Consider the following 252,195-nt stretch of genomic DNA (forward strand, 5'->3'; position numbering starts at 1 on the left):
TAAAAAACAACAAACATTCCCACACTTTTTCCCTCCCCAAAATCTCCCCAACCACCAACCCTCTAAAACCCCCCCCCCCCCCCCCCTCCCCCCCCCGGCCCCCCCCCCCCCCATTCTTTTTTTTTTTTTTTTTTTTTTTTTTTTTTTTTTTTTTTTTTCGTTATGTATGAGAGATTCTACTTGGGTGGTATCTAAGCAGGTGTCTTACCTTGCCTCGCCTTACTAGCTTATTTGCATTGTATTAAAGGCTAATCCTCGTTTGCACGCGAATGATACCGTCGGTTGACAAGCCTTAAAAAAAATCGGGCGAAATGGGTAGCGCATAATCTAACCAAGTCACTAGGTCTTTATCCAATTTTGAGACTACGAGAAAAGAGATACAGGAATACCCCATGTGTAGACCTGCGCAGCATCTACCATCTCGGTGCAATGGTGGAAATACTCGAATTACACCCCCCCCTCTCCCCTTTTCTCTTCATCTAACTCAAGCTACACCCCCCTCCCCCCCCCCCCCCCCCACCCCCTCCCCCCTTCTCATACCTAGGTACTAATCGCTGTCTCTTTTTCGAGAGCCTACCTAACCTTACCTTACCTTACCTAGGTACGGTACCTTAACTCCCACCCACTCTTTGGTTAGGTACTCCCTGTACTCTTGTATTTTCGTACTCCTTCTCTTTTCGTCCGAACTTATTATTACGTTTCTGAAGTCCCGGCCCTCTAATGTCTTCGATCCACACCTTACCGTCCCATGCCCATACATATACAAATACAAATACACACTACCTATTACGCCTATAACTTGTTCTATGCTCGTACTAATCTATACCACCAACTCACTTGTCTATCACCGCCACCGCAACCAACGCCGCTGGACCCTGACAGGACCCTAGCCGTTACCTACGTACAAGAGGGTTAGCCAGGCCGGCCCGACCCAGTCCAGTAGTATAGACAAAGGTCGACAAGTTGGGACCTAGATGAAGATTCGCGAATTTCTTACAAGTACTACCAATTCCACCTGGAACACGTTAAAATCCAAGTACCCACTACGCAATCTTTTAGTGAGCTGTACTATATTACTACCAGGTCACCCTCCTGGGGATCCTATCAAATCAGCATCTATTCATATTAATCCTTTTCCGCTCGCTACTTCTCTATTCTCGGTCTTTTTACCCGCTCGTTGGATTCAATACTCTAACACAAGCCCCCCAAATCTATCCCTCCCCTCACGATCGTTCTAGACTTTGCGCCGCGCCGCGCCGCAGATCTCCACGATATTTCTATCGCTTAATATCGACCACTGACCAAAGAAAAATAAAATAACATAAAATAGAACTCACGACAAAACGCTCGCCCACATACATACACGCCGTTGCTAGTTTATCTGTCACTCTACGCTGTCTCTATAACAGGATTAACTTAACGGCTGTCTCTCAAGTTCGCATGCCCTTACTTGAGAGTTAAATCGGAATTTCATAAAAGATTTACATTTCAGGCTCATTTTGAAAACCCGTTAGCATTGCTGTCTTGTGACAGCGCCTGCTTGAGTCTTTTCCAGATGTTTCGTCAGAGGTAAGTTCTGCTTGATTACCGTGTTCCAACCGTTTCCAACCCTTGCATCTGTCCGGTGGGTTGCGGGAACAACATGTTCTTCGTTAATGCCTTTTGTCTTATGCCATATTTATTTGCGACAGTTCCTAATATTCCCTCCGCTCTGCTAACCATGATTGCGCATGATCCAGGACAAGTTCACAAAAGCCTGGCGATGAATTGCTTGCCAATTTCCGACAACAGTTTCCCGAGATCGCGTCTGTAGCCTCGTCTTCGACGGCGGGAGCGCCAGCGCAGAACACTGTGACTGCCGACAACGCAGTTCTTGTTCCCCCCGGCCAGGAACAGTATGTTGCGATTTCCTTCGGACTCGTCCCTGGCACCTGGGATTTATCTTTTTTGTCATTCGCGATGGCGTCTTACAGTCTAATCGTGAGGCGGTGCAAGTGCATCTTAGAGCTTTCGACAAACACAGGCGCGGGGTATTCCGCGGCCCCCAAGCTCGATTATAACTGCTAGCATCAACACGCATGATTCTACTACCAGGAGTAGGATATGCTAGCAGATCAGATCAAATGGTAAAGCTAACCCCGATATTATAATTTAGGCATCAAAGTGCAAGCCAAGATGTGTTCCGAGACCAGGACCCTACGCCGCGGGCTTCGGGCGCGGAGTGGAGGTTTACCCCTTCGTTGCTAGATCCCAATTCCTTTGCTTTCAGCACATTCGCAAACCAACCGCCGGGCTACTACACACCCACGCCTGGAGGTACCAATACGATTTACCATCCACAAGCAGGCGACCTTCATACACCGTCAATGGGTCTCGGAATGGGACTTGTAACTCCCCTATCGCTTCCTACTACTGAAGGCGCCATCCAGGCCGGACCAGCACTACTGGATCTTACTCAGTTTCATCACGGCGTGCCGCCGCATCAGTTTCAACCGCCTTTCGACCCGTTTATTCAACCGACTCCTCCTCAGCCATCTTTCGCACCTTCGTCATTTGTGCATCAGGATACTGGCTATGAGACGATGGACCATGATGGATCACCCCTTGATTCCGATAGCCACGAGGAGCATATAGGCTCTATGGATGCGACATTCCATTCGCAGTCCCCGCCTAATATGATCGGTTTTCAGCATAGACAATTTGGTGCCCCCATGGCTCATCTGCTGCCACCTTCGGCTGACAAGTTTCGTTTCCACTCGACCTTGAACGCGCCAACGGCTATGATCAAGCACGCGGATGAAATCCCGGTGACGTACCTTAACAAGGGGCAAGCTTACTCGTTAGCAGTAGTTGATACCGCGGCAGCTATGCCGATAGTGCCTGGAACGAAGTATCGGACATTTGTGCGCATCTCCTTCGAAGACGACCAACAACGACAAAGACCTGGTGTCTGCTGGAGTTTATGGAAAGAAGGTCGCGGGACCAACGAGGCGCATCAGCGAGGCGGGAAGCTACAAGCGGTCGAGTATGTCGAAGCTGGGCAACCGGCTGAAGGCGATGATAAGAGAACCCGTATCGAGCTGGAGACAGCTTCCTTCGACGGATTTTCGGTTGTTTGGACACCGGGTGTCAACGGTGCCGCGGAGTGTAATATTGCGGTCCGCTTCAATTTCCTCTCGACCGACTTTAGTCATTCCAAGGGCGTTAAGGGCATTCCAGTAAGGTTATGTGCCAAAACGAGCCTTTTATCGGCGACCGATTCGTCTCCCTTGTCAGATCCGACGTTTGAAATTTGCTATTGCAAAGTAAAGCTATTCAGGGACCACGGGGCAGAACGAAAACTTTCAAATGATGTCGCGCATGTTAAAAAGACCATTGACAAACTCAAGCAGCAGATTGCTCAAGCAGAAAGCGGAGCGAAAGATTTCGGGAAACGCAAACGAGGTGGTGGTTCGCATGTCAAGGGTCAAGACCATCAACGTCCAGGGAAAGCGCCAAAGCACAAAAGAACATGGTCAATGTCGTCAACCAGCTCCGCGGGCGGAGGTGGTGGGAACCCGCGACCTTCGCTTGAAGATGATCTGCACTTCAAACTTCAGACTCTGCAGGACATGTTTACAAGCACGCGGCCTGTGAGTATGTTGTACTTGCGTGGCGACGATTTGGATGATCCAGACCTACACCCGGTAACCCTTCCTGGGGAGCCGACGGATCTCACCAAAGTTGACCCGAAGGATGCTGTTGCATGGCAAATCAGAAGCGCACGAAGTTCGGTAGCCGGGTCTTCCCTCGTCTCTCCTTCCCCTAGTTCCATGTCCATGCACTCGCAATCTGCTAATGCCACTCAATGGAACGACTTCCAAAGTGGCGGGGAGGCATCGGCTTCTCGAAGAGCCTCCGAAATGCCAGTCAAAGTCCCCAAGACCGACGATGATGGGAACTTGAGTGGTTGGATAGAAGCACTTGGAGTAGATCCTTCATATAAGCCACCGACCGAAAAGCCTGTGAAGCCTGTCGCCTGCTTTTACGTCGCCCGACGACGTCGGTCAGAGCCCGAGAGGCGAGAACTCCACCGAGCAATCTATTTGGCCCAGCGAACAACATCAGAATTTGTGTCGCGAATTTCGACGAAGTGGGCTATCGACCCTTCGGCCGTTGTGCGAGTAGTCCGCGTCCTAGAAAGCGGGCTGGAAGTAGAAGTAGATGACGATATGATCCAGACCGTATCTGAAGGTCAGGATATGACGCTCGAAGTTGCAGAGGTCGATCGAAGTGTGCCTCAACCTAAGCGAGAATGGGAGATGATGGCCGTCGATGGCCTCAAGGGTGATAGAGACTCAACCCACAGCGCGTTTCGTACGACGACCGGTTACGAACTGCGACTTACATTTTAATTTCTACCTAGGGGTGTCTGCGGGAATTACGTGGAATTACGTGGAGTTTTATTACTTTCGATGATTATACATTGGGGCGAGAAAGACAGACAGTCCTGGAACCGACCGGTCTACGCCGTCTTATTTGTTAACGAACATGATTACTTATACCCTACGAATAACCGGCGGAATTTTGATTTATTATTATTATTATATATATATGGCGTTCGAACGGCACCTTAAAAGATACCATACCGTTTAGGGGCAGCTCTGTTTCTCTCCGATCCCTCTGTTGTGACGGACCGACGTTCGGGTCTTTTAGACTGATGATGCCATATACATTAGAGAAGATACGACCTGTACTATGTATTTCAATTTAGGCGCAGTCATGACGCTATCCTGGGCATGTTTTTCTTGGTCATGGAATATACCCAGTTGGATCGTTTTATAGGTATATATGTAGCTCTTTGGAGCTCAAGGTATTCTATCTGTAGATTTTGGAAGAGGGTTGGCGGGTGAAGCGGGACGGCAGGGAATTACACACTACACGCGAAGCAGACTTCTCTGCAACTTTGTCCAACAAATCTTCGATTTTTCGCATCAACATCTTTCGTTTCTACGGCAACAGGTCTTGTGATATTTATGGGATAATGTGTGAAGGTGTCTGTCTAGTCTGGATATGATATTACAGGATCTGGTGGGCGGCTTACCTGCGAATTTATTTATTCGCCTTATTTAAGGTATATTATATTAGGTACCTTTTATGTTTTTTTGTATGTATACGAACACCAACACATATACGATACAATGAAATCTTGTTCGATGTCATCTACTTAACAAAGTTTAGCTAGATGACGACGCTTTAATCTCCCGAGAATCGCCAATCTACCTGCGGCGCCAATCTCGATCTGTATTATATGTTTACCTACCTGTAATTTTCCTTCGCTTTTACCGCGATGCCCCTTCAAACAGTTTTTTCATCAAACCAATTTTGCGAGCTGGACCGAAGCATCATGGAAACTTCAATTGACGGAACCTTCAAGGTTACCCCTTACCTATGGTCACATTGCATTTGGAAGGGCTGAGGCCTAGATCATTTTGCTGACCTGGGGAGGCTTATTAAGACGTCTTGTAACCATACACGCCATACATGTACCTATCTATCCATGTCGGGCTACCCAACCATTTATTTGGGTAGGCCTTATGTACCTTTTATAGTAATCATGTTATTCCTGCTAACGTTCTGCAGCAAAAAAGAACAGAACGAATAATAAACCATAAGAAGTATAAATATATAAAACTTTGGCATAATTACTTAAATTTATCTAAGGCTACTTGAATGTAATTACTTTAATGTTTGATAACTTGACTGAGGTAAATGTAAGGGTGGACGAGGTTTTATTTATGCCTTGAAGGTATTGTATGTACAATACGTGCCTTGCGTTCCAATCATGCCATCACTACATGTAATACCTAGCAGTAGTACCTGAACTAAGACCTGAGACTTGCGACTTGTTTGGAGCTTTTCGTCCGTCCCATAAGGTGGTGGGCGGAAGTCCGGCTCCAAGACGCCGGGTTCTACCCTTTCATCTCTCTAATCTGCAATCACTACCGCCTAAACCCCTCCTATTAAAACAACAGTGGACAGGGGTTATTTCTCCGAATCGAAACAATCCACGAGGTCCCGTCTTTGCCCCAAATTCCCCCAAATTCCTCCAAAAAAGAAACATAGGTACGGAGAAGAACTACCTAACCCAACCTAAAACAACATTAACAACGCGCTCCTCATTACCTAACCATTGGATCGGTTCAATCATTTTAAAACTCAAAGCACATCCCGGCTCCGTCGTAGTAATTTAGCAACTTACTACTGCTTCTTGCGCAATTTCTTTTTTTTTTTTTTTAATGCATTCTTCGTTTGGAGACGCTATTCGTTTTCTTTCTTAAATACCTAATACTTAATTTGCAGTACTGCTTAATGGGGCGGGGGGAAGGGGCGTTGGTTTACCAATTTCGGAAGAGGGGAACAAAGAGGAATGAATGATAGGTAGGTAGGTTAGGTACCTCCTAGGTAGGTAGTGTATGATAGTTATGATAGCGATAATGGTGATGGTGGTGATGGTGGTGACGATGATGGTGATGATAATGCTGGACGACGTGACAAGCGTCATTTCTCGTCAGACATGAGAGCAACTGACCAACTATCGACAGAACTCGTCAGCCTTCCAATTAAAAGTGGCATACCTACCTAAGATAGGTACCTACTGACATACTCAAGACTTCTAGGTACCTTAATTCATATCCGCTTATTCCCTTACCGCCTCATTATCACAGATACACGCCATTTCTCCAACCCGGACGCGGGTTTGGTGCTCATCCCTGACAGCCTGCTGCCGATAATGAACTGACGTTGGAATAAATTCGACCGCCTCGAAAGCCACAAAGAATGATCGACGGCTTAGGCTTGAGTTGGGGCAGTGCAAGGCTCGCCTTTCTGTGGCGAGTGGTTTGCGCGTTCTGCAAGCTGATGTGGTCGACTGTACGACTCGATATGCGGCTATCTTATGTTGTTACTATATCGTACCCAAGTCCCAAGTGCGCAAGCGGACGGGGGTTGCTCTAGGCGTTCTGTGGTACAATACATGGCTTCGAGGTTATTGGAACAACCTTTGGAAGTAGTACCCCTAACCATCGGGTATGTGGTACTTGGTTACGGTACAGACTTTTGTCCCCCGCCGCGTTTGTGAGACATTAGGTTGCGAGAACAACAACACAAAGGCCTATCTCGACTTGACCAAACTGATTACTCGGGTTCACAACTTGTGGAAACATTGAGACATGACGCAGGGACAAAGACCCTTCAGCTCACAGCCAGCTCTATACGCAGGCTCTTTATCCTAGGTATCCTAGGTGTGCAAGCTCCGTACACGGCTTTTTATAGGTAAGGTAGTTTAGTAGCTCAGATACCTCTCATACTAGCACCCGTTTTACACTAATATTCCAACTACAGATGCGACCATCGTGTTTTAACCTTCTCGGATGGTTGGTAAGCTATTAGAAACCCGAACGGCGCCAATGGCGTTAAATCTCGGACACTGCGTTTTTCACTGTGCTATTCTTAAGAAGTCAAAACGATAAACCCAGCATCGCGCTCTATCGCCGGTGCGAATGACGGTATTGTATTGTACAAAGGTAATTACTTCACTAAGCCTCAGGCGCCAATCACCTTTTAATATCAACCGCTCCAGTTATGAAGGTATCAAGGCACTTATCCGCTACCCAAGTTACCTATTCAAGCAGTACCTAGCTTACATGCAGGCCTTATGTTAGGTACTTGGTAATCTTTTAGCGCTGTCCTCAGTAATTTCAGCGCATTTTATTATACTACCTACCTGGTACCTAGTATTACATTGCATTGCATTACGGCGGGTTTAATCATCAGCAAGTATCAGTCGGCGTTTATACTATGTAGCGAGAGGTACATCCGGGGCCGATGCAAACCCCTGAAGCTGCAGCTAAAAAAGATTCGTTGTAGCGGGTAGGAAGAGAAGAACAGTACCGTTACACCTCACGATTTGGGGTTCACTGGGTCCTGCATAATAGGTTAGGTTAGGTAGTAGGTATGTACCTAATGCAACTGTGACGCGCTGCGAGCTGAACCCCCGTCGATTGGGAAAATTTTGGCGCTGTTTAGTGGTTCAAGTACTGGTACTTACAGCAACAGCCGACAGGTCAGGGGGGTTCACACTCGCCACAGCTCTTCTAGACCTACGGGAGGCTTGACCTCCGGCAAACAGCACCGGACTCTCCGCGAATGCCGGGTTGAAATATGCCGGAACCGACTGGTGGCGGAAACTGCATAAGCAAAGCAAATCTTCAAATTTTTTTACCAATTTATTATCAGGTACCAGTGGCAGTGCATTTGGTTCAGATCGCGCTAGCTTTCAACCTAAGCGATACCTCGGTCATATGTTAAAGTTATCAACTTGTGGTTGCACTCCCATGCGACTTGCCGGGGCAGCGGGGGACAGATGATAGCTTCACAAAGCTCCCCATGAACAGCCCGATCTAGACAGCAGAGGGAGGCCTCCATATACCACGTGGAGTTGCAATCTACGACATATGCATGTCTCATCTAGACCCGGGTCCAATAAGAGCTTGAAGAGAGGGCTCATTTCAGCTGGTCAGGGAGACCCCAAGTATCGAAGCGAAGACATCCCCGGTCCTAGTTCCGGCGTAATTTTGCACGATGCCTTAGGGGCCGCCACTTGTAGTTCGCGTAGCTACGTGCAGGAACCTCAGACGCTGTTAAGTAACCGTCAGCAATCATGGAACCAATAATGAACGCGGTTCAGGGGGACTATAAAAAAAGACGTTGAGGCTAAAAGTGTTTACTATCGCCACGAGCATACACGATCATAGCACCCAGAGATAAGCCACATATTATCGTCTCACGCCCTAGGGTGATTCCCTCTTCAAGCAATTCCGGTGCGACGATAGCAGATGCTTCTTCAGCCACTAGCCACATCATTACGACGCAACATGGTTTTTAAAAGGGGTAGATGAGGCGTTTACGTAGGCATTGATCGATCATCGCTTGTTTTAGACACATAAGTTGCCACTCCTAAGCCACAAACCCCGAGAGACTTCCTGGCCGAAACAGAGTGTCACAATAGCCAATGATAATGCTCTATCAGGTAGGAAAATTTCCTCATCCGGTAGTCATTCCCATTCGCCACATATCCCCTAAGTATACTAGCAACGGGAAGTTGATATTTTTAGGTACTTACAACAGCTTTACGTCAAGTATTACCTACCTAGGTATCTTTGATGGGTGTTCGTTAAACGATAGATCATCTCTGGCTCCGATTCCTACCTACCCGTTTTAACAGCCGTACTCAGAGGTTGGCGCGACGATCGCAGTGGTAAATAGAAAGGTAGAATCGGAGCGTGGCCCTACGAAGCAGGATAGGATCATGTCCTCAGTACATCAACAAGTTCGCGGCGTTGGCGGCGGGGGGGAGGGGGGATGTACCCTATTAGGCAAGACCACTTAAGGACCTTCAAATCCTGACGACAAAGTGGCTAGTGAGCTGGTGAAGTAGCCCGACGACAGCGAGCTAAGTGCGTGCCGCAGTGATCAGCGACCCGGTTGCCTTTTCGGGACGGAGTCGAGGCCGAGAGATATCCGGCACTTATTAGTCCGAGACCGGCTCTCGGTACGCTGAGCTCGCAATGTATGCGGAAATATGGAAAGGGTACTGATAGATCTACATCTCTAGTTCCCACGGCATCATGACCCGAGCTTTATTTGCGATATGACGGAATGTTAGTCGATTAGTCGATGATGCCACTAGCCGACCATCATGACGAGAGTCGTTGAAGTTGATAAACTACACTACATGTATCTTATGCGTTGTCAATCTACAAGCGTAAACGCCGCCTCTATACAATACAATACTAGCGTTTTATTAGTCTAATAACACGAATACCTATCATACCTATCATCTAAACTACTTACTTACCTATAGGTATACCTAAGGTACCTAAAACTCGGTCCCTTGGTTAAGTCGGGCTATTTTTTCACTAATTTACCAAGTGACGTCATATCTTGAACTTGAGAGGGGCAGCTAGAGTTGATCAAATGACAATGGAGATCCCATAGATAGGTGCATAATAGCAGTTACCTTATTTGTGCAAGATGCCCGAATACCTACAATACACTACGGAGCTGGGATCCGAAAAAAAACCGAATGAGTTATTTCGATTTCGTACTTAAAGTTTACCTTAGGAGATGTGAGATAGGTACCTCCTTGTGACTTGAGGGCGCTATAACCAGATATAGCGGTAATCTTGTTAGGAGTAGGGTTTTTAACAAGTTAGACACTTACATGAAGGAGTTCAAATATGCGATGGTTCAAGCTAGTGAATCGATATAAATAAATAATTAAATAATTCGCCAACGTTGTTTTTTAGGGGCATAGATAATCAACTGACCACCATAAACCTGCCAAGCGTTCAAAGTGCTCGACCTAAAACAAGAACCGAAATATCTAAATAGCTGGATAAGCCTTCTAACAATAATTCCAACAAATACCAAGTGTCAATCTAAAACAGGTATGTATTCTGAGCCGAAATGATACATATCAGCTCGACTAGAGATTCCGTTCCAGAATTATAGTTGTACCAGTGACTGAATTGCAACCGTTATCGGTGGTATAGACGTGAACAGCACGGTGATAGTGCCGAACACGCTCATGGCAAGGATAGACAGCGCGGCAGCTCGCGGATCGGTACGCAAGAGTAATGCTGCCGCCATGGCAGACGAGTTGGCACCGAGCGTAACGCCGCGAGTAACGTAGTCATCTGCATACCAGGTAAGTTAGATGGTAGGTCACAACCTAAGAATAGGATTATCTACCTAGGTTGCAGATACGGGAGATGTGATGTGATGTGATGAGATCTGAAACATAAAATGACGCGTGCATGCTTACCTTGGGGAATCTTGAGGAATTTCAACATGCTCTCACCAACCAGCACTCCGACAATCCCACTCATAATAGCCAATGCCGCCACGGTGTTCAAGTCACCGCCCAAGTTGGCTGCCGCTGGCACCGCAAGAGCCAGCGTGAGGCTGCGCGCCGCGAAAGCAAGGCTGCGTTGAGCGCTGATACCAACGGCATAGCAGATATACGGGTATGCGAAGAGGGAGCCGATAGAGATAGCGACGTTAGGAATAATAATCGAGGCGAAGTGCTGCTTCAGCTCGCGTCGGTACCGATATACGGGAAATGCGAAAGAGACAATGCTGGCATCCAGCACGCTGGCGAGCAAATTACCGGCTCCCGGAAGACCACGGACGCCGCTCCAGATCTCCGTGTATCCGACTCCTGTCTTATACGCAGCAAGGGTAACCGGGAGGCTATCGCCCTTAATAAGCCCAAGGACCCAGATTCCTAGTGTGGTGAACAGAGACGACACGAGAACGGGATGGAGATATCGTTTCCAACTTTCCGGGAGGAACACTGCCAGGAAGTACATTAGGATGTTGAAGCTTATATGCATCGGCATTGCGTAGCCGGCGCCATAGTACACCGGGAGTCCCACGAACAAGAAAATCGCGCTCCAAGTCAGAAGGTCCAGTCTGGTGGTGATGATTGCTGCCCAGCGATCCGATCTAGATGGCGGTATTGGCGCTTGTGGCGGCAGGTCGGGGCGGTCCGCGTCGCTATCTACGACGGTGCGGCTGGACTGGGAGTCCTCTCCTTGATGAGCATCCCGAGACGGCAGGGGACGCTGTAAGTCTACCTCGACAGACTGGGGCGTCGATTGGCCTGTATGTTCTGGGGTTGTATTCATAATGATATCTTCGCTGTCAGGGCCTAGCTCCTCCGCTCGCTCGGTCATTGCCCGCTTTGACGATCCGAGAACAAGCTGTAAAGCCCGGGTCATATAAGCGGCAAGGGCCATCATTACGAGAAACCCGATCACTTGAGCGGAATTGCTAAGTTAGATCTTTGTAGCTTTATGATTATGATGGATTTTCACTCTGGCCACTTACCAAAGATTGCGATTATCTTAAGGACTTCGATCCCCCCTATCGACGGGCTCAGGGGTAATAAGACGAAAGAAGGTGTGAATAGGACGTTTATCCATCGCAGCGCCCAACCGCCCTAATGAAGATATATGTCAGTATTGGCATAATGCGCGGATAGGGCAGCGAGATCGTTTACCGGAATCTCGATAATAGAAACAATATGCTTCGTCCGATGCTCGCCGAGAAGTTGCTCGGACAGCAGTAGCGCCGCGAAAAGGATGATGAGGCAAGCTACCGACGACGGAAAAGGCACAGACCCAAGATTGAATAACCTGTTGACCGCAAAGCAGGACAACAGCATGAGTATTATGCCGAAAGGCACGTAAAGCCATGATTGTACGATGTTGTTCCGGGAATGCCGGAACGCCTGTACGGAAGTGATTGGATTAGTTATGTGCCGCATAATTAAATCAGGGGAAGATTTACGACGATCTTACAAGTTGTACGGCGGATAGTAAATCATCTCGAAAACGCTTACGTTCAGTTGCCATGAGGAAGAATTCATTGGATTAAAATGGGGGGAAAGCTAGCATGGAAAGGGGACGTTGAAGTTATTCCAAGACTCGTTCATTACTATTATATGCAGTCCATACTCTTGGTTAAGTTAGGAGATAGGTACTGTACCTACCTACCTTGCATGTAAGCTTTGACGACTGAGGCAATTTTTTGTTTTGTTTATGGGGTAAGCCACATTGATTTTCCTTAACACACCTCCGATCTCGGCCCATTCAATGATAGCACGTTATGTGTTATAAGTATTAAGGAACATTCATATGTTATGCCTCTTCATACCTAATGTTATACCTCTATTTCAGGCTATCTGTTTGGAGTTACCATTTATTAGAAGCTAGTGAGGTTGGTCCATATGCCCCTTGTCCCTTATCCACCATAAAAATCATCGCGAGGGTCTTGTCTGAAAACAAGTACAATTTATTTCGTCCCTTTTCATTTTGGAGAAGGGGAATTCAGAGACAGAAGATGAAAAGCAAATCTAGGAATCGCGCAAAACGCCCAGAAGGCTATATGCTATATGCGCATTCAACTTAAAAGAGTTGATGCCAACCTAAGCTAGAAACCCGAAATCGTCAACGTCGGTGTCGTGTACCTAAACCCCCAGGTCCTATGCTCGTCGCCAATTGACTACAAATTCTTAGTAGGTAGATTTTGGGCGGCTGCTTAAGCTGCTTCTACCTGCAGGCCCCTATGATTGCGCAGGATTCTTCTTTGATTCGGCGTAGACCAAGACCTTAAGTTTCGGCTCTCTGACTTGGTAGGGGGGCGGTACTTTGCTCTTTGCGACTGCCCAGAGGTCTTTCAGGTCGCTAAAGACATTCCACAGTTCTTCGTGAATGAGTAGACACGACGTGTCCTTTTCTTGCACCTCGTAGTACGTGAATCGCTTGTCCTCGAAACTGTCGAGCTTGTCTCGTCGCGCAATATCTGGAAATTGGACATGTTTATTAGAACGTTCCCATGTAACAGAAGACGGAGAAGTTATTGTTTTCTCCCGAGTTATTTGAAGAAGTTCTTACCTAGAAATTTATGAAAGGTCTCAGAGACGATTTGAGAATTCCGCGCTGGTGTTCGAGATGGTACGGGCATGGTCTTAGCTGGCTGGCCACCTTGCTCTTTGATGGTCCCTTGATGGTCTCGCTTCTTTCCTCTTGAAACAGGCGGGAGAGACTTGATATTCTTGACGGTCAATTGAACCATAAAATATAAAGTCTCCATGCCCTGGAAGTGGGGAACAAAGTCCTCCAAAGTCTTGGGACAGATCGTGCTGGCCTTGTGAATGTTATCACGACATAAGCACTGAAAACCCATGTTGACTGAACCGGAAACAGCCTGGTTCTTGTAGTCTATGCCGACGTATCTGATTCCCCCCAATACCTCCAAATTCCGGAATGGATGAATGCCTGGGTTAAGAATGCGCCCAAGAAAACGGACACAGACAAGATCACGGGTACAGTCAATGAAAGCGTCGAACTTCCGCGAAAACCCCCGTGGTCGCAAAATTGAAGTCCCTTCGGAGAATTTCTTCATAACATCCCATGAGTATTTGTCAGTTTTAGAGATTTTGTTACGGACTCTCCATGTCGATCGATCAGATGATGGGCAGCCCCAGGTGTCAACGAGTAACTCATTAACTATATTGCCATCTTTTATCTTTCTTCGGAATTCGAGGGTGAGGAAATGGACACCGGGAGGAAGCAGCACCTGCCGCCAGATCTCGAGTCTTAGCTCTGGGATGAGGTCTTGGTACTTGGAGAACTCTGGGGACGGCTTTTTTACTAGGTCCTGAGTGACATCCTGTTCTCGAAGGGGGTTTCGGCGTGGCATCTATAATGATTGTCAGCTAGACGGATATCGGTTGGCAATGAGGTATAACATAAAGCCCTGGTCTGATACGAATACGTACATTTATAGATTGCACGAAGCGAAGTATGTATTAAGGGGAGTGTCCGTCAAGAGATGTGAGGGGTGACTCTCCCAGAGATAAAGTATCTTGTTTGGGGGAAATAAAAATGCCGGGAGCAATAAACACGAAGGGGGCTGTTATTGCGAAATGTAAGCGCGTGAAGGAGAGTGAAATGAGAACCTTACGCTGTCGCAAAGTATCATAAAAAGCCGAAAGATAAAATAAATGATGGTGGTGAAGATGTGAAAAGTAGGTGTCTGACCTCGTTTGCGCGACTGTAAAAAAAGGGAATGAGTTCACAGCAAATGTGGTGAAAAATTAAAATGGCAACTGCGAAACATTCTACCAACTGGGATTTTGCTACTTGTGTTGGAAGGTACTTAGAGAAAGCGGCAATGCTTAATGGAAGAAGTTGGCCAGATTCAAACACCTATTGTATTGTATCTCCGTTCGAAATTCGCGGAGGTTTGAATTAAATATAAGCATGTCAAAGCATGTTCTACGAGAGCATACGATTCTAGAAGGGATATGAGAAGTATAAACCTGGTTATCCAACAGATATTAGCATGTAAAGTTAAATACGTACCTAGGTAGGAGGAAGGTATGTCAATAGTTCCGCAAGCACGAGAAACGAGTTACGATTTGAAATCGCAACGTAGGAGTTTCCTCTCTAATGTTTCCTACCTCTGGTCCTTTAGAGCATAACAGGAGGATCATCGGTTTTGCTGGTATTAGTGCTTGCCGACTTATTCAGGGGCATCACTTACCTTAAGTACTTAGGAGGTAGTGTAATAACACTGAAAATTTGTTATGGCAAGACTACCTGACCTGCCATAGAATAGCCACGCGGGTAACAAATAAACTGTGAATGTACTCCATTTTGGCAATTAAGACGTAGCATCATGAGCAACTCACATTATCTTATGGTAGGCAAATACTGCGACTTAATGTTAAGGGCAAGCGCTCATTTAGTCCTACAAGGTAGTCATACACACGACCATCCATTAAACCCCGGCGATTCATTCAATTAAGCACCCGCGACCACGGCCAGACTCTCGTAAATAGTCTTCTTCACGGCGTAGAAAGTGCCACCGAGCTGGGTAGCGGGGCCACCATCCGTCGGGAGGCCGATACTCTCCACATCAATCCGTCCCGCCGTAGTCTTCCGCACGACCACCGACCCGTCTACCAATAGCGTACCTTCACCCCTGAACTCCGCCGTGTGGCCCGACTGCTGCATGGCCTTTCTGAGATCCGCCAGCCGTAGATCTCCCACGTGTAGAGGTTGGGCGACAGACCGTGCTGCTGAGGCCATATTGGAGGGAAGAACGTCAAGAGTGGGTTCGACGGATTCTTCCTTCTTCTCTGCCGCCGCCGTCGTCGCCACCTCCTCCGCCTCCGTTGGAGATTCCGTCGAGTCCTCAATCTTCAGGCGTTTGTTCGCAGCTTCCTCGTCGCGGCGTGCCGCCAGCTCCTTCTGCATTGTAAGCAATCGTCCTGTGACTGTCGCAATGCTTAACCCGCGAACGTTCTGCCACTTAAGCTGCTTCACAAGCGAGGGTGCTAGCTTCACTACCCAGGCATTCGTGTCAACGCTCGCATCAACAGTCACGCCCACATTTGGCGTGTAGATACTAACGGAACCTTCTGCCAAGAGCTTCTTGCAATCCGAAGCAAGCGTCAAGGTTTCTCCCTCGCTTCCGCCGATGAGAATGAGCTTTCGAGGTTGAATCAAAGGAATCAACATATGGAGGCTTCGCTTATCATGAATACCACTGAGGTCGATAAACTCGACCTCCAGCTTTATAGCGACGGTCTGCTTCGTCAGCACCAATTTTGACGGGCCCAAATTTGTCTCATCCGGATCGTCGGGAATCCCATCGAGTTCATCTTCGACAGGGCCGTCGGATAATGCCGGTTCAAACTCGTCGGTAACGTTACGAATCAGATGTGGTCTCTTCGATGGACCAGAACCGTGGTGTTTGGCCGAAAATGCGGCATTATCCCACTTCCGCTTTTTTCCAAGTTTCCCCCCCTCTTCATCCCTCCCCGTCTGCGCCAAATCCTGGGCGTCGTTGTCGTCTCTTTCTTCTGCCCTTAAGAAATCTTCCGGTCGAATGAGCTCTCCATAGTCGTCGGCGCGCTTTCGACGAACCGGGTGCGGAAACATTCTATCTCTTCCTTTCTTGTTCCTTACATCAAAATCATAAACACCCTTCTTTTTTAGCAATATGTTGATGCCAAGATCTTCGTCTGTTAGAGCCGCCTTCTTCCTACTGGCCTGGCCCATCGTGGTGGCAGCATTTAAAGCCCTACCCTGTTGTTCATTATCGGAATCTTCAGATTCCGACTCTGATTCGGAAGCCTCGTCGCCTACATCCCCGGCCGCTTCAAGGACGTTGGCCACTCCGCTTTGGAGAGTAGTTTGAAGCTGGCGCTGCTGTGCAAGCCATTGCTGATATATGGCAAGGTCGTTCCCTTCTAAAGGCTGTCTCTTCGCATCTGTGAATTCAAGCTCGCGCGAATTTGTATCATTTGAAACCTCACTCGCGTGTGCTTGGCTTTCTTTCCACCATGTCCATAGAGTTCTCGCTAAAGACGGGTGTGTCTCCGAGGCTAGGGACGGATATTCTGTCAGAATGACCATGTTTTTCGGGTCCTGGGCAATCCTTTTCAGCACGTCCTTTGAGAACCCCCATTCGAGGGTAGAGTCGCTAGCGAGAATGACCCTGCCAGACGGGGAACTCTCGTCAGTTTCGCCATCAAAGACCTTCTCGATTTGACCCCTTCTATCCAGTAATTTCAGGAACCTAAAGTCGAATGGACCAGCTTCCTTGGCAGATTTCGTACCATCTGTTACACCATTAACTCGCCTGGAGCCATCGACCACAGCCTCGAATTCACGGACGATGCCGTCATCCATCCATTCAAGCATACTTCGCGCGTATCTCATGGTACTGTGGATATTACGTCCCGCCAGATAGAGTTTAGCAGATTTGAGTTGGCCGTCGCCTGTTGTCGCGTCCGCTCGCCATGCATGGTCCATCAAGTAGGCCAGCTCCAAAACCCGAGCGCTCGAGTCGACAGGTATCAGAACGGTACCTCCCCTTGTAATGCAAGCCTTAACCTTGTTCAGTAATTGTTCGTCTCGCTTGCTCCGACCTCCAGCGATAGCCGTCTTCTCGCCACCTCTACTGCTGCATACCAGAGCGGTCGGCTTTCGTAACTGTTCGATAATTTCGGCGCCTCCGCCTCCCGCACCACCTAACCAGGCTGCTCCCGCAAACACATTTTCACGTCCTTGATTCCAATCTACGGCGTACACGATGGATTCCAACCCGTGCTGTATATGCCATATGGTACCTCCTAGGGTTCGACCGGAGTTGTAAGCTGTAATGGTCAACCCATTTAAGGGAGGGGAGAATGGGGAGCCGAGTGGTTGGTGCGGCTGAGAGTACTTCAGAGGGTGTATTAGTGAGAAGTATGTCGCGATCTCCTCAGGAGTGGGGGCCTGCAAGAGAATTTCGGAGGAAGACTGTTGGGTCGCGTACGAGACCTCTTCAAGAGAGGCAGAAGATATGGTGGTGGCAGCAACGGGAGTAGAGGCGTAAAGATCCTGAAGCAGGGTACGACCTAAGGCAATAACGGGAGATGTCGCATAGACCGGGATCGCCGTGAAACGGGGAAAGTGTTTACAGCAGTGCGCAAAGGCAGCGATGTGGTTTGTTGTGGCATGGGTTAGAAGGATTAACGACAACGTGGGCACCTGTCTGTTAGCAACAGATGTTAGCCATACGGTCGATACAGATATATAGATATAGCATTGCGAAGATTAAGTAGGTTAGCACACTTTTCCAGTTCCTTAAGCTTAGCGACGTCAAAGGACTCATCCCAACCAACGTCAACTAAGACCTTGATACCTCCATCTAGTTCAAGGATGGATTGCGACGCGGCTGATTCTGATAGCGCTCCCTGTAATGAGCTGAAGGTAAACATGACTACGTCATCGTACTAAGAGACCTAAGGAATTAATTTTTGATCTTATCAGTGCTTAACTAGATGATAATTTATTGGCGATGTGAGGTTTGCGCCAATGTGGGAAATGCGCATTGAAAGGTGGGCGTTGTGAATGCAAAAGAAGATGGGAATTGCTTTGAAGTTTGAAGTTTGAAGGTCGATTTGAATTCGCGGTACCTAGGTACCAAATAAATTTAGTGTTAGGTACCTACCTTAGGTAAGCCACCGTTGGCATTCCACCGTTTCAAAGCTATCAGAGCTACTAAGTACAGGTAGGTACGGATGACCCTTGCAAAAGTTTATCCATAGGGAGATCCCTATCAAGCTGTCAACAGCTGGTTAGCTTGGTCTGCCACTTGATAGCGCATGATCTTCTTGTACATCTAAAAGTTTAAATCATTTTCTATTTAAATTCTTAACCAAAGTCTTGAAGACAAATATTTTTTTAAAAAAAAAAATAATTTAAATAGTTCTTTCATTATTAAATATAAAAGTTTAATTATAATATTTTAAACTATTTTATATATTTAATAATTACGTTGTAAATATAAAGGGTATGTCGGAGTACATAGTACTTTTAAGCTACCACTTGTTGTTAATCTTGGCCAGTGCGTATCGGGGCTGACAGGGGGTTCCCTATGGACAAAACTTTTGCAAGGGTCATCCGTACCTAGGCTTCTAACTAAATATAGTAAATCCCCCTTTAAGGTAGGTGGGGTGTATGGGAACTACCTGTGGGGCCAGGCGTTAGGACCCGTGCCTGCCTTGCCCGCCGTGCCCAAGGCCCAAAGCAGCCAAAGGCAGCTAAGGTTAAAGTTAGAAAATCATCGGAAAATCACCGGAATGTTATCGTGTCAATTCCCATAATCTACAAGTCGCCCCTGGCTTGTTCCATGCGCCATTCTATCTTGGCTTTTGATTTCAGATGCCAATTCCAACTGTGGCCACAAGAACAAGACAATAACGAAGGGAAAAAAAAGGTCAAAGTCTGAAGACGATCCTCTTAATCGACAAGTTTGCCCTCGTGTTTTCACTTCGTCCTACACTCAATCGCCTCGCCGAGTTTACAGCTACATAGTACAGCTATAGCTACGCGATCTCTTCTAGGTATATACAGGATATACAAGATATACAAGATATACGAGATACCATGGAACATTTCCGATCTTCGTGATTTGCCGAACCCCGAATTAAACCATAAATAGGTACCTAGAACCTACACCACACCACGACTTCAGGTACGTCATCTGCCAATGCGACGAGGTATACTACATTAAATTACTTACCTACCAGCTACCAGCTAGCATACTATAGTATCTAGTCTACCGAGATCGCAAAGAGAATACCCTGTTAGAGGTTTATCGGTCCGCTTCCTCCTCCTCCTCCATCATGGCCGATTACTCCATGTATCACGCATTGGGACAAGGCGAGCAACTCGATCCCAATGACCCCAACCGAACAACACAACCTACCCCTCCTCAATTTCAGCCGCCCATTGCTCAAAATCCCTACCAGCAAGGCCCTGCCTACGGTTCTCCCGCGCCCCAAAGCCAGCAGTATTATGGGAGTCCCCCACCACCCGCCCCTGGTACGCCTGGGTTTGCGGCTCCGCAAGATGCAGGTCTCGCCTCGCAGATGGCGGGCATGTCGTTAGGAGATGGACAGCATACGGCAAGGAGAAAGAAGAAGGACCGACACGTCTTCCATGCTGTAGAAGCCCCGGCTGGTTCTTCTCAGGCATATAACGGCATACCACCAGCAGGGACACCAGCTACGGCTTTCTTGAATGCAGATCCCTCTTTACGACCCAACAACCAGTTTATTGGCCAACCCCTTTCACCGAATCAGTTTCCCGCGCCCGTCAATGCCCCCTTTCACCCCGCGACCGCAGCAACCCCGGCCGAGTTTGCTGCAAGAAGTAGTCAAATAGATCCAGGACATGCGCCTGCATTCGTGTCTGCATCAGGCGGGGGGCAAGTTTCGCCAGACGACATCCCCAGTGTGCCAGCTTCCAGAGATGTAGCACAACAATACTACCTCAGCAACGTATATCCTACCTTCGAACGCCATGTACCTCCTCCAGCTACTGTCTCTTTTGTTGCTTATGATCAAGGCAATTCTTCGCCCAAGTTTACTCGATTAACAATGAATAATATCCCCGCCAACCAGGACGGCCTAAAAAGCACCGGCTTACCCTTGGGCCTCGTCTTACAGCCACTGGCTCGTCTCCAGCCTGGTGAAATGGAAGTTCCCGTACTCGATTTTGGCGATGTTGGACCACCAAGGTGTCATAGATGCCGTGCCTATATTAACCCTTTCATGATGTTCCGCTCAGGTGGCAGCAAATTCGTGTGCAATCTATGCACATATCCCAACGATACTCCTTCGGAGTACTTCTGTGCCACTACGCCTCAGGGCGTACGAGTAGATCGAGATCAGCGACCCGAATTAACTAGGGGAACCGTCGAATTTTTAGTACCTAAGGAGTACTGGACGAAAGAGCCTACTGGTCTTCATTGGCTCTTTGTAATTGACGTCACTCAGGAATCTTATAATAAGGGCTTCTTAGAGGCTTTCTGTGAGGGCATTCTTGCCGCGCTTTACACCTCAGAGGACAGCGATGGGACAGATGAGAATGGCGAGCCGAAACGGCAAATCCCAGCCGGCGCAAAGGTCGGGTTCGTCACGTACGACAAGGACATACATTTCTACAACTGTAATGTGAGTAACCAGCTACCTCATTGATAAGAATCGTTCCTAACTGCCAGTTAAGCCCGCCTTAGAACAAGCACAGATGATCATTATGCCTGATATCGAAGACCCATTTGTGCCACTTAGCGACGGGCTCTTCGTTGATCCATATGAATCCAGAGCTGTCATAACATCGCTACTTGCGCGACTACCGACCTTATTTGCAGACATAAAAAATCCGGAACCTGCTTTGTTGCCGACGTTGACCTCATGTTTGGCCGCGCTGGAAAAGACTGGTGGTAAAATCGTATGTTCGTTGTCGGCTTTACCTACATGGGGACCTGGCCGACTTTTTCTGAGAGACGACGGGAAGTACCCTGGTGGTGAAATAGATAAGAAACTTTTCACCACCGAACATCCCGCGTGGAAGAAGGCTGCAGAGAAGATGGTTGCGGCCGGAGTGGGTGTCGATTTTTTCTTGGCTGCTCCATCTGGTGGATATTTGGACATAGCCACCATTGGTAAGTATACCTCATTACGAGACACGATTCTATTATCATCGTAGCTAACTACGCTTCTCAAGGCCATGTCTCGTCCACAACAGGCGGAGAGACGTTCTACTACCCGAATTTTGTGGCGGGCCGCGATAATGCCAAGCTATCCCTCGAGATTAAGCACACCGTTACCAGGGAAACGGGTTATCAGGCATTGATGAAAGTTCGATGCTCTAATGGCCTTCAAATCTCGGCGTACCATGGCAACTTCATACAGCATACCTTTGGAGCCGATCTTGAGATAGGCGTCATAGATGCCGACAAAGCTGTAGGCGTAACGTTTGGCTATGACGGAAAGCTTGATTCAAAGCTTGACGCCCATTTCCAATCCGCCTTGTTATATACTACTGCGTCAGGTCAACGACGAGTAAGGTGTTCCAACGTGATTGCTAGCGTTAGCGACAATCCAAGAGAGTGCATGAAATTCGTGGACCAAGATGCTGTGTACACGATTCTCGCCAAAGACGCTGCTTCTAAACTTGCCTCGACTTCTAGCACTCTCAAAGACATAAGGCTAGGATTGACGGAGAAGACAATTGACATACTAGCAGGGTATCGCAAGAATTTCTCGTCCCAGTCGCATCCTCCCGGACAACTTGTTATGCCGGAAAAGCTTAAGGAGTTCTCGATGTACATGCTTGGGCTCCTTAAATGCCGAGCTTTCAAGGGAGGTAACGAAACATCCGACCGGAGGGTACATGAAATGCGTATGATCAGATCAATAGGTGCTCCAGAACTCAGTCTTTACCTATACCCTAGGATGATACCTATTCACAATCTGAACCCGGAGGACGGATTCCCCGACGAACAAACAGGCTATTTAAAGATGCCACCAGCCATTCGCACATCTTTCAGTCGAGTCGAACCAGGTGGTGTATACTTGGTGGATAACGGACAACAATGCTTACTGTGGTTTCATTCCCAAACCTCGCCCAACTTGCTGGTGGATCTATTTGGGGAGGGCAAAGACAGCCTCAATAAACTCGACCCATATAGCTCTTCGCTGCCAGTCCTGCAGACGCACTTGAACGCCCAAGTCCGAAACATAATCGAGTTCCTCAAGGTCGTACGCGGTTCCAAGGCGCTAACAATTCAGTTGGCTAGGCAAGGAATTGATGGAGCCGAATATGAGTTTGCAAGAATGCTAATTGAAGATCGGAACAACGAAGCGCAGAGCTACGTAGATTGGCTGGTACATATACACAAGGGCGTGCAGCTTGAGGTGAGTTAATTTCTTCTTGTCGCATTTACGCTATGATTGGCTGAAGGTCCCGGGGAATTAGCTGGCACATTAGAAGTGGATGGATGGCATTCACTAACCTTGCTCAATGTAGTTGGCTGGGCAAAGACGAAAAGAGGGTGATGATCATGCTTCCCTAGCGTCAACGTTCCAAGGGCTGAGGCCGCAGTATTGGTAAAATACAAAATACCCCTGTGTCAGGAGTTGCATGTACAGATAGGCTTCAGCACAAGGGCCCAGGGTTTGGATGGGAACCTCGAAAGAGAATCTACTCTAATACCCAGAGCTCATACGACTATATCCATTATTAGGTTCCACCGCATCGGCACCAGGGCATGCTTTTCGCAACATAGGACTGATAACGAGCCTCTACCATACAACGGGCTTAATCTTCATTAACTCTTTGTGATCTCAATGCAAATTTGATATCGCCTAACTTCCTGGATCAAGACATGACACTCGCTACCTAAAGTAACCGCTCTTCTTTATTTTCCGTAAATCCGTCTCATGAAAAACACTTATGTCTTTTCTAGTCAGGATGGGAAGAATCTTACTTCGGCCGAAAAAACCCCCTTGCATCTCGCCTGTGACCACAGCCAAGCAAACAACACAGCGGAAATGAAATCTAAGACATCTGAAAATAGCCGACTATTTCAGCCCGTTTGAGTGTCTAGTAACGGCCGTGAACCCGGTTTAGTCCGAATTGATCATGATATTTACGGTCGTTAATTGGACATCCAGGGTCTCGGTTCACGGGCATTATCGACGCACACTTTTATTATGAGACCCTTCAGATGATATGTCCACACGATTATCTTCTAAAAGTAGAGAATGGGTGAGTTACAAGCACGTAACTAAGGTACTGGCAGTGGAAGTCAGCACTGGATAGGGGTAGCTTTACCATCAATCCATATGCAGCCAGCCACAATATCACTACATGTTGAAATATGCATAACCGCAATTATGAGGTAGATCACTTTTTTTTTCTGGCTGCAGATAGTCTGATGCAATTCAGCGAGCCTCACTCTTCAACAGATCACCATTTATAGTAGCATACATGCATTCTTACGCCAACAATCTTATAGAACCGAAGTCCTCGATGATGTCAAATATCTCTAATTTCACGGTATGTGGCTGTTGCAAGTCATGATAATAGTTCTAAGCTATCGTTTCCTTTGCTGCTGTGCAGCCTTATTCGCCTCCATAACTAGCATAACTTAGGTGTCTACTCAACAACAGCAACAATAAGGTATAATACATCCAATGAGATACCATACTTACCAGGTAGATTAGACAGATAGGTATCTAAATTTCAGGCCGTCTCTATAATGGACCAGGTAGTTTATGCAAGTTGAAACCTCTAGGACCGGACTGCCTGTCTGATAGGTAGTAGACCCGTATGAGAGGCACTCCTATGGCAGCCCAAGCTTCTTCATTAGGCACAGTTGTCGAGACGTCATTCCGCTGACAGGTACCTAACCTAGGTAGATTAGGTGGCTTATTACTACTTAGAGGTAACAATAAGCCAGACGAGTCAACGCCCTACTATTGTGGTTTTACTAGGTAGAACGAAACATTATACATACCGGATTACCTAGCAGCGTATGACATCCCGTCACCTTCTAGAACTTATGAAAAGTTCGAGATCCCTTCCCAGCTCAATTAGTCCCCTGTAGCTGAAAACTGAATGTTTCGGTGCTTTGCACTTCGATTTAAACTATTCTCTTAGGACGCGGGAGACCGCAGAGTTTCCTTAGACATCCAAAGAAGCCTATATTATAGTCGCAATATAATATGTTTCCATATAGGAGGGCTGCGCATCCAAGACTCCAATCAAAAATCCCCTGGTAATTCCCAAGTGTGTGAATGCAAGCGTCCGGAAATGCGTGTGCCTATTACAACCCTATGCATGAAACCTGATACTTGAACGAACCCTCGTCGCCTTGCAGGTGATGTGTGTCTATGGCACTTGTTAATACCCTAAGTGGCTAGAACATCCATATACCTAGGAGATATCAAAGCCGCCATGGGCGAGGCTCAACCCACATGAAAAAAAAATACAATGGGATCGGGTTCGCCTATCTGAGGCCAAGAAAGCTATGCATGCGCATCGTTCTAGACCCAAACCAGGGCCAGGTCCTTCCAGGTTGACGCCCAACGCTCCCTGTCAATGCAACAGGACCGGACATGCGTATTCTGTCGTCGGACATGACCCATATCTTTTCAACACTTATTAATTGCGCACATGCTTAGAAGTACTTGCTTGACTTTAGTACCTAATGCATATTATGATATTATATTGTCAAAAAGCTGGTCAAGGTTTCAGCAAGCTGACCTCTCAGGTACATCCGGAGAATTCTAGCCAAACGCCCTATAAGCCTCATGATGGTGCTTTGACGGTTACACGACGAGAGCTCAGTCAGATTAATAAGAATGAAATAAAAAGCAACACCCCCACTCCCACACCGGTCTTAAATGTGTACTCCCATCAGTCCCATGCAAGTTTAGCGTTTGCTGACATGATGGTTTTATGTGATATATGATCAAAATTTATAAGAACACCTACCTACCTGGTATGTAATGTCGAGATACTACTAATTCCGTGGCCGAGGAATTGCTTACGACTTCATTGGGGTTCCAAACTCTGATATTGTACACGATAACCATATTTTGAAGTGACGTAGAATTAATGGCTCGAGTCTCGTAGCTGATGAAAACTAAACAGTTGATGCTCACGAATGTGAGGATGCATAGATCTTGATTGAATCGGACTTGGCCGAACCCTTCATCACATGAGGATATCCACCCGTCAAGAAACGCAAGGGAATCAAATTCCTCCAGTAACAGCAGTAACAAGTTTTTTTTTAGTTTTTTTTTTTCTCACATCGCTGCTTGTGTATGCGGCCTAACATAATACAGAGATATGACAAGGTGTCACTTTATAGTTTCAATAAAAATTATTCCGTACGGTAGCCCAGACGGCAGAGCTCAGAGAGACCAACAAATTGAATAAATAATATTTCATAATAAATGATAGTCGAAGATGATATTATGATATATCATTACGTGATAGAAGCCAGAACCATAACATACGTAAAACTACCTAGACCTAACCTAACCTAAGGTTCAAATACATGAAAGGTTGACATGACTACCTCTAAGTTCTCTCCTCTTGACATAGTACATCCAAATACCCTGACACAGTTCCCAAACCCTGGAAAATAAACGACTAGAAATTACCAACCCCTAAGTTAACCTAATAGTACCGGTAAACGACCGGATCGTCGGGTTGAATCCACCTACATGGGTCCGTATAACACTCGACGCTGTGTAATGACGTACGAGGACTCAACGTCCACGCCTGATCAAACCTCTTCCTCGGGGGATTTCAAGATGTAAGCATAGAAATTCCGTATCGTGGATCCGGTCGACTCAAAACGGTTTGGATCTCGTTGGGGTCAAAGACGCGGGAGAATATCTCAAAGTCGCTCGGCGCCGCGGCGGAACCACTAGTGGAACTACTGTTGGAGCTGGACGAGGTCTTCGATTTGCTTTTGGAGCTGCTCGAATGGTGACCGTGACCATGATGCCCGTGACCACTACCGCCCCTGCTCTTCTTGGCAATGTCGTCCATGATCAACTTTGCCGTGCTCTGGTACTGATCCTCGAACACGAAAGCGACGTAATCGAAGCGGCCACGAATGTCCGGATCGTAGAGGAAAACGTCGCGCCAAAGCTCTGCAAGCTCCTGCGGCGGGTTGCGATGGCCATTGCCGAGGCCGAAGTCACCGATGACGACAGTCCGATGCTCGTAGTAGACGCAGATGCGCAGCGCGGCACGGATCTTGTTCCTCACCATTTCGCGCTCCAACGGGAACGCATACTTGGAACCGCCGTGGCTTAGCTTTGGCCAGCGCGCCGCCGGCATCGAGACTACCGGCAGGTCGTACCATTGATCTAATTTCTTATACTGGTCGTGCGGCCCACGGAACACCACAACAAATTCAGAGTAAATGCCGCCTTCGGACGGGATGGGGTAGTTACTCTCCACCTCAGATCCAGGTCCAGGAGTGCTAAGCGTTGCTGAAAGATTGCTGCGTCTACATAGTCGTTCTTCGTATCCCACCTAGATGAGCGAATATATAAATATCTCCGTAAGTGCTGTAGTTATGTAAAGCGGGAAGGACTCACTACTCCGGTCTCCCAATCACCGCCAGCTCTTTTGTCATTCGCTGCGCATATAAAAGGTATCCGAATGTGTGCCTTCTCTTTCCAGTCGATGGCAAAGTCGGCGGGATCCCCCGAGCAGACATCTGATAGAGGTATGTTAGAGCAGAAGGGGAAATATTCATTTACAGCAGAGGTCATATGTACAGAATTCCGGAGGGGATGGAGAAAACCCGCTAATAGAGCTCTGGAGCGGAATCTGCGCCAGCGGCTGTTGGAACAAATAGGAATGGGTTGGCCATTGACGGGCATATTCCGCTCTTATGACCGGGATGTAGTGTCGCTTCGTTTCCGCCGCAACTTCGGAAGGCTTGGGTTTCGAAGAAGGCATTATGACGAAAAAGGACTCGGCGGTTGGGCAGTATAAGCAATTTAAACAGAGTCGTTATGGACAAGAACAAGGACAAGAGCAAGAGCAAGAGCAAATAGCTAATCGACGACAAAGATGTAATCCACGTAGCTGGGCATCAACAATACTTTATACGGAGGGCAATAAGAGAGACGAGGCGGGATGCAGCCTGCTCCATCCACCTACATTGATAGTCTCAAATGGGAAGGGAGTCATTATTCACGCTGAGGTATCAGGCACGTCCCGGTCAGGTCAACAACGGGCAGAGGGCGGGAGAAACTCTTGTGTTACCAATACAAGATGATTGCTATTATCGAGTCCACTATGTCCTAGACATTGAGATGAAGTGAATTCAGACAATAGGTTAAGAGGCTCAGTATCTATAATATAACCCAGCGCAGCGCTTCCGCGCCGTCTTTTACCATCTTGGTATTCCGGTAAGGTGAGAGAATTAGACATCTGTCTCTGTGACACAGTTCGGCTCCCAGGTATATGGAATCGCTGTTCCAGTCGAAGATCAGGGCGCACTGCAGATAACCGAAGTCGGACAGATCTGGTACTCCTAAGCCCGCAGCATCGTAGAGCCCTCCTGCGGGCGAAACGATCTTAACGGGAGATGAACCCACGAGCCCGTCTTACTGCAGTTTAGCGCTCGCGAGAAGATGTTACGATAGACAGGGACAACTACCTAACCTAAAGGGAAAGTACCTTATACACCATTCGTCCTGGTTTGTTCTATTCTGTTCTGTGGTGTTGTGTTGTGTTTTGTTTTGCATTGATACTTAGGTAGTCTAGGTTGACCTAGCTAGCTTGTAGCTGAAAGTAAAGTATTGAAGGAGGGGGGGTTAAAGTGAAAGGCTCTGAGGCGAGAATTCAGCGGAGAAGCAAAAGTTAACTACCTGTAAAATAAAGACGGGAACTCCGTTTCGACGGCATGACCGGATATAGGTATGTTAATAGTGACACTGAATCTTCTCTGCTATTCGCCAGAGATTGCTAGAGATTGACATGCATACCTTGTAACGGGAACTTCACAGTCACGATCTAAGCCAGGTTTCCTCACATCATCGTATCGAGTACCTACCTAACCTTACCTTAGGTACTTATCTAATGCTCTATCGAGATGTTATTAACGACTTGTATAACAATCAAATGCTTAGCTGTTTAGGTAGTTATCTTTCCGCCGTGTTTTCGGAGTCCTACCTTAGGTGATGTAAGTGGTTATTAAAAATAAGCGGTAGATGACTTCATAGTATACCTTGTGATAGCTTTTTTGTGAAAAGTAAAACAAATTTTTCGGGACATGAGAGACGTAATCGCGTAAATTACTCACCACTTTTAAAAGTACCAACTTAATGGTGGGTTTGGTGGAACTCGAGACGGCTTCATTAAGACAAGTTCCGCTTTGCAGAAGTTGAGAGAAAATAAGAAATAGGAAAGCGAAAAGAAAAGGACGGGACGGGACGATGTGGTCTGTGCTTAGAACCGGTCCGGGCGGGATAAACTTGGTTTTCCGAAAATTGAACGACTAACAGAAGAATTAATAGGTACCAGTAAACTTTTTGGTACATAGTATCTCTTATTAAAAACATTCCATAATAATTTTTTAATAAGAGGAGGAAAAAAAAACATATCATGCGATGAAGTACACAATACACAAAATTTTAATTAGTTTGTGTCCATAATGTGCACGAGTGAATCGGAATCACTTGAATTTCCCGATTATCTCATAATAAATTGTGTGAGATGAATTCTATCCTCCCGCTTCTGAGAGGAGCGTCACCCAGATGCCCCCTGAAGCTCTCATCACGGATAGTACCACGCGCTTTCATTTCAACCCTCCCTTCAACCCTTCCTACTTCGATCGCTGGCTTTCTTAATTTTAAGCCTCAAGAAGCTGTTTCAGACGTGAACATAAATGGTTTCGTTCGGTCTGTCCGTGCACAAAAGCGATATCACTTTGTCTCTCTTGGCGATGGCTCTTCCCTCGAATCACTCCAAGCTGTAGTACCTGTTGATCAGGCCGAAGGGTACGAGATCCCCGTCTGAATCAACCCTCTACTATATCCAACATTGCTAATGATACATTCGATAGTCTAACTATTGGAGCGGCAGTCCGGCTGCATGGGTCTTGGATCCCGTCCCAAGGTCGTGGACAGAGCCATGAGCTCCAGGTTGAACGAGCCGTGATCTTGGGACCGTCCGATGCCAAGGTTTGTTAAGGCATAGAATCTGTGGCCGTCATGCCTCACGAGTTAACGTGAAATGGCTTACAATTTCATAGACGTTCCCCTTGCAGAAGAAGTACCAAACTCCGGAATACCTCAGGTCCTTACCACATCTTCGACCGAGGATACCATTCAATTCCGTCGTCCTGAGGCTTCGCTCGGAGATCATTGCGTCCCTAGTCAAATTCTTCGGTAGCCGTGATTTCGTACAGACTCACACACCTATCCTCACTTCATCAGACTGTGAAGGTGCTGGTGAAGTCTTCCACGTGTCGGCTGGTGACTCTGCTCGGTCCTCTAAAGAGTCTGAGACACCTAAACCTTTCTTCCGTCGACCTGTATATACGACAGTGTCAGCCCAACTGCATTTAGAAGCTCTGGCTCAGGCCCTTGGCAATGTCTGGACACTGTCTCCAACATTTCGTGCCGAGAAAAGTGACACCCCTCGTCACCTTAGCGAATTTTACATGCTAGAGGCAGAAGTAAGCTTCGCCGACAAGTTGGACTCCGTAATGGACCTTGTTGAAGATATGCTAAGACATATCTGCACCGATCTCAACGGATCGAGATGTAAGAGTGAGATCCTAGCACGCGTAGGTGAAGGCTCCTCAGGCCTGACCACAGCGGAACAGGTCTCCCAACGTTGGGATGGTCTTGCACGGAAAGCCTGGCCTCGCATTACCTACAGAGAGGCCATTGAACTGCTGAAGCAGTCCGAGGTGCCCTTTATTCACAGTCCTCATTGGGGCAAAGATCTTCACACTGAACATGAGAAATATATTGCTAAGAAAGTAGGTCATGGCGATACCCCCGTATTCGTCACCAACTACCCGCGAGACATCAAACCTTTCTACATGAAGGCAGATGCAGAGACGCACAGCACAGAGGCTCCTGGTACAACCGTCGAATGCTTTGACCTCCTTGTGCCAGACTTCTGCGAGATCGCCGGCGGGTCCATGCGCGAGCATCGATTAGAGAACTTGGTAGAATCCATGCGCAATCACGGGATGGCTCCGAGGATAACCCCAGATGACATTTCCGAGCCATCAGAAACGGTTGAAAATAACCTTAACTGGTACGTTGACTTGCGGCGCTGGGGCTGTCCTCCGCATGGAGGATTCGGCTTGGGCTTCGATCGGCTGATATGCTATCTCTCCGGTGTCCAAACAATACACGACACATCCGCATTTCCCCGCTGGTACGGCCGATGTGATTGTTAAGCACAATATACTAGCGGGCATGCCGTGTTCGTTAACGCTTACTTCTCTGGGACGTGGATGGTGTCTTGTGCCACGCTCGTACAATGCAATATTGGTTCTGACTTTGACTGCCGAACAAGCTTTGTGGCGTCTGCTGTGCGTTGATTCGGATTTCACGAGGGCAGAATCAGAGTCTAAGGCTAGTTTTTGACAGGTCCTAAACACAGCGTATGAGTCTGTGTTGCTTTATCCACTCTCCGCTTATATTAGGATAGGCTCGAGGGATAGCTTAAAGAGGACACCGATCAGTCGGTATGTAGGTATCTACGAGCCTCAACTTACCACGTAGAGAACATAGAGGAGATCGCTTAATGAATTGTCCCACCACTTTGCAATAGAATGGTATAGCACTTGAAAAGGTAAAGTCTTCTCAGCTTGCTACCTTACCTTGCTTGATTGTAAATCACGTAGTTGTTCTCTGAGACAAGCATCAATTATACAATACAGAAGAGCCCCGATCTAATAGCGCAATCTCTTTTACGAGCGGTCCTTCAGGCGATCCTTCGAGCTTCTCTAGTGCTTGAATTCGGTGCGATAGGTCGACAGAACTTGTTCATGATATTCGGCAGTTGGAGCACTTGCTTGCCGCGTCACAAGCACTTCGTCCCCATCCCCGATCGGTGAATACTGGAAAGCATTCCGGGGAAGTACAACAGATGTGATTGAATGTTTTTTTTTTTCTCTCTTTTTTCTTGTGGGAGATCCACATGTGTGTAAAACCAGTCAAACACTTCCTACTAGGGACCTTCCTACTAGGGACCCCAATATCCTGTCTGGGTAACTACAGCAAGATTCTATAACACCCTTGGACCAGATACCTTGAAAAACTCATAATAATTTTAAGCCTCCGATCTCGTTGGGCACCTATTATAATTCACCAGGTTATTATTGGTACGGCCGAAAGGGAGTGGCGATCAGTTGTGAAGGGGGAGGTGATGAGCTCTTCCGCAGCTGGAGCACTTTGTACGACGGCGGCTCTGATATGAGACACTCCTAAGCTGGAAATATCTGCGAACACCCAGATCGCGACCAGTCACTGTCCTTCCCGCGTCCTGACCGGTTTGGCAACGAAATCTGCCCGCCTGCTCGGCCGTTCCTACGGCGTAGCGCTCGGTTCATTACTACACGCGTTACCTTTTCGTTCGGCTTTGCCCACCGCGCGCCCACGCTACCTGACGCCGGCAAAGGACGGATTTGGGGCCATATGACCGCACCCTCACTCTTTAAGGTCCTACTGACGTTTCATCTAATGCAAGGAATATCAAAAGGCAGCTATCCATCGGGGTCGCGGCCACAAAACTGTCATGGATGCAGTTGGCCTTTCGACGACGACGCGATGTTTCCCACCCCTCCACCCCCCCCCTTTCAATTAACCTTCACAGTTTGTTGGTTTCATCGCGATAGGGTGCAGATGCAGGCAGGTAGCCTTAGCTGCTTGCCAAGACTGAGTTCTATCTGGACAAGCTAGGGGTAGGATCGAGCTGCGGTGTAATTCCCGGCGCAAAGAGCAGTCGGCAGATTCTTCCCGGTTCCCTTTCGTCACATCCATTATCACCATCTTTTCCTAGTTATAGTGGCGGGACGTCGTCGGATTTACTATTACTAATTGATACTATTGCAACTGCTGCAACTACTGCTGCTGCTGTTGTTGTTATTCCTAATGCTAAACAACATTACTGCAAACGTATACTAGGTTCGCGACCTCTGAAAGGGGGGAGGTGGGCGGGGGGAGCGTTGGTAGCCTCGAATATCATACAAAAGATGCCAAGCTGCTCCATTAGGTAACAAAGCCGCTATTAGGCATGGCGATCCGCAGTCGGGAAAGGTTGCTTCCTGACGAGCAGCTGATGAAGCGCTTGGCCGAAGGACTATCGAAGGGAGGACGCTTGCCTACCCGACAAATCTCTGTGCTCCCGAGATGATTCACGTGTATCCGGGGTGCAGCATTACCTTGATCGCGTTGATACGATTGTGAACCCAGATCCTGATCAGCCCATCTTTCTACCGTGTTTCCACCCTTAGGGCCTGGGCTCGCTAGGCAATTAGTATCGGTTGAAAACAATATCGCTCTTCTTGTGGATAACCGTTTTTTCGTTACACGATCAGAAGCTTGGCATTTTCTTGACATTTCTTGGCCATACCCTAATTTATCTCTCTGGTAACGTAGGTATTGGGTGTTAAGTTGCAGGCTTGTCAGTACAACACATAACATACGCTACGATAAACCGTCATCTCGCTGCGCCGTCCAGGACGACAAGACGCCTGGTCTCTTCTTCAAATATTTCCCACTCACGGTGATTTCGGAGGTAGCAAGCCGGGTATATTGCGGGCATATTCGTATACAGTACGTTATTTTACCCCCTGTGACCCACGTGTACTTTTGAGATGCGATCGCCAGTGGACGTTTCTCCATTTCGCCGTTCAATTTGTTATGTATGCCGCTCGGAAGTCAGGTTTCTGGTGGTAGTATACGATGTTCCACCTCGCGGAGGTATGGGCCCTATTAGTTTAGGCTCAAGATTCCGAAGCCCGCCGATCCCACAAGGAGAGTCGAGCTAATCTACCATATTATGTTTAGTTAGTATGTATTGTGCACTAATAAGCTTGTAATAAGCTACCACCTGCTATATTATCTACCGGACATCATGTACGGTTAGCAGTCACCAACAGTATCACCGAAAGGGCCGCGTCAGCACACGACAAAGGGTAGTTTAGTTATGCTGTTAGAATAAGGTGGACATGGTGGACATGGTGGGGAACTCGACCTGCTCCAATGAACTGCAACCATGAATTTTGCATCTGCGGGTTTGTTACGCTTGGCTCTGCCGAGATTCGAAGAGCGCAGGCAGGCAGGATACAAAAAGACATGCCAAGCTCTCTAACCAAGAGCTCGGCGTGGTCCCCCCTCCCCTTTTGTAGCTTTGCTATTTAAAGGGGTGTGATGGAGGTCACGCTAGGACAAATAGGATATCGAGTGGCGCTCCAACGACGTTTCTTATTTGATTAAGTTCCTTGTCCTTGAATTAAGCTTAAGCAGCTTTTCTCCATCGATCGAAGAGGGGGTTTGCGTGGGATTCGGAATTTGGTTACGCGCTTTTGGGGGCAGACAGAAAAGAAAAAAGAAAAATAATAAAAATAAAGGAAGAGAGACTAAACGTAAAGAAGCAGATCCATCCTCTATCATACACCCCCATAAATTGCAATTTCGGCAACCTTACATAGTACATTATATGTATTGTACGTATTGTATCTACCTACTCAGGGCCATGAATCTGTGCCGATTCCTTGTTGTAACTAATAAATGGAGGGTTTATAGTTTCATTTCCCTTAACTAGCTGCTTAGGTAGTTACCTTCTTTAACACCTCCGAAAGGACCACATCATCCCGGTTACCTCCAACTCCATAAGTGGGCTGAAAAAAAAGATAGTTTTAACTTCATGATGTTGATATTAGTTAGTATCACGTCATACGCTTCATTACTTTCTATAGCAGCCTCCTCGTCGACACGGCCGGGATGCTTGTTTCCTATGTCATGTTGAATTCACATGTGACAACAGCCCGCGGTAGTATATTCTTTCCTTTAGGTAGAGACGAGAAATTGGGTAGAAATAGGCACAGTTGCTATTAAGACCAGCGACCGCTCTTCCTTGGCTCGTGCTTCTAAACCTCTTTGCGGAATTATAGCACGAGTAATATCCTGTAGGCTATCTATACGAAGCGTCTAGGTATGCATTTACTATCGTGCCACAGACGATACCTAAAACGGATTCATGGAGCAAATGCGAAGAGCCTGGCGGTGGGCCACGGACGATGTCAGCGGTCAGCCGGGTTTACCAGTAGAGGACTATTGGTTATTAGCGATCAGCGGCGAAGCGGCGTCTGAATAAGATTTATGAACTATTTCGCCAACCGCAGGAATAGAGCTGAGACCAGGGGGCTAGTAGGGTTAGCATCTCGCTGCCGATTTTAGGTACCCGTTTACTCGAGTCATGATTAGTGTTAATTGTCCACCCTTCTCACACGTAGGTTTCTATAATACCATTTCGATACTTATAACCGAAGACCTTTTCGCACACTGGCGCAGTCTGTAAAGTCTCTTCTAGCGTAGGATTTCTTTTTTTTTTCAAGCAGGTAACTTAGGAGGTAGATACAGATACCCAACCGTTACATCCCGTTGCACAACGCACAACGCTCACATATTATAATATCCAAGCTGTGATCAGCTTTGTGTAATGGTCTGAATAGGGTGATCTCTCTAGCGATCGGTCGCATTACCCTCTACCTACCTAACAGGATAGGAAATATTCCCAACCTGATGACATTATTATGAGGTACCTAACGTACCTGACCTAGGTTAGGTAGGTAGACGTGTTGCTCATGTGTTAGTCCGCTTGTGCCACCAACACGCAGCAGAGTTAAAATATTCAGTGTTTATTAGATACCCTAGACGACCAGTTGCTTGGTCAGATTAAGCTACAATATCTACACTGATCTGAGTAATACCCGGGTTTGCAAGAAATAAGATTTATGTTCATGCTACCCACAACTTGGAGCCACGTAACCCATAATGCCGCCGGTCTGTTGATATTTTCCCCTGACCTGCCAATGTTAGAATCTACTTTGTTGGTTTTTTTTTCGACCTCAGCTCTTTGCACGTATGTATACAGCCCTTGAATTCTAGACGTGTACCCCCGTGATAGAGGCACGTGCTTTACGGCCGTCTCATCTCGTTCATTTATTTCCCTGCCCCGCTTGCAAGTTTCAATAATAGGTACCTTACTGACATTCTAGAAGAGACCCCGCAAACCAACCGCCATCCGACCCCTCCTATGTACGTATGTGGAAGCTGGCTTGCTATAGCGGTGCTGACTTACGGCGGCAACATTGCCCTAACAACATCATGCATGCGTAGTACTCAACATAAAGTTAAGCTTCCTAAAGCATAGTCCTGTGACAAACTTCCGCATTGATGTCAGCTTGCCATATCACTAAAGAAGCTGACTCGAAAAGTGCCAGGTTCTTATTCCTTCATGAGTTCCTCTCCTTCCCCGCTCCCCCCGGCTCCGTAACCCGAATCGAACTCCCAACGAATAGTTTAGGAGTCCCGGCGATTTGGGTTAAGAGTTCCCCGGTACCCGTACCTTATTCTCCCAGGTTGGGTATCAACTGGCGAGCCCCTGTTGTGTAGGGGATGGTTTGACTTACGTACAGGAGGATTATGCGCTCGGGTGATACTGCAGTCTTTTTGTATAACCACTAGGTTTACCGTGGCGCACTATAACTAAGACCCCTAAGTATCCCCGATTTAGATGCTTCTTTTTCTCGCTATTTACTGCTATCTCATATGTGCCTATACATGTGTACGAAGGTAGTATAGTATACCTATGTGGTTTGGTTTATACACCTCAAGGCTAATGCACTCCAGACGCAAATTTGTTGCATCTGGTCACTTGCAGGTGCCATTGTCGTCATGATGTGCGTGTTCGTGTATGTTAGGTGAATCAGATCACGACAATATGTATAACTTGCATATTTATTGCTCTGTTACTATTGAGATATCTTCTAACCCCGGTTACACCAACTAATAGGTTAGCAACTTAAACAATACTTATCATAACCATGTAGTTAGTTACAGTAGTAACCTGTCATGTTTAGTTGGTTTATTCCGTGTTATATCCTCCCCGCCGTTTGACCGGCCGTGGGTATGGAATATCCCGTATGGACGAAGTAGTGCCTCATTAAAGCGGGCTCGCAGGGGCGCGAAAAAAAAAAATACTTCCAGAACATTGAGCGGCGCCCCGTTCGACGCCAGTAAGCTGACGGCTACGTAGATACATGGGTGACTAGCCAAGAAAGGGCAATATAACAGTACTCTTATTATGCAGTTTTACGTACGAGCAAAGCGGGGGCTGATCGATATTGCTGAACAAGAGTTTAACTTATCCACGCGATGCAGAATTAATCGGATCAGTTGCCTAAACCAGAGAAAAGTTAGGACAACAAATTCTCAAAAGCCTATTGTCACTCCACGGTGCGGCGGGGGTGAGAGTGAGCAAAACTTGGCGACTTGACTTAGACAGGGAATCGACCCGGAACCCGAGGGTAAGGTATTGTACTGATTAAAAAAAGCAACAGGTATCTCACTCTACCCGTTACGGGAATAAATTGTTAGCGGTTACATGTAAATAAAAAGGAATAATAATTCGAAACCAGATCGAGAAGGTGAGAGAGAAGATAAGGTAGGGTAGGATTGTATATGGAGAGATCGGAGGTTTCTTTTGACTTTTAAGCTTCGTTTGACTGCAATATATCTTGCTTGCTGTAGCTGCAGGCTGCTCAGTTTCGTGTAACTTATGCTGGCTTTGTCGCGTTAGCATCCCGAAGGAGGGTGGATAGCTCATTTATTTTTATTTTTATTGCTTTCCCCCCTTCCTCCTCCCCCCCCTTATCAACATACAGAGTAAACGGCGCTTCGGGCGTACCCAAGTAGGAAAACTTGATGACCTAACCGTTAGTTACCTACTCTGTTTACATAGTATCGTCTATATTTAAGCGTTGTCTATTGTGCGACCTACCTCCTTTAGTCACACACTATCCGAGCAGAGGATGTGATGGTAACTGAGCAAATGACCAATTGCCGACATTAGCAACTCGTTTCTACCTTCCGCCGATACAAGCTTCTAAGTTAGTTATAGCATCCCATGCAGATGCAGGTTTGTTTCAACCAACAGCTGTTGTTATACATGATAATATTATATTAGTATAGCGTAACTATATAATATATAACTTTATCGAGATACCCTGGAACCCAAACCAGGGCTAGGTCGGGGTCGTGTCGCCGTCAGTCAAGCGTTGCATAATGTATTTTGATCACCTCCAAGAGTATCAAGCGCCCAATATGCACGCCTCTTGAGGCTTTTTTCTTTCTTTTTTTTTCTTGGAGAAGCGCGGGATAGACTATACTGGGGACTATATTGGGAGGGATTGGAATTACTTTTGTGAACAATTCTAGCCTCGCTCAGGCTTTCTCAGCGCCATCCTGTTGAAAAGATGGAACCCCCACGGCATTGAGTAGTATGTAGTAAGCTTCGTTACCCGTTAAAGCCCGGTCTCAACGCCACCGCAAACGTGGCAGACTTGACACGCCATAATCGGCTACAAAATAATAAGCAAATTACCTCGTCTACCCAACCTTCTATCGGCTGGCTGATCTTAGAAGCGGCTGGCACGTCTTGTGGCGCATCTGGGGGGCGCACGGTTTCGCGATATATTACTTACTCAGGGTCCCTAATTGATTGCGCTTGGGCGCAGTATGGCTGAACTAGCTCAAGAGGATGACCCCCCCGGCGCGATGAAGGGAGGGGTTATGAACATGGTGGTGGGCTCTACTCTTTTTTCGGACAAGCGAAGGCACGCCATTGGGTTCCGCTACCGTGGGCTGGGGACCGGGAAAATAATGCATGCCTGCCTGGGACTTACGTGCGTGCTAGGGAAAATTCACAAATGGCGAATAAAGGAGCCTTAGCACCGCGGCTCCGTGTGTCTAGGTATGTATACACCTTATTGGAGTTACTCGCCCGTTAAGCTTATCGCTTTCAAGGTTCACCTCGGCAACATGGCCATATACGACCTAACCCGTGTAAACCTAACCTAGTTGGAACAACGAGAAGTCGAGACTTGCTGATGAATCCTGTCACCTAAAGTTCCAACATTAAGTGTACAAGCTAACGGCGTAGTCATTAGCCAGACAGGTCACCTACTAGTGGGTAAAGGGACAGAAGTACTTTACTAATAAGATAGCCAATGATAGAGAGGCAGAGGGCAACGCTCTTGAACGGATTAGGCGTCATTTGTCGAGTTGCACAGGGGGAGCTGACGTTACGGGTATCGAAAGTCGTATGCTGTGCGGCCACGTGCCGGATATATGACCTGGAGGCTGGCGATTACAGCCATCTTGGGGAATTAGACAGGTCTACTACAGCAAAGTGAAATGTAACGAACAGAGTAGGAACAAGATGATGTTTCGAAGGATTGCTGCTGTGTCAGAAGCTTATGCTTGTGTCACGACTCATCATTACATTTATACCTAAGGTAAGATAAGGGGCTGGTACAAACAGGTACTTTACAATATAATACTATCAAGATTGGGGATGTCCCAGCCATATCACTGCGGATAACAAATCCGTATTATTTTCTTTTTCATATTCCTGGTAACAGCTGTATGTGAAGGTTGTTGTCATTTTTAGTCTTATTATATATAGTCCTGTAGTACGGAATATTATGATGAATTTCGCGTGTGTATTAGGGTACAAGTACAATACAATACAATGTAATATATAGGGTGCTTTACTACAGATCTACAGGGTATTTTTGTCAGTAACCAGTTAGCTTAGAGTTTACATCTAGCCCTACGTGCCTTCAAAACTGCGTCGTGAAACGTCATAGGAGCGCTGAAAGATCGCAGATCCTCCCGAAAGGGTGATGGGGCGGGTGTACAAAGCATGTATCTCTTTATGCCCACTGCGGAGATAATAGTAACGCGTGAACGCCAAGTGGAAAGGATTCCGTTTCGCTACTGGGGTATTTGGTTTTATTTGCACGTTCGACCTTTATTTCTCATGATAGTGTCTCTTTTGATAAGCGTGACGAGCCCGCCAAGTCTGCCAATGCGAGAAAATAGTCTTCTCACGTGGACATACAGGAGAAGTCGATCCGGTTCTCGGCCACTCGACCCGCTGTAATGGGATTTTACGAGGGAGCACTAAAAAGGGCATCTTACCAACTAACTTAGTGATGTGAGTACATGGACTTGGCTAACCAGCACGCTTAAATTCATGCTTAAAGTGAACGGACCAGGCCTTCAGAACAGAGGGTCCGGGGCCAGATCCCTCGTGGCCGCCAAGCCGCCAAGCTTGTGGCCAGCCCCTAATTATCATCAGCCATTGTCAAAAGTGGGATCAATAGCAAGGGCTCGCCCCATTAGCTTCCAACGAGTACCAGAGTTGAGCTGCTTATCACGGATATCAGCGTGACCGACACTTGTCCGCAGTAGACCAACCAGAGAATTAGACGAAGGACGCTTACCTTACGATGTCGACCAGAGAGGAAATACGTATTCTTTTTCATGGGTTGATCGGGTTCAGGTGGTCGCCTGTTCTCCCGCTTACAACCTAACATGGAAGAGTCAGGCCTACTACCTATAGCATAGCATAAAACACTTGTTTGCTTCGTGGGTGGTTGCTTTGACTATGGTACGAGTTATCCGGCTCACCGACAATTACATTCACTCCTTTATGCATCTCCCCTTATTCAATAGCCATATATGCACCCCAGAGCTAACGCAAAAGAAGCTTGAATCCTTTGGGCATCTCGGGCCTCCTGGATGGCTAGACTCCTACATGGAACGTCGACGTAAGTATTGTTCGTATGATCGTGGTCCATAAATCAGTACCTGGAATAGTAGTTGCTATCGGCACCGTTGGTGTCATGTGCTGAGTGCTAGATGCGGGTTTGAGAGATTACTCCATCCGGGCGATCGAATACTACAGGGACTATCAATTACCTACCTACCTAACCTATGGCTGTGCGATTTCAAGCCACCACGACCTTTTGTCTGGCAGCGAAATATGATCGCCGTTCTCCAACCCCCAAAATTGCAATTTAAACAAAAACCGTATGTCGGCAGTTTTCACGATCTGACATATTGCAATGAAACGTAGGGAAGGGGGGGTTGACGATCTTCAGTAATTCATTAGGGCTCATGTCGGCCTCCTCAACGGATGAATGGTAGCTGGATCGCGAATAGCGGGACTCGCTACGCTACGGTGCCGTGTACCAATAATCGGCCACATTGCCGCCGGCATTAGGACGAATTGTCATTCGCATCGGGTACAGCTACATACGTAGATACATATATACTAATACCTACATATGTATGTATACCTACCTAGGTAGCAACTGTGTTCTTCGCTTGTTCCATGCATTGTACCTATTTTACGTACTTACTATATGAACACGGGGGGGTTGCCTCGGGTTCGTCAGCAGCGTTAAAAAGTTTGCCCTTGGTGCCCGTGTTAATGTCCTTAGAAAGAGATAAAAGGAACATTTCGTCTGACCATAGCAAGCAATATATATAGATACTGATATATGTAGGTACCTAATGTTAGATATAAGGTATCTATCACCGTAATCGTTTTTAGCATATACTCGGGAGCGCTCTTGTGTTTAAAGCGATATTAACCTTCCAGATGATATATCTGGTTAATACAGACAGGTGATATCAACTGAAGATCAGTTTCTTTTTCCCTCTCCATATATCTCCTCCCATAAGGGTGGGTTTCCCCTGCCATAGAGCTTTCCAAGGTCGCTCACGGACAAACGAGTTGCCGCAATAGCCAGCCACCTCAGACCTGCGCGATGGATAATGGTGATGATGTGAGGCCTGTGGTTGTGCACGTGTATCATGAGCCCTCGAGGCAATGTTGCTCGGAGATGACATGTGAGACGGATATGAATAAAAGCTTCATTCGAGTCATACGAAATGCTGTGATCACCTCAGCAGCGACGAAAGACGAAAGGGGCAAAGAATCCCCGAAAGCGGTGACGTCCTGTCCGAGAATGACAACACTGCAGTACACGGGATCCCATTCTGGGATTCGAACAGTAGGACACAGGACGTGATTAAACTACGGAAGCACAAAGGCTTGTCGTGATGTGTCTCAGGGTTGACGAGACGAACCGTTCTCGATGACGATGAGGTTAGTGGTTCGACGGTTGAGGCGCGCTATGTTTTAACCTGACCCCGTCATGGCAGGTACTCAAGCTCTCTAGTTTGCTAACTTCACACAGGGAGGCAATTTATAAGGAGTATAGATATTAGGTAATAACAGGGACTTTACACGACTTATGGCAGACCTTACCTAGCGATTTGGTACTGGCAACGCCAACATCCTTTTACTTGCACGTACGACCTATGCGTCGTCTAACCAACAGAGAGTCCGGACCGACCTGGTACGATATCCTGTCTGCTTAGGAGATTGCGAACCGTACTCCCAACGGACTTGGACGTCAAAAGTCTCTTCCATGAGGTCTGCTGAGCGTGGCGAAAGTTTCTTTTTTTTATAGTTTTTTCTTCTCAACTGCTCGTAATCGTGTATATTCTGGGAAAATACCCAGTACCTTACAGGTAGTTACTATAATTATTAACTAACAGAAGAGTTGTTTAAAAGCATGTGCATGCAAGCGAATAGACGGTCGTTTACATTTCCCCATACGGAACATTTGTGCCTCCAAAGGCGGAAAATGGACTGGCTTACACTTATTGACTTTGGATTAGACTTCGGAAGGATTTTTCTTCTGGCAAAGTCCGGTGAACGCCATTAAATATAGGGTTAATTGTAAGCCTCATATCTTACATTTCTGTTCTGTAGGTACTAGGTTAAGTAAGGGTTTTTATTTTACTTTATACTATTTTATTTTAACCCCTAATCTACGAAGTATACCTTTCTCGATACGTACATATATTAAGTACTTAACGGACTTATTCATCTCAGGTACCTACCTCCCAGGTAAATACCAGGTACATAATATGCACTTTTGTACAATACGTATGGTACAGGTACCTAAGGTAATGGATTGTACAACACATCAAATAAAATTCAATATGGTAAGTACTATGTAATGCCTAGCCCACCTAAGCAGCGCAAAGCCTGGCAAAGCCTGGTACTCAAATCCTTGGCCGATTTAGCTGCTGAAGGGAGAGTATTCAATACCGCCGTTGGTACCGGGGACTGGAGCATTTAAAGGTCTTGGCGACGGGCGCTAGCTGTACCCTGTAAAGTGGGTACAAAGTACTTGAGCCGCTGCGAGATGCTTGGAGCAGTGTAACCGTGGGACTTGCGACCTCGCCGAAGAGAAAAAAAAAAAAACGGAAAGAGGTTGCAAAATAAGGTTAATAAGCTTTGAATTAATTGGGAAGCTTACACTTGTTCACATTATTGTGGTAATATCCGTTTTGTATGTACTTTCTTTCCGCACTTTCCCTTGCCTCAAGATTCCATCATCCCGTCATAATTTATTTACTTTTCCCCTAACTTTTTTTTATTTGTTCCTAGTACTTTCCAATAATACTCCTCCTATCTTTTTTCAACATCCTACCCGGAGTGGGATTGATTAATCGACCATTCTCCATTCCCCATTCCCCATTTCCCCATTCACCCTCGAAGTCAAGTACCGCATCAACCCGTCCTGCTTATTTCACACCTCGCCACTACCTACCGGTCATCCCTAGGTCCTACCCGAAGGCTGAATATCTACTTGCAGCCGCAAACGTGGGATAATACCAGTTCGGCATTCCAGGAAATCCACACTGCAGCCTATCTATTCGGCATCCTCACAAATTTAATTCGCGTAAAAGATTGAACGACATTCGGTACAAAGACGGGGGGGGCTAGTGTGTAAAGAAGAGGAGCCAACCAAGGGGCAATTAATAGACCATCTAGATCCGTTAAGTAGGGGAAAAGTAAAGGGAAAAAAAAGAGAAAAAAGTGTAAACTTGGTCGAACACCTCCCATTCCTCTTGGAGCCTTAAACTTTTAAAGGAAAGAAAACCGGCAAGGATCTTTCGATACTGGGGCTACTTTATTACCTAGTTCCAACTTCACACGTGTTCAACCAAGCTTAATTATTTCCTGGTCAGTTCCGTCGAAGGAGGCTCGATAACGCCAACCCAGCAGAGATTTATTTCACCTCTTGCAATTGCAATTAATCCACTACAGCTGACTCGGGCTCGGGTCTCCGGGTCTCTCAACTCGTCATCCCCACCACCAACAGCCATCCTCAAATATACATGCACAAACCTCAAAAAATCAAATCAAATCAAAATCAAAACTTACAAGTCACCTATCAAATCCTGGTAAGCAAAAAAGCTTCTTTTAAACTCTCGGTACCCCCAAGTTTTGCAACCTCATGACTTAGTCACTAAACCTGCTTTTCCCCAATCATTTATATATGAAGCCTTCCCTCGTCTATATCTATCGGCATAGTTATTATGCTCGTGAAATATTCTAATCGAATTGCTTACTTACAAGACGTGTAGACTTCCCTCTCTCTCTCTTGCTATTAAAGTACCTAAATTTCAGGATTAGTTCTAGCTGAGTTAGGGACGAGACCATCTCGTCTACCGCATTTCATATCTCGAAAAGGACGCCTCGGGAGATTTATATGTCCTGTTGGACCGTTTTACTCCAAGCAGCAGGCGTGAAGCTCTTTGATATCCTCTTTTTTTTTCGCTCAGGATCTCTTCTGCGGCATCGATTTTCCGGATAACATTTAGTGCGAGATTACTCCGCCGAGTTTAACTTTCTCTAATTTCATTCTGGTCCTAGGCCGGCTGCCAATCATCCTGCCATATAAGGTATGTGCCATTTCTATGTAAGAGTTTTTTTCTTTTTTTAAAGTTCAATTTTACATTCCTACCCAAAGTCAATCCTGCATCAAGTTCCAGATTCGAGTCAAGCCGATCTACCTCAAAAAAGTCATCATGATGAGAGCATAAATGCGGCATCTGGGCCAGATTGTCAGCCTCTCCGTCAACAACACCGCACCGGCTGAGTTATGACAGCAATGTGAATACTGCTCAACTGTTCCTTTTTAATTATTGTTCTTCACATCCCTATGAACCTATCAAATCCATATGCATAGATATGTCATATACCTAGGTTTCTATATGAGAGTACCTCGGTACAAGGCGGTAGCTTCTCTAATTCGTTGATTCCCAGATGCTTCGATTACCTAGCAAGAGGCTAATACGATAGCTAGGCAAGGGATCCAAGAGTCTGGACACCAAGGTCCAGTTTTGTAACGCCCGGCCCGTCAACAGTCTAGGGGCCCTAACTATCGACACGAGTTACCCGCAATTTAGAAACGCCAAGACAGCACTTACATTCTCACTTCCTCAGCTACCAAGGCCAGGGTCGACCCTAACCTAACCACGCAAGCTTCTCCATCATCCGCAGCAATAGTCTTCAGCCGCTCATTGTCTGATGACCCACCCCAGTTGAAGCCGGCGTGTGGAACTGATATGGTGGAAGGGTGGATAGTAGGATTACAAGACCTAATTGTCTAGCAAGGAGCAAGAACCACCTTTTTCCCCATTAATTTCACAGTTATCGGACATTTATAGCTTCTATTTATCTTTTTTTTTTATCTTTTTTTCTTCTTGCTTCTCCTAATAGGAAAGCAGCGTAACCATGGAAACTTATCGTGGCTACGTACGGACGCCCGCGGACGCAATCAAACTTTTCGAAGCTTGCAGGTTGGGTTTACTTCCGCGGGTACAGAGACGATTATCGGAAAAAGAAAGACAGTCCATTACATCTGGTTCAGTTTTCGTGTGGGATGAGAGGGAAGCTGGTATGCGTAGATGGACCGATGGAAAATCATGGAGTGCAAGCAGGGTTTCCGGCAGCTTCCTCACGTACAGAGAGATGGAGGGCAAGCGAGGAACTACGTTCGGTACAACACGACGAAGTAACGGAAGGACACCTGATAGTGGACGACTTAGTGAGGAAGACCAAGATGGTGAACCTGAAGGCTATAGATACAAGGCGGACGGCTTGATGAAGCAGTCATTTAGCATAACAACATCGCAGGGCCAGCACCTCCATTTGATTTCATATTATTCCCGACCACACGCTGGGGCCGGCGACTTGCTTCAACCAACTACAGATCCCCAACTGCGACATATTATCCCTGCGAAGGGCTTGTACCCTGAATCGAGCCTTCACGAAACAAACCCGCCTGCTTTGACGAGGGCTCCTATGCAACCATATAATACTCATAACGGCGGTCATGAGCAAACACCCTACAATAACTACTTGGGCGCCTGGAACCCACCGGCGTGGCAAGGCCAATGGCCGCCCTCGCCCAACCATACTCCTCCCTTTATGCATGGGAAGCTGACACCAGAGATAAATCCTCAGAGCCGGCCACAACCGCAGCCTCCTCCTCAGAGACCTCAACTACCTCCGTTACCCCCAACCTCGGCGCCTTCTGCCCAAGCTCCCATCTATCCTAAAGGCCTAACCTACGAAAGTGACCGATTACCACCGCCTAGTCTGGTCAGACCTTACTCTGTGCCAGGACGTGCTCCCAGCCTGTCTCCGCAGTCACAGCAACTCCAACTTCAAGCCGCTCAGGCTGCCCATGCGGCACAAACCGCCAAAGTGGCGCAGGCCGTACAGGCCGCACAGGCGGTTATAGATCCCCGCCTAGCAGCAACGAGCGCACGCAATCCACAGGGGCCACTTCCCGCGATACCCGCAGCATCTCGAGGACTGACGCCCCCAAGGAATCATTCTGTTTCGCCGCCAAGGCAAATGACTTTGGAGAGTGGCAACGGCAACGCGAATAAGGCCAGCTTGTCGGCACTTCTCAACCGAACACCGGCTAATTCAGAACCGAATAGCGCGAACCCGTGCAGCAATAACAGCGCAGGCAGTTCACCTCGAGCTCTCCCAGCGGGAGCATCTGGCGTACCAGTTACGGCAGACATGTTTAGAGGGGAGGATAATCGGGCAATCCAATCTCTCAATCGCAAGTTCTACCTTTGAGGGCTCACGGATAATTTAGCTGGCATTGATCGGGCGTTCAAAAAAAAATTGCATTCAAGGCGAGGGGGGTGGGCCCAGTTGTTTTTTTGTTTTCTAGCACGAGTATTTTTCTAGTACTATCTACAGCGGTTCGGAGTTACGGTTCGGCTTCACGATAGTCATGACAGAGCGCAGGTAACTCTCTCGATATTAATTTGGCACTTCGTTAATGGCTTAGTCGCTTACACCAGAGCATGGACGCCCTCGTGGGCCAGGCAATGTCCATGGAGCCTCAGGGCATAAGAAAGGTTGAGATCAGGAGTGAGGAAGGTTTTATGAATGGGGTAGCTAAGGTAGACAGGTTCGCGATACAATATCACGAAAATACGATATTTTAGTCCTGCATTGTTTACCGCTGGTTTCGCCTTGTCCGCTTCGTCCGTAAGTAGTGAGTAGGTAGTGTTTGAAATCTGGTCCTGGCCGAGACTAGGGGGGAACTACAGGGATTAGAGATCGGCATGGTAGACATGATGTGCCCCTGTAGTGCATCTCGTCGTCTATTCTTGCCTGGTTGTACGTTAGGTGCATACATGCTATGCTTATCCATATTAACTTACCCATGAGGTTAAACAAGGTTTACCGATTCAAAGTTAAAAACTTGGTAGTAGTAGTTCATGAATCCAATAAGCAATAACCTGGGTAGCAGATGTAATCTGTAGCTACCTAGGTACAATAAGGACCAGGTGTCTAGGTAGTATATGATATGTAATGTAATATATTATATGGATTATATGGTGTTAGTGGTGCTTAGCTTAACCACATATGCCGCATAATCTAACCCAGGTACGTTAGACAAGTTAGGCAATACGTACCTTAGGTACGTATGTTAGGAGGATACCTTGTTCGGCCACCAGCTTGACATGGAAAGAGATGCGCTTTTCTATTACCCATCTAGAGCGGTTATCGGGCCATGCTCGTGTTGTAATTGTATGATATCTGCGACGCATTACCCACCTATTACCAACTTTTATTAGTTTCCGCGGCACTGTTTTTATTTTTTTTTATTTTTATCTCAAGCACACGGACGGCGGGACGACTGGGAAGAGACTTGAGTATCTAGGTACCTACCTAGGTACCTATCTTTGATCCTCCCTTTCAGGTACAACGACTATTACGTACCTCGGCATACCCATGTTAGGTACGTACATACATGATACGTACCTCCTAAGATACCTCTTATTATATAGTGGATACGTGCATGTAGTGTACCTCTAAATTACTAATGTGGTAAGCTAAGTGGTCGGCCCCACAATCGAGACAGAACTCAAAACCAACCTTGAAGAATGTGGGTAAAAGGCCGTTAGATGTAACGATGTAACGGGTCTAGAGACGTTCCAGAATACCTAACCTTATCTTAGGTAAGGTTATTTCGATTGCGCGTGGCTTATTATCTCAATTGGGCTATTCACCCCGCTACCGACCGGTTTACTAATACTAAAACTAAAATAGGTAAGGATTTCCTAGCCTAATTGGCTATTCCAATTCAATCCTAACTTCAACCCCATTAGTACATACATAGTACATACCTGTAAATCTCCCACCCCCTTAACATTATTTAGACTTGAGGTTTCGAGAAGGGTTAAAAGCTTAGCGCTAGCCGATGAACGGCGATAACGTTGAGTCCTCGTGTAACCTGATAAAGAATATAAATCTTTAGCAACTAATAAACAAGGTTAGGCACTCCTAGGCATTGTACAGTATAAGTACCTTAGGTACCTAGGTAGTTAGGTAATTAAAAAAAAAAAATTAAAAAAAAAGTAGCAACTAAGTTTAGCTGCGCCGTCCACTTATTAGAGCCTAAAAAGCTTACTGCAAATGAACCTAACGGCGTATCCTTTTTTTTTTTTCTGTCCAGTTAGCACGGTCCTCTACTAACAATCTCGTATCGTCCAAAGAACCTTTTTTTCTTCTAAGAAAAAAAAAAAGATCTACCCTAAGCACACGTGTAATAACAATCTCCGATAGGTATCCGGGGACCACCCAGGCCAAGGACATTAGGAATCATGGGTTCCTTGGTTTGAATCTTTTTTTTTTCCACGTGTGATTACATGCAGTACACACACACACAGCGCAAACGGTACTGTCATTTCACGTGATGCAACGAAGAGCAAACTAATCGCGTTGTATGAATATATCTATCAAGCATAAAGCGGGCATACTGAGAGGTAAATAATAATGTTTGCTACGCATGCTAACCAGTATCGCAGTGTTTTTAAATTTTTATAAATTGCTCAAACATGCTTTGGTTTCGGGTTATCCGTACTATGCAAATACCTATACTGTAATATAACACCTACCTGATTTACCTGCTATTACCTATAAGCATGTATCAAGAAAAGGAGAAGAATGAAAAAAACAAGAGGCTGGAAACATAGAGTGCAAGCAAACATACCTGTATCAACAAGGGTTGAAGACCCATCGCGGTACGGGTCCGTATGGGTTGAACGGATGGCCCCCTTATTAAATTAACTTGTGCGCGCCGTACGAGTGTAGCTTGCCGGATGTATAAATTAGGCACCTACCATTCAAACCTTGAAATACCTAACCTATCCCCATGTCCACCAAGGTTGTACATCCGCATTGCATACTGACGGTGTACAGATGAGAAAATATAATAACCTAAGATTTACTTACTGAGCCTCACTTGCCTCGCACGAGTTTCCAACTTGAGTAAGAGGCTATTTCTATCAGACCCAGGCTGCAAAGCGGGTTTAAACCCACTTAGCGAACAGGCGAGTCGGTTGGATGGAAATCATTGATGCACAAAACTTGTAACATAAAGCGAGGTAGAGATTTCGGTTCTGGTTGGAGAAGAAAGAATTTTGTCGAAGTCTCAGGTGTTCATACAGCTTGTGGGTTCTCAAAATGGATACTACCTACCTCTTAGGTATAGGGAGGTATTTTTACCATAACTTACATAGAGGTAGGTACAGGTAGATAGGTAAGTATCATGGTATCTCGTTATGAAGCACCATACTCATTCACTGAAAATTATGGCTGGTTAGGTTATTTATGTATTAACTGAAATAGCCAGCTATTCCAAATCCCTTGCACGATCTTATTTCAACGTCTATCTTGCTTTAAGCCGCAATGCTTCAATTCATATTTATTTATTTATTTAAGTAGGTAGGTAGCTTAGACCATTCCGTCACTTCTCATAACTCGATAAAACCAGGTATAGTGAATGAAAGATGATCGGGCATTGGACACTGCCAAGTTACCTCAGGTAATTCAATTGACCTAATGTTTTTATATTGGAATCACTCTTACCCCAATGATGTTTTCGTAAGAGGTTGGAAGCTTGGCTTGATTCAATCGATGTGCCTACAACTTGTAGATGAATGTCCGATACAAGCACAAACACATATTCCTATCCCTCGAGGACCCTAGGTCTATAGGGGAGTGGCCGAACGAAGCCGCCAGGCTATGATGACGAGAGCATAAAGGCGACAGGTCAGTCAGCACTAGGATCGCTGCTAATCCCGAAGTCAACCCCCAAATCAAGGCGGTCTCGAGGTTCGTCTATCTGTTGTCGCTATTTGAACTCTCGCATGGAAAAAGCACGCTTGCTTTTTTGACGCCAAGTCTTCTCCTCTCCTCGCCTTTGACCCTGTACTCTGGTCTCTACAGATATCGTGGGTACTAGCAAACGGAGCTATCGAGGAAAGAATCTTGAGATATGCCCTAAGCTAAAAGTTTCGACAATTTACTTCATAATAACGGATCCAAGTAGCAGGTTTATATCGTAACTTTCTAAGATCAAATCATCGACCCCGTGGGGCTAGGTAGGGTAGATACTTATACCTAGGTAGCGTTAGATAAAGATAAGTTAGGAATCATCAGTACCGCTTTATTCCATAGTAAATGACCTACATAAAACAACTGGGCTCATATTAATAGACCTGATTTTTTTTTTTCGTTCGACGAATGTTTCTATTCAAGTGAATTGTCCGTGACGATGCTTTCGAAGCCAGAAAGCATATTTCAATGGTTAATGTGATATAGGTACAACATTTCCCACCTGTCGCCGAAGGGGGGAAACTAGAGGTTTCGTGTAAAACATTGTCTGTTGTAGTAATTGTACTCAAGTGCGTTAAGAACGCCGGCCAGATGAATTGTAGTAGCCAGAACAACCAAGACGTGGAAGATTTGGTGTGACGATCCGTATATATCGAATAATCCCGGTTTAATACTCTCGGGAAACCTAGTCTAGATGGCCCATCAAGGTCTAGTTAGTGATCTGGTCGTCGCCTTTCCTTGTGGTAAGAATACGTAGAGTAGAAGAGAATATTTAAAAAAAGGAGTATTCTAGATAGTGATAATATAAGGTTATTATTGGTGGGTTGACTAACGGCATATACAATGGCGCCGAGGAGAAACAACCCTCCTTCAGCTAGGTAATAAGGCAGACCAGACTGCTTCGCCATCTGTGCAAAGCCGAACATGACGATGCCGTGGATAATAGGAGCTAGTCCGGATAGCCCCGTACAGACAAACGTCAGCAGACGTAAGGTGCGCCATCTTGGGCCCTGAAACGTTGGCGCTAATACAATAATGATAGATATCGCAGAAAGAGACCCAATCTGTGAACCAGTACAACAATAACGCGTCAGTCAAATCCCGTGTAAGAAAGTTAAATCATATATAGGTTGCCTGTTATCCACTCGCATCCATTGGGCCTAGGGGTAGTCGGGGGAAAAAGGGAAAAAAAGGAAAAAAGGGAAAAAAAAAAAGTCATTACTTGCCATGGACCAATACATCTTCCTTTCCAAAGACTCGCACCAGAAACTGACGTAGATACCCGAGATGAAGGACCCTAATATTAGCAAGATGATACCGACGAAATCGAGACGTAACCATAGAGCCTCAACTTCTTGCGAATGGCACATTAGGGTATGGTATGCTCCGGAGAGGCCGAGGCATGCTGATGCGGAAAGCAATAGCACCGCAACGACACCGGCGTCGTCGCTACTACGGTGTTGCAGGCGTGAGAATAGGTAGGCTAGGCCACTTATGAGCAGAGCTGCTGCTGGTACCAGATGCGTATATATGTTCACTGTCTCATTGTGTAGATACAGCCAACTTCCAAAACAGACCCGTGCCGAGTGAGACACGGGTCGGTAGCCACGTCGGATATACGGGTTATCCTGGTACCAGTCTGGAATTTCATCGTACGGGACTAAGCAATGGCAGTCTTTTTCTGGCTGTGTTTCGTTTTGAGAACTTCTTGTCCAAGCTTCGGTGCTATTAGAGCTCGGCTGCTGTTTCTCGTCCGATGAAGCCGCGCTGCCGGAACAACTGGGCATAGTATTAATCTCTACTGATAGTGGTATCATTGTGACTTCGTCGTTCTTAAACGTGTAACATGATAACAACAGACAAAATAGTGTTGCCCTTTATCCTTTATTCGTCGCACATTTCAGCATGTTCTTTTAGATAAAACTCCCCTAAAACTTCTTAAGTTGCATGTGCGGAGCAAAAGCAGCGGGGTTGACGATCATTTCCTATCGCTTATGATTCGCCAACTTCTGAAGAGTTGAAACACATAGAAAACACCGGGAATTTGGATCTGGAGCTTCTAATGCAATGCTAAAATGCCTCAAGTTGTTAATGATCATAAAATTATTAGCAATAATGACATCATATGAACTAGAGCAAGAACCCTTTTGGTCAAAATGTGGGGCATCACAACGCTTGTTGAATTCCCGAAGACCTCGGATAGACACGATAGACACCGAATCAAGGGGATAGCTTTGGTATATATAGTATGCTGAGCGTATGAAGGGTATTATTATCTGAAGAATGTGATGCTTAAGTCTTCGACTAATTATAATCAGCAAAGGCACAATATAAGCTCACTCGAGCCCCCCCAGCAATCGACGGGACAATTCGGTATTCCAATGGCATAGTTAGTCTGAAGAGGGAGAGCGTAGATGTAAGCAAAACAAATCAACTGAGCTGGATAGAGCTGTCGCTAACGTAAAATTCCAGACCTAACCTACCCCGAAAAGGTTTATCACCTAGCAATCACGAATCTCCCACTCGACTCATGGTTGAGCCTAGGCCATATAATAGATTTCCAAGACTTATATCGGTCGGTTGGTAGGGATATGTTATATTGCGAACTGGGTTGAACTTGGGAATACCTTGGTGGCGACGCTATCGACACCTCTAGAGCAGTGTGTAGATGTGGTATAATTCTTCGATATTTCACAGGGAAATCCAACCACGACTCCAGCCGGATACTTGCTGTTGGAAGTGATAGATAGGATCAAACGACTGTTCGATTCCGGGGACTGTCCATTCAATAGAATGCCGCCAGATGATGCGCTTGGTGGTGGTAGGAGTATTCTTACCGACCGTTTACCCCCCCTGCGAAGAGAAACACGGGTGTTATTTTATTGCAAACATGGAGTTTTACAGAAACCCGGAAAATAAACTAGATATGCCAATGTCTAGTTGCAAAGATAGGTAGACGGTTCTTCAGTTGCAGAACCCTATAATGCATCAGAAGTTATATGCCAGCATTACGTATCGTGATAGGTAGAATTGCAAATTCGGAATGCTGCTGCTGGTGGTCTGGCCTAGAATGTTAATCTGCGCAATCTTTATTACCATAGCTGTTCGAAGCGGTTGGAATCCAGCGCTGGGTTACCTGTCCAAAATGACCAAGCCAATGATAGCAAAGCCGGAACGGGAACCGCAACAGGAAAGTTGGAGTCTAAGACCGTATATATTGTAGTCGTCGTGAATTCATTGTCGCGGCAATACCCTTAATGTGTCTATATCTGCTCGTACTGGGAATTTGCATCAAGTAAAATCCCTTTCTTCGGATGGGATGGCTTAGATTGGTAGACGTTTGTGACGGAATGCTCGCCAGTCATCCGTAAAGTCAACAAGATCTCATGGTCAGGCTCAATGACTGAAGTGTTGGCAGATCGAATGTGTGACGTGGACATGAAAATGGCGAATCATGACCCCACATCGTAATACCGTTGTCTGCATTTAATCCGTCAGGCACAAATCGAGATAATGACAGTCAAGTTGCCAGGTTCGCAGTGAACCATGTTGAGCGTTGAAACGGGTGTAAGCCCCTTATTCGTGTAGAGCACACGGAGCGGTTCAAGCTTATAGCTTTGAGACATCCTGTAGGAATGTGGTTCGTCGTGACACGCGCCGCGTATGTGTACATATGTGTTCTGGGAGATCGAGTCGTAGTTGCTGAAATCTGCTTCGGATAAGTCGACAAAATAAATAATGCTGGCTCCTTTTCAGACGGAATACCCAGACTGGTGCGAGAATACCAGGTAGGTAGTTAGCCTAGGAGCTTTATGCTGTTGCCGTTGCCGTTGCCGTTGTAATATGCGCCGCGATATTTTGCAGTTCGATAAAATGCATCTCTCACGTGTACTTGGACGCGTTTTGATATCGAAACTGTCAGGTCAGAGCTCGAAAAGAATAGTATTAGAGATTACCTCTTAAAACGCTTGAAGCGCGTTTTTTAGTAGAGAAATCAGCGAGAGATGAGATTTATGTGTTGGGCAGTTGAGATGGTGGTGCAAGATATGCGGATAGCTTCATGTCGTGGGAATGCGAAGGTGAGTTCAGTAGTAAAAGACCCTAGCTAAATTATATCTGCTTTTCTGGAATTGCAAGAAAAACAATGTGACATTAATTACAGCTTGAATATAGCTGGGTAACTCAAGAATCACTTGAAATAAAGCTTGAAAACCAATGCATGGGTTATAAGTCACTATCTCAAATGCGACCGAGAACATCAAAATACCAAATCGGCCGAACACACCAAAAAAAGAGAGGGGAGTTTTTGGGATGAACCAAGATACATAGTTTTGCATTATACTAGTTATATTATTCGTTTTTTCCCCTATTGCTTAAATCGGACTATTCTATAGAAAGTCAATAACTGACTCAACAGATCGTCCGATTAAAAAAATAAAAAATAGTAAAGTGTGGGAGAGAGCATATTGAAGAAGAGAGAGAAAGGGAGAACAGAAGAACGACTGAGAAAGGGGGGGATGGTGGGAGAGTTGGGTGTGTGATGGCTCTAGTTTTCGTAGGCGCATGATTTGATTGAGGTGAGTTAAGAAGTGACAAGAAAAAAAAATTAAAAAAATAAAAATAAAATAGGGTACTTAGTTGAGTGAGTTGTTGTTCGAGCTTCGACCAATCAAAAAATTCGATAGCCCAGGTTAATTTTATCTAACTTGGGGAAAGATTCTGGGTGATGTGAGAGGTCCAAATCAGCATCGAATCAGTCCTTCTAAGCCATTTAACTGGTTGGTGGAGGCTATGCAAGCTCGGACGAGATGCCCCTCGGACGGCGCGTTATTTTGGATTTAAACCCAACGGGGAAAGAGTTTAGACGTTTCAGTGAGATAATGCAACCTTAAATGTTAAAGGTACTTAACGCAAGCAGGGAAGGAAGAGTCGCGATAGGGTCCAAAATTTATGGGCGAAAGGTGCGTATTGTCCTAGGTATATTGTTTACACAGTACTTCGGCCCTGCCATTATTTAAACACACATAGTACATACCAGGTAGGTAAGTAAATGTAGGAGGTAAGTATGTGATAATGTAGGTAATAGGTACCTACTTCCATTAGGATATGTAGGTGGTCAGGTAAGTACATCCGTATTATTTATTTTAGTCCCATAGAAATTTAAAGTGAATCCATTTTTTTAATGGAGGGGGAGAGGGGGAGGAAGAAAAGGAAGCACCAATTCTCCTGCCGTACCTACCTAGCTACCTAGCTGATTGTACCAGCCTACCTAACGTACTTACTGATTGTACACGACCCCCCGCCTAATATATAAGCAAGCTCACCTTTCTCGCTGTCGCGTCCCGACCGAATGCCTCCCTCCCTTCCGTTTCCTCTTGACCATATTCTTCCCGTTCAGTAGAATCATTTCGTCGTTCGATCAATTTACTCCAAAGTTATTACACAGATCCAATTGATCATTTTCAACCGATTCCACCTGCATCCCTCGCAACGCGTTACCAATCCAGCAAATCCTTTCGAAATGGGTCCCAAGAAGGCAGACGGAGCTCCCAAGCCTAAGAGCACTCACGCTTCCTACCAGGTATGTGCAACGACAACTCAACCCGGCATTTTACTGGCCCATCTGGTGTACTAACATGTTATAGGATATGATTACCGATGCTATTGTTCATGTACATATTCCCATTCCTTTGCATCCGGCGCATCGTGTGTTTGGTATGAGTGGTCGGCGCTGCATGCCAGGTGGTCATTGTCTAGCGCTGCCACTCAACCTTATACCATTGGTGCAATCTAATTAGATTTATTGAGTGAGCTTGCTGACGCGTCTTATCGACTGTAGCTCAAGGAAAGAAATGGTTCTAGGTAAGGAAAACCTGTGCACCCTTGGTCATCATGTCCACTGTTTTAGTGGTCGCGTTCACCCTCCGATCGGATCGTGCTGACTATATCATAGCCGTCAACAGCTCAAGAAATATGTTCGAGCAAACAATACCATCAACGTCACGGATAAGATGTTCGACTCTCTGTTTAACAAGGCCTTAAAGGCTGGCGTTGATAAGGGTATCTTCGAGCAGCCCAAGGGTATGCCACGCCTTATGCTCATCTATTTACCATATTTACCTATGTACTAATTTACTATAGGACCATCCGGAGGTACTAAGCTGTCTAAGAAGTCCAAGCCTGCCGCAACTAAGCCGGCTGCAAAGAAGGATACCGAGAAGGACGCTACCAAGAAGGCTGCCCCGAAGAAGGAAACAGCCACCAAGAAGGCTGCTGCTCCCAAGAAGGCTGCTGCTCCCAAGAAAGAGAAGGAGGCTGGCGAGAAGAAGCCCGCAGCAAAGAAGGCTGCCGCCCCAAAGAAAGCCCCTGCTGCTAAGAAGACGGCAACCAAGAAGGACGTGAGTTGTTTACCTATGTTTCCTCGAGGCCCTGCATTAGCTAACGAGATTAGGCTCCTGCTACTGAAGACAAGCCTGCCGCTTTGGCAAAGACGAAGACCGGCCGAGTCGCCAAGACCGCGACGGCCAAACCAGCTACCAAGAAGGCGGCGCCGAAAAAGGCGGCTGCTCCCAAGAAGGAGAAGGCTCCCAAGAAGGAGGCCAAGGCTGAAGCTGCAGCATAAGCACAAGCATAAGCATTTGCGTCTTGATTTTGAGTCATTCGAATTGTGTGTTGGGGTTCGGCGGTTTAATGGCGTTCGGGGAACAGGGTACAAAGTTACGTGTGCGTCTTTACTGCGCCATGGAATTAGGCGTGTTTTTGGAAGGGTCGGTAGGGATTTCGGTGAACGGGGGCCAATAAATAGCCCCGAAGCGTTGCAGATGTGTCCGACATACCTTCAGCGGTGCCAACGGCTCGTGTGCACATCGTCCTTGCCCTCGCGGGATCATGGTTGTTTCGGTTGGATCGCACATATTCCCCCCAAGTCATGGCATCTGTTAGAGGATGGGTATGGAACTGACGACATGATGAAGTATACTTGTAATTATACCAATGAAAACGAGGGCCTCTGCACGGCTTCCGACCTTATATTTTGAAGTCTCGTCGCGGTTGTGATGTCTAAATTCTAAGTAATGGTGATTCCCGTTGACGCGTTTGCTTCTGATCTATTTACAAACCAGCAGACCAGTAAGGGGGGCCGGGGGGGGAGGTACCTATTGCGGGGATCCTCCTAGTTGCATTAGTTGCATAGTTCCTCTTAAATTAAACTGCTCTACGTAGTACGGCGCATCGTGTTAATTTTGATTGGTGCAACTGGTTGTACTGTGCATTACCTAAGGTAGGTATCACCTACATACCTACCTACCTAGTACATGTACCTAATGTACATATGATGATGTATGTAAAACTCTCCACATCTTAAACTTAAACTTATGATTTACAGATTTCAATGACGGTGTGGACCACGACTTTTCCTCCTCCATTCATTACCTAAGGTATAGCTTGTATAGCTTGTAGTATTGTACTATGTAGGTAATAAGCTCTAGGTACCGGGAGGTTTAAGGCACCCGTTGGCGCGCGCTATCGCTATCAATCGGGTTACCGCAAACCGCTAAGCAGCTACCGAAACTTCCGAAGACTTCCCACCCCCCGGCCACTTTCTCCCAGCTGGGAAGCCTTGGAAAGGCTTGATCTTACATTATCAACTTATTAACTTTATCGACTTATCAACGTATATCTAACAAGCCTTAAGACTTTAAAGTTATCCTATCCTATCCTATCAATTAATTAATACAGTATATCTTTTCCGGGTTAATATCTCATTTTTTACTGTATGTCGTAGTTTCTGGAGGGGAATCATACAAATCATACAAACCATACAACCCAACACGATAACAATAAACCTGCCACCGCTGTCATTGCTGTCACCACACTACAACGCCGATACCGACGTCGACCCGACGACTCATGTATCGCGCATCACATATCATGGCCAGCCTAACGTAGCTTCTCAACCTACCTCTGCACAGTCTACCCTCAATTGTGCTTTGTTAGGTCTTCAACTATCGCAACATGTCTTCGCGAGATCAACCCCTCAGCTCTAATAACCCGTTTCGCCGGAAGCTAGGCTATCCTACCTTCTCTACCGAAGGCGACGTCCCCGCCCCGGTACCAGCGTCGAGTTTCGAAAAGCCCTTTGACCCTATCCCACCAACGTCCTTTGCGACTTTCAAGTCTACCCCACCTGAAGATGAGGCACGCGAAGGAAGAAGCAAAGACACAACACCGGTTCAACCTAAGCCCAAGAAAGTTGTGAAAAAAGTTCGAGTTCAGTCGCCTCCTCCATCTTCACCCGAGGATACCGGACCCGTTAGCCGTTTCCCGTCCGTAAGCGATGACGAAGACGACAGCGACGAAGACCACGATGATGGGTATAATAGTGATCATAGTGACCTACCAGAGTACGGTGATCAGATTGACCTCGACACTGACTCGTTCGCTATAAAAGATCGGGATGGTTCTGGGCTTGGTCGACTTGGGTCTCCTGCGAATCCCTTCGCGAAAACCCTGGAGGATTTAGAACAATCGGGACAAGGGCAAAATGCTAAATCGCTAACAAAGGGGGCTCTCGACGTTGACTCGTTTAAAAGACTTTTGTTAACAGGACATGCAAACTTTCCAGGTCGTCCATCCGCGTCAGCGCCTGAATTAGGCGGGGATCTGAGGGTTCAGTCCTCCTCCTTACATGGCCGAGAGACTAGCACGGACGCACGTCCTAGATCACGCCAGTCTATATTTGATACAGTACCTCCTAAAGAAACCTCCCAAATCTCACAACCTATTACGGGAGCGGAAGATTCCGGAGAGAAAAGAGGCGCCCTACTTCCGTCTCCCTTTTCCTCAGCTCCTCTCTCTTCAATGAAGAAGAAACCACCACCGCCCAGCTCGCGACATGGAAAACTGATCAAGATCGAATTAGGCGCAGGTATAGAATCCCATACGACTAGAAGTCCAACACCTCCTATATCTACGAATCTTACCACCATCCCTCCTTTTGACCCGTCACGTAAATCCAACCCTCAGGCTAACACCCCGTTACAATCTCCGCTCCTACCAACTGATGTGAACAAACCCCTCCCGCTAACACCTTTCCGTCCCTCCGTGGAAGAGGCAGTTGATTCCCCATTCGATCGCGAAGCTATAGGCAAGGTCCCTGAACCTTTCACCGATCTTCGGGCGAATCCTGAACCGCCCATGCCTCCCTTAGCTTCTCAACCCCATTCTGAGTCGAATGGCATCACGCAGTCTCGCAAACCCGCAGCCCCGCCACCACGTCGGCATGGAAGAAGCGATAGTAGAGCGCCTTCCATTAACACAACGAATGCAGATGAGGATACCCCGCCGAGATCGTCGATAGAGTCGAACCGGTCCCGAACCGATAGTCTACGCACGAATACCAACATGGCTAATAATCCGAACGTACCTGCTCCGCCACCTCCTCGCCGGCCGAACCATGCTAGGCACGGGAGTTCGTTTAAGAGTCCAAGTCAAGCAAACTCTACGCCGGTATCTGCTACGGCGTCAACCGAAAACGAGCGCAATGTAATGGGAACCAGTCTTGGGTCCGTAAGTAAGAGTGGGCAGATAGAGGCCCAAGGTAGTCCAGCGACTATAATCACAAATAAAGACGGCATATCCAAATTATCCCCGCCGCCTCCGCCGCCCACAAGGCAAGCAAGTACCCGACGTCCACCAAGCGTCAAAAGTGTAGACCTTGGCAACGGGTCTAACACAACTAGGCGAGTTAGTAGGGAGAAAGACGGGGGAGTGCCACCGCCCCCACCCCCTCCAAGGCAACGGGGGAGTAGTCGTGCAAGCGTGGAAAATCCAGCTGTACTTGCTGAGAGCACAGGGAACACAAGTGGTGATACTCAGAAAGAGGCTACAATTACCCAAGCCAATGCCGAGGCTGTGGCTGTGGCCGATACAAAACAAGGGGCGGAAATACTGGCAGATCTCGATGCGTTACAAAGGGAAGTTGACGCCCTAATGGGAAGATATGGAAAATCCGGTGGGAGCTGAAGAGGGAAAAAAAACAAAAACAAAAAGAATAACACCTCACACAATTTTTGGAAACAAAATCAAACTAGGAAGCTCTCGTAATGAGAACCAACAGAGATCCACGAGGAGTGTACGAATACCCTCAAAGGAAGAAGACCGGAAGGTTATTTAGCGTGGTTTGGACCGGTTCCTCCCTCCGTCTGGATATGAGATACGAACCATGCGTCGCACAAAGTATGAACGTTATATATGATTCTTGTACAGTAGGTAATTGTTAATGCTGGGGGGCGGCCAGACATCCGGATACAGCGGCTCCCCGGCCGGAAATCATAGCGCAGTGCAGTGCAGTTGTCCCGGACCATGGGGAAAGAATGAAATGAAGCGTAAAGTTCAATATCTACCTCCTACCCCCTTTCTCTTTTCCTTTTTCTTTCCAAGACTACCTACCTAGGTACCTAAGAGGTAGGTAGTCAGACCAGCCAGTCTAGCGCATGTATATCGGCATATTCACTACCTACCTTAGAATAGGTAGTATACCTTATACTCAAACTAGAACTACACTTAAAGTAGAACTATATACCAGCTTTAAGACTAGACTGATACAGACTGGCTCGCCGAGGTAACAGTAGCCATTTGCGACTCTATGGAACTCGTCCAGCAAGGTTCTCAATCTAGAGTAGTATATGAGTAGAAGGGGTATTGAGCCATAACATACATAGTCCTCCTGATTTGACTTCTCTTCCCTTTTTCATAAGAGGTACCTAATATTTTTTTTTCTCAGTATTTCGACCCTTAACTTAGAGAAACGAATGCTTCCTTAGGTAACTAACCCCATTATATGTTCTATGGAACCCGTCCTTCAGCTACTGCTTTCCGGTCTCTGAACAGATTATCTCTTCTCCTCCTTCTTCTTCTTACGTATATCTATTACCACAGGGGGGATATCGAGGCGGTTCTTTATCAATAATTCGAGGAATTATATCATCTTGCGTTGAGACCTCCCCGGATCCAGCAGGTAGCAACTATCGCGGCTTGGCAATGGAGATCTTTCGTTATCATGGCAAGATTAGAGGTATCTTCTTTTCACCTAACTACCTACCTAGTATAATTACTACTATTAGATCTTGCATTCAATTAACTGCTGCAATAGGAAGAAGTAAAGTTTCTACGGCGATTTAATACGCCCCGAGGGGACGAATAGGCTCGGATGTTTATGATATGACAGCCGTTAAGGTGAATTGAGTCGGCTGCTGTCCTCTTAGAGCTAACCAGTTGCTATCTACCACTTCTCAGGCGATGAGAGGGGGGAATGCTGAGCGTAGATCAAGATGGCAAGGCTCTCCAGGACCTGCCGATCGAGGACGCTGATTAATCGCCGTCTTTGGCTCACATACGTCGACGCAGTTTTGATAGGTGGCATAATCACTCGTTTATCTCGACGTATGCTGTCGGGAAGTACGGGGTCTTTCCGAGAGAGCTTGAGCTTAAGGTGACCAGCGATGGTAACAACGCGCAATGATAGGGGCGGAGGAACTAATCCAATAGAGCAGGTGGTAGTACTAATCGATGTTGTATTAGACTTGAGGCTCGAAGCTAAAAGGCGGGACCTGAGGGAGACCAGGATATGAATTGCCTTACCGCCCGCTTCTCGAGCCCCAAAAGAAGCATTTCACGGCATTTTCCTCCCCGCCCCAACGGTTCCTACTCGTATAAGCTTCGATATATGCGCCAAGCCAAAGGAGCCGATGGAAGTCAAGGAAGGTCGGGAATGCTGTGGGTGACTTTGGACGGCAATTCAATAGGCCCGCATATATCGACGATAGTTGAAAGAGGACTATAGTAGCAGTCTTAGCGAGATCGGGAAGCTCTAACAATTACACACCGGGAAAAAAACCGAGATTTATGATATCTTGGAGATCATGGTAGTCAGTTGCATGGCATCGAATCCTAGCTTCTCGATTCGCAATCCAGCGCTTGTCGAAGATCCGGTCACTTTCTCCCGGGTTGATAAGCATTCTGAGGGCCAAAGACCCGGGCATTTCAGGCCCCCTGCGGCGACGTGTCTTAGCCTATCATACCCAAGATCCGTCGCTGCCGGATAAATTGTCCTGGGTATCTGCAAAACGCCAATGACTGGTTTTCTTCTCGTCGTGCCTTGGAGAATCGATCGATAATTCCATGCGCTAAGGGGACAATTATAAGTGCCTCCCTAAATAAGGGAGATTGTTATTCGTACCTGATGGAGAGGTTACAATCAACGAATGGGGTCGCTAGTTTAGTAGCTCTGCCGTCGTTTCCGACAGGACGACAATGTTGACAAAGCTAAGCGAAAATGCCATGCTATCTTACCTCCCGCCGGACCTGTAACGATCTCCTTCCGAAGTTGGAAGACGGCTTGTTATCGCCCATACGATTTCTCCCTGGACGTGTTCCTGCAGTATCGCCTCTAAAGCGAACGCGTAGGGTCGTTACACTAACGCGGCTCTGCCTGAATTAGGATGCTGGTCACTGGTTATATTGTTAGTGCTGGAGACACATCACGGCGTTACTTCGACTACCGTGTTTATGTGGCTGTGAGTGGTCATATCGCCGTCGAGTGTATGATTCCACCGGCTTGGCGTCTGGTTTCAACACTTGAAGAAGACAGCATTCTCCTACCCTGCTTTGCAGCTTCCTGAATGTGTCTAGAAATAAAATTGTCGTTCTAGAGACATACTTCAGGCGGAATATTCGAGCTCGACATTTTGTACTCGCTGGATATATAAGGCTCCCTTTCTCTCCTCGAAGTAAGAAGAAAATTCGGATCAGCAGGCAGCTCCAACAAGATCTTCCAGCAGCTCATAGCCAGTTCAACGCAATCTACATATCTTCAAGATGAAGTTCGCCACCGGTATCTCGCTATTCGCCTCTCTGGCCAGCGCTCTTTCGGTCGACCTAAACAAGCGTGACTCCCCTCTCGATGTCAAGCTTGAGATGGTTGGCAACACAGCCGTTAAGGCTAGCATCACCAACACGTACGTAGAGACCAAACTCCAGGGAACTCTTCTACTCTCTGTTGAGCTCTAATAGGCTGACCAGAACTAACTCGATATTTTTAGTGGCGCTTCTGACTTGAAGGTATTCAAGACGGGTACCTTCCTCGACGAGAATGCAGCCACTGAGAAGGTTGCTATCTACCAGGGTGGTGAGTTTCTCTTGAATCCGTCACGGTCTGTTAGAGACGACTAACGGAGAGATTCGCCAGGTAACAAGGTTCAATTTGACGGCATCCGTCTGCGTGTGTTGACTACTGGACTTGACGAGGATGCTTTCAAGACAATCGCTGCTGGCGAGACTGTTGAGGCCACCTTCGACGTCGCTCAGGCTTACGACCTTAGCGCTGGTGGCAAGTATGATGTTGTCTCCTTGGGAGCTCTATCATACGCCGAGCTTAACACCACCGACATTGCCGGCATCTATTCGGTCGCTGGAAGTACCATCACCGCCGAGGTCGACGGTGCTGCCGCCAAGGAAGTCCGCCGCCGCTTCCACGCTAAGCGTCTCGCTGTTCAGTCCGACTGCACCGGAACTAAGCGTACCGCTACCACCACGGCCATCAGCAACTGCCGTGCTCTAGCTTCAGCCGCCCAGACCGCTGCGACCTCAGGTTCGGCTTCTAAGCTGACCGAGTACTTCAAGTCGAGCACTAGCTCCACGCGCAGCACGGTTGCTAGCTTCTTCTCGAGGGTGGCCAGCCAATGTAGCAGCACTACCTCGGGCGCAAGACTCTACTGCTCCGACGTGTATGGCGCATGCTCGAGCGGTGTCCTAGCGTACACCCTTCCATCGGCCCAATACGAAGTCAACTGCAACCTTTACTTCACCGCGCTGCCGGCCCTGTCCAGGACTTGCCACGCCCAAGACCAGGCGACGACAACTCTCCACGAATCGACCCATCTTTACGGCACCGAAGACTACGGCACTTATGGATACCAGGGTGTTCGCAGCCTTTCTGGGTCTCAGAACCTGAACCACGCCGACACCTATGCGCTTTTCGCCAACGCCATCTACGTTGGCTGTTAAACGCGTTGCTGCTCATTGGTTCCACTGTTGAATAAAGGGGGGGGAGGGGGTGGGCTTCTAAGGTTTGGGCATGGAAGGATGGGTAACTTTTAGGGGAAGACAAAAAGCAAGAACAGAAAGGAAACAAAAAAAAAAAAAAAAAAAAAAGACGACATCCCTAAAAGAGCTTAATCTTTCTCCTTTTCCCTAGAAGGAGCTTGTCAAAGGAAACATTGTTTCGTGCACTGCCTTCTCCCGATAGTGGGACAAAGCCCGCAAGAAGGCGGGGAGCGAGCGCAAACTTCGCTTGGATACAAAGGCGGAATTCACGTGTTACTCTCTGATTGTTTTGTTTTTAAAAGGTGCAAATAAATGTTTTCACCCAGTATCACAAGGCGATTGTTTCGTCTGATAGGCATCAGCTTTGCAAGTGACGTGGATTAAAAACAGAAAACCACACGTGTTCAGGGGTACGCGAGTAACCATCACACTTTACCTCACCATCGTTACCTTAGGTAGATATTGGTTGGCCATTGCGTTTAATTTAGATTTTACCATCCCTCAGGAAGGGTGTTTCTTACCACTTTAAGTTTTGATCAGCGAACCTCATATTGGGTCCGCTCAAGCAGGACCGGGCTCGGTTTTCTTGCCGTCCTACTTTTTGGCCTGTTAATCCCCTTCTGCTCTGTGCGGTGCACTTACTTTTCGCATACCTTTCTCTGAGGTACATCTAGATAATAATCATGCAGCCTTGGCAGGCATCGACTACACAATACGTACAACATCAGACAGAACCGCGAATATGTCAAGATAATTTGATGCATGACATGCGCGACGCTAAGAATACTGTCGCGCTGTTCGCCGACTATATCGATCGCCTACGGCCTGAGATTCCCCGGCCGCACAGCACTGCCGATCTCCTCGGCCTTTCGCCGTCCCTCGTTAGCCGCCAGGAATCCACCAGCTCTGCAGACGGGTCGCGCAGAGGTTCATCGAAGCGGCATCATAGAAGTGTTGGGAAGGAATGGGCGGGGTCGCCTCAGGGGACACTTTGGAACCAAATCAGCCAAACACTCCAAGACGTCGCGGCCGAATTACCGGACGCTAACCAAACGGCGATACAAGAGTTCATCAGCGCCCCAGAGATATTGAAGCTCGGGAATGAGTTTGTGCACTACTACCGCCAAGGTAGCAATGCTAGGGAGAAGCCATACTGGGCAGCAGAAGACCTATTCTTCGACCTCCAGTCGGTGAAGCAGGGCGACGTGGCGGCTGACAGGTGGACACGCGTGCGGCTAGAGAAGAGAGCAGGATGGGACCTAGCAGACCACCTCGCACGTTTCGTACTGTTGGCCGACAACTTCCGCAGTCAGGCGAACCGTCAGGACTGGAACACATGGGGCGAGGGCTTCGTAAGGCAAGTATCGTTTTACTTGTGCATCTTGCGATGTTTTACGATCAGAGATGCTGAGCAGCAGCGACAAACTGCACGGGAGACTACGCGAGATCGTGACTCGAAAATATTGACGAAACGAAGATCCAACAATAGCGGTAGTAGCAAGGTGTCCGGTCACAGCAAGTGACGATGATGTCGTAGGAAAGAAAGTAGTAGTATGGGATTACGCGTTTACTAGATCCATACTACATTATGTTAGGTAGGATCCAATGCCGGGATACATACTAGGATACATGTACGAAGGAAAGGAGGAGGACCTGAGAGGCTAAGTATCGAAAGCGTTATGCGGATGCCGGTGACATGGTGACTCTCTAATCAAGTTGACTGGCAAATGAGGAAATCTGGCTACCTCCTAAGGAATGCATGTGCTGCTTTCGAGTTGACATTAAAGCTACCTAACCTAACCTAGGTACCTAAGGTATCATTAGCAATGCCACTCACCACGCCTAATGATGCTTCTGATATGCGAGGCGACGAACACTTCCACTCTTACACTCTGATGAGAGGATTAGGTGATTAGTGAAAGGTGTATGTATGGAGGGACGGGATGACGATGGCTACGGAGGTAGTTGGTTCCAAATAGCTCTAAGTAATCAATTGAATAAGTCCGATTGGTTTGAATCAAAATGACCGAAATCTTCATCAGGAGGGAGATTATAGAAATTGTAGAGTAGAAGTTGTAGAGGTGAAAATATACAGAGGCGAAGATTACAGGAGGAGTTTACCTTAGGTAGGCGAGTACATTAGGTACCTAGTACCTAAAGGTAAGGTAGGTGTTGTATGCTTGCAGGTGGTTACCTAACACTAACCTTATGCAGAGGTATATTAGGTACACCATCTCTTTAAAAATGTACCTATTTTAAGAGGCTTCGGGTAAGGTAAGATGCATGCTTTGCATATGGCCTGCGGTAAGGTAGCCTGTAGGTACCTGATCTGACGAGGTAGGAGGTACTTGCCTCTTTGTGGGGGAATACCTATTAAGCCCCACTATCCCATCGACGCGGTTTTGAAGGCAGGGAAGGTTGATCCACGTATTTTTTTAGCCCAGCACCTGCAAAACATCTTTTAGAGGTAGGTACCTAACTGCCCACTGAAGCCATGCCGTAATTTTGGAAGTTTCCTACATGTACTGCATGTACTTACTGTGCATCCTCTTCCTCTAGTTACCTACTTCACCTTCCTACCTCACCTTTTTAATTCTCGACATTGAATTCTCGACTTTCAATCTACTTATTAGGTATTTTTCTGTCCAAGACGTCGTCGCGCCTTTTAATTACGCCCAAGTTTGGCACTCCTACAAGTAAATTAATCTATTCTCGTTATTCAACAATCCCCCGTCATGGAGGAGGAATCTGATATTGAGGACCACACCGCGTCGGATCGCAGTGAGGAGGAATCCGGTGAAGACCTTGGCAACTATGACCCCGACGATTCCGACTCAGAAGATGTCAACAATTTCCTAGATATGGAAGCTGCCGAATCTGAGAACGAGTATGACGAATTGAATGATACATCTACCGCCGCGGAACCGTTTTATTTCCCACAATTCAGATCATTACCTCCTGAACTTCGTGCCCATGTCTGGGAATTCTTCGACCTGGATCTTAGAGAGAAAGCCCGAGTATTTCGCATGTTTGTCATGACAAGCCCGGTGCAGTTCTGGAGAAGCGCAGGTCTGATAGAACAGACCGCCCCCGCAAGAGCAATGCTAGCTACCCATCGCGAAAGTCGCGCCCTGGCATTGAAATTCTATCCCGACACTCTTGACATACATCTAGGGAGTGGTGTTATTCGTTATAATAGCGAAAGGGACATCGTACTTCTCTCTATAAGCTCTATCCTTCGTCCCGCTCACTTGGAAGACCTCTTTTCCTCTCTTGGAAGCACCAAAAATATTGCCTTTGATGGCCTTCGAGAAGCTAATAAAGCCATACTCTATCCGAGGCTGGCGGCTCATCCGACGCTGAAAGCGGTATTTCACTGTCATGGTAGTCATGAGTATCCCAACGATGAGCTAAGATGGTGCGCGTCCGATTTAGTACAGCGCTTCTGCATAGAGCAGACAGAGCACGACCCAACGCTCGGCCCCCAGACTCTGAGGTCCATGTTTTGCTGGCCCGATCTCGAGAACCACCGAAAGTTTGCTGAAGAGCATGCTGCTGAAGAGCATGTCCAAACTCTCGCTGAGAACTCCAACCCTTTGACAATTTGGACCATGGTCGAATTCGCATTTGATGAAGAGCTTCGCCTCTACCAATCCCTCAAGTCCGGAAGGCTGCTGCCTTCAGATTGGGACACCGATGTGCCGTTCGATTCGTCAGACGACGATGAGTATGAAAGCGAGGGAATAGATGATGCGACAATCGAAAGCAATAGCGCCTCAGACGAGGAGGAGGATGACGATGATTTGGTCGTGCAATCTAATTCTGATGAAGATGATTCGTCTGTCTTCAACGGATTTTCTCCCATTCAGGACGATAATATCCATCTCTATCTAGACGGTGAAATGGAAGGTGGAAAATTCTCTAGCCTCGAGCCCGAATCCCCTCGTCGCCATCATGATGCTTCGGAACATGGTCTTTCTGACGAAGAACCAGTCCAGAAGACAGCCCGACGCAAACGTCGTATCGTGTCTTCGGATGACGAAGATGAGTCTGCCAATGAGAATGACGAAGAGGTTCGAATATCGTCCCAATCTGCTAAACGAAGTCGCGTTATACTTTCGGATACTGAAGATGAGGACGGTGATAAGAGTGAGAAATCATCTCGACCTGCCAAAAGAAGTCGCGTATTCCTTTCTGATACTGAAGAAGAGGATGACGGGCATACGGATGAAGACGCCGAGAAAAACCGCAACAGTGTGCGCGAGTCAGAGTCAGAGGAGTCTGGCGAATCCGAGGATGAGGAACCTGTGAAGACGAAGCCGATGTCTCTATTTGAGAAGCTAAACCAGTTCCGCCAGGAAAACCCCATCCCATCGAATTTAGATACTGGCTCGGATGTTGAAGCATCGATGGGCAGTGAAGGTTGGGATGGAAACGACTATGCTGGATTTCCAGATGATGAAGTCGAAGATGAAGATGGGTTACTAGGAAATGGTAGTCAGGTAGCGGAAATGCCCGAAGAGCATCTTGATGAAGATGAAGATGATGAGGGGTGGTAATAGCCTATATGACATGGCGTAGGAACCCAGGAAACAATGGCTACCTTAGGTAGATATGGAGCAGGTCTTACATTCGGAAGGGTAGCACTTACGTTGCATGCGTTGTATGGAGTTTCGAATGGTTTTAACGAGCCAAGGAGTACATACGTCCTGGATTTAGTCTAAATTCGCTTGTTGCTTCGCTACGTCGGGCATTTGCATTTCTAAGTTAATGCGGTTTATTCATTTTCAGATTTGGAGTACGCGCTGGTTTCAAAACGCAATAATAAAAGCCATTGACGGTTATAAATGCATTCCCTCATCAGCATTGGCGAGGTCTTTAAGAGAATAGGGAGAGCAATCGGATTTTAAATATATCTTGTTAGTCATTACGAGGACATGGAGGAGCTAATTAATATAATCCTATCAAGTTTCTCGGAGCGTATAATTACCAGAAGTAGGCGTGTTGTAGAATAGGTAATATCACTAGAAGCCGGCAACTCCCCAAGGGCCTGGTATTTCGGGTGACTTTGCTTTGAATTGCCTCTTCTGTCAAGGACAGCCATCGTATTCCTACTCTATCCTAACTTGCCCTCACCACTCCGCGGCCTCCCCTCATCACGCAGCTGGCCCTCTATCACGACTTCCTCGCCCCTATCTCTCCCATCATCACTCTTCCGGCGATCCAGCAACAGCCACAGACCGAATACGACCGCGGTAGACGGCAGCGTAAACGCCCAATACACCCAGAACCCGGGGTTCTGAACGACGCCGGCGGCGGATTCGGCGTGCCAGTCTAGCGACGGCAGCGCGAATAGCGCGGCAAAGAACGTCGCGGGCAGGAACGCCATCGTCATTATCGCTACCGTCCGCATGCTCGAGCTGTCGCGCCGCGCCGCCTCTGCGATCCTCCGGCCAGCATCTGCGAGCTCGGCATTTGTTGCCGAGTCCTCGTGCGTTAGGAGTGCGAAGAGCTTTTGCGGGACTCGTTAGTTGAAATTGCTTATTTGCTTGTTTCTGTCGCTAGATACCTAACTATATGTCTTGCGGGTAAGGGGAAAAGGAGGGGAACGGGAAGAAAAAAAAAAGGAAAAGGAAAAAACAGAAAGCAGAAACAAAAAAGTAGGAATCGGAGCCTTACCACGGTCGAAAGACGCTCGGCGCGCTCCTTCAGGTATTTTAGGTATTCCTGTGAGGCGTGCATGCGCCTCCTTAATAGAGGTATAGTTGCTATTAAACGCCGTGTGCTTTCGTCCCCGACTGCTGCTGCATCTGGCATCAACGCACTGTCGAGGACAAAGTCCAAAACGACATCTATTAGGCGGAAGTGACGCTCGTTGTTAGCGATGTGGTTTAACACCTCGCCAACGTCCTTGATATAAACTGTAATTGATTCCATCCCTAGACGCTCTTCGATACTACTAGAGTGCCGGCTGTAGCCCGTCTCGCGCTCTGTTAGCCGTACCATATGCGCCCGGTACGAGATTTCGCCGTCGAACATGCAGCACACGCTTAATGCCGTTACGTATGCTAGAAGGAATGGCGATCGTAGGTGTTCCTGGTGCCGCCTCAGCACGTTAACAAACCAGGCGGCAGGCGCGCTGCTACTGAAGCTATGCTGCTGTCGTAGAATCCACAACGCGTGCGTCTGTAGGGTCTGCTGGTTAAACGTCCATACCAGCACGAAATTAGACGTCCCGACATAATATGTGTCGACATCCGCCGTCGCGTCCTCTTGTCCCTCGACCTTGTCGTAAATCGCAGAGGAAGAAGGAAAATAATGGAAACCGTCATATTCGCTGCGCAAAAGCCATAACGCCGCCGGGCTCATGTGCATCGCGTCGACGAGGCCGAGAAAGATGTCTTTCGTGACCCAGAGCGACGGAAAGGGGGTAGACCATGACTCCAGCCGGCTGTCTATTACGACTAGTTTGAGGGAGGCAGCTGGCGGCGCAGCTGTTGCACTTTTGTGTGAGTTCTCACTACCAGGTCGTCCCCTAAAGAACTTGGGCAAGTGACTGAGCTTCAAATCCTTCTCGTCGTACGTTATCGGCTCCTGGGGCGACGCACACATGGAAATGACGCGGAGCTTGGGGTCGGAACCGAGCGCCACGTCGCCATATCGCTGGAAGACCTCGAAGTTCTCGCGGGCCAGCTGAGCAAACTCGTCCATACTGGTGGTAGCACACTAGACCCGGAGACTTCACCAATACTATATCATAGCTGAGATGAGCACTGAGCGCGACGGTGGCTTTGTTATTTTCCCCTTCGCCTTTAATAATGTTGAGTATGGCGGAAATAATAAAGCATAAAAGTGATTGAAACGCCAGCCATCAGCCACTCGACAACCTCACAGGTGATCTTGTCTCCAGAAAGATCAGTGACAGTTGGGGGCTGAAACGGATGCAACTCAGCCGTGATGCTCTCCTCCCTCTAATCCCAGCACCTGCCATCCCCACCTTATGCCTCTTGCAACCTAGTAGCATTGTGCTCAACAGTGTTAGGATCCGGCGAAGGAGTGCGATGTCGAGGGGATACTTTCACATCTCCAATACGTGCAAAAAAGGAATAGAAAATGCCTGTCAAAAAAGTTAATTTGATAGATAATTCAAGTAAAAAATGTAGAAAAAGAAATGCATCAGCCGCGAATCGAACGCGGGGCCCATCGATGGCAACGATGGATTTTACCACTAAACCACTGATGCTTAGATGTTAGGCTCGTCGGATTTTGCACTACTTATAGCTGCATGCCGCTAGATACAAACAAGCACAAGTGAGAACACCAAATCTTCGGTGAACTGCTTTTCCATCTTGTTAACAAACCAAATACATATTTTTGTTTTGTAGGACATAATAGGGAGGTTATTACACACGTCCCGTATTACTTCACGTCTTATCACTTCACACCTTTTTCCTTGGAACCCTTCACTTCGACATCAATCTTCCAGATGCGCCGACTCTTCTTGTCACGTCCCAAGTCCTCAACATCTCCGCCGTTTTCTAATTTCACAGGGCGCTCTTCGCCAACGGGTAACACCAACGTGACGCCGTTCTTGACCCACAACGGCTCAAATTCGCTATATTTCTTCAAAACCACCCTGGCGCGGATATGCTCACTTGATACGCCGTAGTCGATACTAGCCTCGCAGAGCGTTGGCTTATCCGCTGGACTTACGCCGTCGTCCTCGAGCCACGTGTTGCTGAACCATTTTATCTCCGCAGGAGCGTGATCAGGACTCGAAATTTCATTACCCTTAGGCCAGTGAGGGTATCGGGCCTGCGGCGGAGGGAAAATCTCAACTCCCCGATAGTCGTCCTTCTCCATACTTGGAAATTCCGGGTCTTCCGCAGCAATGCACGTAGTTGGCCTAGGTTTTCCCGTCGAAATGACGGACCCGATACGCGCGAGTACTGGGATCGAGCTATACCAAGTCGAAGAGATCTCGTGCCATCTACCGGCTTCGAGATACTGATATGGCGCCGTGAGGTTCAAGAATCCCAGGTCGCTCCCGCTTTGATTTGGAAGGTAAACCCTTGCGCTGGAGACGCCGGGCTCGTAGACACCTGCAATGAGCAGAGAATCCCCAAACCAGTATTGAGTATCGCCTTTTAGTAACTCCTTAGTCCAGACCTCAGGGTCAGACTCATAACCCCAGCCAGTCCATCGTTGAGGTGGAATTGCCTCCTGATGAGACTTTAACATGAGCGAGTACGTATATGGTATCAGCTCGTATCTACGCTCAATCGCATCTCGAATGATTGGCGCCACAGACGGATATTGCCACGGCTCAATCACCTCGCCTATAAGGTTGTCGTCCGGATTGGTTTTGTAACAATTGATAGCGAAACGTGGCGAGTGGATGCCAAGCTGTATCCAACGGACGAGGTGCTCCGGCGTAGGTTGAGGACCTTCGAAGCCGCCAATATCGTGGCCGTAGCACTTTTATAAGTGAGCCGTAGAACTCTCAGGTGGGATCAAACTCGAAGCACTTCAGCTTAATACTTACCTGAAGCAAAGAAAACCCTGCGTTTAACGCCAACGCGTTCGCGCCTTTCATTCCTTCCCAGCTTGTTACGTTGTCGCCGCTCCAAGAGCTAGCGCAATATCGCATGGTTCCCGCTGTCGCGCTGCGGGTGAGAACGAAAGGACGGACTTTGGGTTCGATTTCGATCGCGGCATCGTGAGAGCTCTTACCCATGAGCTCAGTATGCAATGCTCTACCCCAGAACCCAACATGCTTGCGAGGTTCGCCGGGAGGCACGGCAATAGTTTCGAGTGCGCATTGCCAATCGTCATTGGGAAGATTGTATTCGTTATTATCATTCCACATGGCGTCAATTCCAACCTCTTTCAAGGCCTTTACTCCATTGTACCACCAATTATATCCCGCCTTGGAAGTAAAATCAAGATGACTACCCTCTTCGCTCTCTCCTCCTCCAGCGCTCCAGAGTCGCGTGACTGCAGTAGTCGAAGTATAGGGGTCCTTGAAGAAAGCACCAGATTGCGACAGTTCCGTATAAGCTGGATGGGTTGCCAGAACGTACGGCTTGATGTTTGCCAAAAGACGAACACCATGCTTGTGACACTCGCGCGTGAATCCCCGCGGGTCTGGGAAGCGGTGGCGATTCCAAGTGAAGACGTTCCTCGTTTTGGGCTCGGTTTCGGCTACCGTGTACCCCGAGCTCATCTGAAAAGCCGAACACGGCATGCCGTGCTTTTCACAGTTCTTGATGAAATTGAGGATGGAGTCGCATGCGCGCGGAGAGTCCTCCATACTGTATTTCATGCCACCGCCGATGTAGCCCATCATGTACCGGGGCGCAAGCAACGGGAAACCTATCAACTCAGCGTAAGATCGCACAACTTCGGCAATGGTCTTCCCAACGATAAGGTACTCTTCAAGTCCGCCGTGGGCTTGTCGGTAGACCTTGTAATGGCCCCACAGTCCGTCTAGTTCCGACCCAACAGCCCAGGTTGCTCGGGAATGAGAAGTCGAGAAGATACCGACACAACCATCGGGAGTGGCGTTTATTAGCAGAGGGATGTGCTTGTACAAAGGGTCTGTCCGGTAAGCATCGTACCCAAAAGTATCGCTTGCAGTTATATTAAACCCTCGGCCGCTGAGGTCCATCGGCGCGGCCTTCTCTCCAAGCCCAACGTGTAAGCTATCCGACTTGTAAGTCGTGTAATGCGCGATTCCGGTGCCATCGACCGTATATGATCGGAAGTCTAGATCGCGATGGATCGGCTTCTTCTGGTCGTCTATAGAAAGAGAGACAATTGGCGTGTTCGACCAATTGATATCAATTTTTATATGGCCAAGGTTGATAGTTTGGGAATGCTTTTCTACGTCAACGCTGACCTCGGGGTTGACATCTCCGAGAGATGGCTTCAGACGGTTTGCGCTGGGATACGGCGGTAATGAGTGCTCTTGAGTGGTGAAAGTGGTACGAAACACATTTGGACGCAGCACTTCGAACACGAAATGACACTTTTCATGGTTGTTTTTGCCGTTGGACAAGAGCGTAAGTAAGAGAGTCTTCTCTGGGCTTGTCTCGTGTGGAGTGACCAGCTCATAATTGGTTGGTACGTATTCGTACTGCTTAAACATCTTTAAGGTCTTTATTGGAGTTGGAATAGATATCTCTTGGAGGATTTACGTTTGGTAGGATATAGTTATGGCTTTAAAAAGTATCATCTAGAGTTTGATTGAGATGATAGATAGCCACAGGGAAAGCAGGGGGAAGGAGACACATCAAATAAGTTCATCACCAGTTGCTTCTGAGCTCCGAGTGAATAGGGAAGCTTTAATGCTATTAACTCAACTTTTACAATTGCCAAGACTAATGCTCAAACTACATATTATAAGAGAGATCTCCGATGGAGGTCCGGAAGATAATCATTTACGGAGCAAGCGGAGCGGGGATGAAGGCAATGCCGCGGGGAGTGTTCAGCTTTGGAGTACTGCCTAATAGCTTCATCAAAAATATAAGTTGGAGACGACGCTTTAAGCCCTGTAAGCCAGCCAATTCTCCCACATGACTGTCTCTAATGCGTACCTAACATAGACGTACATAGATGTATGTATCCTAGCGGCACAAGGAAATCTATATGCGGGGCTGCGATCGCATACGGCATTTAACGACGGCGAGAGGATCCTCTCTCTTTTACGTCGTCGTATCCGTGGTTGGTGCTAATTTGAGGTTGTCGCGTAACCGAACCAACCAATCACGGTTGAGATCTGATCAGGTTGACCTGCTTCGGACAGAGATAGGCCGGCGGTCCTTACCGGTTCAAACTTGGTATATTACCGTAACCCTGGCGCCGAACGCTTGGATCGAAGCTAAATAAGCCAGGCACCACTACCTAAGGTATAAATAGTTTTCCTTACTTAGGTACCTAACGATATCTATAGGTCGATACTGGATTCGAAGTAGGAGTGAGACGCCGGTTACTGAAAGCCCAATTGGAGATATAACTAATTGTATACCACATTATTCGTATTTACGTCCTATATATTAATATAATTCAGAGTTTCTCTCAATTATGTAGCGCCTTTTCTTCCCCAGGCCCATCTATGCAGAAAGAGAACACCGAGTCTTCAGAGCTTCTGAAATACCACGGTACTGAGAATGGTGAATGTTTGGAATCATCTAGGGCGTAAGGAAGACGCGTCGGTATTTCATATCTGCCTATAACTTGCCGCTGTAGACTCTTCTCAATATTTTCGCTTGAGTGCACGCATTAGGTACCCCATCATCAGCAACTGACTCGCTACAACTTTCCCAACTGCATTTAGCTTGTACGCGATTGTACGCCTAGGTCACCCGCATAGAACTAACTACGGCTTATTCCGTAGCCGAGCACATGTTTAACGGGACGTTGTCATTCTCCTACAGAACATGGATCCAATGTCGTCAGAGTTGTACGTCTTACCAGTAACCCCTGGCGCTATCACAATCGTCTGAGTACCTAGGTAGGATATTGAGAGATCATCTGGTACATGAATTGTAGCTACAATGAGAGCTGGTCGTGAAGGGAGGTTCTAAAGTGATCCGAAGTGTAAAAATATTTGAATATGTCCGAATGGGTGTAGCTTGATACCTAGAATTGACGTTGTGATGTACGGAGGTTTCCGAGAAGAGGATGCACTATACTGTATCGGCATGTAAAATCGAACTCTTCGAGTTAGACAAGGAAATGTTAAAAATAAAGTCTAAATAGCAACGGAGTTTCCCTTGCATAAGTGTCTTTGTGACGTATATAGAAAGTTTGTTTACTCTAGTGGATAGTGATTGGAGTCGGTTAGGGGGCCAGTAAATACATATCCTTCGGCGCGTGGTAGCTACGAAAAGATCACTCAGATCTGAATTAACCTTCGCTGGCCTCTATACTCTTGGCTCTACTCTTGGCTCTAAACTAGAGCCTCCTAAACACTCACCTCGGGACTTGACTAGATGGACTAAGAGATCGAATATTGTGAATAGTAATCAATTTAGGCACCTGGTAAGCCTGATTCTCGAATTATGTCACAACGTGATCATGTCAGGTTTTGGGCAGAAGCTGTGTCTTGCACGAAGTGACGAAGAAACTGAGTTGTCAACTGAGAGGTAGTTGTAGGAATAGGAGGAAGAAAAATAAAATAAAATAAAATAAAAATAACCTTCGTACGAACCCTACCTAATCTTAGGAGGTATGTGCCTGTTACCTAGCAACCATCACGTTACGCATAAATACCTTACCTCTCCCCCTTATCTACCGCTTGCCATACTTTTCAACTCGAGATGGATTGTACCTTCATTTTACGTTTTTTCTCAGGAATTGAACTTAGCCCTTCTAAGATCAGCAACACGTTCCTAATGTCTCCTAGTCTTGGAAACATCGTCGACATATAAGTATAAAATCCGTCGCGCGACAACAAGTTTCCAAGGCCGACGTCTTACTCTTCCAGCGCCGTATACACCAAGCCGCTACTCCCTACCTATTAGTTAATAATAATAATAATAATCATAATTTCCGCGGGCTACATACCTAGTAAGTCCCGCTCGCTCATCGTTCTACACTTAGGTAGGTATACCCGTTAGCAAATACTCAGCAAATTCGGGATATAGATCTTCCCATGGAGAACGGGGTGAAATTTCTCGTATCCTCGGGCCTGAACACGCCGGCGGAAAACGGGTACAACATCATCCTGGACATCCTGGCCGAGATGCGCGAGCAAGGCGTCGACGTGCCGCCCGTGGTCCTCGGGCTCGTGACGCAGCTCTACGCGCGGGCGTACGCGGCGGAGCAGAGCGGCGACCGCCTGTCCAGCAAGTATGTGCTGCTGCAGGCCGAGCACAGCCAGCTCGTGGTCGAGTTCAACCGGTGCTGCCGGGACAACAACAAGGCGTGGAAGACGAAGGCGGAGACGACCCTGTACGACGACATGCAGCGGTCCGTGGACGCGCTCGTCGAGGCTAGGAGGGAGCTGCGCGGCGCCATGAAGAGCCTGTTTGACGAGCGCTTGGCTACGACCACGGAGGTGGTCGCCCTGAGAAAGGAGGTAGAGAAGCTACGGAAGGAGAATGCTGCGCTGGCGGCTTAGATACCTGCTACCGGAAACTCTGGCAAATGAAGGAATCTACCTAGGTACTGAACGGTGAATTTTTGATTCCTGGATTATGTGAATTATGCTTGCTATCGGCGTTATGTTGGATATTCGTGCAGGGACCGGCGGCAAATGCGTCGTTACCATGGTGTTTATTATTCCCGTCATTTAATTACTCTGTACAATATTCCAACTCTAATCATGTATATAGGGTACTGGAGGTATCTGTGTACTTTATGAGGGATGCGCTCCCCTTTAGGTCCTTGTAAATAGTCACATCGTTAACGCAGATGAGAGAAAGGCTTCCCCCTACGCGATATGTCGTAGAATGGAGAAACATCGGCTTCAGTTTATTAACAAACAAAATAAAGAATTTATCCAAAAGGGTATCACCAACCTAGCGTATCTAAATCTACGTAAGCTAGCCCAATTCAATCCTACGACTCTGGTATACGCGGTATAAGTTCTATCTATTTCTGACAGGTCCCAAAAACCGTAACGCAAGCCCGGATAGAAGTCGCTCCCCCGTTTCCCAGTCGCGAGGTAGAGCATTTATATAAAGCGATCATTCCCCCTATTGACGAATATCTACGCCAATGCTCCAAAAATATTCACAATGACTTTGTAAATCCTCATCGACAGTTTCCATCATAGTACTACCGCCTGTTTCGAATAGGAGTCGGTTCTGGTCATCCTCGTCCCATTTCTCCCAGTATGCTGAGCCGGTGTGGCGGTGCGTATTCGGATCGAAAGTACGGATAAAACTCGTCCAGTACGCCTGAATGACGGGGATGACTGGAACGTTAATGCCGTCATTTGTATAACTCGCCGGCGCACCCCCAGCATTTTCAGGACCCCATATTGCTGCCAGCTCTGCCGTGTGAGGTACACCTAGCCCCTGTGCGATCTGATCCGGATCCTCGACGTTGTAGTGGTAATTATATGAGCGACTGACACCATGTTTCCTCATAGCCGAGGATATATATAATGTGGGACACATATATCTCAAATCACCATAAACGTCGCTAACCTGGCGCCAGTAGCAGCCAGTACTGGGGCAGCTATCGTTCTGGTTTGGATACATTTCACTGATCTCGTCCAGCTGGTCCCGGGTTAGGTAAGGAAATTGAGCACGGAGAAATGCCTCGCTTTCAGCTAATGTCGAGGTGCTTCTAGGTGTGAAGACTGTCCCACCATTGGTATCATCGCCGTATATCACGGGTATTTTGACAAACTTGCCCTTGGCGAACGAGTTGTACGTGTAGTCCGTGAGAAAGTCGTAGTCGAGCACCGGGTTCCAAGCATATAACGGTTTCGACATCTCGCCTGGATAAGGCAAGCCTGTGTTCTGGCTCTGGAGTTCTGCGGCAGTCTTATTTCTAAGACAAGCGAGAGAGTCAGACCCCGAACATCCGACGAGTGCCGAAAGATTATTATAAAGGTACTGACTCTCATCGACGGTAAGAACAGTGGCAAAGGATACGGATTCTGCCGCAGCGGCATGGAACAAATCAGTCTTCTTGCCATTATATGCTACCATTTGAAGACTGATACTAGCGGCGCCCGCCGAATCACCGCCCAGAACGACATGTCCAGGATCGCCGCCAAATTGGGATATATTGTCTTGCACCCATTGGAGTGCTTTCCGCTGGTCGCGCAAGCCATTGTTAGGCGTAATCTCGTCCTCATGAGTGATGAATCCATACGGCCCTACACGGTAATTAAAGGTAACGACGACAATCGAATTCCCGCTCGCTTCAATCAAACCGGATCCATTAAAATTCGGATTGCTGAGGACGTTGAAACCCCCACCCTGGATGAAGAAAAATACGGGTAGTTTGGAGTGCTGAGTCGCCTCCGTCGGCGCATACACATCGAGAAACAAGCAATCTTCCGAATGAGTACTGTCTGGCGGAGAATTGCTCGTTGAAAGACAAAGCATCCCGTGCTATTACAGAAACAAATGTCTCAGCAAAGATGACCGGATAGGGAGTTTATGCCATTAGATTATATCTGGAGAAACACGCACCTGGTCAGCTATTTGTGTTGTATTGTTGCATGGAGGATCCTGCGGAGGCATAAACCTCAAATCGCCGACGGGCGGCGCGGCGTACCGGATGCCAAGCCATTGCGTGATGCCGTTCGGCGTAGCGAAACCGACGTACTTATTACATGATAAGTCGACAGTGGTATCGACGGCGAATACAAGTCGGCACAAGTGGCACAACACGAGAACAGCTACGTTTATCGTGATCATTGAAGTTCCACGAGCCTCGGAAACCCTCCGAGCGGGAACTGGACGACGTATCGCGTAGATTAAAGGGGGGTGTAGGAAAGCGGCATTATCCAAGGACCGGGTATCGCGGTGTTCATATACTCGATATATACCTAGGTAGGTAAGGAAACGGGAAGATGGTAGAAGTAAATACGGTTACTGTATGGGAACTCCCCTAGAAGGGCAGGCTAATACGCATTCCACGACATCATCTGACGGAATTCCACTACGACTTCCGTGCTCCAGGTCTGAGGTCTATTCTCACTTCCCTGTCTTCCTTGTCTCTCCTCGCCAGTGTCTCCCTCAGCCTCCCTTTTCCAAGATACGAGGCGGCGTGACCCTGCAAGCTGACAGCATTCCAAGTAGTTGGCAAGCCGATGCACCACGATGCATATTCTCTCCTAGGCCTAGACCAGAGAGAGCGAGCAGCGTTAGCAATCAAGAGCATGGGGTACGCGTGACTTGGGTTGACTTGGGTTGACTTGGGTGATTTCAGACTGTAGGAACTCGGGTGCAGACGGTAACATTAGGCGCCGCCGCTGAGCGGGTTGCGGCAACGCCATGCAGATGGACAGTATCTTGACTTGATATGGGAGATGCAAAAAGTTGGAGAAGCGAAAAGAAAAGAAAACCTTAGGTTGGTACAATAGGTACAGGTTAGGTACCTATACAAGTAAACATGTACCCGACCCAAGCTTTTTTTTGGCTTTGGCTTTGTTTTTCGGCATCGGGGTTATGGGTTTGCGGGGGAACATGGGGATTAAACTTTTTCTATTACCTACCTGTATTAGCACCTGCATTGTGATGTGCTTGCTGTGTGATTATTCTTACCTAAGGGATTGTACGACATTACGGAGCCTTAGCAGGGGTTTCTTAATAAGTTTTACCCATCTTTGCCCAATCGGCACCTTTTAAGGCTGGTACCTAGAGGTGAAGGTAGCTAACGTATCCAAGTACTTCGTACCAAGACAAATTTAATTCTTGTTCCCCTTGCAGATGGCTTGCATAGATCAGTTTAGGGGGGGATGTCAGTAATACCGATAGACCGATAGCCGTCTGATAAGTTCTCACCCGTTGAACAATAATAAAACCCCATAATCGTTTAACCCTTGACAAATCAATCCCAAATCAATCCCTTCTCACATATTACAACCCTCGGGCCTCCGATACCACGGTTCTCAATAATCGGGCCCTTGCCTTATTTCCTACCTTATTTCCTGCTTTAACTTGGACAAGATGCGAAATACGAAAGTTAGAGCTTCAATACTCTACTGCAATGAACCGTCGATGTGATGTCCGTAAACTATTCCCACAAGCGTGACGCTTATGGTACCGTACCGTACCGTACCATGCCGTACAGTATCCGGTATCTCTTGGCGACGACTCGTGGCCGGGATTGGATCTTCAGACCTATCCTATCATACTATGTTACAACCTGACAGTGTTTGTCAACGTGGAATGCAGGTACGTGCAGTAGGGTATCACATTACCTATGGATAGTATCACAGAAAGGAGCCGCTGTCTCGCATCAATTTCTTTTCGGGCGGTTTGCAACTCAGCTGAAGAAAGTGCATTTACTTGTGTGATCTGGCTAAAGCTCCTAAGGGTATTAAGAATGCGCCATCGATCTGGTGGAAATGAGGTTCATATTTAACAGCTGCCTATGACCTCTTCTTATTCACAGCTTTGGTCAAATCCATGATGTATCATACATAGAATAGAGGTAGCCCCTCGCCCAGGGTTTTACTTTTATCAATTTGCTTTTTCGAAACTTGCAGTCTGCATGTTGTAGATTGCCGATTTCGACATATTAACTTTCTGATCTAATACTATAAATATAACAGATAACTAGCAGATGAATAGTGTAAATCCCGAAGGTTGCAGCTCGTACGACCTTGCCAGCCCATTCGTCTCTTCGACCACTGGTGGTAATTTTATTTTATGCAGCAACTGATTATCATTGGTCCGTTAGGTAGTTTCTCATCTCTTAGCTGCGGCATGTCTGAGTTGAAGGTGAAATTCAACACACCCTACGTATCAATGGACGTGGGAAGGACGCGTCAGTTAAATTTGTTGCGACAGCATAGCATAATTTCGAAACGGAAAACCCCGTCAGAGCTCTTGGTGCTCTTGAAACAGTTAACGTCACTCGATTCTATGAATGTTTTCTTCAGACACGTCTGCGACGAATAATTTCAATATCTTATGATAGCTCAGTTTTCCTCTCTGGTCTTCGAGGTCATAAGATAAACCAGGGAGACCTTTCAACGACCCCGTGATACCAACAGCTTCGTGAACCAACCCGCATATTATTATCGCTGTAGGCAGTTTAAACCGACCTCGCCTGATGTTGAATGAGCCGTCGGTCTTATTATGCGCATATGTCATGATGACTATTCGCATGTTACCGCTACTATCTACGTACTAGCATTAAGATCCCCCCATATGCTTGGTTTTTCCCAATGGAACCTCCGATGAAACTTATTAGATTATACCGTCGAGCTCTACTATACTATTGTTATGAAAGATTTAGATCGTGATAACGTCATATATACGAATAAGCAAATACTCATCTCATTGTAGTCACTCCAAGCAAACCCATAGGCGAGGAAGAGCAGACTAGAAGCATATCCGTATATGCTTACATCGCCGAAGCCTCTATTTCGGTGATCGGGTTAATGCTGATCGACTTCAGAGCCGAGTGCCCTGAACATGGCACCGGCAGTCGTGATCACAAGTATAGCAATTAGTCGAGACCGATCTATGTCGAACAAAACGAGATAAGTCTTTGCATGTGACCTTTGATCCTTGACAGACACGCGACGGAGTGCGGAGTAAAAGTCACTATCCTGGAATAGAACGAGGAGTCATCCCGGCTCTTTCCCACTTACTCCTCATTCCCGGACCTGGTTATCGGTAACGCGTTTCTGCATCATGTGCTTCACTTATATCACAGGGTGCTACCAAGTTGTGGGCGAGAGTAAGAAATATCTTACGTTACGAGAAGCATCACAATGGGTGTGACCAAGGCATCAGCAGCAGAAGTCGCATATGCAATCCCGCCGCCAAATACCCACCGTGAAGGGCACGACGGCAATGGCGGCAGAGACATCGCAGCTTCGTTCCTCGCTAAAGCCGTTGCGGAGCAGAGAATATCCGTGACTCCGGCGGAGTCGGCGCGTGTCCTACGCCGCATCGACATCGTCATACTTCCTATCATGCTGACGGTCTACTTTCTGCAGGGACTGGACAAGACAACGCTTGCGTACGCTTCCGTGTTCGGTCTGATCGAGGACACGAGACTCGTAGGCGATCAGTACAGCTGGCTGGGCAGCATCGTGTACTTGGCGCAGCTCGTTATGCAGCCGCCTCTGGCGTGGTTGCTCGTGCGCCTCCCTATCGCCAAATTCACGAGCGCTATGGCGTTGCTCTGGGGCGTGTCGCTTACCTGTATGGCGGCTGCGCATAACTTCGGCGGCCTACTAGCGACGCGTTTCTTCCTAGGCGTGTTCGAGGCGAGCGTTGCGCCTAGCTTTGTCGCTATCACTCAGATGTGGTGGAGAAGACGAGAGCAGACTGTTAGAACCAGCTATTGGTAGTAAGTTTGCCTCTATACTCTCTCACAGCCCATACTATATTGCGGTATGGTCCGCGCGTCATGTACAAAACTTGTCTTTGAAGTATTTATACTCTTAAGAGGTATGCGACTTCAAAGATCGCCTACCCCTGAAAACTCTAAGCGAGGCCGAAACGTGTTAAAATCGGATATTCTAGTGCCATGAATGGATTCACGAATATGGTATGCTATGCCTCCTATCCTACAAAGTACTTGCTTTGCTGAAGTCAACGAAGTTTGGCAGTTTGATCACTTACGGCTTGGGCCATATATCGTCACCATTGCATTCCTATCAGGTGAATTATGTGCTTCCTATTATACGTACCGTATTTTAAGCTAACAATACCATCCAGATCATATTTCTATTCTTCGGAATCATAACAATCGTATTCAGCTTCGTCATGTTGGCCTTCATGCCAGATTCGCCGGTAGAAGCAAAGTTCCTAAGCGAGAAGGACAAGCTGATAGCCGTCGAGCGCTTGCGCATGAACCAAATGGGCGTCGTATCCCGCGAGTGGAGAAGCGATCATCTCAAGGAGTCACTCTTGGATCCAAAATCGTGGCTCTGGTTCGCACTAATGTTCTCAATCAGCATCCCGTCCGGTGGCATCTCGACGTTCGGGCCGTTGATAGTGAAGACTTTTGGATTCGATCCATTCGGAACTATCCTCTTCAATATCCCTTTCGGGTTCGTACAACTAGTCGCAACTGTTGGCGGGGCATTTATAGCTCAAAAGATCAAGAAGAAGGGGCCTGTCATCGCTGCGCTTTGTATACCCCCTATAGCGGGCTGCGTGATGCTCATGGTACTTCCCCGAGACGCACCTCACCGAGCGCCCCTTTTGGCCGGTTACTACCTTATTTCCGTTTATCCCGGCATCAGTGAGTATTATAGCACGATTGTCCCCAACAGAGATACTAACGGATATGTAAAAGCTCCGCTCATTTACTCGTGGGCATCTCAAAACACAGCTGGAGATACCAAGAAGAAATGTACTAATGCTGTGCTTTTTATCGGCCAGTCCGTAGGAAACGTGATTGGCCCATTGCTCTACTCACAGAAGGAAGCCCCGGGCTACGCTAAGGGCTTGCGTTCCAACCTGGCACTCTATATCGTAATCATCATTTTAACTGTGATCACTACGACGTATCTCAAGATTCTAAACGCAAGCCACGCCAAGAGACGTGTGGCCATGGGTAAAAGCGCAATTATCGTCGATACTAGCTTGGATTCTTCAGAGGATGCCGCAGCAACGCAGCAAAGAAACGACGATGGCATCAGGAGCGCAGCTAACACCGAGGAAGGCGATGTGACGGCTACAGCTTCGACCAAAGATGTGGAAAAACCTGGTGACCGAGCGTTTGAGAACTTAACTGACCTCCAAAATGAGGAGTTTGTCTTTGTCTTTTGAGTTTTTGCTAGCCCCTCAACACCCGGCAGGGAGGATTTCCACGACATCCCTACTAAATAGGATACACAATATCTTCTGACCTATGAGTTTGAACATCTTGGCCAGATTTTCGAGCTATGTATTTAACTTCTTTGCCTCATATAGGAAATTCTTCGTTTCTTGCTCTATCGTAGTTTAGGTACATAAAAGCTTCTCCAGCTGCCAGGGCAGATGCGTCTTCAGATTAAGGGTGCTTTATTTCATACGGATCATATCTATCGTGGCCATGAAACTCCCTTTACCAAACCAGAGTGTCCAAGTAAACCAATAATAACATCTGCCACGGGTCGTTACTCCAAAGCATGCGAAAATGGCTGAGAAATCGGGTTCGAAGCACAATATGTAACTGAGTATTTGCAAAGTAGATGATGAATCCATAGCAGGTAATAGTCCATACTTTGGTATTATCTTGGCCTGCAATTATCAAATTATGGAGGTTTATGCAGGTACCTCAAAACTATTAATCACGTCGTATGTATAAAGCCATTAATCGTTTCTAGTGGTAGCTCGTCTGATAATATGAAGAGACGGGCCTTGCCGACGAGAAAGTAACTTGGAACTAATACAAAAATTACGTCAAGCATAACTAACTACCTCGACTAAAACTACGAAATGTTCGTACTAAATTTTATTAACTCTGTGCGGTCGATCTGTCCGGTCTGTTTAACGGTTCAGCTTAACAATATCGTCCGATCCATCAATCCATCGACGATCTCTCCACGGATGACGCCAGTCGCATCCTGGCCCTGGCTGTTGGCTATTAAGGCCATTAGCGTCACTAAAGACCTGCAGATCCGGATTAGCAAATCAAACCGACTTTTACATAGTAGGTCAGCATCGGAGCCGCAAGCCAAACTACCTACGAGTGGCCCATGAGAAATCCGGATCCTGGTTCTGGGGTCTGACAAAGGCTAATAGAACAAGTTTCTACCCACACCTCTGACGCAAGCCACAGAAGGTATGCGTTCATGTGGCGTCTGTTCGTAGGTGAGCATAAGTTTCTAGCAAGAGGGGGGTTACATCATATTATACCCTTTGGCTTGTTGATAATATAGGAATAGAAACAACCACTTGGCTCTATAAATTGAAGTAAATCCCCGAGAATGGTTGGAAAACGAACCTGTACATGGTTAACTACGAAACACGCTTCTATTCAGACAACTTTACATACAAGAAATTCCGTCACTTCGCTTCACTTGATCACTAAGTTACGAAGAATAAAATAAAATCTACACACGAAAGTTAACTACCACTTCACAATCCACAATGTCGAACAATAACCAGAACGGCGGACTCCTCGGCGGTCTAGTCGGCGGCGTCGATAACGTGCTAACCGGGGGCGAGAAGGCCAAGGGCCAAGGCGGACTCCTCGGAGGTGTCGGCGGCGCCCTCGGTAGCACGACCGAAGGACTCGGAAACGGGCTGAACTCAACTACCAGGGGAGTAGGAAGCGCCGTGGGCAAGACGACCGAAGGTGTCGGCAACACCGTCGGCGGCGTGACGAGTTCTGTTGGGAACACCGTCGGCGGTGTCACCGGAGCGGGTGGAGCCCCTAAGAAGAACGACGACGGCGCGTTTAAGAGCTACGGTATCTGAAAGTAGGGAAAGTAGCTGGTGGGTGATGCGACATAAGTTAGAGGTACCTGAAGGATTATATACAAGGTATCTACCTAATGAACCTGGGTTTTGGAAATTGGGAATCGGCTTGATTAATGTTTGGACTTTTGTAATAAATCTCTTGCTTCTGAGCGGTGTTGGTTAAAGGAATAAATCTCACTGCGTTGTGCTCAATGACTGACATGATGCATGTGAAAATGCTGTGGCTTTTGTAGGGTTTGTGGCTAGATGCTGAGCTTTTCGTGGCTTGATTTACTGTCACTGTCAATTGGAACATTGAACAGTGGAACACTGAACATACATTGTACATCCGAGTGCATTGAATGGATGCTATCGATTAGTGGGGTTACCTGGTCTAACGGTTGGTGTTCGCAATCTGTAAAGTACAATACAATACCAGGTACCTAGAAACACTGGAACCTGTACAATACATCTCTTTTCAATTTCAAAGGACGTTCAACTCGTCCCGATATCCCGCTAATATCCTACATGGCAGCCCACGAGGATGAAGATGCGTCCTACGTCGATTACGATACCTTTCTCGACCCGGACTTCAGCCCCTCTTCTTTCGCTAATAGCCTTGTTCTCGCTACAAATAACCCCAACGATACTCCCTTAGACCTGTCGACGCCGTTATCTAAAGTGCTTTTCGATGCCCAAGAGGTTGATTCTCATATCGACCTTCTTACTACCCGGTCCGCGATCCCGCTTTTAACCTATACCAAAGAACAGACAGAAGCGAGTGGAAAGATAATATCTGAAATTGACAACCAGGTCAAGAGCTTAAACGAGAGCTATAAACAGCTAGAAAAAGAGGTTATACAAAAACATGCCGAAGCTGATGAAGTACGCCAAGTTGCTGCCAGATTATGGGAAACCTTGAAGCTGGGAAGGTCTGTCGGTCGCTGTCTTCAACTAGGTCGCCAGCTTGAGATCCAACATTCCGAAATATCTAGCTCAGCATCAGCTACTACGACGACTAGCAGCAGCAAAAAAGAGGATCATAGAGCGCTAGTACGCTGCGCACATACCATCTTATCATTACGGGAGATCCTCGACAAGAAAGAACCCGGGGAAGAAGGTTGCGGTCTCGATAGGGTCAACGCGATCAAGAGTTTACAGGACAACGTCATAACGCCGATCGAAAGATCGGTTAAAAACACCTCGGAACAGATCGTAAGAGAGTTCAGCATCGGTTCCGCTTCGGGAACAGCTACTTTTGCGCAGAGTGAGGAGGTCAAGGCTCGAACGATATCTGCTGCTATCACTCTTTACCTTATATCGCCCATTACCGGCGCGAAACCTGATAAATGGACGCCTCAGCTACTCCTACAAATCCTCGAGATATATCTGCGCAACGCGTTACAGAGTTCTATCACATCTCTGGCGAGGTCACTTGCGACGCTACCGTCGCTAGACAGGACATTGGCCGAAATCTCTTCGAGATGCCAAAACATAATCGCCCTAGAGATGACACTTGCTTCAACAAATGCGCCTGCGCATCCACTTCTGCCGGCGCATAAGCACGCATCCGACAAATCCAACCTTCTACAGCCCCTGCTGGCATATCTCGAGACTGGCTCGCTTGCATCTTACTTTTGGAGGACTATGGCAAGCATCTTAGCAACACGGGTTCAAGAAATTGTAAACCGCGGAGGCGTTTCAGCTCGTACATTGAAGGCAAACCGCAACAGCGTAGGAGAAGCCATCAGAGAATGCGTTATCCGGGGCACTCAGCCTCCTAGCACTGTGGCGGCCGCCAAGGGGAAGACCCCCAAAGGAGAGAACGAAAAAGGTGGCGGCGGGTGGGACCGCGAAGTAGCGGTGATGGTTAGTAGTGTCGTTGGCAATCTTGGTAGATAATACCAATACGACAATGTATCGAGTCCAAGCTCCCTACCCCGTAGAAGCGTTCCTGGAAATATGGGTCGCCGTCCCATGTTAGCGGAATCTCTGGAGCGACTATTGATGCGAGCCCCTTTTCCCAGGGAATAGGGACAGCTTTACCGCCCCTGAAAGTGGTGTAAAGCATGTCGGCTGGCAATACCAAGGTGCTACGAAAGGGACATAACCGATCTTCCATGGCAAAATTCTAGAACCGAGGTAGATCTCTGCAAGAATATAGTGTAAAACGCGTAATGCACGATTAAAAAGCACTATCAACCGCATCGCGGGGGTTACCGGGCCGTGAATGCCCTCATCACCCTCTACTCCAATTTACTAGTACTATAGTAACGACAACATGTAATCCCGCAGCGCAAAATCCCTCAACGCTTAATCTCGACGCATCTTTATAATATTATGTACCTACATCAAGCCAAGGCTACATGTGATTTTTATTTACATCCGATTTAAGCGTCTTTTATAAGGGCTCCTTTGGGGCGGAGATTATCGGGTTCGTCACATCGTGGACTAATGGTTCGACTTATATATACAACAATTATATTATTTTTGAGGTCGATTGCCCGACATCTCGGTTACAGATGGACAGATGTGAGAGGCCCAAAGACGGCCCGTTTTACTGCAGTAGTAGTAGAGACAGGTCTCGAACATGCAACATCGCTGCTCTTCTATGTGTGTTAATACTTTCAAGGAGTTTGAATTATATTGCCCGCATCCACTAATAGGAGAGAGATTTATCTAGGGGATGCGACTTGTTGGTAACCAATAACCAAATTGTTATGTAGCCTATTTAGAGGAAGTTTTGTTTTTGTTTTGTTTTTTTTTTTAATTCGTTAACCCAGAAAGGGGTTAGAGAAGCCCCAATCATGATGGTTTCGATAGTGCTTATAAACATGAACGTATTACTTACCGCGCAGCCCTCAGGAGACCTTGTTTGCAGGACTGTATTTAGTGTAGTGTAAACCCGTTCGGCCGACCAGGTTGGGTAGTGATTACGCTACATGTATTCCATGCTTCTTTCTCCAGTTAGAAAGCACCTAATTGCATAGCCGGTTAGGTACTTTAGAAGGTATTCATATTAGTGCGCCTAAGCGTGTTATACCAGTTATGTTAGCTCTTCTTTCCCCACAGAATCACGTTGACACAGTTGCCTTTTTTTTTTTTTTTTTCTTGCCCAGTTGTTACCTATACCATCTTATACGTCATTAATGTACGTACCCCCCCAGAAGAGATTAGTCTGGGGTCCCCCTCCCCCCCCCCGGTTGACCAATGGTATTTCCATGCCTTTCCATTCTTCTTCCTTGTCCATGATGTCTTCCATTGTCCACAATTTCTTCCCAGCCTGTCTTTCAGCATGTGCCAGCGTCACAGGCTCACAAAAAGTCTTACCCCACTACCGAAGACATAGAATTACGCATGGACGTCTGCAATCAATCTGTAATCACCTCAATTACCTCGTCTGGGGAGTTCTGCAACACATAATAGGTCAACTTACCTGATTGCTCGGTTTAACGTGCCTCTTAATTTGACCACCCTTCCTGTTTTTTTAATTAAGTTCGAATTGAGTTCCTTCCATGGTTAGTTTATTATAAAATATATTAAAAAAAAAAAGCACATGCTTTCTACCTACCCATATTCAGCAACCAACATACATACCATACCATATCACCTGCTGTTTACCGCACAGCCTAGACGGAAGAAAACGCCAAGTCTAAATCTGGGGACGAAGAAAGACCGAGATCAGATCACCTTCGAAGGTTGACCTTGCTCTTTGGCTTCTCACTATACTCACTATAGTGGGTTTCCGTGCTTTGGCGCATTTTTCGAGAACTTGTCGCTAGGTATTTGGAGCCCACATCGCTCAGGAGCAAAACCTCCCGGTTGCATTCTACCACACTCTAACCACACCTCTCACCTCTCACCTATCAATATCACTAGGTATATCACTATCAGGTATCATTACTCTAACTTCTATACCCCACTATCGTACCTAAAAAAAAAAAAAAAAAGTAAGAATAAACCAATTATCACGACAACGATGGTTGCCCCGCTATGAGTCCATGCTGTTCTGGCCTTCTAGATTCTACTTTTCCACTGCTTCTCTCCCCCCCTACCTTTCCTTCCCCGTATTTGAAGCTGCCTTTTGCCTACGCATACCTAGCCTTTAGGCTCCCTTCTCTACGTTTTTCTTCCTGGCCTCGATTGCCCTATTGGTGTTGTCCTTCGTCTATTATCATCAGTGTTATAGCCTAACCAATTGTTGTTATAACCCTGCACCTTTTCCCCTTAATCTTGTCACCGCTACATCTCATAGTTTAATAGAACTTCAAAACTGTCATATTATTCTGCCACTTGGTTATCGAGGGGGAACACAACTAAACAGTTATGGCAGAACGTACGCAAGAAACCGACAACCCCGTCGCTAACAGCATCATAAAGGAGGCCGAGCAAATGTCTCTCTCCCCTCGCGAAGCGCTCAACGAAAGCGATTCTCAACAATCGCCTGACCTACCTCCTCACCTTCGAAAGTCTATTACGAGAGTCCCCGTAACTCCAGGCATTCAACCTTCTACCTATTCGTCACAAACAAGCACTGGTTCTACCAACTCGGCCAGTCCGAGCTACTTCACACGGGATCCTGCTGGTCACAGCAGCGGTTCGTTTCGACCACCTCCGACAGATCAGCCATCGGACGGATCTTCTCCAACAAATTTGGTGAAGGGTGCAACTTCAGACCATGAAGTCTTGCGACGGATGAGCATTTCGACGAAGGGGCGGAGAGAGTCTATATCGGAAATCCGAGCTGCGGCTCCTGATTTAGCTCTCAGCGGGAACATCATCTCGGTTACCTTTACAACGCCCTACTCTCTTAAATACCACAAAAATGGAGAATGGGTTAGTTTGATGTAATTTGCGGAGCATATTTGTCTTAAAACTAACGCAGAACAGGAATTGGACCATCGTCGTGGTCAATCAGCTCTATTCGACTCGTTTTCCTACCTTTCGTCCGACGAAGCGCCTTGGAATCATACCGTAGTTGCGTGGACTGGCGAGGTTGAGTCGCCTTCCCAGTCCTTGTCTGCACCAGAGACTATCCACGACACGACTGCTAATATTCCAGGCCTGAGCCATCTCTCCGCTCCCATACCCTTGGACGGAGAAGCGCCGCCAACACCCCCTGAAGTTGACGGCTTGTGGATTACACGCGAACACCAATTGAAGTTAGAGCAACAACTGGCCCACGACAGGCGTATTAAAGCAGTCCCCGTATGGCTTGCCGACGACAACGAGACGAGCGACGAGGGCATTACGCTGAACAACCAGGCACGATGGCGCCGGTACGCTGAGCACACGATATACCCCCTATTTCACTATAAGCAACATGAACCTAACGATGGCCGTTCGGAACGTATCGAATGGGCCGATTACTTCCGTACCAATCTAAAGTTTGCCGATAAGATCATCGAGATCTATAAGCCAGGGGATATCGTCGTGATTCATGACTACTACCTGTTGCTACTCCCTAGCATGCTACGGCAGAGGATACCCAACATGTACATCTCGTTCTTCCTTCATTGCCCGTTCCCCAGTAGCGAATTTTTGAGATGTCTACCGCGAAGAAAGGAGGTCCTTGAAGGCATGCTTGGTGCAAACTTGGTCGGTTTCCAGTCGTATAGCTACTCACGCCACTTTGCTAGCTGCTGTACACGGATCCTTGACTTCCCGTCAGATTCCGTCGGCGTAGATGCGTACGGGGCCCGGGTCGAAGTCGGCGTTTTCCCTATCGGCATTGACGTACAAAAGGTGGAGCAGATGGCGTGGTCAAAGGAAGTATCAGATATGTATAATGCTTTAAAGGACCTCTATAAGGACAAGCAAATCATCGTGGGACGTGATCGGCTGGATAGTGTCCGGGGTGTGGCGCAAAAGCTTATGGCGTTCGAAAGGTTCCTCGAGCTTTATCCCGAGTGGAGGGAGAAGGTAGTCTTAGTTCAAGTCACTTCCCCAAACACAATTGAAGAGGGAGGAGAGGAACCTGAGAACAAGATAGCAAGCAGAGTTAACGAGTTGGTCATGAGAATCAACGGTACATATGGAAGCTTAGGATTCTCACCGGTACAGCATTATCCGCAGTATTTGTCACCAGAGGAATATTTTGCGTTGCTCAGAGCCGCAGACATCGGCCTAATAACCTCGGTCCGGGACGGTATGAATACAACCAGTCTGGAATATGTCGTGTGCCAGCGCGATACGCATGGACCGCTGATCCTTTCCGAGTTTAGCGGTACTGCAGGGAGCCTGCGCGACGCTATACATATCAACCCTTGGGATCTCACCGATGTTGCCCACCAAATACACAACGCTCTCACCATGTCTGCCGAGAAACGTATGGCGATGCAGTCGAGCCTCTATAAGCACGTAACAACCCAGAACGTTCAAATTTGGATCACTAAGTTCCTGCGCAAGCTAGTCGGCACGCTGGCGTCAACAAAGAACCAGAATGTCACACCGCTACTGGACCGTACACTAATGCTGAAGCAGTACCGCGAGGCCAAGAAGCGTCTGTTTATGTTCGACTACGATGGTACACTTACCCCAATCGTAAGGGATCCTCAGGCTGCTGTTCCATCGGAGCGCGTTATCCAAACCCTGAAAGCCCTCGCAGCAGACCACCAGAACGCTGTCTGGATCATTTCTGGCAGAGACCAAGATTTCTTGCAGCAGCATCTGGGCCACATCTCGGAACTTGGCTTCAGCGCAGAGCATGGAAGCTTTATCAGACATCCTGGCAGCGACACGTGGGAGAATTTGGCTGAGAAGTTAGACATGGGCTGGCAGGCGGACGTGGTCGAAGTCTTCCAGAAGTATACCGACCGCGTACCTGGTGAGTTTACCTTATAGTTCTTTAATGGTCACGCTAACGAATAATTGCTAGGTTCATTCATCGAGCGTAAACGATGTGCGTTAACTTGGCACTACCGCCAAGCCGATCCCGAACAAGGTGTCCACGCGTCCCAAGCACTGCACAAGGAGCTAGAGTCGACCGTGGTCAAGAAGTGGGATGTTGATGTAATGAAAGGCAAGGCCAACCTTGAAGTGCGGCCAACGTTCATCAATAAAGGCGAGATCGCCAAGCGCTTGGTCAACGATTACAATTCCGATATTGCACACATAACCTCCGGACCGCAGAACGCCAAGAACCAAGAAGGACGGCTCGAGTTCGTCTTATGTATGGGTGATGACTTCACAGACGAAGATATGTTCAGGGCTTTGAACGGTCTCAGCGGCACACAAGTCGATAGGGATCATGTCTTCACCGTGACCGTCGGTGCCAGCACAAAGGTCACGTTGGCTAAGTGGCACATGCTAGAGCCAGCGGATGTTGTAGAGTCGATAGCTCTCCTCGCGGGAGTTGGACTGAGCGGCGAGGCGCACGAGCAGCTTAGCCAAGTTAACCTTGCTACTGTTGCCGGACTCGAAGGCCGAGTACCTGAATGACTAGGCAAATCGAAGTTATGATTATACTAGGAACAGTAGGCAACATAGAAAAAGCGTGGCGCTAGGTAGTTGGGGCTCGGTCTAGAGGGTTTGTTCGTACATTCGAACTAAAGCATGTCGCTTTTTCGTTCCCACGCAGAATAGCCTCAAAAGAGAGCATAGAACCGCAGACGGCCGACGTCCCGGAGGTGATAGTCGCAATCTCGAGATGGCCTCCTTAAGCTAAGCGGATAGGTGGACGGTTCTCGTTCGGGGTCTACTGCGCCTTGTTTGGATACATGTCTATCTGTCTTCGGGTTTGGGGGAGGCGGCCCGTCCATCCCGAGTATGGGATATATACATAGACACGGTAATAAATAACAGATACCTAACCGTCTGAACTTCTCGAATTGGCAATAGTGTTTTGTGCTATTTCTATTCTGACTTCTATGAAGCAGATAGGATAATCTAGTAGTATTAATTGGTCGTCGAAGCATACATTAGTTAGTTAGGGGGCCGACTAATATACAAAGCAACCCCTGAAATCGTTTGGAGCCATCCGCGAAGAGTGCGTGCAGACATGTATACCTACCTAAGGTTAGGTACCTGATATGTGCTATAATAAGGAGAATAGGAAGTTATAAAGGGTTTTTTTTTCCCTTCGCGCAACTCCAAGGTGCTTATTTTATTAGCTTCGCGTATTAGATGGGATGTGCCGTTATTGGGGGTGGTGAAAGACGAGAAAAGACGAGAAGAGAAGGCAAGGAAGGAAATACGAGTTGGGGCCGTTTCATTTTTATCACGGAAGCTAGGTAATTTAGGTAGGCTTCTAGAGGTAAGGTAAAGTGGTAGATGATTGAGGCGCAATACTGAGAATGCGGGCTCTTCTCCGCGGGGGGTAGTGGTGGTGGTAGAGGTGGTGGAGGTGGGTAGCGTGAGGTGGGTAGCATGAAGAATATGAAACCGCGGGGGCTGGGTTGATGGCTCGGGGTTCGTCTTATGTGAGGTGAGAGAGGGTGAGAGGTGAGATTTAGCATGCTGGCTGTGTGGTGATAGCGGTGGTGGTGGTGGTGGTTGGGGAAGGCTGCGGAGGGGAGAAAGGATAAGCAGGTTGTTGTACGTGGTAGGTAGTACAATAAGTGATAGTTGGCTAGTTTGGGGTAAAGAATAGAAGCGGGAGACGGGAGATATGCATACCTAGGAGGTAGGTAGCGAATGGGCAACGTAGCAGTGCAGTGCAGCGCGTATGCATGGAATAGGTGTCCGCCACGCTGTCATCTTACCGTAGGTAGGCCTCGGGAAGTTATACTTACCTCCTACCTGACCTAGCCTTAGCATAGGTAGGTATTTTAGCTTTTGGGGAGGGGTATGAGAATAAAGTAAGACCGGACATATGCCTCTGATCGTTATCGACCCCGAACCCGAGCCCCCGTCCACGGATATGTAGAAGCGTGGCGTTGTCACACGACATACGAGATGGGAGGAGGCCACAAGATACCGGCACATTGAGGAAAGTTCGGCTGCAGTTGCATGTCCAAGGTTACGTACGTAGGTAGGTACTTGGCAGCAGATAGGCAGATGCAATGGTACCATGCCGCCATCGTGCATAGGGCTGGTAGGTAATTGTAGCAAGCCAGTATCAATCTATGTGGCCTTCCAGACGGTGTATGCAGGTACATGGCTGACGTACATACCTTATACATAGCAGATAATCTACCTAGCCACTGACCAACATGTCATGACCTAATTTTATCTTGTTCTTCAGCCTTATATATGTACCTTGGTATCGTATGGTAAGGTGCGGATGGGTCGACGGGTAGTTCCAGAATCAGCCCCAGGCTGGTAGATACCATCTGGCGTCTCGGGTAGATTAGAGTAGTATAGAGACCATGTGGTATATGCTACATAGAAGAAGAATGTCGGCCAATAAAGCAACCTAGGGTTGCAATTTATACGGATTCTTCAGGAAGACTACCTAGGTACCTATTCTATTTTGAGGAACTGCAACTTGAGAAAATTAGGTATATTTCTGCCTGCTATTAGTTTGCATTATATTAGGAGACGCGTGATGAATCTCAAAAATATAGTATTAGTTAAAGACGAGGAACTAAATATACAACCGGTGTACGTTTGCTAATGTGTAGAATATCATTAAGCTAGGTAGGGTTCTTCTCTGCGTTAAAGCTGCTGCCTTATGCGAGCTAAGATGCTTATGGTGGTGCAAACTCAACAGCCTATTACATCTGCTAGATCGCCGAGTGGGGAGTCCGAAGCCTCTGCTGGGTATTACGCTATGAGGCTCAGGAGAAATGTCTCTGTGAGACTTGGGAGTTTGTAGAATGACGGTGTGAACATTGGTAATATTATGGATTTCATGAGTGTTTATCGAGTTTATAAGATTAGGTAGGCACCTACCTACCAAGAGAGATTTAACCTAGTTCTCATGCGAAGTGCATGATGTTGGATCAAGGATGCTGAAAATATGAATTCAACTTATCGGTCCTTACATCAGTTATAGTAGAGAGAGTGGCATCCGAGTTTTCCACAATATAGATGTAGAGTGTTTTAGATATGAAATAAATCTTTGGCAAACTCTTCGGAATATAACTTAGTAGACAACTCATGCAGTCTATTTTTTCTCTCTGGCGAGGTAAAGGTATAAGTAATCTCTATATCTTGATTGAATAATGCCTTGAAATGGAGTGGCATACATACAGGTTACATACCTTATATTGAGGGGTTACGCCTTAGATACAAGAACTTGACCTAAAAAATCATCACTGGTCCTATAATCTCGATATTCAATGTTAGTAAGACTAGTGTCGAGCTTACATATACCACTGCGTAAAAAAGACATTCATCAAAGGTAAATAGCATGATTGTTGTTGTTGTTGTTGTTATGTCTGGAGATAAGGCTCGTTGGCATTGCATCTAAGGCGCGTGGTATTTAATAGTCCCTCTAATTTCGAGCCGGTTGATAATGATCTGGGAAGCTACCTAGGTACATACCTAGGTAGGTAGATATATATTTCGAATAGGCCATAGGTAGTGCATCGATGGTAGTAGCTTCCACCTGTATATTCAGTTCATGAGGGAAGCGGATTCTTTACCTTCTCGCACACGAGGGGCGTCTCAGAGGTAGATACCGCCATATCATAGTCTAAGGGCAAGGAAAAGTTATGAAAAGTTACTTTGATGGACATATCAAGGCGAGGAGGTACTTGGTAGATATGGCCTGCTTTTTATGCTGGGCGCCAACTCCGGCAACTCGAATCTAGGCTCATTCAGCAATCGACTTATCTTCGTCTTTAATTTAGATAGTTAATCGCCCTCATCAAGTCCATACTATAAACTTCTCACTTCTTATGTCATAAAAGCCCTCTCCGAGTCTAGCGCATGTAAGACGGCTGGATTGTCTTGGGACGAGGGATTTAGGCACATTAGCAAACAAGGTGCTTAGTCTATCCTTTTCGCATCATACAGCCAGCCGTAGACTCGGTCGGAAATCGAAACGGCACTCCCAACCTTGGAAAGTCCCGTGTCATGGAAAAATGGAAAAATGGAAATCTCCGAAGCGCCGCGAGACTGACGGGGCTCCGAGCAAAATGAGATCACACGCTCTTGGGCGCTGCGCTGTAAGATACCTATGTGTAAGCGGTATAATCCAGAGATACTTTGATACTTGGACGAGTTGCCTCAGGTTAGGTACCTACCCACCTAGGTAAGTTTCCTCGTGAGAAATGCCGAGCTATGTTAGGTACCTAACCTAGACTGTTGTGGACCAAGCTGTTGCTATCGGCCGTAACAAGGGCGCTTGCAGCAAAGATGCATATCGTGGGGGTTAACACGCCATCCTGGAAGCACACGCAAGGCTGGAAGAGAAGTAGAAATGTCCATCTCTGCATGCAACGTTATGATATAAGTTTCACGAAACGGGCTTTCATAAGCAACTTGGTAACATATACTATTACGAAAGGTACCATTGTTTGCGACGCGGCGGGTGTCTTCCCAAGTACATACCTACCTACCTAAGGTAAGTACCTACCTATGCATATCTGCATGCGTACCTAATGCATGGTAGGCTCCGAGCTAGGGACTTGCCTGCGCCGGTCTTCCCGATGGACAACAGGGGCTAAAAGAAAAGGAAAGGAAAGGAAGACAAGAAAGGGAGAGAGAAGAAGAAAAAGGGGGGAAACGAAATAGATTGGCTTAATTGTCGGCTTCCCGGGGTCCCGATAAGCGGCCGGGGAGATGAATGAGGCCGGGGAAACTACGGGATCGAGGCGGAGTTGTAGAATTTCAGTAACCGGGGGGCAGGAGCGCGACTTAGAGATCCTTCCTCCTCGGCATCGGTACCGAAAACGGCAAAGATTTGGGGTTAGTGGGACTTTAGATGGCGAGAGATGAGGGATACCAGCTGGAAGGGTTTGGTTTTAATACACTATTACAGCTGCATGCATTAGGTACGGATGCAAGATTGATAAAATGCTGCTGCATATATGCTTATTACAGTATCTAAGGGAGTTTCAAAACGTTGCAACATTGACCGGAGATAGAGAGGCAGATGTTTCGTTTCCCTATTCCGTAGGGCAACGCGATGAGCCAGGGCCATCCTTGCTCAACCCTACTGCTGTTCGGGTCATTCCATCGTCACCACGTGGCGTAGGGATTATATTGCCAGGCCCCCCTGAGACCCTCCCTTCAGACTCGGGACTTCGGGACTTCGGATCTACAATAAAAACGTGGGTTTTATGCAAGACCTCGGTGTGGAAAATGTTTCCGTCAACGAATAACAATTGTGTTGGGCTACTGTAGGTGGTACCTTAGCTTACCTAGGAGGTTCGTATCGTATTGTACCTACCAATCTATGGTGCCTAGATTTAGGTACTCGTGTATGATTTGTGGTATGTTGCTCGGTTCGAATTCAATGACACGCGCAGCGCCGCCAGACGATTATGCAGAACACATTTTGTACAGTGGGTAGTAGTACCTTGCAGAAAATATACGAGAGCGTTATGGAGTGATACGCTCTTGTCTGACCAACTCCCGTTATGCATACCTAATGGTCGGATACAAACGAGCGAGAACGGGATTGGTCGTAGCGTAGTATGCTTCAGAGGCACCTTTTCTAGGCGCTAAGAGGGACTGGTTGGCGTGGGATGGCTTGGCCTCGAGGATAGATAATGTCAGCTTGATTACTGACACCCTCTGGAAAAGGAAGATACAGTATTTTCCTACCATACGGCTTGCATATAGTCCTAAAAGAAAAAGAAAAGGTGCAGCATTGGCATGGACAATCTCTCTAAACCACGTGCCAGCCCAGTAGATATCTATCCCAGTAAAGTCGTGCATAGACATGCCGGAATGATGGAAAGTGGAGAAAGGTAGGACGCCAATTCGTCACATCTCAACCTGCCAGGGACACGAGGTAGTATCTACCTACCTAAGCTCGCGATTGGAGACTTGGCAATGCGGCGTGGGCGTAGATGGTGGTTAACTCATGGCATGTAGGACCTATCGCGCTGCAAGGTAGCACTCTTCTTGCGCAACCGAAGCGTGCTGAAACTCTCTAGATCCTCCATCTAGTCCAATAGCCGGTTGAGAACATGGTTTATTGGTCTTAGGCCAAAAAAAACGGCTCATCCCAGATGCAGCAGTGATGTACAATATGCACGATGGAACCACTAGTACATAACGTCGACAGAATGAGAAGGCTGATGAGCATTGACTAATTTGTCTTGGTATATTGCCGCCAGTGACGTTGTGAAGTTGTATATCAATGGCTGAGAGCTAAGCTTCTGGTAGACTAACTTGCTAGCCTGCGCGTTTGTCGTACAGGCGGCCGGTCAGCCCGATTGGATGGGATTATGTGTGTGCGCATGGGGGACTGCCAAGTCAGGCTCGAGCCGCAAACCCCTGGCCTGAGCCTTCTTGACAGGGACTTGGATCGCTAATCTATGGGGAAAAGTGTACCTAGATTAACTTTGCCTAAGCACGTGGGAGACAGGGTCTAGGGATTACATAGTACACGTGTGGGAACAGTTCAAGAGCAGTGCCATGGTACTGTTTACACAAGATGATTAGCCGATGGCTGCGCCATATACCTGGAAGTGAGAACAGCAAAAACTTTTATTGATGAACTGCTTTGGAACGGAAAAGTCCCAACATTCCACTAGTGCATCCTTCTGTGAAAATCGAGAGGTAACTAAAGGGTATATGTTACATGAATAAGAAAAAAAAAAAGCCACATCGTGAAATATTCCCATGCTCGAAATCTAGCTAGGCATACATGTTACGAGGAGAAATGCTCGTGTTATACATAAAGTCCGTGACATTTATCCATCCGAGAAGAAACCCGCGATCTTCCACTCATGAGTAGAAGAAAGACATAAGATAGCTCCGCCTCTAATAATTAGAACACTAGTGAAGATGTGAAGCACGCCATAAGGAGTGATGACGTGGAAAGAACCCCTAATAAAATCGTCGACAGCAGCAGCAGAAAGATATGGCGTCCACCTTTGACGCGCCATCTGTCGTATGGATAGCATTGTATATAATGGTCATTAAGTCGTCCTGTGGGATGGAAAGTGGCTAGTTGGAATTGCCATTGCTTGCCGACGATCCATTTGTTGCGTTGGAAGGGAGTCGGGGTGTCAAATCAGCTAGCGTCTGTCTCATAGTCGCCGTGTGGTCGTAAGAACTAGCTCTTCCGCTGAGATAGCGGTCGGTAAAGCTGTCAGTACCTGACTGCTGCGACATAGCAAGGCGTTGGTCTCGCATCTGGCCGAGCTTTTCAGGAGATTCAGTGGCCGACCGGTGTCTAAAAAAGTACAAAGTTAGTAACAAGCCTGCCAATGTTGCTCCGGGAAGAAACCCACGGGCCAGATGAACAATATTCGAGGTTGACTTGGATCGAGGAAGACATGATGGTAAGTTATATGGTGAATTGACAGAAAAATTATAATAGTCAGGAGGAGCTGTAGGAATGAAGCGACAACAGGGTATAGGAGAAAGGTGTTTGTCGGATCTTATGAAATGCAATGGATATAAGTCGTTGTTATAATTCGGGCCTTAAGGGGACGGAAACGTCTGTCTTTTAAGTCAGATAGTCAAGTGGGTTGAAGCTACAGAAAACCAGGCGGCGATTGGCCTTATATAAGTGATGGAATCTATTATGGCGATAGTATACGTCTCCCTATTCTAATCTTTGACCCAGCAGGGGTTACTCTTCACAAGTCGTCAACGATCAACGGGTGTATGTAGAGAGGTATGTACAATTGCGGCTCAGACCTACATACCAAAAAGATTTGCTCAAACACATAGAGTAGATTAAAATGCGTGTGAAGTGGGCGGTGGAATAGGTACCTAAGGTAACAAAAGTACGAGACTGGTGCGGGTGTATGAGAGAGAAGTACACTCCCCCCTCTTACCTATACTTAACCTTGGGGGGAGTGTGATGTATATCCAAGGTGACGGAGCGATGAGGAACCCGTTTCGACAATGAACGGCTGCGGTGTGCGCTCGGCAAGAAAGCAACCCGGATCTCAAGGATCGCGGTATCATATTGGAAGAGTTGACTTTGGGATAATAACTATGGGGGCAATTAAGACGTTAGGAAGCCAAAGCATACGTCCCTTGCTCGTCCATGTATAATTAACTGTAATAACATGTATCAATATCAAGCACAGGACAATTAAGAAGTATCTGCAGCAGGGAATGAAGCGGATTCTGGGTAAGGATGGGGGTGTCTTTTTAGACATAGCTTCTCGACTTGGGGGCATATGTGCATGTGAATAAGATTAGTTGGTGGTCACAAGAACAGTACGGGATGCGCAAAATCAAGTTGCAGCCGGGGGGAGGGGAGGGGGGGAAGGCTGAAATGCTAAAGAAGTGTGGTTCGCGAACTGAATGCCTCAGCCTTGTCTTGGAGAAACTGATGGTCTATGAAGTGATACCAAGATAGAAAAATGTAACACCGTATCTAGATATAGAGGTTAACGGTCAACTTAAGAATATATACTTTATACCTTGCATACCTTATCTTAGGTTAGGTACAGGTACCTAACCTTGTAAGTTGGCATAACTACATGGAGCCCTTGATGGATGTAATCTGTCATTTTAGTCTGCTCTTCCCCATCTCCCATGTCTTGATAATATTGAGACAGCCTGGCAGAGGTTAGCGGGGAAGAACCGAAGACAACCGACGGGCCCCGTACGCAACTAAATTTGCCCACCCAAAATAGTACAACCTGAAACAATAAACTCGAAGGGACATCAGTTAAGGTACCTAAGTTAAAACGAAGACGTGCGATATACTAGCGAGATGAGATGATTATCCCGAACTCAATTACACAACTCCGGCCCTGAAACGTTGAGTACGTATGCAACTGGTTAGCGTTCCGGTGGCAATTATAAAGAAAAAATGAAAAAAGGAAGATTGGAGAGATCTAAACTGGGTATGCGATGAGGTACCGGGTAGCAGTTGGGGTCCTTAAAAATGGTGGTCAGCATGACAATAACAAGTCATCAAAATCTGCAGGTACAGATAACATAAACCCCTGCATTTATTCTCGCTTCCAAAAATTGTGCAATTCGATCAACTTAAAAACTTTGCCTCGTACGTCGTTTCAACGTTGTTGATTTTCAACAACGTTATTATCCTATAAGCATCTGGGTTAGTTAGGCCACATGGTCAGAAAAATCGGTAGCGCTCCACCTCCGTGCAGGTTTTCGTCTTTCATGAAATGAGATGTAATTTGTGCTAGACACAAAAATACACACGAGGCTTAGACAGCTACGTCTCCTGGGCGACATGCGGGTGGACTCACTACAAGAGGGACATGGACCAGTCGCTAGACCTTGTTGAGCTTTATTTACACATCAAGGATGCTGCATATAGTTCACCGTTCCGTGTTCAGGAGGAACTATACAGTTTATTTCTCTTCAGCGCCAAGAAGGCCAAACTCCACAGCTGTCGAATGTTGCTTTCTGTCAAACACGTTAGCCGGTTGACTCCATAATTATCCATCATCTTCCACGGACCAACTGGGCTTTGCCCGTCAGGGGCTGCTAGAGCACCTAAAGGTGTGTATTGAAATTTGTCGTTCTTATAGACCCAACTCCAGACTTCCTTACTTAGGTGCTCACGATTAGCGTCAATCAGATCCCATAAATGGGTATACGCCTCGAGTACGCGCCCGTGCAATCTCGTGTCTGCGCAAAACGCTAACTCTTCTCTATCGCATCGCTCGAGCTGTTTCTCCAAGCCAGCGGCCATCATCGCAAGTTGCCAACTCCAGACCACTGTGCCATGGTATGAACTTTCTGTAAACTCTTTTACGTTGACAGATCCATCACTATAAGCTGGATTTGCAACAACCAGCCCGACCGTTGTGGAAAGGCCAAGAGGGAATTGGTGCAGGATATTATCTGCCACTTGAGAGAGGAAAGCAGAAACTTGGACTTCGTTAGTACTGTTAAGAAGGAAAAGCCGGAAGCAGTCATCTGTATTCATCACCTGGATAATAGATTGACCATCGCCAGCGAGAGCTAAACCGTGGAATACAACCGGCGAGCTCAGGTCCGACGAATTGACCTTTCCTGGGAAATTTGCCTCCTCGACGTAGCTCTCAACAAGTCCACGGGCTCGCTCTGCTGTGATATTGACTTGGAAAAAAGCGAGTGTATTCTGCTCCCAGACGGAGGCACGATTTTTGCCTACTGTGTTCCAGTCTGGATGTGAAGGGAAAAACTTATTGTCGGATAATGAAGCGATAGATTTGAGTGCTGCCGGGGCTAAAGCTGTATTCACATCGTACGGTATACGGCCACCGCCTAACCCGTTAGGACTGTCGCGCCATTGCCCGACCGTTTGGCCCTCGTTAATATGTATAAGATTTTCTTTCATGGGTGATTGCTCAAAGTCAGCGGTGACTTTCATGATTTTTTCCGCGGTAGCTAAAACAAGATCCATATATGTGAGCCCACGGTTCTCTGAGAGGATAGATGCATTTCTAGAGAAAAAGGGACCGATGCGAGTTCTCCCAACAGCGGAATTGGTAAAATACTCGTTGATTGCGATGAGAAGAAAGAAATCAGTGTCGATCATCTTATAGTCGCATAAGGGATCTGTGCTGTCTATTCCCTGTCGGTCGTTCAAGTACGATGCGTAATCGCCTATGGTTTCTTCATGACAGACGCTCCCATCTTTGGAGTTAATACGTTCGATGGCTGCCTCAAGAATAGCCTCGACTGCACCTCCGTCACCCTCGCTAAGTATTGGTTTTAGTAGGAGAAGCGATATCAGACTATCGCGTCCGAAATAGGTAAGAAACCGCCAAGCTCCAGCCAAGATCTTAGAACGATATGATAAAAATGAGAGTGACTCTATATCCTTCTGATTTTCTGAGATGAGGGACTTAGAGGCAGGGCTGACGACTTCCGCGGCCCCAAGTTGGTCAAGTTGCGGATAGCTGCTCCAAGCATTGAAGGTATAAGCACCACCTACCAGATGGGGTTGTCCATCTTTAACCGGAATTGATGTACTATTCAGGTTGTGCATCGTGAGAAATGTCTCCGTGGTTCTGTCAAGCCATATACGACTGAGTTGGATGCCGCCATCAGGCAACGACTGAATTTTGATTGCGTTTTGGATCTTAGGTGAAAGAGTGCTTGGTCCTTCAACAAATTCCCGTATTGTCCTGATACTTCCTAAAATAGCCAAGTCAAGTGTAGCAGACGAGTTGAGAGACAAGATACCGCTTACTCCACCTATTAGCGGGTTTAAAGTACGATTTACGCCTGGGAGATTCTCAAGTTGTACGCCGAGTGTTCCGTTGACGCCACTTTCTGGAGAGAAATACAACGCTATTCCGCTATTGCCGGCCGGCCAAGCAATCTAATATGTGTCAGTCTCAACTGTTATGTAGGTTCTACATAGAGAAAAGAGAAAAAAACCGAAAGAAAAAAAAACCGAGAAGGGCTGCCATTCTTACGAGAAGCCTTGGTCCGATAATTCTGAGGTCGCTATCAGGTAAGGGACTAGTTATGACAACTTGGCTTGCGCTGCTGCAATCGGCAGAGAAGTAATTATAATACGGTGGATCGCTTAGGTGAAAGTAACTGGGAGCACACCGGTTTTGGCCGTCTTCTCCAGATGGTACCTTTTCATCTGAATTAGGCTCGGGTAATGAGAATAGCTTCTCGTTGGAACAACTTTAAGTTATAAGTACCTAAACTTTACCGTATATCTCTATACTCTATATAATATGACGAACGACTTACGAGAATAGGTGAGGTAGATAGCAATCGTTACCGCATCGTAATGTGCGTTTCCTATCAACAACCGGGCAAAGAAAATTGCCGTGATAGCACGTGTGCTTTTTTATGTATATGTATATTTAGATTTCAGGTTAAAACAACGAGCGCGGTGTTAACTCACATTATTAATCGAGTATCTTGAATTACCACACGGTAGCAAGCCGTCAACTCGGGGCGCGAGGGTAGCGTGCCGACGAGGCAGCAATACCGCCAGCAATAAGCCAGCTAATACGGCCAAGAAAATGGCATATTGACATGACTTATTTTGCCAGGAGGTGCCGTGACGATAGCTTCTTGCTGCTAGTTTTGGTGATGGTGAAGTTGAATCTGAGCTCTCAAGTGGAATTCCTAATGCGTCGTCCTCGAGTAAAGCCTGGCTATCAGCATGTGTTTGGGGACTTTTGGCAGCCAATCGATATAGGGATCCTAATAATGGTAGTCTCGCTAATCCGGGGAATCGTCTCATAGACATCGTCCGTTACAGATATAAACCATTAAAAATGGGAAGTTTGAAATGAAGTTGAGAGGTCAATGAATTGCGCGTCGTGAGAGAGCTACTGCTCTAATTGCCTAACCCGGATTAGGTACTAAGAGGCTTTGCCAGAGCTTCGGGTTAGCTGGTAAGATCCACTACGCTAAGCACCCGCGTATCCGGCACACCAGGTACCTAATCTGGACCTAGGTGGTAGGTAGGGTTGGCTAGGAAGTAGGAAGGCACGAAGCTTTTTACATGTCAGCTTGACTTGATGCTTGTTTGCGGATGTAAAGTATTAGGTAAGAGTTTAATTTAAAATGAGCTTTCATGTTTTCCTTATAAGGTACTTATAGTTAAGTTAATTGGTTCATACAACTTAGATAACTTTAAGGTAAATATATCTTAAGTACCTCACTTATGGAACAAGTTCACCAATATTAAAGACTTCCACCCTTAATCCCTTTACACTCACTCTTTCATACCCCGTCAGCCACGAGCGTCAGCAGCCACCGATTCCTTTAACCTTACTAACCTCCCCTCCGTCCAAGCTCTATGCCACGCATCGACCTTCCCGCCTAGAACGGCGCACGTCGTCGGCTCCAGAAGGACGACTCCACGCGCGACCGTCGTGCCTCGTTTCAGAATCATCTTCTCCCCGATATTCAACGAGCCGATACCGATGCGGTCGATGCGCTTGAGCTCCAGCCCGTGCACCTTCTGGCCCTTGCAGTCCTGCAGCACGAGCCTGTGCGTCGCGTTTCTTGCCGCCGCCGCCGCCGCCGAATTCGCCGCATTAGCATTGGCGGCCGCGCCCTGGCTGACCGCACCCCCGTCTTCGTCTTCCTCGTTGCCGCCGGTGGGCAGGCGGATGATTTCGCGACCTCGGGTCTGCTCCCCGCGCGCGATGGCCTCGAGCTCCTCGACTTGATCCCATTTGCTCTTGGACAAGTTGTCGATATCCAAGACTTGCACGGGGACGTCCCGGGGCAGTTTGACCTCTTTTACCTCGGGGTTACCCAAGTTGGATGGCAACGCTGGTGACGGCGAGTCGAAGAGACCCGGGGTTGTCAGGTCAGCGGCCAGTAGACGGGTCTTGATCGTAGCTACCAATACGGGCAGAGGAGGTAGCGGGTTTCGATTTGGCATAGCACTTTGTATCCAAGTCAGAGACGGGACTGACAACCCCTGATTCTGTAGGGTGGCACGGATTTGTGCTTGTAGCTCCGAACTCATGGTGAAATTCGACGGGTGATGACTAGTAGGTTTATGCGAAATTTCATTTTTCTTGGGTTCATATTTTTGGTGAAACAAGCAGGATCCATTCGCAAAGTAGGAAAAAAAAAAAAGTGTTCTGAGGAGAGTATTAGTTAATAGATACGAGTTGCATCTTTAACAAACGAACATAGCGCGACAGGTACAAGACTAAATAAGGAGGTACCTATGAGATGAGGTACCGTGCGGGTCCAGCATGTTGGGCTCTTTTTAATAGGGGCACACATTGGCACTGACAGCTACCGCCACAGTGGCTTTACACCCTAACGTTGCGGGAGATCGGCAACTAATGCGCTACAGCCTCACTAATACATACCTCCTACACCTTCACCTAAATCTGGCATCTGTCATTTGGCATCTGTACATAAAACGCCAACGTCTCACATCCCACCGACCATACGGAGAAAGCATAGCCTTCATACATTAAGTAGACTTTATTATACGCCGAAATGTCTACAATTGCTTCACCCCGCGACCCGCCGCGGCGCATCAACTCAGCTATAACGCCGACCTCTTCGAACCGACCCAGTCTCGATGTCTCGCGATCGCCCATCGCCTCGCCGAACCCGAACGGCGGCGGCAGTCCGAACGCGGTCGTCATCTCTAACCCCCCGGCCGCAAAACGCAATCGTGCTGCTTTGCGCGAGTATTACAACCTCAAGAAACAACCTGCTGCAACGCCGCCTCAGGTCGAAATCACGGATCCGTTCGGAGAAACCTCAGGCGGTGCGCATGAGCAATACTCGGAAGTGCCACCTAGTGAGATGGACAAAGAAGGTTTTGACGTGGATGCTTTTGTTAAGAAAGCTCTAGCTGAGAACGGCATGGAAGAATTACTACGATTATATACGCGGGTCCTGTGTGAGATAAGGGCGCTGGACGCCGAGAAGAAGGCTCTGGTATACGACAACTATAGCAAATTAATTACAGCTACTGAGACGATACGTAAGGTTAGTTTTATCCTTGTATAGCATGCATGATGGTGTAAGGTTACAAGGAGGGTGATATATTGATAGATGTATTAGATGCGAACAAATATGGATCCATTGAACCCGATGGCTTCTACGCTGGATCCAGCAATCGCTCAGATATATTCTCAAGCCTCAGAGATACGAGATTCTCTACGGAAATCAGTCCCACCACCGGATAAAGATCGGAATCAGGCGGAAGAAGCGCGCCGGAAGAGGGCACGAATGAAGCAGTTAGCAATTGAGGTTTTAGATGCGCCAGATAAGATACGCGCACTTGTCAATGAAGGACGGCTAGAGGATGCGAGGCAGGCGTGGAAGATGCCGCGGAGACTTCTGCTAGTCTGGAAAGAGAAGGGCATCGGTGGTCCCGACGTAGATGCTTGCATAGAAGATGGTGACGCAGCACTGAACGGTGAACCAAGCAAGGGTGATTGGCGAGATCTGAAGACCAAGAATTCGGAATGAATAGGTGTAGGTACCTATTTATATTTAACACCACCCTCGGGAAGAAGCTGGCGATCCGGTCGACGTCGAATAGGCCGTTAATCGTGTCAATGCCGATGTTTGGAGAGTCAACCGACACGTCAATCACACACTCGACCATGTTACCAGACTGCGGTATCTAATCCTCAGGCCAGGTCCCTAACATCAATAACCTCGAATGGATCACGATCTGCCTTGCTGACGATCACGCGGGTGTCCCCATACGCTGTTGTCTCCAATTCGACTTCTAACATGGGTTTTAATCTCGTCTCGAGGTACTTTCGCTCCGAGTTGCTGTGGAATACGGTGACGACGATTTGTCCTAATTGAGTGTGTCGAAGCGCGTAATGGTGCGCCATTTCACCAGTCACCAATACCTGAGCATCGGTATCCTTCAAGACGTCAGAACCCGAACCTGCACAGACGGCTACTTTGGTAATCTCTTGCGTCTGAGTGAGGTCCTTGAGAGTTGGCGGCAGTGCAACCATCATATAACGCTGATCGCCTATGCCAGCAGAGAGTCGTCGCAGAAGGGTTTGTAAGGTGATAGGCTGAGGTAGTTCAAAAGCTCTTCCGTAGCCAGTGCCTTCGTGCCCCTCAGGCAGAGGCCGGGTAATGGGTTGAACGACTGTACGCTTCACCTGGTGTTCGCCGTCCAGCAGGATGTCGCATAGCCAGTCGTTGAGTCCTCCACTCGCTGCGTCCATGGCTGTATGGGGACAATAGACGGATATTCTTTCAGCTACTAGGCGTAAGAGAAGAGTCTGCGTAGGGTCTTTGGTTGTGAGGGATTTCAGAGGTCTGAAAATAACGGGGTCTGCATAAGTCATCAGTATCGCTTCCTCGTCAACCCTGTACGGTAATTAGGCACGTGTCATACGATAACAAACAATCATCTTGGCCCCTTCTTCCAACGCCTCATCCACCACGGCGGACGTCAAGTCGTTAGTAAGAAGAACAGTACCGCCGACCTTTTTAGAGCTCGAAGAGGGCGGCAGCGGTGCTTGTTCGAGAAGTACTATCTCATCATCAGTCTCATAATAAATAAATAACATCTAGCACCTGTAAAGTCATCTCTTACATCCAGTATTATCCCATGACTTATCCGCCAGCTCTTCGGGGAAGCTGTAAATAAGAATGTTAGCTCGTTATGAGACGCATTATGAGACGAGGCTCGCGGCCATATGAGAAATGCTATGAGAAATGCGACTGAAGGTAGACTACTGACAGTGTCCTCATCGCGGCAACCACCGCATCTGTGAGACTAGCCGGCGGTGAAGTAGTCATGGTGTTAGAAGAGCTATAAGTACGCTCGTCGTGCCTTATACTAGTACAATAGGACTTGGGATTCCCGGATTGAAGTGGATGATTCTTATTCACATCAGTGAAATTAAGCGTGAAGGTAGATTTTTTAACCTGGTGGATGCGTCTCGAGGGGTAAGCAGAGAAGGATTTAAAGATATGTTTTGACAGTGGAATGTTGAGAGGATTCGCTCGTTGTCGAAGGGACATGGCAGAAAGCATCAATAGGATGGCTTCGGTCTTCGGTGTGATTATACAAATTATACAATGCAGTTTTTATCTTATCATTACCTAGGTACCGAACCTAATGTAAGAGACACAATCTTCCCCGTAACTACAACTTTCATGCAGCTGGGGCAAGTTTAGGTACCTCATATCAGGGATCAGCTTAGGTTAGGCACCTAGGACCTACCTACACAACCCCACACCCAACTATCGATAATTCAGTTGTCGGAGCTTTTCTTTTGCTACCAAGCCGAGAGCTATGTAATGTCATCATCGCGGGGCATCTGTGTACCTACCTAAAACTATCTCTATTCTATCACCACTATACCTATCTCCTAATCTTTCTATTTAAGGCACACTTCACGCCGAAGCTACATTCGATTAAATTACTCCTATTGTTTCAACCCGCGGTAATTTAAAGTTTAGACCGCCGACGACTACCCTCAACCAACGACATGGGCGAACCCACCATCACAGAAACGTCGCTGAAGGCGGCGCTTACGGAGAGACTGAAGGCCGTCCACGTCGAAGTGACCGACATGTCCGGTAAGTTTTTATTTATTTATTTATGTCTCTTACGTCCCGCATACCTATCACCCACACACACATATACCTCACATAAGGGCCTACACACACACACACATACACACATACGTATCCGCTAACCCGGCTCCCAGGCGGCTGCGGGCAATCCTTCACGTCGCTGATCGTGTCGCCGCAGTTCGCGGGGCAGAACAGCCTGAAGCGGCACCGCGCCGTCAACGCCGCCCTGCGCGACGAGATCGCCGCCATCCACGCCTGGAGCGCCAAGTGCCTGACCCCCGACGAGTGGCAGCGCGACCGGGAGAAGAACGGCGCCGCGGCCGGGGGCCCGCCCTTGGATGGGACCGTCCAGGGGCACGTTACGGGTGTTGATGCGTGATGCGCGATGCAGGAGCAGAGGAGAGGAGAGTCGAGGAGAGAAGAGTAGAGAGATATGCGGAAAGCTAGGGTAGGAACGAAAAGAGAAGAGAAATACTCATATTGTTAAGATTGCGCGGTGGTTCTTCGGCTGGATTCGGATTTTTCTTTCTTTCTAAAAGGAGGCCCTTGGTCTACATACATGATATTTCGCTTTCCTGTTATATACCTAAGGGACGAAGACAAAAAATATCACTAGGAATACACGGGCCCATCAACAAGGTATAGAAGCTATAGGAGTACGGGGGAAAAGGGGGAACGCGATAAGACGAGGAGGATCTGTCTTCGATCCATGATTTCTCAGCTAATAAACTAGGCGTTATTCTTATCGACATTTAGCGACATCAATTCCTTCTTGACAAGCCCTTCCTGAAGTTGCCTTTCCCCCTTTTCTCGTACACTACTATTACGACCTAGTGATGCTGTCGAAATCTATTCTATTTCAGACCCAACACTAGTCGTCCCCGCTGTCCTTTCGGTGATCTTCGGCCTGTGGATTTCGTGTTTCCGCCAAACGAGGATTTTGGTCGGGGCTCGCCTAAAAGAGACCCAGTAGATCATCATTGTTCGTAGTTTTCTTCTGTTCTATACTCGCGCCTCCGTGGCCAAGTTGAACCGATGCTGGAGGAGGCTGGCTTGATCCACTCAAATCCAATCCTGCAAATCCGTTCATTAAATCATTTGCGCCGCCGCTACCGCTAGCAGGATTAGTTTGAGGCGGCGGAGCATCGAAGAGTCCCATCATATCCGCCATCCCGCTCGATGAAGTTCCACCAGCCGGACTTGCTACGCGTTCCGGGGTAGCTGACGCCGAATTCTGCTCTTGCGAAGCCGGTGCAGCACCGTCGAAATCAATATCCAAAAGGTTTTCGATGTTGCTCTGTGCCGGTGCCCCGTTTTGGGTGGCAGCTGCAACTGATGCCGCGATAGGGTTTTCAGCTGCATTCTGTCGTTGTTCCTGGATGGCAGCTCGTTGGATCTCGTCGGCACCGAAACGACCCTTACCGACGAAAGACTCAGGCGGCTTGTGATAGACCGAGGCCAAAGTTGATAGTTCGCCAAGAAGCTGCTCTAAAAGAGTTGCTGGCAAGCTCGTCATTGTGGTTGAAATGGCGGGTTTCTGCGAGAGGACGATATTCTGATACAAGTTAGTTACTAACCTATAACCCATAACCTAAAAAGGGGGTAGAAATGGGTCGAAGAACACGATACCTTTGCGACGGCAAGATCCCCCGACAGAAGCCGCCAATATACGTATGCCCGGTCACGAATATCTGGATTGTCGTTTTCTGCCGTTGCAGCTTGTAAGACCTTCTGCACCAGCCCTTGATTGTTGCTTGGCTTTTTTAAGAATAATTTAACAACAGCAGTCAGAATCTGTAGTTGCGTCTGTGTAAACTCCTCAAGGAAGACGTCCACAAAGCTCGCCAATATTTCATCTGCGTTATTAATCTTTTCCGCATACTCGCCGACAATCCATATTAGTGAACCCCTGGCGTTGGGCTCATCTAACTCATCGATGTGATTGCAGAGAGTTGGGATGACTCCTTCGTAACCCGGATATTTTCGAAGAATATCCTTAATTACCACTATCACTTCTTGAACCACATAGTTGACCTTGGTAGCGATTAGATCTAGTAGTGCATTGACACATTTTTCGCTTGCGCCCTCAATTTTAATTGCAACTTGTCCGATGGCTTTGACAGCTCGTCGAACAAAATCCATGTCTACTTCCAACGCATACTCTTTCAACTCGGCCAGCAATTGCTCGTAGTTCTTCTCGTTCGCTATCCTGACCATAATTTCGAGCTTTTGAAGCTTTACATAAGGCGGATCGTTGTACTTGCAGAAGAATACTCGTAATTCTTTACTTAGGATGTCGGGCTTGGCCTGAAGGAGGAGATCGATATTTCGTAACGCGACATATTGGACTTCGGGGGCGGATGCGACAAGCGTCACTACATATATCAGCTCAGGGTCTTAGATGAAGATGAGAAACGTAGTAACTAACCTAATGGAGGCGCCATCTTCTTGAGGTATTGCCGCACGAGATCCGCGTTGATCAATTTCATGTGAATGAATACTACCTTTACAGCAGCAAGCACGACGCTAGGGTTCACGTGTTGAAACTGAGGCGCTACTCGTTCGCAGATGTGCTCCGACTCCTTGACATCTTGGGGTGGATAATCGGCCAGGGTCGAAAGGATAGTTACCCTACCCCATTCCGTACACTCATTCAGGGCCATAAGCAGCTTCTTGAGGGTCGCCGGCGTTATAACCAATGCTCTAGTCTCGGGTGCAGTCTCGGATATTTCTGAGAGGGCTTGCACCGAGTTGGCAACCACCATAGGGTTAGGATCTCCAATCATCTCTTGAAGAATTTCGAGAAAGCCGTTTTCTATGCACATGGATGGATTTAGGTCGAAAAGCTTCGCGACGCAGATGGCAGCTGTCTTTCGCACGTATGGTGATTCGTCTCGCAGCGTTTTCCGTAGGGGCTCCTCCATATAATCCACCATCTTATCTACTCGAATGCAACCCATCGTTCTAATGGCGAGTGCTCTAATGAGGGGATTCGGGTCTTCTGAGTCTTGGACGAAGGTATTGACGGCGAGGATACACAAGTCAGGGTGCGACTTGGCGTAGTTCCTGAACTAGTGGTTAACTTCCTACCTATATATATGTTTTGAATGTCTCACGGAGATCCATCGATAGCGTGAAGCTACTTACATTAGGTAGAGATAAACGAGCTTCTTTTGGTCGAGGTCGGCGGTCGCGATATTCTTAAGCACGTCGGGAAATAGTTGTGAGACGTCTTTACCCAGGGTCATGGCCATAATTGTCTTTTGGATTGATTCCTTTCGTTCCCAGGCATATTGAGATACCAGACCAGCTCGCAACTCAAACGTCTCGCCCTTCCTAGGCACGGCGAAAGCGCCGCGAATACGACTGACCGCTGACATGTCGATACGTTTTATCGGGGGGATTTATAGAAGGTCAAAGGAGGCGGAAACAGGTTGCGAATTAAAGGCCCGTTTAGGGCTATTATAGATGTATCCGATCCCTCTTTAATTAGAAGTTATTTAAAGTTGTTTTGATTTTTTATTGGTTAATATCGTCTCTCATCTCCGTTAAAGAATAGAAAGATTTACGTGTTGAGCGATGGCAGTTGAAAGAATGTTGCCCATTCAATTCAAACCCCTGGCCGCTTCACTTATCAAAAGGCTACCTAAAGCCTGGTTGTGCAGTTGTGCAGTTGTACTTGACAGTTGACAGCTTTGGCCAAATCGGTGCCCTCTCCACGAAAAAAAAGTTGTAACAGCCACAACTTACAAGCCACAAGCATGCAGGACTGGATTTGAAATGGTGAGCACCTGCAGTGAGCACATCATTGATGTACATGTACCTAGGTATAGGGTACCTAGGTACATACTGGAAAGTCTGAACCGGGCGGGCGTCCTGCAGTTGTAGATATCTTATCATCCAAACGGTAAACCTTCCATTCCTTAAACGAGTAAAAACCCATGTTGAGACTACGGATTGAAAAAATAATCAAAAGACCCATTTAATTATTACTGCTGCTCTCACATTTGAAGCTAGTCGTATGGTAAGTTAAGTAAGGAGTCAAAACGACACCTTCGATATCTATCAACTAACAAACCCAGGCAAACTTCCCAAACCTACGCCGGCTCTTCATCGAGGCCAGGTCGGATGACGAAGAGAGGGCGATTTCGCGCAAAGCTGTAAGTAACCACACCTCGGTTTTGTCAGAATAGGTCGTCATCACATCAGTAGGTTACCTACCTCAACTAACAAAAAAAAATCAGTTTTACAATGCTGTCTTGTTCATGGGCTCAGTTGCCATTTTTAGCCTCATAGCTCAGAAGATGAATGCGGGCAAGTAATTACATGTTACATGTAGAAATACACAAACGTTATTAGGCTCATCATAAAACCCATTCGTGCCATAGCCCATATGAACAGTCTTATCCCTGTTATTATTACCTCGTAGAGCGTTTAATCAGATTCGCTGTCGCTTCCAAGGAAGGCCAAAGCAGCCATTCGCTTCGACACGCGCGAGTTCCCCTTAGATTCCCCTTTCTCGCCCTCATCCTCTTCATCATTGCTATCATCCTCGTCGTTGGACTCTTCCTGTAATGTTTTCTTGGTGGCCTTGCTTCTAGAAGCACGCCCGCCTGCTCCACTACCCCAGTTCCGATTCATCTCCGTAACAGCTTCGAGGTCAGCCATAAGTTCTCGTCTTTCCTTAATTTCCTTTGCTTTCGCTTCGGAAAAGCGGCCCTCCATCCCAACATCGCGAAGCATTCCCTTCAAATGTCTGATTTTGGCCTTGCTGTCGTCGCCATACTTTTTCAGCTCGATACCCCATATTTTGCGAACTCCACACTTGACTAATTGTCCTTGAAGTTTCTTGATCTCCGTCTCGTCTGCTGATAATTCTTTCGGCTGCTTAGGCTTAGCCGCACCTTTTGGTTCTCTTGGCTTGCGCTTCTTGGGGGGCGGGTCGTCGATGACAGATGACAAATTTGAGTCTGAGTCATTGGCGTTTGTCTCCTTAGTATCCCCGTTGTCCTTATCATCTGCAATATCAGGTTTGGATCCTTCTCCGGAGTCCTCCTCCTCCTTTGACTCGGTCTTACTATTTACCCCACGTTGAGGCTTGGCTTTCTCATCCGCAACTGTTTCGACATCATCCTTGCTGTCAGATGAGCCTTCTTCGCTGTCTGATTCCGCCTTGGTTCGCTTGGTAACTTGCTTCTTTATAGGTGCTGCACGTTTGCGCTTTTTTCCTACTGTAGAGTCCTCTAGATCACTGGTTGCTTCGTCTTTTTTTGTGACCTTGTTAGTCTTGCGCCGAGGCGTGGCCTTTTTAGCGCTCTTTGATTTCTTCCTTGGCTCATCCGAAACTTCTAGGTCGCTCAATTCGGATTCCGTCTCTTCCTTTTTGGACCCCCGACTCGAAGCAGACTTCTTGGGCTTCACCTTCTTGGGTTCATCCTCCGGCGAATCAAGTTCACTTAATTCTGAATCAGACTCGTCCTTTTTCTCGACACTTTTGTCGGTCCCCTTTTTTGGCTCTTCTTCGAAGTCGCTTTGGTCTTCCAGGTCGCTAAGCTCCGACTCTGATTCTTCTTTCTTTGCTTTGGCTCTCTTAGATGAAACAGCGCGAGATGCTTTTTTCTGGCGCTTCGGTACAGGGGAGGGCTCGTTGCTCGACTGCCGCTTGATACCATTCTTGGCTTCAGGCTCAACATCGGCCGCTGGAGATGATGGGGCATCATCTTCCTCAGCCTGTAGCTTGGCCTAGACATGACTAGTTAGTGAAATGTATAAGTATTTCTAGATAGTTATACGCTAAAGCATAACACATACGACGAATTCCTCGATGATCTTCTTACTGCGCGCCTTCCACTCTGGCGCTTTGAAAAATCCTTGCTCTAACCCTTTTTGCTCTTCCACATATTGTCGGATGTTATTCACAGTCACTTGTTCCCATCCGCGTTCGGCCACGAAAGCGCGAACCCCATTACGGAGGTCTTTCTCGAGAGTTTCGGCGGTCGGCGACATGAAGTTGGATAGTTGGCTTATGGAGTATTTTACTGATTGATGTCCTGATTGATGTCCTGATACCAATGTAGCACACTCATTGGCTTTTCCCAATACCGGTCGCAATTCATAAATCACCAATTAGGTACGGTAGGTAGCAGGTACCTAGAGTAAGTTGTTAGGATGATAGAGCGCGTTAATGGGAACTAAGGTCGCGTGTTGGTTGGGTTTTAAGTGGAGAACTTAGTAATAATACATATAGGTATGCCAGACATATTTCTGTCAAACCAACAAAGCAACAAAGGCGTGATTCGAGATAGTACCTAGGTACCACCTAACGTAACAGAGATGGATCGGAACCCACACCAATAAACCAATTGGCCAATTAAATATTTTGAATACATGTACCGAGTACCCATCAGTTACCTAGGTACCTGTGTACATCGCTAGGCAGATTTAGGTACCTAGCACTAGGTACCAGTATGTACGCCGTACGGTACATGACAGCCTCGTATACGATTCTCCAAACACCTTCATACCAGGTACCGAGGTAGTGTCCTCTACAATAAGCTCATATCCTTTAAAAACAAACACGCCATACATGAGTATAATTTCATATGGTTACCTACCTAAAGTAAGGTACCTAACTTAACTTACTTGTATCTCAACTTAAATTTCTCTACCTACCTGGTACACTTCTTCTCACTTCTCTCAAATGCCCGTAATGTAACCCCATCGCTGCCTAAGACCTACATGCCTCTAAGTTAGGTAGTCCTTTACCAACATAGGAAAATGGTAACTTGAGATAATATATTCACTAGGCATATAGGCACCACCTAACTTAAGATATTCGGTACCTAGGTAGGTATATGAATCAAGCCTTATGTACCTAATAACAGGTCAATCGAGATCGTATTCATATGTCTTCGCTTTAGGTACCAAAAACGCCTTATGTATTTCAGATTCGCGGTTGGCTGCCCGCAGCCCGGCCTGCAGTTCTCCGTACCAACGCGCGTAAAGTATGGAAGGTTCTGTTTGCCTCTCTATGCGTTGGAGCCTCATAATGCCCTAGATAACCACACTTCGTTGCCTTCCTGCATAAAAGCCTTGCGCGGGAGTCCTCCCAGACTTAAAATTCCATCTTATTCGTTTCATCTCTTATCATTTCCCCAGGACACTCACACTCTTAAAAACAACTTCCGTCTACGTTGATAAAGGTAACCATATTCAGTCAGTCACTACTTCATGAGTACCCAACCTGACCTCTACACATTCCGCTTCATGTCCTTTTCAAACCAAATAAAGCAAAAATGTCACATAGCAATCTAGGAGAGCACGCCAAACTATCCAGGGAAGAAGTCCGCTACATTATCAATCATGTGTTTCTTCCACCACAGTTGCCCCATGGGGACGATTACAAGGTCCAACATGAAGAGACATTACTAAAGATAGTCATTGAAGCTCTCTCCATGTTTAGAGGCTATGTCGAAGGACACGAGACCGATGCTGTGGATTTAGCAATCACTACCATGCAGCACCTTCATCAGAGTCACATTTTCACTGGAAGTAAATTAACTGTTGACGAAAAAGGACTCCTCGAGGCCTTTCAACTCCTCAGTCAGGAAGGTTAGTCTTTAAGGAAACCCTCATAAAACCTCTGAGCTAACCATTTGCATGTAGGCATGACAGTTGCATGTCATGTTCAAGCGCAAAATTGTGCCATCATGTTCTCGAAATCAGGTACATTCGTTCATGTCGAAATGTTCGAACTATCTGCTTCCAATCAAGCCGTCATTTCAACGAAAGGGAGACTGCGTCGACTATTCCCTGGTTCGGCAGTTTCTGTCCCCTTTTCTATCTTCCAAACTCGCGAGTTCCAAGATACACTGGCCTGCACCCTTGACAAGATGACACATCAATCAGCTCATGGTGCTCAGCCTCAGGTCCAGAAAGCCAAAGAGATGCATGAGGAACCTCGAGATACTACGCACCCAAAGATGGTCACTGAGCTCTTCTCTGCATTCCTACTATCTGTGGGCGATCGACCGGAAGTGACCAAGATCTGGAAGAATACTCGTGAGGAAGTGTTTTGGAGTAATTCCAAATTGCCGTGGCATAGGTCGGCGTTGTGGCTACTCATTCGTGTTGTCTTACAGCTTATATTCACACGATCTTCATGTTCATCTTCATGTCCGGAACATACGTACAAAGCGTTCATGATATGCTTCATGGCTTATGTTTTGGAACGAGTACCAAAGGACCTACCAAGCGATATCTTGGTAGCCATGAGCGCCAAAGTCTCCAGACGGTACCATAAAATCAATGGGCCTATCCCCGGCCCGATGATGGACTTTGTTAAGTCAACTTTATTAGCTACGAACCAGGCTCTTCGGGATCGATGGTCGCAGGTTCAGGAACAAAATCGAACTCCCAGCAATCTAGAGAGCCTTGGCGACCTTAATTTTGATAAAGATACTCACATCTCTCCCGAGAAACTTGTCAAATTTTTGGACAGTATAAAAGCACGCCAGGAAAGTGACCATTCCGTTGACGTCCCGTTAAGCTGCCCCCTTGACAGCTATAACAGCTCCCTGCTGCCTTCACTTGCATCTCCCCCTTCGAATGGCGACGTGATGTATAGGCTAGCAGCATTCGAGTCTTGGGTGGCTTCTCACCTGAACGCTTGGACAGTGGCTAAACAAGGAGGTGCCGAAACCTGCCGGGTTCTGGGGTACTTGATTGAAGATTACTACCATGATGCGTCCTCAAAGTACCAAGGCAACCCCGAGTTAAACTCCATTATGATTCTTACCATACTTGAACTGTGGGTTGCATCCGATAAATCAGCAAGAGAAAGTTACGAATTACTGGAAGAATACAAACCAGGGATACCTCAGAGCCTGTTCTTGAATTTAAATTTGCCAACGAGAGGCCAAATGGCGAGGCTATACGATGTCGAAAAATATCTCAAAGATCGCGAATCTAGAGCTCACTTCCCTTATGAAGCGCTTAATAGTTTTGGTAGCGACAGCTGCTTTTCTGTGCGCTTTTTCGACCAATCTCCTGAACATCAGGAGCTACGCGCTTCCATCGTCGACCAGGCGAATCGTGATAGGGAAGCAAAGTGCGAAGAATTCCAAAGAAAAACAGACGAGTATAAGGGCCTCCAACTCAAGCTCCAAAATATTAAGCATACGAAGGACCCGAGAGTCAATCAAAGCACGGGTGTTTGTGAAGATTTGTGTGCTTGGAACTGTGAGAAATGTGCCGTTGATGAACAGGCCAACAGTATAACAATTAACATACACGAGTGGCCACTTCCCAGCATTAATTTACAGGAAAAGTCAACTATATTTGAACTCCAAGTGCCTTGCGCATTTGGCCAGTGGCGTGACACTACGGTGTTCGTCCTTTCCGATGTCCTGAAACTTGTCACGGAAGTACGTTCGCAACCGGACTATAACCTTAAGTTAATCGACTACTTGACTTTACGCGCGCACTTCAAGCCCTTTGATCCAATGCAACGTCAACGAATAATGTTGTTATCCGACACCAAGCCTCATCAGATGACCCATCGAAATGCGAAAAATATCGCCACCGTGGTCCTGGACGAAGTCTGTCTCAGGAATGGTCTATCGTTTCGATATTATGATAACTCGAAGGATATTTTTGTCTCTTCATTCAAATGTACAGATAAATTAGCCCACCTGTGCACGTACTCATTGCCAAAAGGACAAGCAGGCGAGATGTCGCCGATACAGCCATTTATTCATCGGGTACCATCAAAGCCCAGTGGTCCGTCGCCGAACGAGGTCATAGCCACTCAATCAAACTGCCCTCTATATATTTCTCTTGAGGAATATAAGGCACTTACATCTCTTCCTTTGGGTTTCCTGATTCAATGGCAAAATATCTTGTTGCAACTCATATCACCAAGCATAGATTTCAAGAAGGAAGAGACCGCATTGATTATTTCGCAATGCATCTACCAAGTCGGACCCCAGAAGGGACACAGCGTGTTAAGAGATAGCCATATAATCCTCGCCGACGCACAGTTTTCCCGTGCCTTACTGGATAACCTGGAAAAGGCATTTTTTAGGGTTAAAGAGAATTGGCAATCTTTTCAAGCACATGGTATCTTCGTTTCCATAGCTAGACGTCTACTTTCGCTGGCATTTTCGCAAAGCATGAAAGACAGATGTCTCAGATTCTTGGCTGATATTCGAAAGATCGCTTCGCAATGGATTTACGATTTGGAGGATAAAATTCAACGCGCCGTATGCGATAGCACGAAGGATGAACTGCGAGATAGATTGACCAAGATAGCGTTGATCTGTGCGGATACTTTCAACGTCGAGGAAGAGCATCTTCGCAGGCTTTTGTCCGTGCCCGATTCCGCATGCGCTATGATGCGGTGCAGTATTGTCATTCATGAAGGGCAAAACTGCATTCCAGAAGAACCATATACCTGGACGAGTATTATGCATCGAAGGTGGGAGAGGCTTTCATATAGAGCTTTTGGTGTTCTCGCAGAAGTGATAACGAATGGCAGCCCAGCATTAGATGATGCTATCAAGAAGACTTGGTCTGCATTTCCTGCTAAAGGAGAATGGACAATACAAAAGGAGCCTCACCATCATTGGATTGTCAACCGGTCTCCTCTTGATAGCGGGGATGGCGCCTTGTACGTCCACTTCAGTCTCTTGACTGGCAAACTACTTGTCAATGGCTCTCCTCTGGGCCGACTACCTCGAGAATATGAAACGGATTACATGTATTCCATACTATTTGGAAAATCAATTCTAGAGGTAGTGCCAAGTCCAGTGCCTGGGATGCGATTTAGTGCAAAAAACACGTTCAACACACATAATCTGGATTTCGGTTTGGATAATCTGGATTTCGGTTTGGATAAACAAGCTCAGACACTTCTCATCCGAGCAGTAACCAAAGATCAAGCGTTTGAACTCGTCCCCTGGTCTGTTCTGCGGGGCTCATTTCCAACAATATTTGTTGAAAACTTTGTCCATTGGTACAGCGAATCTGATGACTGTATTGAGTTCTGTCCTAAAGAGCAACCTTGGACTCACTCCGAGGATAGCTGGAGATTAGTACGTTCGGGTGTATCAGGCAAAATCTGGCGACTACGCAAAGGTAACTCCTTGCTCGTCGACTTTGCCAGCGATACTACGAAAGCAGTGTTCAATACACATTTGAAATACCTCGAAGACGTCACTTGGGCGCCAATCATATTCCAGGACAATTCTTTAATCATCGAACTTCCCAGGTTGAAGTTAGGGTTCTATCTAAAGCAGGGAGAGACTTCAATATATTCCCAGCAATTCCGAGGTATGTCGATAGATGAAGACCAGTCCATTGGGACACTGGTTGGCCTCCAGAGGGGCAAGCTTGTGTTGAAGGGCAATAATAATCGAGTTCGGCGCAAAGTCCTTATCTCAAATGGGAACGTAACATTTAAGAAGCATGACAAGCACATATGTGTTAGCATTGACAAGCAATCTTCTACGAAGGTTTACACTTACGACGTTGACGGATTAATTGGGAGGCTCGGCAACAATGGAAATTTGCAGGGCAGATTACTACTTTCATACCTCCACGCGCTCACCTCTTTTCCCTTGCCGGATCCCTTGACAAGGAAAACAGGGACGGAGGAGGCACTGTCTATCTTGAAATCTGCTGCTGTGCGGTCTTTCATACGGCTCACAGAGGATAACCTTGGGCTACTAGAGAAAATTGCCCTCCTCACCCCTGCGAGACGCTATTACCCAGCCAACCTAACAGAAATGCAGGTTGTTGATTGGAACTCAGACCTCGGCTTTTTAGCCCAGCATAGTGGGTTTTACCAGACTGTGTTCTCTATATTCCGTCAAGCCAATGAGTCCGCATTTTTCGACCCGAGCTCATATGTTTCTCCGCCAGTTCTACATAAAGTTGAAGAGAGTCTTCTGCTCCGTGATGATATTCGTTCATCTACGTTTCGCGTCTCGGGTTACGGCGCAGAGAGTCATACTACATGCTTTGACAAAGTCTATCAACCTAGAGACAACAACCAGTCTTCTAAAGGGGCTTATCGAGCTTTTTCTATGTCAAGAATCGTATTGCAAGATCAGTTCAGCCTAAGCGAGATTGTTGAGGAGGATTTGGGAGGATATCTCTGGAACTTCCTCTCCGAACACGACATACATGGGCCTAAGTCTACTGAAACTTCGTCTCAAAGTGTTAAACTAACTTATGATTCCGGATTGCTTCTTAATCCAGCTCGGTTCGTAGCAGAACACTGGATTCGAATACACCAGGCATTGGTTGGCAGGGAAGCTAAGTTTAACAAATTCAAAGTCATGCTCTGGCTTTCCACACTTGCATTCAGTGATGATACCGATATGAAGATTATGCAAGTTCTGGCATCCTTCTTCAAAATCCCTGGAATGGCTGCGATTAGTCCACCAGAAGCTGATATTTTTCAGCTGCCCCTCGGTTTTTCTCTTGGCAGTTCAACTTTAAACAAAGCTATCGATGAGGCATGTTTCTTGTTCTGGGAAAGTCCTGAAGCTAAACTAGAGACACTTCCGGGTGAGAATGATCATGCTGCTGCGAGTCGACGATGCCGAGCATTTGAGACCAACAAATCGAACGCAGCTATAAATCTTAAACATCAATTCGAACTTCAATGGCCGTGCGAGAGTCCAATTCGTCCTCCATACCTTGAATTAGATGGCGTGGAATGGTGGCGGTATATACACGCAGATCAAGCCGTACATAGAATGGCTGAGATATTCAGGCCACGCTATCACAACCATCTATTCATGGAGTATCTCAACCAGATCAGTCATAGTGTTCCTCGAGGCGTCTTTCAAGCTAGAATTCCTACACTTAGTTCGCCTGATCCTGGCTGGAATCGTCCGACTAATCCCGGGTTTATCAGCAATGAAGAAGTATTCATCCCCGCAGCGCCTGCTATATTACCATGCATCATTGACGATATGACGCAATATGTGTCCTTGGTCGGCGACAGAATTACAGAGAAGTCGAATATTCCTCGGCTGTTGTTGAGGTTAGATGAGCAAATGGAATCTGAATACGAGAGACGCTACGTATCAGATCTTAAGAATAGCGCCCAGTCGCTACAAGGCTTCAATAAAAGCAAATGTTTGACGAAAAACATACAAGAGATCGAGGGATTTCTTATCTGCCATCGTGGTAATTGTCAGAAGGTCGTGGACGAGACTTATAATAACATGGTCAACGCTATTATTTCTGACCAAGGAAGCGAACAATTTACTTCACGAGCTCTTCTAGCCTCAACCTACCAATGGCCAAGGCTTTCTCCATGCTTCTTCTTGCAACACCTCTGTCAAAGCAGGTGGCAGAATTTACGAAATGACTGGAAGAACTGTATAGTCCATTACGCGGTAGCCATTTCTCAGCTACAGAGAGCAGATCGTCTGCTCAATGCACTTAACAATCGGTCTATCCTAATTAGCGAACTGGCAAACCCTGGTCATACGAACTGGCAACCTCGGGATTACCCAGAATCACTACTCCTAGAAATAGAAGGCGACCTTATGATCCGTCCAGTCCAGGAGCAAATTGCTAAGACTATGAGAAGCTCCGAAGGGGATAAAAACGCCGTCATGCAGTTAAATATGGGCGAAGGGAAATCATCTGTCATCGTACCCATGGTCGCGACAGCTCTCGCAGACGGCTCTCGCTTGGTTCGGGTAATCGTTGGAAAGCCGCAGTCTAAGCAGATGTACCAAATGCTTATCTCTAAACTCGGAGGACTGCTAGACCGACGGATCTACCATTTGCCATTCTCTCGAGCCGTGAAGGTTGGAGGAACCGAGATACAGCAAATGAGAACTATGCTAGAGGACTGCAAAAGGGACAGGGGAATATTCTTACTCCAGCCTGAACACATCTTATCTTTCAAGCTCATGGGTATCGAGTGTATGCTCACAGGAAAGGAGGCAATCGGCCGTCCCTTGGTAGAAAGCCAAGAGTACCTCAATGCCAATGCACGTGATATCGTCGATGAGAGCGACGAGAACTTCAGCGTGAAATTTGAGCTTGTTTATACGATGGGTGCACAACGCCCAACCCAATACAGCCCAGAAAGATGGGTGTGTATCCATCACGTTCTGGATGTAGTTAAAGAAGTTGTCTTGGAGAGTCGCGCTAAGCTTTCCGATGCCCTAGAGGTTTATCCTCCGTATCATGGACGTTTCCCACGGACCCGTATTTTGCAACGGGGCGCCGCAGATCAGATTCTCGCTCAGGTCACAGAGCGTATATGCAAAACAGGCTTTACCGGCTTTCCCATTATAAGGCAACGGGAGCACATTCGTCAAGCAATAATCAGATACATTACCGAGGCTGAACCATCTATCGGAGACATTGCCCTCGTCGAGGATACAGGCCTAAACGGATTCTGGACTGGTGCTAGCGAACCTCTCCTTTTATTGCGAGGTCTCATAGCTGGAGGCGTACTGGGCTTTACTCTTGGGCATAAACGGTGGAGAGTTGATTATGGCCTTGATCCAAATAGGCAACCGAACACTCAACTCGCGGTACCATACAGAGCGAAAGACAACCCGTCACTAAGGTCCGAGTTCAGCCACCCAGACGTTGTTATTATTCTCACTTCTTTGTGTTACTACTATGGCGGGCTCAGCTACGAAGACTTATTGCAAACGTTTAAGCATCTGGTTAGGTCATACCAGGCCGACCAGGAGTTTGGCGTGTGGGTTAAGGATGCAAATGATCTATCCGAGAACTTCAAAACCTTGGTAGGCATTAACCTCGAAGATAGCGAATGTACGCAATCTCTATTCAGATCATTTCGACATGCCAAAGGTGTCATAGACTATTTCTTAGCTCACTTAGTCTTCCCAAAGGAGATGAAAGAGTTTCCGAACAGGCTTTCCGCCTCCGGCTGGGATATAGGCGAAGTTAAGACCCATAAAATGACGGGATTTAGCGGCACAAACGACTCTCGCCAGGTACTACCACTTGATGTTAAGCAGCTGGATCTGAAAACCCAGAAACATACCAACGCATTGGTCTTAGATAATTTGCTCCGTCCTGAGAATTCTGTTACGCTCCTACCACCGCGCCAGGAGAGTGAAAAATCGGTCGCCGAGGTACTACTGAATACTATTACAAAGCTCGATCCACCCACGCGAGTAATACTGGATGTTGGGGCTCAGATACTGGAGCTCGACAACTTTGAAGTGGCAAGGACGTGGTTACAGAAGACATCAGACGACACCCAAATTGAAGCAGCCATTTTTGTGGACGACCATGACGAGATTTGCGTCCTTGATAGAAAGGGGCATTTCGAGCCTCTTCATACTTCCTCATTTGCATCACGGCTTGATGTGTGTGTTGTTTTCTTGGACGAAGCGGTATGTTCCTGACGTTGGCAGTTCTTTCTCTCAATTTTGTGGCCCCTTTATATATCAGGAAATGTTTTCTCGAGACTGCCGCCAGTCCGTTATAATATGGTGACATTTAAAGGAAGCAATTGCTAACCATAATAATCACAGCATACCAGAGGCACTGACCTGAAACTGGCAAGAAATTACCGTGCAGCCGTTACATTGGGGGCAAATTTAACGAAGGACAGATTAGTGCAAGGTAAGAAAAACCGGCGCCCTATTTTCATACCGGTACCCTGTCGGCTGACTCGTATTAGCTTGTATGCGGATGAGGATGTTGGGAGAGGGACAGTCGGTAGTATTCTGCGTTCCTGACGAGATCCAAAGAAAGATTCGAGCGTGGAGAGCTGATGCAGGGCTGCCCAAAGATGAGGATATCTCAGTCTTAGATATCTTAGACTGGTCAATCGGCGAAACTTGGAGAGATATCCATAAGAATATGGCATTATGGGCAAAACAAGGTCGTCGCAATATACAGCACAAGAAAATATGGGCAGATGCACGTTCTGATCAGCAGATAAATCTCACTAAGGCCCTAGCTGAAAGATATCTTGAAGATGAAGCCAAGACATTGGATTATCGGTATCGGCCTCGTGGGGATATCAACACGTCGTCGCAACCGGCGGATACGGAAGCCACGGACCCAATAACCTTGCGTTGTAAGGAGTTCAAGAATCTAAGGCTCGATTCGGCCGATCTTCAAGAAGAGGAAGAACGCGAGCTATCTCCGGAAATCGAACAGGAGAGGGAAGATCAAAGACCACCCCCGGCAGAACCGGCCATGCATAAAATTCACGACGATATCAAAAGATTTGTCGAATTTGGCACCATCCGCGAAAAGTCTACTGGATATATGCCTGCATTCCTTTCCCTGCGCGATACTTCATCGGGGGCTAGTTTCGACGTGTCCCAGTTTCGTACCGGTTTACTTGTCTCTAGTGACTTCGCAAACACTGTCAAGCGCCGCAGCACGTCGGATCAGTTAGATTCATACCAACGTGCTATTCAATGGATTCTGACAAGTACGCCCCTTAGCGATGAGGACTCTGCGGATCGCCCCATAAAGTACATGATGGTCATCAGCCCATTTGAAGCAAACGACCTATTGCCGCTGATTGAGAAATCTAACATTACCGCCTTGCATATATATGCACCCCGGGCGAACTCAAGCTACCCTAATCTCGATAAATTAGACTTATACACGGTACCCGAGAAGCTGGCGTCGCGCAAGATGCCGCAAAGTCTTATCACCGAACTAAACTTGTTCGCGGGGCAGCTGTATTTTAGCTCATACGAAGAATACGTGGGTGTGTGCCGGTTTCTGGGCATTAGCTACAGCACACCCGGCGAGGAAGAAGAGATCACGGCCGAGGGCTTCATAGCCAAAGACAGCGCCGGTAGGATTGGCGGGGAGTCAGGCTTAAGGAGCAGCCCGGTAACGTTCTTCAAGATCCTCCACACGAAGATCCGGCGCAATTGCGAGAGCATTGAGAAGACGCATATGGGAAAGCTGCTAGGTAATCAGCTACTGAAGCCTCAAGATTTCGAGTAATGGTAGGATATACATGGTTGAGCCATGTGGACAGATAATGAGCTAGATACCGGTTACCAATTGATAATGCCATTACCATAACATTTTCATCATATAAATCTTTATATTATCCCGTAAGGTTAACCCATATATTAAATAAGTGCGTATCACGCTTTAATTGGGCTCGTAAATGTGTTTAGTGATAGCAATCTAACCTCTTAATGTAACCCCTCACAGCTTAGAAGCCTCCCGGTAAGGGGCTTAATCATTGAGAGGTATTCAATTCTAAATTTCATGCATAGAAGCGGAACATTCCTCGAAATCGAGACTTGATGACATCGAACTACTAAGGTTTTTCCACAAGATTTATTAATCTCACTTCGAATGCACCAGTCTCGGGAAACTAAACCACATTACTCCCTTGTTCCAGAAAGTTAAAGAAACTATAAACACCGAAGTATCCCCAAACATCTCGATGTCTGAACAATTACTATATAATGGATTGCCTAAGTCAATACAGGGTACTCGAGCGGGATCTCACATCTCTTGTCATAGAACATTTACAAAAAATCAATTTTAGAAATTTATTAATTTGTAACTACCTAATCTAACACCTTAGGTACCTACCTGTATCCACCTAAGCAACATGGCGTCAAGCACATATATATGCCCTGTATGCCTTGAAAGTAAGCCGGCGACTGCCTTTCCAAGCATACCACTGACGCTTCACTGTAACCATGGCTACTGCATTGAATGTGTTACCCAGTATGTCGATTTTCAACTTCGAGATCACTCCGTGGATACGCTCAGATGCCCCGAATGTGGAAATCCGTTGGATCACACTATCATCCAGTCCTACGGAAATAAGGATTTATTTTGCTTGTAAGTCTAAATTCTAATACGAAATCCTCTGATACTGGTGCATAGCTCCATGGAGTGCTTACAGAACCTAACTCACTACAACAGATATAAAACACGAACAGTCAACGGCATCCTCTCTAATATGGACAATTTCATTTGGTGTCCCCTTGGTTGCGGGCAAGGTCAACTGCTCAACCCCAGAGAAAGCCAGCCGTGGGTTTTCTGCCCCAACGATAGGGACTACTTCTGCGTCCGCCACAGAGTTGCCTGGCACCATGGTTTTACCTGCGAGGCATTCGACGCCTTGACCAACCGCCAGAGCTTCCAACACGAAGTCCCGATACAGACTCATCAACGAGACGCCGACCAGAAACGAAAAGAAAAAGAAGAATTGGAGCAGCGTCGGGCGAGGTTAGCAGCCGAAGAGGCTGCCACAGACAAAATTACAATGCTTTGCGAAAGATGCCCGAGAAGAATTATCAAGGACGGTGGTTGGTGAGTATATCTATCAGTGCGAAAGCAAGTAACCATGGATGGCTTGCTAATTCGGTCTCTTGTAGCTTTAACATGAGATGTATGACACACACGATAAGCATAATATGTTATACTATTCAATTTATGTGCTGATAGTGACTTCCCACAGGTGTTTGCGGCCATTATTTTCATTGGAAACGACGTTAGGTACCTAGTTGAGGTTGGTGGAATGTACGAGATCCAAATTCTGCGGCTATTATCGTCCACAGCCGTCACAAGATAAGGCCGGTCCTATTGGATTGACTACCTCCTAGGTCTCCTTGGAGCAAGGGGTTTTGTAATGTAATTCTTTTTCTGGAAACACTTCAATATGCCAGGAGAACTTTTACCAATAAATACTCTGGAGAACTGGTTATGTCGACTGAGTACCTAAACCACCAGAAACTGTCATAGATAGCAAGCTCTTTAGACATGAAAGTGCTCAAGGTATCAAGTAGATTAGCTGTTCCCGGAGTCCATAATGTGCTGTGCATGACTTAGAGACTTGAACAGAAAAGGAGCCCTACATATTTTGGTATATTTAACAGTTTTCTTACCTGGAAGCTAATAAAAGTAAAATAACCACAGAATTAATCCATGATCAACGTCGATATAAGGAGGCGGCCGTTTCTTTCCCATGGGAACTACCATTTTCGAATTATACAAACACAAGGCGTGCCACTGCACCCTTCTCCCCGGATGCCCAGCAGATACCCCCTTTCACACACTCCACGCTGTCAAGGCTACTATTGTCAAATCCATGCCAGTTCCTACCTCCATCGAGCGTGTAGTCCGAACCTGTTGGGCCTACCGCGAGAGCAACACCGCAACGTCCGGGAACCCAGGACGATCCAGAGCGGTAACCGCCGGGAAACGAAGTAGAGGGCACCCAAGTTACACCGCCATCTTTAGACCACGCTGCATTGTCAATGGCTCCCGTAGGTGCCGAGTAGTTTCCGCCAACAGCGATGCCATGCTTCGCGTCGCGGAATTGCACCGAGAAGACACCAGAACCCTCGCCACCAGCTATGGAGGCGTCCGACACGGCCCAGTGAAGCCCATCGCTACTCCGGAATACCCGACCGGGGTTAACCCCCCCAGATGCAACATACCAGCGACCAGCCGCCGTCGCGAGACACGTTCCGCTCGCGGCAAACCCCGACTCGCCTTCCAGCGCGGGCACCATGCCGCCAGCGTCGACAACATCCCAGGTCTCCCCACCGTCGCGCGTCTTGATCAGCCGGATCTTGCCGTCGACAGGATCGCTCACCGCCATCCCGCGCTCCGGGCTCGCGAACGCGACGCAGTCGTAAAACGCGCCCGGCTCCGCGTTCGCAAACGTCTGCGACCAGGTCTCCCCGCCGTCGCGCGTCGCGTAGATGCGCGAGCTGGCGCCCTCGCCGATGGACAGCACGACGGCCTTTTCCGCCGACCACGCCTCGATGTCCCGGAACTCGAGCGCGGAGTCGGCTTCGGATAACTGGGGGCCGACGGGCTCCCACGTCTCGCCGCCGTCGGTGGTCCGGAGGACGGTCCCGCTCGTGCCTGAGACCCACGCGATCTGGTCTGACACGGGTGCTAGGCCGCGGAAACGCGCGGCGGTTCCCGTGGACAGGCGCTTCCATGTCGGTTGGGGGAATGCGGCGCTCTTTGGAGAGATGGATAGCCCGGCGCTTACGTTCGCCAGGGTAGCGATGCCCAGCAATAATGGAACCGCCGATAGACGCGTCATGGTTACCTTCTCTTGCTCTTTACTGCGATTCACCGAGCGGCGAGTAGTAACGCGGCGGGAACAACCCAACGGCAGGGATGGGGACATGTCTCTTTTTAAATTGGGAGTTACCTAGGTATTTTATCTCACTCTTATGTTTGTTTGATCTAAGTATCTTGCGGCATAGCGCTCTCCCGGCAGTCCGGGTCTTCGCGGACCCTTGCTGCTCAAGCATATTTTCCCGATTAGGCAGGTCGGTCACTCATAACGCGGGTTGGAAGAGAATAAAACTGATTCCCTTTATTGTCTACCTAAAGTTATTCTATTCTTTATGGTAAGGCCCAAGATATCATCATTGTCATCCTACTTTTCGTCAACATTGAAACTTCTTAACAGGAAACAGGTAGATAACTTTAGGTACCTAATAACACAATATTCTCACGAACAGCTTCTTGGGGCACCATACGATGGCTCGCAATAATTACATCATCATCATCATCATTTATTAGAACCTATTTTGCTTCTGAAGGGAAAATATCTAGGCGGTCGCGGATATCCTGCCAAAGTCAAGCAGGGCTTTTTGTCTAGATATCTGTCCTTGGCACATGGCTTCGGAGCATTGGAGAATGCACTTCTGGAGAGCGGTGGTTTGGATCCAGAGCCCACGCGCGGAGCCGACCCGCGTCGAACGGGCTTCAACTCCCGCTCCCGCTCCCACTCCGGCTCGGGCTCCGGTTCCGGTTCCGGTTCCAAGTAGATCATATCAGCCGCCATAGGCTGAACGCCATGACTCAGACTCACCTGTGAGATGTTTCCTGATGATGCAGCTTCCAAGGTTACTTCCATGTCGTATCCTTCGAATTGCTCGCCCGAGTCTATTGGCTTAGGAAGTGGTACACCTGCGAACACGGATGCGACGGAGATGTTTGCTTCCTCGGGGTAGATTACATCTGACACCTGTTCGTCCATCCGGGATTGCCCCTCAGCGTCTAAATCGGGTGGCCCGGCCTCGTTTCCTGGTGAATCCGTAGCATTGATCCCAGTCGTGCCTTTATCTTTATTGCGACTCTTGAACCGGGCCTGCATCACAGCTTCTAATTTTATCGGGTCAAACGGTGCGGGCATGGGGTCCGAACACGGCCACTTGATTCGTAAGTATTCTTCTATTTTCATAAACTCGATATCCCCCTTGGAAAATCCTGCGCTGGTCGGTCCTAGCTGGTGCCAGGCGACTTTGGTCTGGGGAGGCATGTCCGGATCATTTGGGATGTCACTGAACGTATGGCATGTCTTTTAGAAACGCTACGAGGGTTGCTGGAAATGACCCGGTCATCATTGCTGACGCGTTCTTTTGAATACAATGGCAGTCTTTGAGAAGTGGGTGCTTCTTTATTAGGCATCGCGTACCTGACAGACAATAGACATGTTGCTATTGGCTCGAAGGAACTGGATGGGACCATCAACCAACTTACAATAAAGCGGATTATAGGTACAAATTAACGTCCACTCAGAGTAGGACATCCATTGTCAAGCGGGTTTTTTGACTAAGCTTCTGTTATGGCATCCCCGAACAAGAATACTAATGCAGCGAGGACACCCCGAACTTGGCCTTTGATTGAAGCTCCCATCGTTTGTTTACTAGGGCGATGCGGACTGTCCCGACTTGGTTGCGTTAGATGGCTCCACTTGAAGTTGTTTACAACTCCAACGAAAGTTCTCTTCTTTTTACCAAGTCACCAAAGGGATACGGAAACTTGTTTAAGTGATTGAGTTCTACTAAGGCTTGTGCCCTTTGATTCATGTACCTACAATAGGTACCTAAGGTAACCCGTCTAAACATTACGTGGCGGTCAGAATGCCTCCGGCTTAAAACATAAGACATGCAGTAAATAGTTAAAGCCGTCGAATTAAATTATTAGTGGTTCGCCATCATCTTACAACGCTAGCCACTACAGAGATTTAGATCTATCAATAACTTACCACACTTGCTAGTGGCCCCCTATCTTCATGCAGGCACAGCCCTATTATTTTTGGGTCCAAGTTGAAAGTCTAAGGATGATGACTTTTGTAACTTTTCTGATAACGCCGTCTCACCTGGAGGTAGAATCTTACGACGGTGTAACTTGTAGCTATGTTCTGGACAGGCTTGGCTCTGTTGTACGTATATAATAGATAAACCGAGGCACATACCTTATAGTTGGACAGGGTGCTACGGGTTTTTCCAACGGATACGTGCTGCCACGGGACGATTGCTCCCCGTGCCGTTAATCTTACGGAATAATTTTACCAGAACCGTCAGGTGTCTGATATGCGGTACCTATGGTTTGTTGGGGAATTGGGAAGCTTTCCTGGCAATAAAATGCTTCATAACTGTTCGTATTAATAGGAGAATAGCAACCAGGCTATATCGTATCGCCAAACTCGTCTCCGGGTTGAGTAAGGACGTTCGCATGTTGCGAGGGATTTAATGCCTTCGTGCATACAGGATACGAAGAAACTGACCGAGCTGTGAATTTTGGACCCGAGACTCTGGATACAAACCAATTAACTTCACCGAACTTGATGTGTCCTATGCATTGTATGTAATGCGATAGGTTCCACGACAGTAAAGCTGTAGTACATCTTCTATTTTCATCTTACACCGAATTTTCATCTTTTCGTGGAAGATGAACAAGAGCCAGCCTTCACCATGTCACATGTAGCATTTCGCATCAGTACCCCGCGTCATCGACGACATGAATATTCGAAATTCTCGTGTCGTGAGATAAAGCGATAGGTTCAAGGCTTGTGGTGTAGGTCATGGCCGGACCGACTGCCAAGATTCAGTAATTGGTGAGGCTGAATGCGGTAATGTCCCATGCCACTCACCCCGCCGCTACGGCGAAGGATCACGGTTGGGTCTCCTGCGATGAGTTAAGGGCTAACTTTTTAAGGGAATCTTTAGGGTGCTTTAGGTAGAAAAAGAATCTCCTCGTGAAGATAAGCCACGAACCCGGCAGCATAATTGATGAAGTCATTTTACATAAGGGACTTTTACCTTAAGCGAAGCGAGGTTGATAGCTTGACTGGTCTGCTGAGTGATGAGTGATCGCATATCCCATCTCTTCGGATGCTGGGGGCTGACTCGGGGCATCGTATATCGCATGTTGGCGATGATCTGCACTGGAATAGGCAAACAACTTCGAGATTAGCATTAGCATTAGCTTTTTCGGGTTGTTAGCTGGTGGTGATACAACATCACAGCTTATAGTGACGATAATATGGTGACAGGAAAGCTCCGATAGCCAGTCATAACCGAAGGTTTTCTCTCTACTTCTTTACTAGCGTACCTAATCCAAGTTCATGTAAGCATCGTGATATGTCACGATTTAGATATCACGTTTTCTTACCTGCCTAAAGTACGTGGATGGTGGTGTTAGTGCTAGAGACGTCATATACCTAGTTGCAAACCGCAAACGGATTGATCAGAACTAGGTAACTTGACTCGGAAATATACATGGCTAGACCTCCATGTTGTCCTGTGTACCAAACACCGTTCGGATAACGGCCCGGCCCTTCGGTGATTTGTTGTTTAATTTTATTTTACTTTTTGTTTTATTTTGGTTTAAAGTTAGAATCAGTATCAGGTATGTCTTTAAACCAGGTTTCTTATTAATAAAACCTCGAGGGATGCCATAAACGGTAAAGGAGGGGCCTAGACTGCGCCGCCAATGGTTCACCGGGAAATTCATAGAGTGAATACAACTAGCCTCTCCATCTAAGACTTGATAGTTGGGGCTCATATCTGGATTACCTTAGATACCTAAGGTACCTACCTATCCAACTCGATCTTAACGTCATAACGTGCCATCTGGATTTTGATGGCTTCAAGGATATGGGCAGTCGGCAATCATAAGAATAAAACTACTGCAAACCCCGCATTGGCGTTGGCGGGCACAAGGATCGTTGCGCTGCCAGGAGTCTAGGACTAGCCGGACTCGGGTCAACCGGCAGAGTTTGGTCTAAGGGACGCTATCGTGGAAACCGGTCCCAAGAGAACGGGATTGTCTGTCTGACGCAAAGAATCGATGGTTGAAAAAAAGAAAAGGACCCACGCTTTGTCCCCCGCCTGGGAAGCCGAGTCGACAGTTACACGGTAAAGACGGTGGTGATCGTCAAGGGCTAGACCAAACACAGCATGTGGCTTTGTATTCCTGCCAGCAAAGCGATGCGCCAAATACGTGTGGTGACGCCCGGCGCTCCCAAATTCTCGTATTTGTCGACAACTTGCGGTCTCTGCCGCTGCACTAGGCGCTCGATGGTACCTAATGTACAATAATACACACATACTGCGCATACTATACATACCTACTACATAGGAATTAAACATGATACAGATAGACAAAGTCACATTTAAAGTCGCATGCATACCTACTACTATTGTGTATTCTATTCCCTATAAAGTACCTACATAAGGCAATACCCCTGCCAGGTCAGGGGTTCAGCTCACAGCCTTATTTGGCATAAGCGTATAAGCGTATAAGCGCCAACCCCGTCACAACCGTTTCTAGGATCTCCTAACTAAATGTTTCCACTGCTCTGAGGCTATGACGTTTCCTAGGATCTTTGTGCCGGAACATTGCCTTTCTTGTCTTTGAACGCAACTAAGTACCAAAAAACTAAAGTATATACTTCGTACTATCAAAGGGACCGGCGTTTTGTCTTAATACATACAAAATGAGGATCAACAATCAACAATTGTTTTCTGGGGCTCCGAAGAGCACAACATTTAAAGAACTTCCTTCCTTCACTACATCTATCCAACGATCAATTCGAAATCTTGTCTTACATTTAATTCCCTTAATAATATTAATATTAGCCTGTAGCTCTGAGCTTGACTATTCCATCTGTGTTAACATCCTCTCCGTACCTTCGCTTTTCAAAATATAATAATAATAATAATAGTAATCTCTCTCGAAGACCAACGGCCCATCTTGATTGACCGCCACAATGAGATCTGAGCTCGCTATTCAAGCCCTCGTCGGCGCCGTCGCCGTGTCGGCTCTGGCTGTCCCCCCCTCCCTTGAGAAGCGATTAAAACTTATCGACCTTGGACAGTTCGGCAGCTTCCCAACTATTACACCCGAGCAGGCCCATGTTGAAGCTGAGAAGATAGAAGGCCCTTTCCGCGATGGACCCGAGTTTAACTTCCCTAAGATTGTTATTGGCGGTAATAAGACTCCTGCTGCCGGAGAGGACGAGGTTGCCGCTACAAGTAACGCCGCTGTTAGCGGCACCTGCGATCGGAATAACCCGAAGGTTCGCGTCGAATGGCGGAATTACTCCCAAGCTGACCGGAAAGCCTTTGTCAATGCTATCAAATGTCTAATGGGTAAGCCGTCTGCAGGAGGATTCCAAGGCTCAACAAGCCGTTACGAAGATATCGTGTCCGTACATCAGCAAATGACCCATAACATTCACCAGAGCGCCGTGTTCCTGCCTTGGCACAGATACTACGTCTCGGCTTTCGAGGACCTGATGCGAAACGAATGCGGATTCACTGCCGCTTTTCCATGGTGGGACGAGACGAAAGACGCCGGTCACTTTGCTGATTCGGATCTATTCACCGACGATTATTTCGGTCCTCTTCCCGGGAAGACTTCAAATGACCAAGGAACCTGTATTGAGTCAGGCGTAAGTATTCCCATTTTTACTCTGAATGATACAATTTGGACGTAGACTAACTGCCGCTGCAGACATTCGGTGGACTCACTCTTCACATTGGCCCCGGCAGCGGGTTCCAAAATCATTGTCTTTCGCGGGCTGTCGACGAGAGCTTGACTGGTACCGTCAGTGCCCAATTCGTCCAGGACTGCAATTCACGGACTTCATACGATGATATGCGGGGTTGCCAAGAACTTGGGTAAGTTCCATCCCTTACTTCATTCACTATACTCGATATGAACATTCGCTAACAGAAACTCGTAGCCCGCACGCTTATGGTCACAACGGCGTTGGCGCAGTTATGTCCGAGGTCCAGGCTTCACCCGGAGACCCGATCTTCTTCATGCACCATCTCTTCGTCGATCACTCGTTCCGCATCTGGCAAAATGCCAATGCCTCGCGCACCACATCCATCAACGGCTGTGCCGGCTCTAGCAGCCCATGCACCCCAATTACTTTGGATTACGTCCTCTCTTCTAACGGACTTAAAGCCGATACTACCATTGGCAACGTCATGGATACATTAGGTGGCTACTTATGCTACCGTTACGACTACTAGTTCTCGAATGCCATGCCTTTTGGCGATGCTCAGCGTGGTTTCTTTTTTTAAAAAAAATATTTATTACGACGTCTTTATTTTATCTCGCACTCGCATCTGCGTAGAATTGGCATTGGGGTTACGGAAGGGCTTATAATACGGCAATAAGATGGCATCCGGTTGGTTATTTGGATGATACCTTTTGGGATAGAGAACGAGTTAACCAAAAAAAGCATTCCTTGGAGAGTATATACCGGGAAGTGTTTCGTACATAGCAAAATTATAAATGTATATAGAGGTATGTTTATGAACTTTTTTTCTCTCTTGAAAAAGATCTTCACCAATAAGCTTCTCCGCGTCACCCGAGATGATCGACGCTGCAATGATCCGTAGCCTTAATCAACCCAAGGTACATATGCATGAGGTTAGTACATTTCGAGTGGGATGCGTTCATGCTTGATTCAATCAAGTTGATTGCAACCATACCACGCCACCATGGTCACGTTGAACACGTGTTTGTAAAACATAACAGACATCAAATATACATAGATCTACGGGCGGTTATCACCTAAAGTTAGTATATCCATATGCCCCTATCATGACTAATTCCTATCAACAGTCGGCGCGAAAACCGATATGATTTCCCCCTTTTTTTCCGCTTTCCAGAGTTACCCTTAGCTAAGGTACCTCCCACTATACCTATAGAATAAACGTCATCAGTTTTCATGTCGCACCTAGCATAAGCCGACTATAGCGAAAAGGTCATTGTTCCAATTTCCTTTATTTGTCTGCACCAAGTACATATTCAAGCAGCGGCTCTTTTTCGGCATCATTGCTGATAGATTCCGGGCACTCCGTGACTTCATTATCGACTGTAAATAGAACAATTCCATTCTTGCGGAACTTTTTATACACTAACACTCAAACGATGACTTATGATGTATAACGGCAATGTAGTATACCTTAGGTAGGTAGCTATTTGATATTGTATGCGTGGCAACGGAACCCACATGACTTCGCTTAACACTAGGAAGTCTAACAAAGAATTTAAGACTTACAGTACGGGATGCTATCAGTGACAGCATAGGGTTGAAGTTGATAAAGGAATGATCTACTTACGATGAAATGTCTCAGGTATAGGGGTAATCGAGATACAATGTAAAATTAAATGAACAAAATTAAACTTCATGGTTGCTCCAGTAATTCGAATGCATCATAGAAGTCTGGCTATGATTTTCAATGGATATTTACAACGTTTCAAGACATAGTGGAACATAATCAGAACGCTTTACTGCACCAAGACCTAGAGTACAGGTAGGTATCTGAAGCGTTGACAATAGCGATGGATTTATAGCAGTACGTGAGTGCATAGTTGTTGACGTAGTCTTATAATCTAACATCATACCACTAAGTTCTATCTCGGATAGGTGAAATCAAGAGTGCCTATATGATAACTTTGTTACAAATGACTACCTAGACCTAACCTAACCTAGACACGTAGTCTACCTAGGTACATAAGTTATTCCATTGGCGCCATACGAGGCATAATCATGTAGAAACTAAGACTGCGCCGGCGCACAAGACACCTCAGCCTTTTCCATCACATTCTCCATATCATACTGCTCCCCATCGATGTTCCCGCTTTTCAACAGGGCCGGCCCGACGATGATCTCGACGTATTTATGGCAGTATTGATCTGACGACGGGGTCTCCTCCTCGTCCAGATCCATGTCCTTCATAATAGCATCGTCGAAGATGGCTCTCAGCGCGGTGGGCATCGCAGCTGCATTGCCGCCAGGGACGGGCTGTTGCCTCGTAGCCGGGAAACGTACCGACCACGACGCGCGTTGACGCCTGAGCAAGCGGGAGAGCTCCAGCGCCGGCTTGTAGACGTTTTCGATCAGCCGCTGGGTGGTATCGTGCTCGTGCCCGAGAGGACTAATGACTTTCATCACGGCTGCTGCGTTTTCTGCCATCACGTCTTCCTCGGTGAAGTTAGGGTATGTCTTGGCGAGGAGCGCCATGGTAATTGCGCGCCACTGGTGGAAGTTGCTCAGTGTTATGGAATGTCCTAGTAATGTCGCTGCGTATCAGCTTCTATGTTTACATTCCACGGCATTCATGATCAGAGGACGAACTGACCTGAGTTCAACAAGGCTCTTTCTACATCTACCAGTCCCCGACGTGTCTGTTCCGGGATCCAATAATCGGTACCAGAATCCCACTATAATGTTTGGAGTGCGAATTAGTCTTCCGAATATCTCTATAGTGGTGAAAGCTTCAAGCGAGTGTTTACCTGGTAACTCTTGGATGGCAACGTTCGAAACATAGTTTCGGTGACATTTAACGCCACCCAGCCACGAACGAACTTCCGTCGCCGCTTGCTATCGGAGAGACAGGTAGCCCAGTCTTCGACGTTGCTCATCATTGGAAGCACGCGTTGAAGAAGCTTGAACTGCTCTTCGTCGGGAAATGCTAGTTTGATAGGCTTGTCGCTGTTGACGCAGAACTTGTTGGACCACGTTCTGATTTGATGGTACAAGCTACGGAACTTGGAAGTGATGGCTTCGTCAGACTCCTGATACCCTAGGGCAGACTCTCTATTGTCTACGTAGCCCTGCAGCTTGTCATTGCGTCTTTTGATGATTTGATTTGACTCCTCCAGCGCTTGGACCTGGTTCTGAAGGTGTTCCATTTCTATCTGTTGCTTCTTATTCTTTTCCTTGGTCTGATGGTACTTCGCTTCCAGTTTATCGAAGCGTTCCTCGCACGCGAGGTCCGCCGGAGAAGGACCGCCCCAGTTAAGACGGTCAACCATCTATCCACAGTAACAATTAGTAGAGTGACTCGCTAGAATATTAGGTGGTCTACCTACGCCACGAAAACCTGAAAATGAGTTTCCAGTACCCTGTGTAGAAGTATCACGACTACTACGCTTGGGTTGGCCCCGTTGACCTTGGCCATTCCCTGGTGGGTGAGCTGGGTATCCTAAGGTAGGTTAGTTTTCGAGAACAGGAATAAGAAAGCATCACAAGCTTACTTGATTCGTCTATGATGAACGCATCATTCGACCCTCTACCATCAACTACCTCATCATCTGTAATTCTTCTCATGCCTTTTCTGGAAAGCTTATTTCCAGACCGAGGAGGCACTGGCGGCCCTTGTTGATTGTTATTATCACGTTCTTCATGGCTTTCATACCCTTGAATATCTCGCGAATGGATTGACCGATTCATCGTTGCTACGGAAGGTATAAACTTTGCAGGAAAGTAGTTGAATAAGAGAAAATAGCCTAACCTATAGGATTCAAAATTCAATGAGGGAGAGTGCTAAAGAAAATTGGTTCTGGGGGGGACGGCAGAATCAATTTGGGAAGAACCGCAGACTGGCCCAGGGGCGTATGCTCTATTACCATGCGCTCGGTGTGCATCTAGTCCATCCACGCAGCCTTCACGGAGCTGAGCATCAACTCAGGCAGCCTACCTATACCAAAACGTAGCTATGTAGCGAATCGTCTTGGCCCCCAACGCACCATATCTGGCAGCCTGAACAACTCTTTATGGTCAAACCCTGCTATACTACTGCTTTATAACGTAATCCCAAACTAGGTGCTAACTGCCGCCATTCGCCACATCTTTGGAGTTTCGCGAGAGTATTTCCTTTTTAATCTTGATTACCTCTGTTCTGGAACAGGGGGTAGTAGCGCGCTTCTCATGCAAGTAAGATGCAGAAACCTGTATGGAGGCTTGTAGGACTTGGCACAGTGCTTGCAACATAAGCCTTCGTTCATTATGAATACTCACCTAAATACATTCAAAGTATGTATTAAGGTATATAAGTATTTTGAAAGTGAAATCAATGGCATGTTAGATGCGTAACTTGAAGCGGTGTAGACTTTCATTTTATAACTGACTTGGGTGATATTGTATTGCAACCCATATGTATCGTATTGAGATGTCTATTCTAAACAGCATACTAAGAAAAAATCAAAGCTGAGGTGAAAACTAATTATACAATCAACCGTTTCACTATACGACTCACCGCAGAGGTAGTTCGTAAACAATCTAGCTAGAGGAATCCTCGCTCAATAATCCGCCTATCCATGAAGTGAATATATCACCTACTCCAGGCGGCACACCGACGAATAGGAACAGTATGTTTAGAGCCATTGGCGCATACGGAAGAACTTTACCGAGCCCTTTCATGAACCTTTGTCTCTTAGTCTCCTTCTTAATTTCCTCTTGGACCTCCCCGGCGATGTCCCGTTCAAGACTGACCTGTTGTTGCTCAGCGCTTTTGAGCCGGTCCCTCTCGCGCTGTATATCCAGCTGTACTTGGCGCTTCATCATCCTGTCGCTCTCTTGTAGCTCTCTCCGGAGATTCTCAAGCGCTTGTAATTCCCTTTCGTACTTGGCTTTTAGCTCGTCGAGACCATCGCTGACATATGAGCCAGCAGCTGTTTCGTTTAGTTGTAAGCCGCCATTGACCATTTCTTCCTGAAGCTTCAAGGTGACTGTTTCCTTGATGAGTAGCTGGGCGGCAATGGTTCGAGCCGAATCGCGATCACCGTGAAAGCGATTCATGCACGAGCCTCGACCGAGCATGTAAGCCCACTGTAATGTACGATTAGCAACTGTGCAACCAAGTGAACTACTTGTGTTCCGAGTGATACACGGTCGATAGGGCATGGCTTAAAATTACTCACAAACTTTTCGCGAAGTTGACGCTCCCGGCTCGCCCCAGTCGGCTCGTCAACCTCGTTCCATCGGCTAGTAATAAGAACGACGTTCTTCATCGCCTCGTCTCCGCAAATTCGCCTAAAGATCTCGAAAGTCTTCACAGCCGACCCCGCATACCGGTTGTCCGTAATGCGGTGAACATAGATGATCCCTTTTAGCTGGAAGCCGAGAGTGTACTGGCTCGCAAGTAGCCTTGCAATCTCAGTTAGGATATCTGAATCCGTGCGGTCGGAGTCGTCGAAACCGGGTGTGTCGATGAGAAGAGTCCGCGTGCTGCCAATAGATACGGGAACTACTTCACATCGTTGTGTGCCTGTGCATTTAATTGTTAGAATAGTCTCCTGATACGTACTAGGTAGCGAGACCTACATGAGTCCAATCGTGCCCCCTCTGCAACCGCGGGGAGACCTGCGAGCTTGTTGATGAAATAGCTCTTTCCTGACCCAGTTACACCCATAATTACAATCATAGGAAGGCCAAGTTGAGGAGTTGGCGTAGGAGAGCCGTCAAACGGCGACGAATCTGTTGGACTATCCATGGCTGATTCTTACAAACTGGATAATTTCGTATTGATTCTCTGAGTGTTTTACATCTCTAACTCAAACGGCCGGAATAGCGAACAGGGTAAAACACAATTCGCTTTATGAATGTTTGATAGCAGCAGGTACATACCTAGGACATTAATGCACGTGTTAATGGCTTCTAGAGTTATACTGTGTATTCCTGCGCAAGGCTGTAGAAGTGTGTGGGAAGCAGTGCAGGCGGATTCTCTACCTGGTAAACCTGATCAACAGCCGTAAGCGCTCCCATCCTCAATGCGGCGAGCTGATACGTTCATTGGCTTAGGTAAAGTTGCACTTCTTCTCTTATTGGGGAAGATTATGATACTCCAAACAAACATCTAGGTTGCGTGATTTAGGCCTATGGGAGCTGAGGCGGTCAGTTGGAGTAAGGAACCTTCTGTCATATCATTCATATGATGGTGGCGTCGACTAGACTCACGCCGTTACTTTGAACAGGCATACACTTCTCGCCAAGTCGAAATCTTGTCTAAATTTATGATTTTAGTTCCGCGCTTCTCTCCCCAAAAGGGGACTCAGGCCGGCTCTAGTTGCAGCAGCGCGTGGCTGTAGGCGTTGCTTCTAGATTGATGACTAGCTGTCCCCCATAGAAGATCTGACATGCGCCCTCGATCTGCCATACCCTAGGTGATTTACTTGGCAAACTCGCCTGGGACCATTCGTCAAAGTTAGGGTAAATCTAGCCTACGCCTCTAAATAGGCCTCCAAGAGACTCTCAGCATTCTCAATTCTCCCGTTAGTCACATAGCTTCGGCATGATCAGGTTCAGCAATGAAGAGTTTACGAAGTAGAAGCTCTCTTGGAAGCTCCCTTGCTTCTAGTTCTCGCGTCTCTACAGCAGCAACATCAATGGACTTACTCGGACCAGAGATAGTTGTTGGTATCGACTTTGGTACAACGTCAGTCACTTACGTAATGATCTAGTTAAAGGGGGTATTCGCTAAATACACAGTGTTTAGGCACTCGGGAGTTTGCTGGGCCATAAACGAAGGCCAGAAGAAGATACGGCTCATAACAGACTGGACAAACCCACAAGCTGTTAACGCGAATGCCGAGAAAGTTCCCTCCGTTATCTCGTATAAAAATGGCCAAGTTAGCAATTGGGGATATGAGGTCACGATGCGAGAGGACAGCTTTCGGTGGATCAAGATACTACTTGAGCCTGAGCACAAGTACGCTAAGACAATCGATGATGTTAAGCAAAGCAACGCGCTCCTCACCAAGTTGAACAAAACTGCCGATGAAGTAGTGTCTGACTACTTGCGAGCTCTATGGGCATACACGAAGGAAGACATTCGCAAGCGAATCGATGATGAGAACTGGGAAAACACATTTCGGCTCCGTGTCGTACTGACGGTGCCGGCAATGTGGTCCCATCAAGCCAAGGACAGAACCGCCAAAGCCGCTCGAGCTGCTGGTCTCCCCGTCGACATCTCGATGGTGACGGAGCCTGAGGCGGCCGCTTTAGCGACGTTAAGGGGGAAAGCAGAGGAAGACACACTTCGGGTAAGCTATTTGTGTTTCTTGAGCCCATCACTGCCTAGTCATCAGGGTCTTTTGTCGCATGTTAATAACGAGAGTAGCCCGGTGACTCGTTTGTAGTCTGCGATGCTGGCGGTGGGACAGTGGTAAGTATGCACTTAGTCCATTATCTGAGTATTTGATCTCTAACCGGAATTTTCAGGATTTAATAAGCTATAAAGTAAACAGCATTCACCCATTAAGAGTGGAAGAATGTGCTATCGGGGACGGTGCGCTCCGCTTAATGATCCGCTCTAATCCCATATGCTGACACACAGGCTAGGCGACCTATGCGGATCAGTATTCCTCGACTTAGCGTTCGTCAAATATATCGCCGCACTGATAGGCGAAAAACAGTACGCGAAGATCAAAGAAGTGAGCAAGAAAAAGATGCTTAAAGAGTTCGAGTTCGGCATCAAGCGATCGTTCATGGGCGACGATAATAAGGATTATTCTGTTGATCTAAGAGGCGTCGAAGATAATGAGGAAGAGGGTATTGTAGATGATAATGTGCCACTGAAAGCGTAGGTTTAACGGAAATCCCTCTCAATTTCATGTTTTACTCATTTACCACCTTATAGTAATATGTTGCGCACAGTCTTCGACCATATTTGTGGTCAGATAGACACTCTGGTTCAAAATCAGACAATGGAGGTCCAGGGTCGAGGGCTCAAGGTAAAGGTACGTCTACCATAACACCTATCATAACGTAGACAGAAGCTAATAATGAATCTGAAGGCTATCCTCCTTGTTGGAGGATTCGGGGAGAGCAAGTATCTCCATAGCCGTCTCGAAAATGCATATACCTCGGAAGGAATCAGAGTTCTTCAAGTCGATGGCGCGTAAGTACCTAGATTAAATTCACTAAACATGAGGGACAGATTCACTTACCAAGACAGTTGGTCGGCTATATGCCGTGGTGCATGCATGTGGGGGTTGGAACAAGTACGAAAGCCTCTTTCACAAACGGAAAAGGGCCTGCCTCCCTATAGTGCTATCGACAATGCAGGTATTCCTGCGACTCCCAAGATGGACTCAACCATTGTTTCGCGCATCTCAAGGTACAGTTACGGAGTTCCTGTGATGGAGAATTTCGACCCGAAGAAGCACCTCTGGCGGGACCGTATACTGGACCCAAGCACCGGCCAATATGCGGCGGATAACCAGATGAGGTGGCTGTTAAAGAGAGTAGGTAATCCGGTCTTCAACTTTGGTTGACAGTAGCTAATATTTCATCAGGGCGAGATGATGCGGGAGAATGATATACTTCCAATTGACATCCAACAAGCGGTGCACGGTATCGGTTGGACTAGTACAGGCGCTCGCGAGTTCTCGCAGGTGTTACTATACTCTGACCAACAAGAGCCGCCTACTAGGAGGGATGAGAGTAAGTGACCTTTCCTCACGAGCCAAATTAAGCGGGATGCTTATATCCAATGTCGTAATAGGCGTTAAGAAACTGTGCGAACTAAGCTTTGTGATTCCCGAGAGCGTTATATGGTCGCACACGGGGAGCTATAAGAGCCCCGTGGAGAAGGGTAAATGGAGAGATTGCATCTTTAACTTGATGGTTATCCTGGGGAGCGCAACTCTCGAGTTTGAAGTATATTATCATGGATATCGAGTTGCTCATACGGAGGCGAAATACGCGCAAGATACGTAAATGAACGGAGGCGCGGTCCAGTGTATTTGTATAAAAGGTATCATACGGATTTCTTTAATGTTATAGTGGCTACGTACTGTTGTTGAAGTTGCTTGGCTTAGGAGCCTGCCATCTTAAACTCAGGTTTTTGCGTGAAGAACATCTTCCTTAATTCTGAATTAATAGTTCTCTTAGTGACAGGACATGATCGGAAATGACTTGCACTTGACAACTCGTCACTTCAGTTCAGTTCTGTGTATAGTAAGTAAAAAATGCAGTGCATCTCTCTGCGTTTCGTCCAAGAATCGAATACTTGACATTTCCCGTTACGACAATACGGACGTTTTGGTCCGAAAGCTTGCATTCAAATTCACTCGATTGGGTTGAACCTCGAGATATGATTGGTGGAATTGGACCGGGTAGGACAGCTGGAGACGGCTAGGCGGATATAGCTATCGGATTCACTATGGCGGGATCGGGATTATATATTAGGTACCTTAGGTTAGGTAGGTACCTCTCTACCTTGGATCATGGACGTAGGTTGGGAAAATCGAACCAAAATTCGACAGAGCATGGTAGCTTCGAGAAGCATCCCGTCATCAGTTTTCGAATGAACCCGAGACTAAGCTAAAATTGGCCTTGGCGTAAAGTTGGGAATAGCATCGACCAATGGTTCGTCAAAGTTGTATGATTCCAGAAATTTTCTTGGAAGAGTTGAATGAAATGCCCAAGTGAAAAGAATGTGTAAGAGGTCACTGACCGATTGTGGTATGGATATTCGATGTGATCGTTGAGAGAAGTAATATACACTCTTGCGCTTAGCATCCGGTAAGGTACAATGTCCCCTGCGGTGGTTAGATTGAATATGTACCTCCTAAGGTACGTTATAGTAGGTGTAAAAAGCTATCGGGCCTATAGTTGAGATATTTTTAACGAGGGCCATGTTGTTTTTCTGGTTGTGATCCTGCGCTGATACCCGTGTCCTCTTATTTTGAAGTTGTAAGTAAGTACCTTTCTTGTCTTATAGCTTTAGGTCTGTTAGATAAAATTCACCATTGTTCAAGATTTGAGATGCGCGGTACTTAATAGTTGTCGTAATACAGCATAATTAGCGGCAACTATCTTCAGCCTGACACTTGGATAAGCTGGATAGCAACTGATACCTTACCCGAAAGACCCCGCCAGTTGCCCCGCTATAAAAAAAAAAAAAAAAGATAAAGACTAGCAATTACGTAGCTGGCCAAGACAAAGCGGATCAAAGCTCAAGGTACACTACCTCCAATAGAGGATAAAGCGGACTAGGCCCTGGGCTCTGGTTCTGGTTCTCGGCGGGGCTGCGGTTTCTGAGGGATTTCGCTGCTCTTGCATCTTGATTGCATCAAACCCAAGATTTCTGCCCAACCAGATTGCGCGCTTGAGAACGTACCTACCTAAAATAATAACATGACATTATACACTAGGAACTTTAGGTAACACACCAGGTACCTACCTTCCATGAAATCCATGCCACCCAGGCCACCTTCAAACCATTCCCCGCCTAAAAGCGAATCACCTACGAATTTCCATCTCTATCGCTTTTGCGGCCCCTCCCATTTTCTCTTTTCTCCCCTGTCAATAATAACAAAAAGGCAACTTGATACTTCCCCGTCATCAGTGAATCACGCATTTAATAAAACGCCACTGGTCTATGGAACGAATCATACTCGCTTCTTATTGCTTGGGCTTTTACACTCTTGTATTGTATCACACCTCTCTATTCCACTTATAAACTTAACTTCATAAGTCCAATTTGCGTTGCTGCAGCTTTAGCATTGGAAAGGCTCTTCTTCCTCTTTGCCACCTTGAGCGCCTACTTGTAATCTCGTTTCTTTAAAGCAAGGGCGCATTGTTACGATAATTGCTTGCTCCTATCGCAACTAGCAAATAAATAATAGAGACAAATAGAGAGGGACCTACCCAACATGCCACCAACCGACGAGAGCGATTCTTCCTGTACCGGCGACCGCCGGCTGTTGCTGGTATCCAACCGTCTTCCGATTACCATAAAACGAAAAGAGGAGGGAGACTATAGCTTTTCCATGTCTTCTGGAGGGTTGGTTACTGGATTGAGTGGTCTGAGCAAAACAACAAGCTTCCAATGGTACGGCTGGCCTGGCTTAGAAGTCCCCGAAGCGGAGATAGCTGGCGTAAAGCAGCAGCTTAAGGACCAATATAATGCGCATCCCATCTTCGTCGACGACGAACTCGCTGACAGACATTATAATGGCTTCTCAAGTACGACCTGACCTGCCCGTCTTTGTATAATCAATATATAAACCTCTCCAATCAATGCTGACTTTTAATTCATAGACTCGATCCTCTGGCCTCTATTCCACTACCACCCCGGTGAGATCACCTTCGATGAGAATGCCTGGGCGGCCTATAAGGAGGTTAATAGGCTATTCGCCAAGACTGTTCTGAAAGATGTTCGAGACGGCGATTTGATCTGGGTACACGACTACCACCTCATGCTTTTACCAGAAATGCTACGCAACGAACTGGGTGACCGGAAAGACGTAAAGATCGGTTTTTTCCTACACACCCCATTCCCCAGTAGCGAAATCTACCGTATCCTCCCCGTTCGTGAAGCCTTACTCGAAGGTCTCCTGCAATGCGACCTGATAGGCTTTCACACCTACGACTATGCTCGACACTTCCTTAGCTCCTGTTCGCGTATCTTAGAAGCACCGACGACCCCAAATGGCGTTGAATATAGAGGAAAGTTCGTAACGGTCGGAGCGTTCCCTATCGGAATAGATCCCGATAAATTCGTGGAGGGACTGCAAAAGTCGAAGGTGCAGGAGCGAATCGCCGCGCTGTCTCGCAAATTCGAAGGCGTGAAGCTCATTGTCGGTGTTGATCGGCTCGACTACATCAAGGGTGTTCCGCAGAAGCTACACGCTCTGGAAGTGTTCTTGACGGAACATCCCGAGTGGATTGGCAAAATCGTGCTTGTCCAAGTTGCTGTGCCCTCAAGACAAGACGTCGAGGAGTATCAGAACCTCAGAGCAGTTGTCAACGAATTGGTAGGAAGAATCAACGGCCGGTTTGGAACCGTCGAGTTTATGCCTATCCACTTCCTGCATCAAAGCGTCCAGTTCGACGAACTATGCGCGCTCTATGCAGTTTCGGATGTCTGTCTCGTAAGTTCTACGCGAGACGGAATGAACCTTGTGTCGTACGAGTACATCGCAACTCAGCAGAAACGCCATGGCGTTATGATCCTTTCCGAATTCACAGGCGCTGCTCAGTCGCTGAACGGCAGCCTGATAGTTAACCCTTGGAACACGGAAGAGCTAGCCAACGCGATCCACGACGCGGTTACCATGTCCCCCGAGATGCGCGAGGCTAATTATCGCAAGCTGGAGAGATATGTCTTCAAATACACTTCGGCGTGGTGGGGTCAAAGTTTTGTTAACGAGCTCACCAAAGTCAGCAGCGCCCATCGCCACGGGGTTGATAGTAAAGTCGGCCCAGACGCAAGGCCAATACTAAGCAATGAAATCGGCCGTGCATTGTCCGGAGTTTTCGAGAGCGTTAAGGCAGCTACTAGTGCGGCCGCTCCGTCTGGTAGCGCGTTGGGTTTGCTGAAATGAATGGGAATAGGTATCGTGGGTCAAGTTAGTTGACTAGAATGAACTGCTCCTCGGGATAGCGTAGGGGATTAATATTTACTCGACGAGGCTAGTAATAGCCAAGGTCACCTGAGACTACATGATTGAAGCGGGCATATTTGCTTGAGGTTGAATCGAACTCATAGATGATGATAACGACAACGACGAGAGGGGGTGACGAAGAAAAACGAAAAGTAGGCGATTGAGACAAGGTCTGGGACGGAGTTTTACGGGATTGGTAGATCATTCGGTACCTAATGGAGGCTTGGGGACCTTATTTCGTAGAAATGTGCATAGCACCATTTTTCAGAAGTTTGTACGTAGAGTCGACATGGTAATTACATGTATGTACGTAAATTTCGACCTTTATATCGTCAATATACAGTAGGATACTCTACATCTGAACTTAGCGAAGTATCCTTATTTTATGGAAGATTCGGTTCATTCTACGGGGCCCGATGTGCTCAGGATACCTACCTAGGTACCTAAGGTAAATACTCAATATGTTAGGTACCTCCTAGCCAAGTATTGAAGGTATGTACGTTGTGATGTTGTGCATCGTGGGAAAAGTGGGGCTATAAGGGGTAATAAAAAGGGGGTAAGAGAATTCTCATAATCACCGTTCTAAAGTACGACTCCGTCCTTTTTCACCTCAAGGACTCAGCATATAAGCTGTATATTTACTTTCTACTTTTCTATAGAACACTTCGAAGTTGTGTATATATTCCGAGGAATGTCTGGCTAGTATGTTACGTCAAGATCTCTCCGCTATTTCGCATGCCTGTTATTTAATAGAATGACATCGGAATGCAAAACGATAATCCCATTCGAGGACTCGGCGACCAACCTGTACGTAAGGTAATATATCTCTAAAGCACATGCTCTACTAAGGAAGAGAATATCTATGTTGATGAATGGTTGACGCGGCTTGTCCGCATTCCGATAGCTGTTTAGGTACCTGATAATGTCATATTATGATCCTTCGTGGCCTCTCATCCTTCTAGTATAGGTACATATACGCTGGTAGAAATGGCGGCCTTTCGTAACAAAAACGATTGAAACTTGCCAAAGATAATGTGTTACAGCCAGTAATTCTAAACTCTGCCGAGCTTGTTTTACTCTTTCCTACGCAACCTCGTCCTCAACGCCAACGGCACAACACTAACCGCCCCCCCATCCCCCGGCACCGTGAAAACAAACTGGTCAAGCGGCATGTCCGCGTACACAGCCGTCGTCTGGCCGACCCACGTCCCGCAATTCGTCGAGAACATATCCCCGCTCCGATCCTCCAGATCGAGGTTCTCCACCACCGCTTTGAACGCCACCTTCCGCACCCCCGGCTGCCCCCGAACCTCCGTCTCCAGCCCCGTCGGGTACAGCCGGATGGCCGGCGCCGTCACGTTGTAGTTCAGCGTGTACCGCACCGCGACCGGTATCATGTCCGTCCCGTTGCTGATCCAGCGCTCGACGCCGAGCCCCGGCCGCGACGGGTCCGTGGTCAGCACCAGGCTGCTGTTCAGCTGCTGCTGCCCCTGCCCGTCGTCGTCTGCAGTATACGTCCCCGCGAACGCGGCCGCCGCCTGCTCGCGCGCGGCGTCCTCCAGCGCGGGGACCAGGGCCGCGCCGACCGCGTCCGCCATGTCCCAGTTGGCGTTGCCGGGCCAGCCGCCGGCCAGCAGGGCCGCGACGCCGACGTCGTAGTCCGGGAGCAGGACGAGCAGCGACATGTACACGTTGATGCTGCCGGCCTTGCTGTACGCGTCGACGACGCGGCTGCCGTCGCCTAGGGGGATGCGGCGGATGCCCCACGGCGAACCGATGCCCTCGCGGATGTCGGACGTGAGCGCGGTGGGCTTGAGCCAGCGCCGCGTCTGCGCGGGCGGGATCAGCGTGTGCCGGAAGATTGCGCGGCCGAGACGCGATAGGTCGCTTACCGAGGAGTACATGTTCCCCGTTCTTCATTCTGGCGTTAGTCCCGCCTCATCGCGATGCTAAAATACTAAGAAAAAAAGAAAGGGGAATGCAGAATGTTGCTAAAAGGATGAGACAGAAAAAAGAACATTAGAACCAGGGAGAAACATACGGGCTCGCCTCGCCGATGCTAAACGCCCAGTTATCTTCGTGGCCCTGGGGAATAACGCCTAGCTTGTCGTCGGGCTTCTGGTAGAACGTGTGCTGGAGTCCAAGCTTGTCGATGACATCCGCCTGCAGCATCTCCGCGTACTGCTTCTTTGTGATGGCCTCGAGAGCGTATGCTAGTATTTGGTATCCGGCGTTCGAATACCCTGCTGTCCACGACGGCGAGAAGGACGGCGGGACGTTGCTTAGGCCGCTGAAGAACTCTGGGAGGTGTTTTGTTAGTTGGATATGTCAGACCCTGTTTCGCTTATTTCTCCATTCTCTCTGGCTTTTTAATACTTCTCTTACGTACTGATGCGCGAAGGGTTATGGGAGTTCACTTACGAGCGCGATTACATGGTATGAACTCTCCACACACGGGCGTTTCGTTCGTCGGTGCTGGCGGGAAACCCTGAGATTTCAGGACGGTTTGATTGTGTTCTTGGGTAAGTTCTCCCTCGATGGCGTCTAGCGAATGGAGTTCACAGTCTCAGCTCGGCAATCCTTTTGTATATTCATCTCCTATTTTCCTAGCATCTAACGTCCCAATCCCATAGACCGGCATGCAAACACGAAGCACCAACAACGAAAACCACTTACAATCTCTCACGATGCCCGCCATGTGGCTTGCCAGATCCTGCAGCGTAATGCTATCCCAGTCGACATTCATAATCGGATCGTATTGGGCCTTTCCCGCGAGAAGTTCGAGCTCCGGGACCCATTGCGTCACTGGCGTGTTCCAATACGTGTCACCGGCCTCGATCAGGAACGTCAGAATGGTGAAAATCTTAGTTACGCTTCCAAGCCGGTAGACAGTATTTCCGTCGATACTTTTGACTCCGGGCGTATTAGCCGCCAGCAGATCCGTCGCCGTGTGGTAATGACTCCATACTGGCACGTCTTCGTCCGGGTCAGAGGCAGAGAATACTTGAATCGACCACGATGTGCCATTGGGGTTCCTGCTCGGGTCCATGCCCCGAGCGTCGAAGGTCGCTGTTAGGTTCGCGATTGCCGTTTTAATAATATCGGAAGACGCGAGTGCTGTTGGTTTTGGGAATGCTGGGCCTGGATATGGGCAGTTGGGAATACCGTTAACCGGGGCAAACACATATACCCCGAGGAACAGTGTCGCCAGAGAAATACAAGGAAGCGAGTTCATCGCGGCGAGGTGACAGGACAAGGGAAATTTAAGGGATTGAAGTAATGAATGACAGTGGTAAGGGAAGAGATCGTCCTGGGAAGACGACGTTAGGAAAGAACGCGCACAGAATCTCGCCGCAATTATAATTTTACTGCGAACTCAGAGAAGAATCCAGATAATCAGTGCTATATTTGAACATCCTTGGCTTTAACCCTATAAGTGCGACCTTGAGATTTTTCAAAGCCTGCAACTTATCATTCACCCGAAAACGTGGTCTTAATAACGCGTCCTAAACAGGATCTCGGTCAAACCGGGTCGGCGGCGGCGCGGGATGACTCGATGGGGATAGTTACATCGAGAAGTCCAGAGGCATGTGATAAGTGCCATAATGACGATACATACCGGCGTATTGGGTCGTAGGTATTGCCTATCTCCCACCCGGAGCCAAGTGGGCAGTCCAATAAAAGGGGGAAAGAACAGTTGAGAGGCTCACCACATTTGGTACCACATCTCACAATATTGATCTCCAAAAGCAAAGGCCTCTGATGACGAGGTATCATCACGCCGCGAACCGGTCTTAGCTGCGTAGTATGATCATCAACGTCGTATAGTTGCGACGTAGTTTGCCTACGGTCTTTTGGCTGAATGCAAGTTGCCCGATCTTTTACGGTATTAGGGGAAATCCAAGGAACAGGAATGATAGTAAATCAATCACAAACACACCACAACATCCTAGTCTAAATACTACTTCGTAACTCTTTCACTCGTTACTAATTATTTGGTAGTATGGTAATCTCATTTCGGAATTTAGTAAATTGGTATTGTGTGCAGTATCGCCAAGCTGTCTCAGGAGTCTACTACATTACACGCATGGATACCTCTAATAAGCCTCTTTTATCCTTCCCCATTTCACTCATTCACACTCCATGGGATGCTACCTACATCGTGTCTTATATATCGTAAGTATGATGACACCATGCAGAAGCCTTCATATAAGTAATTCACCGAGCGAGCCTCCAAGCCAACTATCTATACTATATTATCCTAAGCACATAAACCCCACGCTCTACAATCATCTACTACCTAACCTAGGTAAGAAACATGGCAAACCATAAGTATTACCGCGTACTTCCGACCGTGAACTTGGTATCTGGGCTAACGATTGTGCCTCTTTCAACCAAACGAAGATAGGAAGAGCCAATAGGAATGATTCCTAAAGGTAGTACTACAAAAGGATATAGTCGCAGACTGACACTATCTTTATCAAAGAAAGCGAGCGAAGAGTGGCACAATTTGTTCGGACATACGAATAGATCATGCGGTGCGGCTCGTGAAATGTGAACTATTCACCCAACGAATGAGATATCAATAAAGTTCATTACTGACTACCTCCTATCTGATATGAAAATCGCCAATATCGCGCGATGAGAATCAGGTATCACCTTAAGCAAAAATGGCTTGTGCCAGGTCAACGAATGAACACCAGTCTCCATCCCCCTCCTAAACGCCATTGGGGTATGTATCGTAGGAAAAGTGCGATCCCACCCTTAACACGAGGGCAACCCAGGAATAACAAACAAATTGATTGTGAAGCCATCCATTTGACACATACGCGGGGCCTCAAATTTAGTAAGGTGAGTTTACCACGTCGTCTTTACCGAGCTTGTAACGACCACTTGCCCGCGTACCGATCCGTCCCGAACTTTGCCTCGGTGTACCTAATCGTTGGAAATCACCAGCAATACTCTCTCTCGTAGGCTTCTTGAGGTGCTGCTTGCCAACCATGTTCACCCAGTTGGGTAAAGTAACAATGACATTTTGATCGGTACCAAACTTGAAGTCATCGGCCTTAACAGTGTCTTCGTAGCGCTTGATGATGTATGGTGTCTTGGATCCACGAATGACCTTTTCAAGGTTCCAATCGACAATGTATGGGCCGGTGGCAGTGATAATTGATGTCTCGTTATTTGTCTTGCTTGTGTTGAAACGAGCAGGAGTAAATGAAACACCCTTTCCGGTTTCGTGATGAAATTGAGCGACATGCTCGGGGTTTAATGCCAGACGACGGGGTTGAGGTTTAGAATCCGCGGCAAACGACTTCTCAAAACCCAATTTGCCCTCATTCTTGCCAGACTTCTGTAGAGCATCGATGAGTAGTAGATATGTACGGCAGGTCGCAAGCACCCAACGACCGTCCGCAGACACATCAAGGCCAATAATAGGCTCACCAAGGGCCGGGATTACAGTCTTCGCATTGATGCCGAGACGATCGAAAAGTCGAATATCACCTTTGTTGGAGGCAACAGCTATATAACCCTTCTCTGTAGTAGATACTGCGGAGAAATCGTTCTTTGATGCATACTGTTTGAGTTGAGAGTCGACTAGCTTGTTTCCGGATAGACGAGGGTCAACTCGGAATAAGGCATTACGAGAGATACCGAGGAAAGTAGGCTCATGTGTCATCTGCGCGAATTTGTTTTCTGGTGCGAACGTAACAACCGGAATATCATCATGAACATTCCATTCATCGACCACCTTTCCGTACTCTAGATCCATCCGATACAATTTGTTGGGATCCGTGTCGTTCTGTAGAATCAGGTTTCGATCCTCGTTGTGCAACATGACTTTCTTAGGAACGAAAGATTTGCCTTGTGGAGTCTCAACTTTAGAGATATTGGTAGTAAATTCCAAGTGGTTTTTGGGTGTGTGCTTGAATACGCCGATTCGGGGACCTCGGACAACAAAGGAACGATCGTGCTTGTATCCAACAGCCAACGCAGAATTGGTATGAGGATCCTTGGGTTGAGTCTCAACGTCATCTTGCTCCTCATCGCTGTCATAATGCTCGCTCTGCGGCGCATCATCCTCTTCAGGTTCCTCGGCCTCAGGCTCTTCTTCTTCTTCTTCGACCGGTGCATCTTCCATGTTAAGATCCTCGAAAGCGTCCAAGACATACTGACGGTCCTGTTCTTTGACTTTAGTCCATTTGACTTCGTTCAACTGCTCCCAGAGTGCTCTCATGAGACCATCTTGGAATCTTTCAAGAGTCTTGTTGTCCTTGAATCTCAATAGCCAGGAATAGGCCGAACCATCTTCGGTAAACTGGTTGAAGATAAAGGAAAGGTATTCGAAATTGAAGACTGGGTTAATATCGGCGACGACGGGGATACCAAGCCATTGACGATCTGAACTAGCAATATGCAGCCAGTAGTTCCAGTTGCCAATGTCCGACACTTGAGCAGTGACGGACGAATCCTGGAGAACAAATGCGCCGGAAGGGAAATCGAAAAAGTGCAACTCTCCGATTTCCATTGCGAAGATCTCCAGAGGTTCGGGTTGGGATGGGGGCAGTGGGGGGCCTGCTTGCTTCGAGTTGTGCGTATCAACTTCTTCCTCTTCGTAGGGTTCCGGCTCCGCTAGTATAGAAGCTGCAGAGGGTACGCTATCCCGCTTGGTACCAACGTTCGCTTCGCTCTTTAGCTGAAACATGGCGTCGGAGGATTCGATAGACCTTGCGAGGGTTGGACTATGAATGGGACTAGCCTGAGGGATGGGCTGTTCTTCGAAAATGAACTGCTCTAGGTCGGTTGCAGAAGCTGTAGAATGAGGCTTTCGGTACTTGCGCTCGTACTGACACTGTCTTGCGATGCGCTCGAATGCCTCAACCTGGGCAGATTTAGTTGAAGGGTCGCAGACAAATTCGTAAAGATCGCCGGCGTCTCCGCTTAGGTCTTTCCAAGCAAGCACCTTCTCTGATCCTTCTCTGCCCTCAACACGGAAGTGAAGAGCCTCGTCAAGTAAAAAGGTCTTCTCGTCGCGCTCAGCAGCAAGTGCGTTAAGCTCCTCGTCTTCGCCTTCCTCGCCCGCTAACTCAGCTTCGCCCTCTTCGTAAACTCTTTGTACGACAAGTTGGTACTGGAAGTCCTGTCCAGTACGACGAATTCGAGCGGTAGCGTCCTTGAAGATCAACTCGGAGTATCCCTTAGGCGATAGCGGTCGAACTAGATAAAGTTGGCCTTGGGGCAACTCGATCATAGACTCTTGGCTGCCGGTGCCGAAAATCAACTTTCCAACTATTGTATTGTCAAATTAATGGTCTGTTTACTTATATTGTAGCTAAGAATGGGTAGCCTTGCGACAAGGAGGAACACTTACCGTTTTTGAGGACAAACATGTTGTCCGTTGAATCTCCCAAAGGATGAGCCCAACTTGATAAGAGAATCAAATGGTTCAGCAAGAGAAAGGATTCAAGCCCAATTTAATTTATTTCAATTTTTTAATTTTAACAAACGGTGGCGGGATTGGTCGCGGGCGCGATCAACGCCAGATCTTGTTTTCTTTTACGTTTTGTGAATGGTGGGGAGAAAGCAGCAGAAATGGTGCGTCATAATAAAGCAATCCCACTTTGACCTTTTGCCCAGCTGCCCAGGTAACCGCAAGGTTCTTGGCACGCTAAAACGCTAAAACGTTAAGGCAGGCATAAAAGTCAGGGTTTTAAAGTTTTGAAAGAGGAGTGTGTGGCGCGTTGTGGCCGTGCCACATGTACCCTGTATTGTACATAATGTACTTTTCAACCATTAATCAACTGATGTAGGTACACCCAAACGGGCATCTGCCTTTAGTGCATTACCTCACTTGATCGTACATATGTACAGCATGCGGATACCTGCATTTACATGTGATTGATCATTAACAGCGTCTGTGAGACACCAAGACAACATCAAGACAATAATACTATATTCCATTGTCCAGAGATAGTCCGTTTAGATCGCTTATTTTCCTTCTTGTTGTCACCGGGGTTCTCCCGTTCACGATGCAATTTTTATTTCTATTTCTACCACTCTCACTTCCGTCCCCTTTAATTGGCTCCTGAGAGTCATTGACCAAAAATGCAGCCAAGACTTCGAGACAATGTATACAGGGTTGATAATAGAGAATGGGACATATTCAAGTACGCTCGATACGTTGATAATCAAGCTTGTGGCTTGGATTCCAAGTGAGGTAGGAGTTTCATAGTAAGGTAAACCGGCCTATGAATATTGATATCAATCTCTTAATCAGCTTTTGAGAGGCAGTCTTCAAGTGTTTGTTTCTGGATTTGTAACGGCCTTTGCACACTAGGATTGTTAAAGGTACCTAGGTAGACAGTCAAGCTCGGGGTGATCACTAGTAGTACGACTAACAAAGGGTACAACATCGGTTATTGAACCGGTGTCGAGAACATAGTATCCAGTAGCACCTATTTCCTCGGTAGCTGCCTTTAGTTTTGACTCTGTTCGACTAACAACTAGTAATAACCTTTTTGCCTTTCCATGTAAAATCATCCTAGAGGGCCCTCCCAATCCCTCCACCTCCATCTGTCACAAGCGCACAATTGAAACCCAAGTTTCCGGGTGCCACGATAACCAGGAAGAGGGTAGTGAAATACCAATACCTATCTTTATCACCTTGAAAAACTATAATGTACGCTATATATATATATATATATTTAGGTAGGTAGGTATTGCCTACTTGTAATGTTCATTGGCAGATAAGTGATGTAGTCCATATCATGAATACGTCATACAATGATACATCATTTAAGCTTAACTACCTCCTACCTGATGCAGTCCAAAGTATCTAAATTTGATGAAGCAAGCTACAATAACTAGGTACCTAGATAAATAATTAAAACCATAACGAGGGACTTCATATTATCGATTTCATACTTCTAGGTAGGTATATATATAATACCAGCTCTCTTGTTTGTATCGCCCACTTTATTACGCATTATGTTTTGTGTCAAATGTTTGCCTGAATTTTAGTATAAGGGTGACATAAATCCATTTTCGGTATTCAATATTTTGGTTGGCAAAATGTCCCGAGGAATATATCATTATTATCAGCAGGAAGTATATCCCAGCATAAGTTGTCTTTACCTTTAGAAGTACCGATACGGTATATATTTTATCAAGAATGTCATATATATCACTTTATTCGAGCTTTTAATATCCATTTGGTAAGTTTGATAATCTAAGGCTATCTATCTAATTCCGAACTATGAAATATCGAACCGTGTGGTTGCGCCTGTAAGATGCCCATCTAGCACCGAAAAAAATCCAACCCGAATATCAAATTGCAGAAAGGATAATACGATGTACAGAGAAAATAATTATAGACGTTGGCGCGTGATATGGTACAGTAATGATACAAACTCTATGCCTCTTTTGATCCAACAAAGGAAAAGCTGGCCTTGCAGCTGACGATTGCATCGCGTGGTAGTCGAAAATCACATTGGAATTTTCCCCAATCCTTAATCTTTCTTCCCCTGTTCTAGTTGAACCTCGATCTTACCATCCCAGCGGGTTGAAACACGGTACTTCCCGCCGAGCACTAGGTCTTTTGCGACTAATTCCCTTGTGCGGCCCAAACTCTCAATAGCAGCAATCCGGTCAAGAGTATCTTGGAGGAATTCTCGGAACCCGGGCTCGGAACATATCTCCCTGAATGCGCGCTGCATGGGTACGGAGCTAGCGCGTACGTGAGCTTCGCTGTCTATGGTAAAAAGATTTAATCGGTCAAGTTCCCGGATGAAATCCGCCCGAGTCATGATTTCTTGCGCCTTGTGCATCGGAAAATGCGGGAGAATATGCCCTGTCTCCGGGTCGTAGGTTTTTTCCATCTCGCCTTCTTTGTCAACAAGGGCTAATGCGAGTACCATGGAAGCTGACTGTAGTTGGAGGTTAGTGAAACTTTACAATACTAGGACATTTGACGTTTTTACAAGTCAACTTGGAGGGTGGTCAAGTGTGTAGGCATGTCACGCGGTTACCACGCTCATCGTCTTATATTTCTGTCGCACACTCCGGTCGGGGTATACGTTGTTCAATTGCCAATCCAAGGGAAAACTCACCGAGAACTTTTGCTGGTCCATTACATCATCGTCCATCTCCGATCCAAGTATGGCGCAAGAATTCAAAAACCACGTCTTCTCAATCTCTTTAATGCTATCGCATGTAGCAAGCATATCCTGCGACTTAGCTACTCGGTTCAGAAAGGAGAGCCGACCGCCAACTCTATCGTAGACCTCTTCGAGGATAGACGTATGTACGTCTTCCGCGAAGTAACGGTGTCTATATCTCTGTAGTGCCATTATCGCCTGGGGTTTCGGAAGATCGTTAATTGGCATAACAACCATTCGCTCTGTGGCACGCCGCTTTAATCGCTCATAGATCCAATAATCATCAGTCGCGAAGACGACCGAAACGAGATTTGAAGCACACCACGCTTCTGCTCGGTGCTGAAGTAGCTCTAATAAATCTTTGCCTTCGTCGTCGTCTCGGATTAAATGAATCTGGTTAATGATGAGAAGCAGGGGCTTCTTCTTCTTCGCCCGGTTTATGAGTGCCACTTTCTCCAATTTATTCATCGCCCTCTCTATGTCGAGGAGCGCCGTGGATTCTCTGGGTCCGCGCTCGCTGAAATAACCTCCGATATAATCTTCATGATATTCGTAGTCAATTGCCTTGCCTAGCCTTATGCGGAATACTTCGACGCTGTTAGATGCTTCAAGCATGGCACATCCGTCTCCATCCACTTTTCTCATTGCTTCGATCAGCATGCTGCTTTTCCCGCATCCTTTATCACCCATTAGGAGGTAATAATGGCCCGTCTCCTTCCCCGCGATAATATTGTCTATCCTGGCTTGCTCCTCTCGGACAACCCAATTGGGTGGTACTGGTACATTTTTACCAGCCAATGCTAGAATTGGCTCGGCTCCTGGCTCGAACGCGTGTTGAATCTTCTGAAGTTGCAACCACTTGTACGACTGATGATAGGCGTAACCAGCGCCGGCGAAGCCAAGACCCAAAACTACAACCGAAGCAAGAGTAGTGGCAGCGGTCTCTCCCATTTTAGAGAATAAGGACTGTCTCGCCTCTGGTTCCGGGCCAATCTGGTACCTCATCCTCATTGTTGTGGAGAACAATCGCTGTGGGGGCCAAACCAAGCCAGCGCGTGTCGACGTAGCATTGAGGCGCTTACGTGCTGACCCTCTAAAAGGGGTAATCCGGCTCGCTAGTCGCGGCAACATCTTGAACAGAAAATGTTGGTCATGAAGAAAATGATAAAACGAGCGAACTGTAAAACTTTTTAGTTGACCCCGAGAATTGAGAAGTGGAACATGACAAGACTACGGGAAGAAGTCGCCAAGGAGAGTCCGGGAGATTGCGTTCTCCTTCCTTGTAACGAGCCACACTTATCGGAGGCCTTTTAATTGAATTGATATTTCTCGGGAGTGGCGCAGTCGTATCCAACCAGCCGGGATCTACCCCCTTATTATTTTTCTTTTTATGACGCCGTCTGAGCGGTCCGTCGTTGTAATACCTCTCTAATTTAATATATATACCTAATATATATAAATTACCAAAAGTAGTTACTCACGTACCAAAGTATTCCTGATCCTTTAATCCTCTTACTTAGGTAAAGTACCGAGTCTTCGTGAACATCATCACTTGAATATGGATGAAGAACGGTAAATTTTACATATGAAAGATTTTTAAAAAGTCGAGACGAACAAAGGAAGCCCCTCTTTTTTTGTTCAATATCAAGGGAGTCATTCAGAAAACCTAAGTACCTACACTGATACAACAGTGATCTTGGAGATTTAAACTCGAGGAATAATTCAAGAATATGTTTATAGAAGTATCTAAAACAATATGGATGATTTTATTATAACATTGTTGATCTAGTATCAGGTATCAGGTATCAGGTATCAAACAGGTAATCACAACAAGAAATAAATGGCGATTGGTCCTTCGTTCTGAAAATACAATTATTGAATATTTTTGTTCTCAGCTTTTATTCAGTGAATCATTTGCCTGTGCCTGTTATCATTGGTCCATACCTAACTTCCTAAGGTGCCGGCAAGTGCAAGCGTGCAAGCATGTAAGTGTGCAAGTTTGCGTGCCTGCCATTTCAGATTCGTTCACCCCTCGCCGACTTGGTTGTGCATAGTATCGCCTTTTCTCCCACACTTTTTTTTTTCTTTTTTCATTCAATAACTTTTTTGCCTTGCACACAAATTTATTTTGGGTGAATTTCTAGGCATTCAATTTCTAGCAGATTTTTGTGCAAGTCAGACGCACCTTATTCCCAATCTCGTAACGATTCTTGCCAGTTCGTTTTGACCACCACACATTTACAAAAACGTACCTGGATAGATTGCTACCTATCGTTTTGATCGTTGCCTTTTAGTAAGTCTACAATCTAGAATTGTCAATTATTCTATCCTATCTCCGTCTGGAATATTACCAAAAAAAGCAGTTCCGTCGCCGTTATTCAAAAATACTAACATCCTGCTTAAGGTAGAACTTCACTTTATAGTCGTATCGCGTCGCAACAGCAATTATGTCTGAAAGACGTCATAGATACGTTTTATATCCCCAACCCGACAGGGTCCCGACACAGGCGTCAAGTATCCCAACTCCTGTGCCATCAGGGTGTCGGCGCGATGCCCGGAACCAGGGCAATCCGCCCATGACTTCACGGGGAGAATTCACAAGGGAGGTGAGAGGCAATCCTGCTAACATCTCGCCACGAAGAAGGTCAGTCGAAAGCTTTATTGACGCCTACATGTCCCCGGAGAGTGCCTCAATTCTAAAGACATGCCTCTTTAGTGAACATGTCCCGGCTCTTCACACTCAGCCAGAAGAGGATCCAAAAGAGACTTCCCAACTTCTTTCTCTTCAAGACCCGTCACCGTCACAGAAGTTGTCCTCTACAACAACTTCAAAGATTCCAACATCCCGAAATGTGACGGTCTCAGTGACAAATCAATCGGCCTTTGATGGAGATGTGGAAAGCCTAGCGGACGACTCACCAGAGCCTTCAAAGCGTAATGTTAGCCCCTCAAATACTACCAGAGTCTTAAGAACAGGGGCAAGGAAACAGGAATCTGTCAGACATAATGACACGGGTCATGAAGGTATGTCATATTATTCACACTTCATTAACACTCACTATGCAGCAACCCCTTTATCCATATATTCCAATCAATGAATCCCAGCTAACATTTATTGTGAAATTTTAGATGTACAAGGAGAACATGTAAATAGACCAAGTGAAGGACGTGTTGGGAATAGAGCTGCAGGACCTGTTAGCCCTATTAGCCCTGCGGTTAGAGATCATGCTGCTGAGATACGGGCCATTGTCAGTCCTGGGTATCTTGGCGCCCCGGTACCTGACGATGACGTTAGCATTAACCCTCCTGATCGTAGACGCTTTGGACGTTACGGAAGGTTTGATTCTACAAATCTTAGTGACTACCGGCGACGCCCCGATATGCCTCATGCCACTCCTAGCTCTCATACTGCTGGTAGCTCTCATATTGCTGGGGCCTCTCATGTTGCTGGTGGTGGCTCTCAGGTCGCCGGTAGCCCCTATTCCGGCAACATCATCACCACCACCAACCAGATGAACGTCACGATCAACGAGAATTCCCACAATTCTCGTTCTACTGGGGATTCCCAACAAAAAGCTATGGCGGGTCCTACCCAGGCAGCTCCACGTTTTCAAACTAGACTTCAAAAAGAGCCACCTTTCCCACCTCCCAACTTCCCACCTCCACCTCCTCCTTCCAGACATCATTCCAGCACACAAAATCTCAAGGGAATCAAAAATCGCCACGCAAAAGCTACATTAACTTCCAGCAGGACCACTGAGGACTTACTTGCATTAGCAGAAGAACTAGCAGCGAAGTGCGCTCTTCATTCCCAACAGGAAACATCGTCGGCTGGTGTGATGCCTGCGGGGGAATCGGTACCTGAACCACGATTGGCGGCAAGCACGGTGCGATTCCCTTCATTCGGAGATAGTAGCTCGGTTTACGACTCGTCTTCTGTTTACTCTCTAAGTTCGCACGAGGAAGCTGAACTGCTAGGTCTTATCCAGAACAACGACGACGGTCCTCATTTGCCTCAAGTGACGGCGCAGACCATGGACAATCATCTCCAGAAAGAAGGCTCCTTCTCGGGACAGTCCGATGAAATGGACGCCTGCAGCTCTTCTGGCTACAATGGTACGTTATCTAATCTTTTTTTTTTTTTCTTTTTTCCTTTTTGGAGGGTTATCGGATGAACAATCTGACAGTAAATAGATCGTAGCCTAGAGCACCAGTCCTCGGAGGGCCCGTCTACCAAGCAATCGCTCCCCGAGCACCCGCCCTCAGAGCACTCGCACAAGGGACAAGGCGGCGATAAAAAGGGTAAATCGGTTCAAACTGCTTCGCAGCTTTTTTCTGGTAAGTAATAAATTGTCTCCGCACCCCCAAAAAACCATTTTGTTTCGCAAGCTTATGCAATCGACCTGCAGAATCTCCTCTTGCCCATCGCGGAACAATCGTGGATCGATTTACTATCCGCCACACTCATAGTAAGGCTACGATATATTTTTTATGCACACTCTTGAGGTTTTTCGCTAACTTTTAAAACTTATAGCCACGCCCCAAAGCGTGATGGACGCGACTTCGGAGCTCAAGCGTATGGTTGAAGGCTATTCATCGGATACCCAGCCTAATACCCCTCTGATTGACCGCTTCCAGAGAACCCGTCATCGCCAGGTACAGCTGCAGGTCGATTCTGAGGACTCGGATCCCGAAGACCTTCCCAAGGCTCCGGTGATCAACCGTCCCCAGTCTCGCCGAGTTCGTCGTGGCAATGAACAGATCCACCCGTCCTCGATTGTTGCCGCAAGCACGCCTACTCGTGCTCTGACCAACGAGAATATCCGAGCCCTCATCCGTGAGGAGATGGCCCGATTCCAGAATGACGACTACACCGGACGAGTTAGTCGGCCCGCTGCTTTGGCTGCAATGCAGCATAGCCTATATCAGCAGCCCCTACGAACCGAGGCCGGATTACGAACTTTTATCCGACACCAGGTTGTTTTACGTGCTCCTGGAATTTCTGCGTTTTAGAGCACCGCGGAACTCCATGCGCACAATACTACGGCTGAGGATCGAATCTTCGATGAGCTTATGCACGCCATCGATGTCCAACAAAACACTAGCCAACAGGCAGGCATGCTGCAGGATGACCCCTTCTATCACGCTCCGAACCAGGGTCTCTTCTATTCGGCCCCAAGCCCTCCTCATGCTGTGGTTCAAGGGCATGCGCAGGGATATGCGCAGGGACATGCACAGGGACAGTTACAGTGGCAGGTGCAGCACCAGCACCAGCACCAGCACCAGCACCAGCACCAGCACCAGCCCGCACCCATGCCCGCGCCCATGCCCGCGCCCGAGCCAGAGGTCGCCCCCCTGTTTCCGGCTCCTTTGCCAACCCCTCCGGAGCCCACGCCCCGCGTGTCCTCCGCTCTTAGCTCGACGGGAAGCCGTCCATCTCGCGCCGGCTCACACCCCGCCAGCAGCAACGTCTCCGCAAATCCCATGTGGATCAACACCACTGGGGACGAGCACGTGGTGGTGCGACCCGCTCCGGGCCCGTTCCTCTACTCGCCCGTAGACCCGGAGGAGCAGAAGCGCCGGGACGAGGAGAGGCGCGTCCAGCGCCAGCAGCGCGAGAAGGAGCGCGCGCAGAAGAAGGAACAGAAGGCCAAGAGCAAGGCCGGCCAGAGAGCGGAGAAGCAGGTCCGCAAGTCGAGCTCCCAGCAGTCCGACTCGACCAGCTCGGCCGCCGCCACCCTCCGACCCGCGGCCAGCTTCTCGGGCTCTCTGCGCCGCGCCTTCCAGGCGCTGAAGAAGTCCTCGACTGCCGCCCCTACCCTCCCCACGGCGGACGAAGGCGAGGGCGATGAGGAGGAAGAGGAGGAGAAGCGTCGTCACTAAAGGTGGCGATGGCGATAGGGAGAAGGGGGGATAGGGGCCCAGGAGTAGAGTAAATCCTCCTGAGGCGATGGATAAATGAAGGATAATAAGAAGGGATGATACCGTTTGTTTTCTTGCGAAAAAAAAGAGTTAAAAAAAAAAAGAATCGGGGACCGTCATGTAACTAATCGCCAAGGATTCCGCGCTGGTAAAAGTCGGCAGCATAGAGTAATCCCTTTGCCTTTTCCGTTGTTTTTAAGTAATGGACGCTCGCATCGATGATTTACAGCTTTGCGCTCTTCGCTATGCCAGATTCCAGATAGGTGCAGGTGCCTTTATTAATTGATTTCCGCGTGCTTTCTCTAGAAAGAAGTTTATCCTATTCAGACAGTTCTGATCGTAAGTAAGCTATGGAACCGTAAATAGCTTCAGGGGTATTTATGTGACTGTCTGTGGCATCGACAAGACCCATGAATGGTAGGGCTAGTATAACCATAAAAGCCCATCATTATAAGGTTATACTCTAATACGTATAAATAATTGATGCAGATACGCTCGAACTGTTCCTCTAACCTAGAGTTGTGTAGGGTTCCATTTATTCTAATTACCTATGTGAACTGGGACAGCCGTCGATTAGGTTGCGTATAAAGCCGGGAAGCTTCAGCATTGGGCTAAGACATAATGTTATACGGATAGCTTCCGAAACGTTGCCTGCCTATAACCTATACTACTTAGCTCGCAACTACCTAATGATAAGGAGGAAAACAACGGGAAAATTGAAATACCTAAGTCATAGCTAATATACCCGTAATGGTGTTGTTATCTTGGTGGGGTGTCGCGAGCTTAACCACCCCTTGCAAGTCATACTGGAACCTTCCCCGATTGGTCAGGTCTTGTCCAAGATCGTGGGGTTATTGGAGGTTCCCGAATGATCAACACCAGCCTCCTTTATACTTAAACTCCCCTTCTCTTCTTCTTTCCCTACTCTTTCATCCGTTATACGGTAAATCGCATCGGACGAAATGGAGTACGAGAAGGGAGGGCTTCCTCCGTATAGTGCCGTGGCCAGACCAGATTGGCGCAGGCGCAAGTCTGTACGGCGTTCTCGGGCTATTAAGCTCTTCGCTTTAACCTGTCTCGCATTCATCGTTTATGCGCAATGGAGGCAGATAGACGGTCACCCAAAGGGTCGTTTAGTATCCCAACTATCGATAGAAAAGCTGAGCGAAGACTTGAAAACTTGCGCTAAGCTGCGCTCTAAGCCACAGGATCCCGTGGGCCTGGGCCGTGAGCGAAACGCGCGTTATATTGATGGGCATAAACCTACTTTGATCAAGAATGCGACCATTTGGGTTGGGGAGCCCGCCGACGGAACTACTGATGAGGATGCTCGCGCTGGAAAGGGATTTTCGTGGATTAATGCCGACCTTCTATTGGAATATGGTCTTATCAAGGAAGTCCGGAAAGATATTGATGCTAGTTCGCTCCCGCCGGATACTTTGGTATGGGACGCTAAAGGTCGTCAACTCACGAGTGGTATTATCGACATGCACAGCCACGCCGGCGTCGATAGTCTACCGGAGTTAGTTGGAAACGATGATACAAATGAGATGGGCTCCAATATAACCCCATACATCCGTTCTATTGATGGTATCAATATCTTCGATCATCACATCCAGGTCATTAAGTCTGGAGGAGTAACGACAAGCTTAATATTGCCTGGCTCTAGCAACAACATCGGCGGCGAAGCCTTCGTTATCAAGCACGCAGTTGGCAAGCCTGACGGTCGCAATGAGACCTCGATAAATGACTTATTGGCCGACCCTGATCGTTCTTGGAGATACATCAAGATGGCGTGCGGCGAGAATTCTAAGCGAACGTACGGTAAAGTTGGCGAACACGGTCCTACTAGTCGGCTTGGTGAGTCTTGGGAATTCCGACACGCTTTCGAGCAGGCTGCAAAGCAGGTCCAAGCTCAAAATGACTGGTGTACTTTGGCCGAGTCTGTCGGTATTGAACAGATGGACAATTATCTACCGCAAGATTTGGAGTGGGAGACATTAGCTGCTGTGCTTCGTGGACAAGTTCATGTCAATACCCATTGCTACACTGTCCCAGATCTAGAAGCATTTGTGGACCATACCAACGAGTTCAAGTTCCCAGTTCGCGCATTTCACCATGCTCACCAGACATTCCTTGTTCCGGAGATTTTAAAACGTGCATACGGCGACACGCCGCCTGCATCAGCCCTGTTTGCCGATAACATGTGGTACAAGGCCGAATCCTACATTGGGTCCGAATATGCTGGTAAAGTCCTGTATGACAACGGACTAACCCCGATTTACGTGAGCGACAACCCAGTTCTGAATGCACAACATGTTGTCTTCGAGGCTGCGAAGGCATTCGGATATGGACTGCCTTATCATGCTGCATTAGCTTCGGTCACGACAGCGCCGGCTGAGCGACTGGGTCTTGGACAGCGAATAGGCAAAGTTAAGCCCGGGTTCGATGCTGATATTGTTGTATGGGACAGTGACCCATTGAGTGTTGGAGCTGCACCGGTTCAAGTTTGGATAGACGGAACAGCACAATTTGACAATCCTGTCGAGTTGAAAAAGCCATTTGCTACCCCTCGTAACTCCGAGCTGGAAGTTCCTATCGCTACAGAAGAATCAGTTATTGCAGGCGATGTAATATTTACGGGAATCTCCAAATCATTTTTGCCGTCTCCACGGAGTAACTCCAACAGCAATAATTTGTCAGTCGTAATATCACAGGGCAAGATTGGATGTATTGGAGACTGCGTAGCTGAGCTCGAGTCGGCTTCAAAATCGGGAGTTAGAATCATCAATCTCAAAAACGGTCATCTAACAAAGCCGTTCACGGTATTCGGTTCTCTGCTAGGACTGAACGGTATTGACGCCGAATCGGATACTGATAATGGAGGCAGTCCAGAGATCTTCAGCCGAGGCATCGATGGGCTCGCGTTTGGAACTAAGAAATTATATTACGCGCATAAATACGGTGTAACCAGAGCCATCTCGGCACCCAAATACTCGGGACAAGCTACCCACCAGGGCACCAGCGTGGGTTTCCGCACTGTTGCTAAGCACGCCCTCGATGAGGATGCCATATTTGCCGATGACGTAGCGGTGCATTATACGTTGGATCTAACCGCAAAGCGTGGCAGCATCTCAATCTCGAATGCTGTCAATGCATTACGCCACAAGCTTCTCGAAGCTATTGGTGCAAATTCGACCACTACAGACCCTTATACCGAAGCATCCTTTTTGAGTAAAGTCGTTGACGGTTCTCTGCCATTAGCCATTACGGTTCATAGTGCTGATGTTATCGCTACACTATTAAAGGTAAAACGGTCTGTGGATAATGCTATTGCTTCATCTCGAGGTAGTGGTAGCATTTCTCTTGTCATCATTGGCGGTGCCGAGTCTTTCCTGCTAGCGGATGAGTTGGCAGCAGCCAATGTCGGTGTTGTCCTCAGTCCTCTGCTCTCATACCGTACCACTTGGGATCAGAGGCGAGCATTAACTGGTGCGCCTCTAACAAATGGTACTGCGGTCGACAAGCTTGTCGAGGCCGGAGTTCGCGTAGCTATTAGCATCAATGAGGACTGGCTAGTGCGTGATGTAGGTTTACTCGCTGGTATTGCATATAGAAATAGTCAGGGGGGGCTCAGTGAGGAAGAAGCGCTGGATCTGGTCTCGGATAATGTGTATGAGCTGCTGGGACTGAAGGGGAGCGATGATTCTAGGGAGTTTGTTGTGTTCGAGGGCAGTCCTCTGGAGATTGGGGTTCGGGTTCGAGCAGTGGGAGGTGGTGTAGGAAATGAGGTTACGTTGTTTATGTAGTATAGCGTGGTGTAACTATATTGATTTGTCATGTTTCTTTCTATTGCTAATTTCTCCCCGAGTCTTGAGACTACGTTTTCATCTGTTCCTAGTTCTGTTAAAGGTTAAGTTAAGTAAGTACAGAATAGACTTGAGACAAGTTTCACATGTAAACAAGGCGTAAGGTTTGATATCTTATCTAATCTATAGACTTTATGGTACTAACTAGGTCGTGCCTACCTGCATATGGTAAGGTAAACACATTCCTGCTGAAGTGTACCTACCCAACAAAGCTGCACAAAAATAGGTCGTACAGGGCAGTTGCCAGTACCTAAGGTACCTAAGGTACCTATGTACGAAGTACGTAGTACCTGAGGTAGACTAGGGAGACCCCGCAAAAAACGAAAGCGCACAGAGAGAACGGCGCATAGACCACAAAGAACCCCTGTAAGTTTTCACCGCAAGTGGGTAATCACCTTCTTTCCTTTTTTTTTTTTTTTCTTCACCTTGACGCGACCGAATGTCACACATCACCAATTTTGTAACGCGTACCCCAATTAATCTCGCATTTGCTCTTTAGGCAGACCTTCTCCCTTTCTTTGCCTCGCCGTCGTATTTGAAGAGGGGAATTACCCACTTCTCTTGGCGCCTGTGAATACCGCGGTTTGTGTCTTTTTGCAATGAAGTCACATTTTATCTAAGGACGGTTTTGCAGCAATTCGACGCTTTGACGCTTTGACACTTCGACACTTCGCACGTTTATTGCATTTGGTGGTGCCGTGCAGCACCGCGCTCTCCTTCTACATCTCAATACGCCCGTTTGCCTCTTTTGTCCGAGATTATAGCGTCGCCGAAAAAGAGTCTACACTTTTGTTTTCCTTTCATATCATATCGATAATTACCTAAATATATTCTACTTGGTACCTCGCATAGCCTTTCACCAATGGAAAAATGTACTAAATCATGGGAAATCAACTGAGTACTGAAGCCAAAACTGAATTTGACGGTGCAGAAGCAGAACGAGAACGAGAACGAGATACAGATTCGTCGCCCTCTAATCTTTCTCACCCGCCGTTCGCTCCTCAATCCCCGGAAATTGTCTTCTCTAGTCAAGTTGCCCCATCCGGAAACCGCCTACCGCCTAGCCCGACTCACCAACGAAATAATACTCAATCAGACATAGCCATGTCTAGCTCACCTGCCGCCACGTCGTCAAGGCCAGGTGCCAGGGTCGAAATACCTGAATCTCCAGAGTATAAACAACAGACGTCAACACCAGTCCCTGGAGCAAACAAGTCTAGAAAGCGAAGACGTTTAAACCGTCCCAATCTGATATCACTGTCTAGTTTGGTCGATTCCGATGATGGAGAGGATAATGGGGCCGGTGTCAACGGTTCCTCGCCAGCTTCCGAGGGATTTTCCCTCAGTGTACGCAAGAAGCGTAAGATGAAGAATGAGATGCGCCGGCAGAAAGTATCGTTGCAAGCTTCTCCTGATTTAGGCAATCTCGAAATCCCAACCGATCCTATAGAGTCTGTCGAAGCCGACGAAATCCAAGAGACTCAGCAAGAATCTGCGCTTAATTTGCGCCCTATCGATACTGCGACTGTCGAGTCCACGCCGTCGAGCACCTCACTACCCAAGAAAAGAAAGACACGGGGTTCAGCTAGCAAGGAAACAAAGAAACAAAAGCGCACCAGTAATGGAAATGCCGGAGTAGATTCGACAACTTCATTCAGCGGTCTTGCAGAGAGTCTCTATGCTGGCCGCAGAAAGAATAAGAAGGCCCTTGAAGTCATTGAGGATGACTCTGTAGATACCAGTACCTCGGAAACGTCGGAACATCCCAGGCAAAAATACATGGCACATATTTCTTCCGTCCCTGGTTTAAATATGAATGGCACCGATCTAAACTCAGGGCGAGCGGCGCAACTTCGTGAAAAATCCGACGAGGCGGAGATGGAACAATCTGAAAAGAGTTCCTCTAGTGCTAATCTACCACCAAACAGTACCCAACAAGACAACCAGAATCAAGTTGTTGTTCATCAGAGTGGAAGAGGTGAAGATTCAGAATCTTACGGAGCGAGCGATGATAGAGAACAACAAGGAAGCAACAATGCTAGCAATTCAATTCCCCAAACTGTGGCCAAAGTCGATACTATTAAGGGTAAACACCAACCAGATGCTGATAGGCCACTTCGACCTAAGCAAGGCTCAGCGCGAAAACGCGTGGTTAAACCGACATTCTTTGAACGTGAGGCGGACGGCCATACTAATGGTTTGGCCAGACCTTCTTCCTCTTCTACCACAGGCAAGAAACAAGCAAAACTTTCTTCTATGCTCCAAGGACACGACGCTGATAGTCCCACACCGAATAAAACGCCGTCCAAACATCGCACTCCTCAAAAGACGAGGCAGGCTCATGAATTGGTTACTGGCCAGTTCAGCGAATTCGAGCTTCGTAATATTACACAGGCGGTTGAGCGTTGGAGAGATGATCATAACTTGACCCAGTCCGAAGTGAACGACCTCATCCAAGGCAACCCCCGGGAAGTCAAATCTCAAGAGTTTTGGGGTCGTATTGTTGCAACTTGTCCGAATCGCCGGCGCCAGAAAGTCATAAATCAGTGCCGTCGAAAGTTCCACAACTTCGTTGCCCGTGGTTCATGGACCCCTGAGCAGCATGACGAATTGAAGCAGATGTGGGAGATACACGGAAGTAAATATGCTGTAATAGGGAAGCTTATCAATCGACACCCCGAAGATGTACGAGATCGCATACGGAACTACGTCGTGTGCGGCGAGAATCGTCGAGTTGACCCATGGACTTATGAGGAAGAGGAGAAACTTCGCTCAATAATAATCGAGGCCGTCAAAACAATTCAGGAGCGTCGTCAAGAGGGGCATATAGTATCGGATGAGTCTGATGAGGACTTAATTGACTGGCAAAGGGTTAGCGAATTGATGAATCGAACACGGAGCCGACTCCAGTGTATACAGAAATGGAAGCTTATGCAGAAGCAAGTGCAAGACGGTGTCGCAGGAATAGATGGTGGCGAGGCCCTTCCCGTCCCCCAAATCATCGAGAAGGCTCGTGGTGAAGCAGCTGCAATGTCCAGCCAAGATCGGTATAATATTGTCAAGGCTATCCGAGCTTTTGATATCAACGCGGACAGCCGGATTCCATGGACCAAGGTTAGGACGAAACAGCTGCGTAATCGTTGGTCGCGCCCTACAATTATCTTGGTCTGGTATCGCTTAAAGCACACCGTTCCTGACCATGCTATCATGACCGTACCGGAGATTATCAAGCAGCTTAGTATAAAATACCACGAGACCAAAGAGCTCAGCTTCCCGAGTGACGAAGACTACGATCAGGATGCCGAGTACAGCGAAATCGAGCGCAAGGTCAACAAGATTCTAACGAATGCCCAACGTACACCAAAAACCCCAAACACAGTTGTTAAAACCGACGACGAGGATGAGGATGAGGATGAGGATGAGGATGAGGATGAGGATGCGGATGAGGGCGAGAATGAGGGCGAGGATGAGAGCGAGGATGATGACGAAATTGCGGAAAAGGATAAGGGCAGTAGTGCAAGTGAGGAGAGCCGCCAAGACGATGCACAAAGCGATGAAGAGATTCAGCAGAATGAGACGGAACAGGATGATACGGAGGATCAGAGCAGCAAAGTTAACAAAGCTGGAGGCCAACGCGCAGCGGACAGTGACGATGAGAATGGCTCTACTGACAAGTCGGGAGATGAAGGGCTTCCGAACCAAATTGAGACGGGTCACAAATCTAATGATGACACCGGCCTGAAAGGCAATGTGGAAGAAGACGAAAACTCCGATCGCGAATCCCCAATCGATACTCCCTTTCTCTCGAAGGCCAGATCACAGAGGTCTTCCAAGAGCCGGAAGCGTTATAGCTCATCGAGCAAAACTGCGACTTCTCGAACTCCAGTTCCCAGCAAACGTAGAGTTGCCAAGAGCGCGGACAAAGCCAGCGTTAAGAAATCTGGCCCAGTTGAAGAAGAGTTGAGTAGTGATACAAACGCGAGCGAAGTGGAAAGTATTCCAGCACGTTTGTAGTGTTGACTACGAATATATCACGAATCCTGTTGCTTCCTATGATCTCGGAAGGACCTAGTTTGGTCAAGTTATCATTGGTATTCCATTCTATGAACGCCGGATTATTTCGTGATTATTTCTGGACCCAGCACTTCCCCGATTCGAAATCTTCGGCCATCGTTACGACAATATGGCAAAGCCCAAATCCTTATGTCAGCAAGCAATGAATAATGCATTGCATTTATAATTCCTTGTTCTAGTTATTGCTCGAGCTTATCATGATCGCAATACAGAATAGGCAGATTCTCGATTTAGGGTCGGGTGTTCTTTGACGTCGTTACAGACGGTATTCGGCTCATTGTTCTAGTGAAATTAAGCAATCCAATTATTTGCGAGTTCTGCATGCTGGAGAAGATAATCACTAGGACGAAGAGCGCGAGAATAATGGATGGCCACAATACCCATTTATTGTATGTTTATGTATGTATATACCTACCTAGGTCTTAGTAACGCCAGACGAGCTTGCAGGTGGACGAGACATCGGACTCGGACTTTTACGAGGAAGCCTATTCTACAGCCACAGGCTAAAACACGAATACGATCGCCCCACGTGGCTTCTTGTACATATGAAGTAATACAATTCTCTTGCGAATTGACAGGGAAACAAAAAGTCCCGGGGTACCTAACAACCTCTTTTCGCTACGGGTTAAGATATTACATCACATAGTTAGGCCGGGTGCGGCGGATGTGACAATAAATACCGATCGGTCCTCTAAGATACAGCCCCTTGGTTACTAGGTATATTTAGCAGCCGCTAGATTATGATTTCCCGTAACTATTGCAGTATTAAAGAAAGGGGCCTTCCGAAAAGAGGTGGCTTCCGAAAAGAGGCGGCTTTCGAAAAGAAGCGGCTTTTGAAGGGAAGTGCGGATGTCCTAACCCACACTCCCTGGGATGTAACTAAGAAAACATTTCTTCAGCGACGATACACCCAATCAAAACGCTTCAAGGCTTAAAGTGTTGCACACCGACAAACAGGTAGACGAGACGAGACGAGACGAGATGAGACATGCTGATTTGCAATGAATATAACCACAAGGGCGTAGATAATCCACGAAATTTAGTCAATTATATTATTGACATATAGGTAGAGTCGGCTTTACTTTTCTTCAATTTAACGGACTGATAATTGTGCCGGTTGATAATCGCCACCTAAACCTTGGGTGCCCTGACTCTATCTAATTAATAATCATACCTCCTAAAAGGCTCACGAGATTCATTCTCTGCCCCGCAATGTCCATACGAAGGTGATAATAACTAACGGGATTAGGTTTGAAACCCGTCGGAGAAGGGTTATACATGGTAGGTATTTCAGGCAAGGAAAACACAGAACTAATGCTGAACGATGGAGTTGGAGTAAAGGAGTAAAGGCGCTATATCCACTCGCATCCTAATAACAGGTTCTTACACCCTTAACATTCAACGTATGTACTTAGACTTACCTATATAATCGTTCTAGTAGCCCACAGGTTGCCTTAGGTACCTCATTTACATCGCCTACATCACCTACGATAACTCCAGCCATCACTTCAACATCTCGAGATTTTATTCTTTACAAGTCCCTTTACACAATGGCTCGCAAAAATCACACGTTTTACTTCGCTGAACGACCCGTGGGCGAAATTGTCCCGGGACGAACTTTTAACTATGTAGAGGCCGATGCGCCTACCGCCGAGGAGCTTAAAGATGGCCAAGTCCTCGTGGAAACTCTCTACTTGTCCCTAGATCCTGCTATGCGCGGCTGGCTACAGGGTTAGTTATACATTCTCCATATCATGCTTTTCAAATATTTTATATCGAATCTGACAGAAACGATTGGGCTCACATTCTCTAGAATTCCGGTCTTACATGCCACCAGTTGCCATTGGGGATAGGATGCGGGGAGATATCGTTGGCAGAGTCCTCGCAAGCAAAAGCTCTAAGGCGAAAGAAGGCGACTTGGTCTATAGCTTCGCCGGATGGACCGAGATGCTCATTCTTGATGAATCAAACATCAACGTCCTCAAATTACCACCTGGCGCGAAGCCTACCCATGCCCTAGGAGTACTTGGTACGTTAACTTTCGTCACTGCATTACGTACCTAGGCACGAATGTAACGGCTAACGCATCGCACACAAAATAGGCTTGACTGGATTGACAGCCTATTTTGGCCTTTCCAAAATCGGCCAACCGAAGCCTGGCGACACTGTTGTCGTCTCAGGGGCTGCGGGTGCGGTGGGATCCGTCGCCGGACAACTAGCCAGAATCATGGGCGCTAAGCACATCGTCGGCATCGCGGGTTCGGAAGAGAAGTGCAAGCTCTTAACGGAGGAGCTCGGCTTCGATGCCGCTATCAACTACAAGTCGCCGACCTTCCGTGAGGATTTCTCCAAAGCTGTACCTGATTATATCAATGTCTTTTTTGATAATGTGGGCGGCGAGGGTAAGTTTACTTTTCCACACCTATGATTTTGTCAAAAAGAGAGAGAAAATAAAAGCATGAAAATAAAACTTTAATGGCTAACCTACCTCTTATGACAGTTCTCGAAACGGCACTCCATCTGGCAGCACCATTCTCGCGTTTCGTAATGTGTGGTAGCATCAGCGGCTACAACAAGTTCGCCGAGGGAACTGATGGTATACCCGAGATAGCAGGTGTCCGCAACCTGTACCGAGTAATCACCCATCGTGTCCGTATGGAAGGTTTCATCTTCACAGACTTCTTGCAGGAAGTCCCGGAGGCGCGAGCGCAACTGGCGCAGTGGCTTGCCGAGGGTGAGATCAAGGCCAAGGAGACGATTGTCAAGGGCGGCTTGAAGGTCGCAGATACTGCGATAAACCAGTTATTTACTGGTGGAAATACCGGTAAGCTCATCGTCGAGGTTAAGCCGTACGAAGAGGTAAGTAACTCCTCTAATTTTGTTAACTATATGAACTTTACTGATAGGAACTAGTGAACAAAAGAAGTGAATCTACACGATATGCGATGAGAAGTTAGAAATCCTAGTAATGCTACCTGTTATTAATCAATGCTTCCAATAATCTGTTTCGCCGTGCTTATCCTTTGCTTGAATTACGCGTGGCTTATTCCGAAAACTGCTCTATAGTCAATTTTCTATTTTGTTAATAAAAGCCAACACGAGTACATAATTTTACCTAACTTACACCATTGCACAACATGCTAACACAGTGTGAGCTTTAACGCAGAGCCAGTTTGAATCAACTGGTGTGAAACAGCGGCGGAGAGCCTCTCATCATGAGGAGCATAAAATGAAACAAAAATTATTTGCTAACTATTATATCACTTCGTAGTAAGGTCAAAGGTATTTAATCCGTATCACGACATTACTTCTAGTGCCATGTGGCCCGAAGGGGATAGGTTGAGATACTATTCCTTTCCGGGTAAATAGCTCTTTATTGCTGCTATAGTCTAGTCGGCAGCACGTCCCGCCGTGACGATCTGCCGAGTCCTCGTCTAAATATAATCTCTGCTGCGGTATAGAGATAGACCGAAAGATCGAGACACCCCATCCAATCGCACAAGAACCTAATATGAATGCGTTATTGGATGTACGGGACTTCCAAGCCGAGATAAGAATGCCGTGCCGTGATGTCGCCGTATATAGAGATCACAAATAACATATAAGTTTGTTTTCATGTGAGTATAGTTTGATGAAGTTTCAGCTCTATAGAGCGGAGAGCTTCTATAGTCAATTTTGTTAGAAATTATTGGAATTATGAAGCTCCACGGCTCCCTGGCCGCGGTAGCGGCGGCAGTGACCACGTTCTTTGAAGTTGCGCAGGCACACTGTTATATCTATGTAAGTAATAACGAAGTGGAAGCAGCATGCCATTAACCTCGATGCTCATTTCTACTCGACATTGTAATAATTACCAGTGAATTTGGAGTGCCTAACGTCAAGATTCTAATGCTCTCATTTGCCTCTAGTCCGTCTATGTCAACGGTGTCGATAGCGGCACCTTCTCGGGGATCCGCACGCCAGCGTACAATGGACCGCCGCCGTACGGCTTCGCCAACGGCCCTGTTAAAGACCTCGACAGCATTGACTTGCGATGCAACGTGATGGGCGATCGCCAAGTGCCTCACACGATCCAAGTAACACCGGGCGATAACCTTACGAGTTAGTATTCAAAACCCTTTACTTCAGAAACAGGCACTGCTATATAAAGAGATGATAATATTAATGAAATATACATGCTTGTAGTGGAGTGGCATCACGACGCACGCACGTCTACTGACGACATCATCGCGTCCTCACATCACGGCCCTGCGATGGTGTATATCAGCCCCGACCCACCAACCGAGAACTCGTTCGTCAAGATCTGGGAGGAAGGAAAATTCGCTCAAGGGGAGGGCCCAAGGGCACCCGGGAAATGGGCCACTACCGCTGACATTGCCGGCAACGGAGGCAAGATGAACGTGAGAATCCCCAAGGGCTTGAAAGCTGGCTTGTGAGTACCTATCTAATAAACGCACTTCCCTTAAATTCCATTCTATTCACCTTACGTTAGGCTAGGTAGATGTTTGCTAATCAGTTGGTACCTAGCTACCTTATCCGGGCTGAGATGGTTGGGCTCCACGAGGCGGAAGTTAGCTACAAGAAGAACCCCATTCGCGGGGCCCAGTTCTACCCAAATTGTATTCAGATAGAAGTCCTGGGCGACGGTGATGTCAGCCTACCTGAAGGCGTCAGTTTCCCAGGGGCTTATAAGTGGGACGACCCCGGTATTATCTACGATGTATGTTTAACCCCTCTATCCTCCCCCTTTCTTGGCTTATATTGTTGACAACCCCAGGTCTACTGTTCGACGAAGACTACTACCACCGCCCCCTGCACCACAACTTACCAGGTCCCGGGTCCGACCGTATGGTCCGGTGCGTGGCCCGATACGCCGTCGGTTGAACTTGGTGCTATGACTGGGGTTACAAAGGTTACGAGCTGGAATACATGGATCTCAAAGTCGGTCGTCACATCGGCGTCAGCCGGAAAGGTCTTGGGTACCTCTACTTATCAGGCTCAGTGGTCATCTACCTACCATGCGCCTACGCCAACTGCATAGACGATATGGGGAGATAGTTGATGGATTAGGTATTCACGTTTGAGAGTTTCAGGGGTCATGCAAAATGGTAAAATTGCCATTGATAAATCCAAACTATTCATGAGATAAGTGAGAATGTAAATGTACATTAGGTACCTCGCATTGCTCAGGTTAATGCCATTTGTATCGTGATACCTGCCCATCTTTAAGGAACTAGTTACAGACACATATAGGTACCTGTTAGATTATGCCAACTCTAACTAACCCTTAGCTCTCTCTGATTAGACTTCGCGTCCAAACAAACAAGCGACTATGGCCAATGTTATCCAGACTCAGATATAAAACATAGTATCTCTAATATTAGCATGAAGCCTTATCCCGGAATCAGATGGGGTATCACGCTGATCGTGAACTTCCCCTTCCCACTCACCCGGATTGTCAAACAACCGGTCGAGATAGCAGCGCGCCCGCTCGCACGCTATGTCCGCGTAGTACGCGGGAGTGCACACGCTAACCGGCATCGTGGCGCGGCCGAACATGTAGCATAGCCCTTGCGTCAGGCCCTCGAGCTCCCCGGCGGCGTTGCGCATCTTGCCGAATATCTCGTCATGCACCACGAAGTAATGGATCGGGCGCGCGGTCCCCTTTATCGCGTGGTGCGGCTGCAGGTAGAAATCCCAGTGCCGCGCCTCCGTCACGCCGCGGTCGACGACGGTCCCCGGGCCAGGGTTGGACGGCGCGGCGCCGGATGCGTAGAACCGCGTGTGGTGGCGCTTTGCGACGATGATTACGGTAAGGAGCGGGGGCCTCTGCTTGTAGGCTGGGATGCTGTTGCACGCTTCTTTCAACAGAGGGAGCTCGTTATCAACGACGGTGTTATATTGGCCTTCTGATACGCCGTCGCGATAGACTATGATGTTCCTCGGGTAGACTTTGCTGGTCTTTTTCCAAAGCTCAAGCCGCGACCTGAGCATATCTGCGAGTCTCGATACCATTTCCTGTCGGGCCTGTGTCTGTCGCCGAATCACGGCCGGCCATTGGCCCATAGAGGAGTCGATTGTCGCAACGACGGCAGCGATGCTAGGTGCATTTTTGTCGGACGAAGGTGATGGGTGGGTGACGTCGATGCCCACTATCATAGTCTCATTGAAGTTGAGCGAGGAAAAGTCCTGGAATCGGACGCGTTGGTTGTTCCCGCCGAGCTTTAGATTGAGCTTCATACAGACGTTGGCCAGGTATTGATCAGGAAACTTGGTTTTGCGTAGCTTACCACCGTCAATGCAAATCGTCGTAATGCCGGCGTGGAGATCGCCAATCCTCTTGATGGAGTTGTAAAATGGCGCCGGAGCCTTTTTAGGCAAGACGACGAGGAGCCAGTTCAACTTATTTGCTACAGGGGCATGAAAAATCCGCGGGATGTCTTTTACGTCTTGAATGGTAATCGTAGAGTCCGCGCCCAGTTCCACCGGCTCTGTGTATCTAATTCCAACCCCCATGGCAGCACTTTTGAACATGTTTTCCAGATCATTGCGTTCTCTACTCCCCTTGAACTGGTTTTGCCCTTGACTGTCTCCCATGACCACATACGACCATCTTCCCATTGCGAAGGTCGTGGTGAATTGTACATTTCGAAGATTCCAGGATCTGTTATGTTCGTTTAACCTGGTACTTCCGTTCCGGTAAAAGACACTTGCTGCTTGCAAAATACGGGCAGGAACTGTTATTAGGCTTGGCAGAGCATGTTCCTGTGGAAATCGGATATTGAAACGGCCCTACATTCGTTATCAGTGAAATGTTGAGAAATCTAGGGGTGAAATGTATTGCGTTACCAAAGTTGGGTTTCTGCCTCTAAGTCCAACTGATGTCAGTCCAGTCCCTTGAATATTCGTCGTATCTCTCAAGGGGCCACCAGTGCAAAAGTCAATCATGCTCTGCGATTGATCGGGTGTTAATTTGGTCCTCGCAACCTTTCCGGGCAATACCGTGCAGACATCAGGAACGAGGTATGTGGGGTTCTCTGACGTCCCGACGTTGATGACCGGCCCCTGAATTGGGCTTATATTATATCCTAAAGATATTAGCCTGTATACGTCCAAACATGGCAAGTAAGGCTAGGATTCTTACTTTCTCTGAAGTAGTCATAGACACTCATATAAGCTCCTTTTGACTCCATCCAGAATCTCACTTCCTTAGAGTCAGCGCCGAGTCGACCTACTATCGGCCGATGTTCCAGATTCTGTCCATCTCTTGTCGTAGCAAGGCCCCGAATTGTCCTAATTCTAGAAGCAGCGTGTCGGTCCTTGCTGGTTCTATTAAGGTGATCTACTTGCACTCTAAGCCCGTTCAGAAAGAATGCTAGACGAAGATCTGACAGTGCTACCTTCTCTCGGTATTCCCTTATCAAATCGTTGAGTTTAATGGGTTTATAGAATGTTGCGCGGCAGACATTCACGTTTAGAAGGAAACGGGAAGTAATCCATCTGACACTCGTGAAGTAGCCCATTATCACCTCTAAACCACCGCCGAGGTCACGCCTGTCCCTGGAATTTCCAATGGGGAAAAGCTTCTTTGACCCGGAAGTAGCAAGGCTATCTGTGATCTCTGAGTAGTGATTGAATAGAATATTCAAAGCTTGTACTATGTCCATTTTGATATCGTCGATTGTTGAGATATCGGTGGAGTTGGCATATTCAGTAAGGTCAGATACGGAGAGGACCTTCTCGAACTTAAGCGTGACGGTATACTGCTTTGCGCCCATGCGTGGTTGAGCTTCGTCCTCGGCACGATACACGATCTCGCAAGAGTCACCGGGCAATTCAATCTTATTTAGTGATAGAAGGATAGACCTAAAATCAGTAATGATGCCCCGTGCATCTTGAACCGTAGATAGCGACTGAAGGAATAATTTGATAACCTGAATGTTTCTTCGTCGGTTACATTCTGGGCTAATTGCGATATTATATCGGTACAACTCCAGGTCCCCTACGCTCATTGCAACATAGTTAGTCCAGAGCGTAACTGACGCGCCCTTTCCATAGTGTGGGCGTGATGGGAATTTTTGACACTGCTTCTTAGCGTTGAGGTCTTTGACAATTGAATCTTCGTCATTCTCGAACTTTGTATCACGGGTCGCTTTGGGCCATTGAGATCTGTAAACACTTAGATTAGGCCAAGAACACATAATAACATCACATGAATTTGGGGCTTACTGGTTAGCTGTTTGATGTTGGCTATGTCGAGACATGTTCGGAAAATGAATGATACGATTTACGTTTAAGCAGAGCTGCTTGGGAGGACACGAACTAGTTGACGATTTCCAAAAAAGGCCAACTTGACTACTACCCAGCGGGGATGAAATGCTTAGGAATAGATGCGACAAGAAGATGAAGAATCCCATTAGAAAGCTACAAAAGAACCTACAAGAGGGAGAAGTACAGGAAGAAGAGGACATGGACTAGCAATTTATAACCTGAAAAGCTGAGGTTAGCAATCTTACATTATGAAAACTGACACATGTTGCATACGTGAGTTGGATATACCAAATGCAGTTTGATCTTAAGACAGGAATAAATGATATGTGATGCCATAAAGCCACAAATAGGTAATGAAAACACCAAAGTTCGTATAAGGTACCTTTAGTACCTACCCAGGTAGGTATGAGAGGTACCTAAGGTAGAGGTCAGCTTGCTCGCAAAAGGTAGCAAACGGCCAGGAAGAGATTTATGCCGTTAATAAATGTATTATACAGTGTAGATACCAGAGACTTACAATACAGTACATTGGGTTGAACTTATAACGTCGGGATTTCAATCTTCGTGTGAATAGCTACTGCTAACCTTTTACTATTATCATCGCGCTGTCTTATGGCCACCTCGCCGTTTCTGATTTCTCAACCACCGTTTATGGCGTTTTCTTTCTCGTCTCGCCTTCTCTCGCGCCGTTTCCTCTTGTTCCTCTTTCCTCGCCTTTCTAGATTCCTCAGTCCGCTCCGCTATGTCGTTTAGATCAGCCCAACCATGCGGAAGGCCGTGACGTTTGAGCATTTCGGCCTTTAGCTCGGGGTCCATTCTCAATAGCTTATTATAGATGCTCAACCTCTCCGGGTTTATAGCGGAAATCCTCTCTTCGAGGATCTCGAATATCTCATTGAAATCTTCAAATGGCTCTTCAGGCTCTTGCTGTAGCTCATAGAACCTAGAGACGATGGTAAGCTCTTGAGAGTTCACCAGCTCCCGATCTCTCATTAAGGCCGCTTGTTCTCTGGTTCTGCGCTCCTTTTCAGCGACTAGCATGTTCAACTCATCGTCGGATAGACTCTTAGGGTCTATGCGATCTCGCCGTATTGCGACGTCCATGCTTATGCATATATAGGATGCTAGATGCTGCGAGCTTGCTGTGTTTTGGTTGTCTAATCGTTTAGTAGGAGTTGGCTGTGCTGTTGAAGCTTCGCCCGGATGGGGTTTATCGTCTCGTCGCAACTAGTTTAGGTACCTTAGGTTAGGTAGGTAGACAGGAAAAGTGTAAAACAATTATGACGATCCTATGATAGTTCTGATAGTAGGTTAAAAAAGGTAATTATCCAAGTTTCATCCTTCAGACATGAGTTGCTTGAGCAAAGACAGGTAGGTACGGTAGCTAATAGAAAATTTGCAGGCATCAAAATTGTGTTATCAATAACACATTAATAAACATACATTAACAAACATTAGGTACCTACTTACACTTTTCCTTCTTTGTTACTTGGTGTTTGCCCCTGATTATTTCTATGACGACTGGATATCAAACAGAGGAGTGGGCAATAATAAATGATCAATTCTCTATCGGGACACAGCGAATACAGTGTCAAGGTGTGTAGTATTATGACCGTGATAGCGCTTATTCTTCTCCCTTCTCTCTTTTCTCTAGTCGTCCCTATCCCTCTTCTTATATCTAAAGCATCTCACCACCTCTCGGACCTCCGTAAACCCTGATCTCACAGCTATCTCTCGGTCAAAGTCTGACCATCAAAACTGTTAAATTCCATTAATCCGAAAATTTAGTTACTTTCCTCTGGATACCTGGTACCTGTTATGTGATCCTTACCTTTTATGTGATATGCACTGGTTTAGATGTTCACCTCTTTAGTCTAAACCTAAAGAATACAGGCAAAAATACTCTGGGCGCTCATTTTGTATGTACTTATGTGACTCCCATTTGACTTGTTATATGGTTAATCTCGTAATAGTAAGTGCAAACTGCGCCGGTAATCCTTGAATAATTATACCGCAATCCTATTGCATCTTAAAACGTATTTTCTGTAGTTTAGATGTAGGTACGCTATGATTGGTCATTGCGATATATCATAAAGATGATGTAGGTATCCTAACCTAAAGTAATATAAGATACTTCACGTGTGAGTAACCAGAGGTAGTGGAAACGATAGTAAATTATTTAGATGAGCCGTGTAAAACACGAGATGGTATTGAGAACGATGAAGAGATCATACGTCTTCCAGGGACGGGAATTTGCTCGACACCTTTGAACTTGGTAATAAATACCTAGTAAATATAGATACGTGGAATATGAATGCAATATATGATATGTTCCCCAAGCCAATATGCATTTATGTTCAAGCCGCAACAAAAGCAGCGGGGAGTAGGATACCGCTTGATATGTATGTGTGTACTTAAATCGATGGCCATGCTCCAGTAAGAAAAGGCAAGAAAAAGCAAAACCAAAAATGCAAGATGAGATAACGCCGCCCAGAATACCTAACTCCGTTTAGATATAAGTAGTATGTCGAATGACCAAGTCCGCCGTCCCCAGGATAATCCAGTTGACCCAAAGATGAACCCCCCTCCCTCCCCGTCCAACCAAAGCCTCCTCCAGAGGAAACGCCGCGTCCTCGAAAACCACGAGGTGGAATGGAATGCCCAACCGGCTACCCGTTAACGCTTGTCCACCGAACCGATTTTTAGGAGTCACTAAGAAATCCGGACTGCACCAAAAGAGTTGCGAGGGGGTAGTCTAGAAGATATAGAAAGATTGGCCGAGCCCTAGGGTCTGTGTGGCTCGGGCCATCTAGGTATTCTGACCTCCTGTTTATTTGCCGCACCTATTTCATACGAAAATCCCGTGGTAATGTCCCCAAAAAGCGCCGCCCTCCATCACCGCCGTCGCCGTCGCCGTCGCCGCCCCGCCGCCAACAATGACCATGGTATATAATTCCGAACTGTATTTGATTTAATATGAGCCAGACCTATGACTTGGGGTATATGTGTAAAAATAGTTGTGGTGACCAAATGAGCGGTAGAACCCAGGTGTATATGTATGAAAAAAATGAAAATCATGAAAATGAAGTTGTATGTCAAATGTCCTTTTTTGGTTTTTTTGGTGTATGATAGCCGGAATATCGTCTTATGTCTTGCGTGTATCGGGTCTCTCTCTAGACTCCTGATCCGAGAAACACTACTCTTCAAGACTAGGCGGAAAACTGGCAACGGCCTTAAGCGCACGAGAAGTCGAGGCCCATGCTTCTCGCGACGCCTTGCCAGTCCCACACGCGTGCCCAGTCGCCGCGATCCATCAACCGCCAGACTTCTTCGAGGACTTCGGCGACGCGGTCGCAGTTGCGCAGTCCGGTGTACCCTCGGACGATTCGGATTGCAATCCGTACCCTGTCCCGTTGTGCGGGGGCGAAGCAGGCGCAGCCGATGACGAGGCACGGCACTAGAAGCAGAGTCTGCACGGGATCGCTCGGCTTGAAGGAGTCTAGGATCGCTAACGACTCGTCGACGGCAAGGGTTATGCGGCGGTCATGGTGAGGTGGGTATCGGTTCGGTGCTGGAGATTCGGCACGAGGCGGTGTCGTGTGGCTGCTTGTCGGCCGCTCGGACGAAGGTGGGGTATGGGTAGAGTGAGATTGTGAAGTCGGCGATAAAGGAACGACACTCGTCGTCGTCGTCGTCGTCGTTGTCGGCTGTGTGAATAGCGTGGAGGTAGGTGTTGTCGATGACGGTGGGTAGATAGTTCTAAACAGATATACCCACATCATCTGCTTGTACAAGAGCCCGACACGATCGCGACTGTCCCCCGGGGGCCAATGAGGTGTCCACTCTCGAATGGCAGAATCAATCTCAGCAGCTCGGTATAGTGAGGTGTAGTCTACGACCGGGTCCGCCTCGGCAGCGATGTTCGCTCTGATAGTGTTGCGGATAGTTGTTATCCGCGCGAGATAATGAAACAAGCCGTCGGCGATGCCAATTAGACGTGCAGGCTGGATTTCAAGCCAAGGTTCCCAATCCTCCGTTGCTAGGCGGGGTGTGTGAATATCAGGGTGACGTATCAACTCGTCTGCAAAGACACGATACTGGAAGAATTCGGTGATAAATATCAAGAAAGCGTTGTCTGGCGGTGGCGACTGTTGGATGAGGTTCTTGTATGCCTGAAGATGAACCCGATGCTCGCCATTTGGATTACCTTCCGCCAAGGTTTGCAAGAGCAGGCAGAGCATTTGACCATACCGGGGAGATAAGTTTGTCTTATTTTTAGGATCGCTCTCATTATCCATCGGTTCGCAAAGTTTGCTCATCGCCTCATGGTGGTGAAACTGTGATCTGTTTAGTAGCGAAGCCATGTTAACCTTTGGGTTTGAATTCAGGATTTTAACGCCATATGGGGTGTCGTAATCGATGTGTCTGCTGGCTACGGAAAGGATAGAGTGCATAAGACCTCGGTGCTCTACCGCCATCTGGAGTAGCATATCCTTGAACGCGTTCTTGTGCTGCCCTTCCACCGTAAGTACGCCACTTAGATGGTTGATATAGTGATTTAAGAAGACCATATCTTCGGGCGTCTCTACTCCTTCGAATATAGGCTGAAGAGTAATATGTGGCAACCTGAGCCGCTTCTGATTCTCTGCGTCGAGTATTAGAGGATGAGCGTACACCCAAGTGCTGGTTATCAATATTACCTTCGTGTCTCTCTTTGCCGCTTTTCCATATGGTCTTCTCATGATATCCCTCACAAACGACAGCATTTTTCTCACAATTTAAACCTAAATGGATTAGATGCGCGGTAATGGGCTGATGGAATTTTTAACTTACAGCGTGGTTTTGCCTCGTCGCATTTCTTTTTCCTTTTACGGCATGTGATGCATCCGGTCTTGGAACGACCCTTGGCGACTTTATTTGTTGCTACCTGGGGCGTGAGGGGGTGCTTGCGAGGCCGGCCTCTCGGCCTCTTCAATTTCATCTGGGGAGCCGGCGCAGCATTGGAATCTGTAGTCGGGGTGTGTGGAGCTTCCTTGACTTCGTCCATCTGGAAGCCATCATCTTCGAGGGGCTCAATCTTGGGAATTGTCAATGCGTCGTCCGAATTTCTCTCCCATGACATATCATGTTCGGTTTCACCACCCGGCCCCGCGTCCTCGCTATAGCTGGTACTCCAGGTTTCCGCACATGATGATGTGGCGGAATGAATCATGGTCGGCACGGCAGATGAAGCGCCACCTACGGGCGGGATCTCGAGTTCGGTGCTGATAGGAGACAACTGGCCGGTATTCATTCGGCTGGCCTGGACGGGATTTGTCCATAACGGTGATGCTGGTACGACTGCCGAAGAGCTTCCTTCGGAGGCCATGCTGTGACAATCTGACCAAGGCATATCTTCTTCATCTGCTACTAAAGCCAACGGGCAGTCCATAGCTCGTGGAATGAAATATCATTCCCACGAGTAATTCTATGAAAAGGCAGGATCCGTCTCAAGAGCCACCGGGATTCGTAGCTCATATGAAAGGGACGGTTTTTTTAACGAGAATCCGGAGTGGCGAATTTCCCCGAAGATGGAATACTGGTGTATACAGTCATAGGCTCATCCCCAAGGACAATTCTGCAGAGGTATGGAGACTTGTTAAGCTGGTCTGAATGATACAGATGGACTGATTGGCCTTCTCAAACGGAGCCTTGCTGCAGTAGTCGGCAAAAGGCAAACGGGCAGGTAGGTAGTTGAAACGACCCGGTGTCTGTTCAAAGCTGCAGCGATAAATGGCACGTCTCATGGAGAAGCGAGAAAACAGATGGAGGGGTCGGCCTTAGGTAGCGGAGATGGAGTGTAGGTCTTATTTGGACCGTGGATGTGATACCGTGGGGCGGCTAGCGGAAAACGAAGATACGTGGGCGGGAGATGCACATCAGCAACGTACCGTAGTATGTAGGGGTAGGACTAATGGGGCACAGGGTTGGATGGGGATGGGCAGACGTCGAAGGCCCGAAGACGCACTGAGCTTTCTCCACCCCCATTCCCGGGCCCTTGTACGACTTAGAGAGGGGGAAAGAGAACCAGCTAGTCGAGCTTGTGGACCGTCAACCGCGAGAAAGGCATGAGAAAGCATGGAGAATACGGAGAATACAGCGCAGTAAGCAAGTTGGGAAGCTATACCTTTAGGTATGACGGTAAATGACATTCATCGGGGTTAGCAGCTACCAGAGACCAGCTCAGCAGGACTATATCGACGACTACATACATGGGCGATATGGTGGCTTCACGTGTACGGGTCTTATGTGAGAGAGACCTTGTTGCGACCCACGGTGAAGCACAGAAAAGCCCGGTAATGAGTGAACAAAGATGGCTGCGATGGATATGGCGATGCGAATGCAAGTAGGATGGGGTTACTACTCCTTGGCGCCTCTCGAACCCCCTGTCGTCCATTCTAACTTCTAAGACCCCAGCAAAGCTCCCACCACTATGTGGTCCCAACATGCACATGCATCGTTAGCGGGACCCTCCGAGACCACAAGGTACTTTGGTGATACTTGGAATAGTGTACCTAGTATCTCTTAGCAGAGAAGGTATTCCCGCAAGACCCTCCCTAATTCTAAGCAGAGCTAATATGGAGGTATCCAGCATAGTAAATTTTACTCGACAATTCTCATGCCCATACTAACTAAACCCAGCTTTCCTACCTATATAAATGTACTATCTCCAGCCTGCCATTCGCCTCAAGATCATCGCAGCCTCGTGGAACTTGTATATAGTATATGACAGGGCAATGACATGGTGAGGGGTCTATTAGTGAGCTGTGCAAAGTAGGACTGCGGGGCTGCAACAGTTCAAAAAGACGGCCATTAGACCGAGATGGCTCTTTTAGCGGACCGGATCCGATGGAAACTTGTCTTGATAAGCTCATAAGTCGCCGTATGACGGAATGCCAACTAAGAGTCAGCAGCGAATATGATTTATTAAAGAGTCCTTCATTCCCTCTCTCCGGTATATTGTAAGAAATCCTGCGTCCAAATGGTTTAAGGCGCCTTACTACCATGACAAAGCGGACGCCCGAGTTATATCGATACACCGTGTGTGCGATATCGTCTTTACAGCTCTTGCCATTAATGATATGAATGGCATGCCCATCTTTTATTATGAGATTATCTCATGCCCTTTGAATTAGTATAAAAAAAATAAAAATAAATAAAAATATAAAAAAAAAAGCCTTTCCGGGGGGAGCATGGAAGTTCTAGCGTCGTAAGAACAGCATTAGGTAAATTGGACCTACGGGAGCAGAGGCGGGTTATTGAATGTTATGAGCTTAGCAACGGCTCGGTGAGTATAATTGAACTCCGTAGTAGCTTGTCCTCATTTTTTGGGGGTCATAAGCATTATGTTCTTCTGTACGAAGCTGGAATAAGGGAACCTGGAAAAGGAGACAACAAGTTGGGATGACAAACAGAATATGATTCGGCCGGGCTTGACGGATGAGGCGCCCGACCCTAGCTGTGGCTATCGTTCTACCATCGCTGTTACTGTCGTGCATTCATGGATTCTAGAGTTTGATTTAGCGAAATGCATCTACCCAGTGTAAACATCCCCCCTGTATTTTATATTTTACCAAGTACATATATTCGACAGCCACATACAATATTACGATAACCTATCTTCCAGATCGAGCCGCGAATCAATCCAGGAACCACTAGCATATTGACAAGATGCTTGAAGATAAGAGAAAAGTAACCATTAGTATTCATTCGCGTCGATGCGACGTCTAGCAACATTGCAGAATAATCCGGCTTGAGATAGCCCGAAAGCTACGAAAGAGATTGAGCCGCAACATCGAGATCGGAACATTTGTTCTTGTGAGGTCTTCAGCTAATCTTTTAAGTTTTAGGTCAACCTGGACAGTGTGATACCCAATGACTTGATTCAAGGTTTGATTTGATATTCGATGTGAAGGATATGATAGAGGTACCTAAGCTTAGGTATGTTAGAGTAAAAGACAAGGATTTAATATTCGGCGTTAACCTGATCAATCTTTTATCCAAATGTCTTTTAGCAGGGAAACTTTAGCTATCACCCAGTACTTAAGCTACATCCTTGCCCCATTCTTGGTCAGGTCAGGGGTCCATCCGAACCCCCCTTTAACGGGAAGCGGGATCCAAATCGCAGATCTCTTCTTTTTTTTTCCTCCCATCTTTTATTACAGATAATAGGCAACCTTAAAGTTTTTTTTTTTTTGAAAATGTCAAATATCAAATACCAAACGCGAAACTAGTTGCTCGTTAAAATACGTTGTACTTATTCTCATGTGCAGTTCGACTCCTTGTCACCTTTGCTGTTAAATTACTTTCTAGATCCCTACAAAATCCATTCATGTCAGATATATGTAAATCTGTTCTAACCTCGTCAGGTTTACTTATAGTTTTGTAGTAAGTTTTTAGTATAGGTATATGAGATGTGTGCGTGTAGATCTTACAAGTACTAATAGTATTGTACCAACCTCCTCTGATTCGTCATCTCTGCTCACAGCTGATGCCGACGGAAAGGCAAGCCAATCATACCTCTGGAAGATTAACCAAAACTAATGAAGACACTCTGGAATCAAATATCGTGCCATAACGTCGTCATAGGCCAAAAAGAGGCTGCGCCAACCTTTTCTAGTTATCATGCGGCACCTAGGTATGGAGATGAAGCTAATGTATTGTACATATATCATCATGTTAGGTAGTAACTTGTTGCCTTTGGAGGACATTCGCTCTCTCAGGGGTCTTAAAATTACTCCACATAGCAACAACTACGAAGTATATACCGCATGGTATATTGTTGGTACATCGCAGTACTAGGTATGTAAAGAAAAGGTGCAAACAGGGGTTCTTGCATCACAGGTATGTACCTCCAACTACCATACATGACCCCCACAGCTTCAATAACTGTTTTCACAGATGCTAGGTGCTTTGGTTTTGGGGGCGTTGGTGATTCCCCAGAAACCACAACTTGGAGCAATGATCCCTTTTCAAGCGTCAGATACCTTGCCGATCCTACAGGCATTCTCTCCGTTCTCTTTACCATAACCCTTCTTTAAGAAGCCGTGTAACAACCCCCAAGAACTGAACCGTCAACTCTCACATTTGTACGTCTACCGAAATACTCCAACCCGTGGTCTCTCGGTCGTACAGCAACCACATATGATGCCGCCATCGCGAGAAGATTAGAAGGAAAAATCTAAAAGAAAAAAAGAAAAACTAAATGGCTCGTCGTCGCATAGCACAAAAAGGTCATAACTAGGTCATCATACATTATCATATATTTATCGCCAGCCCTCTTTGCTGCATTGTGTCATCATCCTCACGCGTTGCGGTGACGACTTTAGCCAATGTAATGGGTAGGTGTGCAGGCTATGCGACAGACAGAAGCTCAAAAGAGGGGGCTCGGGGTGATGAAGAGACGCGGACAGTAGGAGGTATTTTGGGCTAGATCATTCCTATGCAACAGCGCTACATGGACGGGCGTCGTATGCAGCTGCCAGAAAGCGTGTTTCCGGCTTACCCCGAAAAAAACAAAAACAAAAAGAGGACATTTCTCGATTTCCGGGGATGGGATCTGTCACAATTCGACGGTTTCTTGGCGATCAAGACATATGATAGCCGAGCCCATGTCCAAGCATTGAAATGAATACAGATGAAACTCACCGAAATCCGAACGAGGTCGTGAAATAAGACTGGTAAGGACGGGCAAACAAGACATAGGAGTATTTTATGACAAACATAAAGGTCCACTTCATTTAGTAGGTGCAGGTTAGGTTAGATAGGTAGGTTTAGGTACGCTTCAAAAGTGAGGCATTCCCTAACCATCTTCTCTACCTAATGTATGTATGGTTGCGGCATCTGGGTATCTTCGACTAGCAGGGGGCAGCTGATACGAACGTAACGTCGGCTACTTAAATTTGTGTAAGAGGCGCAGATCGCCGCCACTACTTATTAAGCCGTTAGGTCCATGTACAATAATACCAGAAACACCAACTGGACTAACAATAAAGCGATGCGTAGGATGACGATGATTCGAAGCTAGGTGTCTATCATGGCATAGCAACGAATGGGCATGGTTAACTCTAAGAAGCCTAAGCGTATTTGCTGCAGATCCATTCATATACTCTCCTTTATAGGCCTACTCCTTCATGAGCATGCGAGGATCCATTAAGCTGCATTCGCATATCTTGCGCAAGCCGTTAATCAATCGGTTTAATAGCTTCGTATCGGCTGGGGTCAACAGCGAATCCTAGCTTGAGCATCAAATCGGCTCTGTAATAGCAACACGCATTTTGCTACTCCAAAGAGGCTAACATGAACAGTACTGGTTGGTTTATAAGAGGTACTTTTAGGTACATTGACAGGTAGTAACTCCATAATCTCTATGTCCGGTATTTATCCGTATACTCGTTCGTGTTTGAGCTCGGTGAGTTGTCGATCAATAGCTGTTTCTCGAATAGTTCTACGAGACTACCTAACCTAGGTAGGTTTACCTCTAAATAACTAGGTAGATACTGAAGGTAAACGTGTTCTTCTTTAGTTCAGCGTCCCCATCAAGACTCCGTTGAATGTCAAGGATAAATCAGCTGCATACGTACTACGTACTACGTACGGTGAAGCTGGTGAGAATTATGAGGATCCCCCATAGTGGATTAGCATCCTTTGTTACCGTTTGGATCCACACAACTATACCCTTTGGGTGGATAGAAGATAGATGGCTTCTTTGCCTAGGCCTCTTGGCATCAAGATTCACTGCTGTCTTGCCAGTAGTAGCAATCCCGACGCTTGAAAACGTAGCCTATCCAGCCTATCCAACCTACCTAACGCTGCTAAGGTTAGGATGCATGGCTTTAGTCGTTGATCATCCAACTTTTCGAATTGTTCTTAGATAACCGCTTGTCCCACCTCTACAAATAGAATCCAAGATTTACATGATCGGCAGCTAGCGTATGGGATATCTTTTGAAGTCGGAGTTCTCTACCCAGATTCCATCGGAGCGGGTTCGATGTTCTCTAGTTGTTGATCGTAGGTAGCTGTCAAGACACTAGAGGCCGCACATGAAACCCCATAACGACTGGTTCAGTGAACACACTAATACCTAATAAGCTAACTGGCACTCCTTCAACTACCTCTCTAGGTTAAATGTAGCAGATGACTTAATTTAGAGTCGAATATGGGATGATTTGCATAAAAAGGATGTGGTGAGGCGACCAATAGTCTCTCAACAGAAATTTCCAACTTCACTCTTTCTATCTTAGTAGAGTAAATGCCTTGTCTAGTCGTTCTACGTTACCTATTGCTGCTTTAGAGGATCCGCGAAGGGTTTCTATGCAAGAGAAGTTTCTGGCTAAGCCTCACTTGACCATTAGGTGCATAAGATACCTAGCTGCAGGTTTGACGAAAATGATGCCTGTGTTTTCTCTTGAAGTGGGTTTCTGGAGACTGACGAACCAAAATCGACTCCGCCAGGATTGGTGCCTGAATTCCGAATTGCGAGCTGTATATTGTGATAATAGGAAAAAGTAGCATTGTCTCGTATAATATGCAACATATTTATTACAATATTCCAATTATCATTTGCTCATCATTAGCTCTCGGTTCTTTCAAGGGATAGTGTATGTATTAGAGGTAAATAGTAGTTGAGGTATTAGCCAGATGGACTCTCCTAAAGCAGTATAATATTATCGGCGATACGTCACATGCAACTATAGTATAGTATACTAGTAACGTGGGGCCATGATTTGTATGTAAAGTACCTAAGCATGGAAATTATAGAGAAAGAGGTAAGCAATTAATGAAATCCATCAAGATTAGCTCGGACCGGCGCGAGATTCTCCATCGTAAACGTCCAGTTGGGACTGCTAAGCTACATACTACTTTGACGCTATCAGCAGCTGCTGCATCTAAGCTAGTATGCTGTTAGTTTTCCCCTCTTTCTTAAGGCTCAAGACACTTGGCTGTTTACCTAGTTGGGTATCTAAATCCTCATCGTCGGCAGCTAAGATGCAGCTTAGTCTCTAGCCACGGTATAGGTAGTAAAATTCGTACGACTATGACGGCATCATCATCTACTCATATTCCGCTACATCTCGACCTACACTTATCGCAAGTCCTTCTCGGTGGTTAACGAGCTGTGAATATCTCTTCGATCGCCCTACACCGCTTCGTACGATCATGTTCCGATCCCAACTACTAGAATAGAGCCACATCATCGCCGAGAATGCCTTGGTTGGGTGCCTATCGTTGATTTGGTTAATTTACTTCTACTGCCCAAGCCCTTCCGCTCAAGATGGCCAGAAGTGTGATTTTACGGTGAGAATAGGTATTTCACCCAAACACACTTCGAGTTTGCAACGTGGTGAAACAAGACTGGAGTCTTTCAGAGTCATGATGCAATTCAATATTGACACTAGCTCCGTGACATTACTATCGAGGAGACGAATTAGATGATAAAGTGTCTGAAAAATAGCTAGGCGTGTAACCTTTCCATCAATCTTCTTTGTTTACTCACAGGTTATACCTGTATCCACCCTCTAAGCTACCTCACAACTCTAAGGATCCTATCCGTCTGTCTTATTCAAGGATGAAAGTTTCCGTGCGTAACCGTGCAAAAGCGGTTCCATACCGGGCACCTCTTTTTCCCAGTATCGCCGTTGGGCTTTTCGGCGTAATAGTAGTCTTGCTTACCGAAGTAGACAATCTCGGGACATATCTCATCGATAGGAACCGGCAGACTAGAATGACTGGATGGACCATGTTTAGGAACAAGAGGGGAGCGGGGGAAGGGACTTTTGATTCGTGGGCATCACATGAAAAGGTTCCGCTGGATTGGGCTATGGTGACCCAACGACATAGATATTCTGGTCTCTAGTGAGGCTGGAACTTCATGTGCATATTGGCATGCTCGGCAGAAGATGATTGCGAGAACCATTGGGGCATAGTAATAAAAGGGGCCGATTATAGCTTGTTTTATACTACCCACTATCGCGATATATTTCAGTACCAAATAGTCAATATGAGGTACATATATTTTGATGTGGCTTAATACATTATAACACTTTCACATGTAGCGTATTTGGGAAAAGTTACGCTGTGAAGAATTACTTCTAGGTACTCAAATATAATATACTTTTAACAACAAGAGCTTCATTATATTCCGTTTCCAAATAAATTAACGTGGTAGAAACCAGCCGCCAATCAGGTATTTTCTGTTTATATCCAATACCCACTCCTTATATCTCATGTCGTTCGTGGCTTTACAATAGTTTACTTGTAGTATTGGGCCTAGATGGTCGATATTATAAAAATGAGGCGCTTTCCCCAATATTTCCATATGCTTCCAAAAACCTCCTTCCGAAACTTACATACTGCGGAGATAATCTACGTAAAAAAAGTTTTTGACAAGCCAACGCCGTGCCGAAATTCTCGTTCCAAAGGAAAAAGACGATCGTTTCCGCTTTTCCCCAAGATATGAGCCAGTGGTAACGTTGGAAGGACTCGCGGCACGCAGGGTTACATCCGGTGCGGTTCATGCATTTTGGTAGGTGCGCATGCAGTCGAGCTGTAAATCGCTGTGCTGGTAGAGAGAGAGAGAGAGAGAGAGAGAGAGAGAGAGGACAGGACGTAAGAAGGGTCTTGAGGGATGGTTATTATTTTGACTGGTAATAATAAGCTCGCTGTACCCCCACCGGATAATGACCCAGCAACAAGATCGAGACGGTATGTGCATGCAAGATGATAACGACGGTGCCATAACGCTCACTAGGTATCCCATACATTCTCGGTGGCTGTTTTGCAGTACGTTAGCCGTTGCTATACCCATTTTCCCCAGCCGAGGTTCTTTAACAATACCTATCTATGGCGTAATCCGGGGTCGAGAACCATGGAAAGGGGAATTTCTTATAATATTTACTATCTAACTGTTCGGCATAGTTAGTCAAAAACCAAGTCTTCTACAACTGCGGACATGGAGGTCTCAGAAACCACCACTAATTGTCTTTCCATGGTTTGGTAGAGTTGGATTTTGGCCAGTGTTGCAAAAGCTGTGACTGCAACTCAAAGCAGGTGACGCTAAGAGACCTCAACTGAGCGTAAACGGACGTCATTCTTCGAGTAAATGGGATACACGGAGTTTTTCGGTATTCTTTATAGTGCTCGCCTATGTGATGCCATGCACTGATCTATCTGATACTGCTGCTTAATTATTTCCATGGTATATTATACCATATTATCCTTACAACGATGCCAGGTAAAGCCTTAGCGAGTCGTTACAGATTGAAAACTTATTCACTTTTGCGTTGTATGTATCTTGCTATATATGACTATCTCTTATATTTGAAATTAGCCTCGGTAGAGGTAGGTAAGTATCAATACATATATGAAATCGTATAGATTTTGGTATTACTACTTATAATAGTCTTGTTTCTCTAGGTACAACTTTTGGTATACTCGGTCTAAACTCTATCAGTTGAGTCTTGGCCCGCCTTGGCTAAAGCCTGAGTTGTATCTTGTACCTATGTTTGGTACTCCTCTCCTTCTAGATGCAGTCTCGTTGAATCCGACGTACTCTCCTATACTCGGTGGCAGGTCTTTGACAGCTGTACCCCAGGAGCTTTCATTCTTCCCTAACGTAAGAACAAGTTCCTTGCCTTCTGTGAAGAAGCTGTGGTCAATCCAGTTCTTCGTGTATGGCTCTCCGTCGAGCGTTGCGCTCTGGATGTAGATGCCTTCGTAGGAGGGATCGAAGTTGACGTTGCGGATAGTTGCTGTTTTGCCGGTTTGGGGGTGTGTAATATTCACACTCTCGAAGAATGGAGGGATTATAAGGTACACGTTTTGCCCGGGGTTTGGGAATAAGCCCATCATGGAGAAAGCCACAAATGACCCCATCGCGCCGCTGTCGTCGTTTCCTGGAAGACCTTCAGGAGTGGTATCGAAGAACCGAGGAATGTAGAAATGTGCACGCCGCGCTGACAAAGCCGGCCGACCAGCATAGTGGTACTGAAATACAGTCAGGAAAGCTGGCTCGTTCCCAATATAGGTAATGTTCTGATCATGCAGGAAATCAAGGCGGCGGACGTATTCGGCTGGGCCTCCGTAAAGGGTAATCAGGTCACCTTGGTTGTGTGGTACGAAAAAGCCATACTCCCAGATGCTGCTCTCAAAGGTTTCGTGTGCCGTGTTTTGAAGAGAGCAGGCGGCGCCAGAGTTGTCGATATTACTACATAGTAGAGGGTCCTGTTCACCCCAAGTACCGTTAAGATATTTAGGTGCGTAGAAACCCTTGAATCCTGTATCTTGGCCGTTGGCGAATTTGGAGGTTTGGTCTTCCTTGTACAAGTTCTTCCAATTATCGCTAGACTGCAAATATTTCTCGGCATCAGCACTATTGTTCCTTAGTTGCGACATCTGAGCGATGACGAAGTCGTTGTAGCTATATTCAAGAGTTCGAGAGATGGATCTGGTCATGGTTCCAAAGCCTTTCCAGTCAAGGTCTTGCACAGGGTGGTGGATGTTAGCTTAGAGTGCGCTGAAGTTGAGTTAAGGGTAGACTTATAATATATCCGAGGCGTTTCCAGCTGTCAATGCCGCCGCGTCCATGGCTGGACCAATCGAATGGCTCAACTTCAGCATCCTTTATGACAGCCTCATATCCCACGTCCCACTGCCCCAAAATATCCAGTTATTACGTGGTTCGGATAGACGATAAATCCTGGGGTTTGGAAGTGTGCTTACATCAATACCAGCTTTAATCCCTTTGAGATATCCATCCGCCAAGACTACATCAGCATTCGAGCCACCCTAGGAACTTTTAGTTAAGCCCATATTTTAACGATTAGAAAAAATCTAACCTGCGTGTAGCCTTTGGAGAAAGTCATACGGCAATCTGGCAACCAGCCCTCGTATCTGTATGTATCAATCAAGGAGCGAATCATCTCAGCAACTGCATCTGGATCTATCAGTGTGAGAAATGGGATTTGACTCCTGAAACTATCCCAGAGGCTTGTTCCTGTTAGCGGGTACGAGGTGGAGGTTTGAACGGCTCTTAGCTTACCAATAGAATGAATCAAAATAAGGCTCGCCCGTGTTGAATATAGGGTTCTCTCCGGTGTAGTTTTGAGGGTTCACCATTGTGCGATATATACCACTGTAGAAGTTCTTGATCTGATTATCATCTACCCCACCTGGCGTGATAGTGACTGGACTGAGTTTCTGCCTCCAAGCATCAGCAGCAGCCTGCTCGAGCTCATCGAACTTGTAGTCCGGAATTTCGGCCTCGCCATTTGAGCACGCTTGTTCGGAGCTTATGAAACTCAAACCCACGCGAGCAAGGACGGGTGTAGCTGTTGACGCAAATCGAACAAAAGCTCCTCCAGGAAGAGGATATCCGTTAATCGATCTAGAAATTGTCAAATTTTTGGCATCTGTGGTAGCCCTACTATTTACGAAAATGCCATTGTCGAATATTTCAGGGCCCGAAAAGTCGGTACAGAAGTAAGCTACACTATGTTGATGAAAATTAGTACCTAGAGGTAATTATATCATAAATACGTTGAAAATGAGACTCACTATTTTCCCTGGCTGAAGCTTGACTGGAAAAGGGCACTTCCAGTGATTCTTCCAGTTTTCTCATCAACGGAAACGGTACCGTTATCTTGGCGCGAGTCGGAAAGGTCTGTTAGATCTTGTAAAATGAGAGGATGCGAGGTGTTCCCGTCCGATGCAGGGAAGGTGAATTGAAACAGCGCAGCATGTTTACTGGCGGTCATGGCAGCTTTAACGCCGGAGTTAAGAGTAACCTCAAAATACCCCGGGCGCGCCACCACCTTACTCTGGTCAAATTGGCCGTGGCTGGCACGGGTCTTCTTGGGGAAATCGCATCGATCAATATCATCACCTGGGCAGCTCGCGTACGGGAAGAGTGGGAAATTCCCCAAGGACGGCGAGCCTCCAGTTCCCGAGTCGTGCAGCGCCGAGAAACCAGAGATCGGTGCCCCGTCAAGCGTGAACCCTCCCTGATTACTTCCACTGGTAGTGTCTGCGACAGCTTTTGCCATGCCGTAAGGGATTGTGGCACCAGGAAAGATATTTCCTCCATTTCGACTTCCGATCAATTGATCCACGTACGAAAGAGGATCTATGTCGGCAGCCGGGGCCGCGGCAGCGGCATCACTGCCCAGGGCCGTTGCCAAGGCAATAAAAGCGATCGAATACGAGCGCAAGCCGAACGAAGGCATGGCGACGACTCAAGTTTCTTGCCGCTGAGAGCAAGACGGAGAATAAGGAAAATAAACGAATGTGATATGCTCCCTATATTATATCCTAACTTCATAAACAGTTACCCTGGCAATCAATGCATTCCAGGGAGGGTGACGATGCGCCTGACGACCCCATGGTTGAGATAAACAATCCGGGGACAAGAATTCGTCCGGGGTGATAAGATAAACGCGTCGAGATAGTCTCCAAGTGGTAAGTAGGAGCGAGAGGGAGAGACATGTCTTGGACCTGCCCTATGGTCGTGACCGGCTCTCGTGTCCGTTCAGGTGGAAAAGGTGGAAATAACCTTCCATTCCTGGCGTTCCGGCGTGCTGGCCGGATACGCAGTATGGTACTGCATCATGCAAACTGCACCAAAGCGTCGCCAGTGACCGTAGCAGGTATCCTAATCCTCGTCCCCACGGTTACATCGAACGATGTCTACCTTGCCTTAGGTTAGGTTAGGTAGGTTAGGTAGGTATGAACCTACGCGGCATACGGTGCGCGTCTAACCCCCATCATGTATGTCGGGAAGCGCGGGGTATCGAATCCTACGGGAGTTGGTAAACGAGAAGGTGAGCTTGTCGCATATACCCATGCCACTTTACGCCACATAATATCAGGGGTTTGCCCCTACCTAAGGTTGATAAGCAATGAGGAGCCGGTCCGATCACAACCAGATCTATAAATCTTAAGGGCCACTGTGTCTCCTTGCATTGGCGGATCTTTTGTGCTTGTTGCTTGTTCCTGCATATTGGATGCTTAAATGCTAGGTTTGCTACCTAAAACCTAGGAATGTTAGGAATGCTTGGGACGCTATATAAAGTGAGGAAGGTTGGCGGCTGCAGCATACCGTTAAGCAACCAGTTCTCTGGCCGTACTTATCGCTCAATTTGGTTTGCCCGTTGGTTCTTGGTGTTTCGTTACATCAAAAATAGAAGCAGTTATACAAAGTTGTATCTACATGTAAAAATCACGGGTAACAACATCACATGTATGAATGCGCAAGTACTGCATATCCTACAAGGAACAGGTACCTAGCTCTACCAAAATATGGCGCAATTGACGGTTACATTCAATCTGTAAGTGGCCATCAAACAGCGCTTGGCCTATGAGATATCATTGCGGTACCTAACCCATGTACCTAAGCTGTGAAAGTGAGGCATCGCAAGATGTCCAAGACGTCCGATAGTGAAAGGAAGTAGTATACCTTAGGTAAGTTTTAAAGGTTAAAGGTTAAGGTTATAATAAATCCATTTACGTGGAAACTCAAGTACATGGGATAATGCAGTAACTATATGCAAGCTTTGGGGTGAGACACTGGATCATCCAGACCACTCAACGCCGCTAAAGAAACAGTATCTAAGTCTCAAAATATATCTCCTACTCGTCACTCTTTAAGACAGGCCCCGACAGTTTCAGCCTTCAGCCATACCCGCGGTGGCGTAATAGATGGTTCTATATGGTGTTAACCAAGTCTGTCGAGCTCAATTGATGGACATGGTGATACCTGATAATGTCCGTCAACCACTATCGCGTCTTCGCTCGTCTTTGCTGACGTTTCTTCCCTCCAAAGAACATCAGACACTGGGGGTGCCATCCGAAGAGCCTCGTCGATGCACGCGCGGCGGACATACTCGCAACTTTTGTCGACCACGTCTAATATATTATATACAACTGGGGCCTGTATCGTGACCAAGTATTACAGTTGCGATTTGGATAACCGCTCATTATTATATATATATCTTGAACGCCAAATTTTAGCCATTTGCGCCGCGGGGGGTTAATAGAGGTACCTATAGATACATGCCTCTCAAAGCGACGGTAGAGTTAGAACCCAGTTTATTTGGAACAAGTATTATCATGGGGCTTAGCACGTCAGTGAAGGTATCCAAAAACATTGAATTATAGGTCTCCCTGCCGTAGTCAAGATGTAGGCGCTTCGAAGCAACATGGTAGAGGCTGTATATGTCCGTAAACTTGCCGGCTAGGGGTCCAGGATATTTGCTCAAGGGGTAGAGTGTTATTCTATATTCAAGGAGAAAATGTATACAAAACAGTCAGATGCCTACTATCTATGTTTTGGCCCTGCTTGCGATGTAGTCCGTCCCAGGCTTGCTTGACCTCCTCCATGTATGTTGGTGCCAATCTTACATCATACGTGACTTATTGACACGGAAACTTAGGTACGAAAACAAGTCTGTTGTAATGCAGCATTCTATTATATAAATACTGTCACGTATAGTGAAAGGAGATTTTAGAGGTAATATAACGGTTGATTAAGAAGGAAAAGAGATCTAGGCTAGTAGTCTACAGGAGATCGCCACATACTGCGATAAATACCCAATATCAGGTAGTCTCTAAAACATAACAATTATTCCCTCCGGAGATAACATCTTCGCCAGTCTTTATCAACCCCTCCCAAATATCTGAGAGTATATCAGCACTTTTACTCCTTCCAATCCGATACCATCATTCCCTGTATTGTTTTCCACACCACTAGGCGCCATTCATAAATTATTTTTTCATGTCCCGCTTAAAACAGCCCGGCTCTAATATCAAACAGTCCCACGCCAAAATCTACCTGCCAATTATTCGACAATGAAAACGAAATATCAAGTGTGTTGAACCATAGGCTCCCCTGGCGAAGTATCGAGGTTCTAATCCCGAAGACTATAGCTTCGTCTCTATTATAGTTAATTAGCCACCCCTCCAAGACATATCGTTGCGACATTACTTACCCGCCAACGCTTGCCACATGTATCTGGTGTCCGGGTACCCATCACGCACTGGCTGTCTACCCCTAGGCTTGGACTTGCTGTCGTTCTCCCGTAACTTCAGCTTGACCTTCTCCACAGCTTCACCCATCTTCACGGGGAGCCAACTGTTCCTAGCTTCAGCTTTGACGCTGGGGGGTGGCTTGTGATCTTCGTAAGGGCCAAAAGTTAGCGCGATTGGTTGGAAGAATCGAAAAAGAGTTAGTTAAAGTAGTTGGAAGTAGATAACTAACATTTTTTACTCTCTTGAGATTTCTCTTTGGTAGCATCTTCTATCTGACTTGGCGTATCTACTAGGGTTTTCTCCGAGGCAATTGACGACCGCCTTAGGCTTGTTGTATTTGTAGGAGACGGCAATCTTGGCTGGTGTGGCATTTTGGCAATTTTTATGCCCAGTACGCGTACCGCTATAGGGAGACGAGTTGTTCTCAACACGACGGATTGTAAGTTTAGGTGGGTAAGGGGTATGAAGGTTCACCGAGTCGTATACGATCTTATTGATAATTCCAATTTCTGGGCGAAGGAATCTATTGTTTTATATAATAGTCAATTCTCACAAGTCTCGCGCCTTCTTTATATTTCTTCAAATTCCCTGTCCACGACATTAATCATATTTTATATTTTGTTTTGGTTTCTAAGCCGAGACAGTGCACCGAGCGCCGAGTTCATTTGTGAGTTGTCATTCGATTCTGATTTGACGAATCATAGGCCTATTAGTGGGGTTAGCCTGACGGATTTGGTTTCTTTCTCCTATGTCGAACCGAAGCCGAAGCCGATCTAGCGTTTGTCTTTTACTTCACCTTACTTCCGCGTTGACACAGCTCGGAATCAACATTTTTAGTTTACGGCTTCGGATTTAGGTACTCTCGAAGACTCATTTTATACGTAATTGTATTTCCCCCCGGTCTCTGTCTCTCAATGAACGGGCGTCCGAACACACCACTACTTCTGCGCCGCAACGGTCGACCTCAAGCATGCGATGTAAGTAATCGTCTCGGGATGCCTTCTCTGTTTATTAATTGAAATAATAGCCTTGTCGTAAACGTAAGCTTGCTTGCGATCATTCACAACCTGTTTGCAGTCGGTGCAAGAAGAGGAAACAAGATGCCGAATGCGTGTATCTGGTATTGGGCTCAAGGATATCGACACCTAGAAGCCCATTACCAACCCCTGCATCTTCTACGCCGCTCGCATTTCCTCGGCGCGGAAGTCTTCAGAATCCCCAACATAGCTCGGCTTTAACACCGGATGTTCCTGTCTCGGGACATAACAGACCTGGCTATCTTGGCCCAACTAGTTACTGTAACATCTACGAAGATACTGAGAATAGCTTGTCACTCCTGCGGGGATCGACCAGTGTCGCTACTCAATCCGATAGCTTTGCTCACCATGCACATATCGAGGGCACTCAGACCAATATGTCTGTTCGGGTTTGCGACATGGCTCTGACAGTGCTACGCAGTGTACCCGATCCGACTCAAGGGAGCGCACTACGATTTAAGCCGGGATGCGATGGCTGGATCCGTTTTATCGCAGATCGAGTATCCAGGTCTCTATACGAGGCCTTCGGAGATTATTTCAGTCCTGGGAACCGTTCAACAGCTAAATTAGAAGAGCTTGCTCGGACTATCTGTACTAATACTTCGAGACCGTTCTCGGACGAAGAAACCGACCCGGAGAAGTGGTTCGACCAATTCTCAGGGAAGAACATACGGTGGGAGTCGATAGGAGTACTATGCGTCTTTTGGGAATTCGTCCCCGGTTCCAATACCGAGTTTTGGAAAGGGAAACGTTCCGCGGAGTTTGATCGGGGCTTCCGTATATCGAGAGAGGTAATGCACCTCTGCCTTGAGTTATCGAAAGAATTCTCATCTGGGAATTCGATGATGCTCTGTCTAAGCCAGAGGTGCACTGTTACGGATTCCAGTACGTGTTACTCCTTTCACCCTACAGTCACATTACTCCCTGAAACTAGTAGGCACATACTAAGCATAATACCTATTACTAACTCTTATCATAGTGTCCGTCGGAGACGCCGGTAAGTGGCCTATGTCTACAGTCATCACGTCAACTATACGCATCATATTACAATACCAGAGTCGCCTATTACTAACCGTTTAATTTGTAGACTTAGTTGTTTGGAGGGTACACGCGGAAACAATCGCATTGCTTACTTTCCTAGGGTTCCACGCCGTCGAAGAAAGAGATCGCCATGAAACATCCCTGGCGACGGAGATCAAGAAGAGGTTTTTCTATCATATGTTCACGATGGACATGGTGGTTGTCTCGTTCACTGGACGGCCGCCGCTGATTAGTTCACGGTACTCGTCGACGCCTCTGCCGCTCGATATTAGCAGTGAGGAACTATTCTCCGATCGCGACACTTTCATGGAAGCTGTTTCGCGCCTCGACGAAAAGGGTTGGAATACCGACGGGGAATTGTATCCCTCGACTATTATTCGTGCCCGGGGTATTATCGCAATAATTCGCGAGGAAATATTCAAGATCGCTCTCGACCATAGACAGAACAGTTCGCCAAACGCATTTTCTATAGAAACACTTCTGTAAGTGAGCTTTCAAGAAATGTGTTCGCAGCTATCTATAGATACCTTACGCATTAGCTAAAACTAGTAGTCAACTTCGATCCCGTGAGCTTGCAGCGGTTGCTGAATTTCCTCCGCGGTTACATTTCGACCCTCGAGATATTGAAAACTACGATATCCCTTCAAATGATCTAGCAGCAAGGTCGATTATCCAGCTAGAACATCTGCAAAATATGTTCTTTATCGAAAGGCTTTTGCTTCGATTCGGCCATCAAGACAAAGGCGATTTGTTGAAAGTCAGCTATGACTTGGTTAATCAGACCTTACCTTGGTATGTTTAGGAACCTCCTTAAACTAACCCGCACTCGTAGTCATTAATCCCAGAGGCTAACAGCATTGCAGTACGTTGAAGCCCCTTGTACCGGATATCTCATATTCTTTAAGAATGAGATGAACAATGCACCTTGCGTATCTGTAGTGAATACTAACGCATAGCAGATTATCTGCATTTAGATAGGATGTCATCTTTTAGGAATGACTGCGAATGGCTTGTAAGTTGACATATGTGCGTTATGCCGACGTTGCCGCTTTCTAACGAAAATGTTAAGGTCATGGCTTACGCTGTTCCTGCCGGCGGCATTCTCTGCCTAGAGCTTCTGAAGCCCACGCTTCATTTGAGACCCCATAGCGATTCCGGAATTACTCGCTCTAATATCATCCAGAAGCTGAGTCTCCTTGTCGCATTCCTCGACTGGATCAGTCCGTCAGCTCCAAACGGAGATTTATGCAGCGACGCCAAATCAGTAATTCAACGTGTCCTCGACCAAACGTTGAATGCAGCATCGAGCATATACGAGCCTCCGGCAGTATTCCAGTGGGATTCATCAACGCAGTTAGACTTCAGTTTTGACCTCCTTGATACTTTCGACTGGAACCGGCCAGATTTTCCATCCAGCCAGCAATCAAATCAATAAGGCGCCGAATACAGGGGATCTTATGATTGTAAGGCGCAACCTCCGTAATAGGTTTCCCGCTCTTATGATTTAGTATATGCTTAATAGGCGTTTGTGACTCCGGCGCATACGGAAACAGGGATATAAACCCACTACGTCTGATAAACATACCTCCATTGATGTTGCCCATCTAGGAGGTACTTAGCATAGCACAATAAATATACCGAATACCAGATTTAATCTCGGCGTATGTAGGTTCATACTGCCTGCGGGGAGTCCCTGGATATTATTGCGAGATAAATCGCCAATTGTTAGTAAATCTGAGACTTACGAGGATCTCTTGATACTCCGCAAAGCAGCCAGACTGCCGGGATGCTATGGAGACGGCGCGATTTTAGGGTGGCGTAGCGAGAATAGACGCGCAGCGCCGTCTAAATTAGCAAGTCAAAATTCTTAAAAAGAGGATTTCTCTATCAAGAAAATGGCAAAGATATCAGATATGAGCAAGGAGTCATGATTCCGATGGTTCGGGCCCGGCGCGGAGTAGCTTCGCAGTTAGCCGACGGGATGATCGAAATTTTACCCCTGGTTATTCGTGAAGTCGATGAGACAAAAGCGCTTAGTCAAGTAGGAAAACTCTTTTAGGCGTGACATCCCCGGCTTGTGGACGTGAGCCAATCTCCTGACTTGCTTCCACGGTTATATGGGTAGAATTGTGAAGTTTAAAACTCCACACCTATTACTACGCCTATTAGATGATCGTGGGCCGCGTAAAGGATGATGTTTGCCTGGATTGGTTCAAGACAAACAGACGGTATTAGCCCCCGAAAAGGCTATTCCAGTTAGTAATCGGGAAGTGGAGCATTGATGAGTTGGTAAGATGGTAAGCTGTTGGAGTTGGTGAGTTGGTGAGTTGGAAAAGTGACCATAAGCAATTCTACCCCGTGATGAGATGGGAAAGTCGAAAGTCGAGACCCTCGTCGCCGAAAACTACCGAAAATATTACCATACAATTACATGATAAATATTCGGAGAACCGGCGCGTAACGACGACAGCTGAATGGGGGATTTTGCCCAAATGCGATGGTGAAATGAAGCCATTCGTGGTATAATCAATTGAGTGACGAATCGACTCCAAGTTTACTCGAATTTATCGAGAAACGATTGCTCGATAAAAACCTATGGTTCGGTTTCCGATAGTCTGGTCCACACTGTCCGTCCTGTTGGGGCGCATCGACGTAACACGGACGTCAAGACAAGAGATCTGTACAGGTACCTAGAATGTGATGGAACGAACTCTGGAACAATTCTCTGGGCGTGCATATGTAATGTTCATCATCATGGGCATCTTATATTATTAGTAGTAGGAATGAAATTAAGTGAGAGAGGTTTAATAATTGATATATGATATTTTGCCATTAACATGTTATTTCAGGCATCTATCGTGAACTCTGAATTGGGATTGAAATATGTAAGTGGTAAGGTGAAAGATAAAAAAGTTGAGATCTTCAGGAAAAAAAAAACCGCTTTGTCGCAAGTACCGGTAAGGTCCGATATGGATCTGATTACGACTTCGAGGTAGGTATTGGCTAAAGTCAGTCAAGCAAGTCAAGTTCCCCCCCTCCCCCTGGTTCCCTTACAGATAGAGGGAAGGAGAAAACAGAATATCGAACTATCGAACTAATGCAAGTCATAGCCTCTCTTTCCTGGGCTAAAGAGTTATTAACCAATCAGAGAAGACCGATAACAAGCATTGTCCAATTCGGGAGTTCCGCCAATTCTTCTTTTTTTTTTTTTTTCTCGTTCTTTCTTTCTGCTCTTATCATCTATCATCCATCATCTTATTACATACATCCATACATCCTACTCAATGTACCCTCTTACACACTATCCACTATCCACTTATCTTTATCCACACCCGCTCTAAGCCACTTCCCGTCTTTCTCTTATCTCTCCCTCTCTCTCTCTCTCAAACTACCATTCCCGTGATGTTCTCGACCTATCTTCTTAGGCGGTTACGCCCTTCTGAATCAGGGCCTTGTCAGCAAAGACTAGCCCGACTCTTCCCTATCCTCGAGAGGTAGTTTCGAATTAGTCTCAAGAATAACCCTCTCGCACTCACACTCGCCAGGGTTCTAACTACGCTATTCAACCCCTTTTACCGAGGCTAACCCTATAACCCACCGCAGTCTACCGTAACTCTACCGTAGTCCACCGCAGTCCGCAACAAGTCCACAGCTTACACAAACGGGTTCACCGCCCGCAATATCGTACTATCGTACTATCCTACTAGAGTCAGCCGAACTATTAAACGGTCCTCGTAGCGGTATCGCTGCTGACTGGGCCTTTAGTTTTTCTGAGTAGAATCCGAAACACCGTAGGTTCAAAGCGTGACTTCGCTTACTCGATCGTATCCATCTTCTAGTTTGCCTTCCTTTTCCTTCGTTTTTCTCGGCTCTCTTTTCTCGGCTCTCTCCCAATCTTCCTGTCATATATCCTCAACGTAGTACGCTTCTCGTCAGTAGGTCTTGTCCTCTCCGGGCTATCATTTTACTTTCACTCTAGTTATCATCATTGTACAATCGTACAATACAATCCGTACATACTATACCGTTATCACCACTGACCTGCGATACACTCCCTCAATTCTTCACTGCATACTATCCTTTTGTCCTTATCTCGTGTCCCTTGTCACCCTTGGCACCCTTGGCACCCTTGTCTTATCACTCGGCGGCCAGCCTGTAGTCAAAGACATTGTGATAAGCGCAGATATCTATCTGCTTTGTTCTTTTTCGCTGCCAGACCATCCTTATCTTTTTGCCAACCAACACGGCGTTTCACTTCTATTAAGATATTAGCTTGTCTTGTAGCATCAGAAACTCAACAAGTCGATCTTACATAATGACCGTCACTTCTAGAACAACTGCCGGACCCTTAACCGTCCTCGTGTCGACGAGGGCCGTTATCACACTACCAGACGACACCCTCTTACTTACACCAGCTACTATATCCATCTCTCCCGTCACTGGGAAGATAGAAGCGATTGTGCCTACTGTCCTGCCCAGATCGTCGTTTCCACCGTCGACGACGTATATCAACTATGGATCCAAGCTGTTGATTCCCGGACTTGTGGATGCTCATGTACACCTTAATGAGCCAGGCCGGACGGAATGGGAAGGATTCAACACCGGCACCAGAGCAGCAGCTTCTGGTGGCGTAACCACCGTTGTCGACATGCCTCTTAATGCTATCCCTCCAACCACCACTTTAGCGGGGTTTAAGGAGAAGCTAGCCGCCAGTCAGGGCCAATGCTGGGTCGACGTGGGGTTTTACGGGGGAGTTATCCCCGGAAACGCGGACGAACTTCTTCCTTTAGTAGACGCGGGCGTTCGCGGATTTAAAGGCTTCCTAATCGAGTCGGGTGTAAGTTTGGACGTACAGAAAGTCAATACTTGTCCGGATATATATCGCTGACAATGGTTGATAGGTCGAAGAGTTTCCTGCCATCTCGTCAACGGACATTGAGCTTGCAATGAAGACACTAAATGGTACGCCGACAACCCTCATGTTCCACGCCGAAATGATCCCTCCGATTTCGGATTCGGTTGGCGATGCAGTACAAGTCTCCGAGCCTCCTCTAGCACCGCATGGCGAGTTGAAATCGTATAGAACGTTCCTCGAGTCGCGACCCCCATCCTTCGAAACTTACGCCATAGACGAGATCGTCTCTCTTGCACACCTCGCCCCTGATCTACACCTACACATCGTACACTTGTCTGCAACGCAAGCAATCCCGATCCTGAAGGCTGCTCGCAAGGTTGGAGTCAATATTACCGCCGAGACTTGTTTCCATTATCTAGGCTTGGCGGCTGAGGGCGTTGAGGATGGCGATTGCAGATACAAATGCTGCCCACCAATCCGGGAGCAGCAAAACCAAGATGGGCTTTGGGAAGAGCTCACAGCACCGGACTCATGCATTAAAACCATCGTCTCTGACCATTCGCCCTGTACTCCCGAGCTCAAGCTCCTTCCGTCTCATCTCCAAACCATCGAAGCTCCGCCAATGCATCATTCCGATTCAGGTATTGATATGACGGCTGACTTGGCTGACGCTAATGGAGGTAAAACCGCCGATACGACGCAAATTGCAAAGGGCGTAGGAGATTTCTTTGCCGCTTGGGGCGGCATCTCGTCGGTCGGACTCGGTTTACCCATCCTTTACACATCGGCCAAGCAGCGAGCGGCAGCGGGGAGCAAATCGGCTCCTACGATCACCGATATCGTGCGCCTATGTTGTGCCGCCACAGCTAAGCAAGTCGGACTATCGCATCGCAAGGGTGCTCTCAAGGTCGGTATGGATGCGGATATTTGCGTATTTGATGATACCGAGGAGTGGATATTACACTCGGGCGGTATGCATTGGAAGAACCGCTGCTCGCCGTGGGAGGGACACAAATTCGTCGGCCGTGTCAAAGAGACTTGGCTCAGAGGCCAAAAAGTCTTTGAACATGGAGGTATTAATGGTGGATTCGTGACGGGTAAGCCGGTCGGTACGGCTATTGTCGAGAAGAGATTTGCCTAGGAACGAGAGGTTGGGGGTAAGGTGGCGGGCGACCTGATCCTCAACGAGCTGAGCGACGATGATGATTGATTGTTATGATGACTTGATGATACTGCATGTCCTGCGACAAGAGCGAGTTTAGATGGAGTTTTAGGAGTTTCCGAGACCCCCCTAGCATTTGATTAGGTTTACGAGGTAGTTAGACTTTAGTAGACGGTCCGTAGATTCACAATATTTGATTTCTGTTGGATTCGGTATGAGGTGCCACATATCACGCCAATTGACGTGCTTCAAAGGTTAGGTGCCGGCGCAATTATTGGAGAGGAATGCGTCTGACGCGGAGAACCCTGATCACTTTGTCCAATTGGCTTTTCGACTTGTGCCACACCTTCTTTGGCCGGTGCCCTTTCTGGGTTACTGTCATTGGAGAAGAGTACCAAACAAAGCAAAGTTGTTGCTCTCATCATCTGACAAGTCTCTCTTTTACATAGACCCGATTGTTTTATTTTATAAAACGCTGGTTCTATTCTACGCCTAACGGCCAAGTCTATGACGCAGGCTTAATTCTAGATATGTACCTAAATAAGCCTTATTTAAGTGTGTTAATAGATTGATAGATGGTGATGGTTTTGGATCTTTGCTGAATTGGGTAGCTTCGAAGTTATCATGAATCCTAATAACCTACCTTGGCTTCGAAGCAAAGACGACTAGAACCGAGATCGCCAAGCGATACTCCTTATTTCATTTCCCATCCTTTGCTCTTTGATCGATGTGGGGAACCACCGAGTGTGTTTTATGCGATGTACATATGTACCTACCTATACCGTACGCGATGAGGTGTGGTGTATTTTGAAATACCTGCCTCCTACCTAGCTCCTTCAAATAATATCGGTGTATTCTTGAAGTCCATGTTTACTTACATAGATGGTACTTAGTTACATACATAGTATGGTTATCTCGTTTATTCCAATCAGGGACTTGGGACTTTGACAGCTTACGGGCTTAGACCGAAAATGTAATCCCGGCTAGGTAACGCAAGCGAAACGGAACGCTTCGTTTCCGGGTGCGCGACCTTACTAGATTCAGCTTACTTCCAACGCATGCGCCACAGAGATCTTTTTTAAATCTTTTTTTATCATCTGATAATCGTCGTGGTTGTTGTTATTGTGATGTGTTACCTAGTAGACGTATTCTTTTCTCGTCTCGGTAAAAATTCGTGATATTTTTTCTTAACTCTGTTATATATAATACTGTATATGCTTTATACATGTATAGTAAGGATATAAGAAGATACCTCTTTAGGTTCCCATATTATTAAGAAAATAAGGCGTATACTACTATATATGCGTGTAAGTACCAGCTCTATGGAAACGACACAGCTTTAAGCTCGCTTAGCGAACCGTCTCCATCGACGGGACTAGGCCGCTGCTAATCCATCTAGCATCTAACCGAGGCGCGATGCAGGACTAGGTACCTTAGGTTAGCAGCTTTGGGTACGAAGAGTGGTAGTTAGTTGTATACGGTCCCCAACCTGGCACTCGGATTGGGCTGAACTGAATTAGCAGGTAGCATTGCGTAGGTACCTAATATAGATATTCCCTGGACTAGACGCCGTTTCTCCAAAATCCACCTTCGCTTAGAAACATCTAATATCTTGCATTACAAGCTACCTCCCTCTCTGTATTATTATAGACCCAAGGTTTTCGTGCCGTTGAACTGTCTTATATGTTAGATACTCCTATTTTCCGGTTGAAAGCACGTGGCGTGAGACAAGGATAGAGTACCTAGGTTAGGTACCTGAAAGCATGTTAGCTTCATTCGTTATATTCAGCATATTATGCAGTCTGGTAATGTAGGAGGGACATGTGGGGTTGACCGGCAATGAGTAGGTATGTATGTTAGTAGGAGGTCGTTCTGGGGTCTGAAGATGATGTAGGAGGGGTACCTTATAGTAATGGACTAACATCTCGCCAAGTTTAACTTACTATTACAGGTCGGGCATAGACGAATGGGCTTTTGATATTAGTTACTGCCTACCTACGTATTCGGCCTCTTAGATGTTTTTTAGCGATATATAATTGATTATTTTTCGGTAACTAGGCTAATATGTCTTCTGGGCCGGCACCAACAGAGAAGAATTCGGGGGCGGGGGTGTTCGTTAACGATACTACACAGAACTATCCAAGGTCTAGAGCCCACTAGAAGGGTTACTTGTTTCTAAGCTCAGTCGCAGTCGGTTGCAGATTGCAGCTATCCTTGGTTCCAATTAAGGACCATGGGCAAGGATAACGTGGTTCGCTGAGCTCGCGTGGGATTAATCCTAGTCAGCTTTGATGTTGCATCTTACATTTTACTATGTATGGGTACAGTACAGCATCTCGGTAAGCCTTTTTCGAGGGGGCGACCAGGTCTTTGCGACCTCGTCATTTTGATATTCTCGATGTTGGATCTTTCTGTTGTTGCTTTTTTGCGCGGTTCGCATCTGTTTGGCACCAACGGAACACATACCTGCCTGCACATATACGCTACAATAGAGAGGAGACAAGTGGTTTGGTTTTGGGAATGCTATCATAACCGTTCGAGCTTTGCTCGACGTTTCTTATTTTTGGATAGGCGTATATCTATCTATCACTCTTTTGATAGCTCTAGCCACTGATAACAATCAGACCTATGACGGACGTTCCAGATATGGCCTCTTCAAACTTAAACACCACGACTTCAAATAGTCACAACGAACAAAATGGCGAGAAACCCGTTACCATCGATATCGACGCAAACGAGCCTCCGAGCTCTCTTTCTAAATCGATGGATCTTGGAAGACCGGACCTAAGCCGGCGAAGATCGGTGCCGGCAGTCGGCCAACTATCTTTAGACGACGTTGAGGCCGTCGAGGTTCAAATACGAAATCTATCCGTTACTGTCGATACGTCGCCATCGATATGGGATCCTGCTACTTACCCCGATTTATTAAAATCCTTTCGGAAAGGTCGCAGCGGCCCAACGACTAAATCTCTCCTGAATTCGGTCAACGCCTCCTTGAAGCCCGGTACTTTGACGGCGATTCTTGGTGGCAGTGGCTCCGGAAAGACGACTCTGTTGAATACAGTCGCGGAACGTATGTTCAGCTCTCGGCTTTCGCAAAGTGGAACCACCACGTTCAATGGACAGCAAGGGGTGCATTCTGTAAGGCACGCATATGTAATGCAACAGGACATACTGCTCCCAACTCTGACGGTACGAGAAACGCTGCAATATTCGGCCGACTTAAGATTACCGCCACCAACTACGAAGGAAGAGCGTATGCGCATCGTGGAAGAGGTCATCCTCGAATTGGGTCTGAAGGATTGTGCGAACACCAGGATCGGCAATCACCAGCATCGAGGATGCAGCGGTGGAGAAAAGCGAAGAGTGAGCATCGGCGTGCAACTCCTGGCAAACCCGTCGATTCTCTTCTTGGACGAGCCGACTACCGGGTTGGACGCGACGAGCGCTTACCAACTCGTCAGGACTCTCAAGGCTCTGGCGAACAAGGGCCGGACTATCATCACCACTATCCACCAACCGCGTTCCGAGATATGGGATCTGTTCGATAATCTAGTGATCTTGTCCAAGGGAAGTCCGGTTTACTCTGGCGCGATGAGAGAGTGCATCCCGTGGTTTTCAGATCTTGGATTCCAACTGCCTGCTTTTGTTAACCCCGCCGAATTCCTCATCGACCAAGCCGCCGTCGATAACCGCTCTCCTGAGCTCGAGGAGGAGAGTACTATCAGGGTCGAGCGTCTGAAGGCGGCTTGGAACGAAGAGTCGCAGAGGCTTTTCTCGACGTCTTCGTCTGAGAAGACCGTCGAGTCGAATGGTACACCCAAACGACCCAGGATAGGACAGCATGCAAATTTCTTCCGTCAGCTACGAGTACTAACAGACAGGGCGCTTAAGGTGACCTACAGAGACCCGATGGGAATGGCTGGTTCTATAATGGAGGCGATTCTCATGGGGATCATCACGGGGTACATCTTCTTCAACCTTTCCCGGGATCAACCCGGCATCCGATCGAGGCAGGCCGCATTGTATATCTCGGTCGGTCTACAAGGCTATCTGTTTCTAACATTCGAAATATTTCGTTTGACCTTGGACATCCCAACGTTCGACCGCGAGAACAGCGAAGGCTGCGTGACCGCTCTTCCATTCGTCTTATCCCGTCGACTAGCGCGTCTGTTTACCGAAGATATACCCGTTCCGTTTTTGTACAGCGTCATCTTTTACTTCATGGTGGACTTCGACTCGGACGCGTCCAAGTTCTTTACGTTCTTCTCCATAATTCTTCTTAACCATTACATTGCCGTCACGTTGGCTATGACGGCCGTTGCCGCTGTGAGGCACTTCCCAGGAGCCAGTCTGATCGCCAACCTTGCGTACACCCTGCAAAGCATGGCTTGTGGCTATTTCATACAAAGTAACACGATGCCTGTTTACGTAAGGTGGACGAAGTATATCACATATACGGTAAGTTGAGCATGTCTCTGTCGCCGTGAGGACTTGTGTTGATATCTGATAGTATTATGCGTTTGGGGCTCTTTGTGGCAACGAGTTCGAGGACAGCTTCTACGATTGCCCCTTACCCGGCGGTGAGTCCAATCCGGCCTGCGCTCAATATACCGGAAGATACATCATGGAGAACCTGGGATTTCCTCGAAACTGGGTGGCGAGACCAATCATCGTCTTGGTTGCCTTCGCTCTTCTCTTCTTGACCACGTCCTGGGTCGGATTGGCCTTCCTCAAGGTAGAGATGACAATTGCACGAGCTCGAGTGTCTGATACAGATCTTTCAGCCGGAAAAGAAAAGATGATGGCGAGGTCGATTCATGAAGTGCGGGCTATAGACGTTGGCCTAGACGAATTCTCTTTGGCGTTGGATAAACGATCGATAACTGGGAGAAAGTTACCAACTAAGACAATACTTAATCCTGTTACGGCAACCTTCCAAGCTGGGACACTTAATGTGATAATGGGACCATCCGGGTCGGGAAAGACAAGTCTACTTAACGCTATGGCTTTGCGCCTGAATAATACGATTGGAACTAGGTACCGGCCATCGGGGAAGCTATCTTTCAACGACGCTGTCCCATCAGATTCGGTAATACGATCGGTCGTGTCATACGTCTGCCAAGACGACGACGGTTTGCTTCCATCTCTCACGGTACGCGAGACTCTACGCTTTGCAGCGGGTCTTCGTCTTCCCTCATGGATGAGTAAATCGGAAAAATATCAGCGAGCAGAGGAGATTCTGGTTAAGATGGGTCTGAAAGACTGCGCGGACAACTTGGTCGGCAACGAGCTCGTGAAGGGTATCTCGGGAGGAGAGAAGCGTCGAGTTAGTATAGCGGTACAGATTCTCACGGATCCCCGAGTACTATTATTAGACGAGCCGACGAGTGGATTGGATGCATTTACAGCAAGCAGTATCTTGGAAGTGCTCCAAGGTTTAGCTAGAGAAGGTCGCACGCTTATTCTCACTATACACCAAGCTAGATCCGATATCTTCAACCATTTCGGGAATGTTTTGTTGCTCGCTAGGGGTGGTTCTCCCGCCTATGCCGGCCCAGCGAAGGATATGTTGCCTTATTTCAGCAAACTTGGCTACCAATGTCCCCAACATACGAACCCGGCCGATTTCGCACTCGACCTCATTACTATCGACTTGCAAGAGGCGAACCGAGAAGCGGAAAGTCGGGAAAAGGTCCAAAAGCTTATTGAATCATGGGATATGGTAGCGAAAGGTAAAATCCCATCGACATCACATACTAACCCCCGGCTTTCAAACATTAGCGAGACAGACGAGTCGGATAGGAAGATGGAGAATGAAAAGGGGACAAGTATTGGGCGACCTGTTAGTTCCGAGGGCGCTAAAAACGGTGAAGCAGTTGATTCAGGAGAAGGAGGTGAACCGGTCAAAGAAATTGCTACCGAGTCAGATGGAGCACTGGAAAGGCGCCTCTCAAATCCAGTGCCCCGGCGTTCGTTAAATAAAAACGCTTTAGCAACGCCGGCGGAGCTAGGAGCCCTCGTCCACAAGCGTGCATCCTTTATAACGGCATTCCCGCTCCTATTACACCGCGCAACCATCAACTTCCGGCGACAACCGCCTCTTATCTTAGCACGCACGATGCAGGTCCTAGGATTAGCCATCGTCCTAGCGTTGTTCTTCGCGCCGGTGCATAACGACTACTACAGCGTGCAGAACCGCGTGGGCTTCATACAGGAAATAGGCGCTTTCTACTTCGTCGGCATGCTCCAGAACGTCGCGGTGTATCCGGCCGAGAGGGAAGTATTCTACCGCGAGGACGACGACGCCGTGTATAGCGTCGAAGCTTTCCTCACGACGTACACGCTCCTCGAGGTACCCTTTGAGATTCTAGCCTGTCTGCTCTTCGGTATCTTAACCGACTTTGCTGTTGGTTTCCCCCGCACCGCGGAGATGTACTTCGTATGGGTGTTCAGCTGTTTCGGGGTCGTATCGTGTGGCGAGAGTCTAGGAATTATGTTCAATACTCTGTTCAACCACACCGGCTTCGCTGTCAACTTAATCTCTATCCTATTATCAGTCGCCCAGATCATGGCGGGTATCATGTCGATCAACATGCCGGAGCTATTCAAGATCTTCAACTATATCAGCCCACTGAAGTATGCGACGGCGGCTTTGTCGCCGTATACACTGAGGGGTGTTAAGTTTACATGCGATGACACTCAAAGATTACCCAACGGCCGGTGCACAATCGAGACAGGCGAGCAGGTTCTAGATCTTTACAAGCTGAACGTCGACCCTATAGTCAACATCGGCGCGTTAGCAGCGACAATTGTTGCATACCGACTTGTCGCATGGCTCTTGTTGAGGCTAGTTAGAACAAGATGGAAGAGTGTTGTTGAGAAGACGAGGTTATGAGGAGGTATAGTACATATTTTGCGAATGAATGAATTGGATATACTTTGAATTCATGTACCACATAAGCGAGCGACATATACGGGGATAATACCACAGTACCTGATTTAGCGATTTTTTGTGTTGAGCTTATAGTTAATCATCTCTCAGCACCTCCACTGTTAAGTGTGAGGTTCTATAAAAACAAGTTTGTACAATACAAACGGTTCTAGGAGTATATACCCTCGAAAGAACTAGGATCTATTATAATATGTAGCAAATGCGCCCTTGATTACACTTATCCTCCATTGTCATACTTTACTAGGACATTGAGTATATTGTCTTCGCTCGTGAACCTAGGAACAGTGACATTGGATGGAATACGCAAGGTCGAAATATCAAGACAGAATATATAGGTAGGTACCTATATAAGCACCTAAACTACCATGCTCTAATCAACCGACTGTGTCATTATCATCATAACTTCATATAAGAAACATCCTTCGGATCCTTAAAACACGCTTGTGCGACAGAAACAGGATGCTTTGATCGGCACATCAGCTCCAGCTATCGCGGCATCCAACTGCGGCTTTATAGCCCTAGCTTCGTCAATACGTCCTAGTTTTACCAGGCATTCGTGATATCCATGTAACGACCAGACGTTTTTAGGGTGTTGCAATGCGCGCGGGAGCTTGCCGCTTATACCGAGATCATCGGCGTAAACTTCGACGGCTTCGTCGTAATGGCCTTGTTCGACTAGTAGTGCCCCGTACGCGTGGCTCGGCGGCTGCATCCAACCCCACGGTTCGTCGTAACGGAGAGCAGCGCTTCGCTCAATTGCCACGCGTAGGTGGGAATAGGCCAAGTCATAATTACCCCTTCGATATTCCAGCTCGCCGTCTAGCATGGCTTCCGCGACACCCAGTATATCAACACACTTATTATTAAATACCGTGCGAGAATCCGGAACAACCTTCACAACTTCGGCAAACAGCTCGCGCTGCTTCGACGCCTCGTCAATCCTACCCGTGGCAGCTAATGCTATCCCTTTCGCGTAGTGATTCAGCGCATTAGTAGTGCAGTAGAGCTCCTCGTCTTCATGAAAGGGTAGGTCGATGATCTCCTGCCATCGTCCGAACCGAATAAGGCCGTGCACACGCATTCCGAGGAAACCTTCCATCCAATCTGCCATAGGTGGCGACTTGACGTGCAGGATTTCATCCGTCAAGGTCTGCTCGAGCCGTGTAATAGTTTCCAAGGTGGTCTTCAACTGACCGGCGAACATGGCGGCATATATGCGGAAGTGGATATTGTGTACGCGGTACAGCGTGTAAAATTTCAGGGGGTCCTCTCTCGAGAAGAAGATGTCATCGGCGATAATGGCCTTCTGGTTGGATTCGATAGCATTCTGGTAGTCGCCGAGTATAATGTCGATATGCGTTGGCATGTGGATGAGGTGACCAGCATCGGGAACAAGATCTCGAAGCGTGTTTGCTACATCCAAGGCTGCTTCAGGGGTCGTAGACATCTCCATGAGATGTATGTAGAGATGGAGTAGGCCCGGGTGTCGATCCCCGCCAGGCTGAGCTATTGCACGCTCTAGGATATCCTTGGCCTCCAACGTGCGGGCTCCCGATGCTGGTTCTCCAGTAGCAATATCCCAAAGTTCCCATGGAGTCAAGTTCATCAGTGCATCCACGTACAAGGTGGCGACGTCGAGATCATCTGGGAACTCTTTGTAGACCTTTTCCATCGCATCGGCATACCTTTGATTCCATATCGGCCAGTCCTTATCCCATGAGTCCTCCTCCTGCGGATATCGGTATTTCAGGGTGTCGACAAGTGCTTTCTCGACGGGTAGAGCATTTCCCACCCTTGCCCTCGCCTGCTTGGCCACATCATTCGCACGTTCCATAACGCTATTAAATTCATCTTCATCAAAGAATTCCCAAGGTTTATTGTAGTTCGGGCCCAAGACATAAGCTAGACCCCAATAAGCTAAGATGCAGTCGTTGTCGGAAACGATAGCGCGCTCAAAGCATTTGGCAGACTCTTCGTGATTGAATGCGTAGCTCCAGATCAAACCGCGATTGAACCATTCCCGAGCTTCTTCGCTGTTCGATGCCGCCTTTCGCCTATAAGATCCAAGGTTATAATAATCATTAAGTACATTGCTTGTGCGTATTTCTTTAGGTTCGTCACCCATGGCGAATAATGTGTTTTTTTTTTCCTCCTTTTTTGAGGGGTTGTTGAGTGAATGAAACCTTTGTGATGGCACCATTCATTAGGTATTTTAGGGGAGTATGAGATTAGGTACCTACCTTAGAGGTAGGTACCTAGGTACTTATTTAGGGGCGTATACGCATATCAATAATTAGTCCCTCAGCTGTGGCTCTTTCTCCAAATATCATCACCCGGCAGGGTGGCTCCACGATGCGGATAAGGTACCTTAGGTATGTACCTAATTACATCCACACCTTTACTGTAACCAAATCAAATAACCCCCCCCCCCCCTTTCCGCTCATGTAAAATACCTATAACCATTAGCCTGGGTGAGGTCCTGAATAATTTTGTGTTTCGACACGAATTCTCCGTCTATGAACTGCAGGTGGTCCTTTAACCACTTTTATATGCGCTGGCTTCGGTTTTGGTAGGCTATCATCCCAAATGCCAATCTTGTTCTTTAAATCAACTAAGTTCCAATCACGCTCAAAGCAAACCCCTATCTCTTTGCCAAATTTTACCAAAGAACCTAGAATAGTCTGCTTCTGCCACTCTTCAGCGGCGCTCTGTGACTCGAACACCACTGCCATACCACGAGAACAGCTTCGCACACATACCAAGCCTTGAGCACAGGGAAGCCAGACATCATATGGCGTTTCCGCAAGAATTCGTGCCTCCGTATTCAGGGCCTGGTAGGCTTTAGCATAGGTTCGGCGCTGAAATTGGAGACAGAACTCTTTCGACTCGAAATCGTATAGGAAAGATATATTCGCTTCGGACATTGTCGTATCAAATGTTCATGCTGCCCCGAAATTCTAGTGCAGCTCAAGTCTAGACGAAATGAAAACACTCTATCGTGTTCATCTATTTCTTAACTTTCGATTTGATAGGCACCCCGAAAACGATCAAGATGTCTTCGTTTGATAGTTCTATAGGTTCGACTTGTGAGTGACAGGTTATCAATCGCAATGCGCTGTTGAAAAGAGGCACGTTAACAGGTACCTTAGGTATATTAAGGAGTGTATCTGAAAAAAAACAGCCATAAGAATAAATCGTACCAACGACCACATACGCGACAAGTACGTTTAAATATAGTAGGCTCGGTAGGTAAATCATTCTTCGAAGAGAAATGCGCCTCCACATATAATGTATTATTCTCGGAGAAGGCCGAGGAAGATCGTGGAAAAATTTCAATTAATTTATTGGAATGCGCTGGCTTATGGCTGAGTCAAAGTGCAATTATTTCGTATGACTGCATAATCCGAGAATTCAGCTTGTTCACAGCCCCCGGGCTTTATTGGAATACTAGAAAATGCTCTCCATCGATACTGTATATCACTGTAATACTCAAATGTAGCCTACCTTACCTGAGTTCTCGGATAACGAGCCTGAATTATACCCGATAGAATTACAACTTTCCATACTAATAAAGATGAAAATACCATCATAGAGACAAAACAACCAGTATATTGAGATAATCACCTCACAACTATACCAAAGGAAATCTTCGGTACTAGAGGTCCAGTTAGATACCTAGGTATCTAGCTCATACCGTAGCCTGGCCAGATCTCACAACTGGAGAGGGTTCGATTGCTCCCACGCATATACACTCTTAAACATACCTACTACTAAACGAATTAGCATCATGGAGGCAGGAAGAAGAGGTAAAACACTCTCTACACTATTCCTCATCTAAGTTCAAGCCAAAGTTATCTGTTCGTGTATAGCCACAAAAATGCAGAATGACGATACGGCGGAGTTTCTCGTCGATCACCTCAAAAAAGATATTTTTGAAATACGCCCCCAGAAGATGCCAATTAGCTTTTTACGGCGTGTGCCAAGGTAAGTGATATGAAGGACAAGCTGGATCATTTCATTTCAACATACGGTTACGGATATAGATTGCTAATCAGGTACCCATTCCAAAGGCGCGTGAATGATCCGGAACACATTGGAAGGCCTTCTGATGTCGAAAATAGGGACGGCAACAAGGGCCGAGTGACGATGAAGCTTAGCATAGCAGCACTCAGTCGGATGCGGATGCGGAAACTTCAGATAGAGCTTACCAACCGAATCATGAGGATGCATTTCTTTAAAGAGCTTCCTGAGGATTGGGAAAATTTGTTAGAAAAGTACAGTAGGTGAAGTCTCACGATGCTCTTACATCCTAGGACGGCCAAAACTAATAAAGAAGTTACCGCAACTCGCGATAACGACTACATCAAAACTTGCGTCGATCGAGGTATGCACGATCCTTTTCTTATCAAAAGTGAGAGGAAAGTGGATGCCGCCGTACTTCAAGCAGCTCTCTCGGAGATTCCGGCGGAAAAGCTTGACAAAGGGCTATTCAACATGCGAGGTAGGGGCAGGACACCAAAGTTCAACCTCGTTCCCCCCTTGGAGAAAACCCCAACAGCTATTGGGGACGAGATGATTCAGAAACAGCGAACCGAAGAATTCGTAACGCGAGTTATAGTTTCCGCCATAGGAGGCGCGTTTCTAATCGTCCCTGTTTGGATAATGGTGTTGGTAAAATCTACATACACGTCGCTTATAACGACAACCGTGTTCGTATTCGTAGGCGGCTTTGCAGCAGCAGCGGTACTCAAGGATAACCTCCAGGTCGTTTCGGTGACGGCGGCATACGCGGCTGTACTGGTTGTTTTCGTCGGTGCAAATGGTCCTTCGACATAGACATAGACGTACTCTGTTTGGGATCTCATTGCACTTACTGCCTCCCACACACTCGAGTTTCCTACAGATATCTATGAAGAAAGAAAGGGTCAATGTAATTTTAGGTATATTATATATTGTTACTAATATGAGGGGGCTACATTTACCCAGCTAACATGGAGACTTTTCTGGGGCATTTAAATAATATTATCCATGCCTTTGAAAGGTCCCCAAATAGGAGAAAATACCAGTCCCAGATTTAGGTACAGAAGGTAGATAGAGTATGATTGCAAGACAAACCCTTCTTTAAGGTGATAAATATTGCAGAAATATTCCTAAAGCATTGAATGATAAATTATTCACCTTTTTATATTGTATAGAGTGTTAATAGGAATATCTTTAACCTAGTAGGTATACTAAGGTAACTCTTCGTGAATCATCTTATGAGTACCGAAGGTTTTCATCTAGGAAGCAGAAGTTGATGTGATTGGGTGTTTAAGGGGCGAGTGAACTAAACGTTCTTGCAGCTACATGTAACACATCAAACAGAATCTAAATGCCCTTTATCGACGTTTATGTAAGTGAATATAACCTTCTTATTGAGGTGCTCGGGCCTTTCCTCGCCTAATGCTCTACATCGTGACAAGCTGATAATTAAAAATATTCACACTACAGGCATTCGTCATGTCTATTACCTCGTACCAAATCAGATGGTAAGTCCATAGCTCCTTGGATATATAAACTCCTTATTCCTTTCGAGATTTCCTTTATTGACTTTTTATGTCAGACCATTCTCTTGTGCTGCTACAGACCACATCAAGATGGCGCAAAACCCAAAGACGTTTCTCGACCTTCCGGTTGCTTTGAGATACCGGATCCTAGATTACGCCGGTATCGCCCGCGGACTCAGGATTCGTTTCGCGAAAAATCAATCGCGTCCGACACCTAGTCTCCCTCGTATCTATTGGGGGTTTACGTATAATATTCTTCAGACTTGTAAGGCGATCTATGAAGATGCCATGTCGCTAATTCTTGCCAACAACTGCGTTCGTACTATGGTCCAGAACATCGACTCCGAACTTGATTTCCTTGGCAGGTTATCACCACGGAGCTGCTCCAGCCTCTCTGAACTCTGGATACGCTTGCATGAGCATAGCTCGAATTTATATTTCCCCGAGTGCTACCTCGCTATTACCCAAGACCAGATTTCTGCTTGGCAAGTTACTGCACGACATATCCTCTCCCATGCAACACCAGGGAAGCTAAAGTTGCATCTAATATGCGATCTGGCGGAGGAAAATAGCGAATGGATGTCTGCAGTCCTTCAGCCCTTACTGGACTTCCCCGGAGTCCTTACTCAGTGCGAATTACGATTACATAGGGGCAAGGAAAGTCACATAACTGAATTTGCCGAAGAGATGGCCCGTCGTATCAAAGGGGCCCCGCCAAATATACGAAAGAAGCCTTTTCCATTCTTGAAACTACCTCCGGAGATTAGACGAAATATTTTAACATACACTGACCTAGTTGCGCCGGGTAACGAGGTTCAATGGAATCCAAACCTAGGTTTTCACATTTGCAGGTGGAATGATTGCATCCACGGGGAGTGCAAAATGGATCGCGCCTGTAACAAATGTTGCTATTCGAGCTGCACTCCACGGACTCCTAGGGGATTTTTCCCGCTACAGGAGATCTGCCTTCTTTATGACAGCGGTTACTCTCCGAGTTGCAAATGCTGGTATCCACCGGGACCCCTGATGCTGGTCAGTCGTACCATGTATCGTGATGCCTGCGATGTCTTTTATGGCTGTAACCGCATCATTATCCATCCCGCCGTCTTGAGGTGGCATTGGATAGCTCGCTCTACGGATGACGGTAATGCATGTCCAGTGCAATTATCTGTGTCGCAATTTATCTTCAGATATAAGTGGCCGAGCATCCTCTCTTATCTCCGCCGTCTCGAGATCGTATTTCCACCCATTGATGCGGATGCGTACCCAGAGGAGCCCCATCCACTTTACGCCGAGTGGGCGCGTGTCATAGACCTTCTCAAGGCTCACGCGAATGTTGCGAACTTAACGATCATAATCCATATGGCATTTAGGCAGTCTGAAGACTTCAAGTCCACGTATTTCGAAGAGCGAATGAGGATAACGGGGAACAATAACGACGTCGCTTTTAAAGTCCACAAACGTCTTCTAGAGCCGTTGCGAACATTGAACGAGATGAAGCGCTTTTACGTCCACCTAGAATGGCCGTGGCATTGGTCGTCAAAGGCGTTAGAGCACCCAAATGAATGCCGAAGTCGATGTGGAGATTGTACAAGCTGCCGAGTCAACGTCATAGAAAGCTGGCTAGAAAGATCTGTCATGGGTGACGAATACAATAGTGATGCGATTGGGAAGTTGACCCAACGGCCAAGCTATTGGCTAATTAAGGAGTGGAAGTAGTTCCATTTTCCGGGTCATGAAGACCATTATTAAATCCTTTCGTTACTCTCCACGCGCTTTCTTTTTAGGTATAAGAAGTGACAGAATCCAGTCAACAAGTTCCATAAGCCAAACATGAGTTTGACTCTGCTTGGGCTTGGCTGGATTTAGCTTGGGCAGGACCTGTTTTTCTTAGTATGTTAGGTTGCCCAAGTCAAATAAATTATTATTATTATTATCATTTTATTTTTACCATGCTAATATGTGTTCAAATAAAAGTGATGATTATGAACATTTTATGTGAGTATTGTACAGTGGCTGGGCATTTGGGTAAGTGAGCCAACCCCCTATACATGAATCAGGTAGACACAACATTGAATTCAGCAGAATTACCTACCAGGGGGTGATAAGCAAAGCACGGCTTCCAATCAGCTTACCTCTAGGTATTCTCAATAGAGCGGACTGATACTAATCCGGGCCCGAAATCTAAGCCAATCCGTGAATACCCCGACCTAAGGTATCACTGACATCACCAGTTGAGCCTAAAAAGTCAAATAATTGATTTGGCTCACCTCAAGCCAGATAAGTACCTAGCCTACCTAACCTAACCTGACGATCTATTTATTTGACTCGGTCTGTCGGGACCGCTGCATTAGAATCTAACAATCTGTGTGATCAATTATTCAACCAATTGCAGGATGCTGCTTAGAACCTCAGTTAATGTATTTCGAAGATGTGTGGAAACGTCCTTCCGGCACTCAACGTTTCGATATACACAAGCCGCATCCATAGTATCCGTTTCACACATAGAAATGGGAGGAAACCCGCATGCCTCGATTCAGGTACGCTTCGAAAACCCCGAAGAATTGACTCCCATCTCCGATGCAGGGACGTCGACTCAAAAGCTCTCGAAAAATCCGGAAGAGTCAGCCACAGCCCAGAAACCCGAATGTTTCTCTGTCCTATTTGACGAAGATGGTGAATCAGCAGATGTGGCATGGACTTTTCCCGTCCGTGACGGAGAGAATTTAATAGATGCTTTAGAAAGGCATGCTATGATGATGGGACCTTCGCGAAGAGACGAAGAGTCTGATGAGTACGAAGATGCATTTATGCGATTTGCTACAGGGTTAGTTGTGCAGAAATTGGTTCTCGAGAATCTAAAGGGAAAGTCTGGGAAGGCTAGAGACAAATAGGCCAAACTGGAGTGTATGCTAGGCTGGTCACCTCTCGCAATTCGGTCCAGGCAGCCAGTGACTGGTTATACGTTGGCTCGGCCAGTAGGTACGGCAGTGCGCTGCAGAGTAGGGTCGCTCAGCACATCAGAAAGGATAAAGAAGGACGACTGGATCGAGATTCAACAAAAAATGTTAGGTACTTAAAACCGCCCGGCTGTTTTGTCACTCCTTTAGTCACTAAGCTCTAGGCTACAGACCATGGTCATTGTATTACAATCCCTTAGGGGTAGATTTTACGCTGTCCGACAATGCAATGATCAGAAGACAAGTTAATAACTTACTTCATTTACCTGATGAAAGAGCACTGTGAACTCCTCCTAAGACAACTTTACTCCGAGTACCTGCGAAATATCTTGTCATATTACAACCTTGCAACTTTCCCCAGCCTCGATAGAGACACTCTTTATTTACCAAAAGACGAGCTGGACAGCATCGCACCCCTCTGCCAAGAGAAGAGCGCATGGCCCACAGAACTCCAACAGAGGCGACGATGATGAGGGCCGACTGTCCCGGGGCCTTCCCGAAGGACGAAACCCAATGGGAACTATCCATCCGAGCAAGCCCCATGCCTAGGATGGCAGGGACCTGTCAAAATTTCGACCTTGGTGGAGAAAGATTAAGGCATACATCGAGACCTATTGTGAGGAATTCCCTGAAGATTATCATCGCATCAATTTGGTTGGTTCCCTCTTAACTGAAGAGGGCCAAACCTAGAACCAACAGAGAAGTAGCATTATGAAAAGATTGGGGTTTGAAGATAATTGTTTCACTTATGTTAAGGCGTTGAAGGAACGCTTCAATAACCCCTTAGAAAGGCACAGGAACTCAAAGATCCGCCCACGTCGCATCTCACGCGACCACAGTACGGCTAGTCGTCACGTACTATGAGATGAACACATCTGGATTCACAGGCACGAGGTCACGAAAGAAAAACAAACAAGAACCACACACTGGGAGACAACCTACCTATCATGTACTAAGATAACTCTGTCCAGTTAACAAGGGCCACGATGATGTGCAAAACTTTAGTAAACACAAAACAACATGCAAATACAACAAACCATCGTTACCCACATAGCTCAAGGTATGGACCTGGCGAATCCGTATAGAATCAAACGCCTCCATCATTTAGCTTTGGGTAACAAACGAGACCTTGGAAGGTATCAATCACTTTCACCCTCATTTTCGTAATCTATCAAAAATCCGTATGGGTCTGAACGTATCTTGTGGCATTTGGATAGCAAAAGACTTGGAGAGTCAAGAATTTTGGAATAAAACATATACCTGGAGGACTCCAGTATTAACTAATACGAATGCTCAAGATATGAACCACATAAATATACCTGTTATTAAGAGGTACCCAACTAATGCATCTGGATCCTACGTATATGCATCCTAGGATGTAGGTAAATAATTCCAATAAGAGAGACCCCTTATGTATATATGTACCTACCTACTCAAGGTGGTAAAGACGCATGCACGTAAGACGACCCCCTCTCTCTAGTTACGAATTAGATAGCTTCCAAGAATCTGAATCAGAACATCATAAACCTTCATTAGGTTAGGTACCTAGCGTATACAAGTTCCTGGTGTATATAAACCCTTTACCGAAACGAGAGAGGCGGAATCATAATGCAGCGTGACCATCTTGCTTAATTTATACATGTGATGGTAACAGAAACCTTGGGCGCCATGGATGAGCATAGCTTGTGTCAACAATGCGAAGCACTATTCTCGAAAGACGGGTTTACACAACTCCTCTCTACTAACAGATTCGTCCACTCGAGACTTGGGACTTTCCCGAACCGCTCCGCTTGCAGGTTCTGTAGTTATCTTTGGAACCAAGATTTCCTCGGAGGGTCCGTCAACGTGTTCAACACACGGTGTTTGCGCGATCTGGTTCACCCTGCGTCCGGGAGGATAAAGCCCGGGAGGCAGTCCGAGCTCGCAGCGTGCTGGGTAGTCATTACACAGCCTATAAGAAGCCAGTACATCATGGGAATCTCCGGGGCTGTCGCCAATTTAGAGCCTCTCACAGTAGACAATAACACCAGTGAAGCCGAGGGCGTTGACAGAATATTCATAACCGTAGAATCGGATACGGGACGTACTGAGTGGCAGGCATCTCGGCCATTAAGACTCGTCGTTCCTAAAGGCAAGTTTAAACCCAACCGGCTTTGATAGAGACATGATGCGCTTCTCTCTAATACTTATGTGGCTAACCATAGGGTTGTAGATAGCCCATTGGCATCATATACTAATTTTCGACCCTTTGAATGGAATGGCCTAACTGAGGAATGGTCTAGAAACATTAAGTCGATGCTTGAAAGCTGTCGAAAATCGCATCCTCAATGCCAACCCTCCGGCCCAAGGCCACTTCCGTCACGCTTGCTGCAAATCAGCGAATGCGAAGAACCATTTCCAGAAGTACGCCTAGTAGATACAAGAAAGGGCCTCAGAGAAGGATTATACGTAGCCCTGAGCTACTGCTGGGGAGGCCCGCAACCACTAGAGCTAACCAAGGACAACCTCAATGTATTCCTTGGTACTACTCTAGACAATAATTCCCTTCCACAGACAATAAAGGACGCAATAAAAGTGACTCAGTCTCTAGGATTGAGTTATCTATGGATCGATGCGCTATGCATAATTCAGGATGACCCAGAAGACAAGAGAAGAGAAATCAGTCAGATGTGCACCATCTATCAAAACGCTTTCGTCACCATTGCCGCAGCTACGTCCACCTCGGTCCACGAAAGTTTCCTCAGCAACACCAAATCGTTCAATAAACGACATGCCACCTGCACTGTTCCTTTTTCTCACAGCCCTGATAACAGCCTCCATCTCAAAAGTCCCAATACTATCACCATCTCACCCGTACACGCGCATAAGACCGATGTGTTCCCCCTAAACAAGAGAGGCTGGACGTTCCAAGAAGCCCTATTACCTCCGCGACTCCTCGTATTCGGGGACCTCGAGCCGTTCGTCCGATGCCGAACGAGGAACGTGATGAAGCGATCGTGGAGCGCCATCGACTACGAGCTCTCCACCGTGTACCCTCGGCGGATAATCGACAGCGTGGCGCGTAACCAAGCCGAGGAAAATGGCCTGATAGTCGACACGAAGGGCAGCGATCTCGACAGCATCTGGCGCGAGATCGTCGAGCAGTACACGCTTCGCCAGCTGAGTTACGCCGAGGACAGACCGCTTGCGATCAGCGGGGTAGTGGACTTCCTTTCGACTACGTTTCGGGATACGTGCCACTTCGGCGTCTGGGAATCATCGTCTGTAACCGGGCTTCTGTGGAAAACCGTGCCGCTATACGAAGACGAAAAAGAAGAAGAGGAACGAAAGGAAGAAGGAAAAGGGCGACGGAGCGTCGCCGGCTTACCTACCTGGTCTTGGATGTCAATCACGGGGCCCGTAGACCTAGATTGCGTCGTATACTTCGACAGACCGGAAGCGGTAGTCGAGTGGGACGACGACCCTTCGCATAGTCGATTACTAATCTCGTGCATCGTGTTGAGGGGGGAAGACGTGCACGCAAGTGGAATGGAAGGGAGCAATTCCAAAGTGGTGATAGACTCATGGTCTGATTTCTCCGAAGGCTCCGCCGAATACCACTTCCTGCCAGAAGAAGAGTGTTCCTTTCTAGTGCTCGCGCGCGAGACAAACGGACACTTCTTGGCACTCGTGGCGGCGTGTTACGGGGATAATGTCTATCATCGCTGTGGTGTGGCGGAGCTGAATATTCCAGGCGACTGGCATCCGGGGCCCCGCGAACGGATTGTATTGCTGTAAGGTTAAAGTTTTTACTTTCTCCGGTCTTCAAGTTGCAGTAGGTACCTCCTAGGGACTCGTGTTTCCTTACTAGAATACCGACACGCCCTTTGATCTAATCAGTGTATCATTATCACTAGAATCGGACTCATCTATACCTACTTGGTAGTTATGTTAGGTACTATAGCATCTACACTTCCGAAATGAAATGCCCACAAAATTCTTGAGACTGTTTACTGTGTTATATGGGACATGCTCTTAAGTGCCAGTGAATTGAAAGCTTGAGCGAGTAATCTTGAGTCTCACATGAACGGGAGATCGTATAGTGTGAGGCGAGAATCCGAAGAATGGATGCCCGATTTCCAATGCTGAGTTTGATGGTTCTGTCTAGGTAGAGAGGTAGGTATACACGAAGACAATAATTCTACAAATTGATACGAGAATGGCCCATTGGCCTCAGTTGCGTCCGGATCATGGCTACAACTGTGCCTGATTACACGACCGTCGAATATTACCTAGGTAAGCTATGTTATGTAGGTACCTTAGGTATTACGTGTGGGTAATAAGTAATAGATGTCTAAATGATATTATTTTTGGCGTTTCAACGTGTTCATCGCCATCTCTATGAGGCCGTCTTTCGCCTCGCTATCCGGGAAGTTGTTAAGAGCCGCGATGGCCTGTTGTGAGTAATCCTCTGCGAGCGCCCTCGTTTGTTCAATGCCGTCACTTTGGTAGACTAGCTCGCGTGCCTGTAGATGGAGTTAGCATATCCGATCGCCATAAAATTTCTGGTTTTATGATTTAATTCACCCTTTGGACGTCACCCTCTTGTCCGAACTTCCTCCCAACTAATATGCCTAACTCGGGCGTCGTCTTCCACGCAAACAATAAGGGCGCAGTCGCAAGGCCAAGCTCTAAATCGGCTCCAGCAGGCTTTCCCAGATCAGCCCCGGATTTGGTATAATCCAACATGTCGTCTACCAATTGGAATGCGAGACCTAAATTCTTCCCGTAAGAGTAGGCGGACTCAACAGTGGCTGCATCCGCTCGGCCGAGGAGCGCAGCTGCGCGACACGATTTGGAGATTAAGCTGGCCGTCTTAAGATATGTCTTTTGCAAGTAATAAGTAAATATTTCTTCGGACCATTGAGGATTCCGCTCGTCGCGCGCAGTATTTTTCAGCTGCATGAATTCGCCTTCTACTAGGTTTGCTATCACCGTAGCTAAGAGTTCGACGACCTCGGCGTTGCGCAGTCGGGCCAAAGCAACGGAGGCCCTCCCCAAGAGAAAATCACCTGCCAAAACAGCCATTTTATTCCCGAACTCGAAATTAGCGGAAGGGGATCCTCGTCGCGAGACGGAATGATCTATGACATCGTCGTGAAGGAGCGAGGCGGTATGAATGAGCTCTGTGATCTCGGCTAGTCGGCGTTGGGAAGGGAGGACATCGCTTTCCGAAGCGGGTTGCGACGAGAAGTCTGCGTGGGGTGAGGAGGGGTTGGCGTCGGCGAGGACATTGAGGGGAGATATGGAAGAGTCAATTGCGACTAGGGTCTGAGGCGAGGAAGACTCCGGAGCTTTAGGACATAATGATGTAGCTCTCGACATGAGCAAGACTATTAAAGGTCGTACGTGTTTCCCTTCGGACTGCGTGTAATACTTTGCGACTCGATCTAAAGAAGGATGCCCCGAACCTAAAAGCTGCCGTATATTTCCTGTTAAATGCTTCATTTCCTTGGCGACGGTCCGGAGCGGGTCTATAGGTAATTCGGACTTGGTAGCTCTAGTCACGGCCTTAGAGACCATATTCGAAGCGACGGATACCGCGGCGGCCCATGCTGAAGATCTTCTGGGGCTACTATGGTATAGTGATCTGGATATCCGTATCCTAAGATCTAAAGACATCGCTCTCCGGCAATCCGAACATGGTGAAAAGACTGAAGATTGACCAGTGGCCGTGTGTGCTTTGTGTGCTTTGGAGAGCAACGAAGCTCCTGTTCGAAGCTGCATAATGATCGATTTCCTGGCCTTGGGGTTAATCCAAGAGCCCAATTGGTCTATGGAAGTGGAAATTTGGGTATTCGCAGCATCGGCGATATAGTAACGAATGTAAGCTCGAGATTGCGCCCCGTCGGATTTATTTGATCTTTTTTTTTTTTTTCTTTTTTTTCTAGAAAGCTGACTACACACGATTAAAAATTCACTTAGACCGAGGCCATGTTCTCGTTGTTGAATTAAGCCGATATGGAACCGATATTGTGGCTGGTGGAGGGGGAGGGGGATCTACATCAAGGGTATACGTACCGGTATATGTGGCTGGAGCTATCACTAGTGCCGCGCTGAGGCAGGTACAAGATGGTAAGCTTTACCTCGTTGCATTTTAATCTTGGCATTGGAGGCTGCTTCTTACAAAAAAAAAACCATATTCTCATCATCACATCCCTATTTCATAAAATGGTGCTTCTCACTATGACCCCCTCCATTGTGGAGGCAATAAATCGATTACCTAAAGATGAAACTGATGATGATGAGGATCTTCAGAATAAAGAAGGCAATTCTGATATAACAGAGAACAGTGAACGCTTATTGAAGAACCCCTCGATTGGGAAGCCCATTAGTCACTGGCAAATTATCGATATTTGGAAACGCTTGAAGAGTGAAAAAGATGAATCAACGAAATTAGAGCAACTACTTCGAGGCGCGACGGTCTATATACCTCCACCTCCGCCAAAACCAGAACCGGTCAGTCCTCTATTACTCATCGTTATCATCAATATTTATTTACTAATCTCCATATCTATAGACCGAAGAGTATAAAGAATTGATGGCCCGATTACGTCGCGAAGAAGAGGAACGATCATATGAGCGCATGCTGAAGAAAGCTCTACCACGAGAATCATTCGCTCAGAGGTTTCCTTCGGGTCCCATGGCACAATCATTTGCCGAAGTTAATAGACCTCTCAGGGCTTCAGACATTGGCGAAGATATCGAACACGGAGATATACAAAAACAAATAACCCTGGTCATTAACTTCCTGGTTAGTATATTCGGGTGCGGTGCCGCGCTTTGGTTAGCTGCCGGATGGTGGAGCGTTCCAGCACGACTGTTCTTGAGTTTAGGTGGAAGTATTATTGTCGCCATCGCCGAAGTTGCCGTCTATTCAGCTTACACGTGGCGAATAGCTGAAGGAGAGAAACAGCAGAAAAAGAAGAAAGAAGTAAAAGAGATTGTTCGAACGTGGGTAGTTGGAGAAGATGATACTGTCAAGGAGGATCTCATTAAAGCAACTATACTGGAGAATACGGAATATGACGTTGACACCAACCTCCGCCGAAGGATAAAAGCGCCGACATAAGTTGAGAAAAAGATATAATATTATCTAAAGTATACACACACCTTGGTTTAGTATGATCATTTTACCTCATGCGCTCGTGCTAGCAAATTAATCCTTTAGAAAGAAAGGTAGGCGACTCGGTCGCTCAGTTAGTGATGTCACCTGCTGACAGTGGAGCAGGGATTGACCCTAGTGCACCTACAAATTATAGGTACCGCGTACCTAGATGTACCCCACATTCGCGTTTTCGAGACGCGTCTAAAGAATTCATATCAATTTATGCGTCCCCCTCGATATCAAGGTCCGCTTTAGATATTGTTTAAGCTACAATTAAGTAAATTTCAATATCAGCCAATATACAACTCTCTCCATTCTAAATATTCTCGGTTCAACAACGGAATTTATAGATGGTAGCAACTATGAAATCGCCAATTTCGGAGGTGCAAACCGAGTCAAGGTGCGCATCGCATATTCATAGAATTTGATATTCAGTATACTAACATTAGTATCGCAGAGCCGCGGCGAAACCCCAACGCACGTTAGTATATTCGAACTATTCCCATGCGATATAAGCGCTAATTTGAGCAGGCGAGTTCTCCGAACTTATAGCAAACGTACTTTGTCGAGTGATTCAGCACAACCCACTCCGAAAAGGGGACATATTGAGAAAGTCAACACAGCTGTATTGTCAAATGATGAGATATCAACCAAGTTACCTTGTGATACTACAATTCCTCCTTCTCCCACCCTTCCTCCTGCACAACCCGCGAGGAAAGGCACGATTATGAATTATTTCAAAGTGGTTCCATCATCGCCAAGCTGCACACCACACTCGCCAGAACCGTCCTCCGAACCAGCTGATCCAACATGCACACCTCCATCATCCCCTCCCGTATCCAACCTCCAACAGAAAAAAAGACGAAGACTCACCACTCGGATAGTATCTCGAGCTACATCAGTAGAATCAAAGATGAATTACATGGTGGATGAGGACGAAAAAGAAAGAGGCAATGAGGTTGACGTGGGTTCCACGTTACCCAGCAACCCGTCACCAACACTATCTGAAATTTCCTCGGCAACATTGAATCTCCCGGTCGTCAAACCAAAAAGACAACCAGATACCAAGCGCGAACGAAGTATGAAGAAGACTTCCAAAGTCACTACAGTTCAGACAACATTAAGTCTTTCAATCGAGGACAAGGGATTCACCGAATGCAAAGAATGCGATATGCTCTACAATCCCCTACACAGGGAAGATGCGAAATACCATGCCAAGCGCCACGCAGCGATACTAAAGGCGAAGTTGAGCAGCTCTAATAATACTTAGGCACTGGATCGAATAAACTTACTTACCTCTACCTAGGTATGCATCAGCTGAAAGAGTGCCGTTACGATGATTAGAGTGCTTCTCCACCATCCAATCTTCAGCTCCAAAATAGACATTCAAAAAAGCTATGAAATGGTGTCACTTAGTAGCAAAAGATTTCGTCGGAGAGGAGTGATCATACTTCAACGGTTGAATGAAAATGTCGCCATACTGTTAGACTAAGGACTTTACAGCTTCTAGGGTCATAATTTAAGCCTAGGGTGATATCAGCGCATACGAAGCGGTGCTTGCTAGGATGCGTGGAGGTGGCCACGCATCCACATGATCATCCTCGACAAGGAGACCTAGAGGGAGCGAAAGTACTACTAAAGCTTGTTTGCATGGTTTGCCTTTAAAGATAACAACCTCCGAAATCGCTCGGAAGTCTGGGCACAGAATCGGCAGTGTATTGGGGAATAAGTCGCGCATGTACCGCAATCGTTATGTTGCGCGAGGTTTCCAGCCGTGGAGGTCCTGAGATTTTCAGATAATGGTGAAATCAAGGGTGCGAGTGAGTGCACATCATAAAGTCACAAGACTATCCAATGAAGGGCGACAAACCGATCAATGGACGTCGGTATTGCGGCCTTGAAAGTTCAGCCGCAGCATGATCAATCTAACAATAGGCGAATGCTAACACGAGGTTGACGAGTTCACCTGGCATCATGCCAGCAAAGCTTGGCACAAATTGTGTCAGCAGTTGGTTAATTTTTCGCCGGCATTCCTCTTTTTTCCCGCCATCAATCCAGCGAGCATCCTTTATCATAAATGAAAACCGGCTCATTCTTTGGAAAAGCAACATAGGCGTCTCCCCATACCTGGAAGCACATGCCAAATCTCCGGATATTGCGATCACAGGACTTTAGTTGGGATGGGCGGAAAGAAGGCGAATTATCCTCCCATACTTTCTGTTTAAGGCCTCAACATCGTAGATCATCAACATGAGGGGGAAATACTCCAGCTGAATTGCGCCTGTTCCCGCGAAAAATCATTGCCGACTGCACATTCACCTTGTGTTCATTTATGCACGACAGCCATATCATTTATAGCAATTAGTCAATTACAGATATCGCAGACTATATCCCTCTCTATGACCTTCGTCTCCATAATATCAAGTTGACGTATTTCAATTAAGGGAGTAGGTATGGTACTGGCAGCCAAAAGTAGGTACTCATATTCTTATCCTAATGGTGTACGCAAGCCATGGAGGCGATTTCATATATATTTCATTCATGTTGTAGAGTCGTACGTCTTCCGCACATTTTATCCCATCAAACCCTAGTTAAGAACTACGGCAGTTTTGTACGTCAATTGCTAAGCGTCAAATAGAAAGAAATATTGCAACGATGTTGAGCATATCGTTGTTTGGGGGTTACACCCAGAGGGTTGGATCAACGGAAACTTATCGCGCCCACGTGCCAGCCGCGTACCCGCATCAGAACGTGAAGCGTGGGCATGTGGTGCTCTCATACAAGGTAATACACATAGTAGTTTTATATTCATCCGAGCATGGTGCCATACATCCATCGTGCGGCTAACGTGAACTTCATACAGATATTGTGTACTTCTACCACAACATCATACGCACAATGCCTATGGAAGCTATGTTGGGTAAATGGTTGTTGAATAACAACTTATTTTAAACCATATCTCACTACGCAGATACACGATTGCCAATACACGTAGCTTAGAGCTTTTAATAAAATAAGGGAATATAAATCACTAGGTTAGGTAGGTATTTTAACTCAACGTATACCTACGTATCATGGCGTTGATTTCTAATAGTAGACCAATACAGGTGCATATATATCAGGCGATTTTAAGGATGGATAACAGGTAGGTCAGATACCGAAGATAAGTCTCTACCTTGAGCTGATGTTCCTCCGTAAGGCTGCTGAATCGCGGGGTTTGCTGTCAGGAGGGTTCGCGGGCCGGTTATGTGGAATGTGTAGTTCCGATAAGACCCAAATCCCATATAATGTACCTATTAAACACGGGTGTAACGCATCATGGGCTACCTTAAGGGTAAGATACAGTTGACGTACCTCGAGATAATAGAGGCCAGGTACCTAGTAGGTATTTTCTTGGTTTGGAAACCCCTCAAGCAACTACGTCGTTCACGTATAACACAAGCACACGTTCTAACCAACGTGCCGTTTAATCTGCCGGCTACCCATCTAATTATTCGCCAACTTGCTAACCCAGGTTTTCAGGATTAAAATTGCTTGGGCCGTCCACTTCGGATGAGTGCACAAGCATGCGAGCTTTACAGCTATATTGTGTACAACTCAGGTTCTGGACAACCTCCCCATAACAATCAGACAAGTGTGAACCGTATACGCCGTCCAGAGTATACCTACCTACCACCTAGGTACCTAATTCTTCCCGCCCCTGTTATAGAAAAGATTAGTCAATTACCTAAAAGGGCAAATTTGGAGCGAGAATAGCCAATCACGTTTAAGGATTTACCACTGTTCCACTCAGCGTCTGGAACTAGATCTACACTTACATGCACCTATACACTAACGTTAAAAGCAACGCAAGCTTAAGTATTGTACCTTAATTGTATCTAGCCTCAAGTAAGAATCCGAAATATCAGTCAACTAACACCAAAACAGGCACAACGTTGCCCATACACCTCATGCCGCTAAACCTCGATTTCGGTTTCTCAACTACGAAAGACGCCCAGAAGTAACAACCATCGTACCGTTACGAGCCCGATTCCTCAAATCCTTCATCTGATTAATAGAATGGTTCCATTCTCTCGTCAAATATTAATTAACATAAGCCACATGATATATCTCCGGAGTCATGGAACTTGAAGATCCTTCGTTGCGTCCAGCAGGGTTGTCGTCATTCATCTTCTCAATCTCTCCAAAGTTTCCTTGTGATATCAACAAGGGAATTATATTCTTTACGCCGAGATATTATTTGCAGCTATATATCGCTTCATCATATGATGAACTATTCCTATAGTTCTTTGTCGATCATTCTCAAGCCCGTCGTCCTAGTTCTCCTCCTCATTTACGCTTAATCACGTCGGCTTCTCATTCCTGGTGAACCTTCCGCCTCCGAGCTCTCCCCTTCATCCAATAGATAGCTCTTGCTTTCTTTCTGGGGGAGAAAGTTGAGTGCTGCTCTACATACGTGAAGTCATATATATGTCATGATGCGCCTCGCGATGCAGGTGCAATTAGACCACTGATATCCCCAAGGTACATTTGGTCAAACACATCCTCTATGTCTACGGAAAGTGCACTATTATAACAATGTGTACTATAAAGAACTTGGTCATAAGTGCTACTTGGGCCCTTGCCACCGCTCTACCTAGTACCCTAAGTCGAAGCCTATTTGCCAATGTCACCATCTATCCCAATATTACCGCTACAACAGACACCCCGAAGTATTATCCCTTGAGGCCACCAGCTATTCCCTTAGCCGTCAGATCTCCGTACACCAGTGCTTGGTCTTCCACTGCTGGACGGGGAACACTCAACAACCGGAACCCGATATTTTGGTTCGGTCAGGGGTTAGGATGGGAAGGAATCGTTGTTGTCGACGGCAACTCGTTTGAGTACATGGGGAGTTCCATTAATGACTTCCCGGAGTTATCGTACTTCAACACGACAAAGCCGCTTGAAGTCAGGTTCGACTCCCAATATTCGAACTTTACTTTCTTGGCCGGCCCGGTGATTATCACTGCCAGCTTCTTCTCGCCAGTCGTACCAAAAGACATCTGCCGGAGCTCCATTCCCCTTAGCTATCTCACCACCACGGTTCAATCAACCGATGGCCATCCGCATGACGTGAAGTTCTACTCTGATGTGAACGCTCAGTGGATAGGACTGGGAAACGAATTTGATATCATCAAAGAGTTCCGTACTGGTTCTCGGAATGGGAATGGAACGAGAAACTCAACTGATATTCCGAGCAGCTGGCTCCTCCGTCCAAGGTTCCCTGCCCTCTTTGCTGAGGCTGCTCAGGTTCCGCGATGGGGTAACTTTACTTTCACCACAAGCCCCGGTAAAGCTGCCAATTTGTCGTTTCAAAGCGGACCAGCTACGGCCGTCCGATTTGGGTTCATCAACAACCACGCTCTCAATAATGACGCTGGCTCAGCAGCTCGCGGCTTTGGGAACCAAGAACCGATCCATGCTTTTGCTCACGATATGGGCGACGTAATGGAAACCTCGGTTCGTTATACCATCGGCTCGGTCCAAAACCCAATTGTGAGATACCTCCACAAGACTGGACTGTCGAACCTAGCACCGTGGTGGGAGAAATGTTACGGCGATATGAACGATATGATACTTTTCCATTGGAATGACTTTGACACTGTCGCGGCACTCGCCAACGAATTTGAGACGCAGCTCCGTGCCGACGTTGATGCATTCTACAAAGGTAACGAATCCCCAATTTATCATAATGGCACGCCTATCGCTTTCACCGATGATTCATCTTATACGCCACAAGATGCTCTAAACGGGACAGACCAATACGGGCAACAGTACGAGTTCGACCCGAACTCAGCTTACGGTTTCCTTGAACCAACAAATGCTACTGGTATCGCTGTCCCCTTCGTGTCGGAAGCTGAATCGTACTACGCGATCGTAGCCCTATCAGCTCGACAAGTTATGGGAGCTTATGTCTTCGCTGTTCCCCCATCGGTACCTGACAGTCCGAACGCGGACGACAACGTAGAGCCACTAATGTTCCAGAAGGAAATATCCAGCAATGGTAACATTAACACTGTCGATGTCCTTTATCCGACGTCTCCATTTTTTCTTTACGCAAACCCAACTCTACTCAAGTACATCTTCCAGCCGCTATGCGAATTACAGGAGGGTGGCCTTTACCCCAACACCTACTCGACGCATGATATCGGCACTCACTTCCCTCTTGCGACTGGACACGTCGAAGGCACCGACGAGTACATGCCAGTCGAAAACAGTGGAAATTTCATCCTTATGGCCTACGCGTACTACAAGTTTACTGGTGATTCCAACTGGCTCGTAACTCACTACGAGCTGTTGGCCCAGTTCGCCCAGTATCTGATCGAGTACTCGCTGGTCCCCGCGGCGCAGCTCAGCACCGACGACTTTTCCGGCGAACTGGCGAACCAGACCAACCTCGCCATCAAAGGCATCGTCGGTCTTCAAGCCATGTCGTCCATCTCCAGAGTCGTCGGGAACGCGAACGACGCGGCCAAGTTCGCCGGAAAGGCGACGTCGTACTACGCGCAGTGGGAGAAGCTGGCGATCGACCCGTCCGGGAAACACACGCTCCTCGCGTACCAGTGGCGGTCCAGCTGGGGCCTCCTGTACAACGTCTTCTTCGACAAGCTGCTGAACATGGGGCTCGTAGCTCCGCGCGTGTACGAGATGCAGTCGGCGTGGTACGCGAGCGTGTCGCAGGCGTTCGGCGTCCCACTCGACAACCGCCACCACTACACCAAGTCCGACTGGGAGATGTGGGCGGCGGCCGCGTCGTCCGCGCCCACCCGCCGCCTGCTCGTCAACGCGCTCGCCTACTGGCTCAACGAGACCGCGACCGACCTCCCCTTCTCCGACCTGTACGAGGTCGTCGGCTCGGGGGAGTACCCCCTGCAGATCGACCACTTCAGCGCGCGCCCCGTCGTCGGCGGCCACTTCGCGCTGCTGGCCCTGCGGAAGACCGGCCAGCTGGCTAGCGCCGCCGCCGGCGATACCTCCGGGAGCTTGTTTACGAAGAACGGGACCGAGGCGCTGCCGCAGGCTGCCGATGAGGTGGGGCCGCCGGCTTGGTATGCGGGGAAGCCGTTTAAGAAGCGGGTTGTGAGGAAGGCGCCGTCGCCGCCGTCGTTGAATAGGTTGCCTTGATTGGGGAATAGTGCTTTGTGGGCTTATTGATGGGCCTGTCTTTGGTTTAGATGAACTTCCCTATGGCTGACTGTCTAGACAGTAAGTACATAGTATTATGATGATTCCATGGGGGATTTATGCGATTTGATTTCCGATTTTATTTTTATATTTTGTTTTCCTGTAACTAGCCGCAGTTATCATAGATAGTATGTAAATGGGTCGCATTTCTTTACACACATGCGACAAGGCTTTGCCGAATTACATTTCTTAATTGTACCTAATGATTGAACACATTTTGATAGGTACTTTAAAGATATGTCCTCGCGCTTTTTACTAGAGTTTATATAGGAGGTGGATAATTCATGCGCTTGATCTTAACTTGAGGTCCCCTTACAGAACTAGTGTATACTTCCTTAAGCCCCCTTGTCTACCTGTGTTATCCAGACAAAGAAGTCTTCTCTTCTCTCACTTAACACTTGGTCTAAGCATATACGAAAAGCTAGGTAGGAACTAACTACTGTTGACGGCAAATTAGCGTTAGGTCATTTTACTGCAACTCGCCGTTTGTAACCTCGGTTAAGTACCTACCTACCTAAGGTAGATATGTTTCTTTAGGTCTGTACTTGTATCTTAAAGAGTTAAAGTCTGTAGGTAGGCAACTCTTGGAGAAGTATCAAGAAACTAGAGATTGCTTCACTAACGGTTCTTTGCTAACAGGACTAGAGGCACGGGCACACATAAGCAGAGAAGTTCCAACAGACTACAGCGAAGCTTATAAGAGGATTCCATACCAAGAGCTAGTAGCATGGTTCCCGTAATCGCTAGTTACTGACCACGGAGTTGATTCGCGGGATAGGTCTCGGCATTGATCTTTCAATTTCTTCGTTAAGCTGAACGAGTCCTCAAACCGAGCCTATACTGAGCTCCTAACGACTCTTACTCATTATAGCCGTTTTTTGTTTCTTATCATAACACTACGTATTTATTTATTATATTTCCAAACACTAAATACTAATATATCGTGTAGAGATTGCATCATAATAAATCTGAGCACGTACCCCCACGTTTTCCCTTTTCAAACGAAGTTCGCACGCCACAGCTCAAGACATGTATGTGTTTAATGAATGCCGAATATCCATTTCTAACGCCGCATCCAGTCATTAATGAGCCCCAAGCAAAGACCGACCAATACTATCCAAGCCATTCTTTCGAACTTGATACCCGTTAACTTATACATCTAACATACTCTTAATCTGCTGAGGCGGTCCACTAGTAGATACGCCACTAGCCGTACTAGAACTCCTCTCACCCGTCCGTGGTCTTCGAGTTTGCTCACTGGCGACTTCTAAATCTCTTCCTCTGCCAGTAGGGGTATTACTATTCGCACCAGGGAATAGAAGACCTGCGGCGAGCTCTACTGTACGCTCGGTCCTCCGCTGGCCCGACTTCCCTCCGTATGGGGTATACGGTGGCGGAGCAGCTCCAGCACGAGTGCTATTCGTGCGTCGAATCTCATTCATTTCTATACCCCTGCTTTCAGCCGCGCCTTCGGCTTCCATTTCGGCAGCCCTGCGCTCTGCAAGGATTTCGACTTGCCTAGTAGTAGGTCGTCCACCACCGACCTCACGAACATTTCGCATGATTCTATCCCTCATGCCTCCCGCCGGTATATCGCCATTGACTCGGCGCCACCAAGCGGGCTTACGGACGAGACCCAGCTCCTGATCCAGAGCCTGTCCACGCTCGCGTCTTTGGCGCATAAGTTCGCGATCTTCGTTCGGTCGCATAAAACCTGCAATGATCTGTATGACAATGATGAGGAAAGCTGGGGCGTAGCCTCCAAGATACATTGCTAATAGGCTTGTTTTGACGTTCAAAGGCGACAAGCCGAAGTCCCAGGCACATAATCCTTGGTACCCGACGACGGCCAGTGCAAGGGGTATCATCAACGTAAAGCGGAATGGCATATATCCCAAAAACCCGATGATGCGGTTAAAGAACCCGCGATTTCGCGGCTCGTAATGCCGAATCGAGTGCCATACAGAAACAAGAATGGTGCACCAAGCGACAAATAGACAAAATGTCGCTGCCTTGAAGCGCCCATCGGTGGCGGCTGGTATAGCGTTTTCAACAGTCTGTTCGGGAGATCGCTGGAGTTCGATTGCGCCCCAATTTCGAGGAATGACGAGGAAGAAATTCTAGGCAATTTATTTAACACATTATTCACTAGAAGTAGACTACGAGCGACTTACCAGCCATACCCAGAAATAGAAGAAGATAGGCAGCCACAATTCAAACATGCCTCTCTTGTCGTTTTGGTCATAGACGAAGGGGTTCGGATCGATGAACTGACGTTCCATCCAGCTACCCCAATGGCGAACACCCTCCCAAACCACTGCTATGGTCCCCATCTGCATTAAGAACCAGAAGAAGACGTTTAAGACGATAGGAAGCTCGACAACATGGTATCGGTCGACATCGATCCCGGTGAAAAGACCGACAAGAGCGGTGGCGCAAACGAATATCGACCAGTACCATTGCCATCTCCTTCCAATAGGGTAAAACCTCTTCTCAGCGGGGAGATGTAATTCGCCATGCTTCCTCAGGTTGACCAACACAAAAATCAGACACAAGACGAAGCCAACAGCAAAGCCAATACCGGCACGCGCCCGGTCTCCAATAGGATCTGTTGCCAAGTAACACCAAGTGCTATTGATAAAGGTACCATTTGTTAAAATGCCTTTCGGGGTGTAAGGCGGGTTCATGAGCATGCACCAGGATCCGTTCGAGAGGGTGCCGTTGATCGGGTAATAGGTATAATTCCAATAATTTAACGTGGAGGCATTGAAATGGATATTGTGGAAGATGGTGTCGGTCGAGTTATCGCCTTTCGGGAAGCCATCGCGGGGGCTGAGGAAAAACATGGTTGCGTCCGGAATGGGCCGCGCCGGGGAAGAGGGGAGGAGAACCGTTCGTTCGTCTTTTTGTTGTTATTGTTATTCTGGCGGGACGGATTAAGGGAGCTTCGTACGTTGGGATCGTAACGAAGTTATGGAATTTAGGCCATGACGGAATAACGAGAGGCGCGACGACAATAAGAGAAGAGGAAGAAAAGAAGAAAGGGAAAAAAAAACGCGAGGCTTATGGAAGTGGACGGTCCCGGTACTAGGTAGTGTACTTCCGGAGCTTCGGATCAGATCGCAATAAGAATTAAAAAAAGTCGCTCAGCGACCAGATGATCCCCACATTTTTATTGATCGGTACCTTAGGGTATGCAGGCCGATAACTCAAATGGGCAGAAATGGGTTACGATAAGAGGCCGGTAACAAAACTGACTACGTCATCCCGAGATACCGAGCGAAAACATAGAGTTGTACAAAGTACATACGGCTTGTGTACCTACGTACCATAGGCTAGATACAGGTAGGTACCTATGTATCTAACCCATTATCGATATAGGACTAATTATGTAATACAACAAGTCTCTTGGCTTCAATTTATCCATACAGCTTTACAGATCCATATATCGTTCCATTCTTAGATCCATTCTTTTCGTTTAGGTATCCTATTTTCAATATTATTTTAGACAATCAATAGTTACAAGAATAATTCTCTATCGTCGCAGTGAAATTATTTTAATCGTTTAACTATTACTATAAAAAGCTTACTAGGCTGTACATTACTAACTAAATTGCCTAGGTACTTAACCTTAGGTGTTAATATGATTTGTTTACATCGTCAAAGTCTCGTCGTGGTAGCTCTTTGGTTACAAGATTCCAGACCCCATAAGATGTCACCTCCAAAACTCTTGGCTTTGGCTGTTGGTTCATTGCACCTGCACCATAAAATAAGACATGGATGTGGAACAGTTGATACCTATTAAATAGCCTAGCCAGCCCTATGGCCGCTGTGGACACGATTCTTTCCTCCCCGGCTTGTCTAGCTTGTTACTATTTCCCCTGAGTTTTCATCAGTTATCTTGTAGGTTTTTTTTTTCTCTCTTTTTTTCTTCGCGGTGTTAGAATACCGTTCAATAAAAAGAAAATGCGGTTAGGCGACATAATTTGGTCGGCCTCTTTAGCCTTCGGACCTGTCCTCGGCCAGAGTTGTCCCAGTTATTCTAGTTATTCTCAGTCGCGGAACCCTCCTCTCTCGTCTGGTACTTATAAGCTTGCATACCAGCGACCCTCTACCGAATGTCGTACTTTCAACTCGAGCCTGATCGAGGATGCCATCAACAAGACGAAAAGCGCCATTGTCGACCCCGATCTATCACGCCTTTTCGAAAACACGTTCCCGAACACGCTCGACACGGCTATTAAATGGCGGGGAGTTGCTGCCAACAACTCTGAGGAAGAGTTGGCTTTCGTAATTACCGGCGACATCGACGCCATGTGGATTCGCGACTCGGCGAACCAGATAGCCCCCTATAAGACTGTTCTGAAGAAAAAGACCGACGACATCGCCTCGGTTTTCCGCGGGACTATCAACATGCAAGCTCGGTATCTGATCATATCGCCTTATTGCAACGCCTTTCAGCCGCCGCCTGAGTCGAACATCACCCCGGCGCAAAACGGGGGTATCTATTCTGTCACACCATCCTATGATCGCAATATAGTTTTCACTTGCAACTTTGAGCTCGATGATTTTGGGGGGTTCTTACAGCTTTCGCACGATTATTATAACGCGACGGGCGACTTGGATTTCTTCGGCAAGTTCCAATGGATTCATGCTGTACAGTCTATCCTTGCAGCGTCAGAAGAAATGAGACAGCCTACATATGGACCTGATGGGAAATGGATTCGTCCCGTATATACGTTCCAGTCGCAAACCATGACCGGTTCTGGTACTTTGGGAAACAATGGTATCGGAAACCCTGTTAACAGGACTGGCTTGGTACGTTCGCCGTTCCGCCCGAGCGACGACTCTGCCACATACGATTTTCAAATCCCAGCAAATATGATGTTGTCGAGGTACTTGGAATCCACGTCTGATATCATGGAACGGCTACCGAACGCGCCAAAGGGGTTAGCGCAGAAGATGAGAGATATGGCTGCTGAGATCAGGGATGCCATAAATGAATGGGGTATCGTGACTGCGCCCGACGGCAAGAAGATCTTCGCGTACGAGGTTGACGGCTTTGGCGGCCAGAATTTGATGGACGATGCCAATGTCCCGTCGCTTCTATCGGCCCCTTTTCTAGGATACCTGGATAAAAACGACACTATTTATCAGAACACGCGAGCCTTTGTTCTCAGCAGGCGTAACCCATGGTGGTGCGAGGGCCCATATCTCAAAGCCATTGGTAGCCCGCATATTAGACCGGGAGCAGCATGGCCTATGTCGTCAATCAGTAAGTACAACCCCCGGTCATTTTCCTCCCCTTATCCTCCCCTTATACCTCTTATTGAAAACATTTCACTAAACCTCTCCAGTACGAGCGATGACTTCGGATAATGACGCGGAAATCGTCACGGCCGTGAAAGAAGTGTTGAGCACTACTGATGGATATGGATTGATACACGAGAGCGTCGATAGCTTTGATACGACCAACTGGACCCGGCAGTGGTTTACATGGGCCAACGGACTGTTTGGCCAGTTGATAATGGACTTAGCAGAGAGGAAGCCGCATATACTGAAAGAGAACTTCCAACCTGTCTTTATACATTATACTTGAATTTTATCGGGGTATAAATAACTATTTCAAAATCCATGCGCTTAAGGCGAGAGACCCCGTGATACTCATTTGCGGCGTTCTTACGTGACCAACGCCAGTGTTAGTGGATATTGCATCTCTTCTAATGTATCTATATTTATCATTAGGTACCTTTATACGTCTCGGCCTCTTTCTATATCGACCAAAAATAGCATCCGTTGTAGGGCATATACTAAAGCAAAAAAAAAAAAAAAAAAACCTGTCTTCTGTCACGTCGCAGAGCATGAGGTAGGGTAACAACTTCGTTGTTCCGCAAGGAACTCTAGCTACGATAGCGCTGAAGCCAAAGCTACCTTCATTGTATGCATCTTGATGTTGTATTTCTTATGTTCTAGCCCGCCAACGAAGGAATTTGGCAATGCCCTCATTGTCCTTTAGCAAAAAACTAGATTACCTACCGGTAAGGGTAGAAACTTATCTTCTCCTACTCTCTCTCGATATTATCAGCCCTCCGCCTCCGGCAGATAATTCATCTCAACTTTCTACCCGCCCGGACTACCGGCAGGGGTAAAAGGTTATCTCAAATACGATACGCTTAATCGGCCTTTTAGGACGACTCTGTCAGGACGACTCTTTCCCACCCTCCTGAATTATTGGCAGACCTCTATCTTCAGCCTTTTGGCAGACGATCTCTCTCCCTCTCGCTCCCGATATCGATATATTACCCACCGACTTCTTCAAGACCGACTCTTCCTTCTTCGAAAAGCCTGATACTAATCGATACTACTTGAGTAAACGAGGACGTTTACATTCTTTTTCAAGAAGGTGCATCTATGAGGATAAGAGATGGAAAGACCAAAGACGTCTAAGGGCGTGGTAGATTCGAGATGATCCACGGAAATCACGTCGTGTATCTTGAGTCTGAGAGAATTCAAGACGATAGGCGAGGCGTCCAATTCGTTCAACAGGTACCTATATATAAAACAACTCCTTTGTTCCCAACAAGTCTTGAGCGAGACTCCTGACAGCATCTGACGACAACCATTCATTTTCCCGCAAGTAACTATCAACTACCTGCCATCGATGCCTATGTTTATACATTCTCTGTTCTGTATGATCTGCTGTACTTTATCATCCATGTCGTATGCTCGGCATGTTCTGGTGACTTCCACTGCCCACGAATATATTGAGACGTTCTTTAAACAATCTTCTTTGGTGTACCGCGAAGAATGGAGCTTTTGCCACGCGTCGTTTGGTTCCATCTTAAATTCCTGGAATAGCTTTTCCAGATGAAACTCGTTGTCCTCTGACATGATATGTCGCATGTCATCGGTTAATCCGGCCATGTACCATTGCATACCTGCACCTCGGTACAGCTCATGCATTCGAGCCGTCATGACTTCGGTTCTCGAAGCATTTCGTCTGTCCTGGCAGAGAGTGTGGCCCTTTGCCTGTTGGCCGGATTGCCTATAAGCTTCACGGGCTCTTTGTAGGATGGACATGCTTCTCCGTCCTTACAAGTTTCAAAGGGGAAGATGGCGCTGTCGAGGAGCGTGATGATGGTGGTTGGCTTTCCTGAGGTGAATGGGTTTCTTGCTGTTGTTGTTGATGATGTGTTTCGTGTTGTGTTTGGGTTTCTTGTGTGCTGGGAATGACGGGTTGGGCTTGTTGTGCTGAGGTAGAAACTGAAGTAGAATCCAGGTAATTGCACGCAGCATCAAAGGCTACACGAAACTTGTGTGTATCAACTACCCATTCATCAGGCAGGCGACAGCTACTCCGATCGGGCCCGTGGAAGGGAAGAACCGGCTATTTCTGCTGACGCGAAATTCCATAATATAATCCTGACAGTAACCCTAGAGAATTGAAGTCAAACCCTCCTACAATATCCCAACATTACCACCAGAAAGCCATAGCCTGTTTCAATCTTTGATTATGGCCGCAAACCCTAGGCCTCACTGCCTCTATCTTCCGTTGTGTTAACGTCTAAAGAATTCGTCCGAGGGTGGCTGCCCGAGAAAGGGTTAATCTGCTGTTCGTGATCAATCGGTCTATCATTCCGGACAAGTCCTATGCCGCACTAGAATTATTCCGTAGGTATTTCTGCGGTATTTGTCATTACGACTCGGTTTGCGAAAGCCCACTTCTTGCCGCGCCTCTCATTCTTTTGCTGTTTCCATTAATCGATGCCAATCGTCCTTGGGTCGCTCGGCGTAGATGTCCCCTCTTCCGCTCGTGTTGAACAACATATACATTGTCCTGACGAGGCTCTCCTGGACTTATCTAGAGCAGATTCCCTGTCTTCTTCGAACACTTGAAAAGAAAGTCCGGCTGGGATGGTGGCAATCCTAGTTCGGTATCCCCGTCGCTCATCAGACTGACGTGTCAAGGTTGAAGTAGATAATCGTTGTTGCACAAAGAGAGAAAGAGGTAACTAGTAAGAGTTCCCTCGTCTGGCTATCTTATAGACGCGATGGTGACCCATTAGGGTCTACGCTATAGGACCGTATCGTGACAGACGTGGCAGAGCCCAGAACACGGGAGTTGGTTGGTTTGGGCGGGGGGCTGCGCAAGGCAATATCAGGTCCTCGCTCCTCGACGACTTGGTAGCCGCGATAGCCTTGTTCCATATGCTATATTCCAATGCTTGGATTGCTCGGATAAGTCGGAGATTATTGTTACTCATAGCGGTAGAGTTAACAAAATCGGAATGTCTGTGGAGCTACCAAATGTAAGGGCTCTTTTGATCAGAAATCTTGTTGTTGTATTTATCAGTCTTCGTCGGCCGTCGTCGGCGACGTGGTACATGAGTTTGTTCTTCAGCTCGTGTCTGTACCATTTTACAGTGTCTTTCCCGGCTTGTTTTGCCAATTCAAGTGTTTCTCTCAGTCGATTGAGGCGCTTGTCGTCCTCGTAGCCTTGGATAATTCGGAGCTTGAACAGTTCGTCGATGGCGATCTCTGTTGTTAGGTAGCCGAAATCTTCAACTATGTCTTCCAATGTTGCCTTAGTTTCGTTACTCCTTTCCTTGGAGTCTTCTGGGGAGTCATTCCCAATATGGCCTTGTAATGGGTGAAAATATAAACACCATTTTGTGCCACTGATATGTAGTTTTATGTCTTCTTCTTTTTGCTATGTATTTCTTTCTTGCGTTGGATGTCGTCGGGATCTTTTCTTCTTTGCGGCCTTGTTCCAGGAGTGTTGTCTTCCTTTGTTGAAGAGGTTGGAATTTTTGTGAGTACCATGGAATATGCTTCGCAAGAACCCTGTCATCCCTATATCTTCAAGTATATCTTTAGGAACAACAATCTCTGAATCATTGTCGTTTCTGACAATGATTTTGTTCATACTGTCGTTCGACAATGTAGCATAGGCAGCCAAATCGAGTAGCTGGTACGATGGAAAGGATACGCACCAATGTACGATCAATGGTACGCCAGATATTGGATTTTGGTATGTGCTAACCCAATTTTCCTTCGCTTCGGTCTTCCTCGACATCGTTTTGCTTTGTGTCGGGAAGTTTGAGCTCGACTAAGGTCATGGGGTGTGCTTTATCGTATTATTCGTCTACCAGAATAGCCGCATTTTGCATCAGCAACTCTCTGGCGTACCATTGATCGTACATTGGTGGTATTGTATTGTTGGCCGCTAAGGCCAGTAGCAAGTGAAGCTACCAATTGTAAGGCTCTTCGTATGATAAATTATCTTGTTGTTGTATTCCTGTACCGTTGATCGTACATTGGTGCGTATCCTTTCCATCGTACCAGCTACTCGATTGTTGGGGTACGACTACTTTGTTGGACGAAGGTTCCAAGATTGAGCCTTGGCCGTATGAGCCTGAATGGGTCACTTTAAGACAGGAACTGAGCAAGCTCGAAGCTTGCCTTAATTACGAGCCCGGAAGTATACTCGGAGAAACAGAATCGCGTTAGTAGGAGGTAAATACATAAGTCGGATATTACAAAGTGGGGAGACATGCGAATAAACAGGTTAAGTATCTGTATCTCAAAAGGAAATAGGTGACCTGTCAAAATGTCGTGAAGGCGAATCCAAACACTCGAAGCTTAGTCGTGCGTCGGGCGCAAGCAGAACTGTCAAAAGTCTTGCAAAGGGAAAAGAACAATAATAACCAGAGCGGAGAGAGAGCGGAGAGAGGGCAAATTTCGTCGCCGTGATGACGCACAAGATCGCGATGATCGTATGGTAGATGCAACCAAAGGTGCTCGTTCAGAGCTGCAAAACATCACAACAGAGTTGCAGCTATTTCGAGAGGTTATTACTGACTTTGTCAGTAGTTGGAAGGAGAGTCAAATCCATCTTTCGGAGCCGTCGCTAACTGATCCTGAAAGCTGGCAACCCTTGGGCCGTAAGGTCCTTCAAGGGGTCGTTAGAAAATAATAGGCATATTTGGAAAACGCGGTCCGGTAGGACGTATAAATTATGTTGTTGCACCTGAAATTTAACTTTCTATTGCATCTTTGGATGGTGGGGCTGGATATTGGGGTGAATGGAGTAGTCCGACGTGACTTAGGACCTGAGGACGTTGCAGAGGAGATTCCTTGGGGTTTAGGAACTAATCCATTCTGAGCTAGGTATTGTCTTTCAAGACTATTGGTGTTATTTATTGCTGGAACGTAGGATACTGAATAGTCTCATGAATAGAATGACGGTAGAATGAGACTGGGAATATTTGAGGAATTGATGACTGACAAGGGATATTTATAAGGGGAGAAGAGGAAAGTAATGAAGAGAAGCGATTAGTACACTCTTCTAGCCTCTCCTTTTAAAGTTCAAGGCTCATGCCTCAACAGAAAAAGATGGTTTGCTATATGTATGCATGCCTTCCTCGGATGTCGTAAGTCTCTTCCGTATGGTTGTGTAATAGTAGCTGCCTGTTGTCGAATATTAGCTTTCGTTGCTGCCGCTATGGGACACTCATGTAAGTTACCTAACTCTAACCACCCACATATATGTAGGAAAGTTCGAAGTGTGCTTAATAGTGTGTGTTGATTGAAGCTGTAAGTTTGAACCATGTAATAGCTATGTCGCGTGATTGCAGTAGAGAGATCTCCCACCAAGCTTCTGGACACGGATTCACTTGGGGACATGATACGGCAAGTCCACTTCTCAAATGGAAGCCTGGTGCCTAGACCCGTAATAATTAGGTCTCGGAGTAGAGAGCAAGATAAGAGCAGTACAGTAAAATAGTTCAGGTGTTTGAAATGACGCGGGTGTAATTTTCGTGGCGTAAACTCTTTTAACTTTAACGTTTTGGGGGAGTTTGTCAACCTAAGGTAATTATAAAAGACACTGTAGTAACTGCCCAGGCATCCGTTACTATCAATTACTGATCACCCGTCGTCCCCTGCCAGCCCATTGAGTTTACCTCGCTTGCAGCATAAAGTAAGAAGACTGGGCACGTCTTTGATTCTCGGTACTCACGGAGGTACCAGAACTACGCAAGTACTACAGCCTTAAGCATTACCTGAAGACGATCCGTGGAAAGCACACTAGGCTCCACCCGTCAAAGAGCTCATGGACGCTTGGGGGCGGAGCGACGTCAGAAGATGGTGATTGTACGTGCTAATACAGAATCTGATTAGTTGGGCCTACCTACTACCCGGAGGTTCTAGGGGGAGCTGCGCTAACATAGGCTCAAAGGAAGACTGACTTTACTTGAGCAGAAAGTAATAGCGATAAGGTAACGTGTCTAAGAGAATACCTACCAGCCACCCGAATTTCAAGAGTCTGGAGATTGACAAGGCCGAGCGCGGCGCACAAGGAGAGTAAATACATAAATACGTTGCTGTGCGGTCTGGGGATCAGCTTTATTGTTAACTTAAGCGTCGGTGCTATTAGCTTTTGTATAGTGGTATTCGTAGGATTTGCAGAATGCGAATTTCTGCCACAGACGGCCTCATCACTTCCATAAGTATCGGCGTTTTGTCGTACCTAGTAATTAATGTTGGGGGGGGAGGAAACGACGGAAGGTTCCTCATCTACTACTCTATGTACGCGAATAGTGGCCTACTAAGGGTCTACATGATCGTGCCGTGACAGTTGCGACTAGAAATGCTGAAGGATACCGAGTATAGGCGGGAAAATGGAAAGCATGAATCGTAATACGCGACTGTGCGATTGAGGTATAATATTTCGATATTACACAGACTTATCGCTTTCATCATTGGAAGTAGATATGTCTCTGCTAGGGATCCGTAGTTGCATAGAGTAGAGTCACCTACCTATGTTACGATCCTAGATGAGGCATCAAGGACCAAGGATACCCTGTGTGTATATTTCTTTAGATATCTTTTACAGAGCTACCTTATTAGTTCCGCGAGAAATCACCAAGTTATCTCCCTGCTACTTGCTCCAAAGATATACCGTGTTACATAAGGGGGATATATCGTCATAGGGGAAAGTGTACTTCCCTTGTAAAGATCTGCCACAAGATGTATCGCCATTATCTCCTTTTGATACAAAGGAGGAAGTTTTATAGATAGGTAATAACTAGCAGATTTCGTGAAGCTCCGTTAGTTAGGAAGCCTCGCTGCGGCATAGTTGTCTGATAGGGAGGTGATTTTGATAATTAGGTACCTTACTTTCAAAATCGACATTGCAACTTCACAAGTTGCGCTGCGTTCTATAAGATTTTGGAGACGTTCATAGCTTATATTCCTTCCAAAAGCCTATAACTATAGGACTCCTATAAAAGCAGGATATAAAAATCTACAGTAATCGAGTTTAGCTAGCCAGATTATTTTTTATTCATCTCAAGGTGAGACCGGATTAGCTTCGATTGTATTGGGACTAATACTGTATCATGGAGTATAATAGTGTCTGATGGCGGTTGGTATAGTCTTGTCGGGCATTATATTAGGTATATTTCGTTTTGACTGGATTACATGACGGTAGGAATAGGGATGGAGTATATCAAATATCCAATCAACGCTTACCAATCTCTTTTAACACATTACAACAACTAATACTCTATATTATGAAGACATTTCTCACAAAAAGGAGACCTTTCCAGATATATGCATTAATACATTAAACTACTATAGTTTACATAGACTCATGTATTAAATTTGATTTATTATTCTTATCCTCATTTCTACAACGTTCGAATCTCCCTTCCATTAGCTGGGTAATAAATTCCTAACCGTCGTGAGACTAGAAACCCCGCAAAGATGCCGGCCGCAACCGCGAGCGTAGTATGCATGCAGAAACGGGTTACGGAACTAGTATAATTCAACGGGGTACCCGCCACCACGTCGTCACAGCTTTTACCTATAGAGTAAATGCTGTAGATTCAGGTCATATGGAGCGAAAGGGGCAAAGTAGATCATCTCAAATCAAATCAACCCAAGTCAACCCGCGCCCGCTCCGGACCGTCCGGGTTCTACTCTCGCGGGATGTAGGTAGGACTCGGCCGACGAATCCGATAGTCGCAAGGTGGGTTTAGGGGGGGGGGGGGGGGGGGGGGGGGGGAGAAAAACAAACAAAAAAACAAAAAAAATAAAAATAGTTATTGTGGGGGAAGATGGGTGTTAGGGTAATGTTTAGTTTGGGAT

The 252,195-nt window shown here is 47.0% G+C and overlaps 68 protein-coding genes and 1 non-coding gene across 69 annotated transcripts; 36 read left to right on the top strand and 33 right to left on the bottom strand.

Moving 5' to 3' along the window:
• Window positions 1-1,368: 1,368 nt before the first annotated feature.
• On the top strand, window positions 1,369-4,943 carry F4812DRAFT_140223 (CP2 transcription factor-domain-containing protein). Its single transcript, XM_047929625.1, has 4 exons — window positions 1,369-1,434; window positions 1,493-1,569; window positions 1,740-1,895; window positions 2,156-4,943. Exons 2-4 carry the CDS (start codon window positions 1,556-1,558, stop codon window positions 4,392-4,394), a joined length of 2,409 nt encoding a protein of 802 aa, XP_047787134.1. The 5' UTR covers window positions 1,369-1,434; window positions 1,493-1,555; the 3' UTR covers window positions 4,395-4,943.
• A 5,338-nt stretch (window positions 4,944-10,281) lies between these two features.
• On the bottom strand, window positions 10,282-12,702 carry F4812DRAFT_440481 (LrgB-like family-domain-containing protein). Its single transcript, XM_047935152.1, has 5 exons — window positions 12,408-12,702; window positions 12,107-12,337; window positions 11,935-12,046; window positions 10,868-11,863; window positions 10,282-10,739 (listed from the first exon to the last, which is right to left on the bottom strand). The coding sequence occupies exons 1-5, from the start codon at window positions 12,459-12,461 to the stop codon at window positions 10,549-10,551; spliced, it is 1,584 nt and encodes a 527-aa protein (XP_047787135.1). The 5' UTR covers window positions 12,462-12,702; the 3' UTR covers window positions 10,282-10,548.
• A 392-nt stretch (window positions 12,703-13,094) lies between these two features.
• Window positions 13,095-14,470, bottom strand: F4812DRAFT_140312 (uncharacterized protein). Its single transcript, XM_047929626.1, has 3 exons — window positions 14,390-14,470; window positions 13,503-14,310; window positions 13,095-13,410 (listed from the first exon to the last, which is right to left on the bottom strand). The coding sequence occupies exons 2-3, from the start codon at window positions 14,308-14,310 to the stop codon at window positions 13,172-13,174; spliced, it is 1,047 nt and encodes a 348-aa protein (XP_047787136.1). The 5' UTR covers window positions 14,390-14,470; the 3' UTR covers window positions 13,095-13,171.
• A 770-nt stretch (window positions 14,471-15,240) lies between these two features.
• F4812DRAFT_440484 (beta-lactamase-like protein) lies at window positions 15,241-18,551 on the bottom strand. The gene is made up of 2 exons (XM_047935153.1): window positions 18,240-18,551; window positions 15,241-18,159 (listed from the first exon to the last, which is right to left on the bottom strand). Exons 1-2 carry the CDS (start codon window positions 18,383-18,385, stop codon window positions 15,417-15,419), a joined length of 2,889 nt encoding a protein of 962 aa, XP_047787137.1. The 5' UTR covers window positions 18,386-18,551; the 3' UTR covers window positions 15,241-15,416.
• A 1,244-nt stretch (window positions 18,552-19,795) lies between these two features.
• Window positions 19,796-23,069, top strand: F4812DRAFT_452642 (beta-sandwich domain of Sec23/24; the record flags this gene model as incomplete). Its single annotated transcript, XM_047936380.1, has 4 exons — window positions 19,796-21,127; window positions 21,180-21,618; window positions 21,681-22,873; window positions 22,986-23,069. 4 exons carry the CDS (start codon window positions 19,796-19,798, stop codon window positions 23,067-23,069), a joined length of 3,048 nt encoding a protein of 1,015 aa, XP_047787138.1.
• Window positions 23,070-26,279: 3,210 nt separating this feature from the next.
• Window positions 26,280-27,449, bottom strand: F4812DRAFT_462150 (uncharacterized protein; the record flags this gene model as incomplete). The annotated part of the gene is made up of 3 exons (XM_047937990.1): window positions 26,280-27,017; window positions 27,083-27,204; window positions 27,266-27,449. 3 exons carry the CDS (start codon window positions 27,447-27,449, stop codon window positions 26,280-26,282), a joined length of 1,044 nt encoding a protein of 347 aa, XP_047787139.1.
• Window positions 27,450-29,151: 1,702 nt separating this feature from the next.
• On the top strand, window positions 29,152-30,915 carry F4812DRAFT_452643 (asparaginyl-tRNA synthetase; the record flags this gene model as incomplete). Its single annotated transcript, XM_047936381.1, has 4 exons — window positions 29,152-29,208; window positions 29,355-29,497; window positions 29,563-29,680; window positions 29,752-30,915. The coding sequence occupies 4 exons, from the start codon at window positions 29,152-29,154 to the stop codon at window positions 30,913-30,915; spliced, it is 1,482 nt and encodes a 493-aa protein (XP_047787140.1).
• Window positions 30,916-44,546: 13,631 nt separating this feature from the next.
• Window positions 44,547-47,251, top strand: F4812DRAFT_140957 (Gti1/Pac2 family-domain-containing protein). Its single transcript, XM_047929628.1, has 2 exons — window positions 44,547-44,579; window positions 44,773-47,251. The coding sequence occupies exon 2, from the start codon at window positions 45,204-45,206 to the stop codon at window positions 46,563-46,565; it is 1,362 nt and encodes a 453-aa protein (XP_047787141.1). The 5' UTR covers window positions 44,547-44,579; window positions 44,773-45,203; the 3' UTR covers window positions 46,566-47,251.
• Window positions 47,252-51,122: 3,871 nt separating this feature from the next.
• Window positions 51,123-52,065, bottom strand: F4812DRAFT_141110 (hemolysin-III related-domain-containing protein). The gene has a single exon (XM_047929629.1). It carries the CDS (start codon window positions 51,938-51,940, stop codon window positions 51,284-51,286), a length of 657 nt encoding a protein of 218 aa, XP_047787142.1. The 5' UTR covers window positions 51,941-52,065; the 3' UTR covers window positions 51,123-51,283.
• Window positions 52,066-55,644: 3,579 nt separating this feature from the next.
• Window positions 55,645-56,745, top strand: F4812DRAFT_462154 (uncharacterized protein; the record flags this gene model as incomplete). Its single annotated transcript, XM_047937991.1, has 6 exons — window positions 55,645-55,704; window positions 55,769-55,795; window positions 55,963-55,985; window positions 56,077-56,204; window positions 56,265-56,521; window positions 56,575-56,745. The coding sequence occupies 6 exons, from the start codon at window positions 55,645-55,647 to the stop codon at window positions 56,743-56,745; spliced, it is 666 nt and encodes a 221-aa protein (XP_047787143.1).
• Window positions 56,746-58,136: 1,391 nt separating this feature from the next.
• On the top strand, window positions 58,137-60,146 carry F4812DRAFT_462155 (uncharacterized protein; the record flags this gene model as incomplete). Its single annotated transcript, XM_047937992.1, has 1 exon — window positions 58,137-60,146. The coding sequence occupies one exon, from the start codon at window positions 58,137-58,139 to the stop codon at window positions 60,144-60,146; it is 2,010 nt and encodes a 669-aa protein (XP_047787144.1).
• A 1,077-nt stretch (window positions 60,147-61,223) lies between these two features.
• F4812DRAFT_141291 (uncharacterized protein) lies at window positions 61,224-62,393 on the bottom strand. Its single transcript, XM_047929631.1, has 3 exons — window positions 62,008-62,393; window positions 61,764-61,959; window positions 61,224-61,684 (listed from the first exon to the last, which is right to left on the bottom strand). Exons 1-3 carry the CDS (start codon window positions 62,162-62,164, stop codon window positions 61,405-61,407), a joined length of 633 nt encoding a protein of 210 aa, XP_047787145.1. The 5' UTR covers window positions 62,165-62,393; the 3' UTR covers window positions 61,224-61,404.
• A 508-nt stretch (window positions 62,394-62,901) lies between these two features.
• On the top strand, window positions 62,902-64,548 carry F4812DRAFT_141178 (metallo proteinase). Its single transcript, XM_047929630.1, has 3 exons — window positions 62,902-63,139; window positions 63,224-63,309; window positions 63,370-64,548. The coding sequence occupies exons 1-3, from the start codon at window positions 63,000-63,002 to the stop codon at window positions 64,185-64,187; spliced, it is 1,044 nt and encodes a 347-aa protein (XP_047787146.1). The 5' UTR covers window positions 62,902-62,999; the 3' UTR covers window positions 64,188-64,548.
• Window positions 64,309-66,319, top strand: F4812DRAFT_440582 (uncharacterized protein). The gene is made up of 2 exons (XM_047935154.1): window positions 64,309-66,035; window positions 66,102-66,319. The coding sequence occupies exon 1, from the start codon at window positions 64,910-64,912 to the stop codon at window positions 65,747-65,749; it is 840 nt and encodes a 279-aa protein (XP_047787147.1). The 5' UTR covers window positions 64,309-64,909; the 3' UTR covers window positions 65,750-66,035; window positions 66,102-66,319.
• A 401-nt stretch (window positions 66,320-66,720) lies between these two features.
• On the top strand, window positions 66,721-69,197 carry F4812DRAFT_440583 (uncharacterized protein). The gene has a single exon (XM_047935155.1). It carries the CDS (start codon window positions 66,962-66,964, stop codon window positions 68,783-68,785), a length of 1,824 nt encoding a protein of 607 aa, XP_047787148.1. The 5' UTR covers window positions 66,721-66,961; the 3' UTR covers window positions 68,786-69,197.
• Window positions 69,198-69,342: 145 nt separating this feature from the next.
• F4812DRAFT_462160 (glycoside hydrolase family 31 protein) lies at window positions 69,343-74,376 on the bottom strand (the record flags this gene model as incomplete). The annotated part of the gene is made up of 4 exons (XM_047937993.1): window positions 69,343-69,738; window positions 69,906-70,952; window positions 71,670-72,704; window positions 72,772-74,376. 4 exons carry the CDS (start codon window positions 74,374-74,376, stop codon window positions 69,343-69,345), a joined length of 4,083 nt encoding a protein of 1,360 aa, XP_047787149.1.
• Window positions 71,399-71,469, bottom strand: F4812DRAFT_t133. The gene has a single exon. It is a non-coding gene; the product is annotated as a tRNA-Gly (tRNA).
• Window positions 74,377-76,538: 2,162 nt separating the features above from the next.
• On the top strand, window positions 76,539-77,673 carry F4812DRAFT_440592 (uncharacterized protein). The gene has a single exon (XM_047935156.1). The coding sequence runs from the start codon at window positions 76,885-76,887 to the stop codon at window positions 77,350-77,352; it is 468 nt and encodes a 155-aa protein (XP_047787150.1). The 5' UTR covers window positions 76,539-76,884; the 3' UTR covers window positions 77,353-77,673.
• On the bottom strand, window positions 77,674-80,337 carry F4812DRAFT_440594 (alpha/beta-hydrolase). Its single transcript, XM_047935157.1, has 2 exons — window positions 79,385-80,337; window positions 77,674-79,303 (listed from the first exon to the last, which is right to left on the bottom strand). Exons 1-2 carry the CDS (start codon window positions 79,610-79,612, stop codon window positions 77,930-77,932), a joined length of 1,602 nt encoding a protein of 533 aa, XP_047787151.1. The 5' UTR covers window positions 79,613-80,337; the 3' UTR covers window positions 77,674-77,929.
• A 2,307-nt stretch (window positions 80,338-82,644) lies between these two features.
• F4812DRAFT_452648 (MFS general substrate transporter) lies at window positions 82,645-84,658 on the top strand (the record flags this gene model as incomplete). The annotated part of the gene is made up of 5 exons (XM_047936382.1): window positions 82,645-83,228; window positions 83,405-83,429; window positions 83,483-83,542; window positions 83,600-84,128; window positions 84,183-84,658. The coding sequence occupies 5 exons, from the start codon at window positions 82,645-82,647 to the stop codon at window positions 84,656-84,658; spliced, it is 1,674 nt and encodes a 557-aa protein (XP_047787152.1).
• F4812DRAFT_440618 (uncharacterized protein) lies at window positions 84,387-85,483 on the bottom strand (the record flags this gene model as incomplete). Its single annotated transcript, XM_047935158.1, has 1 exon — window positions 84,387-85,483. A coding segment is annotated over exon 1 (178 nt), but the record flags the coding sequence as incomplete, so codon positions are not given.
• Window positions 85,484-85,866: 383 nt separating this feature from the next.
• Window positions 85,867-86,638, top strand: F4812DRAFT_440632 (uncharacterized protein). The gene is made up of 2 exons (XM_047935159.1): window positions 85,867-86,308; window positions 86,368-86,638. The coding sequence occupies exon 1, from the start codon at window positions 85,964-85,966 to the stop codon at window positions 86,291-86,293; it is 330 nt and encodes a 109-aa protein (XP_047787154.1). The 5' UTR covers window positions 85,867-85,963; the 3' UTR covers window positions 86,294-86,308; window positions 86,368-86,638.
• F4812DRAFT_141556 (oligomeric Golgi complex subunit 5) lies at window positions 86,605-88,226 on the top strand. Its single transcript, XM_047929632.1, has one exon. It carries the CDS (start codon window positions 86,804-86,806, stop codon window positions 88,175-88,177), a length of 1,374 nt encoding a protein of 457 aa, XP_047787155.1. The 5' UTR covers window positions 86,605-86,803; the 3' UTR covers window positions 88,178-88,226.
• Window positions 88,227-90,158: 1,932 nt separating this feature from the next.
• On the top strand, window positions 90,159-93,999 carry F4812DRAFT_141929 (glycosyltransferase family 20 protein). The gene is made up of 3 exons (XM_047929633.1): window positions 90,159-91,111; window positions 91,166-93,101; window positions 93,153-93,999. The coding sequence occupies exons 1-3, from the start codon at window positions 90,602-90,604 to the stop codon at window positions 93,713-93,715; spliced, it is 3,009 nt and encodes a 1,002-aa protein (XP_047787156.1). The 5' UTR covers window positions 90,159-90,601; the 3' UTR covers window positions 93,716-93,999.
• Window positions 94,000-99,804: 5,805 nt separating this feature from the next.
• On the bottom strand, window positions 99,805-101,352 carry F4812DRAFT_440647 (uncharacterized protein). The gene is made up of 3 exons (XM_047935160.1): window positions 100,993-101,352; window positions 100,573-100,921; window positions 99,805-100,514 (listed from the first exon to the last, which is right to left on the bottom strand). Exons 2-3 carry the CDS (start codon window positions 100,617-100,619, stop codon window positions 100,286-100,288), a joined length of 276 nt encoding a protein of 91 aa, XP_047787157.1. The 5' UTR covers window positions 100,620-100,921; window positions 100,993-101,352; the 3' UTR covers window positions 99,805-100,285.
• A 1,256-nt stretch (window positions 101,353-102,608) lies between these two features.
• F4812DRAFT_452652 (carbohydrate-binding module family 52 protein) lies at window positions 102,609-105,485 on the bottom strand (the record flags this gene model as incomplete). Its single annotated transcript, XM_047936383.1, has 5 exons — window positions 102,609-102,682; window positions 102,737-104,591; window positions 104,689-104,908; window positions 104,978-105,072; window positions 105,135-105,485. 5 exons carry the CDS (start codon window positions 105,483-105,485, stop codon window positions 102,609-102,611), a joined length of 2,595 nt encoding a protein of 864 aa, XP_047787158.1.
• A 260-nt stretch (window positions 105,486-105,745) lies between these two features.
• Window positions 105,746-107,066, bottom strand: F4812DRAFT_142211 (uncharacterized protein). The gene has a single exon (XM_047929636.1). The coding sequence runs from the start codon at window positions 106,719-106,721 to the stop codon at window positions 105,975-105,977; it is 747 nt and encodes a 248-aa protein (XP_047787159.1). The 5' UTR covers window positions 106,722-107,066; the 3' UTR covers window positions 105,746-105,974.
• Window positions 106,657-108,278, top strand: F4812DRAFT_142195 (Vps51/Vps67-domain-containing protein). Its single transcript, XM_047929634.1, has 3 exons — window positions 106,657-106,746; window positions 107,061-107,710; window positions 107,786-108,278. Exons 2-3 carry the CDS (start codon window positions 107,210-107,212, stop codon window positions 108,194-108,196), a joined length of 912 nt encoding a protein of 303 aa, XP_047787160.1. The 5' UTR covers window positions 106,657-106,746; window positions 107,061-107,209; the 3' UTR covers window positions 108,197-108,278.
• An 82-nt stretch (window positions 108,279-108,360) lies between these two features.
• Window positions 108,361-109,501, bottom strand: F4812DRAFT_462170 (NGG1p interacting factor 3; the record flags this gene model as incomplete). Its single annotated transcript, XM_047937994.1, has 4 exons — window positions 108,361-109,031; window positions 109,095-109,232; window positions 109,296-109,339; window positions 109,443-109,501. 4 exons carry the CDS (start codon window positions 109,499-109,501, stop codon window positions 108,361-108,363), a joined length of 912 nt encoding a protein of 303 aa, XP_047787161.1.
• A 369-nt stretch (window positions 109,502-109,870) lies between these two features.
• F4812DRAFT_440684 (bola-like protein) lies at window positions 109,871-110,908 on the top strand. The gene is made up of 2 exons (XM_047935161.1): window positions 109,871-110,287; window positions 110,419-110,908. Exons 1-2 carry the CDS (start codon window positions 110,197-110,199, stop codon window positions 110,661-110,663), a joined length of 336 nt encoding a protein of 111 aa, XP_047787162.1. The 5' UTR covers window positions 109,871-110,196; the 3' UTR covers window positions 110,664-110,908.
• Window positions 110,909-111,137: 229 nt separating this feature from the next.
• F4812DRAFT_142205 (Adaptor protein complex beta subunit) lies at window positions 111,138-113,763 on the bottom strand. The gene is made up of 4 exons (XM_047929635.1): window positions 113,432-113,763; window positions 112,713-113,350; window positions 111,914-112,659; window positions 111,138-111,839 (listed from the first exon to the last, which is right to left on the bottom strand). The coding sequence occupies exons 1-4, from the start codon at window positions 113,662-113,664 to the stop codon at window positions 111,240-111,242; spliced, it is 2,217 nt and encodes a 738-aa protein (XP_047787163.1). The 5' UTR covers window positions 113,665-113,763; the 3' UTR covers window positions 111,138-111,239.
• A 442-nt stretch (window positions 113,764-114,205) lies between these two features.
• On the bottom strand, window positions 114,206-116,529 carry F4812DRAFT_142346 (uncharacterized protein). Its single transcript, XM_047929637.1, has 2 exons — window positions 116,096-116,529; window positions 114,206-116,026 (listed from the first exon to the last, which is right to left on the bottom strand). Exons 1-2 carry the CDS (start codon window positions 116,288-116,290, stop codon window positions 114,719-114,721), a joined length of 1,503 nt encoding a protein of 500 aa, XP_047787164.1. The 5' UTR covers window positions 116,291-116,529; the 3' UTR covers window positions 114,206-114,718.
• An 876-nt stretch (window positions 116,530-117,405) lies between these two features.
• Window positions 117,406-127,405, top strand: F4812DRAFT_440689 (uncharacterized protein). Its single transcript, XM_047935162.1, has 4 exons — window positions 117,406-117,895; window positions 117,950-125,691; window positions 125,833-125,923; window positions 125,982-127,405. Exons 1-4 carry the CDS (start codon window positions 117,580-117,582, stop codon window positions 127,274-127,276), a joined length of 9,444 nt encoding a protein of 3,147 aa, XP_047787165.1. The 5' UTR covers window positions 117,406-117,579; the 3' UTR covers window positions 127,277-127,405.
• A 587-nt stretch (window positions 127,406-127,992) lies between these two features.
• F4812DRAFT_462175 (uncharacterized protein) lies at window positions 127,993-128,615 on the top strand (the record flags this gene model as incomplete). Its single annotated transcript, XM_047937995.1, has 2 exons — window positions 127,993-128,137; window positions 128,239-128,615. 2 exons carry the CDS (start codon window positions 127,993-127,995, stop codon window positions 128,613-128,615), a joined length of 522 nt encoding a protein of 173 aa, XP_047787166.1.
• A 672-nt stretch (window positions 128,616-129,287) lies between these two features.
• On the bottom strand, window positions 129,288-130,361 carry F4812DRAFT_462176 (oxidoreductase; the record flags this gene model as incomplete). The annotated part of the gene is made up of 1 exon (XM_047937996.1): window positions 129,288-130,361. The coding sequence occupies one exon, from the start codon at window positions 130,359-130,361 to the stop codon at window positions 129,288-129,290; it is 1,074 nt and encodes a 357-aa protein (XP_047787167.1).
• Window positions 130,362-130,829: 468 nt separating this feature from the next.
• On the bottom strand, window positions 130,830-131,744 carry F4812DRAFT_142408 (uncharacterized protein). The gene has a single exon (XM_047929638.1). It carries the CDS (start codon window positions 131,589-131,591, stop codon window positions 130,839-130,841), a length of 753 nt encoding a protein of 250 aa, XP_047787168.1. The 5' UTR covers window positions 131,592-131,744; the 3' UTR covers window positions 130,830-130,838.
• A 3,036-nt stretch (window positions 131,745-134,780) lies between these two features.
• F4812DRAFT_440702 (Di-copper centre-containing protein) lies at window positions 134,781-136,945 on the top strand. Its single transcript, XM_047935163.1, has 3 exons — window positions 134,781-136,013; window positions 136,076-136,242; window positions 136,308-136,945. The coding sequence occupies exons 1-3, from the start codon at window positions 135,330-135,332 to the stop codon at window positions 136,600-136,602; spliced, it is 1,146 nt and encodes a 381-aa protein (XP_047787169.1). The 5' UTR covers window positions 134,781-135,329; the 3' UTR covers window positions 136,603-136,945.
• A 996-nt stretch (window positions 136,946-137,941) lies between these two features.
• F4812DRAFT_440707 (uncharacterized protein) lies at window positions 137,942-140,187 on the bottom strand. Its single transcript, XM_047935164.1, has 5 exons — window positions 139,622-140,187; window positions 139,457-139,569; window positions 138,878-139,399; window positions 138,724-138,805; window positions 137,942-138,652 (listed from the first exon to the last, which is right to left on the bottom strand). Exons 1-5 carry the CDS (start codon window positions 139,815-139,817, stop codon window positions 138,141-138,143), a joined length of 1,425 nt encoding a protein of 474 aa, XP_047787170.1. The 5' UTR covers window positions 139,818-140,187; the 3' UTR covers window positions 137,942-138,140.
• Window positions 140,188-140,468: 281 nt separating this feature from the next.
• F4812DRAFT_440711 (P-loop containing nucleoside triphosphate hydrolase protein) lies at window positions 140,469-142,226 on the bottom strand (the record flags this gene model as incomplete). Its single annotated transcript, XM_047935165.1, has 3 exons — window positions 141,690-142,226; window positions 141,287-141,633; window positions 140,469-141,194 (listed from the first exon to the last, which is right to left on the bottom strand). Coding segments are annotated over exons 1-3 (1,061 nt in total), but the record flags the coding sequence as incomplete, so codon positions are not given.
• A 446-nt stretch (window positions 142,227-142,672) lies between these two features.
• F4812DRAFT_462181 (uncharacterized protein) lies at window positions 142,673-145,085 on the top strand (the record flags this gene model as incomplete). The annotated part of the gene is made up of 10 exons (XM_047937997.1): window positions 142,673-142,800; window positions 142,861-143,407; window positions 143,485-143,529; window positions 143,586-143,652; window positions 143,706-143,946; window positions 144,004-144,103; window positions 144,161-144,264; window positions 144,322-144,610; window positions 144,662-144,809; window positions 144,871-145,085. The coding sequence occupies 10 exons, from the start codon at window positions 142,673-142,675 to the stop codon at window positions 145,083-145,085; spliced, it is 1,884 nt and encodes a 627-aa protein (XP_047787172.1).
• A 1,381-nt stretch (window positions 145,086-146,466) lies between these two features.
• Window positions 146,467-149,150, top strand: F4812DRAFT_440718 (glycosyltransferase family 20 protein). The gene is made up of 2 exons (XM_047935166.1): window positions 146,467-147,338; window positions 147,414-149,150. Exons 1-2 carry the CDS (start codon window positions 147,026-147,028, stop codon window positions 148,697-148,699), a joined length of 1,599 nt encoding a protein of 532 aa, XP_047787173.1. The 5' UTR covers window positions 146,467-147,025; the 3' UTR covers window positions 148,700-149,150.
• A 682-nt stretch (window positions 149,151-149,832) lies between these two features.
• On the bottom strand, window positions 149,833-152,059 carry F4812DRAFT_466762 (beta-lactamase/transpeptidase-like protein; the record flags this gene model as incomplete). The annotated part of the gene is made up of 4 exons (XM_047938571.1): window positions 151,436-152,059; window positions 151,181-151,303; window positions 150,801-151,059; window positions 149,833-150,673 (listed from the first exon to the last, which is right to left on the bottom strand). The coding sequence occupies exons 1-4, from the start codon at window positions 151,992-151,994 to the stop codon at window positions 149,833-149,835; spliced, it is 1,782 nt and encodes a 593-aa protein (XP_047787174.1). The 5' UTR covers window positions 151,995-152,059.
• Window positions 152,060-153,271: 1,212 nt separating this feature from the next.
• On the bottom strand, window positions 153,272-156,233 carry F4812DRAFT_142735 (VID27-domain-containing protein). The gene is made up of 2 exons (XM_047929639.1): window positions 156,132-156,233; window positions 153,272-156,049 (listed from the first exon to the last, which is right to left on the bottom strand). The coding sequence occupies exons 1-2, from the start codon at window positions 156,148-156,150 to the stop codon at window positions 153,603-153,605; spliced, it is 2,466 nt and encodes an 821-aa protein (XP_047787175.1). The 5' UTR covers window positions 156,151-156,233; the 3' UTR covers window positions 153,272-153,602.
• Window positions 156,234-156,981: 748 nt separating this feature from the next.
• F4812DRAFT_440723 (uncharacterized protein) lies at window positions 156,982-157,415 on the bottom strand. The gene has a single exon (XM_047935167.1). It carries the CDS (start codon window positions 157,331-157,333, stop codon window positions 157,103-157,105), a length of 231 nt encoding a protein of 76 aa, XP_047787176.1. The 5' UTR covers window positions 157,334-157,415; the 3' UTR covers window positions 156,982-157,102.
• A 550-nt stretch (window positions 157,416-157,965) lies between these two features.
• F4812DRAFT_440725 (uncharacterized protein) lies at window positions 157,966-160,770 on the bottom strand. Its single transcript, XM_047935168.1, has 2 exons — window positions 158,869-160,770; window positions 157,966-158,685 (listed from the first exon to the last, which is right to left on the bottom strand). The coding sequence occupies exons 1-2, from the start codon at window positions 160,045-160,047 to the stop codon at window positions 158,269-158,271; spliced, it is 1,596 nt and encodes a 531-aa protein (XP_047787177.1). The 5' UTR covers window positions 160,048-160,770; the 3' UTR covers window positions 157,966-158,268.
• A 1,048-nt stretch (window positions 160,771-161,818) lies between these two features.
• On the top strand, window positions 161,819-164,199 carry F4812DRAFT_440733 (uncharacterized protein). The gene is made up of 3 exons (XM_047935169.1): window positions 161,819-161,940; window positions 162,046-163,032; window positions 163,451-164,199. Exons 2-3 carry the CDS (start codon window positions 162,297-162,299, stop codon window positions 163,927-163,929), a joined length of 1,215 nt encoding a protein of 404 aa, XP_047787178.1. The 5' UTR covers window positions 161,819-161,940; window positions 162,046-162,296; the 3' UTR covers window positions 163,930-164,199.
• Window positions 164,200-165,557: 1,358 nt separating this feature from the next.
• Window positions 165,558-168,797, top strand: F4812DRAFT_142824 (uncharacterized protein). Its single transcript, XM_047929640.1, has one exon. It carries the CDS (start codon window positions 165,801-165,803, stop codon window positions 168,645-168,647), a length of 2,847 nt encoding a protein of 948 aa, XP_047787179.1. The 5' UTR covers window positions 165,558-165,800; the 3' UTR covers window positions 168,648-168,797.
• A 591-nt stretch (window positions 168,798-169,388) lies between these two features.
• F4812DRAFT_142888 (uncharacterized protein) lies at window positions 169,389-172,934 on the top strand. The gene has a single exon (XM_047929641.1). It carries the CDS (start codon window positions 169,590-169,592, stop codon window positions 172,719-172,721), a length of 3,132 nt encoding a protein of 1,043 aa, XP_047787180.1. The 5' UTR covers window positions 169,389-169,589; the 3' UTR covers window positions 172,722-172,934.
• An 851-nt stretch (window positions 172,935-173,785) lies between these two features.
• Window positions 173,786-176,038, top strand: F4812DRAFT_440746 (NAD(P)-binding protein). Its single transcript, XM_047935170.1, has 7 exons — window positions 173,786-174,160; window positions 174,220-174,512; window positions 174,595-174,810; window positions 174,884-175,183; window positions 175,282-175,653; window positions 175,757-175,855; window positions 175,906-176,038. The coding sequence occupies exons 2-6, from the start codon at window positions 174,332-174,334 to the stop codon at window positions 175,780-175,782; spliced, it is 1,095 nt and encodes a 364-aa protein (XP_047787181.1). The 5' UTR covers window positions 173,786-174,160; window positions 174,220-174,331; the 3' UTR covers window positions 175,783-175,855; window positions 175,906-176,038.
• Window positions 176,039-176,299: 261 nt separating this feature from the next.
• On the top strand, window positions 176,300-178,054 carry F4812DRAFT_440759 (uncharacterized protein). Its single transcript, XM_047935171.1, has 5 exons — window positions 176,300-176,561; window positions 176,690-176,882; window positions 176,967-177,213; window positions 177,309-177,501; window positions 177,559-178,054. Exons 1-5 carry the CDS (start codon window positions 176,478-176,480, stop codon window positions 177,820-177,822), a joined length of 981 nt encoding a protein of 326 aa, XP_047787182.1. The 5' UTR covers window positions 176,300-176,477; the 3' UTR covers window positions 177,823-178,054.
• Window positions 178,055-178,128: 74 nt separating this feature from the next.
• F4812DRAFT_466764 (Piwi-domain-containing protein) lies at window positions 178,129-181,045 on the bottom strand (the record flags this gene model as incomplete). The annotated part of the gene is made up of 4 exons (XM_047938572.1): window positions 178,129-179,573; window positions 179,631-179,869; window positions 179,926-180,950; window positions 181,011-181,045. The coding sequence occupies 4 exons, from the start codon at window positions 181,043-181,045 to the stop codon at window positions 178,134-178,136; spliced, it is 2,739 nt and encodes a 912-aa protein (XP_047787183.1). The 3' UTR covers window positions 178,129-178,133.
• A 3,240-nt stretch (window positions 181,046-184,285) lies between these two features.
• Window positions 184,286-186,345, bottom strand: F4812DRAFT_452662 (fungal-specific transcription factor domain-containing protein; the record flags this gene model as incomplete). The annotated part of the gene is made up of 3 exons (XM_047936384.1): window positions 184,286-185,697; window positions 185,753-185,836; window positions 185,886-186,345. 3 exons carry the CDS (start codon window positions 186,343-186,345, stop codon window positions 184,286-184,288), a joined length of 1,956 nt encoding a protein of 651 aa, XP_047787184.1.
• A 9,025-nt stretch (window positions 186,346-195,370) lies between these two features.
• Window positions 195,371-198,926, bottom strand: F4812DRAFT_440780 (glycoside hydrolase family 92 protein). Its single transcript, XM_047935172.1, has 6 exons — window positions 197,646-198,926; window positions 197,131-197,580; window positions 196,928-197,078; window positions 196,812-196,877; window positions 196,633-196,740; window positions 195,371-196,580 (listed from the first exon to the last, which is right to left on the bottom strand). The coding sequence occupies exons 1-6, from the start codon at window positions 198,311-198,313 to the stop codon at window positions 195,540-195,542; spliced, it is 2,484 nt and encodes an 827-aa protein (XP_047787185.1). The 5' UTR covers window positions 198,314-198,926; the 3' UTR covers window positions 195,371-195,539.
• A 1,666-nt stretch (window positions 198,927-200,592) lies between these two features.
• Window positions 200,593-201,765, bottom strand: F4812DRAFT_440782 (uncharacterized protein). Its single transcript, XM_047935173.1, has 3 exons — window positions 201,343-201,765; window positions 201,074-201,259; window positions 200,593-201,019 (listed from the first exon to the last, which is right to left on the bottom strand). The coding sequence occupies exons 1-3, from the start codon at window positions 201,482-201,484 to the stop codon at window positions 201,006-201,008; spliced, it is 342 nt and encodes a 113-aa protein (XP_047787186.1). The 5' UTR covers window positions 201,485-201,765; the 3' UTR covers window positions 200,593-201,005.
• A 262-nt stretch (window positions 201,766-202,027) lies between these two features.
• On the top strand, window positions 202,028-204,626 carry F4812DRAFT_462195 (uncharacterized protein; the record flags this gene model as incomplete). The annotated part of the gene is made up of 7 exons (XM_047937998.1): window positions 202,028-202,090; window positions 202,141-203,035; window positions 203,130-203,147; window positions 203,238-203,673; window positions 203,744-203,963; window positions 204,024-204,053; window positions 204,261-204,626. The coding sequence occupies 7 exons, from the start codon at window positions 202,028-202,030 to the stop codon at window positions 204,624-204,626; spliced, it is 2,028 nt and encodes a 675-aa protein (XP_047787187.1).
• Window positions 204,627-207,506: 2,880 nt separating this feature from the next.
• F4812DRAFT_462196 (allantoinase) lies at window positions 207,507-209,187 on the top strand (the record flags this gene model as incomplete). The annotated part of the gene is made up of 2 exons (XM_047937999.1): window positions 207,507-208,028; window positions 208,093-209,187. 2 exons carry the CDS (start codon window positions 207,507-207,509, stop codon window positions 209,185-209,187), a joined length of 1,617 nt encoding a protein of 538 aa, XP_047787188.1.
• A 2,784-nt stretch (window positions 209,188-211,971) lies between these two features.
• Window positions 211,972-216,106, top strand: F4812DRAFT_452665 (P-loop containing nucleoside triphosphate hydrolase protein; the record flags this gene model as incomplete). Its single annotated transcript, XM_047936385.1, has 2 exons — window positions 211,972-213,669; window positions 213,722-216,106. The coding sequence occupies 2 exons, from the start codon at window positions 211,972-211,974 to the stop codon at window positions 216,104-216,106; spliced, it is 4,083 nt and encodes a 1,360-aa protein (XP_047787189.1).
• A 236-nt stretch (window positions 216,107-216,342) lies between these two features.
• Window positions 216,343-218,596, bottom strand: F4812DRAFT_440803 (TPR domain protein). Its single transcript, XM_047935174.1, has one exon. It carries the CDS (start codon window positions 218,361-218,363, stop codon window positions 216,594-216,596), a length of 1,770 nt encoding a protein of 589 aa, XP_047787190.1. The 5' UTR covers window positions 218,364-218,596; the 3' UTR covers window positions 216,343-216,593.
• Window positions 218,495-219,384, bottom strand: F4812DRAFT_143465 (uncharacterized protein). The gene is made up of 2 exons (XM_047929642.1): window positions 219,364-219,384; window positions 218,495-219,234 (listed from the first exon to the last, which is right to left on the bottom strand). The coding sequence occupies exon 2, from the start codon at window positions 219,085-219,087 to the stop codon at window positions 218,626-218,628; it is 462 nt and encodes a 153-aa protein (XP_047787191.1). The 5' UTR covers window positions 219,088-219,234; window positions 219,364-219,384; the 3' UTR covers window positions 218,495-218,625.
• A 257-nt stretch (window positions 219,385-219,641) lies between these two features.
• Window positions 219,642-221,278, top strand: F4812DRAFT_440808 (uncharacterized protein). The gene is made up of 3 exons (XM_047935175.1): window positions 219,642-220,147; window positions 220,234-220,442; window positions 220,500-221,278. Exons 1-3 carry the CDS (start codon window positions 220,041-220,043, stop codon window positions 220,997-220,999), a joined length of 816 nt encoding a protein of 271 aa, XP_047787192.1. The 5' UTR covers window positions 219,642-220,040; the 3' UTR covers window positions 221,000-221,278.
• A 954-nt stretch (window positions 221,279-222,232) lies between these two features.
• On the top strand, window positions 222,233-223,644 carry F4812DRAFT_440809 (uncharacterized protein). Its single transcript, XM_047935176.1, has one exon. The coding sequence runs from the start codon at window positions 222,289-222,291 to the stop codon at window positions 223,426-223,428; it is 1,140 nt and encodes a 379-aa protein (XP_047787193.1). The 5' UTR covers window positions 222,233-222,288; the 3' UTR covers window positions 223,429-223,644.
• Window positions 223,645-226,189: 2,545 nt separating this feature from the next.
• F4812DRAFT_440813 (HET-domain-containing protein) lies at window positions 226,190-228,654 on the top strand. The gene is made up of 2 exons (XM_047935177.1): window positions 226,190-226,800; window positions 226,882-228,654. The coding sequence occupies exons 1-2, from the start codon at window positions 226,314-226,316 to the stop codon at window positions 228,444-228,446; spliced, it is 2,052 nt and encodes a 683-aa protein (XP_047787194.1). The 5' UTR covers window positions 226,190-226,313; the 3' UTR covers window positions 228,447-228,654.
• A 358-nt stretch (window positions 228,655-229,012) lies between these two features.
• On the bottom strand, window positions 229,013-230,231 carry F4812DRAFT_452669 (terpenoid synthase; the record flags this gene model as incomplete). The annotated part of the gene is made up of 2 exons (XM_047936386.1): window positions 229,013-229,174; window positions 229,236-230,231. 2 exons carry the CDS (start codon window positions 230,229-230,231, stop codon window positions 229,013-229,015), a joined length of 1,158 nt encoding a protein of 385 aa, XP_047787195.1.
• A 586-nt stretch (window positions 230,232-230,817) lies between these two features.
• F4812DRAFT_143569 (endoplasmic reticulum-based factor for assembly of V-ATPase-domain-containing protein) lies at window positions 230,818-231,889 on the top strand. The gene is made up of 2 exons (XM_047929644.1): window positions 230,818-231,167; window positions 231,229-231,889. Exons 1-2 carry the CDS (start codon window positions 230,880-230,882, stop codon window positions 231,778-231,780), a joined length of 840 nt encoding a protein of 279 aa, XP_047787196.1. The 5' UTR covers window positions 230,818-230,879; the 3' UTR covers window positions 231,781-231,889.
• Window positions 231,890-231,999: 110 nt separating this feature from the next.
• On the top strand, window positions 232,000-233,214 carry F4812DRAFT_143560 (uncharacterized protein). The gene is made up of 3 exons (XM_047929643.1): window positions 232,000-232,216; window positions 232,274-232,297; window positions 232,348-233,214. The coding sequence occupies exons 1-3, from the start codon at window positions 232,167-232,169 to the stop codon at window positions 233,084-233,086; spliced, it is 813 nt and encodes a 270-aa protein (XP_047787197.1). The 5' UTR covers window positions 232,000-232,166; the 3' UTR covers window positions 233,087-233,214.
• Window positions 233,215-237,008: 3,794 nt separating this feature from the next.
• Window positions 237,009-239,310, top strand: F4812DRAFT_440820 (uncharacterized protein). Its single transcript, XM_047935178.1, has one exon. The coding sequence runs from the start codon at window positions 237,295-237,297 to the stop codon at window positions 238,981-238,983; it is 1,689 nt and encodes a 562-aa protein (XP_047787198.1). The 5' UTR covers window positions 237,009-237,294; the 3' UTR covers window positions 238,984-239,310.
• Window positions 239,311-239,477: 167 nt separating this feature from the next.
• Window positions 239,478-242,184, bottom strand: F4812DRAFT_440821 (uncharacterized protein). Its single transcript, XM_047935179.1, has 3 exons — window positions 241,219-242,184; window positions 239,689-241,164; window positions 239,478-239,562 (listed from the first exon to the last, which is right to left on the bottom strand). The coding sequence occupies exons 1-2, from the start codon at window positions 241,887-241,889 to the stop codon at window positions 240,195-240,197; spliced, it is 1,641 nt and encodes a 546-aa protein (XP_047787199.1). The 5' UTR covers window positions 241,890-242,184; the 3' UTR covers window positions 239,478-239,562; window positions 239,689-240,194.
• Window positions 242,185-242,529: 345 nt separating this feature from the next.
• On the top strand, window positions 242,530-244,879 carry F4812DRAFT_440824 (glycoside hydrolase family 125 protein). Its single transcript, XM_047935180.1, has 2 exons — window positions 242,530-244,318; window positions 244,401-244,879. The coding sequence occupies exons 1-2, from the start codon at window positions 243,010-243,012 to the stop codon at window positions 244,640-244,642; spliced, it is 1,551 nt and encodes a 516-aa protein (XP_047787200.1). The 5' UTR covers window positions 242,530-243,009; the 3' UTR covers window positions 244,643-244,879.
• On the bottom strand, window positions 244,543-244,967 carry F4812DRAFT_143705 (uncharacterized protein). Its single transcript, XM_047929645.1, has one exon. It carries the CDS (start codon window positions 244,904-244,906, stop codon window positions 244,664-244,666), a length of 243 nt encoding a protein of 80 aa, XP_047787201.1. The 5' UTR covers window positions 244,907-244,967; the 3' UTR covers window positions 244,543-244,663.
• Between the last annotated feature and the right edge of the window lie 7,228 nt (window positions 244,968-252,195).

This window comes from Daldinia caldariorum (genome assembly GCF_022478825.1).
Source record: "Daldinia caldariorum strain CBS 122874 unplaced genomic scaffold F4812scaffold_17, whole genome shotgun sequence".
NCBI classification, from domain to species: domain Eukaryota; kingdom Fungi; phylum Ascomycota; class Sordariomycetes; order Xylariales; family Hypoxylaceae; genus Daldinia; species Daldinia caldariorum.

Excerpts from the sequence above, each read along its gene's own strand:
- F4812DRAFT_142888 (XM_047929641.1), top strand. The coding sequence starts at position 169,590 with ATGGGAAATCAACTGAGTACTGAAGCCAAAACTGAATTTGACGGTGCA.
- F4812DRAFT_440632 (XM_047935159.1), top strand. The coding sequence starts at position 85,964 with ATGTCGAACAATAACCAGAACGGCGGACTCCTCGGCGGTCTAGTCGGC.
- F4812DRAFT_141110 (XM_047929629.1), bottom strand. The coding sequence starts at position 51,940 with ATGATACCACTATCAGTAGAGATTAATACTATGCCCAGTTGTTCCGGC.
- F4812DRAFT_440733 (XM_047935169.1), top strand. The coding sequence starts at position 162,297 with ATGCCTCATGCCACTCCTAGCTCTCATACTGCTGGTAGCTCTCATATT. Across the intron at positions 163,033-163,450 it reads CAGCTCTTCTGGCTACAATG|CCACGCCCCAAAGCGTGATG; the intron begins GTACGTTATCTA and ends TAAAACTTATAG.
- F4812DRAFT_141178 (XM_047929630.1), top strand. The coding sequence starts at position 63,000 with ATGAAGTTCGCCACCGGTATCTCGCTATTCGCCTCTCTGGCCAGCGCT. Across the intron at positions 63,140-63,223 it reads AAGGCTAGCATCACCAACAC|TGGCGCTTCTGACTTGAAGG; the intron begins GTACGTAGAGAC and ends CGATATTTTTAG. Across the intron at positions 63,310-63,369 it reads GGTTGCTATCTACCAGGGTG|GTAACAAGGTTCAATTTGAC; the intron begins GTGAGTTTCTCT and ends GAGATTCGCCAG.
- F4812DRAFT_440813 (XM_047935177.1), top strand. The coding sequence starts at position 226,314 with ATGGTAACAGAAACCTTGGGCGCCATGGATGAGCATAGCTTGTGTCAA. Across the intron at positions 226,801-226,881 it reads AAGACTCGTCGTTCCTAAAG|ATAGCCCATTGGCATCATAT; the intron begins GCAAGTTTAAAC and ends ATAGGGTTGTAG.
- F4812DRAFT_440481 (XM_047935152.1), bottom strand. The coding sequence starts at position 12,461 with ATGGCAACTGAACGTAAGCGTTTTCGAGATGATTTACTATCCGCCGTA. Across the intron at positions 11,864-11,934 it reads TAAGATAATCGCAATCTTTG|TGATCGGGTTTCTCGTAATG; the intron begins GTAAGTGGCCAG and ends ATTCCGCTCAAG. Across the intron at positions 10,740-10,867 it reads ATTCCTCAAGATTCCCCAAG|ATGACTACGTTACTCGCGGC; the intron begins GTAAGCATGCAC and ends CCTGGTATGCAG.
- F4812DRAFT_440718 (XM_047935166.1), top strand. The coding sequence starts at position 147,026 with ATGCCACCAACCGACGAGAGCGATTCTTCCTGTACCGGCGACCGCCGG. Across the intron at positions 147,339-147,413 it reads ACATTATAATGGCTTCTCAA|ACTCGATCCTCTGGCCTCTA; the intron begins GTACGACCTGAC and ends TTTAATTCATAG.
- F4812DRAFT_440707 (XM_047935164.1), bottom strand. The coding sequence starts at position 139,817 with ATGAATCGGTCAATCCATTCGCGAGATATTCAAGGGTATGAAAGCCAT. Across the intron at positions 138,806-138,877 it reads TGCCATCCAAGAGTTACCAG|TGGGATTCTGGTACCGATTA; the intron begins GTAAACACTCGC and ends CAAACATTATAG. Across the intron at positions 138,653-138,723 it reads AAGAGCCTTGTTGAACTCAG|GACATTCCATAACACTGAGC; the intron begins GTCAGTTCGTCC and ends CGACATTACTAG.
- F4812DRAFT_440647 (XM_047935160.1), bottom strand. The coding sequence starts at position 100,619 with ATGTCTTCCTCGATCCAAGTCAACCTCGAATATTGTTCATCTGGCCC. Across the intron at positions 100,515-100,572 it reads GAATATTGTTCATCTGGCCC|ACACCGGTCGGCCACTGAAT; the intron begins GTGGGTTTCTTC and ends GTACTTTTTTAG.
- F4812DRAFT_440782 (XM_047935173.1), bottom strand. The coding sequence starts at position 201,484 with ATGCCACACCAGCCAAGATTGCCGTCTCCTACAAATACAACAAGCCTA. Across the intron at positions 201,260-201,342 it reads ATCTCAAGAGAGTAAAAAAT|ATCACAAGCCACCCCCCAGC; the intron begins GTTAGTTATCTA and ends GCCCTTACGAAG.
- F4812DRAFT_142408 (XM_047929638.1), bottom strand. The coding sequence starts at position 131,591 with ATGCCTCCCCAGACCAAAGTCGCCTGGCACCAGCTAGGACCGACCAGC.
- F4812DRAFT_140957 (XM_047929628.1), top strand. The coding sequence starts at position 45,204 with ATGGAAACTTATCGTGGCTACGTACGGACGCCCGCGGACGCAATCAAA.
- F4812DRAFT_440484 (XM_047935153.1), bottom strand. The coding sequence starts at position 18,385 with ATGTTTACCTTCAGCTCATTACAGGGAGCGCTATCAGAATCAGCCGCG. Across the intron at positions 18,160-18,239 it reads AAGCTTAAGGAACTGGAAAA|ACAGGTGCCCACGTTGTCGT; the intron begins GTGTGCTAACCT and ends TGTTGCTAACAG.
- F4812DRAFT_141291 (XM_047929631.1), bottom strand. The coding sequence starts at position 62,164 with ATGCCCGGGTCTTTGGCCCTCAGAATGCTTATCAACCCGGGAGAAAGT. Across the intron at positions 61,960-62,007 it reads AAATCTCGGTTTTTTTCCCG|TCCTCTTTCAACTATCGTCG; the intron begins GTGTGTAATTGT and ends CTGCTACTATAG. Across the intron at positions 61,685-61,763 it reads TGGGGCTCGAGAAGCGGGCG|TACTACCACCTGCTCTATTG; the intron begins GTAAGGCAATTC and ends AACATCGATTAG.
- F4812DRAFT_440723 (XM_047935167.1), bottom strand. The coding sequence starts at position 157,333 with ATGGAGGTGGAGGGATTGGGAGGGCCCTCTAGGATGATTTTACATGGA.
- F4812DRAFT_440689 (XM_047935162.1), top strand. The coding sequence starts at position 117,580 with ATGTCACATAGCAATCTAGGAGAGCACGCCAAACTATCCAGGGAAGAA. Across the intron at positions 117,896-117,949 it reads TCAACTCCTCAGTCAGGAAG|GCATGACAGTTGCATGTCAT; the intron begins GTTAGTCTTTAA and ends ATTTGCATGTAG. Across the intron at positions 125,692-125,832 it reads TTGTTTTCTTGGACGAAGCG|CATACCAGAGGCACTGACCT; the intron begins GTATGTTCCTGA and ends TAATAATCACAG.
- F4812DRAFT_142195 (XM_047929634.1), top strand. The coding sequence starts at position 107,210 with ATGTCTACAATTGCTTCACCCCGCGACCCGCCGCGGCGCATCAACTCA. Across the intron at positions 107,711-107,785 it reads CTACTGAGACGATACGTAAG|ATGCGAACAAATATGGATCC; the intron begins GTTAGTTTTATC and ends TAGATGTATTAG.
- F4812DRAFT_143560 (XM_047929643.1), top strand. The coding sequence starts at position 232,167 with ATGGTAGCAACTATGAAATCGCCAATTTCGGAGGTGCAAACCGAGTCA. Across the intron at positions 232,217-232,273 it reads GAGGTGCAAACCGAGTCAAG|AGCCGCGGCGAAACCCCAAC; the intron begins GTGCGCATCGCA and ends TTAGTATCGCAG. Across the intron at positions 232,298-232,347 it reads GCGGCGAAACCCCAACGCAC|GCGAGTTCTCCGAACTTATA; the intron begins GTTAGTATATTC and ends TAATTTGAGCAG.
- F4812DRAFT_440824 (XM_047935180.1), top strand. The coding sequence starts at position 243,010 with ATGCGGTTAGGCGACATAATTTGGTCGGCCTCTTTAGCCTTCGGACCT. Across the intron at positions 244,319-244,400 it reads ATGGCCTATGTCGTCAATCA|TACGAGCGATGACTTCGGAT; the intron begins GTAAGTACAACC and ends AAACCTCTCCAG.
- F4812DRAFT_440821 (XM_047935179.1), bottom strand. The coding sequence starts at position 241,889 with ATGTTTTTCCTCAGCCCCCGCGATGGCTTCCCGAAAGGCGATAACTCG. Across the intron at positions 241,165-241,218 it reads TTCTATTTCTGGGTATGGCT|GAATTTCTTCCTCGTCATTC; the intron begins GGTAAGTCGCTC and ends ATAAATTGCCTA.
- F4812DRAFT_440759 (XM_047935171.1), top strand. The coding sequence starts at position 176,478 with ATGAAGCTCCACGGCTCCCTGGCCGCGGTAGCGGCGGCAGTGACCACG. Across the intron at positions 176,562-176,689 it reads AGGCACACTGTTATATCTAT|TCCGTCTATGTCAACGGTGT; the intron begins GTAAGTAATAAC and ends ATTTGCCTCTAG. Across the intron at positions 177,214-177,308 it reads AAGGGCTTGAAAGCTGGCTT|CTACCTTATCCGGGCTGAGA; the intron begins GTGAGTACCTAT and ends GTTGGTACCTAG.
- F4812DRAFT_440780 (XM_047935172.1), bottom strand. The coding sequence starts at position 198,313 with ATGCCTTCGTTCGGCTTGCGCTCGTATTCGATCGCTTTTATTGCCTTG. Across the intron at positions 197,581-197,645 it reads AGCTTCAGCCAGGGAAAATA|TGTAGCTTACTTCTGTACCG; the intron begins GTGAGTCTCATT and ends TCATCAACATAG. Across the intron at positions 196,581-196,632 it reads GGAAACGCCTCGGATATATT|CCTGTGCAAGACCTTGACTG; the intron begins ATAAGTCTACCC and ends AACATCCACCAC.
- F4812DRAFT_440809 (XM_047935176.1), top strand. The coding sequence starts at position 222,289 with ATGTCTGCAGTCCTTCAGCCCTTACTGGACTTCCCCGGAGTCCTTACT.
- F4812DRAFT_142824 (XM_047929640.1), top strand. The coding sequence starts at position 165,801 with ATGGAGTACGAGAAGGGAGGGCTTCCTCCGTATAGTGCCGTGGCCAGA.
- F4812DRAFT_141556 (XM_047929632.1), top strand. The coding sequence starts at position 86,804 with ATGGCAGCCCACGAGGATGAAGATGCGTCCTACGTCGATTACGATACC.
- F4812DRAFT_440808 (XM_047935175.1), top strand. The coding sequence starts at position 220,041 with ATGCAGAATGACGATACGGCGGAGTTTCTCGTCGATCACCTCAAAAAA. Across the intron at positions 220,148-220,233 it reads TTTTTACGGCGTGTGCCAAG|GCGCGTGAATGATCCGGAAC; the intron begins GTAAGTGATATG and ends CCCATTCCAAAG. Across the intron at positions 220,443-220,499 it reads AAATTTGTTAGAAAAGTACA|TTACCGCAACTCGCGATAAC; the intron begins GTAGGTGAAGTC and ends CTAATAAAGAAG.
- F4812DRAFT_440820 (XM_047935178.1), top strand. The coding sequence starts at position 237,295 with ATGGGCGACGTAATGGAAACCTCGGTTCGTTATACCATCGGCTCGGTC.
- F4812DRAFT_141929 (XM_047929633.1), top strand. The coding sequence starts at position 90,602 with ATGGCAGAACGTACGCAAGAAACCGACAACCCCGTCGCTAACAGCATC. Across the intron at positions 91,112-91,165 it reads ACCACAAAAATGGAGAATGG|GAATTGGACCATCGTCGTGG; the intron begins GTTAGTTTGATG and ends AACGCAGAACAG. Across the intron at positions 93,102-93,152 it reads GTATACCGACCGCGTACCTG|GTTCATTCATCGAGCGTAAA; the intron begins GTGAGTTTACCT and ends AATAATTGCTAG.
- F4812DRAFT_440702 (XM_047935163.1), top strand. The coding sequence starts at position 135,330 with ATGAGATCTGAGCTCGCTATTCAAGCCCTCGTCGGCGCCGTCGCCGTG. Across the intron at positions 136,014-136,075 it reads GAACCTGTATTGAGTCAGGC|ACATTCGGTGGACTCACTCT; the intron begins GTAAGTATTCCC and ends CTGCCGCTGCAG. Across the intron at positions 136,243-136,307 it reads CGGGGTTGCCAAGAACTTGG|CCCGCACGCTTATGGTCACA; the intron begins GTAAGTTCCATC and ends AGAAACTCGTAG.
- F4812DRAFT_143465 (XM_047929642.1), bottom strand. The coding sequence starts at position 219,087 with ATGTCCGAAGCGAATATATCTTTCCTATACGATTTCGAGTCGAAAGAG.
- F4812DRAFT_440594 (XM_047935157.1), bottom strand. The coding sequence starts at position 79,612 with ATGATCACGATAAACGTAGCTGTTCTCGTGTTGTGCCACTTGTGCCGA. Across the intron at positions 79,304-79,384 it reads CAACACAAATAGCTGACCAG|CACGGGATGCTTTGTCTTTC; the intron begins GTGCGTGTTTCT and ends TTTCTGTAATAG.
- F4812DRAFT_142346 (XM_047929637.1), bottom strand. The coding sequence starts at position 116,290 with ATGTCGCCGACCGCCGAAACTCTCGAGAAAGACCTCCGTAATGGGGTT. Across the intron at positions 116,027-116,095 it reads AGATCATCGAGGAATTCGTC|GCCAAGCTACAGGCTGAGGA; the intron begins GTATGTGTTATG and ends AGTCATGTCTAG.
- F4812DRAFT_143569 (XM_047929644.1), top strand. The coding sequence starts at position 230,880 with ATGGTGCTTCTCACTATGACCCCCTCCATTGTGGAGGCAATAAATCGA. Across the intron at positions 231,168-231,228 it reads CTCCGCCAAAACCAGAACCG|ACCGAAGAGTATAAAGAATT; the intron begins GTCAGTCCTCTA and ends CCATATCTATAG.
- F4812DRAFT_440746 (XM_047935170.1), top strand. The coding sequence starts at position 174,332 with ATGGCTCGCAAAAATCACACGTTTTACTTCGCTGAACGACCCGTGGGC. Across the intron at positions 174,513-174,594 it reads TATGCGCGGCTGGCTACAGG|AATTCCGGTCTTACATGCCA; the intron begins GTTAGTTATACA and ends CACATTCTCTAG. Across the intron at positions 175,184-175,281 it reads TGATAATGTGGGCGGCGAGG|TTCTCGAAACGGCACTCCAT; the intron begins GTAAGTTTACTT and ends CTCTTATGACAG.
- F4812DRAFT_142205 (XM_047929635.1), bottom strand. The coding sequence starts at position 113,664 with ATGTCAGCGGTCAGTCGTATTCGCGGCGCTTTCGCCGTGCCTAGGAAG. Across the intron at positions 113,351-113,431 it reads CTCGTTTATCTCTACCTAAT|GAACTACGCCAAGTCGCACC; the intron begins GTAAGTAGCTTC and ends CCACTAGTTCAG. Across the intron at positions 112,660-112,712 it reads GAAGATGGCGCCTCCATTAG|TGACGCTTGTCGCATCCGCC; the intron begins GTTAGTTACTAC and ends TGATATATGTAG.
- F4812DRAFT_440803 (XM_047935174.1), bottom strand. The coding sequence starts at position 218,363 with ATGGTGCCATCACAAAGGTTTCATTCACTCAACAACCCCTCAAAAAAG.
- F4812DRAFT_140312 (XM_047929626.1), bottom strand. The coding sequence starts at position 14,310 with ATGCCACGCCGAAACCCCCTTCGAGAACAGGATGTCACTCAGGACCTA. Across the intron at positions 13,411-13,502 it reads GACCTTTCATAAATTTCTAG|ATATTGCGCGACGAGACAAG; the intron begins GTAAGAACTTCT and ends TCCAATTTCCAG.
- F4812DRAFT_143705 (XM_047929645.1), bottom strand. The coding sequence starts at position 244,906 with ATGCTCTGCGACGTGACAGAAGACAGGTTTTTTTTTTTTTTTTTTTGC.
- F4812DRAFT_440583 (XM_047935155.1), top strand. The coding sequence starts at position 66,962 with ATGGAGGAGGAATCTGATATTGAGGACCACACCGCGTCGGATCGCAGT.
- F4812DRAFT_440582 (XM_047935154.1), top strand. The coding sequence starts at position 64,910 with ATGCAGCCTTGGCAGGCATCGACTACACAATACGTACAACATCAGACA.
- F4812DRAFT_140223 (XM_047929625.1), top strand. Across the intron at positions 1,896-2,155 it reads GTTCCCCCCGGCCAGGAACA|GCATCAAAGTGCAAGCCAAG; the intron begins GTATGTTGCGAT and ends ATTATAATTTAG.
- F4812DRAFT_142211 (XM_047929636.1), bottom strand. The coding sequence starts at position 106,721 with ATGAGTTCGGAGCTACAAGCACAAATCCGTGCCACCCTACAGAATCAG.
- F4812DRAFT_440592 (XM_047935156.1), top strand. The coding sequence starts at position 76,885 with ATGGAGAACGGGGTGAAATTTCTCGTATCCTCGGGCCTGAACACGCCG.
- F4812DRAFT_440725 (XM_047935168.1), bottom strand. The coding sequence starts at position 160,047 with ATGTTGCCGCGACTAGCGAGCCGGATTACCCCTTTTAGAGGGTCAGCA. Across the intron at positions 158,686-158,868 it reads TGGACCAGCAAAAGTTCTCG|TCAGCTTCCATGGTACTCGC; the intron begins GTGAGTTTTCCC and ends CTCCAACTACAG.
- F4812DRAFT_440684 (XM_047935161.1), top strand. The coding sequence starts at position 110,197 with ATGGGCGAACCCACCATCACAGAAACGTCGCTGAAGGCGGCGCTTACG. Across the intron at positions 110,288-110,418 it reads CGAAGTGACCGACATGTCCG|GCGGCTGCGGGCAATCCTTC; the intron begins GTAAGTTTTTAT and ends CCCGGCTCCCAG.